This window comes from Hordeum vulgare, chromosome 7H, assembly GCF_904849725.1.
Source record: "Hordeum vulgare subsp. vulgare chromosome 7H, MorexV3_pseudomolecules_assembly, whole genome shotgun sequence".
Lineage (NCBI taxonomy): Eukaryota > Viridiplantae > Streptophyta > Magnoliopsida > Poales > Poaceae > Hordeum > Hordeum vulgare.
In genome coordinates, this window is record NC_058524.1 from 222,329,869 (window position 1) to 222,618,226 (window position 288,358).

Here is a 288,358-nt window from a genome sequence, read left to right on the forward strand (position 1 = left end):
AGCCATAACTTTTTACTCGTTTATCCAAATTAGATGAAACCAACGCCTAGAGTTTCGTCTTAATCCCACCTATCCTGTGAAACTATCATATCAACTTTTTGAAATTTTCAAATTTCGAAATTTGTTCATATTCATATTCAAACTTCTTTTGATCATATCTTTTTATGCGTAGCTCCGTTTTAGATGAATTCAATTGCGTCGGATTCGTATCAAAGTAATCTTTCCGTTTTGTATCATTAGTTTTAACTTTTCAACTTATAATTTTGATCAAATCAGATTTATCTATTAGTGCCCAAAAGTGTTCACATCGTTCTAAGCCGATTCAATGTTATAGTGAAGTATTTGTATCTTTTGATCCGCTATTTCAAATCTAGTAATTCTTTTTTCTACACGCTCATATTGATCTCCTATATCCAGTAGCATCATTAGTTTCTACCTTTGAACCTTACAAATTTGAGCGATTCAAATTTGTATTCGAACATTCATTTGATCTTATCTTGCAAATCGTACCACCTTTTCAATTGATTCCTTTTACCCCTAAACACTCATGTCATATATTTTTGTACGTAACCATCGTACTTCAGTTCAACTTCTCTTGACCTTTTTAATGCAAATTCAATTCATACTTCAATTCGCTATAACTTGCGTTGTAGTGCTCCATTTCAAGAAATTCTTTCTACAAATAAATTCGTATGTCTTATACTATTTGTCAAATAACATTCATGTTGTTCTCCAAATATTTTTGATCATCTCCCATAGTGTATGCAAGTCGAGCTTATATAGCAATAGTTCATCGTCCATTACCTCTTTTGATCTCGTTCATGCACCTTCACTTTACAACACACTTATGACCTTTTTATTAAACCTTAGTACGTTGTTATTTTGCACCAAGACATGCTTTGTTCTTATGTTCTCTTGGTTCTTCCTTTTTGGCATGAATGTTTATTGAATGCGATTCATTTACGATAGATTGCTCGGAGTGTGGCGAGTAGAATTATCAGGATTTTGAGAGCGACTATCTTCATCAAGTAATACCAGGCAAGTCATTTGATCATGTATCACCTATGTTTTATGCATTGTAGTTCTACCATCCTATGCCCAATTGCATGCTGAGTAGGTACTTGGAAATTATGGTTACATATTGTAGTATCATGTGGTAGGCACCCAACAACCCCGTTACTTGGCCCGGGACGACAAATTTCATATTGCTATGCTTGAGTAGACGGGATTCTGGTTAAGTGCATAACACGAGTGATGCGAGGATAAATAAATAACCAAGACCAGTTAAGTCAAGATTTTCAAGACCTCGTGATGCAATGCAACTCTGGGTGAAGGACGGTTGATCGGCTCCCTGGAGAAACCAGTGGAAGACCCGGGATGCTGGAGACGGCCATGACATCTTGCGGAAAGCTTCACCCAGGCTCAAAGAGACGGACGGATATTTTCAAGACCCAAGGCTTACCTGCACAGCTGCAAGTCATTATGGGCTCTGGCTTGGTTGGACAACGCGGCGACTCTGGACAGGCGGTGCTAGCAGATGTAGAAGAACGGTAGGAATGGATGGGCACCGACAGGGATTCAGAGGGACCCGTTGAAAGACCATGTTTTGATCATCCAGTCTTCAAACACCCTGAAGTGCGAGGACATACACGGAGGCGATCAAATCTTGTGGGGAACGTGTGCAAAACTCTGCAGAGTACTCAAACCTAATCGATTAGCCGTGTCCACGGTCATGGACAACTTGAGCCAAAGGAACTGAAGTTATCTGAAATTCTCAACACAAATAATAATATTGATGTGGGTATTATTGACAACATGGGTATGAGAATTGGTTGGTGGAACCATCTCGTTAACAACCAACAATGTAGTAACATTTTGCTTTTAGCCCTCTCTTGGTGTAGGAGAAAACTTGCTTTTCGCTAAAAACTTATAGCCCCACCTGCCATATATGCATATAGTATAGATGATATTTTACCCCCTCTCATATGTGACTTGCCGGCATATTCAATATGCTGACCTACACGGCTGCAACGTCTTATGTTGCAGATATTTTTCTTCGATGAGTAAGAGTACGATTCAGGGTTACGGTCTACACTCAACTTGCCGTTGGTGTTTATTGGGACTCCACTCCCTTGACTGCTTCCGCTGAAATATTTAAGGTATATATATCAGTTTTACGCTATTTACATGTGATTGCACTTTGATATATATATACATTGATGTACTGTGTGTGCCAGCATACTGATCCAGGGATGCCACAGATACACACAGGCTTGACTCGTTTTGAGTCGGGTCGCTACAAAGACAGGGGTGCACGGCCTAGGGGGCGCGCCCCCTCACTTGTGGCCAGGTGGTGGATCCTCTTCGGTTGATTATTTTGCTAGTATTTTTTATTAATTTCAAAAATATTCTTCGTAAATTTTCTGGCCAATTCGAGAACTTTTATTTCAGCACAAAAATAACACCAAGGCAATTCTGCTGAAAACAACGTCAGTCCGGGTTAGTTCTATTCAAATCGTGCAAATTAGAGTCCAAAACAAGGGCAAAAGAGTTTGGAAAAGTAGATACGTTGGAGGCGTATCAAATCAAAACATTCATATCATCAAAATATCGAACGAATATCAACTTCACATGACTACTTGCAACATGACTTCTCTCGTTGCCTCAAGAACAAAAGTAAGCACTCACAAGTGATAAACATGCTCATGATCAGAGAGGTATTAAATAGCATACTGAATCTGAACATATGATCTTCCACCAAATAAACCATAAAGCATCAACTACAAGATGTAATCAACACTACTAGTCACCCCCCACATACCAATCTGAGATTCCTCTACAATATTGAGCACAAGAGATGAACTAGGGTTTTAAGAGGAGATGGTGTTGTCGAAGATGTTCATGAAGATTGGCCTCCCAAAGGTGAGAGGGTTGTTGGTGATGACGATGGCCTCGATTTCCCCCTCCGGGAGGGAAGTTCCTCCGGAGGGCAAAAGTGCTCCTGTCCAAGTTCCGCCTCGAGATGGCAACACTTCGTCCCAAAAGTCCTCTCCTTATATTTTCATGCTCAAAAGAGAATATATACCAGAAGATGGTCGTGAGAAGTGGGATGGATGGCTCAATACCCACCAGGCCGTGGCAGGGGTTGCTCGCCCTGGTGCCTAGTGGCCACCTAGCAGGCCCCCTCTTGTACTTCTTTCCTTGAATATTTCTTATTTATTAGATAGAAATTCCTCATGAAGTTTCAGTCCATTTGGAGGTGTGCATAATAGGTATTTGTGACGTAGCTTTTTCAGGTCCAGAATTCCATCTGTCAGTATTCTCCCTCTTGGTGTAAACCTTGCATATTATGAGAGAAAAGGCATTAGAATTACTCTATAAAGTGGTATAATGCATAAAAACACTATGAATAACAGTAGCAAAACATGATGCAAAATTGACGTATCACCAACTATAAAGTGATTCTTGATGCGGCCGATGAATTTGTGATGCTTGATGATGAAGACCCTCGAGAGCTCTACCTAAGAGTGACAACCCTTGTCGTTGCTCTTCAAGACCATGGAAGCAAGGATGTGGATGACAATTGGATCTAGCAGAAGTTTCTCAAGGCTGTCATACCTTTCAACAAGTCCATGTCCTCAGTAATCCGGCAAAGGCTGGACTTTCACTCATTGGCCTCAAGTGATGTGTTGGATGAGTTCATAGTAATGAACATATTGAACAGTACTACCGACAACGCTCTTGCTCGTGTCCAACGGTTCAGAAAAGACACCTCCAACCTTGCTTTGAAGGCCAAGGCTGTTTTGGAGGAATATGAAGAAGAAGAAGAGGAAGGTTGTCCCGAAGAAACCAAATATCCTTACCACAAGCACATGACTCTTCCGTCAAGGCCATTTTGGGGGCAACAAAAGAAACTCATGGCCCAACTTCTCCAAGAACAACTCGAGTGGGTCCAAGGGCAAGCAACACGTGAGGACTTGCTACAATTGTGGAAATGTTAGTCACTTTGTGGCAGACTGTCGTTATGAGAAGAGGAAAGACAATGGTGGCAAACTTATTTGCAAAGACAAGGTCAAGTCCTTCCCCAACAAGAACAACTTCTCCAAGAAGATGCCCCAAAAGGTGTTGGTGGCTCAAGAAGAGTACCTCTCCGATGTGGATGATGATGATGACGAAATTGGTGAGGTAATAGGAATGGCCATGGAGGCCATTGCATCCTCTGCTCCAAGCAAGGTGTCCCTCTTCGACGCCCCCAATGAGAACCACATTGCCAAGTGCCTTATGTCCAAGGCAACCAACAAGGTAACCGCAAACATCAAAACTACCATTTCCACTACCCATTATCCTATGGATAGTGGATATGAATAAGAGGAGGTAAATGTTGAGGAAATTCCTTTGATAGATTCATGAGAAAGGTCAAGCATAAAACCAATAAGCATTTTGTTGCTCTCTTGGAACAACTAGAAGAGGCTAGTGACCTCATTGAAACTCATGAAGAAACTATCTCTACGTTACAAGGACATAGTCGTGACTATACCGATGAAATAGCAGAACTTTCCATTGCTCTTGAGAAAGTGCAAGATCTTCGTTTGGCTCTTGAGGAGTCACACAATGATGGCCTTGTTAGATTACAAAAGGATCATGATAATGCTCTTGATCTTACTCGTGTGCTCCAATCCGAAAAGGTTGCACTTGGGAATGACCTTGATAGACGCAAGGAAGAGTTTGCTACACTTGACAAGGATCACAAGTTTTTGAAGAGTTCTCATGCTTCTTTGAAAGAGTCTCATGTTCAACTCCAAGTAAAACTCATTAAGGAAATAGCCACATGTTCTCCTTGTGTATTAATTGATAATGCCCATGCTACTAAGCCATGTTGTGAGCATGTGCTTCTTATGGAGGAGAATGCCAAATTAAAAGAGCAACTTGAGAAAGGCCTTGTGACACGCATCCAAGGCCAAAAGAATCTTAATGACCTTTTGAGCAATCAAAAGGAAGTGGTTGCAGAGGAAGGAGTTGGGTTTGCACCCATGAAGAACAAGAAGATCAAGACCAAGCAACCTCCCCCGCTTAAGGAAACATTTGTTAAAGCTGGGGAGGGTACTCATGAGAAGAAGAAGAATAAAGCTAAGGGTGGTAATGCTAATAAGTGCAAAACCCTCCCTCCCAACAATGCTAGTGACTTTAACCCCTCTTATGTTTTATGTCGTGCTAGTAATGGAAATGTATTTGCTAAATTTGTTGTCTCTCCTTATGAGTACATTGAATGGTCTATTTGGGTTCCTAAGATCCTTGTTACTAACCTAAAAGGACCCATTAAAGAATGCGTACCGAAATCCAAGCGTTGATCTTAGGCAGGAGTTTGCTTTCGGTGGAGTGTCATTGTTGCTTGATAGTGGAGCAACAAATCATATGACCGAAAGCAAGGACTTGGTGGTGGACGTTCATCCCGACCCATCCGTGGCCACCCAAGCCTCCTTTGGTGATGATGCAATTTCAAAGGTATTGGGCCTTGGAAAGGTGGTAATCTCTTTGGAACTTTACGTTGAGAATGTCATGCTTGTTGAGACTCTTACATACAATTTACTTTCCGTTCATCAACTTGCACTCATGGGTTTTAGTACTTTCTTTGGTGTTTATTATGTGTTCCTTTGTTGGGCTTGTCAAGAACGCTCTCTATGTGGTTAACTTCTCAGACCGAGCCCCTAAGACCGTGACTTGCCTAATGGCTAAATTTGATGTGGGTTGTCTTTGGCATCGCCGTATAGCCCATGTCAAAATGAGATCTTTGCAAAGTATTCTCAAATGGGATCGCGTTATTGGACTAACAAATGTGAGTTTTGCCAAAGATCGTGCTTGTAGTGCTTGTATTGAAGGAAAGCTACATGATATAGCTCACCGCCCCATGACTACCATATAATCAAAGAGGACCTTGGAGCTCCTCCACATGGATATCTTTGGTCCTCCATCTTTCGATAGTCTTTAGGGAGAAAGTATTGATTGCTGATAGTGCATGATTACTCACGATATACTTGGGTATACTTCTTCAAGAGGAAGAGTGAGACCCAGCAAACTGCCATCGACTTTGCTAATGAAGCTCAACGACAATATGAGGCAAAGATTTTGATGATTAGAAGTGACAATGGAACAAAATTCAAGAACTACACCTTGAATGAGTTTCTTAGTGATGAGGGTATGAAGCACTAATCCTCCACACCATATACCCTCAACAAAATGGTGTAGCAGAAAGGAAGAACCGGATGTTTATGGACGCGGCAAGGACCATGATGGTGGAGTACAAATATCTGTATAACTTTTGGGCCGAAGCCATCAACATAGCATGTCATGCATCTAATTGGCTCTACCTCCACAAAGGCTTGAACAAGACTCCTTATGAAATTCTTACTGGTAACAAGCCCAAGCTCAAGTACTTCCGGATGTTCGGTTTGTAAGTGTTTCATTCTCAAGAAAGGTGCTCGTGTGTCTAAATTTGAACCTAGAGATCAAAAGGGCATAATTGTTGGTTATGCTACAAACTCTCGTGCTTACCGTGTCCTCAACAAGTCCAATGGACTCATCGAGGAGGCGTGTAATGTGGAGTTTGATGAAAATATTGGCTCCCAAGTGGATCAAAGTGGTATTTGTGATGTAGGTAATGAAATTCCTCCCCAAGCCATAAGAAGAATGGGTGTGGGATACTTCCTACCCATTGAGGAACCCCTTTGGGCCAATGGAGAAGGACAATGTTCCACTCTAGTGGAACCATCACCGACGCAAGAGACACATGCTTCCGAAGAAAAAAAGTGAAGGCCCTCAACCTTGTGATCAAGATCAACCTCATGATGGTGGTTCACCAACTGATGTCCTTGATCAAGCTCACACCTCCAAGCAAGATCAAGATCAAGACCAAGATCATGATCAAGACAAAGCTCAAGATCAAGAGCAAGCTCACTATGGCGGTTTAAGGTCACAAAAAGGTTCCTCCTCAACTTTCCATGGAGGACATTCGTGAAAGACGTGCCGCCAAGAATGATGCCAAGCTTTAAAAGAAAAATCATGTGTTGGAATGTCTAGAACAGCTTGATGAGAGGGGTAACCACTCATAGACAATTAACACACTTTAGTGCACATCATGTGTTTGTTTCTTGCATTGATCCCCTAAAAGTACAAGAAGTGCTCGAGGACGTGGAGTGGCTTGAAGCCATGAATGATGAACTCAACAACTTCGAGCGCAAAAAAGTGTGGAGGTTGGTGCCAAGACCGGAGGAGAACCACAATGTCATTGGAATGAAATGGATCTTTAAGAACAAGCAAGATGCAAACGGTGTCGTTATTCACAACAAGGCAATATTGGTAGCACAAGGCTACTCCCAAGTTGAGGGTATCGACTACGGTGAAACCTTTGCTCCTGTTGCTTGCCTTGAATCTATTCGCATGTTGCTTGCATTGTCTTGACATCATAAGTTCAAATTATACCAAATGGATGTGAAGAGTGCATTTCTTAATAGTCCCCTTAAGGAGTTGGTATATGAGAAGCAACCCCCAGGGTTTTAGGATACCAAGTTCCCCAATCATGTATACGTACTCAATAAGGCACTCCATGGCCTTAAACAAGCCCCACGTGCATGGTATTAGCACCTTACCAAGATGTTACAAGATCATGGGTTTGAAATTGGGAAAATTGACCCCACGCTTTTCACAAAGAAGGTTAAAGGGAGGTTGTTCATATGCCAAACTGGCCCTAGGCTCTAGATTAATAGGTTAGTCCCAAAAATAATATAAAACAACATATTAATGCATATAAAACATCCAAAATGGATAATATAATAGCATGGAACAATCAAAAATTATGGATACGTTGGAGGCGTATCAGTATCCACTATGTTCTAAGATTGATGTTGTTATGACTTTGCTATGCTTAATGCTTGTCACTAGGGCCCGAGTGCCATGATTTCAGATCATAACCTATTATGTTTTCACGAATATACATGTGTTCTCGATCCTATCTTGCAAGTTGTAGACACCTATTACAAGTTACGATCCGCATCCCCCAGGGTGACAATATCTGGGATTCTTTCCGGTGATCACCGTAGTTTGAGGAGTTTATGTATTCACTAAGTGCTAATGCTTTGGGCTGGTTCTCTATTAAAAGGAGGTCTTAATATCCCTTAGTTTCCAATAGGACCCCGCTTTCACGGGAGGTTAGTACAAAGGATGTCATGCAAGTTCTTTTCCATAAGCACGTATGACTATATATGGGATACATGCCTACATTACATTGATGAATTGGAGCTCGTTCTATATCACCCTATGTTATAACTATTACATGATGAATGCCATCGACATAATTATCCATCACTGATTCATTTCCTACGAGCTTTTCACATATTGATATTTGCTAAGTTACTTTTCCATTTCTACTGTTACAATCAGTACAAAACTTCTACTGTCACGTTTGCCACCGCTACCGTTACTTCCATACTACTTTGCTACTAAATACTTTCCTGCAGATATTAAGTCTTTCAGGTGTGGTTGAATTGACAACTCAACTGCTTACTCGAGAATATTCTTTGGCTCCCCTTGTGTCAGATCAATAAATTTGGGTTGAATACTCTACCCTCGAAAACTGTTGCGATCCCCTATACTTGTGGGTTATCCATACCTTTTTTTGGTGCCGTTGCCGGGGAGCATAGCTCTATTCTCTGAGTCACTTGGAATTTATATCTGTTGATCACTATGAAGAATATGGAAGATGCTAAAACCAAGATCTACCCCTCAACTACGAGGACATATAAGGAACTGCCATCTAGCTCTGCACTTGATTCACCGTTTGTTGTGAGTAAATTTGCGACACCACCACCTGCTACTGAATCTGATATGTCGCAAGTAATTGACGATGCTAATTCTGCTATGCATGATGCTTATGATGTTACTTTGCTTGATACTGCTGTGCCACTTGGTGAATTTCTTGATGAACAAATTGCTAGAGTGAATGCTGAAACTGATAATATTTCTGAATCTGATGAAATTATTGAAATTGAACACTATGATGCACCTGCTAGACCTAGATCTCCCAGATATGAATTGCCTAATATACCTGAGGGTTATGTTATGGAAGGATAAGTAGCTAGGAACTTTATTGCTTGTAAGGATAGAGATGATCTTAAGAAATTGCTATGCAAGTGGAAGGAAAAAAATCTTTGAATGCTAGAATGCAATATGATCCCAAGTTTGGTACTTCACTTATCTGTGTTACAGATAAGGATAACGAATTCTTTGTCAGTCCTGAGATAATTGCTTTGGTAGAATCTGATCCTTTCCATGGTTATGAATCTGAAACTGTTGTGGCACACCTTACTAAATTGAATGATATGGCCACCCTATTTACTCACAAGGAAAAAATTCATTATTACTATATTCTTAAGTTGTTTCCGTTCTCATTAAAGGGTGATGCTAAGATATGGTTTAATTATCTTGCTCCTGGTTGTGCGCGTAGTCCCGAGGATATGATATATTACTTCTCTAAAAAATATTTTCTTTCCCATAAGAAACAAGCCGCCTTGCTGGAAATATTTAACTTTGTGCAAATTGAAGAAGAGAGTCTCCCACAAGCTTGGTGGAGGCTTCTCTAGTTACTTAATGCTTTACCCGATCACCCTCTCAAGAAAAATGAAATACTTGATATCTTTTATAATGGACTAATCGATGCTTCTAGGGACCACCTAGATAGTTGTGCTAGTTGTGTTTTCAGGGAACGAACTATTGAACAAGTTGAACTACGATTAAATAATATATTGAGCAATGATAATGATTGGACTATTCCCAAACCACCTTGATAACCCACAAGTATAACGGATCGCAACAGTTTTCGAGGGTAGAGTATTCAATCCAAATTTATTGATTCGACACAAGGGGAGCCAAAGAATATTCTCGAGTATTAGCAGTTGAGTTATCAATTCAACCACACCTGAAAGACTTAGTATCTGCAGCAAAGTTTTAGTAGCAAAGTAGTGTGATAGTAATGGTAGCAGCGGTAACAGTAGCAGTAGGGACATCAGTAGCGGTAAAGTAACTTAGCAAGGACCAGTATAGGAAAAGCTCGTAGGCATTGGATTGGTGATGGATAATTATGTCGGATGACATTCATCATGTAACAGTTATAACATAGGGTGATATGTAACTAGCTCCAGTTCGTCAATGTAATGTAGGCATGTATTCCGTATTTAGTCATACGTGCTTATGGAAAAGAACTTGCATGCCATCTTTTGTCCATCCCTCCCGTGGCAGCAGGGTCGTAATGGAAACTAAGGGATATTAAGGTCTCCTTTAATAGAGAACCGGAACAAAGCATTAGTACGTAGTGAATACATGAACTCCTCATACTATGGTTATCTCCGGGAGTGGTTCCGGCTATTGTCACTCCGGGGTTGTCGGGTCATAACACATAGTAGGTGACTACAACTTGCAAGATAGGATCAAGAACACACATATATTGATGAAAACATAATAGGTTCAGATTTGAAATCATGGCAGTTGGGCCCTAGTGACAAGCATTAAACATAGCAAAGTAGTAGCAACATTAATCTTAGAACATAGTGGATACTAGGGATCAAATCCCATCAGAACTAACTCGATTACATGATAGATCTCATCCAACCCATCACCGTCCAACAAGCCTAAGATGATATTACTCACGAACGATGAAGAGCATCATGTAATTGGCGATGAAGGATGGTTGGTGATGACGACAGCGTCGATTTCCCCTCTCCGGAGCCGAGAACGGACTCCAGATCTGCCCTCCCGAGGAAGAACATGTGGTGGGAGCGGCTCCGTGTCGTGAAACGCGATGAAATCTTATCTCCTAATTTTTTCTGGGCGAGAGAGAATATATAGTGCTGGAGTTGGAGGCTGCGGAGCCACGAGGGCCTCACAAGCCTGCCAGGCGTGACCTAGGGGGGTGCCTCTTGGCTTGTGGGCTCCTGGCTCCGTGTCTCTAGGTAATTCTTGCGCCAATATTTTTTATATATTCCACAAAAAATCCTCGTAAGTTTCCAGGTCATTCGGAGAACTTTTATTTCTGCGCAAAACAACACCATGGCAATTGTGCTTAAAACAGCGTCAGTCCGGGTTAGTTCCATTCAAATCATGGAAATAAGAGTCCAAAACAAGGGCAAAAGAGTTTGGAAAAGTAGATACGTTGGAGACGTATCAACTCCCCCAAGCTTAAAGCCTTGCTTGTCCTCAAGAAATTCAGTTGAAAAACTGAAAGAGACAAAAGAAAAACTTTTACGAACTGTGTTTGATCTTGTTGTTGTAATTATGTCTAACTCATATTCGGATTTTCAGCAAGATCATAAGCTAACCACATAAGCAATAACATTTAGGTCTCATGATGTACTCATATCAATGGCATAATCAACTAGCGAGCAATATTAATAAGTTTCAAACGTCAACACTCCAATCAAAACAAACATGAAAACAATATGAACAGATGGTATCTCGCTAGCCCTTTCTTAGACCGCAAAACATAAATGCACAACACCTTCAAAGACCAAGGGCTGACTGAACATTGTAATTCATGGAAAATAAGATCCAGTCACAATTATACTCAATATTAATTAATAGCAAAGCATAAAAATGACGGAGCTGCTCTCTAACTGGTGCTTTTATAAGAAGAGGATGACTCAGCACAAACGTAAATAGATAGGCCCTTCACACAGGGAAGCATTGATTTGCAGAGGTGCCAAAGCTCAAGCTTTTAAACACAGAGATACATAATTTTGGGTGGTATGCTTTCATTGTCAACGCGATGACCAAGAGTTTTCATCATCTTCCATGCTCATATTATAGGCGGTTCCCAAACAGAAAAGTAAATTTTTGACTCCCCAACCACCGATCAATCACACTCCACGACTAGCCGAATCCTCGGGTGCCGTCCATACCAACAACAATCTAGGGGGAGTTTTGTTTGCAATTATAATTTCGATTTGAGCATGGAACTGGGCATTCCAATTACCGGCCCCTTTCTCGTGAGTGATAGTGAATAAACACGTATCAAGGATAACACGCCTAGCATGAAAGATATTGACCGCCCCTTGTCACCACATGAGAGGCTCGGGCATACAAAACAGATTATTATTTGAAGGTTTAGAGAGTGGCACATGCAAATTTACTTGGAACGGTAGGTAGATACCGCATATAGGTAGGTATGGTGGAGTCATATGGAACAACTTTGAGTTTATGGAAGTGGATGCACAAGTAGTATTCCTGCTTAGTACAAGTGAAGGCTAGCAAAATACTGGAAAACGACCAACTAGAGAGCGACAATAGTCATTAATATGCATTGAAATTAACCAATGTTGAGTGCAAGCATGAGTAGGATATAAATCACCATAAACATGAATATCATAGAGGCTATGTTGATTTTGTTTGAACTACATGCGTGAACATGTGCCAAGTCAAGCCACTTGAATCATTCAAAGGAGGGTACCATCCTATCATACTACATCATAATCATCTTGAAATTCATGTTGGCATCCAAGACAAACCATTATAAGCTCCTAGCAAAATTAAGCATGGCATCAAAAACTATGATCTCTAAGTTGTCATTGCAAACATGTTTCTCTCATAACAATGCTGAATTAGGAACGATGAGCTAGTCATATTTACAAAAACAAAATAGGTCGAGTTCATACCAGCTTTTCCGGCTCAGTCACTTTATCATATATCGTCATTATTGCCTTTCACTTGCACGACCGAATGATGTGAATAATAATGAGAGTGTTCGTGCATTGGACTAAGCTAGAATCTGCAAGCAAACTCAGAGGAGAAGACAAAGTAATATGGCTTCTCTGACGGATAAACAATTATGCATGTGAGAGCCACTAAACATTTTAATCATTGTCTTCTACCTTGATCCAAAGAAAAAGAAAACTATTTACACGGGAAAGCTCCCAACAAGCAAAAGAAGAACATGAAATCTTTTTGGGTTTTGTTTTTTTAATTACCACTAAGCAGGCTCGAAAGTAAACTTACAACTATTTTTTTTTTTGTTTTTCTCAATTTAAACAAACACACGAGAAGAAAGCGAGAAAAAGAAATAAACTAGCATGGATGATACAAAGGCAAGGTGTGAACACCGACTATCAAAGTGAATGTGTGAGCATGAATATAAAGTCGGTGAGAAACACGTACTCCCCCAAGCTTAGGCTTTTGGCCTAAGTTGGTCTACTCCCAAGGAGGGAAGTAACCGTCTACGGGGTATTCCGGAGTGTACTGAGGGTGCCACTGCTGGGTGAGCTCCTCTGGCTCCCACTGATAAACTGGCGTCTGGTACTCGACTGGTGGCTCGGGCATGGGCGCCTATGGTGGCGCTATGCCCCAATATGCGTAGATGTCCGAGGGCATAATAATGTACCTGCCTCGATGAAGATTGAAAAAAGAAGGAGCAGGCAAAGTAATAGTCTCACGAGTACCCTGGCTAAATACTAAGTTATAAATCATCCTCTTATTAATATATTTATCAAGAAAGTCATGGCGAACCATGCTATCATAATCTAAATATATCTCAGGAAGAAGCATCTCTTCTTCCTCGTACAGTCTAATAGGTATCTCAAAATGTTTAGCAAGACGGGTAGCATAGATACCTCCATAAACAACGCCTTTAGTACGGTTCGTGTTCAACCGTTGAGCCACTATAGCGCCCAAGCTATAAGTTTTATCATTATAAATAGCTTCGTGCAAAACCACAAGATCTGGGGAGCTAAGAGCCCCAGATTTCCCACGGCCAATCAAACATTTTCCCACGAATAATGAGAGATACCGAAGCACGGGAAAATGTACACTAGCAACTCTAGCGCAAGACACTCCTCTCTCCTCTCCTACAGCAATAGTATCAATGAAAGCCTCCAAGCCCCGTGGACGAGGTCCATGAATATCCCCAACATAAGGTAAATTGCAAACATTGCAGAAATCCTGAAGTGACATGCGCTGGGGGATATCATATAACTTGAACTCAACCATAGGAGGACTCTTCCTTGGATAGAAATTAAAGCTTTGCACGAAAATATTAGTGAGGAGGAGGTATTGTGGACACTTATCTTCGACAAAGGAGGTAAGGCCTGCCTTCTCCACCAAGTAATGAAAATCCTCATAAAGACCGGCGGCGTGTAAGAACACATTGCTTGGCGACTCGCATGCTCGAACTTCTGCAACTCGGGGGACCGGATACTTGGGTTTCTTCTTCTCAATTTCATCTTCCTTGGGTTCACAGCTTGAAGGTCCTCTTATTAACCTCCTCATCATTTCCTTTTTCTTTCTCTGAAAATTTCTGAAATTTTTAGTGACTCAAAAGAAAAGTGAACAAGGCTCAACAAAACTCATAGCAACTACTCCTACAAGTGCCTAGAGGCCATATCATGCATCAAAACTACTTGGGACCAACTAAAATTAACATGCAAAGCTCAAGAACAGGGTCACCAAGGCAGCAAAAATATGCAAGGAATAAATCACTAGAACAAAAACTAATTGGACCAATGGAGGAGTCACATACCAAGGAACAATTCCCCAAAATAGTTTGGTGAGTGGGGCTTTGCACAAGGAGATCGAAAAATGCAGCAAGAAGAGCAAGAACACGGGTTTGAGTTGTGGAATGATTTTTTCTGGAGGTAGAAGAAGGAGATGGGAGCTGGAATAAGTGGAGGGGGGCCACGTGGGACCCACAAGCCTGCCAAGCGCGGCCAGGGGGGTGCCCGCGCCTCCTGGGCTTGTGGCCCACTGGTGCATCCCCTTGACTAGCTTCCTATCTCAGAAATTTTCAAATATTCCAGAAAAAATCATACTTGAATTTCAGGGCATTTGGAGAACTTTTATTTTCGAGTCACTTTTCTAAGGGACGAAAAAGCAGAAAAGTGGAAAATAAAGCTAAATTTATCATTTCTCTTCTAAACAACAGAAAGTAAAAGTTAGGAACAGAAGGTTGTGACTTCTAGATTCATCCATCTCATGGTCATCAAAAGAAATCCGTCAATGAGGTTGATCAAGTCTCCTTGACAAACTTTTTCCGAATCACATAAAACCGGAGAATTTTCGAATAATCACTAGGTTACCTCAACGGGGATGTGCATATCCCCAACAAGTATATCATACTTCATCTTGACAGTAGGTATAGGGCATTCAAAGCTTCCAATAAGAATTGATGAAGATTTTTCAATAGCATTGATGCAATGAACTCGATATTGTTTCTTCGGAAAGTGCACCGTGTGCTCATTACCATTAACATGGAAAGTGACATTGCCTTTGTTGCAATCAATAAATGCCCCAGCAGTGTTTAAAAAGGGTCTTCCAAGGATGAACGCCATGGCATCATCCTCGGGAATATCCAGAATAACAAAGTCCGTTAAGATAGTAACGTTAGCAACCACAACAGGCCCATCCTCGCAAATGCCGATAGGAAAAGCAGTTGATTTGTCGGCCATTTGCAAAGAAATTTCAGTAGGTTTCAACTTATCCAATTCAAGTCTACGATATAAAGAGAGAGGCATAACACTAACACCAGCTCCAAGATCGCATAAAGCAGTTCTAACATAATTTCCTTTAATGGAGCAAGGTATAGTGGGCACTCCGGGATCACCTAGTTTCTTAAGAGTCCCACCCTTGAAAGTGTAATTAGCTAGCATGGTGGAAATCTCAACCTCAGGTATCTTCCTTTTATTAGTCACAATATCTTTCATGTACTTAGCATAAGGAGACATTTTAAGCATATATGTCAAACACATTTGCAAAAAGACAGGTCTAATCATTTCAACAAAGCGCTCAAAATCCTCATCATCCCTTTTCTTGGATGGTTTGGGAGGAAAGGGCATGGGTTTCTGAACCCATGGTTCTCTTTCTTTACCATGCCTCCTAGCAATAAAGTCGTTCTTATCATATCTCTTGTTCTTAGGTTGTGGGTTATCAAGATCAACAACAGGTTCAATCTCCACATCCTTATCATTACTAGGTTGAGCATCATCGTGAACACCACTATCAATATTATCACTAGGCACATGTTCATCACCAGATTGTGTTTCGACATCAGAAACAGAGACATCATTTGGATTCTCGGGTGTAACAACAACATGTGCTAGCATGCAAGTTCCTATCATCTTTATTTTTCTTCCTAATACTAGGATGACTAGGTGCATAAGTGTTAACTCCTTGAGAATCTTGTTCAATTCTCTTAGGATGACCCTTAGGATACAAAGGTTCCTGAGTTATTCTACCACCTCTAGTGACAACTCTAACAGAATTGTGATTCAACTCATTGAGCAAGTCATTTTGAGCCTTAAGTACTTGTTCTACTTGAGTAGTGACCATAGAGGCATGTTTACTCAAAAGCTTAAGATCATTGACATTTCTATCCACACAAGCACTTATATGATTAATCATAAGAGCATTTTTTCTCAATGGTCTGCTAACATAATCATTGAAACTTTGTTGTTTGGCAACAAAGTTATCAAATTCATCTAAGCATAAGCTAGCAGGTTTATCATAAGGAATATCACTCTCACTGAATCTACGAAGAGATTTACCTCTACTACCTGTGTCGGGTTATCAAAACCATGTATTTCTTCAATAGGTGGTAGATTCTTAACATCTTCAGATTTAATACCTTTCTCTTGCATAGATTTCTTGGCTTCTTGCATATCTTCAGGACTGAGGAATAGCATACCTCTTTTCTTCGGAGTTGGCTTCGGAGGTGGTTCAGGAATAGTCCAAGCATTATCATTGCTCAAGATATTATTCAATAGAATTTCAGCTTGTTCCACAGTTCGTTCCCTCAAAACACAAGCAACACAACTATCTAGGTGGTCCCTAGAAGCATCTGTTAGTCCATTATAAAAGATATCAAGTATTTAATTCTTCTCAAGAGGGTGATCAGGAAAAGCATTAAGTAACTGGGCAAGCCTCCCTCAAGCTTGTGGGAGACTCTCTTCTTCAACTTGCACAAAGTTATATATATCCTGCAAGGCAGCTTGTCTCTTATGGGCAGGAAAATATTTCTCAGAGAAGTAGTAAATCATATCCTGGGGGCTACGCACACAACCAGGAGCAAGAGAAGTAAACCATGTCTTAGCATCACCCTTTAGTGAGAAAGGAAACAACTTAAGGATATAGTAATGGCAAAAAAATTCCTCATTCGTGAATAGGATGGCTATATCATTCAGTTTAGTAAGATGTGCTACAACCATTTCAGACTCAGAACCATGAAAACGATCAGATTCAACCAAAGTGATTAACTCAGGATCGACAGAGAATTCATAATCCTTCTCAGTAACAAAGATGGGCGAAGTAGCAAACTTAAGATCATATTTCATTCTAGCATTCAGAGATTTTTCTTTCCACTTGCGCAATAAATTCTCAAGATCATAGCTATCCTTACAAGCAAGAAAGTCTTCAGTGGCCTCTCCCTCCATAACATAACCCTTAGGTATATCAGGCAATTCATATCTAGGAGAGCTAGGTCTAACAGGTGTAATAGTAGGTTCCATTTCAATAATTTCATCAGTTTCAGAAGTATCATCACATTCAGCAGTAACTCTAGCAATTTGTGCATCGAGAAATGCACCCAGTGGCATATCATTATCAAGCAAAGCATCATCATAAGCATCATGGATAGCAGAAACAGCATCATGAAGCACAGGCGACATATCAGAATTACCAATAGGTGGTGGTGTCGCAAATTTACTCATAACTCAAGGTGAATCAAGTGCAGAGCTAGATGGTAGTTCCTTACCTGTCCTCGTAGTTGAGGGCAAGACTTTAGTTTTTGGATCTCTCGGATTCCTCATAGTGATCAACAGACGTAAATCCCAAGTGACTCAGAGAATAGAGCTATGCTTCCCCGACAACGGCGCGAGAAAAAGGTCTTGATAACCCACAAGTATAGGGGATCGCAATAGTTTTCGAGGGTAGAGTATTCAACCCAAAGACACAAGGGGAGCCAAAGAATATTCTCGAGTATTAGCAGTTGAGTTGTCAATTCAACCACACGTGAAAGACTTAGTATCTGTAGCAAAGTTTTAGTAGCAAAGTAGTGTGATAGTAATGGTAGCAGCGGTAACAGTAGCAGCACAGACAAAAGTAGCGGTAAAGTAACTTAGCAAGGACGAGTATAGGAAAATCTCGTAGGCATTGGATCGGAGATGGATAATTATGTCGGATGACATTCATCATGTAACAGTTATAACATAGGGTGATATGTAACTAGCTCCAGTTCGTCAATGTAATGTAGGCATGTATTCCGTATTTAGTCATACGTACTTATGGAAAAGAACTTGCATGACATCTTTTGTCCATCCCTCCCGTGGCAGCGGGGTCCTAATGGAAACTAAGGGATATTAAGGTCTCCTTTTAATAGAGAACCGGAACAAAGCATTAGCACGTAGTGAATACATGAACTCCTCATACTATGGTCATCTCCGGGAGTGGTTCCGGCTATTGGCACTCTGGGGTTGCCGAGTCATAACACATAGTAGGTGACTACAACTTGCAAGATAGGATCAAGATCACACATATATTGATGAAAACATAATAGGTTCATATCTGAAATCATGGCACTCGGGCCCTAGTGACAAGCATTAAGCATAGCAAAGTAGTAGCAACATTAATCTTGGAACATAGTGGATACTAGGGATCAAACCCCATCAAAACTAACTCGATTACATGATAGATCTCATCCAACCCATCACCGTCCAGCAAGCCTACGATGAGATTACTCACGAACGATGAAGAGCATCATGGAATTGGCGATGAAGGATGGTTGGTGATGACGACGGCGTCGATTTCCCCTCTCCGGAGCCCAGAACGGACTCTAGATCTGCCCTCCCGAGGAAGAACAGGTGGTGGCGGCGGCTCCGTGTCGTGAAACGCGATGAACTCTTCTCTCCTAATTTTTTCTGGGCGGGAGAGAATATATAGAGCTGGAGTTGGAGGCTGCGGAGCCACGAGGGCCTCACAAGCCTGCCAGGCACGACCTAGGGGGGCGCCTCATGGGCTTGTGGGCTCCTGGCTCCGTGTCTCCAGGTAATTCTTGCGCCAGTATTTTTTATATATTGCACAGAAAATCCTCGTAAGTTTCTAGGTCATTCTGAGAACTTTTATTTTTGTGGAAAAACAATACCATGGCAATTCTGCTGAAAACAGCGTTAGTCCGGGTTAGTTCCATTCAAATCATGCAAATAAGAGTCCAAAACAAGGGCAAAAGAGTTTGGAAAAGTAGATACGTTGGAGACGTATCACACCTCCAAAACCAACTCCGAAGAAAAGAGGTATTCTATTCCTCAGTCCTCAAGATATGCAAGAGGCAAAGAAATCTATGAAATAAAAGGGAATTAAAGCTGAAGATGTTAAGAATCTACCACCTATTGAAGAAATACATGGTCTTGATAACCCGACACACGTAGTAGAGGTAAATTCTCTGTGTAGATTTGATGAAGGTGATATGCCTTATAATAAGTCTACTAGCCAATTCTTGGATGGATTGATAACTTTATCATTAAGCAAGAAAATTTCAATGCTTATGTTAGTAGACAATTGAAACATAATGCTTACATGCTTGATCGCTTGGGTCAAAATATGAGTAGAGCTGTCAATGATCTTAGACTTATTAGTAAACATGCTTCCATGGTAACTACTCAAGTAGAACAAGTACTTAAGGCACAAAATGATTTGCTCAATGAGATGATTAGTAAGAACAATGATCATTCTGTTAGAGTTGTGACTAGAGGAGGTAGAATGACTCAGGAACGTTTGTATCCTAAGGGCCATCCTAAGAGAATTGAGCAAGATTCTCAGAGAGTTAATAGTGATGCACCTGGTCCTTCTAATAAAAGGAAAAAGAATGACGATAGGACTTTGCATGCTGCTAGTGAACCTGTTGTAGACTCGCATGAAAACCCAAATGATATCTCTATTTCCGATGTTGATACACAATGTGGTAATGAACATGAATCTAGTGATAATATAATGGTGATGTTGATATTGATGCTCAACCTAGTAATGATAATGATGTGGAGGTTGAACCTACTATTGATCTTGATAACCCACAACCTAAGAGCAAAATATATGATAAAGTAGACTTTTTTGCTAGGAAGCATGGTAGAGAAAGAGAACCATGTGTTCAGAAACCCATGCCCTTTCCTCCTAAACCATCCAAAAAGAAGGATGCTGAGGATTTTGAGCACTTTGTTGAAATGGTGTGTGGGGACCCCGACTAGCAAGTCGAGTTCGCCGTGCCCAGTGACCCCAAGGATCAATGTTCACTGAACACAGATACTGAATAATAGAGTCTTACATTCAAGTACCAAATTATTACATCAAATGACCAGAATGTCGGGTTCAAGAGCAAGGCCTAAAGCCAAATAAAACGGATACATAGAGTAGCAGAAACTCGTAAGGGCTAAGCGGTGCCCATGCCATCAAGCCTACACCGACAGGCATTCTGACTCGGAAGCGTCCTAGATCGCAGGTCCGTCTCCGACGACGTACTCGTCGCCAAACTCCGGTCCTTCCATGTCTGGTCAATAACATAACCAGTGGCAAGCCAATGAGTACTTTGAATGTACTCGCAAACAACCCATGACATATATATGGTAATGAATAACAGTGACAATTATCTCGAGTGGAATGCGATGTGGTGGTATGATCAAGTATGTGCAACAAGTTAAAGAACTACTTGTGAATAACATGTTACAGATATTGACATATCTGTAAAGGGTTGAGCACACCGGGTTCACCCTATATGCCAAGTCATCGGACATGTCATAAACTCGAGGTATTAATGAGGGCTAAACCATCCGGGTTTACCCTATATGTCAAGTCACCGAACTTGATCATATTATTGTGATCATCATGATTATAACAACACCTTTTTAACACCACGCACACACACTTGGTTTATGCGGAAACACGGGATGTAGTTTAAGCAGCACCACCCAACTTTCCTTGACCGTGGACACGGCTATTCGAATAGTTTACACTCTGCAGAGGTAGTACGCTGGACCCACGAGAAACGGGAAACTTCCGTGTCATCCACGACTCGCGGTATATCACATATACCCGAGGTAAGTACCCGATCATCATCTTTCCCCTGACGATACTAGACAAAGAGATCCACTCGATTGGTACCCAACCCACATGTTGTATGTCTTACGAGCACCGACTCTGGACTGTAACAATCATGCAGGGACCAACGGTGTGCCTGGAACTCATAATAATGGCATAGTCGTCCTACCTGGCACGACCCCATCACGAGAGTGACACCGATCACTCCCGCCACTAGTAATGTGGCTCTTTGCTAGCACCGACCAGAGTAATCAACAAAGCCCCGTCCCATAAAGGGGTATCGTGGTCGTACTGGTAAGGTTGGGACGGTCGACACATCATAAATCTAATCCATTTCCGAAACCATACTCACACCAAAATCACCGGTGCATCACTTCACCAAAAGGGATCACCAACTCATCATCACCCTCGGGCATTAGTGGCACCCGACGGGGTTTTCATAAACTCTTTATTTAGCTCATCATTATGCTTGAGATAATATGCCTTAACATTACTTGTCAACATGGTAATAACATGACCCTCACGGGGTAGGGTCAAGCTCAATGCAGTGATTCTACTTTACTAGACAACATGACAGTAGCATGATCCTCGTAGATGGTTGGGTCAGCTCATCATGTTTATGCTCCGAGGAGCCATGTGAATATCACTACCATAAATGCAAGTGCTTCGAAGAAGCCTTCGGTACCATCACATCGGTGATGAACCGGCATTGTGATCTCATGCAACGGAAAATACTTGCTATTCTAGCATGCATCATTTTATGTACTTCAGTCATGGCAAAAGGGCATGCTTGCCTTGGTCAGGTAGGTATCCGAGGTCTTCGAGGTCTTCCGCGCCGGATCCTACGTCACTCGGTAACTCTACCGTCGAGAAAGGAATAAATAAATACTAGCTCTCACTAAAACAGATCACAAGGTGCTTTTAAAAATGTTGCAAGGCTTGAATAAATTCAGGATATTATTTTGAAAAATGTTTCCTATTGTTTTATTAGCTAATCATATTTATTTAAAAGCAAACAGAAGCAAACAAGTGCTTTTTAATATCATTTTATTATACCAAAATAGTTTCTGTTATTGATAAATGTCAACTATTACAGAATCAAATACTACTCATTTTTAGAAAAATACTGGTGGAAGAATTATATTTTTCTACTGGCTAAATCTTTTTATAAAAATCATTTAGTTCGCTGGATTAAAACAAAAGAAAAAGGCCAGGGGAAACAGATCCAGCCGGCCCAGCTAGCAGGCCTGGCCACCAGGCGCGCGCGGGCCAGGTTCAAACTTGACCTGCGGGCCCCTGGGGTCAGCGTCAGCGGCTGCGCGCGCTGACTGCCCTAGGACACCGATAGGTGGGCTCCCCCTGTCGGGTCCTTCTCCTACCTCCGGCCAGAGAGGTGGAGATGGACGCCGGCGAGACTGCCGTTGTCCTTAGGCCTAGCTAGGAACGGGAACGGGTTCCTCGTGCCTCCGCCTACCTGCTCGTGGTCGGGATGTCATCGGAGGTGGTATGGGTCGCCGGCGACGAGGTGCTCGTGGCGGAAGGGTTTCGGGTTCGTTTTGAACTAGGGGCCAGGGGTATGGATTTGCTCGGGAGAGTTAGGGGAAACGTTCCTGGTGTCGAGGGGAGTGTAATGAGAGGCCGGGCAGCGCAGGAGCCGACGTGTAGCCGGAGATCGACCGGAGCTCCGAGGCAGAGGGGCCTCGGTCGATCTCGAGCACCGGGGCTCTGCGAGCTCGATTGGGCGGCTAGGGAGTGTCTACTGGTTGTGCTGAAGCTGCTTGGAGGGTGCTGGAGTGCCGGGGGGGGGGGGGGTCTATTTATAGGCCAACGACGGTGACCCGACTCGGGCACGCCGGTGACTCACCATGGCACGCGTGCAAGGATAGTGAGGTGCTGGCCGCGAAACCACGGGTTCGGGACGTGGTTTAGGGCCTCCTGCTGCAACGGCCGCAGAGGGAAAACGAGTGGGGACGAGCTGCAGCGACCGTGCATGCTCGGCCGCGTCAGGCGTGCACGGGCACGCGTCGCCTGAGCTCTTGCGCGAGGGGGAGAGGGTCCCTGGGGTAGCTTTGCACTGAATGGTTGTCGGGGGAGCGCTTGGACATAACTGGGGAGGCTGGGACCGGCCGGAGCGTCGGCCCCTTGCGGGTGGCTCTCTGCAGCGCGCCCAGAGCGTAGTTTTGGCATGCCACGACATGCTGGCTCGCTCTAGGGCACTTGGGACGTGTCCTCCATGTCCTGAGTGTTGTTGGGAGTGTGCCTAGCCGTTGTGGTTTAGTGGGAGCTCGAGCTGGTCAAGGGAGCAAGGAACACTAGTGTTGCCAGTACTGTCCTGCAGCTCAAATTGGAGTTCTTGTCACTTGTGCTTTGAGTTGGGGAGGGGCTGGTTGACTGGGTGTTCAGGGTGTTCTGGTGCTCTAACCCACCAAGTTTGGGGCCTTGACATTGGGTAAAACAGTGGCTAGGAAGGTTTTTACCTTCCTGTCAGTAGGTGTTCGACAGTGACTTGGGGTGCTTCCACTCCACCAGTGTAAATGAAACTTAACAGGTTTGGTCTTGGGGTAAAAACATGGGGTTCCACCAAATCTGAGCTCCATTGAACAAGTTTGGCTTTGGAAACTTGAAAATGTCTCAAAGTGACCAGTACTGTCCTTTACAAAGGAAGTGTGGTCAAACATAGTCTCACAAATCCCATTTTTGGTGTGGAGTCCTCATTTGGGGTGTTAAACACCTCTACAAAGTTTCAGCTCCATTGGAGAAACTTTACAATGTAGAGTTGTTCCAACTCTACTCTGGACAGAGAGGGTTTTGGGCTCTTTAAGTGCACTTCCCCACCTTGGATCAAGGTGAGATTTTAGGTGAACACCTAATATGGTTTGGGAGGGCTCCTGTAATTTTATGGGAATTTACTGAGATACTTTCCTTTGGAAACATCTCAAAAAGCTAAAACAGACAGAAATGGTTTTCCGGGTTTTACTCAATTAATATTAATATAAATTAGGGTTGAAAATCTTATGTATGGAAAATATATGTCCTTCTGAGCTTCCATGAATTTACTCAGAATTTTCTAAGGCAGGAAAGTAATTTTCCTTGTGGAAATATCATTACTGGCCTTAGAAATAGACATAGATATAAAATAGGAAAATAATATTTTAAATCAGCAAATATTGTTTTTAATGAATGAAAATGATATTAGGATCAGATCACCAACTTTAGTTGGAAGTTCCACTTGGCTTCATGAGCTAGTAGTGTATCCCAACATGATGAAGGTGATCTTGATGTAAAGGAAAAAGGGTTTCTGATGAGAGCAAAATAATAAGTTTTTCATGGGTTTGAGTCATCAAACAAGCAAGCATACAATCAAACAAGGGCTGACATTGCACTCACAACATTATTTGAAAAAGTTTTAACAAGCTCTGATTTTTGCAACACAGAAAACTTGGGGTGAAAAACAGGGTGTGACAGACCTATCCCCTTACACGAATCTCATCCCCGAGATTCCTAAGCTAAGCGTTAAACAACTCGGGAAATTCTGATCGGAGATAGTCTTCATGCTCCCATGTGGCTTCTGCTTCGGTATGGTTGCTCCACTGAACCTTGAAAAACTTGATGGTGCGGCTTATGGTGCAACGCTCTGCTTCGTCCAAAGTGCGGATCGGTCTCTCGCGGTAGGTAAGATCCGGTTGAAGGTCAATAGCTTGATGATCAATGTCCTTGTAAAGATCGGGACGGTTTGGCACTTGCAAACACTTCCTGAGCTGTGACACGTGGAACACGTTGTGCACACCCAAAAGTTCAGGAGGTAGCTCCAACTGATAAGCTACTTCCCCGCGCCCTGCCGTGATCTTGAAGGGTCCAATGAACCTTGGAGCTAGCTTCCCCTTGACGTGGAAACGCTTGGTCCCCTTGAGAGGCGTGACTCGCAAGTACGCTTGGTCTCCGGGAACAGACTCCACGTTTCTGTGGCGTGGGTCCGCATAGCTCTTCTGCCTTGACTTAGCTGCCTCCAAGTTCTCTCGGACAAGCTGAACCTTGTCCCCTGCTTCCTGCAGTGTTTCTGGTCCGAAAACTAGCCCTTCACCGGTTTCGGACCAATTGAGCGGGGTGCGGTATTTCCGCCCATATAATGCTTCGAATGGGGCCATTTGAAGACTGGACTGGTAGCTGTTGTTGTAAGAGAACTCAGCAAATGGTAGGCAGTCTTCCCACTTGGCACCATGGGCCAAAACACAAGCGCGGAGCATGTCCTCAAGTATCTGATTTACCCTCTCAGTCTGTCCGCCCGTCTGCGGGTGGAAAGCCGTACTGAAGGAGAGTTTGGTTCCGAGAGCTTCTTGAAACTTCTTCCAGAATCTTGAGGTGAACTGCGTGCCGCGGTCGGACACAATCTCTTTGGGGACTCCATGGAGACTCACCACTCGATGAATGTACAGACTGGCTAGCTGGCTGCCATCGTAAGTGGTGTTAACGGGAATGAAATGGGCCACCTTGGTCAAATGATCAACTATGACCCAAATGGAGTTATGACCCTTATTCGACCGGGGCAACCCGGTGATGAAGTCCATGCCGACTATATCCCACTTCCATTCTGGCACTTGAAGAGGTTGTAGCAATCCAGTGGGTCGTTGGTGTTCAGCCTTGACTCGCTGACATACATCGCATTTAGCGACATAGGAGCCAATTTCCCTCTTCATGCCATGCTACCATAATCGTTCTCGGATGTGTTGGTACATCTTGGTACCAACTGGATGGATAGAGTACGGTGTGTCATGTGCCTCTTGTAGGATCAAGTCCTTAAGTTCGGCCTTGTTGGGTACGCATAAGCGCTTCCCGTACCACAATACTCCTTGCTCATCAATCGAGAATCCTCGGGCTTTGCCTTCTCGCACCTTCCTCTTGAGGCCTTCGATACTCTTGTGCCCCTTCTAGGCTTCCTTGATGTCGTCTGCCAGAGTAGGCTTGACTTCGAGGTTGGCCAGGTACCCTGGTTCGACTATCTCAAGTCCTAAGCCCTACATCTCTTCATACAAGGCAGGTAACCTTTCCTTGAGCGTGACGTTCAAGGAGCCTGCCTTCCGTCTCAGGGCATCGGCTACCACGTTTGCCTTGCCGGGATGGTACTGAATGTTGAGGTCGTAATCCTTGATTAACTCAAGCCATCTCCGCTGTCTCATATTCAGCTCCCTCTGGGTGAAGATATACTTCAGACTTTTGTGGTCTGTATATATCTCACATCGCTTTCCCAGAAGGTAATGTCGCCACGTCTTCAGAGCATGCACTACAGCTGCTAGCTCGAGATCATGGGTGGCGTAGTTCTCCTCATGCGGTCGCAGTTGCCGTGACAAGTACGCCACGACCCTGCCATCTTGCATCAGGACTCCACCGAGCCCGGTTCCCGAGGCATCACAATATATCACGAATTCCTTGTTGATGTCCGGAGTAGCCAATACCGGGGCGGTAGTTAGCCTCTTCTTCAACTCCTGGAAGCTTGCTTCACACGCCGGTGTCCACTCGAACTTCCGGCCTTTCTTCAAGAGCTGAGTCATAGGTCGAGCGATGCTGGAGAATCCCTCGACAAACTTGCGGTAGTATCCCGCGAGCCCGAGGAAACTCCTGACATCCTTCACGTCCTTGGGTGATTCCCAGTTGGTCACTGTAGAAATCTTGGACTGATCCACGGCTAAACCGCGTGCCGTCAGGGTATGACCCAGAAATCCAACTTCGTTCAGCCAGAACTGGCACTTGCTGAATTTGGCATAAAGTTGGTGCTCTCGAAGCTTTCCCAGAACTAGCCTCAGGCGTTGCTCATGCTCTTCTTCGGACTTGCAAAAGATTAGTATGTCATCGATGAACACGACGACAAACTTGTCCAAATATTCCATGAAGACCCTGTTCATGAGGTACATGAAGTAGGCTGGGGCATTAGTCAAACCGAAGGGCATGACCGTGCATTCATATAGACCGTACCAGGTCACGAATGCAGTCTTGGGTATATCTTCTGGTCGGATCTTCAACTGGTAGTATCCCGATCGGAGATCGATCTTGGAAAATACCCTGGCCCCGTTTAACTGGTCAAACAGGTCTTTGATCTTGGGGAGCGGGTACTTGTTCTTAATTGTGACTTCATTAAGGGAACGGTAGTCGACACAGAGTCGAATGGTACCATCCTTCTTTGAAACAAACAGAACAGGTGATCCCCAAGGTGACGCACTCGGACGAATGAACCCTTTCCTGAGTTGCTCATCCAGCTGCTTCTTCAGCTCTGCCAACTCCTCGGAAGCCATCCCGTAAGGCTTTTAATAAATAGGCCTCGATCCGGGCATAAGCTCAATGATGAACTCAATGTCTCGGTCAGGAGGCATTCCGGGTAGCTCGTCAGGAAAGACGTCCAGGTATTCATAGACTATAGGCACTCGATCAAGCTCCACCTCGGAGAGACTGTTGACTCGAGGTGCGTGAGCCGATACTGGCTCGGAGACGAACTTGACCTTGACCCCTTGGTTGCTTATCATGGTGATGGCTCTGTTGGCACAGTCCAAAAGACTTTGGTGCTTGGCCAACCAATCCATACCGAGGATTACTTCCACACCTTGTGATTTAAGCACAATGAGGTCTGCCAAGAAACTCGTCCCATTGATAACTATCTCGACCCTTCTACACCCTCGGTTGGTCCTTAATACTGCTCCCGGGGTTTGGATTGCCATCTGCCCGCGGAGTAAAGTGGGTTTTAAACCGCATTTCTCTGCAAACCCTTGAGTAACAAAAGAATGCGAGGCACCACAATCAAACAACACTGTTGCTGGAGTTGAGTTGACGAGGAACGTACCCAGAATGCAGTCCGGGTCTTCCTGTGCTTCTTCTGCAATGATGTGATTGATCCGGCCCCTACCATTGAACTGTTGGTTGCGGGGGGCCTGGTTCCTCCCTGGTGCACCTTGACCGGGGTTGTGTGCATTGGGACGCGGTGCGTCGGGCTTCTTGTTGGGGGCACTGCCTGGAATAGTGCCCAGTCTGACCACACCCAAAGCAGGTGACTTGCCCCGGAGGGTTGGTCTTGACTCCACCGTTATTCGGCGGTTTGACTACTGGCTTGACTTGCTACTGAGGCTGATAATTCTGGCGGAACACCGGGTATTTGTACTGTTGCTGCTGAAAGTTGGGTCTTGCAGGTGCTGACTGCCACGGTCTTGGTCTTGCATTACCGGGTCCTCCACTGCCTATCAGCTTGTGTTTGCGGGTGTCGTCCATTGCACGACGCTTGTCTTCTAGCATAAGCGCTTTGTTAACCAACTCGCTGAAAGTCTGGCAGTCGCAAACCACCAGCTGGTATTGCAGGGACTGCTGTAACCCTTCCATGAAGCGTTCCACCTTAGTGGCCTCAGTGTTAACATCTTCAGGTGCGTACCTTGACAAGAGATTAAACTTCTGCAGGTACTCCTTAACAGTTCCACTGCCCTGCCTCAAGGCTCGGAATTCCCGCTTCTTAATGGTCATCAGTCCAGGCGGAATGTGAGCCGCGCGAAATCCTTCCTTGAACATCTCCCACGTGATGACTTGCCCTGCCAGCATGATCTGGAATCCATCCCACCATGCCCTGGCGGTGCCTCCGAGACAGTGAGAAGTATAAAGGACCTTCTCATGATCATCGGTGCACTTGACCAGCGCAAGGAGGTCTTCAATGGTGCGAATCCACTCATCGGCGTCCAGGGGTTCAGTCGACTCCGTGAATATGGGCGGCGTAGTCCGCATGAACTCAGAAAGAGTAGAGCGACCACCGCCATACTCATTCCGCGGCGGGTTGTCCACCAGGACTTGGGTCAGCTACTGGATAGCGGCATTGCTCGCTTGACGCTCCTCTCGAAGAGCTTGAAGGAATTGAGCCATCGTCAAGTTCTCAGGAGGAGGTGGTGGCGGAAGGTCTCTAGGCTGCTCGTGGTGACCTCCAGCGTGAGCTTCTCCTTCGGTTCCCTGCGGCGTCCCTGAGGAGCCGGCGTCGGGGTTGCCGAAGGTGCTGTTGCGGGTTGCGTTCACCATCCTATCATAGAAACAAACAGGTCAAAATGCCACCTTGCTCGGGAGTACAAGGATTTGCTCCTAGTAAGAGGGGGTCCAATACGTGCATGTGCCAAGTTTTTAAAACCAAAGTTTTTGACAAACTAGAAATTGCATTCATGACAACTAGGTGACGTCGTCACTTACAGGCTGCCCAAGGCAATAGGTGACTTACATCAAGCACACATACGCAAATTAAAAACGGATATAAGGATACCCTATACTCGGGTATTCCGATTTGCCTACGCTAAAACCTACGCGGCGGACTGCTCGGTCTCAAAGGCGGACTCAACAGGATCCTCATCTTCATCAACATCCTCTTCCTTTACAGGAGTGGAAGAAAGAATCCACACGTCTCGGCGTCTCTTGGGCGAGGCGGCGAAGATCTCAGTGTACTCTTCCGCTGTCAGGCGGCGACTCCGAAGAGGGACTGCCTGGATGGGTAACACACCACCCCTAGTGGCAACAACTTCCCTCCCTTCATGTGCGCCTGCCTTCTTTACTCTGTGGTTCTGCATCTTCTCAGTGTGGAGCACGCCTTTGACTAGGTGCAGCTCTTGGCGAAGCTTGACTGATTCCTTAACCAGGAAGTGTGTCAGGGTGTCTGACGAGAGACTGAAGTAGGTCTAAAACCTCAGTGGCATCCCATCCTCCGTGGCTGGGGTGAGTGTCCAGATCCCATCCACTCCTTCCTTAATGAAAGGTAGATGACGAGTGATAGGCTCATTAGCCATCTCAGGGAGGATGCTGTGGATTTGCACGAGCGCCTCTCATGCAGCCGTCTCCACTGCCAACATGAGCGCTCCCATCTGTGGTCCTTCAAAGAACCAACTAGACGGGGAGTCATTAGCCTTCACTATCACGTCCACGTGATATTCCTTGGTGTCGGCGTTGACCCAGTCCTCGTGGTAGAGGAAGATGGGCGTGCGTCGTACGTGGCACTTCTCGAGACAATCCACCAGAAGTAGTGGAAAGCCGGTCTCCAGAAGCGTCTCAGGTACAGCAGCCATCTACAAGGCATAGGAGAGAAGTCAGGGGGTTGTATGTGCAAGAGTCTTGTTCAAGGCTGGCGTCCTAACGTTCTTGGTTAACGTCCATGCTATCTAAGGCTTCCTATAGTCAGGATGGCTCTGATACCAGTTCTGTGGGGACCCCGACTAGCAAGTCGAGTTCGCCGTGCCTAGTGACCCCAAGGATCAATGTTCACTGAACACAAATACTGAATAGTAGAGTGTTACATTCAAGTACCAAATTATTACATCAAATGACCAGAATGTCGGGTTCAAGAGCAAGGCCTAAAGCCAAATAAAGCGGATACATAGAGTAGCAGAAACTCGTAAGGGCTAAGCGGTGCCCATGCCATCAAGCCTACACCGACAGGCATTCTGACTCGGAAGCGTCCTAGATCGCAGGTCCGTCTCCGACGACGTACTCGTCGCCAAACTCCGGTCCTTCCATGTCTGGTCAATAACATAACCAGTGGCAAGCCAATGAGTACTTTGAATGTACTCGCAAACAACCCATGACATATATATGGTAATGAATAACAGTGACAATTATCTCGAGTGGAATGCGATGTGGTGGTATGATCAAGTATGTGCAACAAGTTAAAGAACTACTTGTGAATAACATGTTACAGATATTGACATATCTGTAAAGGGTTGAGCACACCGGGTTCACCCTATATGCCAAGTCATCGGACATGTCATAAACTCGAGGTATTAATGAGGGCTAAACCATCCGGGTTTACCCTATATGTCAAGTCACCGAACTTGATCATATTATTGTGATCATCATGATTATAACAACACCTTTTTAACACCACGCACACACACTTGGTTTATGCGGAAACACGGGATGTAGTTTAAGCAGCACCACCCAACTTTCCTTGACCGTGGACACGGCTATTCGAATAGTTTACACTCTGCAGAGGTAGTACGCTGGACCCACGAGAAACGGGAAACTTCCGTGTCATCCACGACTCGCGGTATATCACATATACCCGAGGTAAGTACCCGATCATCATCTTTCCCCTGACGATACTAGACAAAGAGATCCACTCGATTGGTACCCAACCCACATGTTGTATGTCTTACGAGCACCGACTCTGGACTGTAACAATCATGCAGGGACCAACGGTGTGCCTGGAACTCATAATAATGGCATAGTCGTCCTACCTGGCACGACCCCATCACGAGAGTGACACCGATCACTCCCGCCACTAGTAATGTGGCTCTTTGCTAGCACCGACCAGAGTAATCAACAAAGCCCCGTCCCATAAAGGGGTATCGTGGTCGTACTGGTAAGGTTGGGACGGTCGACACATCATAAATCTAATCCATTTCCGAAACCATACTCACACCAAAATCACCGGTGCATCACTTCACCAAAAGGGATCACCAACTCATCATCACCCTCGGGCATTAGTGGCACCCGACGGGGTTTTCATAAACTCTTTATTTAGCTCATCATTATGCTTGAGATAATATGCCTTAACATTACTTGTCAACATGGTAATAACATGACCCTCACGGGGTAGGGTCAAGCTCAATGCAGTGATTCTACTTTACTAGACAACATGACAGTAGCATGATCCTCGTAGATGGTTGGGTCAGCTCATCATGTTTATGCTCCGAGGAGCCATGTGAATATCACTACCATAAATGCAAGTGCTTCGAAGAAGCCTTCGGTACCATCACATCGGTGATGAACCGGCATTGTGATCTCATGCAACGGAAAATACTTGCTATTCTAGCATGCATCATTTTATGTACTTCAGTCATGGCAAAAGGGCATGCTTGCCTTGGTCAGGTAGGTATCCGAGGTCTTCGAGGTCTTCCGCGCCGGATCCTACGTCACTCGGTAACTCTACCGTCGAGAAAGGAATAAATAAATACTAGCTCTCACTAAAACAGATCACAAGGTGCTTTTAAAAATGTTGCAAGGCTTGAATAAATTCAGGATATTATTTTGAAAAATGTTTCCTATTGTTTTATTAGCTAATCATATTTATTTAAAAGCAAACAGAAGCAAACAAGTGCTTTTTAATATCATTTTATTATACCAAAATAGTTTCTGTTATTGATAAATGTCAACTATTACAGAATCAAATACTACTCATTTTTAGAAAAATACTGGTGGAAGAATTATATTTTTCTACTGGCTAAATCTTTTTATAAAAATCATTTAGTTCGCTGGATTAAAACAAAAGAAAAAGGCCAGGGGAAACAGATCCAGCCGGCCCAGCTAGCAGGCCTGGCCACCAGGCGCGCGCGGGCCAGGTTCAAACTTGACCTGCGGGCCCCTGGGGTCAGCGTCAGCGGCTGCGCGCGCTGACTGCCCTAGGACACCGATAGGTGGGCTCCCCCTGTCGGGTCCTTCTCCTACCTCCGGCCAGAGAGGTGGAGATGGACGCCGGCGAGACTGCCGTTGTCCTTAGGCCTAGCTAGGAACGGGAACGGGTTCCTCGTGCCTCCGCCTACCTGCTCGTGGTCGGGACGTCATCAGAGGTGGTATGGGTCGCCGGCGACGAGGTGCTCGTGGCGGAAGGGTTTCGGGTTCGTTTTGAACTAGGGGCCAGGGGTATGGATTTGCTCGGGAGAGTTAGGGGAAACGTTCCTGGTGTCGAGGGGAGTGTAATGAGAGGCCGGGCAGTGCAGGAGCCGACGTGTAGCCGGAGATCGACCGGAGCTCCGAGGCGGAGGGGCCTCCGTCGATCTCGAGCACCGGGGCTCTACGAGCTCGATTGGGCGGCTAGGGAGTGTCTACTGGTTGTGCTGAAGCTGCTTGGAGGGTGCTGGAGTGCCCGGGGGGGTCTATTTATAGGCCGAGGACGGTGACCCTACTCGGGCACGCCGGTGACTCACCGTGGCACGCGTGCAAGCACAGTGAGGTGCTGGCCGCGAAACCACGGGTTCGAGACGTAGTTTAGGGCCTCCTGCTGCAACGGCCGCACAGGGAAAGCGAGTGGGGACGAGTTGCAGCGACCGTGCATGCTCGGCCGCGTCGGGCGTGCACGGGCACGCGTCGCCTGATCTCTTGCGCGAGGGGGAGAGGGTCCCTGGGGTAGCTTTGCACTGAATGGTTGTCGGGGGAGCGCTTGGAGATAACTGGGGAGGCTGGGACCAGCCGGAGCGTCGGCCCCTTGCGGGTGGCTCTCTGCAGCGCGCCCAGAGCGTAGTTTTGGCATGCCACGACATGCTGGCTCGCTCTAGGGCACTTGGGACGTGTCCTAATGTCTTGAGTGTTGTTGGGAGTGTGCCTAGCCGTTGTGGTTTAGTGGGAGCTCGAGCTGGTCAAGGGAGCAAGGAACACTAGTGTTGCCAGTACTGTCCTGCAGCTCAAATTGGAGTTCTTGTCACTTGTGCTTGGAGTTGGGGAGGGGCTGGTTGACTGGGTGTTCAGGGTGTTCTGGTGCTCTAACTCACCAAGTTTGGGGCCTTGACATTGGGTAAAACAGTGGCTAGGAAGGTTTTTACCTTCTTGTCAGTAGGTGTTCGACAGTGACTTGGGGTGCTTCCACTCCACCACTGTAAATGAAACTTAACAGGTCTGGTCTTGGGGTAAAAACATGGGGTTCCACCAAATCCGAGCTCCATTGAACAAGTTTGGCTTTGAAAACTTGAAAATGTCTCAAAGTGACTAGTACTGTCCTTTACAAAGGAAGTGTGGTCAAACAGAGTCTCACAAATCCCATTTTTGGTGTGGAGTCCTCATTTGGGGTGTTAAACACCTCTGCAAAGTTTCAGCTCCATTGGAGAAACTTTGCAATGTTGTGTTGTTCCAACTCTACTCTGGACAGAGAGGGTTTTGGGCTCTTTAAGTGCACTTCCCCACCTTGGATCAAGGTGAGATTTTAGGTGAGCACCTAATATGGTTTGGGAGGGCTCCTGTAATTTTATGGGAATTTACTGAGATACTTTCCTTTGGAAACATCTCAAAAAGCTAAAACAGACAGAAATGGTTTTCAAGGTTTTACTCAATTAATATTAATATAAAATAGGGGTGAAAATCTTATGTATGGAAAATATACGTCCTTCTGAGCTTCCATGAATTTACTCAGAATTTTCTAAGGCAGGAAAGTAATTTTCCTTGTGGAAATATCATTACTGGCCTTAGAAATAGACATAGATATAAAATAGGAAAATAATATTTTAAATCACCAAATGATGTTTTTAATGAATGAAAATGATATTAGGATCAGATCACCAACTTTAGTTGGAAGTGCCACTTGGCTTCATGAGCTAGTAGTGTATCCGAACATGATGAAGGTGATCTTGATGTAAAGGAAAAAGGGTTTTTGATGAGAGCAAAATAATAAGCTTTTCATGGGTTTGAGTCATCAAACAAGCAAGCATACACTCAAACAAGGGCTGACATTGCACTCACAACATTATTTGAAAAAGTTTTAACAAGCTCTGATTTTTGCAACACAGAAAACTTGGGGTGAAAAACAGGGTGTGACATGGTGAGACCTGTGTTTTTACGTATGCGCTTGACATATATTCTGAAAATGTCTGCTTAAGCTAAGTATATGAAAGATATTTTTACAAATAAAAGGAAGATATTGGAAGCTGAAATTTCCATCACGCTTGCTAATTATACTTTTAAGGGTGGAATACCAAAGAAAAAAGGAGATCCTGGGATACCCACTATACCATGCTCCATTAAAGTAAATTATGTTCAAACTGCTTTATGTGACCTTGGAGCCGTTGTCAGTGTTATGCCTTTCTCTTTATATCGTAGACTTGATTTGAATAAGTTGACACCTACTGAAATTTGCCTGCAGATGGCTGATAAATCAACTGCTTTACCCATCGGTATTTGTTAGGATGTGCGTGTTATTGTTGCAAACGCTACTATCCTAACAGACTTTCTAATTCTTGATATTCCCGAGGACGACAATATGTCGATCATCCTTGGCAGGCCCTTTCTGAATACTGCAGGGGCTGTTATTGATTGCAACAAAGGCAATGTCACTTTTTATGTTAATGGTAATGAGCATACTGCACACTTTTGGAAGAAACAACCTCAAGTTTATAGTATCAACTACATTGAAAAAATTCCAACGATTATTATTGGAGACTTTGAAATCCCTCTCCCTGCTGTCAAGAGGTAATATGATATACTTATTGTTGGGGACATGCATATCCCCATTGAGGTAACCTAGTGTTATTCGAAAATTCTCTGGTTCCATATCATTTGAAATTTCAATAACACTTGATAAACCTTATTGATGGATTCTTTTTTACCGACATAAGATGGATGAATTTAGAAAGCACAACTTTGTGCACCCAACTTTTATTTTCTGTTCTTTAGTTTCAATTTAGTAAAAATTCTATTATTTCTTTGTTTTCTGTTTTATCCATGCAATAGAAAAATGACCTGAAAATAAAAGTTCTCTGAATGCTCTGAAAATTTAGTATGATTTTTCTGGAATATTTCTGAATTTTTGGCACTAAAAATACATCAGGGGGCTGCACTAGTGGGCCATAAGCCTGCAGGGCGCGCCCACCCCCCTAGGCGCGCCCCCTAGCTTGTGGGTCCCATGTGGCCCCCCTTCACTTATTCCAGCACCCATCCACTTTGCCTTCCTCCAGAAAAAATCCCACCATTTCTCAAACCCGTGTTCTAGCTCATCTTGCTGCCATTTTCGATCTCCTTGCACAAAGCTCCATTTGCATAACTGTTTTAAGGGGTTGTTCATCGGTATGTGACTCCTCCAATGGTCCAATTAGTTTTTGTTCTAGTGCTTGGTATTTTGCGAATTTTTTGCAGTTGTGGTGACCTTGTTCTTGAGCTTGCATGGCAAATTTGTAAGGTCCCAAGTAGTTTCGATGCATGATATAGCCTCTAGGAACTTGTGGGAGTAGTTGCTATAAGTTATGTTGATTTTTGATTATTTTTATTTGAAGTCACTAAAAATTTCAGAAATTTCTCAGAGAAAGAAAAATGTTAAGGATAATATACCAAGGTGGTTCCTCGAGCAAGAAGACCCCAAGACTCGCGATACGCGAGCCAGACTTTGAACCAATGAGAGAAGCTCAAGTGTGGCCTTTTTAATGGCAGTCGGATTCATTCATGGTCCATGCTGGATTCAAAGAAGAATTTTACGCATACATACAAAATGCCGGACTTGAAGATTTTGTTTCAGACCAATGCAAGCCATATTATCAACTCATTGATTCCCTCATGCGTAGGTTTGAATTTTTATCCACGCGTAATACGCATTTCGTTCTATTTAATCTTTATGATGAATCTTGTACTTTGGACCTAGAAGATTTTAACCATGCATGCAAAATTCCACAATGGGGCAGTCATAGGGATCTTCACAAAACCAAATATAATGATTTTCTTGCTAGCATCACTATGGGAGAAACTAGAAACATTACGCAGGCTACCTTGGGGAGCATTCACTTTCCTGCCATACATTATTTTTCTCTCTTCATAGGTAGATGTATTAACTGTAAACAAGAAAATAGCCACCTTTGCGTACCTGATCTTAGTATTCTTAAGAGTGCGGTCACGGGTAATAGACGATATAACTTGGGAGTTATTATTGCTAGGAGGCTACACAAAAATGCTAAGGATGGAAATTTCTTTGGTGGAATTTATGTCACTCGTGTAGCTAATTATCTTGGGGTACCTATAAGCGAGGATGATATTGAGTTACCACCTTATTTTCTTGATTATGAGGCTATGGTGCGCTACTAGTTTCTTGAGAGAAATGAACAACCCCTCCTGTACCGACTAATTTTTTACAGACACTCTGCTGTCCATATTACCCTTCTGGCTCCTGCCTTCTTTAACTGTCAGGAAAAACGGAGATACTTTTTAACCAGAGAGGAGGTGAACGAGTACGAAAGAGATGCGGAAGCCGCTCGCCTCCGTGCTGAAGCCATTCAGGCGGTAGCTGCCGCAACCCAGTACAACCCCAACTATGACTTTGGGTATTATCCGGGCCAGCCATGGCCCTAGACCTGCGCAAAAACAAGCAAATTTGCACCCAACACTACAAAGGGGTTGTCAATCCCTTCACGGCTAACTGCAAGGTGAGATCTGAAGGCGGAAAGTGCAACAAAGTAAAAGTGTAGAGCTGAAAATATGATGTGAAGTAGACCCTGGGGCTATGATACGTCTCAAACGTATCTATAATTTTTTATGGTTTCATGCTGTTATCTTGTCAACTTTGGATGTTTTATATACCTTTTATATCTTTTTTGGGACTAACTTATTAATTCAGTGCCAAGTGCGAGTTCCTGTTTTTCTATGTTTTTGACTCTTTTCAGATCTGATTTTGGAACGGAGTCCAAACGGAATAAAATCCCCGAAATGAATTTTTCCAGAACAGAAAAAGATCGGGGGACTTGAGGGCCAAGGCAGGAGGCCCACAGGGGGCCCACAAGCCCTGTAGCCGCCGCCAGGGGGGCCCGCGGCTACCAGGCTTGTGGCCCCCCTGGAGATCCCCCGCCCTAGCTCTTTCGCCTATATATTCCCTATAATCCAAGAAAAAATCAGGGCGTCCACGAAACCACTTTTCCGCCGCCGCAAGCTTCCGTTTCCGCGAGATCTCATCTGGAGACCCTTCACGATGCCCTGCCGGAGGGGACTTTGGACCTGGAGGGCTTCTACATCAACATCATTGCCTCTCCAATGACTCGTGAGTAGTCTACTTCAGACCTACGGGTCCGTAGTTAGTAGCTAGATGGCTTCTTCTCTCTCTTGGATCTTCAATATAAAGTTCTCCATGATCTTCATGGAGATATATCCGATGTAATCCTCTTTGGCGGTGTGTTTGTCGAGATCCGATGAATTGTGATTTGTGATCAGATTATCTATGAATTATATTTGAGTCTTTTCTGATTTCTTATATGCATGATTTGATATCCTTGTAAGTCTCTCCGAGTCTTGTGTTTTGTTTGGCCAACTAGATCTATGATTCTTGCAATGGGAGAAGTGCTTGGTTTTGGGTTCATACCGTGCGGTGACCTTTCCCAGTGACAGAAGGGGCAGCAAGGCACGCATCGTGTTGTTGCCATCAAGGGTAACAAGATGGGCTTTCATCATAGATTTGAGATTGTCCATCTACATCATGTCATCTTGCTTAAGGCGTTACACTGTTCTTATGAACTCAATACACTAGATGCATGCTGGATAGCGGTCTACGTGTGGAGTAATAGTAGTAGATGCAGAAAGTATCGGTCTACTTGTTTTGGATGTGATGCCTATATGTATGATCATTGCCATAGATAACGTCATGACTTTGCGCGGTTCTATCAATTGCTCGACAGTAATTCGTTCACCCACCGTCTACTTGCTTTCATGAGAGAAGCCACTAGTGAACACTACGGCCCCCGGGTCTACTCACAATTATTATCTCAACTTTTACTTTTACTTTGCTTTGTTTACTTTTTGCTTTCAGTTTTCACTTTGCAAACAATCTATAAGGGGTTGACAACCCCTTGATAGCATTGGGTGCAAGCTCTGTGTTTGTGCATGTACTTGTGACTTGACGCGATCCTCCTACTTGATTGATACCTTGGTTCTCAAACTGAGGGAAATACTTACCGCCTTTGTGCTACATCACCCTTTCCTCTTCAAGGGAACACCAACACAAGGCTCCAAGGCCGCGGGGGAATCCTTTGCACACTTGCCAAGGAAATCCCTATAGGCGTAGCCAGCAGTAGAAGGATTTCTGGCGCCGTTGTCGGGGAGAGATCAAGTCAAGATCCATCCAAGTATGTGAGGCAAACTCATCTCTTGCATTTACCTTTTTTGCCAGTTGCCTCTCGTTTTCCTCTCCCCCAACTCACATTTGCCGTTTTCATTTGCCTTTCTCCTTTGCCATTTTCATTTGCTTTTTGCCGTTTTCCTTTGCCAGTTTTCTTGCTTGCTTGTGTTCTTGTTTGTTTGTTGAAGTCATCATGGCTGAAAACACCAAACTTTGCGACTTCTCGAATACTAATAATAATGATTTTATTAGTACTCCGATTGCTCCCGCCACTAGTTCGTAATCGTATGAAATCAACGCTGCCTTGCTGAATCTTGTTATGAAAGAGCAATTTTCTGGCCTTCCTAGTGAAGATGCCGCATCCCGTCTTAATACTTCCATTGAACTTTGCAATATGCAAAAGAAGGAAGATGTGGATAATGATGTTGTTAAATCGAAGCTTTTCCGTTCTCTCTGCGAGATCGTGCAAAAACTTGGTTTTCTTCTTTGCCTAAAAATAGTATCGATTCTTGGAATAAGTGCGAAGATGCTTACATATCCAAGTATTTTCCGCCGGCTAAGATTATCTCTCTCCGTAACGATATCATGAATTTCAAGCAACTTGATCATGAACACGTTGCAAAATCTTGGGAGAGGATGAAATTAATGATTAGAAATTGTCCCACTCATGGCTTGAGTTCGTGGATGATTATACAAATCTTTTATGCTGGTTTGAATTTTGCTTCTCGAAATATCTTGGACTCCATCTCAGGTGGAATGTTCATGGAAATCGCGTTAGTAGAAGCTACAAAACTCCTAGACAATATCATGACCAACTACTCTCAGTGGCACACTGAAAGGTCACCTACTAGCAAAAAGGTACACGCTATAGAAGAAATTAACTCGCTTAGTGCTAAGATGGATGAGTTGGTGAATTTGGTTGCTAGTAGAAATGCTCCTTTAGATCCTAATGACATGCCACTATCTTCCTTGATTCAGGGTAGCAACGCTAGTTTGGACGTTAATTTTGTTGGTAGGAACAATTTTGGCAACAACAATGCTTTTACAGGAAACTATGTTCCTTGGCCTTTTCCTAGTAACTCCTCTAACAACTATGGCAATTCCTACAACAACACTTATGGAAATCATAACAAATTACCCTCTGATTTAGAGAGTAATATCAAAGAGTTCATCAACTCTCAAAAGGTTTTCAATGCGTCCATAGAGGAAAAACTACTAAAAATAGACGATTTGGCTAAGAGCGTTGATAGGATGTCTTGTGATATTGATGCTTTGAAAGTTAGATGTGCTCCTCCCAAGGTCAACTTGGAGGAGACTTTAAAAGCTATGCGTGTCTCCATGAATGAGAGCAAAGAAAGAACCGCCCAAATCCGCGCTAGGCATGAATGGTTTAAAAGGGTGCGTTCTAGTGATGCAAATCACGAAGATCTTAAAGTGCTTGGTGTGACTCCTCTTGAATATTTGTTTTCGCGTGTCAAACCTATTGATAAAGGGGCTGGATATGAATCCACTTTGGTTGAAAATCGCCCCAATGATTCGAAGTCCACCTATCTTGATGATAAAGGTGTGGAGAGTGGAGTAGAAGAAATCAAAATATTGGGTAGTAATGAAACTCCCACTTTGGATTTCAAGGGATTCAATTATGATAGTTGCTCCTTGTTTGAATGCATTTCCTTGATGCAATCCATTGCAAACTCTCCACATGCTTATAGCCAAAGCAAAGCCTTTACCGCTCATATCGTAGATGCTATGATGAAATCTCTTCAAGAGAAACTCGAATTAGAAGTCTCTATACCTAGAAAACTTCATGATGAGTGGGAACCTACTATCAAAATCAAAAACTATGAATGCAATGCTTTGTGTGATTTGGTGCTAGTGTTTTCGCGATTCCAAAGTCTTTATGTGATATTCTTGGTTTTCATGAGATTGAAGAGTGTTCTCTTAATTTGCATCTTGCGGATTATACTGTCAAGAAACCCATGGGAAGGATCAATGATGTTCTTATTGTTGCAAATAAGAACTATGTACCTGTGGATTTCATTGTACTTGACATAGATTGAAATCCTTCATGTCCCATTATTCTTGGTAGACCTTTCCTAAGGACTATTGGTGCTATCATCGATATGAGGGAAGGGAATATTAGATTTCAATTTCCTCTAAAGAAGGGCATGGCGCATTTTCCTAGAAAGAAAATAAGATTGCCTTATAAATCTATGATGAGGGCTACTTATGGATTGAGCACCAAAGATGACTATGCGTGATTCCATCACCTTATGCCTAGCTAAGGGTGTTAAACAATAGCGCTTGTTGGGAGGCAACCCAACGAATCAATCATTTTTCTTTCTGTTTTTTGTTTTCCACACTTTCATAATTCTCTTATGATTGTGTTTTTTGTGTTTCTTTTGCGTTTGTGCCAAGTGAAACCGTTATGATTAGTCTTGGGGATGATCGTTTGATCATGCTGGAAAAGACAGAAACTTGCTGCGCACGAAAAGAATTTTCATTTTTTTTACGTGAGAGATTTTAAGTTGATTCTTTTTTCTGCTGATTGCTACGCAAATTCTTCAGACTGTCGCAATAATTTAGAATTTTTGAAGTACAAGAAGTATACTAAGTATACAAATTTCTACAGACTGGTCTGCTGTTAACAGATTCTGTTTTTGTTGAGTTGGTTGCTTGTTTTGATGAAACTATGGATATTATCGGGGGGGGGGGGGGGTATTAACCATGGAAGATTGAAAATACAGTAAACCAACATCAACATAAGTAGAATTTAAGTTTGCTACAGTACCTAAGGAAGTGGTGATTTGCTTTCTTATACTAATGATATCACGAGTTTCTGGTTAAGTTTCGTGTTGTGAAGTTTTCAAGTTTTGGGTGAAGTTCTTATGGACAAAGAGATAAAGAGTGACAAGAGCTCAAGCTTGGGGATGCCCAAGGTACCCCAAGTTGATTCAAGGATGCCGAAAAAGCCTAAGCTTGGGGATGCCCCGGGAAGGCATCCCCTCTTTCGTCTTCAATCCATCGGTAACGTTAGGTGGGGCTATATTTTTATTCACCGCATGTTATGTGTTTTGCTTGGAGCGTCTTGTATCGTAGGAGTCTTTTATTTTTGTTGTGTCACAATCTTCCTTGCTGCACACCTAGAGAGAGAGACATGCACTCACCGTGATTTTGTCGAGCTTAACTTATATCCTTTGGTTAGGCAATTCAGCTCACATGTGTTTCACTTATATCTTTTGAGCTAGTTGATTTTGCTCTATGTGTTTCACTGCTATCTTTTAGAGCACAGAAGTGCGTGGCGTGGTAGTTGATCTATGCTATGAAAGTAGTCTCAAAAGGGGTAGTTATCCAAAGGGATATGAAAACTTCCACCTTCATGTGCATTGAGTAGTTAGAGAAGTTTGATTCATCTCAATTAGTTTTGAGTTGTGGTTGTGGTAATATTGAAGTTATACTAGTAAGGTGTTGTGGATCTAGAAATACTTGTGTTGAAGTTGGTGATTCCCGTACCATGCACGTATGGTGAACCGATATGTGATGAAGCCTGAGCATGATTAGTTTATTGATTGTCATCCTTTGTGTAGCGGTCAGGATCGCGTGATGGTTTATACCTACCAACCCTTCCCCTAGGAGTATGCGTTGAATGCTTTGTTTCGATTACTACTAAAACCTTTGCAACAAGTATATGAGTTCTTCATGACTAATGTTGAGTCCATGGTTTAGGTGCACTTTCACCTTCCACCATCACTATCTTCTTTAGTGCCGTGCAACTTTTGCCGGTGCATAAAACCCACCATATAGCCTCCCTCAAAACAGCCACCATACCTAACTACTATGGCATTTTCAAAGCCATTCCGAGATATATTGCCATGCAACTACCACCATGACATGTGCCACCACTTCTACATTGCCATTGCACGATCATAAGATAGCTATCATGATGTTTCCATTGATGTCTATCCCGTGCTAGATTATTGTCACGGTACACTATCGAAGGCATTTCATATAGAGTCATCATTGCTCTAAGTTTTGAGTCGTAAGTGTGATGATCATCATTGATGGAGCATTGTCCCTTGTGAGGAAATAAAAGAGGCCAGCGAAGCCCATTTACAAAAAGAGGCCAAAGATGCCCACAAAAATAAAAAAAATAAAAAAAAGAGGCCAAAGAGCCCACCAAAAAAATGAGAGAAAAAGAGAGAAGGGACAATGCTACTATCTTTCCACACTTGTGCTTATTAAGCACCATGATCTTCATGATTGAGAGTCTCTCGTTTTTTCACCACCATATAGCTAGTGGGAAATTTTCATTATATAACTTGGCTTGTATATTCCAATGATGGGCTTCCTCAAAATTGCCTTAGGTCTTCATGAGCAAGCAAGTTGGATGCACACCCACTAGTTTTCTTTAAGAGCTTTCACATACTCTTAGCTCTAGTGCATCATTTGTATGGCAATCCCTACTCATTCACATTGATATCTATTGATGAGCATCTCCATAGCTCATTGATATGCCTAGTCAATGTGACCATCTTCTCCTTGTTTGCCTTGCAACCTCCACCACACTCCATTCCACTTATAGTGCTAAAACCATGGCTCACACTCATGTATTGCGTGAGAGTTGAAAAAGTTTGAGAAAGTAAAGGTGTGAAAACAATTACTTGGCCAATACCGAGGTTGTGCATGATTTAAATTCTCTGTGCAAGGATGATAGAGCATAGCCAGACTATATGATTTTGTAGGGATAACTTTCTTTTGGCCTTGTTATTTTGAAAGTTCATGATTACCTTGCTAGTTTGCTTGAAGTAATATTGTCTCCACGTCAATAGCAAACTATTGTTTTGAATCTAATGGATCTGAACATTTACGTCACATAAGAGGAGTTACAAAGGACATCTATGCTAGGTAGCATGAAAGCATCAATATTTCATTCTTTATCACTTCCCTACTTGAGGACGAGCAGGAGTTAAGCTTAGGGATGCTTGATATGTCTCAAACGTATCTATAATTTTTGATGGTTTCATGCTGTTATCTTGTCAACTTTGGATGTTTTATATACCTTTTATATCTTTTTTGGGACTAACTTATTAATTCAGTGCCAAGTGCGAGTTCCTGTTTTTTCTGTGTTTTTGACTCTTTTCATATCTGATTTTGGAACAGAGTCCAAACGGAATAGAATCCCCGAAATGAATTTTTCCAGAACAGAAGAAGATCGGGGACTTGAGGGCCAAGGCAGGAGGCCCAGAGGGGGCTCACAAGCCCCGTAGCCACGGCCAGGGGGGCCCGCGGCTACCAGGCTTGTGCCCCCCTGGAGCTCCCCTGCCCTAGCTCTTTCACCTATATATTCCATAAAATCCCAGAAAAAATCAGGGCGTCCACGAAACCACTTTTCCGCCGCCGCAAGCTTCCGTTTCCGCGAGATCTCATCTGGAGACCCTTCCCGATGCCCTGCCGGAGGGGACTTTGGAGCTGGAGGGCTTCTACATCAACATGACTGCCTCTCCAATAACTCGTGAGTAGTCTACTTCAGACCTACGGTTCCGTAGTTAGTAGCTAGATGGCTTCTTCTCTCTCTTGGATCTTCAATACAAAGTTCTCCATGATCTTCATGGAGATCTATCCGATGTAATCCTCTTTGGCGGTGTGTTGTCGAGATCCGATGAATTGTGGATTTGTGATCAGATTATCTATGAATTATATTTGAGTCTTTGCTGATTTCTTACATGCATGATTTGATATCCTTGTAAGTCTCTCCGAGTCTTGGATTTTGTTTGGACAACTAGATCTATGATTCTTGCAATGGGAGAAGTGCTTGGTTTTGGGTTCATACCGTGCGGTGACCTTTCCCAGTGACAGAAGGGGCAGCAAGGCACGCATCGTGTTGTTGCCATCAAGGGTAAAAAGATGGGCTTTCATCACAGATTTGAGATTGTCCATCTACATCATGTCATCTTGCTTAAGGCATTACTCTGTTATTATGAACTCAATACACTAGATGCATGCTCGATAGCGGTCGACGTGTGGAGTAATAGTAGTAGATGCAGAAAGTATCGGTCTACTTGTTTTGGACGTGATGCATATATGTATGATCATTGCCATAGATAAAGTCATGACTTTGCGCGGTTCTATCAATTGCTCGACAGTAATTCGTTCACCCACCGTCTACTTTCTTTCATGAGAGAAGCCACTAGTGAACACTATGGCCCCCAGGTCTACTCACCATTATTATCTCAACTTTTACTTTTACTTTGCTTTGTTTACTTTTTGCTTTCAGTTCTCACTTTGCAAACAATCTATAAGGGATTGACAACCCCTTCATAGCGTTGGGTGCAAGCTCTTTGTGTTTGTGCAGGTACTTGTGACTTGACGCGATCCTCCTACTGGATTGATACCTTGGTTCTCAAACTGAGGTAAATACTTACCGCCGCTGTGCTACATCACCCTTTCCTCTTCAAGGGAACACCAACGCAAGGCCCCAAGGCCGCGGGGGAATCCTTGGCATACTTGCCAAGGAAATCCCTATAGGCGTAGCCAGCAGCAGGCCATAGTGTTCACTAGAGGCTTCTCTCATGATAGCAAATATTACGGTGGGTGGACGAATTACTGTCGAGAAATTGATAGAACCGCGCAAAGTCATGATCATACATATAGGCATCACGTCCGAGACAACTAGACCGATACTGTCTGCATCTACTAGTATTACTCCACACATCGACCGCTATCCAGCATGCATCTAGTGTATTAAGTTCAAAACAAACGGAGTAACGCCTTAAGCAAGATGACATGATGTAGAGGGATAAATTCATGCAATAGATGTAAACCCCATTTTTTTTCCCTTGATGGCAACAACATGATGCGTGCCTTGCTACCCCTTCTGTCACTGGGTGAGGACACCGCACGGTATGAACCCAAAACGTAGCACTCCTCCCATTGCAAGAATTTTAGATCAAGTTGGCCAAACGAAACCCACAACTCGAAGAGAATTAGAAGGATACGAAATCATGGATATAAGAGATCAGAGGAAACTCAAATAACATTCATAGATAATCTGATCATAAATCCACAATTCATCGGATCTCGACAAACACACCGTAAAAGAAGATTACATCGGATAGATCTCCATGAAGATCATGGAAAACTTTGTATTGAAGATCCAAGAGAGAGAAGAAGCCATCTAGCTACTAGCTATGGACCCGAAGGTCTGTGGTGAACTACTCACGCATCATCGGAGAGGCAATGTTGTTGATGAAGAAGCCCTCCGTGTCCGAATCTCCCCTCCGGCAGGGCACCAGAACGTGCCCCAGATGGGATCTTGCGGAGATAGAAGCTTGCGGCGGCGGAAAAGTATTTTCGTGGCTCTCTCTCGTGGTTTCAGATTTTAGGGAATTTATAGGTGGAAGAACTAGGGCAGAGGAGCCACAGGGAGGCCACAAGCCTGCTAGCCTCCCCCTAGGCCGAGCCTGGGTGGCATGTGACCTCCTCCGAGGTCCCCTGCCTTGGTTCTCAAGTTTCTTGCGTGTCTTTTGTTATGGCAAAAATCATTCCGCAGGTTTTATTCCGTTTGGACTCCGTTTAATATTCCCCTCTGAAAAAGGTCAAAAACAAGGAAAAAATAGGAACCGACACTTGGCACTGAGTTAATAGGTTAGTCCCAAAAAATATATAAAATAGCATATTCATGCATACAAAACATCCAAAGATGACAAGATAATATCATGGGACCATAAAAAAATATAGATACGTTGGAGACGTATCAGTGTTCATACTTTTTCATTGTACCATCCATGGTAGCTTATTTCTTCTTTCTGCTTCCTTCTTGTGTGTTTCATTAACCTTGAGAAAATCCAAAAAAATAGTTCTAGCTTTACCTTCTAGTTTGTTTAGTTGTAGTGTTAAAATAAAACCCAGAAAGATTTCTCGCTCTTCTTTGGGTCGTAAGGAGAAGACCACAATGACATGATGAGTGGCTCTCATATGCATTATTGTTTATCTATCAGAGGGCCCATATTACCTTGCCTTCTCCTTTGAGTTATTGCTTGCAGATTCCAGCTTAGTCCAATGCACATGCCCTCTTATTATTATTTCCCACACTGTTCGGTCGTGCAAGTGAAAGGCAATAATGATGTATATGATGAAATGACTCAGATGGAGAAAAGCTGGTATGAACTCGACCTATTTTGTTTTTGTAAATGTGATTAGCTCTTCATTCTGGATTCAGCTCATTATGGATTGAACATATTTGCAATGAAAATTAGAGATTATAGTTACTCATGCCATGCTTAATTAGCCAGGAGTGAATAATGGTTTATCTTGAGTGCCAACATGCATATTAAAATGGTTGTGATGTAGTATGATCGAATGGTATCTTCCTCTGAATGATTCAAGTGGCTTGGCTTGGCACATGTTCACGCATGTAGTTGAAACAAAACCAACATAGCCTCCACGATGTTTATGTTCATGGTGACTTATATCCTACTCATGCTTGCTTTCAGTGTTGGTTAATCTCAAAGCATGTTTATGACTATTGCCGCTCTCTAGTTGGTCGCTTCCCAGTCTCTTGCTAGCCTCCACTTGTACTAAGTGGGAATACTGCTTGTGCATCCATTTCCATAAACCCAAAGTTGTTCCATATGAGTCCACCATACCTACCTATATGCGGTATTTACCTGCCGTCCCAAGTAAATTTGCATGTGCCATACTCTAAACCTTCAAATAAAATTTTTGTTTTGTATGCCCGTATCACTCATGTAGTGACGAGGGGCTATCAGTATCTTCCATGCTAGGTGGGTTATTCTCACGATATGTGTTGATTCGCTATCATTCATGAGAAAATGGCTGGTATTCGGGATGCCCAGTCTCATAATAAAATCAAATATAATGAAACAAAACTCCCCCAGGATTGTTGTTTGTATGGGCGGTACCCGTGGATTCGGCCCGCCGTGGAGTGTGATTGATTGGTGGAGGGGGAGTAAAAACTTTACTATTCTGTTTGGGAACCGCCTATAGTGTATCTAGCATGGAAGATATCGAGATTTCTTAGTTGTTATGTTGACAATGAAAGCATATTGCCCAAAATGATGATTCATCCTATTTTAAAGCTCGAGCTCTGGCACCTCTGTAAATCAATGCTTCCCTCTGTGAAGGGCCTATCTATTTTACTTGTCAGCCGAGACTTATTATTATTGCTCACTAGTTGATTATGCCATTGATATAAGTAAATATGAGACCTAAATGTTATTGTGACTCTGGTTAGTCCATAATCTTTGCTGAAAATCTGAATATCAGTTAGACATATTTACAACAGCAAGATCAAATAAAGTTTGTAAAAGTTTTTCTTTATCACTTTCAGTTTAACAACTGATTTGCTTAAGGACAAGCAAAGATTTAAGCTTGGGGGAGTTGATACGTCTCCAACGTATCTACTTTTCCAAACTCTTTTGCCCTTGTTTTGGACTCTAATTTGCATGACTTGAATAGAACTAACCTAGACAGACGCTGTTTTCAGCAGAATTGCCTTGGTGTTATTTTTGTGCAGAAATAGAACTTCTCGGATTGACCTGAAAATTTACGGAGAATATTTTTGTAATTAAAAAAATACTGGCAAAAGAATCAGCCGAAGAGGGGCCACCACCTGGCCACAAGCCAAGGGGGCGCGCACCCGCCTATGTCGCGCCCCCTGTCTTGTGGGGCCCCTATGGCTCCTCCAACCTCGTTTCCACTTCTATAAATTCCTATCTTAGGAGAAAAAATTAGGGAGAAGAGTTCATCATGTTGTAACATCCCAATTTTCCCAATTGGGAATGTTTTACAATTGTAGCTAAGCATCTATGCATATTGAATGGCAATAAAGATTTGCATTTGAATTCTTTCAATTTTTTTTATTTTGCATTTCTATTTGTTTTCTTCGTGCAAGAAGTGCCGACAAAATTCTGTCAAACACAAAAGAGAGGAGGAACATGACCCTCCAAAACCAGGGTCATTTTTGAAATATTTTGAGCCAAGAAAACCAAAGTTTTATTGAGAAAATAATTGCAAACAGAAAATAAAGCTTTTATGGTTTTTCTAGAAAAAAAACATTTTTAAAAGTTTTTATTTTGGCCTTGGAAAAATGTTAAATGTGTAGAGATTTTTTTTCTGAAAATTTTGGTATATAATACCCTTATTTTTGGATTTTATTTACCTGCCCATTTATTTGTTTTATTTCCTGTTTTTTGAAAAAATGGAAAAACCTCTTTTCTTTTGGAAAGCGCCAGCGGGCGTGGATTAGGATCGGCCGAGATCCCATCAGTCCCGGGACCGAAATCTCTTCGGATCGGCTACCGACCCCCTTGCCCCTTCTCTCTCTCTCCCTGCCAGCCTGGCCCCACCGCCCGACCGAAGCTCCCCCCGGTCTCCTCCTACATTTCCTCCCCTCTCCTTCCTTACCTCACCGGAGCCCCACCGGATCGCCCCGGATCTCTTGCTCCCTCCCTTCCCGAGACCTCCCCCCGCCCCTATAAATACCCCGGACCTCCCCGCACCCCGTTCCCCTTGTCTCCACCCGAGCCCCCGCCCCACGCCACCGCACGCGGCCGCCGGAGCTCCGACCAGGAGCCGAAGCTCCCTGGCCTCCTGCTGCTCGCCCCCGATCCTCCTCGCCTCGCCGTCACCACCAAGAGACACTGGAGCACCGCCTCCACCCGCTGGAACTCTTGGACACCACCAGAGATCGCCGGAGCCCCTTCCCCGAGCACCACCTCCTCTCTGCCTCGCCGGAGTAGAGCACACCGGCAACCCCCCACTGTGAGCAACCCCCATCTCCCTTAGCCATCCGATTCGTTTTCAACGCGTGTGATTAGATCGCCATACCCCTTCGGCTTTAGACAAAAAACCAAAACAGTTTTCTTCTTCACTTATTAGTTAGCCGGAGCTTTTGTTACAATGTGGCCGTTTGGTAGTTAGTCACCGCAGCACACACTCCCTGACGAATCAGGAGCTGCCACCTAACCCCCTGTCCACTAGCAGTTTTTCTTCTTTTTCTGTTTTAGATTAGAAAACAGAGAAAGTTCCAATCTTGTTTTGATCATAGCTTTTGATCCAGAATTCCAATGGAGTTGAAACTTGTTCCAGTAGATCACAAGTTTTCTGTAGTTTTCAAAAACATATAATTTGTCTATGTTTGAAATTTTCAAATTTGAATTCGATCAGATTTAGTTGAAACCTTGTTTTGCTTATTTCAGGAGTTTAAAAATAGCTTTTAATTTGATTCTTTTTGGTACTGCTTCCTAGTGATTATAACTTTCTGTAGTATAAGTTTCAGAATTTGTTTAATATTGTTACTTGGGGTTTTAACAGAAACAATTTCTGCCTTAGTTAGGTGAAGTGAATTCTTTCACTTTATGCCATAGCTACTTTATGCTTGTGATGTATTTTACTTCTTGATGATTGTAGTACTTATGGTGTGTAATTGTTTGTATCGGTAGATCACCCGGAGTGCGAAGCTTGTTACTTAGAAGCGCTCAATCAAGACAACTATCATCAAGGCAAGTCATTTTGATCATACTATTCGCCTATGTTTTTATATGCATGGTAGTTTCACCTTTCTTTGCCCAATTTCCTGCTGAGTAGGTACTTGGAAATTATAGTTATAGGTTGTAGTATCATGTGGTAGGCACACAACAACCCCGATACTTGGCCTGGGACGACAAATTTCATATTGCTATGCTTGAGTAGACATGATTCTGGTTGAGTGCATAACACGAGTGATGCGAGGATAATTAAATAACCAAGACCGGTTAAGTCAAGATTTTCAAGACCTCGTGAATCAATGCAACTCTGGGTGAAGGACGGTTTGAAGGGCTCCCTGGAGAAACCAGTGGACGACCCCGGGATGCTGGAGACGTGCCATGACATCTTGCGGAAAGCTTCACCCAGGCTCGAAGAGACGGACGGAGGCTTCAAGACCCAAGGCTTACCTGCACAGCCACAAGTCATTACGGGCTCTGGCTTGGTTGGACAACGCGGCGACTCTGGACATGCGGTGCTAGCAGATGTAAAAGAACGGTAGGAATGGATGGGCACCGACAGGGATTCAGAGGGACCCGTTGAAAGACCATGTTTTGATCATCCGGTCTTCAAACACCCTGAAGTGCGAGGACATACTCGGAGGCGATCAAATCTTGTGGGGAACATGTGCAAAACTCTGCAGAGTGCCCAAACCTAATCGATTAGCCATGTCCACGGTCATGGACAATTTGAGCCGAAGGCATTGAAATTTCCCTGAACTCTCGACACAACTTAATAATGATGTGGGAATTATCAACAACTCGGTTACGAGAATTGGTTGGCGGAACCATCTCGTTAACAACAAACAATGTAGTAATATTTTGCTTTCAGCCCTCTCTTGTTTTAGGAGAAAATTGGCTTTATGCAAAACTTATAGCCCCACCTGCCAAATATGCATGTAGAGATAGTTGGTTATTATTTTTCCCCTCTCTTTGATGACTTGCCGGCATATTCCATATGCTGACCTACACGGCTGCAACGTATCATGTTGCAGAGTACTTTTCCGACCAGGAGTGAGGCTACGATCTACGCTCAACGACATGCCCTGGAGTCGGATGGACTCGTCTACCTGATGCTTCCGCTAGTCTTCGTTAGATATCTCATGAGATGGCCTTCAGCCACTTTATTGTAATTCATTATTGTAATAAAGTAGTCGATATGAGATTTCGATTAATAAAGCTGTGTGATTGAACTCTTGAAATATACATTGATGTACTGAGTGTGTACCAGCATGATCTTGGGATGGTACGGAAACACCAGAGGCTTGACTCGTATTGAGTCGGGTCGCTACAGAAATGGTATTCAGAGCACACGCTGATCGTAGGACGTAACCTCTAGGAATGGAAAAGCCTTAGGAAGAAAACTATTTTCTCATGTCTATAAATCCTCTATTTCCTCTTCTGATCATTTCTGACTTCTCTCCGATTTTCCAATGTTTTAGATGGCCACCTTCATCCCCGTTAAGTTCACGGAGTTTTGCCAGCCTGACGCCACTATGCCTTTCAGAAAGGAGCTGATACAGATCACTAAGGACTTGAGGATTGCTCTGTCGACTATCATAGGGAAGCCTACTTTGTCTTACCCGGAGGATTCATGCTACAGGATTGAGGTGCACGTTCCCGGAAGGACATTCGAGCCGCGCACTGAGCCTGTGGACTTCAAGTTCATCGCACCCAACTGAATTCTGGGAAGGGACATGGCGGTCCATTGTGCACTCGGACGTATCAAGGAAGTGTACAGAGGCTGCCCTATCTCACCGGACCTATTCACGGTATCCCGGAGAGGAGAAGATGGAGAAATCATCTCAAGCAAGACCAAGGACGCTCTCCTGTCCTATGCCCAGATCTTGGAGAAGCACAGCGGGACTCTGGAGCATCGTGTGATCAAGGACGCCAGGAAGATCAAGCAACTGTCGCTCCGCGAACTCGAACTCGAAGAAGCAGCCCGGGAAGCCCACTATGAGCACGAATTGGAGGTGAAGGACTTCCTGGAGAGGATCGAGAAGCTGAAGACTCGTGTCGCATACCTGGAGGAGGAACTGGACATGGGCGAGAACCTTCATCCCGAAGGAGACGTAGCCCCCTTGATCAGCAATGAGGAGGACTATGAAGAAAGCTCCACCGAAGGACCCACCACCATGCTTTTCTGAGGAGGACACTTAGACTAGTCCACCAAATTTATCTTATCGTTAAACGCTTAGGCCGATGTTTAGGTTATCGAATTTTGTATCCCCGTGTGTGAATCTTTTGTGATGGTATTGAATAAAATGTGTGGTGTGATACTTGTTTGTTGCATTTCATATGGGTAGTGTAATTACTCTTTAGACCATTGTTCTATGCTAATCTCACCCCTCTACAAACACCAGATGCCTCCGAGACGTGCCCCTGCTTCCAACTTCCCGCCGGAACTCACTCAGTTGATTCAGCAACAGAATACCCTGATGCAGCTGATCATCCAGAACCAGAACAATAACAACAACCATCATCCACCCCAGGCCGACAATCTCACCCGTTTCCTGAGGTTGAACGCTCCGACTTTCTCCAGCAGCATTGAGCCCATTATGGCAGATGATTGGCTCCGCAAGGTGGAGCGGGAACTAATCACTGCTGGTTGTACTGAGGCTGAGAAGGTGCGCTGTGCCGCGCATCAACTTGAAGGCCCTGCAGCTGCATGGTGGGAGAACTACACCACCACATACCCCATTGTTGGAGTCACTTGGGAGCAGTTCAAGCAAGCCTTCTGCACCGCACATGTCTTAGCTAGTGCAATGAGTCTGAAGAAGCGTGAGTTTCGCAACTTACGCCAGGGAAATCACTCTGTGGCTCAGTATGTCGATGAATTCAGCATGCTCGCCCGTTATGCACCTAGAGATGTGGCCGATGATGCTGCCAAGCAGGAAAAGTTCTTGGAGGGACTCAATGATGAGCTAAGCATTCAGCTGACTGTAGCCAACTTCAACAACTACCAGGAGCTGGTAGATAAGGCCCTCATCTTGGAGGGGAAACATGAGCAGATGGAGAACCGCAAGTGGAAGTATGGCAATGGAAAGTTCAACTCCGGCACTCAGCAGAAGCCTCGCTACACCCCCTATTCAGGGAATACCGGGACTGGATCCGGTAAGTTTGGAGGACACGTCCAGCATAACCACCCAGTGCACAACCATGGAGGCCACAACCATGGAGGAAATGGGAACCACCGCAACAACAACAACTTCAAGAATGGCGGTACCGGCACTCAGCATCATTCAGCTCCAGCTCAGAAGGATCTGAATCACATCACCTGCTTCAAGTCTCAGAAGACAGGACACTATGCCACTGAATGTCCCCAGAACAAGCAGGGAAATGGAAACGGCAACGTCAACTCTGCAGCAAAGAAGCGCAATCCTTTTCCTCGAGCTCAGGTGAATCACATTGATGTTGAAGAGGTCTATGATCACCCCGATACTGTGGTTGGTAAGTTTTTGCTAAATTCACGTCCAGTATTGGTACTTTTTGATTCTGGTGCAACGCATTCATTCATATCAAGGGTAGTTGTGGAAAAGTATAGTTTGCCAACTAGAACCCTCAGCCAACCTATTAAGGTCAGTTCCCCAGGAGGCATGATGACAGCCGAGATAGGATGCCATGCTTTGATTCTCAACATCGGGAACCATAAGTTTCCCACCGACCTCATCGTATTAGAGTCTCAGGGATTGGATGTAATCCTAGGCATGGATTGGTTGGCCAAGTACGAAGGGAATATTGATTGTGCCCTTAAGTCTATTTTGCTCACCACCCCCGAGCAAAAGCGGATTAAGTACGTGTCTCAGCGCCCGACACGGAGTAAACGAGTAAACTCTCTCACGGGAGTAGTCCAGGAGGAAGTACCGATTGTACAAGAATACCCAGATGTATTTCCGGAGGAATTGCCGGGCATGCCACCGGATAGAGAGATTGAGTTCCTGATTGAGCTATTACCCGGAACAGCCCCGATATCCAAGAGACCCTATCGGATGCCCGCAAATGACTTGGTAGAAATCAAGAAGCAAATTAAGGAGTTGTTGGACAAAGGGTATATTCGCCCAAGTTCTTCACCTTGGGGAGCCCCAGTGCTCTTGGTTGACAAGAAGGATAAGTCCTTGAGAATGGTTGTCGATTATCGTGCATTGAACGAGGTGACCATCAAGAACAAGTATCCCTTGCCAATGATCAATGGTCTGTTTGACCAGTTAGTTGGAGCCCGAGTGTTCTCCAAGATCGATCTTCGATCCGGGTATCATCAGCTGAAGATTCGTGAACAGGATATACCCAAGACAACTTTCACCACTCGGTACGGCTTGTATGAGTACACGGTCATGTCATTTGGACTGACTAATGCTCTGGCATATTTTATGAATCTGATGAACAAGGTAATTATGGAATACTTGGACAAGTTTGTCGTGGTGTTCATCGATGACATACTGATATTCTCCAGGAACGAGGAGGAACACAAGGAACATCTGCGTCTAGTTCTGGAGAAACTTCGAGAGCACCAGTTGTATGCAAAGCTTAGCAAATGTGAATTTTGGTTGAAGGAAGTCGGATTCCTCGGACACATCATTTCAGGAGAAGGAATAGCAGTGGACCCTGCCAAGGTCGCAACAGTCACCGAAGGGGTAGCACCCACTTCAGTTAAGGAGATCCGCAGTTTCCTCGGACTTGACGGATATTACCGGAGGTTCATTGAGAATTGCTCAAAGATCGCCAAGCCCATGACAGAGTTGTTGAAGAAGGAGTCCAAGTATGTTTGGACCGAGGAATGTGAAACCAGTTTTCAAGAGTTGAAGAAACGTCTGGTTACAGCCCTAGTGCTGATATTGTCGAACATTCGGAAGGATTTCCAGGTTTACTGTGACGCTTCTCGTCAAGGACTCGGAGGAGTGCTCATGCAAGAAGGTAAAGTTGTAGCCTATGCATCCAGACAGCTCAGACCCCATGAGTTGAATTATGCCACACATGACTTGGAGCTAGCAGCCGTAGTGCACGCTCTCAAGACTTGGAGACATTTCCTGATCGGAAATAGTTGTGATGTTTACACTGATCACAAGAGCCTGAAATATATGTTCACACAGAAGGAGTTGAACCTCAGACAGAGGCGATGGCTAGAATTGATCAAGGACTATGATATGAGGTTGCATTATCACCCAGGCAAGGCAAATGTTGTAGCCGATGCGTTGAGCCGCAAGAGTTATGTGAACACACTCATAGCAGGAGGATTACCCCAGGAGTTAGCCGATGATCTCCGAGAGCACAAATTGGAAATAGTTCCAAGAGGATTTGTAGCCACACTGGAAATTCAGTCCACTTTGACAGAAAAGATCCACGAAGCACAGAAATCAGACAAGGAGATAGCTGAGATTAAGCAGAAAATGAAAGACGGGAAGGCTAAAGGTTTTCGTGAGGATGAACACATAACTTTATGGTTTGAGGATCACATTTATGTGCCCAATGATCCCGAACTCAGGAAGTTGATACTTCAGGAGGCCCATGATTCCCCGTACTCGATACACCCCGGCAACACCAAGATGTATCTGGATCTGAAAGAAAGTTTCTGGTAGACAGGAATGAAGAAAGACATTGCCGAGTTTGTAGCAATATGCGATGTTTGTCAGCGAGTAAAAGCCGAGCATCAGAAGCCAGCAGGTTTGCTTCAACCTCTACCGATACCCGAGTGGAAATGGGAAAAGCTTGGTATGGACTTCATCACAGGATTACCCAGGACCCGTTCTGTCTATGATTCTATTTGGGTTGTGGTCGATCGCTTGACCAAGGTAGCTCACTTCATTCCCGTGAAGACTACTTACACGAGTGCCAAGCTGGCCAAGATATATATGACCAAGATCGTATGTCTGCATGGAGTACCGAAGAGTATTGTGTCAGATAGAGGGACTCAGTTCACATCAAAATTTTGGCACCAACTGCATGAAACCTTGGGAACGAGATTGGAGTTCAGTACAGCTTTTCACCCACAGACAGATGGATAGACCGAGAGAGTCAATCAGATTCTGGAGGACATGTTGAGAGCTTGCGCACTAGACTATGGGTCTAGTTGGGATGACAATTTGCCTTATGCCGAGTTCTCATACAACAACAGCTCTCAGACCAGTCTGAAGATGGCCCCTTTCGAAGCTCTATACGGAAGGAGGTGCAGAACACCGTTGATGTGGGATGGTGTTGGAGACCGACAAATTTTTGGTCCCGACCTTATCCGAGATTCTGAAGAGAAGGTCAAGTTGATTCGTGACCGACTCAAGATAGCCCAGTCCAGGCAGAAAAGTTATGCTGACAGCAAACGCAAGGAAGTAACATACGAAGTGGGAGACCGAGCATATCTTCGGGTGTCTCCACTTCGAGGAATCAAGAGATTTGGTGTGAAAGGAAAGTTAGCACCCCGATTCATTGGCCCCTACAAAATTCTTGAACGTAGAGGCAAAGTTGCATATAAACTGGAACTGTCGGAAGGATTGTACGGAGTTCATGATGTCTTCCATGTTTCCCAGTTGAAGAAATGCCACGCTGAGATGGCTCATGTTCCGTTGAGAGGTAGAGTGCCCCTAGAGGCCATACAGCTTGACAGTGATCTGACGTATGAGGAGAAACCCGTCAGGATTCTCGAGACTGCCAACAGAGTTACCCGCAACAAGATCATCAAGTTCTGCAAGGTGTTGTGGAGCCACCACACCGAGGAAGAAGCCACGTGGGAACGAGAAGAAGATCTTCGTCGAGACCACCCGCACCTATTTTCTTGCCAACCCGAATCTCGAGGGCGAGATTCATCTTAAGGTGGGTAGGTTTGTAACATCCCAATTTTCCCAATTGGGAATCTTTTACAATTGTAGCTAAGCATCTATGCATATTGAATGGCAATAAAGATTTGCATTTGAATTCTTTCAAGTTTTTTTCTTTTGCATTTCTATTTGTTTTCTTCGTGCAAGAAGTGCCGACAAAATTTTGTCAAACAGAAAAGAGAGGAGGAACAAGACCCTCCAAAATCAGGGACATTTTTGAAATATTTTGAGCCAAGAAAACCAAAGTTTTATTGAGAAAATAATTGCAAACAGAAAATAAAGCTTTTAGGGTTTTTTTGAAAAAAAACATTTTTAAATTTTTTTATTTTGGCCTTGGAAAAATGTTAAACGTGTAGAGATTTTTTTTCTGAAAATTTTGGTATATAATACCCCTATTTTTGGATTTTATTTACCTGCCCATTTATTTGTTTTATTTCCTGTTTTTTGAAAAAATGGACAAATCTCTTTTCTTTTGGAAAGCGCCAGCGGGCGTGGATTAGGATCGGCCCAGATCCCATCAGTCCTGGGACCGAAATCTCTTCGGATCGGCTACCGACCCCCTTGCCCCTTCTCTCTCTCTCCCTGCCAGCCTGGCCCCACCGCCCGACCGAAGCTCCCCCCGGTCTCCTCCTACCTTTCCTCCCCTCTCCTTCCTTACCTCACCGGAGCCCCACCGGATCGCCCCAGATCTCTTGCTCCCTCCCTTCCCGAGACCTCCCCTCGCCCCTATAAATACCCCGGACCTCCCCGCATCCCGTTCCCCTCGTCTCCACCCAAGCCCCCACCCCACGCCACCGCACGCGGCCGCCGGAGCTCCGACCAGGAGCCGAAGCTCCCTGGCCTTGTGCTGCTCGCTCCCGACCCTCCTCGCCTCGCCGTCACCACCAAGCGACACTGGAGCACCGCCTCCACCCGCTGGAACTCTCGGACACCGCCAGAGATCGCTGGAGCCCCTTCCCCGAGCACCACCTCCTCTCTGCCTCGCCGGAGTAGAGCACACCGGCAGCCCCCCCGCACTGTGAGCAACCCCCATCTCCCTTAGCCGTCCGATTCATTTTCAACACGTGTGATTAGATCGCCATACCCCTTCGGCTTTAGACAAAAAACCAAAACGGTTTTCTTCTTCACTTATTAGTTAGCCGAAGATTTTGTTACAATGTGGCCGTTCGCTAGTTAGTAACCGCAGCACACAATCCCTGACGAATCAGGAGTTGCAACCTAACCCCCTGTCCACTAGGAGTTTTCTTCTTTTTCTGTTTTAGATTAAAAAACAGAGAAAGTTCCAATCTTGTTTTGATCATAGCTTTTGATCCAGAATTCCAATGTAGTTGAAACTTGTTCCAGTAGATCACAATGTTTCTGTAGTTTTCAAAAACATATAATTTGTCTATGTTTGAAATTTTCAAATTTGAATTAGATCAGATTTAGTTTAAACCTTGTTTTGCTTATTCCAGGAGTTTAAAAATAGCTTTTAATTTCATTCTTTTTGCTAATGCTTCCTAGTGATTATAACTTTCTGTAGTATAAGTTTCAGAATTGTTTTTGTATTTTTACTTGGGGTTTTAACAGAAACAATTTCTTCCTTAGTTAGGTGAAGTGAATTCTTTCACTTTATGCCATAGCTACTTTATGCTTGTGATGTATTTTACTTGTTGATGATTGTAGTACTTATGGTGTGTAATTGTTTGTATCGGTAGATCATACGGAGTGCGAAGCTTGTTACTTAGAAGCGCTCGATCAAGACAACTATCATCAAGGCAAGTCATTTTGATCATACTATTCGCCTATGTTTTTCTATGCATGGTAGTTTCACCTTTCTTTGCCCAATTGCCTGCTGAGTAGGTACGTGGAAATTATAGTTATAGGTTGTAGTATCATGTGGTAGGCACACAACAACCCCGATACTTGACCCGGGACGACAAATTTCATATTGCTATGCTTGAGTAGACGGGATTCTGGTTGAGTGCATAACACAAGTGATGCGAGGATAATTAAATAACCAAGACCGGTTAAGTCAAGATTTTCAAGACCTCGTGAAGCAATGCAACTCTGGGTGAAGGACGGTTTGACGGGCTCCCTGGAGACACCAGTGGACGACCTCGGGATGCTGGAGACGTGCCATGACATCTTGCGGAAAGCTTCACCCAGGCTCGAAGAGACGGACGGAGGTTTCAAGACCCAAGGCTTACCTGCGCAGCCACAAGTCATTACGGGCTCTCGCTTGGTTCGACAACGCGGCGACTCTGGACAGGCGGTGCTAGCAGATGTAGAAGAACGGTAGGAATGGATGGGCACCGACAGGGATTCAGAGGGACCCGTTGGAAGACCATGTTTTGATCATCCGGTCTTCAAACACCCTGAAGTGCGAGGACATACTCGGAGGCGATCAAATCTTGTGGGGAACGTGTGCAAAACTCTGCAGAGTGCCCAAACCTAATCGATTAGCCGTGTCCACGGTCATGGACAACTTGAGCCAAAGGCATTGAAATTTCCCTGAACTCTCGACACAACTTAATAATGATGTGGGAATTATCAACAACTCGGTTACGAGAATTGGTTGGCGGAACCATCTCGTTAACAACAAACAATGTAGTAATATTTTGCTTTCAGCCCTCTCTTGTTTTAGGAGAAAATTGGCTTTATGCAAAACTTATAGCCCCACCTGCCAAATATGCATGTAGAGATAGTTGGTTATTATTTTTCCCCTCTCTTTGATGACTTGCCGGCATATTCCATATGCTGACCTACACGGCTGCAACGTATCATGTTGCAGAGTACTTTTCCGACCAGGAGTGAGGCTACGATCTACGCTCAACGACATGCCCTGGAGTCGGATGGACTCGTCTACCTGATGCTTCCGCTAGTCTTCGTTAGATATCTCATGAGATGTCCTTCAGCCACTTTACTGTAATTCGTTATTGTAATAAAGTATTCGATATGAGATTTCGATTAATAAAGCTATGTGATTGAACTCTTGATATATACATTGATGTACTGAGTGTGTACCAGCATGATCTTGGGATGGTACGGAAACACCAGAGGCTTGACTCGTATTGAGTCGGGTCGCTACAATGTTTTACGATACGGTGCCGCTCCCACCTCCTGTTCTTCCTCGGGAGGGAAGATCTGGAGCCTGATTTAGGCTCCGGAGAGGGGAAATCGACATCGTCATCATCACCAACCATCCTTCATCACCAATTTCATGATGCTCTCCGTCGTTCATGAGTAATTCCATCGTAGGCTTGCTGGATGGTGATGGGTTGGATGAGATTTACCACGTAATTGAGTTAGTTTTGTTAGGGTTTGATCCCTAGTATCCATTATGTTCTAAGATTAATGTTGCTATGACTTTGCTATGCTTAATGATTGTCACTAGGGCTCGAGTGCCATGATTTCAAATCTGAACCTATTATGTTTTCATGAATATATATGTGTTCTTAATCCTATATTGCAAGTTGTAGACACCTATTACGAGTTATGATATGCATCCCCCAGGGCGACAATAACTGGGATTCTTTCCGGTGATTACCGTAGTTTGAGGAGTTCATGTATTCACTAAGTGCTAATGCTTTGGTATGGTTCTCTATTAAAAGGAGGCCTTAATATCGCTTACTTTCCATTAGGACCGCGCTGCCACGGGAGGGTAGGACAAATGATGTCATGCAAGTTCTTTTCCAGAAGCATGTATGACTTTATATGGAATACATGCCTACATTACATTGATGAATTGGAGCTAGTTCTATATCACCCTATGTTATAACTATTTCATGATGAATGACATCCGACATAATTATCCATCACTGATCCAGTGCCTACAATCTTTTCACATATTGATCTTTGCTAAGTTACTTTTCCATTGCTACTCTTACAATCACTACAAAATTTCTACTGTCACATTTGCCACCGCTACCGTTACTTCCATACTACTTTGCTACTAAATATTTTGCTGCAGATATTAATTCTGTCAGGTGTGGTTGAATTGACAACTCAGCTTCTAATACTCGAGAATATTCTTTGACTTCCCTTGTGTCGAATCACTAACTTTGGGTTGAATACTCTACCCTCGAAAAATGTTGCGATCCCCTATACTTCTGGGTTATCATGATTCCCTTAGTGGTGTTATGTGAACGTAAAATACATAACACTTCACCATCTTTGAGCCCAAGGGAATGAATTGTAGAGTAGTTATTAGATATGGGTTACGAGTGTGACAGAAACTTAAACCTAGTTTATGCGCTATTCCGTAAGGGGCTGATTTGGATCCAGAAGTTTAATGTTATGGTTAGAATTTATTCCTAATACTTTTTCCGTAGTTCTGGATGCTCGTGGGAGGGTTAATCATAAGTGGGAGGCTATTTCAAGTAATAAGAACACCCAAGCACCGATCCACCCACATATCAAATTATCAAAGTATCGAACGTGAATTAACCCAACATGATGAATGTGACTAGATGAAATTCCCGTGTGCCCTCAAGAACGCTTTGGCGGAAACAGTTCCGGCGTGTACTTTGCTACCTGTTATTGTTTCAATTGCTACCTGTTACTTGTTACAATTATCTTGCTATCAAACAACTTGTTACCGCTATTTCGGTGCTTACAGAAATTACCTTGTTGAAAACCACTTGCCATTTCCTTCTGCTCCTTGTTGGGTTCGACACTCTTACTTATTGAAAGGACTACAATTGATCCCCTATACTTGTGGGTCATCAAGAATCTTTTCTGGCGCCCTTGCCATGGAGTGAAGCGCCTTTGGTAAGCGGAATTTGGTCAGGGAAAATATGTATTACGTGCTGAAATTTACTGTCACTTGTCACTATGGAAAGAAATCCTTTGAGGGGTTATTCGGGGTATCTTAACCTCGACTGGAAACACCAAGAGTTGTCCCTCAGCCTACTAAACCTAATGAAAATGTTTATTATGAAATTCCTTCAGGTATGATAGAGAAACTGCTAGCTAATGCTTATGCAGGAGATGGAACAAAACATCTCGATATGCACCTAATTTATGTGGATGAAGGTTGTGGATTATTTAAACTTGCAGGTTTATCCGCAGATGAAGTCAAGAAGAAGGTTTTCCCTTTATCTTTGGGGGAAAAACATTGACATGGTATAAGCTATGTGATGATACAAGATCTTGGAAATGGAATCGATTGCAATTGGAATTTCACCAAAAAAATTATCCTATGCATGTTGTTCATCGTGGTCGGATATGTTTGTGCATTGATTCACCCACTACCTTCCGATGTGAATTCCCTCTTAATAGTACGGGTTCCCTACGACCAAAGGAATAAACACGTAGAGAGCGTCGTCTTCGTTCTTTTTCGTCTGGAGGGGAAGCCCAATCATCTTTTGTCCAAACTTATCTCCCTAAAGAGCTTGATACATGGTTATATCACATAATGAGTTGTCAGCGTCACCAAAATACTAATGTAGGAAAATGTCATAACACTCGTGTTTTGTTTTCATCCCAGTTGGAGGTCCGCTCTTGACTCGTAACTAGACCCATAGTTTGTTTCATCTTAGTTGCGAGTCGACCCTTGACTCGCAACTCAACACATAGTTCCATAGTTGTTCGAGTTGCAAGCCCACCCTCGAGTCGTAACTGGAGCCTATTTTTTTCACAATAGCAACTTGTAACACCCAAGATGCGGTACTATCGCTGACAGGGATAGAAACGCATCTCGTCTTTTCGCAAGAATGGATATCGTTACAAGTACATGTACTGAAAAGATGAGTATATGGAATTAGCTTACACTCGCCCCAAGCTACATCACAGTCACATAAGTACAACACATACAATCATCATGAAGAAGAGCAGGGTCCGACTATCGACGAAAACAAACGATAAAAGAACAACGTCCATCCTTGCTATCCCAGGCTGCCGGCCTGGAACCCATCCTAGATCGAAGAAGAAGAAGAAGAAACTCCAAAAGCACAATCATCGCGCTCAAGTCATAATATCATCTTACATGTACCTGCAACCAGTGTTGTAGTAATCTGTGAGCCACAGGGGACTCAGCAATCTCATTTCCAAAGGTATCAAGACTATCAAAGCTTAATGGGTGAGGTAAGGTTAGGTGGTGAGGCTACAGCAAGCGACTAAGCATTTATTTGGTGGCTAACTTACGAGTACAAGAATAAAGATGGGGATGATCTACGCATAGCGGACGTGAACTAATAATGATCAAATGAATGATCCTGAACACCTACTTACGTCAAGCATAACCCCACCGTGTCCTCGATCAGAGAAGGAACTCACAAAAGAGACATTCCCGGTTATGCACTCAGTTGATAAGTTTTAATTAAGTTTACTTCAGGTCATCTAGAACCTAATGTTAAACAAAGTTTCCACGTTGCCACATAACCGCAGGCACGACATTCCGAAATATTTAACCCTGCAGGGGTGCTCCAACTAGTCCATCACAAATTACCACAAGCCGCATAGAAATCCTCGATCACCAAACTCGCGATATTGTCAGACTCCTTAGTGGAAAACCTCAACTCTGAGATTACCCAAAGTTTCACCGGAATCCCGATGCACAAGATATTTTTCAAAGGTAAAACTAATGCAGCAATTCCGCCCGATGTGTCGACGATCCCGATAGGAGCCGCGTATCTCGTTCTCAGGACACGACGAATGAGCTAGACGTTGGGTTGGCTAAACCCTGGGTGACCAGGGGGCGCCAGACATCGCTCATGTTGGACCAACACCCATGAGGAGCACTCGCCCGTGGGTTGATTAAATTTCCTGGGGTTAATTACTCCCTATGCGGTTCATTAGTTATTAGGCAAAGGTAGTACCAAAGTTGAGCCTTGCCAGACCAGTTTTATTCTAAAACGAATTATCAAGGGGGTCCCCATAACAACCCCGATCGTGTTAGGAGCGCTCAATTATGAAACATAACACCGGTAGCCGAAACTAAGGCGACAAAGGTGGAACAAAATACCAGGCTAGAAAGCCTAGCCTTCCACCTTTTACCAAGTATATAGGTGCATTAAATTAAATAGCATTCAATAGGTTGATATAACAAGGAACCCATGTTATCACATGGAAGCAAATGCACCTCCAACTAGAAATGCTAACACATGGTTAAGCAAGCAGTAACATAGCCAATCAGTGGTTTGCTAGGTTGTGAACATGTTGAAGGTTTCATGGCAATGTTGAGAGACTGACATTTAACAGGTGGTAGGCAACGAGACATAGCGATAGAAACGATACAACTAGCATGGCATTGATATTAATGATATCTAGGGAAATGGTCATCTTGCATGAGATCCCGCTTGGAAGAAGAATGCCTCCGTGCAGCGGTCGAACCGACGTAGTCGAACGGATCCTCACATTCCTACACGCTTGCGGAACTCTATCGAGACGGAGCAAACCGTAAACAAGCATCAACACATATATTCACCAGGGCACATGCACGACATGATGCACAACCTAATATGATTCATGACCAGTTCAATTATGCAAGGCATGGCATGGCAATTCACATCACTCAAACACTACACATTAAGTGAAGCACGACATGCAACGATTTGCATATCAACGAAACTCCACGTTTAATTGTTTAGTTCATTCCCGTTTAGGAACACGAAAATATTGAAATGTTGTTAACATGGCAAGGGCTGAAGCACTAATTAACTATCTATCTAGGCATTCTAAATAAGCCCGGAAACGACATATAGCATTTCCGAAGCGACCCCACGCATTAAATTCTAAATCTGTCCAGATTTATCCTAACCACATTTTATGTTTGTTAAATAGAAAAATAAAGTGTTTCACGTGATTCTACTTTTGTTCTAGTCCATTTACATATATGGCTCAACTCCAACGGAGCTACGGTTAATTAACTACGACCTAAACCGTTTTTAACACGTCGGCACACAAACCGATGCAAACAGCACGCTAACAGCCATAAACATGCATGAGAGTTGGAAATTGTTAATCTACGCGAAATTCTAGTCAAGTTTCATATATAACTTGTCTCTATCCGGTGCATGGTCTAAAAGCTACGGGTGTTTGAAAATCGATGTTTTTTCTGAAATCCTAGTGCAGCAAAAAAAATGTGAGGGGAAACAAATATGGGGCAAAGCTGGGATTTGATCCCAGAAGCCCTTCAGAGAGACGCCATAGGTGCTAGCCACCTCAGATACGAGTGCTGATGCGAAGAAACATTGTAGTCAAACTAATAACCAGAACATGCTAGTATGAAGCTAGCGGATATTCAGCTATGGAGAAACTGCTCACATCGGGGTTCACACCTCAGAGACCGGCAGGCTGGGGCTGCACCGGCAATGATGGCGGGCACGGAGGCCATGGACGGGGGGAATCGGGGCTGATCCGGGTCGCAGCGATGCTGGACCATTGGCGGCGTGCGGAAGGAGGTGGGGGCGTGCTTCCTCACGTCTCTGGGATGGCGCGGAAGTCGAGTGCGAGGCGGTTCCCCTCCTCTACTCGATGCAGAGGCCATAGCCGAGCACGACGGTTGTCGAGGACCTTGCGACAAGGTCGAGGGAGGTGGATCCGGGGCGCCTGCTCCATTCCCGGTGGCGGGGCTCGTCGAGGCTGACCATGGAACGGCAGCGGAGCTCCGTTGGGCTGTCCATGCGGTCCATTCTTGTTGCTCCTGCAGAAGAGACGAGAGGAGAGAGATCAGAGGGAAAGCGCATGAAGGAGGAAGGGAGGGAGGAGGCTGGCGGCATGACCTACTGCTGAATCAGTCACCAGCGGCGGTCGGGTCCTCGGGCGGAGGCGGTTGCCTGGATCCAGGTTGGATCGGGCGCCGCGGGGGGCAAGGCCGGGGCGCTAGGAGGCCCATGGGTTGTTGGATTAGGGATCCGGCGGCCCAGATCAGCGATGGGAGATGGTGGTTGCGGTTGGTCACGCACATAATGCCAGGCGGGTTGGATCAGGGATGATCCCGAGGTAGGTTAGGCTAGCGGCGGCGGGTTGGGACAAGCCTCCTAGTTTTTTAGGGTTAGGCTAGATTTAGGTCTAGGTGGTCTATAAATAGGAAAAACGGGTTAGGTTCGGACCCTCCGATTTAGATCAGACGATTGAGAAAAGAAGGTTAGGAGAGTCAATGGATAAACCGATGACGCTTTGTAGTATAACGGGGTTGATACAGACTGAACGGTCACGACCAACCGGTTCGGGTTTCGGGAGGTTTTCGGACTAGGCTGCGTGTAGGGTCGGTGCACTGTACAGAGGGGCTAGTCGGGGATAAGAGGGAAAACGGCAACCCGGCGACAGGGTTTAACGATGTCGCGGGCGCGTGCGTGTGTGGTAGGTCTCAAACGGTCAACGACAAAACGGAGAAAACAGGCAACTAATAACGGATGCAGTTTTGAAAACTAACGGCAATGGAGTGCTGATGCAATGCACATGGTGCGCATGATGCGATGATGAATGCAACTACCAACCAAATTACATGACACAACGAAATAACAGGGGAATCTTCTGGAGCATCGGTCTTAGACTGTCACACAAGTCCACTCTCGAATAGCAACTAGGCCCATAGTTTGTTCATCCTAATTGCAAGTCCACCCTTAACTCATGATTGGGCTCTTATTGTAGTTGTCCCAGTTGCAAATCCACCCTTCACTCGCAATTGGGCCCATAGTTTTGTTGTTCTCGAGCTGCAAGTCCACCCTCTGACTTGCAACTAGGTTGTTTGTTTTCATCGAAGTTGCAAGCCTACCCTTGACTCACAAATGGTATCGTATTTTGTGTAGTTCTCGCAGTTACAAGTCCGTCCTGTACTTGCAACTAGGCCCATAGTTTGTTTTTCATCCCAGTTGCAGGTAGAACCCTCACATGTAACTAGGAATGTAGTTTGTTTTTCATCCCAACTTTAAGTCCACCCTGCACTCGCAACTAGCCTCGTAGTTGTTCCAACTGCAAGTTCGCCATTGAATCGCAACTGGTTTCTTAATTTTGTCTAGTTGTCCCAGTTGCAATTCCATCCTCGACTTAAAACATGGCATGCATTTTGTTTTTGATCCGAGTGCATGTCCATGCTTGACTCGTAAATGGGCTTGAAGTTTTTTTTCTGCCTCTTAGCAAGTCCACACTCGACTTAAAACTAGCACAAACCCTTTTTTGGTCTGTGCCCCTAGTTGCAAGCGCACCCTTTACTTGAAATAAGGCTTTTGACCTTTTTTATTTTTTTTCCTTAATTACAAGCACACCCTCATTTTTGGTTGTAGGTTGTCACTTTTTATTCTTTGCCGCGGTCACGAGTCCACCACCAACTTGCAATTGGCTCCAAGTTTCTTTTCCACGCAATTACAAGTTTACATTGACGTGGAAGTGGGGTGAGCAACCATTTTTATCTCAGTTACAACTCCATGCTCGATACGCAACTAGGCCTCGCCCATTTTTGTTTGAGTTGCAAGTCCACCCTCGACACACAGTTCCGATTCAATTTTGTCCTAGTTGCAAGATGCAACGCATGCCCACAAAGAGATTCCAATTAGTGCTAGGAGGAGGGGTTGTGAGCCAGTTTCATCTCCGCATTTAAAATATATCCATGGCATTTTTTTCATTTTTCAATAAAATGTAATGGACATTTTCGAAAATTATTATTTTTATAAATTATGTTTTAATTCATGTTTTAGTTTAGAAAAATAATCATGATATTTTTTCCAAATTCATAAACATTTTTTTTATTCTAGAAATATTTTTTGTGCATCCGTTCATTTTTTTTCTTTTTTCTTTCTTTCTATTTTACATTCTTTCTTTCCTTTTATAATTATCTTATTTCAATTTTATTGTAATTTTGTTTTTGAGTGTTTTCTTTTAATTGTCATTTTTTTGTTCATCGCTTACTTACAAATGTTGAGTGCATTTTCCAAAAGTATTCACCATGTTTTAAAATGCACATCACTTATTTAAAAAAATGTTAAAATCATTTTAAAAGATGTTCACCGTGCTTTAAAATATATCCATTGTGTTACATGAAATGTTTGTTGAATTTTAAGAACATTTCATAATGTTTTACAAGTCTTTCATCGTGTGTTTTAAAAAAATCGCCACATTAAAAAAAGAGATTGCATACTTATAACATACTCATTTTTTACTTTATAAAAATGTTTCATCATGATTTTTCAAAAATTATTCACATCATCCAAAAAAAACTATTCACCTCGTTCTAGAGTTTATTCACCATATTTTAGATAAATATGCTTACTCTATCACTCAAGTGCTTGTTACCATGTTAAGTGATCTAGTAAGAGACGAGAAAAGAGTTTCCCCTGCTCTATATTATAAAGCAACCGCACCAACATCGGACCACAATAAAGTTCATGGTACAAGGTTCAAATAAAAAGAGAAGAAAGTGCAACAAATACTCAAATGGTTCAACTGGGTGCACAATACATCAAGCCCATGGGATGCCAAAAAGAAGAGCAGCTAACTAATCTTGTTTCGGCAGCGGTGGGGGTGTCGACGTAGCGATGGAGCCGACGGTGGAGCAAAGACCCGCGCTGATCATGTCGATTTTGTCCCAATCCCACCTCTTGCTAAGCAGTTCTCATAGTTGTAGGAAGCTAGGCATTTTGTAGATACCGCTATTCGTACGCGAAGGGATGACGTGCTCAATTACTAGTTTATTACGCACACTCCACAAAGTTCACACAAGAGCTCCCATTGCCGCCCACAAAGCTATGCGGTCAACCAATGCGAAGCCAACTATCTCTCGGAATAGGTCGAGGAGATTACTATGGTTCCAAGCCCCTCCCACCACATCTCGGAGACAGCTCCAAAGGAGTATTGATGTCGTACAAAGTTAGACTATGTGGTTGGAGTCTTTCGGAACTCCACATACTGGGCGAAGCCCATTACTAGGGCCACTCCGTTTGAGTACTTATGTGCCCGACGATAAGTGACCACGCAACCACTGCCAAAGGATGATGTGAATCTTCATTGGCACCTTAATCTCCCATAGGAGATTTATTTCTGTCGGGCATGGGAAAGCCAAGATCGTGCGGTAGAGGGACTTGGTCGAGGAGGATCCACTTGGCTCGAGACTCCATGCACTGGTATCTTTCCCAAGCGACATGGAGTGAGTGCTATGCACTCAATCAGTTTGGCCCACTGCTCCTGCTCCTGAGGCCCGAATGTACGACAAAAGGAGATAGACCCAAGATCGTGACGGGTTGCGCCCAGTGTGAGATGAGGTTGGGTGCAAATAAAAAACAATTGATAAAATCTTCCCACCAATGGCCTAGAGCCGACCAACGATTGAACCAAAGCAACGTGTGGGTGCTAGATCCCACACTGATGGAAGATCAATCTGGAGAACTCGCAACAACTAGATGATCGACTGCCATAATTGGGATCAACCCGTCCTAGGGGTGAATGCTAGAGGTTGTCCATGCAAGTATTTTGCACAGAAAATATCTAGCCATAGCCCGCCCTCACGAGTCTCGATACACCAAATCCACTTGGCTCAAAGGGTGATGTTCGTACGTTTGGAGGAGATGACCCCATGGCCACCCTGGTCCTTGGATTTGCAGATATCCATACATTTCACGATATGATATTTCTGTTGGTCGCCTTTCCCCACCCAGAAGAACTCGTACTGGTACTTAGCAATCTCTTGATGAAGGGATTCATGTAAACTATAAAATCCCATCAGATACATCAACAAGCTAGTCATGGAGGAATTAATCAACGCTACGCTCGCTGCCTTCGATATCTATTGTCCCTGCCACAACTCCACTTGGTGTTCCACCTTGGAGGCCATAGGAAGGAGGTCCTTCTCCTCCAGGCGAGGATCACTAATCGGCATGTCGAGGTAAGTGGTCGGTAAGGACCCAAGATGACAATTAAGTCGGTTGGCAATGCGAATTGATTCCTCCATGGTGTATCCCGTCACCATTACCTCGCACTTCGAGAAATTTATCTTCAAACCCGACATCTCTCGGATGCATAGGAGGAGGAACTTAAGATGTTGGATGTCCTCATGCGAGCCTTCGACCATCAAGATTGTGTTGTCTGTGTACTCTAGATGGGTTATTCCCCCATCACCAATGTGATGGGAGAAAATGCCTCTAATGTGGCTCGCCCTTTTTGCTAGCTCTAGTATAGATGCTAAGGCATCAACCACTAAGTTAAATAGGAAGGGGGTAAAGGATCACCCTCATGCACCCCCTGGGTCGTATGGAAGTAAGGCCCAACCTCCCCGTTGATATTGGTTGCCGTGCAACCACTTGAGACTAGTTGCATCACACGAGCGATCAAGTGGTGATCAAATCCACGTTTCATCATCACCTCCCAAAGGAAGGACCAATGAACCATATCATACGCCTTATGAAAGTCAATCTTGAAGAATATTGCATGAAGGCGTTCCCTCTTGACCCCCTGAATGACTTCATGGAGGACTAGGATCCCATCCAAAATGTATTGCCCCTTAATAAATGTCGATTTGTTAGGATGAAAAATCCCACGGGCAATCAAGGATGCCCTATTCGTGTACCACTTGGACAGGTCCCTAAAGATCACATTGATAACCGTGATCGAGCAAAACTGCTGAATGTCAAAGGCCCTCAGGATCTTCAAAATCAATGAGATAATCCCATAGTTCAGGCGTGAAACATCAAACGTTCCTTTATACAACTCTAGAAACACGATGAGGATCTCTTCCTTGGGGGTCGCCGAAAACACCTGAAAAAAGCGGACTGGAAGCCCATCAAAGCCCGGGGTTGCGGAGAGGTTCATTGATTTAATAAATGTTTCAACTTCTGCCTCCTTAAACGGTGCGAGCAACATATTATTCTCCTCCACGGAAATCCGCTGGTGGGCGACCCAAATCTCATCAGCAAGGGTCTCTCCCCCTAGGCCTCATGGCAAAGAGATCCTTATAGAACCCATCAAGCGGGTCTTGGATCACCCGATCACCATCCCGGAGCAAAGGGATGGTACATCGCGTACGTCGGCCATTAGCAATGGCCTGAAAATATGTTGTGTTGGCAGCATCGAAGAGAATCTAGTTGATGGATCCCCTTTGCCTCCAAAATTCCTGTTCCTTGGTGTAGATGTCCATCGATGAATCCTCCAGGCTATATCGCAAAGCCCACTCGGCAGATGAGAGTCCCGCACTATCAACACATAGGTCGAGAGCCTCAATCTCCGCGAGCACGGCCCCTTTACAGACTCGGAGGTCACGTCCTACGTTGGCACCCTAGACTTTCATGAATTGCTGGGAGCTCTTGGCGAGATGGCGTGAGTCATCCATTAACAACATCAAGAGGTGTGGTTTCGCCTTGGACGCCACCGAATGTTCCTTCCGTGTAGTGTTGAAACCGGGCTGACACAGCTAGAAGGTCTCAAACCAGAACCATGGCGGGGGACGTGGTTGTTCGTCCCTCGACGACAAGAGCAAGGGGACATGTTCATAACCAATATGTGTTATCGCCTAGAGGGTAGCGAGCGGGCACCAAAGTTCCCACTCCAAGGACATAAAAACCCTATCTATGACACACACACACGGTAGGGGTTACATGTCTATTAGCCCTACACTATCTAACTCCCGAAGCCCAAGGTTCGCGATTAAATTGTTAAATCACTGCATACCCAATAGATCAACACGGGGGTTATTCTTATCTACAGTCGTCCGTAGGTGGTTGACCCCCCCTGATCATCAGGATGGTGCCGTACCCAATCTTGATGTGAAGTTCATCTAGGAAGGCAGTCGATCGACTATGATCGGTCGGGCCATATTCCACAATCACTTCCCGCTTGAAGTTGACTACCCTTTCCCAAACTTCCATACTCACAAAGTGTCGGGGAACGTTGCATGGGAAACAAAAAAATTCCTATGCACACGAAGACCTATCATGGTGATGATCATCTATGAGAGGGTGATCGGATCTACATACCCTTGTAGATCGCTAAGCGGGAAGCGTTAAGAAACGTCGTTGATGTAGTGGAATGTCTTTGTGATCCAAATCGCCGCCGTCCCACGATCCGTCCCGATCTAGTACCAAACGAACGACACCTCCGCGTTCAGCACACGTGCAGCTCGATGAGGATCTCCGCCTTCTTGATCCAGAAAGATATACGGGGAAGTAGATGAGTTCTCTGGCAGCGTGACGGCGCGCCTGTGGTGTTGGTGATCTATTCTTGCAATGCTTCGCCTAAGCACCGCAGAAATCCGATCTAGAGGAAGAACTACGAGGTAGAGGTTTAGGGTTGCACGTGGAAAAGTTGTATATCAAAACCCCTAAAACATCTAGTATATATAGGAGGAACCAAGGGGTGGAGGCTTGCCTCCTACTCCAAGTAGGAGGGCTTCGGCCGAGAGGGGAGGAAGGAATCCTCCACCACTTCGGTTTGGAAGGAGGAGCCCTTCCTTCCTTCCCACCTCCTCTTTTTTTCCTTTTGCCTTTGTTTTTCTACTCGGCCAAAATAGCCCTATTGGGTTGGACTCACCAGCCCACCAAGGGCTGGTGCGCCACCCATGGGCCTATTAGGTTCTCTCCCGGGTGGGTGGCCCCTCTCGGTAAAACCCCGGAACCCATTCTTCACTCCTGGTACTTTACCGGAAATTCCCGGAACCTTTCCGGAAGCCAAATGCAACAATCCTATATATCAATCTTCATCTCCGGACCATTCCGAAAACCCTCGTGACGTCTAGGATCTCATCTGGGACTCCGAACAAAACTTTGGTCACTAGCACCTATAACTCAACTGTACCGAAACGTCACCGAACCTTAAGTGTGTAGACCCTGCGGGTTCGAGAACTATGTAGACATGACCTGAGACACTCCCCGGTCAATATCCAATAGCGGTACCTGGATGTCCATATTGGATCCCACATATTCTACGAAGATCTTATCGGTTGAACCTCTATGTCAAGGATTCAAACAATCCCGTATATCATTCTCTTTGTCCTTCGGTATGTTACTTGTCCGAGATTTGATCGTCGGTATCCCCATACCTATTTCAATCTCGTTACCGGCAAGTCCCTTTACTCGTTCCGTAATACAAGATCCCGTGACTAACTCTGTAGTCACATTGATTGCAAGGCTTGTATGTGATGTTGTATTACCGAGTGGGCCCCAAGATACATCTCCGTCATACGGAGTGACAAATCCCAGTCTTGATCCATGCTAACTCAACGGACACCTTCGGAGATGCCTGTAGAGTACCTTTATAGTCGCCCAGTAACATTGCGACGTTCGATACACACAAGGCATTCCTCTGGTGTCAGTGAGTTACATGATCTCATGGTCATAGGAATGAATACTTGACAATGCAGAAAACAATAACAACAAAATAACACGATCACATGCTACGTTTATAGTTTGGGTCTTGTCCATCACATCATTCTCCCAATGATGTGATCCCATCATCAAGTGACAACACTTGTCTATGGTTAGGAAACCTTAACCATCCTTGATCAACACGCTAGTCAACTAGAGGCTTACTAGGGACATAGTTTTGTCTATATATCCACACATGCATTTATGTTTCTATTCAATACAATTATAGAATGGATAATAAATGATTATCTTGAAACAGGAAAAATAATAATAACTATTTTATTATTGCCTCTAGGGAATATTTCCAACAATCGCCCACTTGCACTAGAGTCAATAATCTAGTCTCACATTGCTATGTGATTTACATTGTAATGAATCTAACACCCATACAGTTCTGGTGTTGATCATGCTTCCCTCGTGGAAGAGGTTTAGTCAGCGGATGTGCAACATTCAGATCCATGTGCACTTTGCAAATATTTACGTCCTCTCCTTCGACATAGTCGCGGATGAGGTTGAAGCGTTGTTTGAAGTGTCTGGTCCTCTTGTGAAACCTTGGTTACTTCGCCAGAGCAATGGCACCAGTGTTGTCACAGAACATAGTTATTGGATTTAGTGTGCTTGGTACAACTCCAAGATCTGACATGAACTGCTTCATCCACACACCCTCCTTAGCTGCCTCCGAGGCAGCCATGTACTCCGCTTAGCATGTAGAATCTGCTACGACGCTTTGCTTGGAACTGCACCAGCTTACCGCACCCCCATTGAGAATAAATACGTATCCGGTTTGAGACTTAGAGTCATCTGGATCAGTGTCAAAGCTTGCGTCGACGTAACCCTTTACGACGAGCTCTTCGTCACCTACATAAACTAGAAACATTTCCTTAGTCCTTTTCAGGTACTTCAGAATATTCTTGACCGCCACCTAGTGTTCCACTCCTGGATCACTTTGAAACCTGCCTGCCATGCTTATGGCCAGGCTGATGTCCGGTCTTGTGCACAACATTGCATACATGATAGACCCTATGGCTGAAGCATAGGGGACGCCACTCATCTTTTCTCTATCTTCTGCAATTACTGGACGCTGAGTCTTACTCAACTTTATACCTTGTAACACATGCAAGAACCCCTTCTTGGATTGTTCTATTTTGAACTTTTTCAAAACTTTATCAAGGTATGTGCTTTGTGAAAGTCCTATTAGGCGCCTCGATCTATCTCTATAGATCTTAATGCCTAATATGTAAGCATCTTCTCCTAGGTCTTTCATTGAAAAACTTTTGTTCAAGTAATCCTTTACGCTCTCCTAAAACTCCACATTGTTTCCAATCAACAATATGTCATCCACATATAATATTAGAAACGCTACAGAGCTCCCACTCACTTTATTTTAAATACAAGCTTCTCCTACAACTTGTATAAACCCAAACGCCTTGATCACCTCATCAAAGCGCTTATTCCAACTCCGAGATGCTTGCACCAGTCCATAAATGGATCGCTAGAGCTTGCATACTTTGTCAGCTTTCTATGGATCGACAAAACCTTCGGGTTGCATCATATACAACTCTTCCTTAAGAAACCCATTAAGGAACATCGTTTTGACATCCATGTGCCAGATTTCATAATCGAAAAATGCAGATATTGCTAACATGATTCGGACGGACTTAAGCATCGCTACGGGTGAGAATGTCTCATCGTAGTCAACTCCTTGAACTTTTGAAAAACCCTTTGCCACAAGTCGAGCTTTATAAACAGCCACATTACCGTCGGCGTCCGTCTTCTTCTTAAAGATCCGTTTGTTCTGAATAGCCTTGCAACCTTCAGGTAATACTTCCAAAGTCCATACTTTGTTTTCATACATAGATCCTATCTCGGATTTCATGGCCTCTAACCATGTGTTGGAATCTGGGCCCACCATTGCTTCTCCATAATTCACATGCTCATTGTTGTCTAACAACATGATAGACAAGACATGATTCCCATACCACTCAGGAGAAGTACGTGCTCTTGTTGACCTGCGAGGTCCGATAGTAACTTGATCTGAAGCTTCATGATCATCATCATTAGCTTCCTCTTCAACTGGTGTTGCCTCAACAGAAATTTCTTTCTGCCTTGCGCCACCATCTTGTTGAAGCAGAGGTTCCACAACCTCATCAAGTTCTATCTTCCTCCCACTCAATTCTTTCGAGAGAAACTCTTTCTCAAGAAAAGCTCCATTCTTAGCGATAAACACTTTGCCCTCGGATCTGAGATAGAAGGTGCACCCAACTGTCTCTTTTGGGTAACCTATGAAGACGCACTTTTCCGCTTTGGGTTCTAGTTTTTCAGTTTGAATCTTTTTGACATAAGCATCGCATCCCCAAACTTTAATAAACGACAACTTTGGCTTCTTGCCATACCATAGCTCATATGGTGTCGTCTCAACGGATTTTGATGGTGCCCTATTTAAAGTAAATGCAGATGTCTCTAATGCATAGCCCCAAAACGATAATGGCAAATCGGTAAGAGACATCATAGATCGCACCATATCTAATAAAGTACGATTACGACGTTCGGACACACCATTACGTTGTGGTGTTCCAGGCGGTGTCAACTGTGAAACAATTCCACATTGTCTTAAGTGAGCACCAAAGTCGTAACTCAAATATTCACCCCCTCAATCAGATCGTAGGAACTTGATCTTCTTGCTATGATGATTTTCAACTTCACTCTGAAATTGTTTGAACTTTTCAAATGTTTCAGACTTGTGCTTCATCAAGTAGATATAGCCATACCTACTCGAATCGTTGGTGAAGGTGAGAAAATAATGATATCCGCCGCGCGCCTCCACGCTCATTGGTCCGCACACATCAGTATGTATGATTTCGAACAAGTCACTTGCACGCTCCATTGTTCCAAAGAACGGAGTCTTAGTCATCTTGCCCATGAGGCATGGTTCGCATGTGTCAAGTGATTCAAAATCAAGTGACTCCAAAAGTCCATCAACATGGAGTTTCTTCATGCGCTTAACACCAATATGACCTAAGCGGCAATGCCACAAGAAAGTGGCGCTATCATTGTTAACTCTATATATTTTGGTCTCAATGTTATGGATATGAGTGTCATCACAATCGAGATTCAATATGAACAAACCCCTCACATTGGATGCATGACCATAAAATATATTACTCATATAAATAGAACAACCATTATTTTCTGACTTAAATGAGTAACCCTCTCGCAATAAGCAAGATCCAGGTATAATGCTCATGCTCAACGCAGGCACTAAGTAACAATTATTTAAGTTCATACCTAATCCCGATGGTAACTGAAGTGAGATCGTGCCAATGGCGATCGCATCAACCTTGGAACCATTTCCCATGCGCATCGTCACTTCATCCTTCGCCAGCCTTCGTTTATTCCGCAGTTCCTGTTTCGAGTTGCAGATGTGAGCAACAGAACCGATATCAAATACCCAGGCACAACTACAAGAGCTGGTTAGGTACACATCAATAACATGTATATCACATATACCTTGTTTGGCGTTTGTCGTCTTCTTATCGGCCAAATACTTGGGGCAGTTGCGCTTCCAGTGACCAGTCCCCTTGCAATAATAGCACTCAGTTTCCGGCTTGGGTCCAGCCTTGGGTTTCTTCGTCGGAGGGGCAATAGTTTTGCCACTCTTCTTGGAGTTACCCTTCTTGCCTTTGCCGTTCTTCTTGAAACTAGTGGTCTTATTGACCATCAACACTTGATGCTCTTTCTGGATTTCTGACTCAACGACTTTGAGCATTGGAAATAACTCGCCGAGTGACTTATTCATCCCTTGCATGTTATAGTTCAACACGAAGCTCTTGTAGCTAGGTGGCAATGATTGAAGAATTCTGTCAGTGATAGCTTCTTGCGGGAAAGCGATCCCCAGCTCAGCTAGACGGTTTGAGTACCCAGACATTTTGAGCACATGTTCACTGACAAACGAATTCTCCTCCATTTTGCAAGCATAGAATTTCTCGGAAGTCTCATACGTCTCGATCCAGGCATTCTTCTCAAATATAAATTTCAACCCCTAGAACATCTCATATGCTCCATGACGTTCAAAACATCGTTGAATTCCCGGTTCTAAGACATACAATACTGCACATTGAACTAGTGAGTAGTCAAGCGTTCAAAACATCTTGGTCAGCCGTAGCGGGTGGTTCATCTCCTAGCGTTGCATCAAGAACATGATTCTTTTGCCCGGGTTGAAGGATAAGCCTCAGATTTCGATCCCAGTCTACAAAGTTGCTACCATCATCTTTCAACTTAGATTTCTCTAGGAACGTATTGAAATTCAGGGTTGCTATTGCGCGAGCCATTGATCTACAACATAAATTTTCTGCAAAGATTACTTAGACTACGTTCAAGACAATTTGAGTTTAGCTAATCATATTACTAATAAACTCCCACTCAAATAGACATCCCTCTAATTATTTGAGTGTGGCATGATCCAAATTCACTAACTCAAGTCCGATCATCACGTGAGTTGAGTATAGTTTCAGTGGTGAACATCTCCATGTTGATCATATCCACCATATGATTCATGCTCGAACTTTCGGTACCTTGTGTTCCGAGGCCATGTCTGTACATGCTAGGCTCATCAAGTTTAACCCGAGTGTTCCGCGTGTGTAACTGTTTTGCACCCGTTGTATGTGAATGTTCAGTCTATCACACCCGATCATCATGTGGTGTCTCGAAATGACGAACTGTCGCAATGGTGCACAGTCGGGGAGAACACAATTTTATCTTGAAATTTTAGTGAGGGATCACCTTATAAGGCTACCGTTGTTCTAGGCAAGATAAGGTGCATAAAAGGATTAACATCACATGCAAATCATAACTGACATGATATGGCCATGATCTTTTGCTTCTTGATCTCCATCACCAAAGCATCGGCATGATCTTCATCGTCACCGGGGTCACACCATGATCTCCATCATTGTGCCGCCATCGAGGTTGTCGTGCTATCTAAGTTATTACTACTAAAGCTACTACCTAGCAATATAGTAAACGCACCTGCAAGCACAAACGATAGTTTAAAGACAACCCTATGACTCCTGTCGGTTGCCGTAGCATCGACGTTCAAGTCGATATTTAACTATTACAACATGATCATCTCATACATCCAATATATCACATCATGTCTTTGGCCATATCACATCACATGCATACCCTGCAAAAACAAGTTAGACGTCCTCTAATTTGTTGTTGCATGTTTTACGTGGCTGCTATGGGTATCTAGTATGATCGCATCTTACTTACGCAAAGCCACAAAGGTGATATGCAAATTGCTATTTAACCTTCTCCAAGGACCGCCTCGATCAAATCCATTTCAACTAAAGTTTAAGAAACACACACCCGCCAGTCATCTTTATGCAACAAGTTGCATGTTAGTCGATGAAACCGGTCTCTCGTAAGCATACAAGTAAAGTTGGTCCGGGCCGCTTCAATCCAACAATACCGCTGAATCAAGAAAAGACTAAGGAGGGCAGAAAATTGAACATCAACACCCACAAACTCTTTTGTATTCTACTCGAGATATCATCTACGCATGAACCTAGCTCATGATGCCACTGTTGGGGAACGTTGCATAGGAAACAAAAAATTTCCTACGCACACGAAGACCTGTCATGGTGATGATCATCTATGAGAGGGAGATCGGATCTACGTACCCTTGTAGATCGCTAAGCAGGAAGCGTAAGAAACGCGGTTGATGTAGTGGAACGTCCTATTTATCCAAGTCGCCGTCGTCCCACGATCCGTCTCGATCTAGTACCGAACGGACGGCACCTCCGCGTTCAACACATGTACAGCTCGATGACGATCTCCGCCTTCTTGATCCAGCAAGAGAGACAGGGAAGTAGATTAGTTCTCCGGTAGCGTGACGGCGTGCCGGTGGTGGTGGTGATCTATTCGTACAGGGCTTCGCCTAAGCACCGCAGAAATCCGATCTAGAGAAAAACTATGAAGTAGAGGTTTAGGGTTGCACGTGGCAAAGTTGTATATCAAAAACCCTAAAACATCTAGTATATGTAGGAGGAACGAAGGGGTGGAGCTTGCCTCCTACTCCAAGTAGGAGGGCTTCGATCGGGAGGGGAGGAAGGAATCCTCCTCCTCTTCGGTTTGGAAGGAGGAGTCCCTTCCTTCCTTCCCAGCTCCTCTTTTTTTTCCTTTTGCCTTTGTTTTTCTCCTTGGCCGAGATAGCCCTATTGGCCTGGCCTCACCAGCCAACTAAGGGCTGATGCGCGACCCATGGGCCTATTAGGTTCTCTCCCGGTTGGGTGGCCCCTCCGGTAAAACCCCGGAACCCATTCGTCACTCCCGGGACTTTACCGGAAATGCCCGAAATCTTTTCGGAAGCCAAATGCAGCAATCCTATATATCAATCTTCATCTCCGGACCATTCCGGAAACCCTCGTGACGTCCGGGATCTCATCCGGTACTCCGAACAAAACTTCGATCACCAACAACTATAACTCAATTCTACCGAAACGTCACCGAACCTTAAGTGTGCAGACCCTGCGGGTTCGAGAACTATGTAGACATGACCTGAGACACTCCCCGGTCAATATCCAATAGCGGTACGTGGATGTCCATATTGGATCCCACATATTCTACGAAGATCTTATCGGTTGAATCTCTATGTCAAGGATTCAAACAATCCCGTATATCATTCTGTTTGTCCTTCGGTATGTTACTTCCCCGAGATATCATCATCGGTATCCCCATACCTATTTCAATCTCGTTACCGGCAAGTCTCTTTACTCGTTCCGTAATACAAGATCCCCATGACTAACTCCTTAGTCACATTGCTTGCAAGGTTTGTATGTGATGTTGTATTACTGAGTGGGCCCCGAGATAGCTCTCCGTCATACGGAGTGAAAAATCCCAGCCTTGATCCATGCTAACTCAACGGACACCTTCGGAAATGCGTGTAGAGTACCTTTATAGTCACCCAGTAACGTTGCGACGTTTGATAAACACAAGGCATTTCTCCGGTGTCAGTGAGTTACATGATCCCATGGTCATAGGAGTGAATACTTGAAATGCAGAAAACAATAGCAACAAAATGACACGATCACATGCTATGTTTATAGTTTGGGTCTTGTCCATCACATCATTCTCCCAATGATGTGATCCCGTCATCAAGTGACAACACTTGTCTATGGTTAGGAAACCTTAACCATCCTTGATCAACAGGCTAGTCAACTAGAGGCTTGCTAGGGACATAGTTTTGTCTATATATCCACACATGCATTTATGTTTCCATTCAATACAATTATAGCATGGATAATAAACGATTATCTTGAAACATGAAATATAATAATAACTATTTTATTATTGCCCCTAGGGCATATTTCCAACACAAAGAACTCCCCATGGTCCATGGAGCCAACCTCAAAGGTGGTATCCTTCATGCCTATAAGTATACCATCGGAATGCCCACCCGCCCCACTTGAGGGCAGCCAATGCCACACAAAAAGGTGCCTACTAAGGCGCTCTAGCTCCTCAAGGGAGAAATGAGTTCTCATGGTCTCCTAGATCGCAACCACATCGATGCACTCCTCACACATATAGTCAAGCAAGTGCCTGTGACGGCCAAACATGGCCCAAGCCGCACAAGTTCCAAAATAATGCACGCATAATATTTGTCTAGGGGGTCCGACCGAGATCCTGTAGTGGTGGATTCCCTAAGCACACTTGAAGTTGGGAAGTATGAGATCAGGTCCGTCCCCGCATCTCCTCGGGGAAGAGCACGATGAGAACCCTCCTACCGGCATGCCAAGGCATAGGGAGGGGACTTGTGTGATGAGGTGGCGACCGTAGGGGGGATTTTCTGATGAGGCAGCGACTCATTCACGAGCAGCCGCTACCCGCCCCTGCAGTAACTCATTAGCCTGGATAGTAGCGATATGTTCTAATGACAGGCCCTGCTCTCCTTGAAAAACAATTACCGAGTCCCTCACAATCTTGGCTAGATGCCCATGGGGAACACCCACCAATGTCGAGAAGGAATTATCCACCCCACCAATAAGAGGGAGAGAGTTAACAAAGAAGTGAGACAAACCTACATTGATGTTTCAAACCGCAACGCGGTGCTTTGCCTTGTCTACCATGTTGGGGGAGACACCCTCCAGCCTGGCCATCGATCCCAGCTGATAGCTCTTCCATGTAAACATGGCCAGAGAGGAGGCCGATCGGGCCTTGACTTTGCAAGGAGGAGGCCGAGCCATCGGAGGAGCCACTGCGGGATGTCCATGCACACGCATGGCCACAACCAGCGGTGGTGCCACCTGGTAGGAGAGGGAGGCTCTCGGGGCAACCATATTCGAGGATGCCAACGACGGGGACAAAGGAGCACATACGTCTAGCCCACTTTGTTGGCCTCACTACCACCCTCATACTCAATCGAAGAGACTCGAGACGAGAGTCGGAGTGTCAGCACCGCACTGGGTGGGATGGATCCCGCCTCCTCCAACATAGCCACAATGGCCTCCACGTCCTCCTCCTCACCTAGAACCTCCACTAATACAACCTCCGTCTTGAGGCGCTTACATCGCTCCGGATGTCTAGTGGACGCGCCCTTGGGGGATGTGTCCCACCCAGGGGATTCTTCTCCAGCCTCTTCTAATCTAGGAGAGCGGCTATGATGGCAGTGAGAGTTGTCGCGATCAAACCCCGCCTCCATCACCATCGTCGCATCCCGCGTGATTGTCTGAATCATCATCCGGGCTAGGAAGTGTGTCCCGAGCCGCGTCCTCCACCAAGATGCGAAGGTCATAGCCCATGTCGTCAATCGTAGTCCTTTTGATAAGTAAGAGTGTCGAACCCAACGAGGAGCAGAAGGATCTGACAAGTGGTTTTCAGCAAGGTAAAATATGTAGGCACTGAAATTGTCGGTAACAAGTGATTGTGTGGTGAGATGATTCGTAGCGAGCAACAAGTAACAAAAGTAGCAACAGTGCAGCAAGGTGGAACAATCACTTTTGTAGCAAGGGACAAGCCTGGACAAAGTCTTATAGGAGGAAAAACGCTCCCGAGGACACACGGGAATTTCTGTCATGCCAGTTTCATCATGTTCATATGATTCGCGTTCGTTACTTTGATAGTTTGATATGTGGGTGGACCGGCGCTTGGGTACTGCCCTTACTTGGACAAGCATCCCACTTATGATGAACCCCTCTCGCAAGCATCCGCAACTACGAAAGAAGAATTAAGACAAACTCCAACCATAGCATTAAACTAGTGGATCCAAATCAGCCCCTTACGAAGCAACGCATAAACTAGGGTTTAAGCTTCTGTCACTCTAGCAACCCATCATCTACTTACTACTTCCCAATGCCTTCCTCTAGGCCCAAATAATGGTGAAGTGTTATGTAGTCGACGTTCACATAACACCACTAGAGTAAAAACAACATACAACACATCAAATTACCGAACGAATACCAAATTCACATGACTACTATTAGCATGACTTATCCCATGTCCTCAGGAACAAAAGTAACTACTCACAAAGCATAATCATATCCATGACCAGAGAGGTAATGAGTAGCATCAAGGATCTGAACATAAACTCTTCCACCAAATAATCCAACTAGCATCAACTACAAAGAGTAATCAACACTACTAGCAACCTTACAAGTACCAATCGAAGTTGCGAGACAGAGATTGGTTACAAGTGATGAACTAGGGTTTGGAGATGAGATGGTGCTGATGAAGATGTTGATGATGACGAGTCCCCTTCGATGAGAGGAGTGTTGGTGAAGAAGATGGGGATGATTTCCCCCTCCGGGAGGGAAGTTTCCCCGGCAGGATCGTCCTGCAGGAGCTCTAGATTGGTTCTGCTCAAGTTCCGCCTCGTGGCGGCGGCGAAACCACGAAAAAGCTCCTCTTTGATTTTTTCCTGGACGAAACCCTTCATATAGAAAATGAGGGGGGCAAGTGGGCCTCAAGAGTTCAATCAAAGATGGAGACAGTAGGTGGAGGTAGGGTTGGAACAAATCCACTTCTTCAACTTCTTCTTTGTTGAGCACAGATTGCACTTCGTCCCATGCCTGATCCTTATCCTTAGCTTTGCCCTTGGTTTCTTTAGGTAGCCTTTCCTTAGCCTCCATGACCTCCATCCTTTTCATATCAGCATGAACTTCTCCATAGATTTGACGGAGGTTGTTCTCCCCCACAGATTCCTCGGACGATATCTTGACCTAGATCTGCGGCAGAAAACAGGCTCGAAACGAAAAATAGAGGAAATCTGCGTGATGCAGGGGTCACACCAAAGAGAGTATATATATTGATATTTTTTCCTGACCAGAAGGAGTACCCTGCACGAAAACGGAGTCCGGGAGGCGCATGAGGTGGCCACAAGCCCTCATGGCGCGGCCAGGGGGTGGGCCCGCGCCGTGCAGGCTTGTCGCCTCCTCGCGCACTTTCCGGACTACTTCCATTTTTTGTATTTTTTCAAATATTCCAAAACAGAGAAAATTTCCTACTGGAAGAGTTTTGGACTCTGTTTTCTTACCGAATCACATACCTCTTCGTTTTCGGAGTCTGAAACACGCTGATAAACATCCCTTAGGTATTCCTCCGGAGTTATGATATTGATGATATTGCTTTCAACATTTATGGGAGTACCTGAGATATAATGCTTGATTCTCTGCCCATTTACCACTCTCGGACAATTACCTTCCGTGTTGTTGATCTTGATAGCACCAGAACGATATACTTCCTCAACAACATAGGGACCTTCCCATTTAGAGAGAAGCTTGCCTGCAAAGAATCTTAAACAAGAGTTATATAGCAAGATATAATCACCTACATTGAACTCACGCTTTTGTATCCTCTTATCATGCCACCTCTTAACCTTCTCTTTGAACAGCTTGGCATTCTCATATGCCTGAGTTCTCCACTCATCAAGCGAGCTAATATCAAATAACCTCTTTTCACCGGCAAGTTTGAAATCAAAGTTGAGCTCTTTGATTGCCCAATAAGCTTTATGCTCTAGCTCAAGAGGTAAATGACATGCTTTACCGTACACCATTTTGTACGGAGACATGCCCATGGGATTCTTATAGGCAGTTCCATAAGCCCACGGTGCATCATCGAGCTTCTTAGACCAATTCTTTCTAGACCTGTTGACAGTCTTTTGCAGAATCAGTTTAATCTCTCTGTTGCTTAGCTCTACTTGACCACTGGACTGAGGGTGATAGGGAGACGCAATTCTATGGTTGACATCGTACTTAGCAAGCGTTTTACGGAAAGCACCATGAATGAAGTGTGAACCACCGTCGGTCATTAGATATCTAGGGACTCCAAATCTAGGGAAGATAACTTCTTTCAGCATCTTGATAGAGGTGTTGTGATCAGCACTACTAATGGGGATAGCTTCTACCCACTTAGTGACGTAATCAACAGCAACTAAGATGTGAGTATACCCATTGGATTTTGGAAAAGGTCCCATATAATCAAAGCCCCAAACATCAAATGGTTCAATGACAAGTGAATAGTTCATAGTCATTTCCTAACGTTTGCTAATATTACCTATTCTTTGACATTCGTCACAAGACAAGGCAAACTTACGGGCATCCTTGAAGAAAGTGGGCCAATAGAAACCTGATTGCAATACCTTGTGTGCAGTTCTATCTCCCGCATGGTGTCCTTCATAGGCCTCGGAGTGATACTTCTGTAGGATCTGTCCCTGTTCATGTTCAGGTACACAACGTCTAATAACACCATCTACTCCTTCCTTATAAAGGTGACGATCATCCCAAAAGTAATGTCTCAAGTCAAAGAAGAATTTCTTCTTTTGCTGGTACTTGAAACTAGGTGGTATGTATTTGGCAACGATATAGTTTGCATAATCAGCATACCACGGTGCACTACGTGAAGCATTGATGACATTCAATTGCTCATCGGGAAAGCTATCATCAATAGGTTGTGGGTCATCAAGAACGTTCTCCAACCTAGACAAGTTATCTCCTACGGGGTTATCAACACCCTTTCTGATGACAACGTGCAAATCAAATTCTTGTAGCAAGAGAACCCATCTGATAAGTCTAGGTTTAGCGTCCATCTTCTCCATGAGGTACTTAATAGCAACATGATCAGTGTGAATAGTGACTTTGGAATCAACTATGTAAGACCTGAACTTTTCACATGCAAACACGACTGCTAAAAACTCCTTTTCCGTAGTGGCATAGTTTCTTTGGGCACTGTCTAGAGTTTTACAAGCGTAGTGAATAACATTCAACTTCTTATCAACTCTTTGCCCTAGAACAGCACCAACAGCATAATCAGTAGCGTCACACATGATTTCAAAAGGTAAGTTCCAATCAGGTGGTTGAACAATAGGTGCAGTTATCAAAGCCCTCTTAAGTATTTCGAAGGCTTCCTCACAATCATCGTCAAAGACAAAAGGGATATCCTTTTGCAAGAGATTGGTAAGAGGCCTAGAAATCTTAGAGAAGTCTTTGATGAACCTTCTATAGAAACCAGCATGACCAAGGAAACTTCTTATACCTTTGATATCTATGGGGTATGGCATTTTCTCAATTGCATCAACCTTAGCCTTATCAACTTCAATACCTCTTTCAGAAATTTTATGTCCTAAGACGATGCCTTCATTAACCATAAAGTGGCACTTCTCCCAATTCAAGACAAGATTGGTGTCTTTACATCTCTGCAAGACTCAATCAAGGTTGCTGAGGCAATCGTCAAAAGAAGACCCGTAAACGGAGAAGTCATCCATGAAAACCTCAACAATATTTTCACAAAAGTCATAGAATATAGCCATCATACATCTTTGAAAGGTGGCAGGTGCATTACATAAGACAAAAGGCATACGTCTATAAGCAAAGGTACCGAAAGGGTAGGTGAAAGTGGTTTTCTCCTGGTCAGATTGTGCAACTGGTATTTGGGAGAAACCAGAATATTCGTCTAGAAAGCAGAAGTGTGTGTGTTTGGACAGCCTTTCTAGCATTTGGTCGATAAAAGGCAAAGGGTAATGATCTTTCCTAGTGGCTTTATTCAATTTCGGAAAATCGATCACCATCCTATAGCAAGTAATAATCCTCTGAGGGATCAAGTCATCCTTATCATTAGGGACAACGGTAATGCCTCCCTTCTTAGGGACGCAATGCACCGGACTCACCCAATCGCTGTGAGCAACAGGATAAATGATACCTGCTTCCAGGAGCTTTAATATTTCTTTTCTCGCTACTTCTTTGATCTTAGGATTCAATCTCCTTTGATGATCAGCAACTGGTTTGAAATCAGGATCAGTTTTAATCTTGTGCTGGCATAGGGTAAGACTAATGCCTTTAAGATCATCAAGAGTGTCCAATAGCAGCATGGTGCTTCCTCAGAGTTTTTAGTAACTTCTTTTCTTCATGCTCTGAGAGGCTAGCACTAATAATAACAGGATATATCTCTTTTTCATCAAGATAGGCATACTTAGGAGTATGAGGCAACTGTTTAAGCTCGAACACAGGATCACCCTTTGGTGGGGGTGGATCCCCAAGCAGTTCAACAGGCAAGTTATTATTAAGAATAGGATATTGTTCTAAGACAACTCTATCTATCTCATACATTTCATCCATATGCATATCATTTTCATGCTCAAGCAAGTATTGCTCTAAGGAATCAGTAGGAGGCACGACAATAGAGGCTAAGGCAATAGTTTCATCCCTACTAGGAAACTCCTTTTCATGAGGTTGTCTACCAAACTTAGAGAAATTGAAACCATGTGACACACCTTCAAAGCCAACAGTGACAATTTGGTTCTCACAATCAATATGAGCATTGACAGTATTGAGGAAGGGTCTGCCAAATATGATGGGACAAAAGCTATCTTGTGAGGTAGCAAGTACGAGGAAATCAGCAGGATACTTCATTTTACCACACAAGACTTCAACATCCCTAACAATTCCCACGGGGCAGATACTATTTCTATTCGCAAGCTGAATAGTGACATCAATAGGTTCTATCTCAACAGGTGCAATCTCATCTTTGATTTCATCATATAAGGATTGAGGTATTGCACTAACAATAGCACCCACGTCACATAAGCCATGATAACAATGATCTCCTATCTTAACAGAAACCACAGGCATGCCAACAACAGGCCTATGTTTGTCTCTAACGTGAGGTTTATCAATTCTAGCAGCATCTTCACAGAAGTGAATATTATGTCCCTCAACATCGTCGAACAGAAGATCTTTGATAATAGCAATGCTAGATTCAACTCTAATTTTCTCAGGGGTGTAGGTGTTCTAATATAGCCTCTACGTATCACAATTGAAGCTTTAGAATGATCCTTTATCCTAACAGGGAAAGGTGGTTTCTCAATGTAAGCACTGGGAACAATAGGATCATTATAGGAAATGACTTTCTCTTCAACTGGAGTGGGTTTAACTACATTGACTTTTAAAGTAGGATGATATTTAAACCACTTCTCTTTCGGGAGATCAATATGTGCAGCAAAAGATTCACACAATGAAGCTACTATCTCAGAGTCAAGTCCATACTTAGCGCTAAAATCACTAAATGTATTTGTCTCAACAAAAGATTTAACGCAATCAAACGTGAAATTCATACCTGAATCCTTACCTTCTTCAAGCTCCCAATCTTCAGAGTTGCGTTTAATTATCTCCAATAAATTCCATTTGAAGTCAGTATCCTTCTTCATAAAAGAACCGGTACAAGAAGTGTCAAGCATGGTGCGATCATCATGAGAAAGCCGAGCACAGAAGTTTTGAATGATAATTTCTCTCGATAGCTCATGATTGGGGCATGAATATAGCATTGATTTAAGCCCCCCCCCCCAAGCTTGGGCGATGCTTTCTGTGTCATGAGGCCAAAAATTGTAAATATAATTTCGATCACGATGTACTAAATGCATAGGATAAAACTTTTGATGAAATTCCAATTTCAACCGATTGTAGTCCCATGATCCAGTATCATCACATAGCCTATACCATGTCAACGCCTTATCCTTCAAAGATAAAGGAAAGACCTTCTTCTTGACCTCATCCTCGGGCACACCTGCAAGCTTAAATAAACCACAAACTTCATCTACATAGATTAGATGCAAGTCTCGATGTGATCTTCCATCTCCTGTAAAAGGATTAGCCCGCAGTTTCTCAAGCATACCCGAAGGAAATTCAAAGCAAATATTTTCATGAGGTGCAGCAGGTTGAGGAGAAACTATTTGTGCTTCCGTTCGAGGTGAAGATACCCCGAACAAGCCCCTCAAAGGATTAGTATCCATAGTGACAAGTGACAATAAATTTCAGCACACTATATGAATGTTTCCTTACCAAGTTCCACTTACCAAAGGCGCTTCACTCCCCGGCAACGGCGCCAGAAAAGAGTCTTGATGACCCACAAGAAAAGGGGATCAATCATAGTCCTTTCTATAAGTAAGAGTGTCGAACCCAAAGAGGAGCAGAAGGATCTGACAAGTAGTTTTCAGCAAGGTAAAATCTGCACGCACTGAAATTGTCGGTAACAAGTGATTGTGTGGTGAGATGATTTGTAGCGAGCAACAAGTAACAAAAGTAGCAACGGTGCAGCAAGGTGGCCCAATCCCTTTTGTAGCAAGGGACAAGCCTGGACAAAGTCTTATAGGAGGAAAAAAACGCTCCCGAGGACACACGGGAATTTCTGTCATGCTAGTTTCATCATGTTCATATGATTCGCGTTCGTTACTTTGATAGTTTGATATGTGGGTGGACCGGCGCTTGGGTACTGCCCTTACTTGGACAAGCATCCCACTTATGATTAACCCCTCTCGCAAGCATCCGCAACTACGAAAGTAGAATTAAGACAAAGCCTAACTATAGCATTAAACTAGTGGATCCAAATCAGCCCCTTACGAAGCAACGCATAAACTAGGGTTTAAGCTTCTGTCACTCTAGCAACCCATCATCTACTTACTACTTCCCAATGCCTTCCTCTAGGCCCAAATAATGGTGAAGTGTTATGTAGTCGACGTTCACATAACACCACTAGAGTAAAAACAACATACAGCACATCAAATTACCGAACGAATACCAAATTCACATGACTACTATTAGCATGACTTATCCCATGTCCTGAGGAACAAAAGTTAGTACTCACAAAGCATAATCATATCCATGACCAGAGAGGTAATGAGTAGCATCAAGGATCTGAACATAAACACTTCCACCAAATAATCCAACTAGCATCAACTACAAAGAGTAATCAACACTACTAGCAACCTTACAAGTACCAATCGGAGTCACGAGACAGAGATTGGTTACAAGTGATGAACTAGGGTTTGGAGATGAGATGGTGCTGATGAAGATGTTGATGATGACGAGTCCTCTCCGGTGAGAGGAGTGTTGGTGAAGAAGATGGCGACGATTTCCCCCTCCGGGAGGGAAGTTTCCCCGGCAGGATCGTCCCGCGGGAGCTCTAGATTGGTTCTGCTCAAGTTCTGCCTCGTGGCGGCGGCGAAACCACGAAAAAGCTCCTTTTTGAAAAAAAAAATCCTGGACGAAACCCTTCATATAGCAAAAGAGGGGGGCAAGTGGGCCTGCAGGGTGCCCACAAGCCCTCATGGCGCGACCTGGGGGGTGCCGCACCGTGCAGGCTTGTGGCCACCTGCACGCCCCCCTCTGGCACTTCTTCGGCCCAGTATTTTTGATAAATAGGGAAAAAAATCCTCGTTGATTTTTACGGCGTTTGTAGTTGCGCAGAATAGGTATCTCAACTTTGCTCCACTTTCAGTCCAGAATTCCAGTTGCCGACATTTTCCCTCTTCATGTAAACCTTGCAAAATAAGAGAGAAAATGCATAAGAATTGTACCGTGAAGTGAAATAACAGTCCAAGAAGCGATAAATATCAACATGAAAACATGATGCAAAATGGACGTCTCAACTCCCCCAAGCTTAGACCTCGCTTGTCCTCAAGCGAAAGCCTAGCTCAATAAATATGTCCACGTGTTTAGGGAGAGAGGTGTCGACAAAACAAGATACGAACATGCATGCATCATGATCAAGATCAGAACAGCAATACCAACATATAATCTCTCATGCTAAAGTGATAACTCCTTCACAAAGTAAAGCATGGATCAAGAACCTTACCCGGAAGTAACAACCGATAGCCTTTAGTCATTGAAGCAATTGCAATTTATCACAACATCAGAAAGAGTCAAATAAGAGCTTGTAAAGGAAATCCACATACTCAATCATTCTTTCGTTCTCTACAATTGCTACAACTCACGTGGTACTCATGAGATCAAAGTTTTAGCCGGACACAGAGAAAGATAGGGGCTTATAGTTTTGCCTCCCAACTGCTTACCTCAAGGGTAATGTCAACAATAATAATTCATGAGTGCCTACCTCCAAGTTGACATATGAATATAGATCTTTCCCAAGCATATTATGTTAGCCAAGATAAAGGCGAAATACGGAATTGGTGAAGATCACCATGACTCTTTCAGGGACAAAAATTAAAGGTACAAGATAGGTCCTTCGCAGAGGGAAGCAGAGGTTGTCATGCGCTTTTGAGGTTTGGATGCGTGTCCTCTTAGTGCGGAGGAACGTCACTTTATATTGCCTCATGTGATAAAGAACTTTATTATGCAGTCTGTCGCTTTTATGTCTTCCTCATCACAGGTTCGTACAAAACTTATTTTCCACACACTAATAGATCATACATATTAGAGAGCAATTTTTATCGCTTGCACCGATGACAACTTACTTGAGGGATCTTATTCAATCCATAGGTAGGTATGGTGGACACTCATGGCAAAACTGGTTTGAAGATTTATGGATGCACAAGTAGTATCTCTACTTGGTGCGGGAGTTTTTGCTAATATGAGATGGAAGCAATCGTCACGTGCTAAGGGATCTCTAATCATATAACATTGTTCGGAGCCAAGCAAACACAATTCATTATGCTGTGTTCCTTGTCCAACATCTACTTCTAGGCATGCAATAGTTTAGTGAGTGTTCACAATCATAGATGGTGTTAGAGATGATATATTTATATGTGAACCTCTCCTTCTTTATCACTTCCTATTAATTGCAACCATGACCGAGGTCTATGTTTGCCTACCCTCAAAAAGTTTCAATCCTCATTCTTTTTATATGTGAAGCCATCACTTCCCATAAGATCATTACATGATCTTTCATGCTTTTGTTCTATTCTCACTCTTTTGATCATGGCAAGAGGCAAAGCCCTTCAACTAAGACACTCTTTATTATATGGATCACGAGCTCGAATACATCGGGGGTGACACAAAGCAAAACTCAACACTAAAACACTAAGACTTTTAAACTACTAGAGAAAAAGAAAACTGAAAAGGAAAACTAAAACAAAGGTAAAGGCAAAAGATGTGATGGTGATATGATACCGGGGCAACTCCCCCAAGCTTGGCACAAGCCAAGGGGATTGCCCAAACCAATGCTCAGTTGTCTTCCTTTGGTGGTGAAGGTGGAGTTGTTGCAATTTTTGACTCCAAGAGGGACATTAATCTTTGATTTATACCTTGGAGATCTGCGATATGTTTTTCCAGCAAAACAACTTCACGAGTGAGACAAGTATTGCGAGCACGAGTTGTTTCACAAAACCTCAAGAGTTCAATCAAAGTTGGAGACACTAGGTGGAGGTAGGGTGTAACATCCCAAAATTTTAAATTTCGGAATGTTAAAATAATTATTAGATTGTTTGTTTGTTTGCTTGAGTGATTGAACTTGTGTGAAATTTGAAACTTTTCAAAAACTTTTGAATGAGAGGGAATAAAATGACTTTCCCCATCTCCGATGAATTCAAATTCAATCTTTTAAAAGAAAAGAGAGAAGATGACATGACTTCTTAAACTATAAAGAATTTGAACGGAGTTTGCATTTGAATCCTTTCAAAACATTTGCCCTTGCTTCTATATTTTTCTTCCCCGAGAAAATGCCCCGACAAAATTCTTGCACGCAAGAAAGAGCGGAGGAAAATGACCCTCCAAAAACCAGGGCCATTCATTGAAATATTTTGTGCCAAGAAAAAACCAAAATTTAATTTGAGAAAATAATTGCAAAAAGAAATAATGCTTTTAGGGATTTTTTGGGAAAAACATTTTTTTTAAGTTTTTGTTTTGGCCGTGGAAAAATGCCCATCATTTAGATTTTATTTTTCTGATAATTTTAGTATATAGAAACTCTATATTCTGAATTGATTTGATTTCCCTTTTATCGTTTTAGTTTCCTAGTTTTGAAAAAGGAAAGAAATCGTGTTTAAATGGAAATAAACGGTGGCCCATTAAGACCTTTCCAAAAACTGGCCCAACAGGATCTTCTTCTTCCTATATCTCCTTCCTCACGTGCATAGCACCTTCCTTAGCCATGGACACGGAAATCCTTCCTTCCCGATCTCCCTCTCCCTTCCATCCCAGCTCCTCGCGAGCCCCCTATAAGAACCCACCCGGCGTCCTCGTTCCACTTTCCCAAAGAGACGCCACCCTCATCGCCTCTAGCCGCCGGCCAGCTCGCCGGAGTAACCCTGCCCCGGTCGAGTCCAGGAGCTCCCTGCCGACCTCCCCATGGCCCCTACCCTCGCTGCACCACACCCCTGCGCGCCCCACCCCTCCTCCGTTGATTCCCCACCCCGCTGGCGACCTCCCCACCTCGCCGGAGCAGCTACCTCGCCGGAGTTCTTCCTCTGTGTCACCCATGGTGAGATTCAGAAATCCCGTATTGCAGTTTTTTCAGAAAATTGCAATCTTAGAAAATTCATATCTATTAACCTATAACTCCGAATTAGGTGATCCTTTTTGCGTTGGATCACAAATTTTATGTAGTTTCTGAAGATATATAATTCGTCTATGTTTGGATTTATAAAAATTGAGTTAGATCATATTTGAATTAAAGCTTGTTTTGCTTATTCCGGGAGTTTAAAAATAGCTTTTAATTTGATTCTTTTTGCTGCTGCTTCGTATTGATCATATCATTCAGTAGTTTAAGTTTAATTTTTTTTTTAAATATTTTTACTTAGGGTTTTAAGGAAAATAGATTCTGTTTTAGCCTTTTTTGTTTTCTTGCTATTTCTTTTGTTTTAATTGTTCTTAATTTGTTTTTTTTTGTAATTGTGACAAGTTATATTTTGTTTTTTGATATTTACCAGTAACCTTTCAACAACAACAAAATTTTATTTTATTTATTTTTATTTGTTATCATGAAATCAATTCTAGTTCCGTGATAACTTGCAATTGGTTTCTCCACTGTTTCAAATCCCGTTTGGAAATACTTTCCAAAAGTTTTGTGAAAAATACTCTATTTTATCTTAGTTAAATTTATATCTTAGTTCTCTGTTATTTAAGTATTTTATTTTCTATTACACAAAAATTTATTTAGTGGTTGATGTAGTAGAAGACTCCTAGTTTTAGTGAAGTTTCTTTCGGATTCTTATTCGATTTCTCTTTTGTTTTGATTGCTAGAATGATTGCTAGTATGAGTGCTTATGTGAATGATATGTTTGTTATATAGATTTCATCGGAGAGTAACGAGTAGTCTATCAAGTTATTTCTCGAGAAATTCTTCTTCGTCAACATCGCCAGGCAAGTCATCTTTGATCATGTTAGTTTACCTATGTTTTCGATGCATAGTAGATCACCTTCTTTGCCCAATTTGCATGCTGCCTAGGTACTTGGAAACTTTAGCATAAGATGTAGTTTCATGTGGTAGGAACACAACACCCCGATACTTGGCCCCGGGACGACAATGTTATATTTGCTATGCTTAAGTAGACGGGTTATCGGTTGAGTGTATACCACGAGTGATGCGAGGTTGATATAATAATCAAGACCGGACTAAGACAAGATTTTCAAGACCTCGGACGCAATGCAACACTGGGTGAAGGACGGTTGATCGGCTCCCTGGAGAACCCAGTGGATGCCCGGGATGCTGGAGAGGCCATGTCATCCTGCAGAAAGCTTCACCCAGGCTCAAAGTGACGGACGGATATTTTCAAGACCCAAGGCTTACCTGCACAGCCACAAGTCATTATGGGCTCTGGCTTGGTTGGACAACGCGGCGACTCTGGACAGGCGGTGCTAGCAGATGTAGACGAACGGTAGGAATGGATGGGCACCGACAGGGATTCAGAGGGACCCGTTGAAAGACCATGTTTTGATCATCCGGTCTTCAAACACCCTGAAGTGCGAGAACATACACGGGGGTGATCAAATCTTGTGGGGAACGTGTGCAAAACTCTGCAGAGTACTCAAACCTAATCGATTAGCCGTGTCCACGGTCATGGACAACTTGAGCCAAAGGAACTGAAGTTATCTGAAATTCTCAACACCATTAAATATATTTGATGAGGGTAATTATTGACAACTCAGGTACGAGAACTGGTTGGCGGAACCATCTCGTTAACAACCAACAATGTAGTAACATTTTGCTTTTAGCCCTCTCTTGTTGTAGGAGAAAAATTTGCTTTACGCTAAAACTTACAACCCCCACCTGCCATATATGCATGTAGAGATAGATGATATTTTACCCCTCTCATATGTGACTTGTCGGCATATTCAATATGCTGACCTACACGGCTGCAACGTCTTATGTTGCAGATACTTTTCTTCGATGAGTAAGAGTATGATTCAGGGTTACGGTCTACACTCAACTTGCCGTTGGTGTTTATTGGGAACTCCACTCCCTTGACCGCTTCCGCTGAGATATTTAAGGTATATATATATCAGTTTTTACGCTATTTACATGTGATTGCACTTTGATATATACATTGATGTACTGTGTGTGCCAGCATACTGATCCAGGGATGGCACAGAAACACAGAGGCTTGACTCGTTTTGAGTCGGGTCGCTACAGAGATGGTATCAGAGCACATGTTGACTGTAGGACGTGACCCTAGAAACTGGAAATTTCTTAGGATAGGATCTCTCAAAATTTTATTTTCAAAGAACATCCTTCACTTCTCATCTCTTCTGAGTTCATCAAATGTTCTCCCTCACCTCCAATAGTTAGACAATACCCTTACCCCTTTGACCTCATGAAGAATCAACGGAGTTGTACTTCAAAGTCAAGAGGATTTCATCATGTAGTTGAAGCTACACCAACAGTATACTCTCAAGACCCGAAGAAACTCGAAGACCCTGAAGTGTCCGAATAATTATATGACCATTAGAAGTCCAAACCCCTTTTATATACCCACGTTAGATACGATGATTTGTGAGCCGTCTTTGGTGTGTGTTTTCCGACGGCCACAAATAAAACCTATCCTCAAAAAAATATTGTTTGTATTGTGTGTATCTCCCTCCCTCTCTTACCCGTCTCATCCCCAAAACCTCAACCCTACCAGATGGAGTATGAAGCTGGACTTGTAGTCTCTGGACCAATGACCCAGCTGGAGGCTGAAATATGGATTCAGAACATGGAGAACCACTTCGGGAGCAACTTGATCTCAAGGAAGTATGAAGTGGAACACGCTCTCCAGTACTTTACCGAAAGTGCTGCTATCTGGTGGAAAATGCACTATGCCATACAAGGATTTAGTGGAGCAAAAAGTTGGGAAGAATTCAAGAAGACTCTCTTAAGATCCCGTCTCATTCAGAAGGGCTATGATAATCCGAAGGAGAAGACTTGTGCATGCAAGATCTATGGAGAAATAGGACACACCCAGGAGGAACACACGGATGGATGCACTCATTGTGAAGAAAATCACCCAGCTGAGGAGTGCCCAAGTAGTCAGGTGACTTGTTTCTTGTGTGAAGGAACCACCCACTACCCAGCTCAGTGTCACATTTAACCCAAGGTGCAACAAGTTGTCAAGCAGCAGAAAAGTGCAGTGACGGAAACCCTCAAGAAGAAGATTCTAGAAGGACCGGTGATGAACGAAAATATTGAAGACCCTGATGGACAAGGTCTGACCAGATTTTTCTCCAATACATGCTATTCATGTGGAGAAGAAGGACATTATTCACAGGATTGCACGAAGAGAAGCCAAGAGTATCTGGGAAACTTCCCAACGGAAAAAGTGGACTTTGATCCACTTGAAATAGAAGAACTCGCCAAAATGAAGGAGTCTGGAAAGAAGAAAAAGTACCCTCGGAAGAGCCAAATCTCTGCAGAAAAAGACCTCAGTCATGTCAGATGTTACAAGTGTATGGAATTTGGCCACCACAAATACATGTGCTCAGGAAGGAAGCCGTAAATCCAAGGAGCAAAAATAAAAGCTAAGAATCCTCAAGACATGTCAGAACTCATTTGCTTTCGTTGCAAGGAAGCATGACATTTTGCTAGCGATTGTCCGGAAAGGAAGAAAGCTAGAATGGAGTAGTTAAGTTTTCACCAGGGCAATTAGTGTAATATGAAGAACTCTTGTTTTTCATGAGATCATGGAGTGAATTTTTTTGGAACAGAAGTCCCTAAAATTGTAATAACATCATGAATAAATGGAATTTATTGCCTCATGATTGCCTATGTTGAAACTGTATGCGTTGTTTCATTTCGAACCAAGATCTCTGAACAATTATGAGGATATGAGAAAATATGGTCTATGCAGGCATGAGTATAATTCATTTTTAAGTGTGGTAGTAATCGGTAAACCCACAGGATCCACTGAGTAGGAATGTACCATAATTACCAAGGAGACACATACATTCCTCTGAGTACCTATTCTTTGACACCTGCAGATGACAACTCTCTACGAGTCATTCATCAAGGGCCTAGAAACGATCATGACCCTGACCAGTGATCATGATTACCCGAAAATCCTGAAGGACATGATGAAGCACATTCATCTTGAAGGAGATGCAGTCTACAAAGGCTACCCATTCATGGAAAGTGGAGTAGAACTTTGGTATGTGGAAGTACACCTCCACCATGTGAAAGGAGTCTGTCCAAAGACTATGGGGCAATACTTTTTCATTTCACGTGTACCACGAGCAACCTTCTTTGATGCTGTTCGTGAAGCTGCCATGGAAGCCATCCGTCAGATTGGAGAAATACTTGAAGCAAGACTCCGTCATACCCAGGAATACCTGAGTGAGGTACGTGCGGAGATGATGGAGATGAAGCTCATGACCACCATGATGAAGCGAAAAATGGATGATTTCAAGGAGCACCTCGGAAAGTTCGAGTGGAACTAAAGTACCTCCAAGAGAGACAGATGAATAAAGTTGGCAGAAATGCTTGACCATACCGAACAATGTGGATGGCAGCATTTGTAATAAATTACTTTTGAGTTGGAATTTTGAAGAAAACAAGGATGTAATAAATGATTGATTATGAAATGAATATGATTTATGGAAGAAGCTATGATGGATCAGCAAACGTTTTCTTAGGAGGATACGAAAACCTGAGAGTTGTGAAGATACGATAGATGTTTCGTTCAGCTTGCAGAACCAATGGATTATCCGAACTTCGTTCGTGGACAAGAGAAATGTTGCAACGCTTATGAGGATGCCCAAGTGTTAGAATGCGATATTCGCTAAACCTTATACAGAGAAATGATTTGGGTGCGGAATGGATTGATCACCATGCCGACTTACTCTTATCATTTATCTTGCTATTCGGAATGGTAAATCTGAGAGACTTACCCATATAGAGAGACGACATTCTTTGAAGCTTTTGTTTAAGCCTTAGAGTGGTATAAGAAAAGCCCCATGTACATGGCACATGTTGTCACACGTAGGAAAATTTTCGGTGAGGATGAAACCAAGACCCCTCTCTCTGCAGGATAGCCACAAATTGTAGACCACCATGAGAATCATCGATAGGTTATTTAGAATTGATCACGAGACTGTCAGTTAAGAAGGCCCAGTAAAGGAAGAAGCTTCTATCAACAGAAGAGCCCTCGTTTTGATGGAGACGTTATGAATATAGCGGAAGATATGAAGACTGTGAGGAGTCAGATGCGGAAAAAACCCCCAGAGGTTTGTTAAAATCTTAAGGGACCAGTAGCACTCATTTTAAGTGTGGTAGCATCCCACTTTGCCGGAAGTTGGATTTGTTAGAAGACCCCCAAACCATAACCTTTTCTTTCTAGCCTCTTCGAATCTCGAGGACGAGATTCATTTTAAGTGTGGTAGTTTGTAACATCCCAAAATTTTAAATTTTGGAATGTCAAAATAATTATTAGATTGTTTGTTTGTTTGCTTGAGTGATTGAACTTGTGTGAAATTTGAAACTTTTCAAAAACTTTTGAATGAGAGGGAATAAAATGACTTTCCCCATCTCCGATGAATTCAAATTCAATCTTTTAAAAGAAAAGAGAGAAGATGACATGACTTCTTCAACTATAAAGAATTTGAACGGAGTTTGCATTTGAATCCTTTCAAAACATTTGCCCTTGCTTCTATATTTTTCTTCCCCGAGAAAATGCCCCGACAAAATTCTTGCACGCAAGAAAGAGCGGAGGAAAATGACCCTCCAAAAACCAGGGCCATTCATTGAAATATTTTGAGCCAAGAAAAAACCAAAATTTAATTTGAGAAAATAATTGCAAAAAGAAATAATGCTTTTAGGGATTTTTTGGGAAAAACATTTTTTTTAAGTTTTTATTTTGGCCGTGGAAAAATGCCCATCATTTAGATTTTATTTTTCTGATAATTTTAGTATATAGAAATTCTATATTCTGAATTGATTTGATTTCCCTTTTATCGTTTTAGTTTCCTAGTTTTGAAAAAGGAAAGAAATCGTGTTTAAATGGAAATAAACGGTGGCCCATTAAGACCTTTCCAAAAACTGGCCCAACAGGATCTTCTTCTTCCTATATCTCCTTCCTCACGTGCACAAGACCTTCCTTAGCCATGGACACGGAAATCCTCCCTTCCCGATCTCCCTCTCCCTTCCATGCCACCTCCTCGTGAGCCCCCTATAAGAACCCACCCGGCGTCCTCATTCCACTTTTCCAAAGAGACGCCACGCTCATCGCCTCTAGCCGCCGGCCACCTCGCCGGAGTAACCCTTCCCCGGTCGAGTCCAGGAGCTCCCTGCCGACCTCCCCATGGCCCCTACCCTCGCAGCACCACACCCCTGCGCGCCCCACCCCTCCTCCGTTGATTCCCCACCCCGCTGGCGACCTCCCCACCTCGCCGGAGCAGCTACCTCGCCGGAGTTCTTCCTCTGTGTCACCCATGGTGAGATTCACGAAATCCCGTATTGCAGTTTTTTCAGAAAATTGCAATCTTAGAAAATTCATATTTATTAGCATATAAATCCGAATTAGGTGATCCTTTTTGCGTTGGATCACAAATTTTATGTAGTTTCTGAAGATATATAATTTGTCTATGTTTGGATTTACAAAAATTGAGTTAGATCAGATTTGAATTAAAGCTTGTTTTGCTTATTCCGGGAGTTTAAAAATAGCTTTTAAATTGATTCTTTTTGCTGCTGCTTCGTATTGATCATATCATTCAGTAGTTTAAGTTTCAATTTTTTTTAAATATTTTTACTTAGGGTTTTAAGGAAAACAGATTCTGTTTTAGCCTTTTTTGTTTTCTTGCTATTTCTTTTGTATTAATTGTTCTTAATTTGTTTTTTTTTGTAATTGTGACACGTTATATTTTGTTTTTTGATATTTACCAGTAACTTTTCAACAACAACAAAATTTTATTTTACTTATTTTTATTTGTTATCATGAAATCAATTCTAGTTCCCTGATAACTTGCAATTGGTTTCTCCACTGTTTCAAATCCCGTTTGGAAATACTTTCCAAAAGTTTTGTGAAAAATACTCTATTTTATCTTAGTTAAATTTATATCTTAGTTCTCTGTTATTTAAGTATTTTATTTTCTATTAGACAAAAATTTATTTAGTGGTTGATGTAGTAGAAGACTCCTAGTTTTAGTGAAGTTCCTTTCGGATTCTTATTCGCTTTCTCTTTTGTTTTGATTGCTAGAATGATTGCTAGTATGAGTGCTTATGTGAATGATATGTTTGTTATATAGATTTCATCGGAGAGTGACGAGTAGTCTATCAAGTTATTTCTCGAGAAATTCTTCTTCGTCAACATCGCCAGGCAAGTCATCTTTGATCATGTTATTTTACCTATGTTTTCGATGCATAGTAGATCACCTTCTTTGCCCAATTTGTGCCTAGGTACTTGGAAACTTTAGCATAAGATGTAGTTTCATGTGGTAGGAACACAACACCCCGATACTTGGCCCCGGGACGACAATGTTATATTTGTTATGCTTAAGTAGACGGGTTATCGGTTGAGTGTATACCACGAGTGATGCGAGGTTGATATAATAATCAAGACCGGACTAAGACAAGATTTTCAAGACCTCGGACGCAATGCAACACTGGGTGAAGGACGGTTGATCGGCTCCCTAGAGAACCCAGTGGATGCCCGGGATGCTGGAGAGGCCATGTCATCCTGCGGAAAGCTTCACCCAGGCTCAAAGAGACGGACGGATATTTTCAAGACCCAAGGCTTACCTGCACAGCCACAAGTCATTATGGGCTCTGGCTTGGTTGGACAACGCGGCGACTCTAGACAGGCGGTGCTAGCAGATGTAGACGAACGGTAGGAATGGATGGGCACCGACAGGGATTCAGAGGGACCCGTTGAAAGACCATGTTTTGATCATCCGGTCTTCAAACACCCTGAAGTGCGAGGACATACACGGAGGCGATCAAATCTTGTGGGGAACCTATGCAAAACTCTGCAGAGTACTCAAACCTAATCGATTAGCCGTGTCCACGGTCATGGACAACTTGGGCCAAAGGAACTGAAGTTATCTGAAATTCTCAACACCATTAAATATATTTGATGAGGGTAATTATTGACAACTCGGGTACGAGAACTGGTTGGCGGAACCATCTCGTTAACAACCAACAATGTAGTAACATTTTGCTTTTAGCCCTCTCTTGTTGTAGGAGAAAAAATTGCTTTACGCTAAAACTTACAACCCCCACCTGCCATATATGCATGTAGAGATAGATGATATTTTACCCCTCTCATATGTGACTTGCCGGCATATTCAATATGCTGACCTACACGGCTGCAACGTCTTATGTTGCAGATACTTTTCTTTGACGAGTAAGAGTACGATTCAGGGTTACGGTCTACACTCAACTTGCCGTTGGTGTTTATTGGGAACTCCACTCCCTTGACCGCTTCCGCTGAGATATTTAAGGTATATATCCGTTTTTACGCTATTTACATGTGATTGCACATTGATATATACAATGATGTACTGTGTGTGCCAGCATACTGATCCAGGGATGGCACAGAAACACAGAGGCTTGACTCGTTTTGAGTCGGGTCGCTACATAGGGTTGGAACAAATCCACTTCTTCAACTTCTTCCTTGTTGAGCATAGATTGCACTTCGTCCCATGCCTGATCCTTCTCCTTAGCTTTGCCCTTGGTTTTTTTAGGTAGCCTTTCCTTAGCCTCCATGACCTCCATCCTTTTCAGATCAGCATGAACTTCGCCATAGATTTGACGGAGGTTGTTCTCCCCAACAGATTCCTGGGACGACATCTTGACCTAGATCTGCGGCAGAAAACAGGCTCGAAACGAAAACCAGAGGAAATCTGCGTGATGCAGGGGTCACACCAAACGAGAGTATATATATTGATTTTTTTTTACAGACCACAAGGAGTACCCTGCACGAAAACGGAGTCCGGGAGGCGCACGAGGTGGCCACAAGCCCTCATGGCGCGGCCAGGGGGTGGGCCCGCGCCGTGCAGGCTTGTCGCCTCCTCGCGCACTTTCCGGACTACTTCCAATTTTTGTATTTTTTTCAAATATTCCAAAACAAAGAAAATTTCCTAGTGGAAGAGTTTTGGACTCTGTTTTCTTACTGAATCACAGACCTCTTCGTTTTCGGAGTCTGGAACAGGCTGATAAACATCCCTTAGGTATTCCTCCGGAGTTATGATATTGATGATATTGCTTTCAACATTTATGGAGTACCTGAGATATAATGCTTGATTCTCTGCCGATTTACCACTCTCGGACAGTTACATTCCCTGTTGTTGATCTTGATAGCACCGGAACGATATACTTCCTCAACAACATAGGGACCTTCCCATTTAGAGAGAAGCTTGCGTGCAAACAATCTTAAACGAGAGTTATATAGCAAGACATAATCACCTACATTGAACTCACGCTTTTGCATCCTCTTATCATGCCACCTCTTAACCTTCTCTTTGAACAGCTTGGCATTCTCATATGCCTGAGTTCTCCACTCATCAAGCGAGCTAATATCAAATAACCTCTTTTCACCGGCAAGTTTGAAATCAAAGTTGAGCTCTTTGATTGCCCGATAAGCTTTATGCTCTAGCTCTAGAGGTAAATGACATGCTTTACCATACACCATTTTGTACGGAGACATGCCCATGGGATTCTTATAGGCAGTTCTATAAGCCCACAGTGCATCATCAAGCTTCTTAGACCAATTCTTTCTAGACCTGTTGACACTCTTTTGCCGAATCAGTTTAATCTCTCTGTTGCTTAGCTCAACTTGACCACTGGACTGAGGGTGATAGGGAGACGCAATTCTATGGTTGACATCGTACTTAGCAAGGGTTTTACGGAAAGCACCATGAATGAAGTGTGAACCACCGTCGGTCATTAGATATCTAGGGACTCCAAATCTAGGGAAGATAACTTCTTTCAGCATCTTGATAGAGGTGTTGTGATCAGCACTACTAGTGGGGATAGCTTCTACCCACTTAGTGACGTAATCAACAGCAACTAAGATGTGAGTATACCCATTGGATTTTGGAAAAGGTCCCATATAATCAAAGCCCCAAACATCAAATGGTTCAATGACAAGTGAATAGTTCATAGGCATTTCCTGACGTTTGCTAATATTACCTATTCTTTGACATTCGTCACAAGACAAGACAAACTTACGGGCATCCTTGAAGAGAGTGGGCCAATAGAAACCTGATTGCAATACCTTGTGTGCAGTTCTATCTCCCGCATGGTGTCCTCCGTAGGCCTCGGAGTGACACTTCTGTAGGATCTGTCCCTGTTCATGTTCAGGTACACAACGTCTAATAACACCATCTACTCCTTCGTTATAAAGGTGACGATCATCCCAAAAGTAATGTCTCAAGTCAAAGAAGAATTTCTTCTTTTGCTGGTACGTGAAACTAGGTGGTATGTATTTGGCAATGATATAGTTTGCATAATCAGCATACCACGGTGCACTACGTGAAGCATTGATGACATTCAGTTGCTCACCGGGAAAGCTATCATCAATAGGTTGTGGGTCATCAAGAACGTTCTCCAACCTAGACAAGTTATCTGCTACGGGGTTATCAGCACCCTTTCTGTCGACAACGTGCAAATCAAATTCTTGTAGCAAGAGAACCCATCTGATAAGTCTAGGTTTAGCGTCCTTCTTCCCCATGAGGTACTTAATAGCAACATGATTAGTGTGAATAGTGACTTTGGAATCAACTATGTAAGACCTGAACTTTTCACATGCAAACACGACTGCTAAAAACTCCTTTTCCGTAGTGGCATAGTTTCTTTGGGCACTGTCTAGAGTTTTACTAGCGTAGTGAATAACATTCAACTTCTTATCAACTCTTTGCCCTAGAACAACACCAACAGCATAATCACTAGTGTCACGCATGATTTCAAAAGGTAAGTTCCAATCAGGTGGTTGAACAATAGGTGCAGTTATCAAAGCCCTCTTAAGTATTTCGAAGGCTTCCTCACAATCATCGTCAAAGAGAAAAGGAATATCCTTTTGGAAGAGATTGGTAAGAGGCCTAGAAATCTTAGAGAAGTCTTTGATGAACCTTCTATAGAAACCAGCATGACCAAGGAAACTTCTTATACCTTTGATATCTACGGGGTATGGCATTTTCTCGATTACATCAACCTTAGCCTTGTCAACTTCAATACCTCTTTCAGAAATTTTATGTCCTAAGACGATGCCTTCATTAACCATAAAGTGGCACTTCTCCCAATTCAAGACAAGATTGGTGTCTTTACATCTCTGCAAGACTCGATCAAGGTTGCTGAGGCAATCGTCAAAAGAAGACCCGTAAACGAAGAAGTCATCCATGAAAACCTCAACAATCTTTTCACAAAAGTCAGAGAATATAGCCATCATACATCTTTGAAAGGTGGCAGGTGCATTACATAAGCCAAAAGGCATACGTCTATAAGCAAAGGTACCGAAAGGGTAGGTGAAAGTGGTTTTCTCCTGATCAGATTGTGCTACTGGTATTTGGGAGAAACCAAAATATCCGTCTAGAAAGCAGAAGTGTGTGTGTTTGGACAACCTTTCTAGCATTTGGTCAATAAAAGGCAAAGGGTAATGATCTTTCCTAGTGGCTTTATTCAATTTCCTAAAATCGATCACCATCCCATAGCCAGTAATAATACTTTGAGGGATCAATTCATCCTTATCATTAGGGACAACGGTAATGCCTCCCTTCTTAGGGACGCAATGCACCGGACTCACCCAATCGCTGTGAGCAACAGGATAAATGATACCTGCTTCCAGGAGCTTTAATATTTCTTTTCTCACTACTTCTTTCATCTTAGGATTCAATCTCCTTTAATGATCATCAACTGGTTTGAAATCAGGATCAGTTTTAATCTTGTGCTGGCATAGGGTAGGACTAATGCCTTTAAGATCATCAAGAGTATATCCAATAGCAGCACGGTGCTTCCTCGGAGTTTTTAGTAACTTCTTTTCTTCATGCTCTGAGAGGCTAGCACTAATAATAACAGGATATATCTCTATTTCATCAAGATAGGCATACTTAAGGGTATCAGGCAACTGTTTAATCTCAAACACAGGATCACCCTTTGGTGGGGGTGGATCCCCAAGCAGTTCAACACGCAAGTTATTCTTAAGAATAGGATATTGTTCTAAGATAACTCTATCTATCTCATACCTTTCATCCATATGCATGTCATTTTCATGCTCAAGCAAGTATTGCTCTAAGGGATCAGTAGGAGGCACGGCAATAGAGGCTAAGGCAATAGTTTCATCCCTACTAGGAAACTCCTTTTCATGAGGTTGTCTACCAAACTTAGAGAAATTGAACTCATGTGACACACCTTCAAAGCCAACAGTGACAATTTGCTTCTCACAATCAATATGAGCATTGACAGTATTGAGGAAGGGTCTGCCAAATATGATGGGGCAAAAGTTATCTCGTGCGGTAGCAAGAACGAGGAAACCAGCAGGATACTTCGTTTTACCACACAAGACTTCAACATCCCTAACAATTCCCACGGGGCAGATACTATTTCTATTCGCAAGCTGAATAGTGACATCAATAGGTTCTATCTCAACAGGTGCAATCTCATCTTTGATTTCATCATATAAGGATTGAGGTATTGCACTAACACTAGCACCCACGTCACATAAGCCATGATAACAATGATCTCCTATCTTAACAGAAACCACAGGCATGCCAACAACAGGCATATGTTTGTCTCTAACGTGAGGTTTAGCAATTCTAGAAGCATCTTCACAGAAGTGAATATTATGTCCCTCAACATCGTCGGACAGAAGATCTTTGATAATAGCAATGCTAGGTTCAACTCTAATTTTCTCGTGGGGTGTAGGTGTTCTAATATAACCTCTACGTATCACAGTTGAAGCTTTAGAATGATCCTTTATCCTAACAGGGAAAAGTGGTTTCTCAATGTAAGCACTGGGAACAATAGGATCATTATAGGCAATGACTTTCTCTTCAACTGGAGTGGGCTTAACTACATTGACTTTTAAAGGAGGGTGATATTTAAATCACTTCTCTTTGGGGAGATCAATATGTGCAGCAAAAGATTCACACAATGAAGCTACTATCTCAGAGTCAAGTCCATACTTAACGCTAAAGTCACTAAAGGTATTTGTCTCAACAAAGGATTTAACGCAATCAAAAGTGAAATTCATACCTGACTCCTTACCTTCTTCAAGCTCCCAATCTTCAGAGTTGCGTTTAATTCTCTCCAATAAATTCCATTTGAAGTCAATATCCCTCTTCATAAAAGAATCGGTACAAGAAGTGTCAAGCATGGTGCGATCATCATGAGAAAGCCGAGCATAGAAGTTCTGAATGATAATTTCTCTCGAGAGCTCATGATTGGGGCATGAATATAACATTGATTTAAGCCTCCCCCAAGCTTGAGCGATGCTTTCTGTGTCACGAGGCCAAAAATTGTAAATATAATTTCGATCACGATGTACTAAATGCATAGGATAAAACTTTTGATGAAATTCCAATTTCAACCGATTGTAGTCCCATGATCGAGTATCATCACATAGCCTATACCATGTCAACGCCTTATCCTTCAAAGATAAAAGAAAGACCTTCTTCTTGACCTCATCCTCGGGCACACCTGCAAGCTTAAATAAACCACAAACTTCATCTACATAGATTAGATGCAAGTCTGGATGTGATGTTCCATCTCCTGTAAAAGGATTAGCGAGCAGTTTCTCAAGCATACCCGAAGGAAATGCAAAGAAAATATTTTTAGTAGGTGCAGAAGGTTGAGGAGAAACTATTTGTGCTTCCGTTCGAGGTGAAGATACCCCGAACAAGCCCCTCAAAGGATTAATATCCATAGTGACAAGTGACAATAAATTTCAGCACACTATATGAATGTTTCCTTACCAAGTTCCACTTACCAAAGGCGCTTCACTCCCCGGCAACGGCGCCAGAAAAGAGTATTGATGACCCACAAGTATAGGGGATCAATCATAGTCCTTTTGATAAGTAAGAGTGTCGAACCCAACGAGGAGCAGAAGGATCTGACAAGTGGTTTTCAGCAAGGTAAAATCTGCACGCACTGAAATTGTCAGTAACAAGTGATTGTGTGGTGAGATGATTCGTAGCGAGCAACAAGTAACAAAAGTAGCAACGGTGCAGCAAGGTGGCCCAATCCCTTTTGTAGCAAGGGACAAGCCTGGACAAAGTCTTATAGGAGGAAAAACGCTCCCGAGGACACAGGGGAATTTCTGTCATGCTAGTTTCATCATGTTCATATGATTCGCGTTCGTTACTTTGATAGCTTGATATGTGGGTGGACCGGCGCTGGGGTACTGCCCTTACTTGGACAAGCATCCCACTTATGATTAACCCCTCTCGCAAGCATCCGCAAGTACGAAAGAAGAATTAAGACAAAGTCTAACCATAGCATTAAACTAGTGGATCCAAATCAGCCCCTTACGAAGCAACGCATAAACTAGGGTTTAAACTTCTGTCACTCTAGCAACCCATCATCTACTTACTACTTCACAATCCCTTCCTCTAGGCCCAAATAATGGTGAAGTGTTATGTAGTCGACGTTCACATAACACCACTAGAGGAAAAACAACATACAACACATCAAATTACCGAACGAATACCAAATTCACATGACTACTATTAGCATGACTTATCCCATGTCCTCAGGAACAAAAGTAACTACTCACAAAGCATAATCATATCCATGACCAGAGAGGTAATGAGTAGCATCAAGGATCTGAAAATAAACTCTTCCACCAAATAATCCACCTAGCATCAACTACAAAGAGTAATCAACACTACTAGCAACCTTACAAGTACCAATCGGAGTCGCGAGACGGAGATTGGTTACAAGTGATGAACTAGGGTTTGGAGATGAGATGGTGCTGATGAAGATGTTGATGATGACGAGTCCCCTTCGATGAGAGGAGTGTTGGTGATGAAGATGGCGACGATTTCCCCCTCCGGGAGGGAAGTTTCCCCGGCAGGATCGTCCTGCCGGAGCTCTAGATTGGTTGTGCTCAAGTTCCGCCTCGTGGAGGCGGCGAAACCACGAAAAAGCTCCTCTTTGATTTATTTTTTCCTGGACGAAACCCTTCATATAGCAAAAGATGGGGGCAAGTGGGCCTGCAGGTGCCCACAAGCCCTCGTGGCATGGCCTGGGGGTGGCCGCGCTGTGCAGGCTTGTGGCCACCTGCACGCCCCCCTCTCGCACTTCTTCGGCCTAGTATTTTTGAAAAAACAGCCCAAGAAGCGATAAATATCAACATGAAAATATGATGCAAAATGGACGTATCACATCCGCATCATGGTCTCAAGCTTTGGGGGTCTCGATGTTTCACCTTAGCACGCACCGACGGTCACCAAGCAAGAGAGGCACGATCAACCTCGGTGATCATGCCCAACATCTTGGGCGTGTTAAGAATCACTCGTTCCTTCCTCACGATCGACGGGAGCCCACGGATATGAATCCACACCATCAAGAGGATAGCAACCACCATGGTATCCACCGTGGGCACCAAGATGTTGATGTCAAGCTTGTTGAGGGCCAGCGTGAGCTCAATGCCGCGAGTACCATAGTGGAGGCTGATCGGGTCCACGAACACTATCGTGAACTCGTGGGCAGAGATTGGGGTCACTTACCAATCCCAGTCCGAGAAGAAGTGTAGGATCAAAAGTATGTCTAGATGGGTTGGGTGATTAGACTACTTGACACAATAAAAACTTAACATTTTCCCAATTTTATCGGTTGTCAAGTTTTAGCAATTTTACCAAGTCTAACACACCCTACACATGCAAGTCTACGAGTATAGCAGCGTAAAGTAAAGACATGCAAGTGTAAGTAGAGGGTAGGGATAGGAAGATCAAACACAATGAAAGGCACGAATATTTTTGGCGTGGTTCCGATAGGTGGTGCTATCGTATGTCCACGTTGATGGAGACTTCAACCCATGGAGGGTAACGGTTGCGTGAGTCCATGAAGGGCTCCACCTACGAAGGGTCCACGAAGAAGCAACCTTGTCTATTCCATCATGGCTTACGTCCACTAAGGATTAGCCTCACTCTAGGTAGATCTTCACGAAGTAGGCGATCTCCTTGCCCTTACAAACTTCTTGGTTCAAATCCACAACACAAAGTAGGAGGCTCCCAAGCGACACCTAACCAATCTAGCAGGCACCACCCTCCAAAAGGCAATATATGTGGTAGAATGATGAACTCCTTGCTCTGCTGCTTCAAAAGATAGTCTCCTCAACATTAAATCACTCTCTCATAGAATTTGGTTTGGTATAAGAGATTGATTGGGTGGAAACCAACTCGGGGAGGCTAGAAATCAAGATTCATATGGTTGGAGTGGAAGATATTGGTCTCACACATGAGTAGGTGGTTCTCTCTTCGAAAATGAATGGTGGAAGTGTTTGCTTGTTCTGACTGTTCTACCTATGAATGATAGGGAGGTGGAGGGGTATATATAGCCATATCCACAAATCCAACCATTACAAGATTATTGTCTAACTTGATGCAACCGAAGTAAAAACTCGGTTACATCGACTACTGCAAAATGCCTTAACTTTTGGGGTTTCCATGAGATCGATACGAAGCATATCCGTGAGATTGATTAGGTTAGCCTAGGAAGTTCGAGTGACTCGGTGGCACCAAAATGAAAAACTCAAAAATTATGATTTTTGTCAATTAGATAACTGCAAGGTGGTCACTACTTTTTGGCTGCACCGAAGCGAATTTGAGTTGTACCGATTTGCTAGGGTTTGGATTGGTTTCTCTCTAAGTGGAACTTGGTGTGGCCTATATGTAGAAAGTTGGTGGCACCAAATTTGAGTTTAGGGTTTTGAACATAATATTTTGTGGAAGAAATGTTGAGGATTTTGGTGGCTAATCTCTAAGCACTTTGAGCAACTAGATCATCATAGATACCTCATCCACTTTTAGTAGTATTAGCTTTCCGATGGACTCAAATATGATTTATCACAGAAGATAAAATGTAGAGTATTGAAGCTTTTGCCAAATGATGTTCCATGCATCTAGGAATCTCCTCACACTCCGAGCCAATCCATTCATTGAACTTTTCCTCAAATATACTTGGTAGATTCATCAGTCCAATGAAATATATGTTGTTATTAATTACAAAAACCACCTAGGGAGAAGTTGTGCTTTCAATCTCCCCCTTTTTGGCAATTGATGACAACATATAGATCAAAGCTTTGACAAAAATAAAATCAATACATAGCATCGTCACTTTGAGAAGTATGTGATAAGCAAGAGCTCCCCATAAATTTGTGCATTATTTTAAATTTGCATTTGAATGCAAATGCACAATTGATTAGGATCTTGGGTCACTCTTCCATGTCACATACATCTTCGTGGTGCGCGTACAGAATATGAATGGATTACAATGTACATAACACCCAAAAAAATGAGTGAATGATACTTGTGATTTGTGTTGGGTTTTCCGTGCATAGGAATGTGTTCTCGCAACACAATGCGTGTAAGTATTTCCCTCGATTAAGAAACCAAGGTTTATCGAACCAATAGGGATATAAATCCATAACCGTCTTTAGCGGCTGCACACAAAAGAGCAATAAACTTGCACCCAACGCGGGCAAGAGGGTTGTCAATCCCCTTGATCTTGTTATTTGCAAGCTAAAGAGGTGTGTAGTTAATTGTAGATAGTTGTGACTTGCAAAATAAAATAGAAGACAAATAATAACAATGAGGAAATTATAAGTTTTCTGAATATATAAGTGGATACACCCGGGGACATAGTGGTCTCTAGTGGCATCTCTCATGAAAGCACCATATGGTGGGTAAATAAATTATTGTTGGGCAATTGATAGAACAACGGATAGTTATGCGATTTTCATGGTAATGAACATGTATATATAGGGATCACGTCCATAAAAAATAGGTCGACTCCTACTTGCACCTATTACTATTACTCCACCCATCCACAGCTATCCAACATGCATCTAAAGTATTAAGTAAAACAGATTAATGCTTGGAGAACAATGACATGATGTAGACGAAGTAAACTCAACCAATATGAATAAACCCCATCGTTATATCCTTAGTGGCATCAACACAAAGACGTAACTTGTCCCCTTGTGTCACTGTGTTGGAGCATATATCTCCATATGTGGTTTTGGTACTTGATGACAATTCCTATGGACTAATGGTTGCCTTAAGTTACATTTATAGGATTTGTCCATAGGCACTTCTTGAAGTCCATCTGTTGGGTTCAAGGAGTTTATATGATGACCAAGATGGTATTCAAGGTATTATCCAAAGAATGGTCATAGAGACACATGGTTGATCAAGATCTCAGACAAAGAGTAAATCAAGATGATCAACACACAAAGCGTACAAGATGTACCAAGAGGGATCAAGTGATCCCATGGTATGGTAAGCATTGTCCATTACGTGTTTGTGTACTAACCCATGGTCTTCGTGAGAGTTCTATGTGGGGGTTAGGTGTGTTTCCACGGGCTTGCGTCAAAGGGAAGATCTCATACAACCCATGGAGTATGACGTCAAGTTGTGATCGTCATCAAGATTGCGATGTGCAAGTTCAAGTGGATCAGCACGAAGATAGCATGCTTGAAGCTTGCCGTCCATTGTGGTGGCAATGGACTTGTGAAGATATGCTGAAGAGTGGCTCACCCATAGTGAGTATGGGGGAGCAATCAACTAGTCTTCATCAAGCCAACACAATCAAGAAAGGTGGTCCATCTTGAGGAATCCAAGATCATCATCATCTAGCTCAAGAGGACGAGGTGCAAGGTATAAGTTTGCCCTTGATAGGTTTTCTGGTTAGGATAGATTGCTGTTCTATCAAGGGGGGCTCTCAAGTGAGTAGCTTGATCGTGTCGTTCGTTGAGAGCTCAAACCATTTGCATCCTTGCATCATACTTCTTGGTTCTTGTTTGGTGTTTCTCTTTGTGAGTTTTAGAGCTTATGGTCATCTTCGTGACAAGCTCGAGTTCATCGAAAACGGAGTCCATATGCATCTACTATGATGTTCTCGATGTTGGAGTTTTTGCCGGTTCTTCATTCATAGAGATCTCACATCGCTGTTTGGATAGCCCTTGTCGTCCTAAATCCAACAAGCTTGGGTTTGCTCGATTCGGAGCTCGTATGCGAAAGTTATGGCTGTTTCAGTGGCGAGCGGTAGTACCGCTGGACCTAGCGGTAGTACCGCTAGAGTTGGCGGTAGTACCGCTGGCCCTAGCGGTAGTACCGCTGGCTCGCGGTAGTACCGCCCCTGGTCAGCGGTAGTACCGCTCCAGGAGCTTAGTACCGCCTGCCTAGCGGTTGTTCGTGGACGGACCTTTTTGCGAAGACTTTCTTGGCGGTGGTAGTGCCTTTGCACTACCAGGGGGCCAGTGGTAGTACCGCTGGGGCCAGCGGTAGTACCGTTGGAGTGCCAGCGGTAGTACCGCTAGCTGGCGGTAGTACCGCTGGAGTGACAGCGGTAGTACCGCTGGAGTGCCAGCCGTAGTACCGCTGGAGCTCGGGCAGAGAGTGGGGGTAACGGTATGATTCTTTCCCCCACTATATAAAGGGGGTCTTCTTCCCCCTTGGCCTGATCCATCTGTTGAGCTCTTGTTCTACCTCCATTGTTGACATTCTTAGAGCTTGATTACTCTCAATCCCTCCAATGATTCTTGCTTGTTCTTGAGGGAAAAGAGAGAGGAGATCTAGATCCACATCTCCACCAATCACTTTCTCCTCTATGTGAGGGGAACCCCTTGGATCTTGATCTTGGAGTTCTTTGTGAGCTCCTTGTTCTTCCTCTCATATTTCTCCATAGCTTTTGTTGTTGTGGAGGGATTTGAGTGTGAGGGACTTGACCACTTCGTGTGTTCTTGCCATTGCATTAGTTGCATCGGTTTGAGTTCTCCACAGTGATACGTGGAAGTGAGAAGTTGAGAAGCTTACTACCTTTGGTACTTAGTACCCTTGATATTGTTCTTCGTGGATGCTTTGGCGTCCTAGAAGCTTGGTGGTGTCTTGGAGCTCAATCATTGTGGTGTGAAGCTCCGGGAAGCGTCGGGGTCTCCAATTAGGTTGTGGAGATTGCCCCGAGCAATTTGTACGGGTACCGGTAACCGCCCCCAAGGGTTGCCACGTGTACGGGTTCGGTGACCGCCCCCAAGGGTTGCCATTTGTACGGGTTCGGTGACTGCCCTCAAGGGTCCCTTAGTGGAATCACGACGTCTTGCATTGTGCGAGGGCGTGAGGAGATTACGGTGGCCTTAGTGGCATCTTGGGGAGCATTGTGCCTCCACACCGCTCTAACGGAGATTAGCATCCGCAAGGGTGTGAACTTCGGGATACATCATCGTCTCCCCGTGCCTCGGTTATCTCTTACCCGAACCCTTTACTTATGCACTTTACTTTGTGATAGACATATTGTTTATTGTAATATATCTTGCTATCACTTAGTTGTTTATCTTGCTTAGCATAAGTTGTTGGTGCACATAGGTGAGCCTAGTTGTTTGTAGGTTTTGTGCTTGACATATTAAACGTTAGTTTTATTCCGCATTTGTTCAAGCCTAAACCTTAACTATTTTAAAGCGCCTATTCACTCCCCCCTCTAGGCGACATCCACGTCCTTTTCACACTGGGATATAGAAACTCGCCAGTCTGAACCGACTACAACGCACCCCTCTCACTGAAGAAAGACCAAACTACTTGGCCAAAGCAATTCAATAGATCAAAGAGAATTACAAAGATACGATGATAATGCAAATAATAATCATAAAACTCAGATAAGACTCAAATATTTTTGATGAATAATCTGAACATAAACCCACAATTCATCGGATCCCAACAAACACACCATACAAAAGAATTACATCGGATAGATCAAAGCAAAGATGCGATGATCATTGTATTGAAGATCAAGAGAGAGAAATAGCCATCTAGATACTAACTACGGCCCCATAGGTCTGTGGTGAACTACTCACACATCATCACGAGGGCACCAAGATTAATGAAGAGGCCCTCTGTGATTGATCCCCCCTCCGGCACGGTGCCGGAACGGAGCTCCAAATGGGATCACCATGGAACAGAGTCTTGCAGCGGCATAAAAAGTGTTTGCTTTGATATTTAGGGTTCCTGGAATATTTAGGAATTTATAGGCCGGAGAACAAGGCAAGAGGGGCCACACGGGAGTGTCGAGGCATCAACCCCCCCCCCCTCACCGTGCCCTCTTGCCTTGGGAGCCCCACATGTGGATTAAGGTTTCCTCCCGAAGCTTCAAGGTATTCCTTTGATCCAGAAAAATCATAAAAACGATTCGCGGCAATTGGACTTCATATGATACTGAAAACCTGAAAAAACACGCAGAAAAAAATTGACACTGGGCACTCAGTTAATAGGTTAGTGCTTAAAAATAATATAAATTTGTGAATTATGACCCAAAAAGTATCCTAGGATGATAATATAACATCATGGAACAATAAAAAATTATAGATACGCTCGAGACGTATCAAGCATCCCCAAGCTTAATTCATGCTAGTCCTCGAGTAGGTAAACAATAAAAATAGAATTTTGATGTGACATGGTCTCCAATATGTAATATTTTCCATGTATGCTCATTAAGGAATGATGAATAAACTAACACCAACATAGTAATAATTATAAGCACAAGTAACACAATCATCAACCTTTCAAAGTATACGATCCTAAAAGAATGTTTACCCCCATTAATATTTCATATTAGCAAAGCAAGGACCCGTCTTCACCACATTAATACAAATGTTAAGCACCACGATGTCCAAGTGAGGAAATTGGGTCATACTTTTTCAAAGTGAATCAACATTTTAATCTTAACGCAATACCTGAGCGCGAGCCATGGACATAGCATAAGGTGGAATATAATATGGTGGTAGGTATCAATGGGTAAAAGTGGAGAAGATAGTCTCACATCAACTAGGCGTATGAACGGGGCTATGGAGATGCCCATGTTAGATGTCAATGCAAGGAGTAGGTATTTCCATGCAAATGATGCACTAAGGCTATAAGTGTATGGGAGCTCAAATGAAGCTAAGTGGGTGTGCATCCAACTTGCTTGCTCATGAAGACCTCGGGTATTTGAGGAAGCCCATCAACAAAATATGCAAGCCAAGTTTATAATAATGATAATATGATTCCCACTAGCATATTAAAATGACATATCATGAGACTCTCTATATGGGGAACATGGTGCCACTTTGAGGCACAAGTGTGGTAAAGGATAGTAGCAAAGTCTCTCATTCATTTTTTATGGTGGGCTCATTTGGCCTCCCTCATTTTTATTTTTTTGTCTAGAGCCTCTTCCTGAATTGTGGGGGAATCATAGTCTCCATCATCGTTTCCTCACTCGGACAATGCTCTAATAATGATGATCATGACACTTTTATTTACTTACAACTCATGAAAGCTCGATATCAAGAACTATGACTCAATATGAATGCCTCTAGCAGTGTACCAGGATGTGAAATGATCTAGCATGACATGTTTCATCAATATAATGAATGGTGGATTTGCCACAAATGCAATGTCAGCTCTATATGATCATGCAAAGCAATACGATGATGAATGAACTAGTCATATGATGTAAGAGTGGAATTTGCGTGGCAATATAACTCAGAATGGCTATGGAAGTGCCATGATAGGTGGTATGGTAGATGTTTTGAGTAAGATAAAGAAAGGTTTACGTGTGACAGAGAATATGATGCCATGGTGTTTGGATGCACCGGCAAAGTTCACACCGATCCTCAAGGTGAGAATGGGCAATGCACGGTACCGAAGAGGTTAGGAAAATATGAGGAGGTGAGATTGTGTATGTCCATTGTTTCACATTGGTCATGAGGAACTCATATATTTATTGCTAAGTTTTATTATTTTCATCACAAATCAAAGCACTACCCGCATGCCTCGATGGAGAGGGTTGGGAGGAGTTAACCATCGTGTGAGTCCGACTAGAAACAACACTAGGATTTCAACAAGGAATAGAAATGCTCACACATCCCCGCCATGCATTTTTAATATTCAGAGAAACAAGGAATTAACACCTCTTAATACCGCTGCTTCTACGAATCCACAATGATTCACTCACACCTTTTCATATTACCACATCAATATCATCAACCCACAATTTCTCTTTATGTGCTACATGATGGTTTTGATTATCATTCATTGAATACTTATTATTTTTGGACTAGATTTATGACCCACGAAAATTACCGCTATTTTTTATTAACTCTCAAACAAATATAAGTGAAGAATGAGAGTTCAAATATTTCTATAAAATCTATAGGACACCGTGCTCAAAAAGATAAAAGTAAAGTACTAGAGCAATTGTTGAGCTCAAAAGATATAAGTGAAGCACAAAGAGTATTCTAACAATCATGATAATTGTGTGTGTCTCTCGGGTTGGTGTGTCCAGAAAAAGATGATTGTGGCAAACAAAAAATAATAAAGCAAACTAAAGCAAACGATGTTCCAAGCAAAACTCATATCATGTGATGAATAAAAATGTATCTTCAAGTGACATACCGATGGATTGAGGCAAAAGAGGGGATGCCTTAGGGGGCATCCCCAAGCTTAGACTCTTGAGTCTTTCGAGAATATTACCATGGGGTGCCTTGGGCATCGCCAAGCTTAGGCTCTTGCTGCTCCTTATTCCACTGTCCATCGCGATAACACCCAAAACATGAAAACTTCAATCACACAAAACTTAACAAAACTTCGTGAGACCTGTCAGTATAAGCAACATATAAAATACTTAGGTATTGTTGTAAATTGATCCATATTTAATTATTGCATAATAGGTACTATATTCTAACTTCTCCATGGCTTATACACCCTGATACAATCCGTAGCATCACCAAAACAAGCAATCTATGCAAGCTAAAACAGAATCTCTCTAAAACAGAATAGTGTGCAGTAAATTGTAATGAACATGTACTTCTCTAGCTCCACCAATTCTAAAACATTAGGAAGACCCTAGGAATTCTTACAACAATACTGTGTAAAGAGTTTATCTTAAAAAGACATTCCGGTAAATTCACAGAAATTCTACACTCGACATTAAAGTTTCTGTTTTTGCACTGTATCTATTATACTTATCATGCAAGTATTCCCAAAGGTTTAACTTGGCACAAATACTAATTTAAACATAAAAATACAATAATATAGAGGAAAAAATCATTTTCAGCGCACCAAAATAGAAAGTAAAAAAGCAAAGAAAACGAGATAACTATTGGGTTGCGTGCCAATAAGCGCTATTGTTTTATGCCCCTAGCTAGGCATAGTGTATATGATCAAGTGTTGTCATCTTTGACACTCAATCCATAAGTAGCCCTCATGATATATTCATAATGTGGTTTGATTCTCTTTCTAGGGAAGTGTTCCATCCCTTTCAATTAGGATTGCAACCAATATCAAGCATCATGAAATCTAGAGGCACATAATTTTTATTTGCAAATATTAGAACTTCATTAATTCTACCTAAGGGTTTCTTAATGGTAGAACCCGCAAGATGCAAGTTCATGGAACACTCCTGAATTTTAGTGAGACCAAGCACATCACATAGAGATTTAGGTATTGTTGAAACACTAGCACCAAGGTCACACAAAGCATTGCATTTGTATTTATTTATGTTTATTTTTATAGTAGGTTTCCACTCATCATGTGATTTCTAAGAATAGAAACTTCAAGTTCAAGTTTCTCATCATATGCCTTTATCATTGCTTCCTTGTTCATAAACACTGGGTGAGCTAATAGTGGATTGTAACAGGAAATACGTTATATTAAAGAGCAACTTTCATAACTAAAGTCCTTGTAATCCAAGATAGTGGGCACATCACTTGTTAAGTTTGACCTCTCCAAACCCACCTTTTTCAGTTTTAACATTAGAATAATCACCCTCCAAGCAAACGGGGCGCTCTATAACTAAAGTTGACTCATCTCTAGTCCCTTTATCATTAGCATTGAGAGAAGTAAATAAATATTCAATAGGAAAAGTGCCAATCATTTTAAGATCTTCATTATGATTTTGGTAAAAACCGAGTGGTAGAGCTTTTTCTAGGAATTCTCTCTTAGCTTTCAACTTAGCGGTCCTCTCCCTACTTTCGTTCATAGATGTTTGGATAGATTTAATAGTCTCATTAAAATCATGATTGGTTGGCAAAAGCTTTACTTTTAAGAGTTTCCACATCAAGAGCAATTATATCCATGTTCTTAGCCAAAATATCGAGCGTGTGCATCTTTTCCTCTACCATAGTGTTGAATAAGTGCTACTCACACATCATCACGAGTGCACCAAGGTTGATGAAAAGGCCCTCCGTGATCGATCCCCCTCCGGTAGGGCGCCAGAAAAGAGTCTTGATGACCCACAAGTATAGGGGATCTATCGTAGTCCTTTCGATAAGTAAGAGTATCGAACCCAACGAGGAGCACAAGGATCTGACAAGTGGTTTTCAGCAAGGTATTCTCTGCAGGCACTGAAATTATCGGTAACAAGTAGTTGTGTGGTAAGATGATTCGCAGCAAGTAGCAAGTAACAACGGTAACAAAGGTGCAGCAAAGTGGCCCAGTCCCTTTTGTAGCAAGGGACAAGCCTGGACAAACTCTTATAGGAGGTAAAGCGCTCCCGACGACACATGGGAATTTCTGTCAAGCTAGTTTTCATCATGTTCATATGATTTGCGTTTGCTACTTTGATAGTTTGATATGTGGGTGGACCGGTGCTTGGGTGCTGCCCTTACTTGGACAAACCTCCCACTTATGATTAACCCCTCTCGCAAGCATCCGCAACTACGAAGGAAGAATTAAGACTAAGTCTAACCATAGCATTAAACTAGTGGATCCAAATCAGCCCCTTACGAAGCAACACATAAACTAGGGTTTAAGCTTCTATCACTCTAGCAACCCATCATCTACTTATTACTTCCCAATGCCTTCCTCTAGGCCCAAATAATGGTGAAGTGTTATGTAGTCGATGTTCACATAACACCACTAGAGGAAAAACAACATACAACGCATCAAAATATCGAACGAATACCAAATTCACACGACTACTTATAGCAAGACTTATCCCATGTCCTCAGGAACAAAGTGACTACTGACAAAGCATAATAATATTCATGACCAGAGAGGTTTTGAATAGCATCAAGGATCTGAACATATAATCTTCCACCGAGTAATCCAACTAGCATCAACTACAAAGAGTAATTAACACTACTAGCAACCTTACAAGTACCAATCGGAGTCGCGAGAAGGAGATTGGTTACAAGAGATGAACTAGGGCTTGGAGATGAGATGGTGTTGATGAAGATGTTGATAGTGATGAGTCCCCTCTGACGATAGGAGTGTTGGTGATGACGATGGCGACGATTTCCCCCTCCGGGAGGGAAGTTTCCCCGGCAGGACGACCCTGCCGGAGCTCTTGATTGGTTCTGCTCAAGTTCCGCCTCGTGGAGGCGGCGATTCCTCCCAAAAGCCTCCTCCTGATTTTTTTTCTGGAACGAAACTCTCCTTATAGCAAAAGAGGGGGCAGAGGGCCAACAAGGAGCCCACAAGCCCCCTAGGCACGGCCAGGGGGGTAGGCCGCGCCTAGCAGGCTTGTGGCCTCCTGCTGGCTCCCCTGAGGTACTTCTTCGGCCCACTATTTTTTATAAATTCCAAAATAAATCCTCGTTGATTTTCACGGCTTTTGGAGTTGCAAAGAATAGGTATCTCAAACTTGCTCCTTTTTCAGGCCAGAATTCCAGCCGTCGGCATTCTCCCTCTTCATGTAAACCTTGCAAAATAAGAGAGAAAATGCATAAGTATTGTACCGTGAAGTGTAATAACATCCCATAAAGCGATAAATATCAACATAAAAGCATGATGCAAAATGGACGTATCAGGGCTCTAGATGGGATCGTAGTGGAACAAAGACTTGTGGTAGTGTAAAAAGTGTTTGCGTATGCCATTTAGGGTTTATGAAATATTTAAGAATTTATATGCCATATAACGAGGCAAGAGGGATGAAAGGACATGGATGTCGCCTAGAGATCTTCCTCTTGACGCAAACCCATGGAAACACACCTAACCCCACATAGAACTCTCACGAAGACCATGGGTTAGTACACAAAAGCGTAATGGACAATGCTTACAATACCATGGGATCACTTGGTCCCTCTCGGTACAGATTGTACGCTTTGTGTGTTCATCAACTTGATTTACTCTTTGTCTTAGTCTTGATCAACCTTGTGTCTTTATGACCATTCTTTGGGTAATACCTTGAATACCACCTTGCTCATCATATAAACTCCTTAAAACCAACAGTGGACTTCAAGAAGTGTATATGGACAAATCCTTCGAATATAACTTAAGGCAACCATTAGTCCATAGGGATTACCATCCATTACCAAAACCACATACGGATAAATATGCTCTAACAAGGGGCCATAGGGGAGCGCCAAGGCATCAAGGCACGGCCACCCCCCCCCCCCCGGCCCTTGCCCTGTTGCCTTGGGTGCCCCACGTGTGGCTTCAAGTTTCCTCCTCAAGCTTCCATGTCTTCTTTTGGTCCAGAAAAAATCATAAAAAACTTTCGTGGCAATTGGACTTCGCTTGGTACTGAAAACCTTAAAAACAAAAAACACGGAGAAAACAACAACTCACATTGGGCATTGGGTTAATAGGTTAGTGCTCAAAAATAATATAAATTGATGAATTATGACCCAAAAAGTATCCTAGGATGATAAACAACATGGAACAATAAAAAATTTATAGGTATGTTGGATACGTATCAGTGACTAATCATCATATGAATATCACAAAAATGGGAAATAGTAACATCAATCACAAAGCGTATGATCAAAAACAATGTAGTTTAAGACAAACAAAAGATAAACCATATGTTTTAAACCAAAATAAGCAACCAAAAGGCAACACTCTCTCTTGAAGCCCTATTGTCTATACAATTTCTCCCCCTGTTGAAACAAGTTACCGAAAAGTTCAAAGTATAGAGTTAAACGTCACTATGGGCATGATCTCCTCCATGGGGCGATGAAGCTACTCCGGTGGTCATGGAAGGAGTCGATAGAAGAGTGTTGGTGAATTCTTATGCAAAAGTTCTCTGAGCTAGTGGAGTGGATACTAAAGGTGCTGAAGAAGGCATGGTAGGTGCGGCAGCAGGTGCTGAAGGTCTCGTCTTTATAGCAGCCATAGCAGCAAATCTAACCCGAGTCCTGAATTGGATAGTCACAGGAAGTGTAGGGCTATCATCATCATCTGAGCTAGGCATAGGCACTGCATCTCCCTCTTGCTTCAAAGCATTGACCATGGTCATCAGCTTAGTCACCTTGTTGTCAAGGTCATGGAATTTTGTCTCCACTATCCTCTCAAGGCTCTTCTGGTTCAACAGTAGCTCAATTATGTTATTCTCCATCCTCTGGGTGGCACTAACAAGATAGGCCAATCGATCATTCTTTGTATTGAGAACTGGATCACTAGCGGCTCTTGCTGCTTCTACATGGGCATGTGCCTCAATCTCTGCCTATGCAGTAGATGAAGTGGGATGAGATGGATTCATAACCACAACATTATCCTCGAAATTTGGCTGGAGGGTCAGGTGTGGACGATCAATTAGATAGAGTCTCTTTCCAATGTTTCAATTGATGAGCATCTGGATGTATGGAGCATATCCACATGATCTCTTTTGGTCAGGAGCACTCGTCTTGATGGTCTAAAATATGAGATCCATCACCCTGATCCTGGTGTGGCTGTCCACATGATGCATCATGTTAATCGAGTAACCACAAATCATCTTATCATCTCCTGATTTGGGCATCAAAGTGTGCCTCAATATGGTGTTGGAGGTAGTCAATCCTACTTGCAAAAAATACATTAAGCAAGCTTGTGAGTCTTCGCATACTCCTTGGGAATTGGTGTGTACATGTTTGCCATAGAATTGTGGTTCATTTTGGATTCAGAGTACACATCCAAGTCTCTCTCGTGCACCCTTGGGACTCCTAAGATGGTAGCCCACTCATTAATGGTTGCCTGATACATGGTGCCTTCTGTCATGCATACTATCCTTCCATCTGGATAGAAGTGAGCAGTGGAGTATAATTGCATGACGAGCTCATCATTCTATGCAGTCGTCTCTTTTCCTATGAACTCATCAATTTCCAACACCTTGAGGTTCTCCTAAACATGGGGAACGTAGTTCTCATTGGACTCGATGTACTCCCAGTCAACATACCTCATGTCATTCACACCTGGGTTCTTGTCAAGCAAGACAGTCTCATAAAAATCATGCTTCTCATTGGTGTGAAAGCGAGTGTCAACAACAGTTCTCCTCCTGACAACATATGGATCATTGTCTCTCCATCTCCTCAACCCTTGGTCCTTACTCTCCTTCATGTTCTCAACAACAGGGTGATCATCATTATGTTTTGGAAGGTGGGGCCTAAGCTTTCTCAACACAACAACATCCTCATTATCATAAGCATCATTTATGGCAGTAGAAACCTTGTTCTTCTCCGCGGCTGCAATATCTCTGGTGGTCTTCTTGGGCTTGGGGGCAGTGTGCTTGTCCTTCGTGGGAGGCTTATTGGGCATGACATCTGTCATGAGCTTCCTTTGCTTAGAGGGAGGAGGGTTTGCAACTGGTTCCTCCTCTCCGGTATCTTCCTCTTGATCAATCCTCATAGAGGTAGGCCTTCTAGTCACATAGATGGTTTTGTCCCTTTCCCTCTTCTTCCCAGGCTTCTTAGCCAAGCTCTTGGTTCTCCCTGATCCACTAGGGTTCTCCAAATATAGAGACATCCCGCTCTTTGCATCAACACGCTCTAGAACTTTCCTTGCCACCACTATTTCCTTCCTCTCATGTTGTTTCTTAGAAGTGACTTCCTCTAGGACAAAGTCCTCATCCTCCTCCTCTAATTTTTTTTTCTTTCTAGCTCTCGTTCCTGCCTCAAGAAAGTCATGTGAGCTAGGGGTTCCGGGGTCATCAGAACTCCCTTCGGGACTAGTGCGTGCATCCAAGTCTACACTTGGTTCTTTGTGCTGATTCCGATTGTCATCCAATTCATAGATGATGAACTTTGATCCTATGAAGTAGATATAGAGGAGAAGAGTGGATGAGCATAAGAGAAATCAGAAACTTTTGCAAATTTGAACCCAAAATGTTAGTTTCAGGTTTTGATAGTATGAAATTCGGTTCCACCAAGTTTAAAATTTTGGAATTTCTCAGGCAACAATAACAACATGAGAGACTTGGTAACACTGTTTCGGTTTCACCAAAGTGTGACTAGGTCTCTCCGAAGTTGCACTCAAAAAAACAAAACCTCGTTTTGGTGACACCGAGAGGAACTTTCGGTTTCACCCAGAATCCCTTCTGATGTGGCCGAAACCACATCGGTGACACCTAGACGTTTTGACTTGGTTACTTTGAGATTGCATACTACGGAGACCTATCACTAAATTCTTCGCTCGAGCTAATTTAAGGAAGTTTTTATGTGGATAGATTTGTGCAAAACATGGCCAGAAACTAGACAAAACCTAATGCGCATGAATTAGATATTAGAAAACAAGAGGGGTCAAGGATTACCTTAACTCGGTGGATCCTCTCTAGGACGACAACGGTGGGAACGATGGACTTCGGCGGTGAGGGCGCGCTGGAGAAGACGGATAACGTCCGGAGACACGGGTGGCAGCAACAGTAGGGTGCTTGAGTCTTTTGTTTGAAGTAATTTTCAAAGTCTAGACCCGTAGATATATATACCCACCATGTGTGAGTGACACCATTAAAGAAAAAATGGTTCCACCGAGATGCTTACCTGCGAGTTGACAAAGCATATCAGTGACATTGAAAACTCCTGATCGATGGTACCGAGGTAGAAAAACCAGATCAACCTAAAGTGTATCGGTAGATCCGAGTTTGGAAGTTTTGGTCACACGCAAAAACACTTGGAATGTTTTGGATATAAGCCCTTGTTGAATCGGTGGCTCCGAGTGCTCCTCACTCGGAGGGTTCGAAAAGTGCTTGCTCGAATTTTGTGATGAAGCATGAATAGAATTTGATACGAGAAATAATAAATAGCTAGAGGGGGTACTTAGGCATTCCTGTACATCCAATTGGCCAAAAAATCCAAAATAGAACAACAATTGGATGTCCTCTAATGGAAATAAATATGCATACCAACATGCTCACATAATAAGATGTCAAACATGAACAACCGCTCTAGTATCTACCAAGCACTTTGGCGATGATGGTGTCATCTATATATGAGTATATTGACTTAAAGAACCAGGAAAGAATGCTTGATCACAGGTCATACTCATCGTTTAATCACAAGTGGAGTTACCACTTTTACATGAAGCTTTTAATGTGTTCACATCATTTGAGATGCTTATACTCATGTCTTAGAGTAAAGCTCCCCCTTGATGTGATATCCCCTTTGAGAGGGATAAACTAACCTTGGGTTTTGTCGATGAAGACTTCATGTAGATGGTGTAGTAGTGGATTCTCATTGTTGATGAAGATCATCTAGAGTTGGGAGCAATCCTTGTTGTTTTGTACTCTTCTCACCTACATGGGTTAGTCGCACACAAGTAACGAATACAAGGATATCTATGGGCATGGAATGAATCACATATATGATGATGTCCATTGATACAATAATTACCTTGTCCCTTGCTTCCCAATGGGGGTTTTGTGACTCCTCGGACTATTGCATAGGGTTGGAGTTGATTCCATTAGTTGTTGCCAAATGATGAATATGAGTGAAGTTTGTTGGCGAAGTCACCCCTCAAGAACTTCTCTGGTTCTTCTTCTTAGGGACCCACATAAACTTTAGGGGGGGCTTGAAGTTGAAGTAGCACTTAATGAAGTAGATCTAGTAGTGTTCTTGGGAACCCACTTGACCATGGCTTGAGGTTCTTCTTCAAATGAGTCACTCTCCTCTTGAAGCTTGTCCTTGCCTTTGAGCGTGTGGTCTTCTGGTGGAAGATCATCTTGAGATTGTGTTCCCTTAGAAAGAGTAGGATCATACTTTCCCTTTTGGGGAACAAACTTCATCTTGGGTTACTTCTTCCCATTCAACTCCATTGGCATTGAACTTTCGTTCAAAACCAATACCTTGGTTATTCCGGTGACATCCTTGCTTGCATACAATCTCCTCGAATTACTTACTTTCGGCAATACTCTTGTAGACACCTTTCTATATAATTCCTTTCAATAAATTGTTTTGTTGCTCAAGTGTAACTTGGCTAAGCGAGTCAATAGTGTAATCAATAGAACTATTAGAAGCAACATCTTTAGATTTAACCATTTTATTGTTGCTACTAGATGAAGAACATTTCTTGCCTTTGTTACTAGTTCGCTTAGATTTAACTTGTAGCACAAAAGTAGAGAAGAGTAATTATTTGGAAATATAAGAAAAACTCTTATTTCTAAGATCGTCATTGATAGCTTTAAAAATCTCATGCTCTTGCTCTAAATTTAGCTTCTCAAAGAATAACTTCTGATGAGTTCTTAGAAGCTCTCTATGATCTTCTCGAGTAGATTCATGAGCTAACTTAAGAGTGTTTAGTTCTTTAATTAAGCGCTCATTCTGCTTCTTATCATCATCACACGATTTATCTTGAATAGCATGATTATCATCAAATTCATTTTGGCTAACATCATTGGTTTTATCAAAGAGCAACTCATCATATCCTAGTAATTCATCCTCATCACTATTAAAGTCAATGTATTCGGCGTGTGATACCTTTTGGCCTTTAGCCATAAAGCAACTTCTAATCCCTTCATTTGGGGAATCAAATAGATCATGGGCATTGGAAGATACGAGTGCTAGTCTGACAACACCTTCATCTTGACTAAAGTTGGAGTTGGAGTGGTAACTTCTCTCGGACTAGTTGTCGAATTCGGATCCGGAAATCCATTCACTAACATGAGCCTCATGTCTTCTTTTTGTGTAGCTCTTGGCACACTAGTCCTTCTCTGAGTCCTTGCTTATCCGGGAGGGTCTTCGTTCATAGCAATCTTCTCTACTCCTTCTCTCTTTTCGAGGTAAGTCATCTCTTGAGCTTCTTCTTCTAGGTGACTCTTCTCTTATCTTGGAGGGGGGTCGTGCACTCATTGTAAAAGTGTTCGGGTCTTCCACAAATGTAGCAATTTAGCTCACAACTAGAAGAACGTTTCTCTTCATATCTTCAGTTGGAGCTTCTCTCTTTGCCTACATTTTGGTAGAATTTATTGAATTTCTTGACTATGAGGCTTATCTCTTTAGTGGTAACAAGGTTGTCACTTGAAGTTGTGGGTGTATCACTTATGGCTTTGTAAGCACCGCTTGAGTTGTTATGAAGCTCTACTTTGTCCTTGGTGACATATAATGAGCAACAACCCTTCCAATGACTTCCGTAGGCTTGAGATCTTATAGTTTGGCATCATTTGGATCAATGTGCACACGATGTAATACTTTCCATCCAAGGCTCTAAGGATCTTCTTGATGATGAATTTGTTGGTCATCTCTTCACTTACTAAGTCGGCAACCATTTGTGATGAGAGCAAGAGTGGAGTACATTTCTGCGACTCCTTCACCATTTTTCATCTTGAACTTGCCAAGTTGACTTTGAAGCACATCCAACTTAGATTCCCTGACGGATTCAGTTCCTTCATGCATATCAACCAAAGTATCCCAAATTTCCTTTACATTCTCAAGACGGCTTATCTTGTTGAACTCTTCAGGGCATTGGCAGTTGAATAGAATGTCGCATGCTTGAGCGTTTTATTGCAACATCTTCAATTCTTCCGTTGTCGCTTCATGATTCGGTTCCTTCCCATCACCAATGAATTCACCTTGCAAACCAACATGAATAACAATCCAAACGGCGGGATTATGATCAAGAATATGCATTTTTATTTTATGCTTCCAACTAGCATTGTTTGTACCATCAAAATATGAACCTCTACTGTGGTAGTTTCCATCACTAGACGACATAGTCTCCTAGGTTGTGAAACCAATGCAATGAAGACCAAAGCTCTGATACCACTTGTAGGATCCAAAGTATGTCTAGAGGGGGTGATTAGACTACTTGACCAAATAAAAACTTAGCATTTTCCTAATTTTATCTGTTATCAAGTTTTAGCAATTTTACCAAGTCTAGCACACCCTACACATGCAAGTCTATGAGTATAGCAGCGGAAAGTAAAGACTTGAGCAAGCGTCGGTAGAGGGTAGGGTTAGGAAGATCACACACAATGAAGACACACAGATTTTTGACATCGTTCCAATAGGTCGTGTTATCGTACGTCCACGCTGATGGAGACTTTAATCCATGAAGGGTAACGGCTGCGCGAGTCCATGAAGGGTCCACGGAAAAGCAACCTTGTCTATTCCACCATGCCTTACGTTCACGAAGGACTAGCCTCACTCGGGACAGATCTTCACGAAGTAGACGGTCTCCTTACCCTAACAAACTTCTTGGTTCAACTCCACATGATTTGGAGACTCCCAAGCGAAATCTAACCAATCTAGGAGACACCACTCTCCAAAAGATAATAGATGTGGTACGGATTATGAACTCCTTGCTCTAGTGCTTCCAAAGATAGTCTCCTCAACACTCAATCACTCTCTCACGGAATTTGGCTTGATAGAAGAGATTGATTGGGTGGAAAGCAACTTGGGGAGTCTAGAAATCAAGATACATATGGTTGGAGTGAAAGATCTTGATCTCAACACATGAGTATGTGGTTCCCTGTCAGAAAATGAATAAAGAGTGTTTGTTTGTTCTCTCGTTAATGTTTCAAATTTTGTTGACAATTTGAAAAATGTTCCTCGTTTCAAAATTTGTTTATAATTCGAAAAGGGTTCACAATTTTATAATTTTCTTCATCAATTTGAAATTTGTTCATGTATCAAAATTTGTTCATAAATCAAAAAAGCTTATGGTTTCAAAAAATGTTTACAATTTTATAATTTTGTCATGAATTTGAAATTTGTTAATGTTTTAAAATTTGTTCACCATTCGATAAATGTTCACGGTTTAATGAAAAATGTTCACAATCTAATAATTCTATTCATAAATTTGAATTATTTTCACAATTCAAAAAATGTTTGTGGTTTCAAAATTTGTTCTATTTTTCAAAATTTTGTTCTCAAGATTTAAAAAATGTTCTTATTTTAAAAAATTGCTCGCACTTTTAAATTTTTCACAATTTTTCAAAATTGTTCTCGGTTTAAAGTTTGTTCTCAAGATTCAAAAAATAGTCGTGCTTTAAAAATTTTCTTAAATTTTAAATCTTCTTCCTTTAAAAAAGGTTTCTGATAACATCCACACGTGTGGGCGTTAAGAGGTGCTCCCCACACGTTTCGTGTGGTGTGTAAGGGAAACAGCCCACACGTGTGCGTGTGGGCAAAACAGCTAACGCCCACGTGTCCAGCCTCCTGCCTCGCGACCCGCACATCCGGCCTGCCACCTCGCGATCCTCACGTGCCCCCCTTGATAGTTCCACTCAGTTGTCATGTAACATTCGGAAGACATGACAACTTATAGGCATGCGGGCACGGCCAGCTCCACTCAGTTGTCATGTAACGCTGGGAAGACATGGCAACTGACAGACATGCAGGCACGACCAGTTTCACTAGTTGCAATGTAACACTGAAAATACATGACAACTGATAGGCATGCGAGCACAACAGTTCCACTCAGTTGTCATGGATAAAACATGTCAACTGATAGGCATGCGGCCATGATAATTCCGCTTAGTTGCCATGTGGAAGAAATGACAACTGACCGACATGCGGTCACGATAGTTCCACCTTAGTTGACATGGGAAAGACATGACAACTGACAGGCATACGATCACGGTCAGTTCCACTCAGTTATCATATAACACTGGAAAGACATGACAACTGACACGCATGCAGGCACGGCCAGTTTCACTATGAAGACATGACAACTGACAAGCATGCGAACGTGTGAGCGCGGCGTCAGTTTCGCCACACGTCGGGTTGACAGTCGCGTGTGGGCGTACGCGAAACAGGCATGTGGGCGAACTCCTTAACACCCACACACCAACCCCTTCTTACGTGACACAAAAAATTGTCATAAAATGCTAAGATTAGTGCAAGACGTACATTCTTGCGTGTGGACGGTTTACAAACGCCATACGCGTGGACGTTATCTTTTTTCTTAAAAAATGTTTCAAAATTTAAAAAAGATATCATTTTTCAAACTTCGTTCATAAATTCAAAAAATGTTCTGGTTTTTAAAAAATATTCTTCAAATTCGAAAAATATCTTTGCTTCAAATACGAAAAGAAAAGGAAAAAAAGAAAGAAAAACTTAAAAAAAAAGCAAAAATAGAAAAAAAAATAGAAAAAAAATATTGATTTTTTAATAGAAAAAATAAGCTGGGCCGACCCAGTTGGGACAGGAGCTCCCTTATATGTCACCCAGAGGGCAGGCCAGACCTATCCCTAGGTCATCCACCAGACGGCCCAATAGCAGGCACAGGCACAGGCGGGCCACCCCCGATGCCTGCGGCCCAGATTGCAGGCACCGGCCCAGCCAGGGTTTCCCTCGGTACCGCAGGCGAATGGCGGCGTGGCGCAGATCCAGCCAACACCAGCGGCCGGACTAGGACACGGCGGCGAGGGAAGAAAAGCCCGGAATCGTACCCCCTCGCACACCCGCCGATCGGGACCTCCGCTGCAGGCGGCAAGCGGAGCCACGCCGGCGGAGCAGGAGCGTCGTCCCGCCGCCACGAGACCGCCGCATTACCCCGGTCGGCCCTGCCCACCACCCCCCAAGAGCGCGCTCGGGCCCCGCGACTACGACGGCCGGCACGCAGGCCACTGCTAGTGGTCGACGGGGAAGGTGGTGGCTGGGTCCGCTGCGGGGACCAATGCCGCACGGCTGCAGGGGGAGCATCGACCAACGCCAGTGAGACGGCCTCGGCCAGCCTGTCCCCAAACCGGCGGGCGCATCGACCAGGTCTTCCTCTGTGGCCCAGTCCGCCTAGGAGAAGCCGCCCGCCGCCGTAGCCGGGGGAGGAGCGAGCGGGCCGACGGCCGGAGAGGAGGATAGGGAAACGTACGTGGGGATGATGGGGGACGGGGGGCGACCGCGGCGAAGGGGCAGGAAGTCGTCGTGGCAGCTGGGGTTGTGCCGGGCGGGAAGAGCGGCCGAAGGAGCGCCCGCAGATGGACGTGTGTGTCCATTGAGAAAAGAAATCAACGCACCAGTACATCGCTGACACAAATTCCTGTAGCAAACCGCGTCACTGCAGATGGCACTGTATCACTGCGAATCACCATGCATCAGCGACTGGGCGGTCCTAGCAGTGCATAAAATTGATTTTACTCTAGGGACACGGAGTATTTGATCCTGAGCTCCGATGAACAGTAAAATTCAGAAAAATAAAAATAAATAAGTTTTTAATAACATTTTTTTTGTGATAAAGTTTCTAATAACATTGATGAATGTTTTAACTGTCTGCAAATTTTTGCGATGAAATGACATTCATGTAGTCCTGGAGAAAAAAGACAAAATCGATGCTCCGAAAACACAATTGTTGAAATCATTTTAGAGCATTTTTTTTGTCCAAACCTCCAAGGATGTTACTTTTCACGGATTTCTTTATAATGCTAAAATCTTTATCAATGTTTATCATAGAAAAAAAACAGATTTTTGTGATGAAATAACATTCATGTAGGCCTGGAAAAAAAAGACAAAATCTATGCTCCAAAAACACTATTGCTGAAAGCTTATTTTTTGTCCAAACCTCCACGAATGTTACTTCATCACAAAAAAAATTCTAATGTTAAAATCTTTATCAATGTTTATCATAAAAATTCATAAATTTTTATTTTTTGAATTTTATTGTTCGTTAGAGAACATATGAGCTCGGGATCAAAAAGAGCACTTTGGTTAGTCTAGCCCAGTTTGTGCATGCGTGCACCAACAAGGGGTTTGCAGTTCGAACTTTAGCTCTCGCGTCACATTCCTTTTCTATGGATTTTTGCATCATGAACAAACAAGAAAACAACAAGGAAATGATAAAAAAACAAACAAACAATATAACTATGGGGCTTTTGTTTATCTAATGTAGGCTGATGTCATCTCAGATATGAGGTATTATCTCACATGTAGATGTGACATAGTCAGACATTTTCTATAATGGATTGCTAAAACTAAATGTAGCAAGAGGAGAAAGAAGATCCAAACCGATTTATGATTTGCCAGCCTTTATATTACATTTACAGTCTATTTGTTAGGTTGGGCGAAAAAATAATGTAACTTATATGCAACCCATTTAATTTTTTTCTTACAATTTTGAGCCCATTTGCACTTTCTAGAAATATACGAATTTGTTGGGCTCGATGAAACTGTAATGTTGGGCTGGACGGAGAAATGTTACAGAAAGAATAAACTGGATCTGGGTACTTAATTATAAAACTAGATAATTAGCACTGCAAGGGGTCACTTTATTATAAAACTTACTTTAGAAAAACAAAATTTTAAGCTAGTTAATTAGCGTCAACTCTGGTCAGGGCCGTCTTTAGTAATTCAGGGCCCCGGTGCGGAATGAAAAATGGGGCCCTAAAATTTCTAAAATGCGCAAGTTTTTTAAGTAAAAAATAGCATAAATTATAGCCATCTATACGTAATAATAAAGTGGCTATTGCTTCCGTCGAAAAACCCACCACGATATTTTTATAAAAAAGCCCCTGTAATTTTTGTTATTCAACCCGCACTCTATCATTTATCTGCAACGCAAAAGAAAAAAAGATTCGCTGCAAAAATTATACCCGTACGCATCACCTCCTCCCGTCGACCCTCGGCCACCCTGGCGTGTGCCCAGGCCGCCATCACACCACTCGCCGTCGCGGCCGATCTCAACCCACCTGCCTACGCGGCGGCTGTACATCTCCCCGCTCACTGCCACTGTTGCGGCGCTCGAGCGCATCGCGTCGACCCTGGTCCACCCTGGCCTGTGCCCAGGCCGCTGTCACACCACTCACCATCGCGGCCGACCTCAACCACCACTGTTGTCGATCTCAACCCACACGCCTCCGCGGTCGTACCTCTGCCCGCTTGCTGCCACCGTTTTGGCGGGCGAGCACGGCTTCTGGATCAAATCAACGCGACAGCTACAACGACTTGGGATGATGCGTCTGCTCGATGCAGAACGGCGACGGCGTGCGGATAAGGCGCGGCGGAGCGAAGTACTTGCAGGTGGAGGCGGGCCTCCATGCCTCACACGGGGAACTTCGAGGTTATGGCGCGGCAACGGCGACTCCTTATGGCCAGATAGAGGCGCCTAACCCTTGCTCCCCTCATCGTATCCCCTCCTCCGGCAGGAACTCATCATCTGGTGAGACCCCCTCCCCATGCCTCCAACCGTGTGCCAAGCACCGACAAGAAATTTTGTTTTGTAGGAATTTGTTTGCTCATGAATGAATGTATTGAATGTAAGATTGCATTGTTGTAGAGAGAGAGAGAATGGAACACCACCTTTAGTTTGTCATCTGATCCCACATTCTCTACCCCATGAGTGAAATAAGATAACAGTTCATTGATCAATTCATGTAGCCTCTTTGTTTTGCTTTGCTTGTCCTGCTCAATTTCTCATCATGGTGGAATTAACAATGGACGGGTTGATTTCTTAACAAAATAGGATAGGACTGACTATATTAGTTAGTTAGCTTATTATTTTAATAAATCAAAATGATTATAAAAAGATTAAAAACGTGTGGTATTTTTTTCTCCCATCGCAACGCACGGGCCCTTTTGCTAGTTGTGATAATAGGACAAAAGAAAGGCTAAACACTGAATTTCGAACGAGCAACTATGTTAAAAATCTTGGTGTGTGACAACTTGATCAATTTAATTGGTGAACCGATGCATATGCACACAATATATACTCACTAATATAATTATTCACCGTAACAATAATACTCTGAATTAGATAGTGATTCAGTTTGAGGGCACCTGGTGAACAGATCATTGATGCCCTCACCCAGGCCTCGACCACCGGCTGCTTCTAGTTGTGCCTTCCGATTTGCAACCTGCTGAGCTTTGAGTGGCCAACAGAATTGAAATCAATTCTTCATGTGGGTTGTGTCTCCGGTCAGAAAACGAATCGATCAAATATGACAACGATGCTATCATCCGCCTTGGCGCGGCGGCGCCGCTTCCGTCAGTTCATCTCCGTGAGGAGTTATGCTTTTTGAGGACACCCTGCAGAGATAGATCCATCGATAGGTTGCTGTATCGAGCAGTTTGGGAGATTATGATCAGGCCCAGTTTGCAGAGCCGGGGATTAGCTGACCGGGCCTAATTCTGTGGTAGTTGAAAAATAAAAAACAAAAACAAAAAATATATTGGACACTGGCCTAAAACTGCCCCCCCCCCTCCCTCCTAGAATTTGGGGTTTGGTTTGGGGACTGGAGTAAGAGAACGAAACATTGAACAAGAACTTGGGATATTATTTGCTAAGAACTTAACTATTTGTGGACTAAGTTGACAACTTGCATAGTGATGAACCTCTCATGGTCCCATATTTCTGGCAGACATGCAACCCTTTTTTATTTTACTTCCTCTGTACCGAAATATATGTCGCTGGAGTAGCTGAACTTTAGCTACTCCAGCAACATATATTTCGATACAGAGGGAGTGCTTTTTAAATTTTCATCCCAATTGCTTTGTCGGCTAAAAGATAGGTCCAAACTCCCCAGATTCATCCCTTTTGTCGAAAGATTTGGAGTTGTACCGACTGAAAAAATAATACATTTAAGCCACGCATTCCTGACGAGAATAAAGCTCGACTCGGTCTTTCTCTCAGAAAACAAAAACAGAAGCTGAGTTGGACATGCTCTGTCAATAAATTAACTTGAGTTGGGCGTGCCTCTGCCATTTGATACATGCTCGATGTATATATAGAATTAAAAGTTGTCTAAAAATATGAGGGACAAAAAGTAACTAAAAAGAAATACGCTCAGTCCAAGATGTCTGCTTATGAAATCTGCTGGGTCCACTTAACAAGGGGAATATGTTGGGAGGAAGCAGATTGAAAGCACACTAGCCGTTGGATTTCAATCTAATGGCCGCGAGAATGAATGATGCTTGAGGTAGCAAACTTAAGTAAATCAAGGTGCGTCCTAACTTGTTCTAATCGCTCATGATCAAAGATGACCACCCTGGGTGAAATTCTTTCTAGGCACAACGAATTAATCAACACATTTTTGAACTTGGCAACCTGCAGAAAACCGCACTTAAAGAAAAAAAATGATACACCTTCTTTTGAGATAAACCTTCTAGATCCCCATCAGCATGTTGTGGGCTGTGGGTGTTCTAAGAGAAAAAAATATGGGCTGGAAGGCCACAATCTAATGGATACCTGCTCGACCTTAAAAAATAAAAGTACGAAACACCACATCGAAGTGAACTGGTACTACTAGATAGATAAGCAGACAGGTTCATGAATTCTTACATAAATACTAAGCATGAAAGGCTAATGCATGAAACAGTCATATGATAAAGTGCTTAAACATACAAACTACACTATCTAGATCTTCTTGGTACGCTTGATCATGACATTGTGGCTGTTCTACTCCACGGGAAGCGGACACATCCTCATGTCCAAGATTCGCATGTACATTTCGTAGCATGCATATGCGTCCTTGGCTGCGTAGGCTGGATTCAGAGGTACCTCCCACATGTTCAGGTCCTTTGTATGAACTTCTTCTTTCATGTTCGCGAAGCGGGGTTCGATGATGGCCGCGGCGAGGTCAATCATAGAGTCATTGTCCTCCCTGTTGCTTATGAGCTCCTGGATGTCGACGAGCTTCTTGCACAAGATGGCTGGATTGTGAAGTGCTATCGCCTTGTTCCTGCTCTCCACCGCGGTGAGGGCGGAGTCAGCGGTGCCGATGAAAGTGGCAAACTCTAGACAAGTCTTCATGGCCCTACAGTAGTGGAAGATGAGAGCACTGGTCCCTGTCAGGAGACGGACGGGTGGGCACAAGGTCTAGTCCCACGACTTTGGCCCTGTTTGGATCCTAGGGTTAGAGTTAGAGTGGCTTAGATTTGAGTCATCTAACCCTTAAAGATCCAAACAGATGGGTTAGAGTTGGTTAGATGCATCTAACCCATCCAAAAACTCTAACCCACCCAAGAGGTGCTTTTTTGGGTTAGAGTAGGTGGGGTCCAGGGTTAGAGTAGGTAGCCAGCCGCATCAGATCCTGCTTCTATCGCTCCTTCTCTCTTCGCTCCCACCCACCCTGCTCCCGTCGCTCGCCCACACCGTCCCGCGCCGCCGCCGCCACCCCGTCCCGCGCCGCCACCATCAGTCACCCCGCCCCGCCCCGTCCCCAGGCGTCGGTCACGCCGTCCCGCCCCCGCGCCGCGCCGCCCTGCTGTCCCCAGCCGCCGGTCGCCCCGCCCCGCGCCGTCCCGCCCCGTCGCCCCACCGGCCACCTCATCCTGCCGCATCAGGTGAGGGCTTCGGGGTCTTTTCGTGGGCATGTCTGAAAGTGTGTTTATGAGGAGGCCACACAAGGACCAACCACATCAAATCCGGCAGACAATAGGGTTTAAAATAGCCAAATGATTGAGAAAGAGCATTTATTGTTAATCTAACCCTCTCATCCAAACACCTTTAGAGTTAGAGTTAGTTCAGGTTAGTTCAAGGATTAGAATCTAACTCTAACTCTAACCGGGTTAAAGTATCAAATAGAGCCTCTGTGCTTCTCCTCCTGTAGGTACTCCTTGAACTTGGCGAGGCAGGTCTGGGTCGTTGGTCTAAGTCACTTTCACCATGGTGCTATCATAGGCCTCCACGGCGAATTCAAAGGTGAACTCCTTGCTGAATCCAGACCCAGGCTCACCGCTCGGATGGCCATTGGAGTCTCTTCTCATGTAGAGTTGGATGTGACGGTTCTCGGTTTGTGGGGGTTAGGGCAAGGGGAGATATGGAGATCGTAGGGCTCCTTAATTATAAGAGCAACTCTAGCAGACCTCGCATCCCGCCGGCCCACAAAACACGTTTGCAGGTCGCGGAAAACAGCTTTTGCGGGCTGGCATAGATGCAGACTCCCCAAACGGATCCGTAAAAAATATATTCGTGGAATATTCTTTTTTACGGGTCGGCTTTGCGGGGTCTGCTCTTTGCACCGCTGCTTCCCGCATATCATCAGCCTGCAAATATCAAATACAACATAATTCAACAGCGGAAAACAAACTGAATTATTCAAATCAACCACGATACAATAATCATCCGCATTACAAATAATTATTCAAAACTTGTCATGAATACAAATACAAATGAATACAAAAATAAGTCACTGTCCAGCCCTTTGCCAATGGTGTTCAATGAGATCTTTCTGAAGTTGAAAGTGGGTGTCTGGGTTTTCAATCTCCTTGTATGTCTGAAGAAAAGCTCTAATGCGGTTTGGGTCTCTAGCTGGTTTGACACGGCTACCCACATTGTCGTAAAAGAATTCTAAGTTCAATCCTCTCTCATCTTCAAGAATCATATTGTGCAGGATAACACAGCATGTCATGATGTTCTTCAAGGTTCTCTTATCCCAAAAACGAGCAGGACCACGGACAATGGCAAACCTAGATTGCAAAACACCGAATGCTCTTTCAATGTCTTTGCGGGCTGGCTCTTGTACCTTTGCAAATTCACATTCTTTTTTAAACTTGGGTTCTTTGATGCTCTTGACAAATGTGCACCAAGGAGGGTATATACCATCTGCAAGATAGTACTCCTTTGTGTATTCATGCCCATTGATAGTGTAGTTGCAAGCAGGAGCATCACCACTAGCAAGCCTAGCAAACAAATGAGACCGTTGCAACACATTGATGTCATTGAGAGTGCCCGGCATACCCAAAAAGCAATGCCAAATCCATAAATTCTCGGATGCTACGGCCTCTAGCACAATTGTTGCATCACGAGACTTCCCACAATACATTCCTTGCCAAGCCTTGGGGCAATTTCTCCAATTCCAATGCATAAAATCAATGCTACCTAGCATGCCAGGCCAACCTCTCCTCTCATTAGATGCCATCAATTTCTTTGTGTCATCTTCATTGGGTGCCCGAAGATACTCATGACCGAAGAGACGGATGATCACTTTCGCAAATCTAAGCACAGACTCAATTGTGGTATCTTCACCAATGCGAAGGTACTCATCGACATAGTCAGCCGGAACGCCATATGCAATCACCCGCATAGGTGCGGAGATTTTTTGATATGCACTAAATCCCTTTAAGCCCGCGTGTTAGGGCATATTTATGCCTAAGTAATTTTGGTGATTGATGACAGTACCGCAAAGGACTAATCGTGTGTGTTGAGATTTCAGATAACACATGTCAACGACACAAGACGACTCGCCCCCCTCCATGGAACAGAAGCACGGTGTTCTCTACGATTCTCTTGCTTTGAGTCATAGGAACGCCGTACTATTAAGAGGGGACCCGTAGTGGAAAGGTTTGGGTGGAATCAATTTTACACGCACACACTTTACCTCCTTTCCCTTTCCCTGCAACTTTGGAGTGGTTCCGCCTCTGGTTTATCTCCTCTAAGCAAAAAGGTCTCTCAGCGGTAGTACCGCTGTCCCTAGCGGTAGTACCGCTAGGCCTAGCGGTAATACCGCTGGAGCTGGCGGTAAGCTGGCGGTAGTACCGCTAGCCCTAGCGGTAGTACCGCTAGTGTTGGCGGTAGTACCGCTCGAGGAACTTAGTACCGCCTTCCTAGCGGTTGTACTTCGTCGGACTTTTTGCGAAGACTTTCTTGGCGGTGGTTGGCCCGGTAGTGCATCTGCACTACCATGGGCCCAGCGGTAGTACCGTTGCTGCTAGCGGTAGTATCGCTGTAGCCAGCGGTAGTATCGCTGCAGCCAGCGGTAGTACCGCTAGGCTCGGGCTGTGAGTGGGAAAGCGGTTGGATTTCCCCCCCACTATATAAGGGGTTTTTCTTGCTCTAGAACCCTACCTTTGACCCTCCCAAGCTCCATTGTTGCTCCCTAAGCTCAAAAGTGCCCGATCTCTCTCCCTAGCCAATCAAACTTGTTGATTCTCTAGGGATTGGTTGAGAAGGCCTAGATCTACACTTCCACCAAGAGAAAAGTTGATTCCCCCACCAATCCCTTGCGGATCTTGTTACTCTTGGGTGGTTGAGCATCCTAGACGGTTGAGGTCACCTCGGAGCCACATTCCATTGTGGTGAAGCTTCGTGGTCTTGTTGGGAGCCTCCAATCTTTGTGTGGAGTTTGCCCCAACCTTGTTTGTAAAGGTTCGGTCGCCGCCTTCAAGGGCACCTATAGTGGAATCACGGTACCTCGCATCGTGTGAGGGCATGAGGAGAATATGGTGGCCCTAGTGGCTTATTGGGGAGCATTGTGCCTTCACACCGCTCCAACGGAGACGTACTTCCTGTCAAAGGGAAGGAACTTCGGTAACACATCCTTGTCTTCATTGGTTCCACTTGTGGTTATCTCTAACCTTTACATTGTGTATGCTTATGTTGTTGTGTATCTCTTACTTGTCTTAGTTATCTTTGTTGTTAGCATCATATAGGTTCACCTCTTGTTGTTATTTTAGTGAACCCTTATGTTGCTTACCCTAACTTGTTAAGATTAATTAAAAAGTGGTCGTTGCCTATTCACCCCCCCCCCCTCTAGTCAACCGTATCGATCCTTTCAATTGGTATGAGAGCCACGTCTCTTTATTAAGGGTTTCACCACCCGAAGAGTATGGAAGATGATGAGGGAGTTCCCCGTGCGCAAACCGAGGCCATGGACTTAACTTCGATCACGAGGGACGACTTGAATACGGCTATGGCCGCACTGAAGACGTCCTTGACGAACGAGGTCAAGACCATGCTTAAAGAGTTAATTGAGGGAATTAAAAGTTCTCCCGAACCGGCGTTGGTGGTTAAACCCACCAACACGGATTCGGAGGCCAATTCCTTTAGGGAACGGCTAAAGATATGCAACCTTCCACTCCTCTCGAAAATGATGGGATTGGGACTTATGCATCTGTTCCACCACCCTTAGTCTATGGAGGACCGGTTCCCACACCGCGTCTTAATCCTGTTGATCCTCCTCCTAAGCTTGTAAAAGGTGATTTTGCTAACTGGGTATTCTCTATTAAGTCTCATTTGAATCACAGCTCAAAAAATTTGTGGAGAATCATCGAGCAAGGCTATTATCCCCATGACCCAAGCAAACTCACTCCAAGAGAAGAAGCGGACAATCAATATAATCACTCTGCATTGTTTATTCTCCAGTCCGCAGTGCCACCTGAAGATCTTCCTCACTTGCGTCCCTTCACTTTGGCCAAGGACTGTTGGGAGCACATTATGGTGTTGTACAAGGGAAGCTCAAGCATTCAACGGTCCAACTATGAAGTGGTACTTGATAAGGCCGATGAGTTTGTGATGAAGGAAGACGAGGACCCTCGTGATCTCTATCGAAGGGTGACTGCTATTGCTGTGGCACTCAAGGACCATGGGAGCAAGGATGTGGATGATACATGGGTGAAGCGCAAGTTTCTCAAGGCCATCATGCCTTTCAATAAAGCCATGTCATCTGTCATTCGCCAACGACCAGATTTCCACTCCTTGTCTTCCAGTGAGGTGTTGGATGAATTCATTGCAATGTCAATCATGAACGAGACAGCTGACAATGCACTTGCTCGAGTTCGCTCAAAGACAGCTTCACCCAACCTTGCGTTAAAGGCAAAAGCGGCTTTTGAAGAAGAAGAAGAGGATGAGGAAGAGGAGAGCTGCCCTGAAGACACGAAGTATGCTTATCATGAGCACATGGCTCTTGCGTCAAGGCAATTCTGGGGCAACAAGAGGAACTCAAGACCCACCTTCACCAAGAACAACTCAAGTGGGTTCAAACCCAAGCAACGAGTGAGGACATGCTATAACTGTGATAATGTGAGTCACTTCGTGGCTGAATGTCCCTACGAAAAAAGGGAAGACAACGGGGGCAAGCTCATTCGCAAAGACAAAACCAAGTCATTCCCAATCAATAACAACTTTGTGAAGAAACCCCACCCAAAGGGTATGGTGGCCCTTGAAGAGTACCCCTCCGATGATGATGACGATGATGATATGGTGGCAACTGCAACTGTTGCTATTGCCACCCCCTCTTCCAAGAAGGTGTCTCTCTTCAACGCCCCCAACGAGAACCACATCGCCAAGTGCCTCATGGCGAAAGGTATCGATCAGGTAACCCCCATCATTAAGACCAACATCGCTACTGCTCCTTCATTGTTGAATTGTGTTGATGATGGTGATGTTGCGGAACTTAATGAGCATGATCTTGACAAATATCTATGCACTATCAAGGGAGAATCCAAGAAGCACTTTGTTGCTCTCTTGGAACAACTGGGTGAGGCTAATGACCTCATCGAGTCTCATGAGGAGACCATCTTCGAGCTTCAGGGACATAGTCGTGACTATGCCGATGAGATTGTTGAACTATCTATTGCAATAAAAAAGGAGCGCACTCTTCGTTTGGCTCTTCAGGAGTCATACAACGATGATTGCGCTAAAATGCAAAAGAAACTAGATCATGATACTGTTCTTACTCGTATGCTTAAGTCTGAAAAGTATGCTCTTGGGGTTGGCCATGACAGACTCAAAGTGGAGTTTGACACACTTGACAAGGCTCACAAGGTCTTGAAAGGTGTTCATTTCTCTCTGAAAGAGTCTCATGATCAATGATGGGGTTATAGTCCTAGGGTAGGGTCATAGGCCTGCTCTGTAAGTCCTACCCAAGGACTACCCCTCATAAGGGACAAGGCCCTTAGTCAGTTTCGACTGAATTAAGGAGTCCCCATCGTCCAGTCGGCAACAGGTCCTCGACCATCCAGTCGGAGACTAGCATTCGGAGAACATCCAACTAACCGACTGGCTGCCACTCGGAACATCGTAACCCCCCTGGAGGGAAACGGTCGTACGTTTCCCTGTGCATTTATTAGCATTTAGGACGTACGTTACCGGTAACTTACGCATTCAATCGCCACTACTCCACCCCTGTACCGGAACCGTTGTGGAGGGCAGCGCACTCTATATAAGCCACCCTCCCCCTCTGGTGCAGGGGTTAGGAAATCATTGTATTCCATATTCCACTCGACAACAAGATCCCAGAGCACTGAGACGTAGGGCTATTACCTCCACCGTAGAGGGGCCTGAACTCATACAACCTCGCCGTAGCTGGGACTCTGCCCATCCTTTTCGTACCCTACACATCTACTGTTAGGCTTATACCCACGACAGTTGGCGCCCACCATGGGGCAGGCGTCTGAGCGACTTCCGGTGAGTTTGCGACTACTTCCTTTCGTCATGTCGTCCGGTGGAGATTCGAGCATGGGTCACCAGATCTTCTTCGGCGCTCTCTCCTTCATCGTCGATGATTCAGCATGGCTTCGGGATGCTCCTCTCGACGTCGAGGCGCTTCCCCGTCGTGGGGCTACGCACTTCCGTGCTGGCGCCCGCGGCATTCTTCTTCTCCAGCAGTCGGATCCGGTGTCGACCTATACCGCCGTCACGCGCCGCAGCAAGCGGTCCCGTCGTCCGCGACTTCAGCGTTGGGTGCAACACGCCCAGGCGCGCCAGAGCGCGTCTTCACAAGTGGCGATTCTAGAGTCTGTTGTGGTTGCCCCGCTGTCCCAACACTCGGGCTCGGTTCCGACTGAGTTTCCTTCCGAGTACGCGGGTCGCGGGCCTGTAGCAGAAGTACACATGGCCAACTCTCATGAAGATCCCCGTCAAGCTGGCCGGAACGAGCACGAGATCGGCGAAACGTCCGACGCGTGTCGTCCGCCTCGCCGTTCCGCCAGTCGACACACTCGGCGGAGCAATGTGGAGTTGTTCCGCACGCCCCTCCTCAACTTGACTGCGGCTACCAAGATAGCCGATTCCCTCCAGCCGACTGATTCAGAGGCTGGTAGGGGAATCGAGCAGATCCGAGCCCTGTTGCACACGGCGCAGCAGCAGAATTCGGCAGTCTCCCAGTCGCATAACAGGATCCATAATAGTTCTGTTCATGCGAATACGCATCGGTCGGTTCATAGCCCAGGTTCCCATCAGCGGCACAGAGGAGGCAGCCGTTCCATAAATCATGAAGATCGCCGCCGTTCACGCACCCCTCCGCGGGGTGGGCCCTACGGGCCCCGACATCATGATGATCGGCGTTCAGTCGGTGACACTTACGACCCAAGGCCCGACGCAAGAGGGCATATAGCCCAGCGGAGGATCGACAGGGGCCAGGCCCACCGTGGTGGTCACGATATTGACCGTCCGAGTGGAAGCAGGGCCGTCGTTTCTGGTCCCGAGTGTTTCAGTCGAGCCATCTGTTCGGCTGACATCCCTCCCAACTTCCGATTGGCGACGAGAATTAGCAAGTTTACAGGGGAGTCCAAGCCAGAAACGTGGTTGGATGATTACCGAGTAGCAGTCCAGATCGGAGGAGGAGACGACCATGTCGCCATGAAGCACCTCCCTCTGATGCTCGACGGCTCGGCGCGAGCGTGGCTGAACCAGTTGGCCCCCTCAAGCATCTACAGCTGGGCAGATCTGGCCCCGAGTGTTCATCAGGACCTTCGAAGGGACGTGCAAGCGCCCTGCTGGCCTCGTGGAGCTCCAGCACTGCGTCCAGAAGCAGAATGAGCCCCTGCGAGACTTCATTCAGCGTTGGACAACTCTACCACATGGTGGAGAACGTCACCGAGCATCAAGCAGTGAAAGGATCGATATGGTTGGCTAGAGGGGGGGGGTGAATAGACAACGACCACTTTTTAATTAATCTTAACAAGTTAAGGTAAACACTATACGGGTTCACAAATAATATGACAAAGAGGTGATCCCTATAGATGGTACCAACAAGACCTAATAAGGCAAGTAAGATATAGTCACAAGTAAAAGCAAATACAAAGTAAAGGGTAGAGATAACCACAAGTGGAACCGATGGAGACGAGGATGTGTTACCGAAGTTCCTTCCCTTTGACAGGAAGTACGTCTCCGTTGGAGCGGTGTGGAGGCACAATGCTCCCCAAAAAGCCACTAAGGCCACCGTATTCTCCTCACGCCCTCGCACGATGCAAGGTACCGTGATTCCACTATATGTGCCCTTGAAGGCGGCGACCGAACCTTTACAAACAAGGTTGGGGCAACTCCACACAAAGCTTGGAGGCTCCCAACAAGACCACGAAGCTTCACCACAATAGAATATGGCTTCGAGGTGACCTCAACCGTCTAGGATGCTCAAACACCCAAGAGTAACAAGATCCGCAAGGGATAGGTGGGGGAATCAACTTTTCTCTTGGTGGAAGTGTGGATCTAGGCCTTCTCAACCAATCCCTAAAGAATCAACAAGTTTGATTGGGTAGGGAGAGAGATCGGGCACTTTTAAGCTTGAGGAGCAACAATGGAGCTTAGAGAGGTAAGAGATAGGGTTCCTCAGCTAGAAGAACCCTTTATATAGTGGTGGGGGGGGGGAATCAGACCGTTTTCCCACTCTCTGCCCGAGATCCAGCGGTACTACCGCTGGGAAGGAGCGGTACTACCGCTGCCCGGCGGTACTACCGCTGGTTGCAGCGGTACTACCGCTGGGGCTTCCAGCGGTACTACCGCTGGCCCCTTGGTAGTGCATAAGCACTACTACCGCCGGGAAAGTCTTCGCAAAAGGGTCCGTCCACGAACTACCGTTGGGTAGGTGGAACAAGGCACCTGGAGCGGTACTACCGCTGACCAGGGGGCGGTACTACCGCTGGCTAGCGGTACTACCGCTGTCAAGTGGCGGTACTACCGCCAGACAGCGGTACTACCGCTGGCTTCAGCGGTACTACCGCTGGCAGTCCAGCGGTACTACCGCTGGGGACCATTTTGCAGAGAAGCTCAAGACGAAGTAGGCGAGGGCCGCTCCAAACATAGAAGGGGAGAATTGTGACGAGTGCGTGTGTAAAGATAGATTCCACCCAAACCTTTCCACTACGGATCCCCTCTTAATAGTACGGCTTTCCTATGACTCAAATAAAGAGAATCGTAGAGAGCGCCGTGTTTCCGTTCCAGAAGAGAGGAGACGAGTTGTCTTGTGCCGTTGACGAGTGTTACCTGAAACCTTGACACACACGATTAGTCCTGTACGGTACTGTCATCAATCACCAAAATTACTTAGGCATAAACTATGCCTCAACAATCTCCCCCTTTTTGGTGGATTGATGACAATACCGGATTTGCACAGATAATAATATGAGAATAAAAAGATAGAGATATATGACATATGACTCACAGCATATGATGGAAATAAATCTAATCTCACATAAGAAAGATCATGTCTCACACAAGATAGCAAACGAATCAAACCAAGTTCAAAGCAAACCATACGAGATAAAGCAAAGCAATGCAAAGTTCGAGGTGAAAGCAAATCCTAGAATCTCTCCCCCTTTGGCACAAGACACCAAAAAGGGGCACACCTAATGCGACAGGTAACTACTCCTCGTCTTCAGGATCACCAGACTCGTCTGTCCCTTCCTGGTCGGTCTGCTCCTCCTCTGCTGCCTCATCGCCAGACCACTAGTACCCCTGAGCATGCATCCAAGTGGCCTCCGGAGTGATGTCGTCCTCGGAGCCGCTGGAGATGTCCACATCCAAGGTCCTGAGAACACGCTTATGCCTCTGACGGCTCTGCTTCTGAGCCACATGTGTCTGGTACTGTCCCTTGGCCTGCATACAGAAAAGTGTCTTCATCTTGTCCTGCAGTTTGATAGCCCAAGATGGCATGGCAGATGAGTGGGGCTGAGAGGCAGGTCCTCTGCCAGCAGCGGTCTCTGTATCAGTGTCCATGTGCTGAGAAGATGAAGATGGGTTGGCCCACTTGTCCTTGACGCGCAGCCTGATTGGGTCATGCACAATGTAATCAGATTGTGCGTAGAGCACCTCATCCGGAAAAGCCTGTTCCCACTTATGGCAAATATATGCAAACAGGTAAGGCCCATAGATAGGAACCTTATGATTGATGATGCAGTTCCAGAGCTCTGTGAACATGACATCTGCAATATCCAGCTGAGCAGACTCTTGATACATAGCATCCTCACATAGTAACAGCATCTCAGCCAAGTAGCCATGTACCTCATCGAAGTTACCAATACGAGGAAAAAGAGTGTTGCGAAAGATCCGATGCATGATGTCCAGGTGCTTGGGAAGCACCCCCTTCCTCAGATACAGTGACTGCAGTCTGTCCTTTGCGGAGGCCCTATTGGTGGGGGCTGCAGCATGTGGACGCAGCCCAAGAGGAGTGTCAGCACCCTGAAAGTCAATGTGAAGGAACTGCATGAACTCCGTCCAGGAACCAGTCATCCTTTTTGACCCAGTCATCCAGATCATGGAACGCTGATCATCAGGTGAGAAATGGACTGTGACATAAAACTGGGCCACTGCAGTGGGATCAAAGTCCGTCTTGAAGGAAATGATGTCTTTGATGCCCAGTTTGTCAACCAGAGAGAGGGCATCACCAAAGTACTCCATGTTCCGCTGAAGATGTGCCAGATCAATCCACTGAACAGAGACATGGTTCTTCTTGAAGGAAGCAATAACATCCCGATATATCCTACACTGGTCCTTTACCCAGACATTTTCAACCCCATCAATCACTTCCCTCTCCTTGAGATAGGGGTTCTTGGTGCGGAATTGCAGAAAGTCCTTGGAGGACATAGAACGGATATTGACCCTCTTCTCCTTGTGAGCGACCTTCTTGAAGGTCTTCTTCTTGGGAGGCAGACCAGACGTGGCAGACCCCTCGGGCACCTCTGTGTTGCGAAACTGTTTGGATGCCGTGTCCCGTGGGGGGTTCGAACGGCGAGCAGAGCCACCTGTGACACAGACCACAAAGCGAAAAAGAGGCGACAAGAAAAGTTAAGGCAATGAATCTTGAAAACGCAGAAAAAGGAAACATGCATTGCTAAGCAAAAGAAAAACAAAAAAAACACCGTGAATGCTCCTGGCGGTAGTACCGCCACCCCTGGCGGTAGTACCGCTGGGGCCTAGCGGTAGTACCGCTATCCCTGGCGGTAGTACCGCTGGGGGTCATAGCGGTAGTACCGCTACTCCTGGCGGTAGTACCGTTGGGGCCTAGCGGTAGTACCGCTGGGGGTTTTGACTTTCAGATCTGACATATAAAACTCGTTTTCGAGGGCATGGACTGAATATGAACACTAAGACGTACACCCCAGCCCTACTGTCATGAGGAACACATATTAACACGAGGTACAAACATGCCTAGGAAGGAGAGAGCACGTTTTAGATCTAAATCAAAAGTTCAAGTATTCGATCTAAGACGATGAAATCCTAAACCATGGCAGCAATCATAACAACAAACCATTGGACCTATACTCCCCTCAAATATTTCCTTCATGCCATCCAATAACTAGCCATAGGATCAACAAGATGAATCCAATCCCCAATGCTCCTAACCCTAGAACACGAAGAACAACCAAATAGAAGAAGGGAGGAGCTTTTGTTACCGGGATTCATGGCTTTGGAGGAGGAAGAAGAAGCCACACCAACGGGGAGAAGGAGCTCCACAAAGTGAGATCCAATCGAGGGGGTTTTCGGTCTAGGAGAGGGTGGAGCCGCGAGGAAGAAGAAACAGATGGGAAAATCGGGCTCCCCCTCCCTTTATATAGCCCAAGGGGTACGGACAGCGGTAGTACCGCTGGGGTGCAGCGGTAGTACCGCTGGGCTGGCGGTAGTACCGCTGGGGTGCAGCGGTAGTACCGCTGGGCTGGCGGTAGTACCGCTGGGGTCCTGGCGGTAGTACCGCCCCCCTGGCGGTAGTACCGCTCCCCCTTGAAACCCTAGAAATTTTCTAGCCGGTCGTGGTAGATTTTGAATCCTGGCGGTAGTACCGCCATACCTGGCGGTAGTACCGCTGGGGTCCTGGCGGTAGTTCCGCTACCCCTGGCGGTAGTACCGCTGGGGTCCTGGCGGTAGTACCGCTACCCTGGCGGTAGTACCGCTGTACATGTTTCAACACGGCTAAGGAAAGCGGGAAAACTTGGGCACATGACAAGTGAGCAAAAAGGGATGACTTCCAAGAAAAAGTACTGACTTGTCATTGTATAACCTCTCCTTTATACGCAAGAGAGGATGGAGGGGCGGTGGCCGAGGCCACCTATGTTTGAGACAATGGTATGACACCGCGAAGAGTTATCCTTGGGTTCATGACCAATGCTCGTCTTTGAAGCACAAGTACCATTTCACAATGGCTAAAGTGAAAGACTAGATTGATTTACGCATAATGGGGGGAGGGAGAGTTCATTGAGAGAACAACACTCCCACTATGTCTATGCCTACATCTAGACCAAGATGGAATGTGAAGTGAGGTGCAATATGCCTAGTTTCAATCCACATTACTTGAATCAATGATATTTAGCTCATGCCTTAACTCCCGGAACCTTGCTTCATCTAGTGGCTTGGTGAAAATATCTGCAAGTTGCTCTTCAGTGTGGATGAAGTGAACCTCAATATCACCTAGCTTGATATGTTCATGGATGAAGTGATGACGAATATCAATATGTTTGGTTTTGCTATGTTGCACTGGGTTGAGGGAAATCTTGATGGCGCTTTGATTGTCACATAGAAGAGGCACTTTGTCACAAGTGACACCATAATCCTTTAAAGTTTGCCTCATCCATAGCAATTGAGCACAACAACTTGCAGCCGCCACATACTCAGCCTCGGTGGATGATAAGGAGACACAGTTCTGCTTCTTTGAAGACCAACTTACCAAAGAGCGACCAAGGAATTGGCATCCTCCAGACGTTGACTTCCTCTCCACACAATCTCCAGCCCAATCTAAGTCAGAATAGCCAACTAGATTGAAGTTTGCTCCTTTGGGATACCAGAGGCCAAAGTTTGGGGTATGAGCCAAATATCGAAAGATTCGTTTTACAGCCATGTAATGACTTTCTTTTGGTGCGGATTGAAACCGTGCACATATCCCTACACTCAACATAATATCCGGTCTAGATGCACAGAGGTAAAGGAGGGATCCAATCATGGAGCGGTATACCTTTTGATCCACAGCTTTACCATTGGGATCACTGTCAAGCTTGCATCTGGTTGGCATGGGAAACTTGACCGGTTTGACATCTTCGAGCTCGAACCGCTTGAGCATGTCTTGAGTGTATTTGGCTTGTTTGATGAATGTCCCTTCGAGACCTTGGTTAATCTCGAACCCGAGGAAAAACTTCAACTCTCCCATCATGGACATCTCAGACTTCTCAGTCATTAGTGCAGCAAATTCTTCATTGAATGAAATGTTAGGGGAGCCAAAGATAATATCATCAGCATATAGTTGGCATATGAACAAATCCCCTTTAACCCTCTTAGTAAAAAGAGTGGGATCAATCTTCCCAATTTCAAACCCGCGATCTTGTAACAACTCAGTAAGGTACTCATACCACGCGCGTGGGGCTTGTTTAAGGCCATAGAGTGCCTTATTGAGTTTGTACACATGATTGGGGAGCTTGGGATGTTCGAATCCCGGGGGTTGTTTGACATATACCAACTCATTCAAAGGACCATTAAGAAATGCACTTTTCACATCCATTTGCTGTAATTTGAAGTTATGATGAGAAGCAAATGCAAGTAACATGCGAATAGATTCTAGACGAGCAACAGGGGCAAAGGTTTCACCGTAGTCGATACCCTCGACTTGGGAGTAGCCTTGAGCCACCAATCTTGCCTTGTTTCGAATCACAATTCCATTTGCATCTTGCTTGTTCTTAAATATCCATTTGGTCCCAATGACATTATGTTCCTTCGTTGGTCGAGGCACTAAATCCCATACTTGGTTGCGCTCGAAGTTGTTAAGTTCTTCGTGCATGGCCATAAGCCAATCCTCATCATCGAGCGCTTCCTGTACCTGTTGAGGTTCACAATACGAGACAAACGCGTGATGCTCACAATAATTCCAAAGCTGTTGACAAGTAGATACTCCCTTTTTTAAACTACCAAGAACATTCTTCATAAGGTGTGATTTGACTCTCAGTTTGTTCGCATTCTTGGCTGCTCGACGCTCCAAGAGTTCTTCATTAGATAACGGAGGTGCGTCGCCTTGTGTCACTTGTTTGCTCTTGCGTCTTGAGACGGTTGTTGGAGCCCCAGACGGGAATTGTGAGGCAGTCTCCTGATCATCTTGTCCTTCGACTTGAGCAAGTTCACTGGTTTGGTCTTGTATTAGTGGTTGCTCTTGATCTTGATCTCGTGTTGGTTCAAGGTCTTGGGATAGTGCTTGAGTGGGCATATCACCATTGTTAGGCAATTGATCTTGACCGAGAGCTTGATCAACTTGTTGAGAGTCTTCTCTTTGTTCATCGGAAGCGTGTGGGGCTTGTGGGGGTGATGGCTCCACTTGAGTAGAGCATTGTCCTTCTCCTTCGGCCACAAGGGGTTCCTCAATGGGGAGTATTTGACCAATCCCCATTCTTCTTATGGCTTCGGGAGGAATTTCATCACCTATATCACAAAGACCACTTTGCTCCACTTGGGAGCCATTATTTTCGTCAAACTCCACGTTACACATCTCCTCAATTAGTCCGGTGGACTTGTTGAGGACACGGTAAGCATGAGAGCTTGTAGCATAACCAACAAAGATACCCTCATGTGCTCTAGAATCAAATTTAGCTAACCGAGCTCCTTTTTTAAGAATGAAACACTTACAACCGAATACCCGGAAGTACTTGAGATTGGGTTTGTTTCCAGTTAGAATCTCATACGGAGTCTTGTTCAAGCCTTTGCGGATGTAGAGCCGATTGGACGCATGGCATGCTGTGTTGATGGCCTCTGCCCAGAAGTTGTATGGAGATTTGAATTCTGCCATCTTTGTTCTTGCAGCGTCTATCAAGGTCCGGTTCTTCCTTTCTGCCACGCCGTTTTCCTGAGGGGTATATGGTGCAGAATATTGGTGCTTTATTCCCTCATCACCTAGAAACTCATCTAGGGTGTAGTTCTTGAACTCGGTGCTGTTGCCACTCCTAATCATCAAGATCTTTGCTTCATGTTGACGTTGCGCTTCATTGGCAAAGTTGATGACCGTTTGTTGAGTTTCACTCTTCCTTTTGAAGAAATATACCCAGGTATATCTTGAGTAATCGTCAACAATGACTAAGCAATACTTTCTGCCTCCAAGACTATCAAATGTTGGAGGACCAAACAGATCCATGTGAAGAAGTTCCAATGGCCTCTTAGTGTAGATAAGAGTTATTGGACGATGAGCAGTTTCATGAATATTTCCTTCAATGCAAGCACTGCAAACACGATCTTTAGCAAAGCTCACATTTGTTAGTCCACGAACATGGTCCCCTGTCAGAAGACTTTGCAAAGATCTCATATTGACATGAGCTAAACGGCGATGCCAAAGCCAGCCCACGTCAACTTTAGCCATTAAACATGTCGCAGTCTTAGTGGGTTGCTTTGAAAAGTTTACCACATAGAGACCATTTTCGACATGTCCAACATAGGCTACTTTAAGAGTCTTGCTCCTTAGGAGGACCACATTGTCAATATTAAAGAATGTGGAAAAACCCATGATTGCAAGTTGACGAACGGAAAGTAAATTGTAGGCAAGAGACTCAACAAGCATGACCTTCTCAATAGACAAATCTTGAGAGACGACCACCTTACCAAATCCCAATACCTTTGACGAGGATCCATCGGCGAATTGGACATGGGTGGGCATAGATGGAGAAGGATGCACATCCACCACTAAGTCCTTGCTTCCGGTCATATGATTTGTTGCTCCACTATCGAGCAACCATGACACCCCACCGGAAGCAAACTCCTGCAATAGATCAAGGCTTGGTTTTAGGTACCCATTTTTTAATGGGTCCTTTCATGTTAGAGAGAAGGGTCTTAGGAACCCAGATAGCCCATTCAATATATTCATCGTAGGAACCAATAAATCTGGCATAAACATGCCCATCACTAGCACAACATAACACATATGAGGAATTGAGTTTGCCGGCTGTGTTAGTAGGAGCGGCTTTGCCCTTCTTGAGGTTCCCATAGTCCACCTTGTTCCTGTTCACCTTCTGAGTCCCCTCACCCTCCTTGACAAAGATGTCCATGAGGGTGAGAGATCGTTTGTTCTTGTTCTTCCTTTTACCTTTTGACTTGGAAGTAAGTCCAAGTCCTTCCTTTCCTACAACACCCTTTTGAGTGCTCAAGAGATCGTTCAGACTCTTCTCACCTTGTCTGCATGACACAAGGCCCTTCTCAAGTTTCTCCTTTAACTTGGCATTTTCCTCCACAAGATGAACATGCTCACAACAGGGGTTAGTTGCACAAGTATTATCAATTAACACAAAGGGAGGACAAGTAGAGATCTCCTTGGTAAGCTTTGCTTGGAGTTGATCATGGGACTCTTTCAGAGCGAAATGAGCACCTTTCAAGGCTTTGTGGGCCTTGTCAAGTATGTCAAACTCTTCTTTGAGTCTGTCACGGCCAACCTCAAGAGCATACTTTTCAGATTTAAGCATGCGAGTAAGAACAACATCATGATCTAGTTTCTTTTGCATTTTAGTGCAGTCATCGTTATATGACTCCTCAAGAGCCAAACGAAGAGTGCGTTCTTCTTCTAGAGTACTAGATAATTCGGCAATTTCATCGGCATAGTCACGGCTATGTCCATGAAGCTCGGAGATGGTCTCCTCATGAGACTCAATGAGGTCAGTGGCCTCACCCAATTGTTCCAAGAGGGCAACAAAATGCTTCTTGGTTTCTCCCTTAATAGTGCATAGAAACTTATCAAGATCATGCTCATTAAGTTCTCCAACATCACTATTTTCTACACAATTTAACAATGAAGGAGCAGAAGCAATGTTGGTCTTAATGATAGGAGTTACCTGATTGGTACCTTTTGCCATGAGGCACTTGGTGATGTGATTCTCGTTGGGGGCGTTGAAGAGAGACACCTTCTGGGAAGGGGTAGTGGCTATAGCAACAGTTGTCGTTGCCATTGTATCATCATCATCATCATCATCAGAAGGATACTCCTCCAGGGCCACCATTCCTTTTGGGTGAGGTTTCTTCACAAAGTTGTTCTTGATTGGAAATGATTTGGTTTTGTCTTTGCGAATGAGCTTGCCTCCGTTGTCTTCTCTCTTCTCATAGGGGCATTCTGCCACGAAGTGACTCACGTTGCCACAGTTATAACATGTCCTTACTCGTTGTTTAGGTTTGAATCCACTAGAGTTGTTCTTGTTGAAGGTTGGTCTTGAGTTCCTTTTATTTCCCCAGAATTGCCTTGATGCAAGAGCCATGTGCTCATGATAGGCATACTTTGTGTCTTCTGGGCAGCTCTCCTCTTCCTCATCTTCTTCTTCTTCTTCAAGCATTGATCTTGCTTTCAACGCAAGTTTGGGTGAAGTGGTTTTTGATCGGACACGAGCAAGTGCATTGTCGGCTGTTTCGTTCATGATTGACATTGCAATGAACTCATCCAACACTTCACTGGAAGACAAGGAGTGGAAGTCTGGCCGCTGACGAATGACAGATGACATGGCTTTATTGAAAGGCATGATGGATTTGAGAAACTTGCGCTTGACCCAAGTGTCATCCACATCCTTACTCCCATGGTCTTTTAGTGCCACAGCAATAGCCGTCACCCTCCGATAGAGATCACGAGGGTCCTCTTCTTCCTTCATCACAAACTCATCGGCCTGATCAAGTATCACTTCATAGTTGGATCGTTGAATACTTGAGCTTCCCTTGTACAACACCATAATATGCTCCCAACAATCCTTGGCCAATGTGAAGGGACGTAAGTGGGGAAGATCTTCAGGTGGCACAGCAGACTGGAGAATAAACAGCGCAGAGTGATTATATTGATTGTCTGCATCTTCTCTTGGAGTGAGGTTGCTTGGGTCATGGGGGTAATATCCTTGCTCGATAATTCTCCACAAGTTTGTTGAGCTGTGATTCAAATGAGACTTAATAGAAAATACCCAGTTAGCAAAGTCACCTTTTACAAGTTTAGGAGGAGGACCAACAGGATTAAGACGAGGTGCGAGAACGGGTCCTCCATATGTCATGGGAGGTGGAACCGAAGCATGTGTTCCCGTTCCATCTTTTTCGTGAGGTGAAGCAGGTTGCATACCTTTAGCCGCTTCCTTAGAGGAGTTGGCCTCCGAATCGGAAATGGTGGGTTTAACCACTAAAGCCGGTTCGGGTGAACTTTTAAGACCATCAATTAATTCCTTAAGCATGGTTTTGACTTCGCTCGTCAAGGACGTCTTGAGGGCGGCCATAGCCGTATTCAAGTCATCCCTTGTGACCGAAGTCAACTCCATGTCCTCGGGTTGCCCACGATTAACTTCCTCTCCGCCTTCCATACTCTTCGGGTGGTTAAACCCTTAATAAAGAGACGTGGCTCTGATACCAATTGAAAGGATCGATATGGTTGGCTAGAGGGGGGGGGTGAATAGACAACGACCACTTTTTAATTAATCTTAACAAGTTAAGGTAAACACTATACGGGTTCACAAATAATATGACAAAGAGGTGATCCCTATAGATGCTACCAACAAGACCTAATAAGGCAAGTAATATATAGTCACAAGTAAAAGCAAATACAAAGTAAAGGGTAGAGATAACCACAAGTGGAACCGATGGAGACGAGGATGTGTTACCGAAGTTCCTTCCCTTTAACAGGAAGTACGTCTCCGTTGGAGCGGTGTGGAGGCACAATGCTCCCCAAAAAGCCACTAAGGCCACCGTATTCTCCTCACGCCCTCGCACGATGCAAGGTACCGTGATTCCACTATAGGTGCCCTTGAAGGCGGCGACCGAACCTTTACAAACAAGGTTGGGGCAACTCCACACAAAGCTTGGAGGCTCCCAACAAGACCACGAAGCTTCACCACAATGGAATATGGCTTCGAGGTGACCTCAACCGTCTAGGATGCTCAAACACCCAAGAGTAACAAGATCCGCAAGGGATAGGTGGGGGAATCAACTTTTCTCTTGGTGGAAGTGTGGATCTAGGCCTTCTCAACCAATCCCTAAAGAATCAACAAGTTTGATTGGGTAGGGAGAGAGATCGGGCACTTTTAAGCTTGAGGAGCAACAATGGAGCTTAGAGAGGTAAGAGATAGGGTTCCTCAGCTAGAAGAACCCTTTATATAGTGGGGGGAAAAATCAGACCGTTTTCCCACTCTCTGCCCGAGATCCAGCGGTACTACCGCTGGGAAGGAGTGGTACTACCGCTGCCCGGTGGTACTACCGCTGGTTGCAGCGGTACTACCGCTGGGGCTTCCAGCGGTACTACCGCTGGCCCCTTGGTAGTGCATAAGCACTACTACCGCCGGGAAAGTCTTCGCAAAAGGGTTCGTCCACGATCTGCCGCTAGGTAGGTGGAACAAGGCACCTGGAGCGGTACTACCGCTGACCAGGGGGCGGTACTACCGCTGGCTAGCGGTACTACCGCTGTCAAGTGGCGGTACTACCGCTGGCAGTCCAGCGGTACTACCGCTGGCACCAGCGGTACTACCGCTGGGGACCATTTTGCAGAGAAGCTCAAGACGAAGTAGGCGAGGGCCGCTCCAAACACAGAAGGGGAGAATTGTGATGAGTGCGTGTGTAAAGATAGATTCCACCCAAACCTTTCCACTACGGGTCCCCTCTTAATAGTACGGCTTTCCTATGACTCAAATAAAGAGAATCGTAGAGAGCGCCGTGTTTCCGTTCCAGAAGAGAGGAGACGAGTTGTCTTGTGCCGTTGACGAGTGTTACCTGAAACCTTGACACACAAGATTAGTCCTGTACGGTACTGTCATCAATCACCAAAATTACTTAGGCATAAACTATGCCTCAACAAGCAGTCTGCGCCTTCAAGGCAGGCGTGCGGTACAGAGATCTGTACCTGAAGTTCGGCCGAACAGGCGACATCTCCATAAGCAAGATGATGGAAATAGCGACGCGCTATGCTAATGGCGAAGAAGAAGACCGCATCCGAAGCGGCAAGCACAAAATAGTCGCTGATGGAGATGGGGGCAACACTCGGAAGCAGAAGCAGAAAGCTCCGACTGCTCCGCAAGCAGAAGCTGCAGCCGTAACCAATGCCAAGTTCAAGGGCAAAGGGAAGGCTCAGTTCACCCCCAAGAAGAAGCAGTTCAATAACCCCATCCTGGACCAGCCATGTCCGGTTCATACGAAGATGGATGAAGAGGGCAACCCCATATATGCGAAGCATACCACTCGACAGTGTCGCCTCCTGATCCAGGGGTTCGGCGAAGGGCAACCAAGTGAAAAGGACAACGAACAGGATGAGGAGGATAAGGAGGATCCATTCCCCTAAGTCCATGCAACTCTCATGATTTTTGCTGACGTTGAGAGCAAGAGTCGACTGAAGCTGGTGAACAGAGAGGTGAACATGGCCACCCCCACCAACCCCAAGTTCCTCAAATGGTCTCAGACTGCGATCACCTTCGACCAGTCAGATCATCCGGCACATGTACCCACCCCGGGGAGACAGGCTCTGGTCGTCGACCCGGTGGTGGAAGGAGTTCGACTGCGCAAAGTCCTCATGGACGGCGGCAGTGGCTTGAACATCATGTATGCTGACACACTCAAGGGGATGGGCATCCCGATGTCCAAACTCAGCGAGAGCAGCATGCAGTTCCATGGAGTCGTCCCTGGACGGAAGGCCAAGTCACTCGGCCAGATCACGTTGGACGTTGTTTTCGGCTCCGACAAGAACTTCCGCAAGGAAAAGCTGACGTTCGAAGTGGTCGACTTCCAGAGCGCTTATCACGCAATTCTGGGCCGCCCAGCGTATGCGCGTTTCATGGCCCGTCCATGTTACGTATACCTGAAGCTGAAGATGCCAGGCCCAAAGGGTGTGATCACCATCACAGGCAATCGGCAGCGAGCCGAAGAGTGTCTGCAGCAGGGATCAAGAATCGCCGACCAGCAGATGGCCGTCCTCGAGCTTGATGAGTACAAGAAAACAGTCGACCCCGCCGACCTGATGCGCTCAAAGAAGCCAGCTTCAGAGTCTGCATTCTAGTCGGCGGGAGAGACGAAGAAGGTCAGCATCCACCCGACGGACGCCACTGCTGCCCCGACGAACATCTCCACCACCCTCGATCCTAAATAGGAAGCCGAGCTCACCCAATTCCTCTGTGAGAACTGGGACATCTTCGCATGGAAACCCTCTGACATGCCAGGTGTACCCAGGGAGTTGGCTGAGCACCGACTGCACGTGGATTCCACCGCTCGGCCTGTCCGAGAGCGCCTGCGCCGGTCCGCCGCGCACAAGAGGAAGGCGATCGGGGAACAGGTGGCCAAGCTGCTGGCGGCCAACTTCATTCGTGAGGTTCACCACTCCGAGTGGCTCGCCAATGTTGTCATGGTTCCCAAGAAGGATAAGTCGCTCCGAATGTGCATCGACTTCAAGCATCTCAATAAGGTCTGACCGAAAGACCATTTTCCGCTCCCCCGCATAGATCAAATTGTCGATTTGACTGCGGGTTGCAAGCGTCTGTCATTTCTTGATGCCTATTCGGGCTATCATCAGATCCGTTTGTATGGTCCCGATAAGTTAAAAACAGCCTTCATCACCCCATTCGGGTGCTTCTGCTACATCACTATGCCATTCGGTTTGAAGAATGCAGGAGCTACCTTTATGCGCATGATCCAAAAATGTCTCCTCGACCAGATCGGTCGGAATGTGGAGGCGTATATGGATGATATCGTACTCAAGTCACGCAAAGGTTCCGACCTGCTGACTGACTTGGCAGAAACATTCGCCAACCTTCGTAGGTACGATATCAAGCTCAACCCCGCCAAATGTTCATTCGGCGTTCCCAGCGGAAAGTTACTCGGTTTCTTTGTTTCCGAATGAGGGATCGATGTCAACCCCGAAAAGATCGGGACCATCGTCCGAATGGAGAGGCCGGTCAGAATACACGATGTTCAACGACTCACAGGTTGCCTAGCGGCTTTGAGCAGGTTCATCAGTCGACTCGGCGAGAAAGCACTACCTCTGTACCGACTCATGAAGAAATCAGATACTTTCGAGTGGACAGACGAAGCCCAAGTCGCATTCGACGACCTCAAAGTCCTACTTTCCACCCAGGCGGTTCTTACTGCTCCGCTCAGTAAAGAGCCCCTTCTTCTGTACATCGCGGCTACAAATCAAGTCGTCAGTACTGTTCTTACAGCCGAACGAGAAGAAGAACGCAAAGCATACAAAGTTCAGCGGCCAGTGTACTACGTCTCCGAAGTCCTGACTCCTTCCAAGCAGAGGTATCCCCACTATCAAAAGCTTATCTACGGGATCTACATGACTGCGAAGAAGGTGGCCCATTATTTCCAAGACCACTCGGTGTCTGTCGTTTCTGATGCTCCGTTGTCGGAAATTCTCCACAATCGAGACGCGTCAGGCCGAGTGGCGAAGTGGGCGATGGAGATGCTGTACTGCGATATCAAGTTCGAGGCCAAGAAAGCTATTAGGTCTCAAGCTCTGGTTGACTTCATAGCAGAATGGGTAGAACAACAGCAACTGACCCACATCTACTCGGCCCATTGGACAATGTTCTTCGATGGGTCCAAGATGTTGAATGGCTCCAGCGCTGGCGTTGTGATCATATCGCCAAAGGGCGACAAACTCAAGTACGTGCTACAGATACACTTGGATTCCTCCAACTACGAGGCAGAGTATGAAGCTCTCCTCTACGGATTGTGCATGGCCGTCTCACTCGGCGTCCGTCGCTTGATGGTCTACGGCGATTCGGATTTGGTGGTCAATCAAGTGATGAAAGAGTGGGACGTCAGGAACCCCACCATGACCACATACTGCAATGCAGTGAGGAAGCTTGAGAAGAAGTTTGAAGGTCTAGAACTTCACCATGTTCCGAGACTGAAGAACCAAGCAGCTGATGAGTTGGCAAAACTCGGATCCACTCGGAGACCAGTCCCGAGTGACGTCTGCCTCGAGCACCTTCACCTTCCCTCAGTCAAAGAAGATCCTTTTACAGAGGAACCAGTACAACCAAAGAGTTCAACAGATCCGACTGAAGTCGATGTACCTGCTGTGGTTGATTTGATCATGGAGATTCTTGTTGTCATCCCCGATTGGACTGTGCCGATCATTGCATATATCCTAAGGCAGGAATTACCAGAAGACGAAGTCCAGGCCAGGCAGATAGTCCGAAGGTCGAAGTCATTCACTGTCATTGATGGCCAATTGTACAAGGAAAGCGTTTCAGGCGTTCTTCAACGATGCATCTCTCCAGAGGAAGGGCAGCTGATCCTGGAGGATATTCACTCGGGAACCTACGGTCATCACGCCTCTTCGAGAGCAATCGTCGCCAAGGCATTCAGGGCTGGTTTCTTCTGGCTGCAGGCAAACGAGATGGCTAAAGATATGGTTGACCGATGTGAGGGCTGCTAGTTCTACTCCAACAAGTCCCACAAGCCGACGTCTGCGTTGAAGACAATCCCTCTCGTGTGGCCGTTTGCAGTGTGGGGATTAGATACAGTCGGTCCATTCAGGACATGCCAAGGTGGATACACACATCTGTTGGTGGCAGTCGACAAGTTCACGAAATGGATCGAAGCCAAGCCCATCAAGAAGCTCGACGCCTCAATAGCCGTCAAGTTTGTCAAGGACATCATCTCCAGATTCGGTGTACCTCACAGCATAATCACGGACAACGGGACAAACTTTGACTCGGACAGATTCAAAGGTTTCTGTACAAGCCAAGGTATCCGAGCGGACTTTGCTTCCATGGCGCACCCGCAATCCAATGGACAAGCAGAGCGGGCGAACGGACTTATTCCGTAAGGTTTGAAGCCCCCACTCCTGCGAGAGGTAGGACACGCTGCTGGCGCTTGGGTCACCGAGATACCTTTAGTGCTTTGGGGTCTTCGCACAACCCCGAACAGATCTACGGGGCGATCACCGTTCTCCCTCGTCTATGGAGAAGAAGCAGTCCTTCCGAGTGACTTACTTCACAACGCTCCACGAGTCGAACTCTTCTCCGAAGCTGAAGCAGGACAAGCAAGGAAAGACTGAGTGGACCTTCTAGAGGAGGAGCGCGAGATGGCACTGACTCGCTCAACCATTTATCAACAAGATCTGCGGCGTTTTCACGCGCGACACGTCAGGAGTCGTACGTTCCAAGCAGGCGACCTGGTGCTCCGAGTGGATCAGCAAAGACCTCACAAATTGGCTCCTGCCTGGGAAGGACCCTTCATCATCTCAAAGGTGCTGAACAATGGAGCATACAGACTCTACAACGACAGGGAGATAGACGAGCCGCGAGCATGGAACGGAGATCTCCTGAAGCGCTTCTACACGTGACCGTCGACTGAAGCAATGTAAAGAACAAGTATTGGTGAAATAATATAAAGCAGATTGAGTTTTTTGCAGGTTCAAAGTTTTTCCACGGTCGCAGACTCCGGTCTCAAAAAAAAACTTAGCTGCGATCCAGAATCGCCTAAGTATTAACCCTCTCCGAGTGTGCACTTAACGTCACACTCGGGGACTTAGCTGCGATCCAGAATCGCCTAAGTATGAACTTTCTCCGAGTGTGCACTTAACGTCACACTCGGGGACTTAGCTGCGATCCAGAATCGCCTAAGTATGCACTTTCTCCGAGTGTGCACTTAACGTCACACTCGGGGACTTAGCTGTGATCCAGAATCGCCTAAGTATGAACTTTCTCCGAGGGTGCACTTAATGTCACACTCGGGGACTTAGTTGCGATCCAGAATCGCCTAAGTATGAACTTTCTCCGAGTGTGCACTTCACGTCACACTCGGGGACTTAGCTGCGATCCAGAATTGCCTAAGTATGAACTTTCTCCGAGTGTGCACTTAACGTCACACTCGGAGACTTAGCTGCGATCCAGAATCGCCTAAGTATGAACTTTTTCCGAGTGTGCACTTAACGTCACACTCGAAGACTTAGCTGCAATCACGAATTGCTAAGTATTAACTTTCTTCGAGTGTGCACTTAACGCCACACTCGGGGACTTAGCTGCGATCCAGAATCGCCTAAGTATGAACTTTCTCCGAGTGTGAACTTAACGTCACACTCGGGGACTTAGCTGCGATCCCGAATTGCCTAAGTATTAACTTTCTTCGAGTGTGCACCTAACGTCACGCTCGGGGACTTAGCTACGATCACGAATCGCCTAACTATTAACTTTCTTCGAGTGTGCACTTAACGCCACACTCGAGGACTTAGATGCGATGCAGAATCGCCTAAGCACCCACATGCCTTCGACTGTATCCTACAGGTACACTCGGGTAATCAACTGACATCTACATGAGTTGCAGACCCTCATTGAGGCTCATGTGGATGTCAAAACAACTGACAACTACATGAGTTGCAGACCCTCATTGAGGCTCATGTGGATGTCAAAACAACTGACAACTACATGAGTTGCAGACCCTCATTGAGGCTCATGTGGAGGTCAAAACAACTGACATCTACATGAGTTGCAGACCCTCATTGAGGCTCATATGGATGTCAAAACAACTGACAACTACATGAGTTGCAGACCCTCATTGAGGCTCGTGTGGAGGTCAAAACAACTGACATCTACATGAGTTGCAGACCCTCATTGAGGCTCATGTGGATGTCAAAACAACTGACAACTACATCAGTACTAACTCGCCCCGAGTGCGACCTGATAGTCGCACTCGACAACCTAGCGGCGATCCTACCGATCCACTCGGTGACAATACAGATCCAATCGGAAATTCCACGGACCCTCAATGAGGCTCATGCAGATGTCAAGACAACTGACATGTTCCGAATGTTTGCCTTTGGCTTCACCAAGAAACGCCAAACAAAAACTCGAGTCAAAATTCCAACAGAAGAGCAAAAGATTCGATTCAGAGTTCAACCAAAGATAGTGGCTCGGTATGGATCAAGCTTACCCACATCGAAACAAGAATGTGACAGCCAACAGTAGTGGCCAAAGTTTCTTACAAATCAACACTCGGCATACCGAGGATCAAGTTTTCTTACGCGTCGTCTGGAGTAGCGCCAGGACTGGAGGGCTCCACGAAGGTGTCCAGGTCGATTCCGTCGGCGATGCGGGTGGCACTTTCAAGGAAGGTTTCCATGAAGTCTTCGAATCGAAGTTTCTTCGTGTTGGCGACCTTCAACGCTTTCAGCTTCTCCTCGCGCACCTCCTTACAATGCACTCGGACCAAGGACAGAGCAACATATGCACCACAGCGAGCCGCCGATTTCTTCCATGACTGCACTCGGTTGGGGACCTCCTCCAGTCGACTCATCAAGTTCTCCATCTCCTGCCGCGACTCATCTTCCGGCCAAAGCTCCTTGTCGATCCGGCCGACGACTTCTCTCAGTCGACCGATGAAAGGACCAACTTTGCCCACGCGAATGTGTGCTGCGAGCAGATCTCGATTGGCATCCTCGCTGAGTGGAACGTTCTCACGAATTGACCGCTCCACATCAGCTGCTTCAGCTTCAGCGTCAATGCAAAAATCTGCAACAACAGGACAAGCAAACAATAAACGCCGAGTGTGACGCACATACCACAACCACTCGGAAAAAGCAGGACTTACCAGCCAGACGCGTCATCATCTGCCGAGCCCAGTCGCTGACGTATTTCTCCTGCGCTCTGCACCGTTTGTTCAGCACGTCCATTTGTCCCATCAGAGCAGTCCTTTGTTTCTCCATCTTCTCAACTTCCTCAGTCAGCACTTTGTTCGCTTCACGAGCCTCCTCCAATGATTTCTCTCGTTCCGCCAGAACCTCCTTCATACCAGCCATTGCAAGCAGTGCCGCATCCCGCTCACCAGCAAACTGAATCTTCTCCGCCCTCAGAGTCTCATATGATGTCCCCATTTCACAAGTTTTCTGCCAGCCAGCACCAAGAGACAATCAGACAATTCAACAATAAAACTCTAAGTTCTTCAGACCCCTGCCGACACAAGCAGTCGACAGCGGTCTCGGGGACTACACCCAGTGGGTTCACTAAGAGTGACCCCACTGGCATGCAACTCAAGCAGGCCCGCCCTATTGAGATACATGTCCCCACCTACGCCTACGAGGCTCATACTACCCGACCTGAGTAAAATTACTCTCGGAGACTCTTACAGTAAGTGCACCCCGACTGCCACAACTGTTTGCAGTCGACCATATTATTTCCAGATCTGACCAAGGCAAAGACAATATGTATAAAGACAATTGCCGGTGCAAGCACTCAACAGAAGTCTCGGGGACTACACCCACTGGGTTCACTCAGAGTGAACCCATTGCAAACATCATCCGATAACCGAGAACACCCAGTGGGTTACAAGAGAAAAGTAAATACTTACTAGCCCACTTACTCGGATATCTTCCCGCAGCTCCAAACTCCGCTGGTACAGGGATGCGATAGAGTCGTATGCTTTTTTGGCTTCTCCCGCCATCAGCTCCGCCTGCACCATGGCCCCCTTGGCCGCTCCCACTTGCTCCTCCGGGAGACGCTGGATGTTGAACTCGACATTCGACAAGCCTGGCATCGTTGGAAGTTCCTGGGGCATCCCAAGACCCGCTCCGGTAGGTTCATCAGCTACCAGCGCCGTTTCAGTCGGCGGCATCGCCTCAGTCGGCAGCACGTCTGCGGCGAGAGCAGTGACTGGCGGAGCAGCCTCAAGAACAGGCTCCACAGCTTGCTCAGGTCTCCCCTGGTCGCCCTCGTCCATGCAAATCGCCCCTGATAGACCGAACGGCACGAGATCTCAGAAAAAGAAAGAGGCAAGACTTAAGATAGAATTCGCGACACGATAGTATAACACTCTCGGAGTCTCTACAACGCACCTGGCTGGGACGAGACGACGTTGTCCGCGTCCATAGGATCATCCTCCTGGCGCGCCGGAGAGGTGGCAGAGGTGGCAACCCTGTCGAGTGAAATTCATTCGACCTTCAAACAGGAGTTCGACCGAATATCATAAGAAGTTGGAGGAACAGAACACTTACGTCGAGGTGACAGGAACGATGACCCTTATCCGCGGCAAAGCCTTTCGAGGTTTAGACCCACTCGGTTTGGCCACCTTGGAAGGCTGACCCACGGACTCGACAGCAGCGTCCCTGGCCCTCTTGGTGCTCCGAGCACTCGGAACTACGGGAGCAGCAGGCGGAGCACTCGAGGATGCCAGAGGGGCTGAGGGAACCGCAGGTTCATGTCGGCGCTTGGTCCGGTGCTCTGGCAGCGGAGGCAGCGAGTCCTGCTCTTCGTCATCCTCCTCCTCTTCACCAGACTCCTCCTCCATCTCCCCACTGTCGGAGACATACTCGCCGCTCTCCACACTGCCCTCCTGGCTACCTTCTTCCTCTTCCTCGTCCGGGTCCCCGTTCGAGACAGGAGAAAACCAGTTGGTCCACTTCTGCGTGAAATACAGTCGGCGACATCAAACGACTGGCAGAGTTTCAAGAAAACGACGAAACTAAAACAGATACGTGAACTCGACAAATGGTACTCACCTGGTTCGGAGGAGGATTGTCCGCGCTGAAAGCCCTCACTCGCCGAGACCCTCTGGGGTTCTCACAGGCGCCTGTGATCTGGAGCACCCACGACGCCACCTTCTCCTCGGTCACGCTCAAGACGTTGGTCCGAGTGGAATCTTCGGGCCCCGTGTAGTGCCACATGGCGTGGTCGCGAGCCTGCAGTGGTTGTATGCGCCGACCAAGGAAGGTCTCCAGCAAATCCATGCCGGTGACTCCCCTTCTGACGACGTCTACGAGTGCGTCGACCAGGGGCTGGATGTCGATCTTCTCCGCCTTCGTAAGCGCCAGCTGCTTAGGTGGAGCGGGACGATCTAAGCTAAAAGGAGGCAACCCTGTCGAGGCATTCGGGCAGGCAACGTCTTGGCAGTAGAACCACGTCGACTGCCAGTTCCTAACCGACTCACTCAGCTGAAGAGCAGGATAACTACTCCTACTCTTTTTCTGGAAACCTAAGCCTCCGCAGAGTTGGAGAAGATGCATTTTATCATCCGACTGACTGAGTCGTTTGATAGCTTGAGATCTAGCAGAGAATATATGTTTGAACAACCCCCAGTGGGGAGGGCAGCCGATGAAGCAGTTGCACATAACTATGAAAGCAGAGAGATGGGCAATAGCATTCGGGGGAAAGTGGTGAAGTTGTGCCCCGAAGTGGTTCATAATGCCCTTGAAGAAAGGATGCGGGGGCAGAGAGAAACCTCGATAGACATGGCTGAGCAGCAAGACGCGCTCCCCCTCCCGGGGCGCCGGCTCGACCTCATTCTCCGCCGGCAGCCTCCAAGAGTTGTGCACGATCATCCCGTGCTCCACCAGCTGCAGCAGATCCCCCTCCGTCACCGTGGAGGGGAGGAAGTCGCCTTGGATCCACCCCACCGGCAACGGCCGCTGCCGCCGCTGAGCAGGAGCCGCCGCCTTCCCCTTCTTCTTCCTCGCCTCCATCTTGCTGGTCTGACCCTTGGTCATGGCGGAAGCTACGAATCCGCGGAGAGGAAGGAAGAGTGGAGAGGTTAGGTGCACTGGAGGTGGCGAGGAGGACGAAGCAAAGGCAAAAGATCCGGCGGGCGTAACGAAAAACCCTCACCGCTGGGATTTAAATAAGGTTCCGACTGGGCCGCTGGTAGGTGGCCCCGAAGACTTATCCCCCGACCGACCGCGGCGATATCATTGGAGAAGTTGAAGGCGCAAGAATCGAGGCGTCAGGCGCTACTCGAGCGCGCTGGCGTCATCCCCGCTGAGCGCGCGGAAACCGAAATTTGAGGATCCCGGAAAATCCGCTGTTGTCAGTTGACTGGTCACGTCAAGAGATACCCTGGGAGCACTTGGTTTCCGACAGTTTGTTCCACAAAGATTTCCACTCGGATCGTTGGTCAGAGAAGATAAAATGCATCGAGGCAGACAATGACAAAGTCGCAGCCGTTCCAGTCGGATCCAAACTTCAAGCATCGCTTCGTCGTTCCAACCCCAATCCATTCGGGGACTAATGATGGGGTTATAGTCCTAGGGTAGGGTCATAGGCCTGCCCTGTAAGTCCTACCCAAGGACTACTCCTCATAAGGGACAAGGCCCTTAGTTAGTTCCGACTGAATTAAGGAGTCCCCATCGTCCAGTCGGCAATAGGTCCTCGACCATCCAGTCGGAGACTAGCATTCGGAGAACATCCAACTAACCGATTGGCTGCCACTCGGAACATCGTAACCCCCCTAGAGGGAAACGGTCGTACGTTTCCCTGTGCATTTATTAGCATTTAGGACGTACGTTACCGGTAACTTACGCATTCAATCGCCACAACTCCACCCCTGTACCGGAACCGTTGTGGAGGGCAGCACACTCTATATAAGCCACCCTCCCCCTCTGGTGCAGGGGTTAGGAAATCATTGTATTCCATATTCCACTCGACAACAAGCTCCCAGAGCACTAAGACGTAGGGCTATTACCTCCACCGTAGAGGGGCCTGAACTCATACAACCTCGCCGTAGCTGGGACTCTGCCTATTCCATATTCCACTCGACAACAATCTCCCAGAGCACTAAGACGTAGGGCTATTACCTCCACCGTAGAGGGGCCTGAACTCATACAACCTCGCCGTAGCTTGGACTCTGCCCATCCTTTTCGTACCCTACACATCTACTGTCAGGCTTATACCCACGACAATCAACTCCAAGCAAAGCTTACCAAGGAAATCTCTACTTGTCCTCCCTTTGTGTTAATTGATAATGCTTGTAAAACTAACCCTTGTTGTGAGCATGTACATCTTGTGGAGGAAAATGCCAAGTTAAAGGAGAGACTTGAGAAGGTCCTTGTGTCATGCATACAAGGCGAGAAGAGCCTGAACGACCTCTTGAGCAATCAAAAGGTGTTGTAGGAAAGGAGGGACTTGGACTTACCTCCAAGTCCAAAGGAAAAAGGAGGAACCGGAACAAACGACCCCCTACGCTCATGGACATCTTTGTCAAAGAGGGCGAAGGGACTCAGGAGGTGGACAGGAACAAGGTGGACGATGGTAACGTCAAGAAAGGCAAAACCATTCCTACTAACACAGCCGGCAGACTCAATCCTTCCTATGTTTTATGTCGTGCTGGTGATGGGCATGTTTATGCCAGATTTGTTGGTTCTTACTATGAGTCCATTGAATGGGCTATTTGGTTTCCTAAGACCCTCGTCTCTAACATTAAAGGAACCATTCAAAAATGGGTACCTAAAACCAAGCCTTGATTTATTGCAGGAGTTTGCTTCCAGTGGGGTGTCATGGTTGCTCGATAGTGGAGGAACAAATCATATGACCGGAATCAAGGACTTAGTGGTGGATGTGCATCCTTCTCCATCTATGCCCACCCATGTCCAATTCGCCGATGCATCCTCGTCAAAGGTATTGGGATTTGGTAAGGTGGTCATCTCTCAAGAGTTATCTATTGAGAAGGTCATGCTTGTTGAGTCTCTTGCCTACAATTTACTTTCGGTTCGTCAACTTGCAATTATGGGTTTTTCCACTTTCTTTAATCTTGATACTGTGGTCCTCTTGTGGAGCAAGACTCTTAAAGTAGCCTATGTTGGATATGTCGAAAATGGTCTTTATGTGGTGAACTTTTCAAAGCGACCCACTAAGACTGCGACTTGTCTAATGGCTAAAGTTGATGTGGGCTGGCTTTGGCATCGCCGACTAGCTCATGTCAATATGAGATCTTTGCAAAGTCTTCTCAAAGGGGACCATATTCGTGGACTAACAAATTTGAGTTTTGCTAGAGATCGTGCTTGCAGTGCCTGCATTGAAGGAAAGATTCATGAAACTGCTCATCGTCCAACGACTCTCATTTACACTAAGAGGCCATTGGAGCTCCTCCATATGGATCTTTTCGGTCCTCCATCATTTGATAGTATTGGAGGCAGAAAGTACTGCTTGGTGATTGTTGATGACTACTCAAGATACACCTGGGTATATTTCTTCAAGAGGAAGAGTGAGACTCAACAAACTGTCATCAACTTTGCTAATGAAGCTCAACGTCAACATGAAGCAAAGATTTTGATGATTAGAAGTGACAATGGCACCGAGTTCAAGAACTACACCTTGGATGAGTTTCTAGGTGATGAGGGAATAAAACATCAATATTCAACACCATATGCCCCTCAACAAAATGGCGTGGCGAAAAGGAAGAACCGGGCTTTGATGGATGCTGCAAGAACAATGATGGCGGAATTCAAATCTCCATATAACTTTTGGGCTGAGGCCATCAACACAGCATGTCACGCGTCCAATCGGCTCTATATTCGCAAAGGCTTGAACAAGACTCCATATGAGATTCTCACCGGAAACAAACCCAATCTCAAGTACTTCCGGGTATTCGGTTGTAAGTGTTTCATTCTCAAGAAAGGTGCACGTTTAGCTAAATTTGATTCCAGAGCACAAGAGGGCATCTTTGTTGGTTATGCTACAAACTCTCATGCTTACCGTGTCCTCAACAAGTCCATCGGATTCATTGAGGAGACGTGTGGAGTTTGATGAAAATAATGGCTCCCAAGTGAAGCAAAGTGGTCTTTGTGATGTAGGTGATGAAATTCCTCCCCAAGCCATAAGAAGAATGGGTATTGGTCAAATACTCCCCATTGAGGAACCCCTTGTGGCCGAAGGAGAAGGACAATGCTCTACTCAAGTGGAGCCATCACCCTCACAAGCCCCACACGCTTCCGATGAACAAAGAGAAGACCCTCAACAAGTTGAACAAGCTCAAGGTCAAGATCAATTGCCCAACGATGGTGATGTGTCCCATGATGTACAAGCACTTACCCAAGGTTCCGAACCTGCTCAAGATCAAGATCAAGTGCAACTACAAGATCCAGACCAAATAGAAGCACAAGATCAAGATCAAGAGCAACCACAAGTACAAGGACAAACAAGTGAACCTGCTCAAGTCGAAAATCAAGTTGATCAGGATACTGTCTCACAATTCCCTTCTGCAGCACCAAAAGCAGGTGCCAAGGGAGGTTCAAGACGCAAGGGCAAGCAAAGTAAACAAGTCGATGCTCCCCAGTTATCCAATGAAGAACTCTTGGAGCGTCGAGCAACCAAGATTGCGAACAAGCTGAGAGTCAAGTCACATATTATGAAGAATGTACTTGGCAGTTTAAAAAGGGGAGTATCCACCCGTCAACAGATTTGGAATTATTGTGAGCATCACGCGTTTGTTTCGTATTGTGAACCTCAACAGGTACAGGAAGCGCTCGATGATGAGGATTGGCTTATGGCCATGTATGAAGAACTCAACAACTTCGAGCGTAATCAAGTCTGGGATTTAGTGCCAAGACCAAAGGAGGAACATAATGTCATCGGGACCAAATGGATTTTCAAAAACAAGCAAGATGCCAATGGGATTGTGATTCGAAACAAGGCAAGATTGGTGGCTCAAGGCTACTCCCAAGTCGAGGGTATCGACTACGGTGAAACCTTTGCCCCTGTTTCTCGTCTAGAATCTATTCGCATGCTGCTTGCATTTGCTTCTCATCATAATTTGAAATTACAGCAAATGGATGTGAAAAGTGCTTTTCTTAATGGTCCTTTAAATGAGTTGGTCTATGTCAAACAACTCCCAGGATTCGAACATCCCAAGCTCCCCAATCATGTGTACAAACTTAATAAGGCACTATATGGCCTTAAACAAGCCCCACGTGCGTGGTATGAGTATCTTACTAAGATGTTACAAGATCATGGGTTTGAAATTGGGAAGATAGATCCCACTCTTTTTACTAAGAGGGTTAAATGGGATTTGTTCATATGCCAACTATATGTTGATGATATCATTTTTGGCTCTCCTAACATTTCTTTCAATGAAGAATTTGCTGCACTAATGACCGAGAAATTTGAGATGTCCATGATGGGAGAGTTGAAGTTCTTCCTCGAATTCGAGATTAAACAAGGCTTAGAAGGGACCTTTATCAAACAAGCCAAGTACACTCAAGACATGCTCAAAAGGTTCGAGCTCGAAGATGTCAAGCCAGTCAAGTTCCCCATGCCAACAAGATGCAAGCTTGACAGTGATCCCAATGGTAAAGCAGTGGATCAAAAGGTATATCGCTCCATGATTGGATCCCTCCTTTACCTTTGTGCATCTAGACCAGATATTATGTTGAGTGTAGGGATCTGTGCACGGTTTCAATCCGCACCAAAAGAAAGTCATTATAATGGCTATTAAGCGAATCTTTCGATATTTGGCTCATACCCCAAACTTTGGTCTATGGTATCCCAAAGGAGCAAACTTCAACCTAGTGGGCTATTCTGACTCAGATTGGGCAGGAGATTGTGTGGAGAGGAAGTCAACTTCTGAAGGATGCCAATTCCTTGGTCGCTCACTGGTAAGTTGGTCTTCAAAGAAGCAGAATTGTGTCTCACTATCATCCACCGAAGCTGAGTATGTGGCAGCTGCTAGTTGTTGTGCACAATTGCTATGGATGAGGCAAACTTTAAAGGATTACGGTGTCACTTGTGACAAAGTGCCTCTTCTATGTGACAATCAAAGTGCTATCAAGATTTCCCTCAACCCGGTGCAACATAGCAAGACGAAGCATATTGATATTCGCCATCACTTCATTCGTGAACATATCAAGCTAGGTGATATTGAGGTTCACTTCATCCACACTGAAGAGCAACTTTTAGATATTTTCACTAAGCCCCTAGATGAAGCAAGTTTCCGGGAGTTAAGGCATGAGCTAAATATCATTGATTCAAGTAATGTGGATTGAAACTAGGCACTTTGCACCTCACTACGCACTAGATCTTGTTCTAGGTGTAGGCATGGACATAGGGGGAGTGTTGTTCTCTCAATGAACTTTCGCTCCCCCCATTATGCATAAATTGATCAAGTCTTTCACTTTGGCCATTACTAAATGGCACTTGTGCTTCAAAGACGAGCGTTGGTCATGAACCCAAGGATAATTCTTCGCGGTGTCATACCTCTGCCTCAAACATAGGTGGCCACGGCCACCGCCCCCACCTTTCTCAAATATGGAAGAAAGGATACAAAATGACTAGTCAATATACCTTGTTGGTGCTATCTTTTTATTTACACTGACTAGTCGCTGCCCACGTCTTTTCCACGCTATCCTATGTCTCGTTGTGTCATTTTGAGTGGTACTACCGCCAGGGGGAGCGGTACTGCCGCCAGGACCCCAGTGGTACTACCGCCAGGGGCAGCGGTACTACCGCGAGGACCCCAGCGGTACTACCGCCAGGGTAGCGGTACCACCGCCAGGACCCTAGCCTATCACGACTTGACTAGGACTTTTTAGGGTTGTCTCAAGGGGGAGCGGTACTACCGCCAGGACCCCAGCGGTACTACCTCTACAGGCAGCGGTACTACCGCTAGGTCAGTGGTACTACCGCTAGGACCTCGGCGGTACTACAGCTGGCCCGTACCCCTTGGGCTATATAAAGGAGGGGGAGCCCGTTTTTTCTGCCCTCTTTCTTCTTCCTCATGGCTCTTCCTTCCTCTACCCCGAACTCCCCCATTTGGATCTCTATCTGCGGAGCCCCTTCTCTCCCTTGAGTTGGAGGGTTTGCTCCACTCCTCCTTCCTCCATCAAGTGCCATGGACACAGGTAAAGCTCCTCCCTTTATTCTCTTGATTGGTGTTTTCTTGTTCTAGGGTTAGGAGCTTGGTGATTTGGATCCATGGCTATGGTTTGTGCTTTGTTCTTGGATGGAACGAAGGAGATATTCTAGGGGAGTTTAGGTCCTATGATTCATTGCTTTTATCTTGACATGCCCTAGGTTCTTCATGTTTTAGATCAAGTACTTTTTCTCTTATTTTGGATTAGATCTAAAACTTGAATCCTCTTGACTAGGCATGTATCTATCTAGATGTTCTTGAGGTCCTCATGTGATTAGGGCTATGGTGGTTCTTGTAGTGATTCTATGCAGTAGCCATGTCCCTCGTAAATCCAATCTAGCCGTTCTTATGGGTCTTTCTCTATTCAGATCTGAAATTCAACCCCCTAGCGGTACTACCGCCAGCCTGGCGGTACTACCGCTAGGACCCTAGCGGTACTACCGCCACGGGTAGCGGCACTACCGCTAGGACCCCAACGGTACTACCGCCAGGGATAGTGGTACTATCGCCAGGAGGATATTTTTCGCTTTGTTTGGCAATGTGAGTTTATTCTCATGCTTCTTTTTGATCATTGCCTTGACTCCTCCTGTCGCTCTTTTTCGGTGTGTGTCTTGTGTGTCACAGGTGGTGCTCGCCGCTCGAATCCCCCATGGGACACCCAACCGAAGCAGTATCGCACTCCAGATGCTCCAGAGGGCTCCGCCACTTCCGGTCTGAATCCCAAAAAGAAGTCTTTCAAGAAGGCAGCTCACAAGACCAAGGGGATCAACGTTCGCAATATGCCCCCTAAGGATTTTCTGCGGTTCCGCACCCGCAATCACTATCTAGAAGAGAAGGCTCAGATCAAGAATGTCGAGCATGTTTGGTCACGGGATCACTGCATGATCTATCGCGACATCATCAAGCACTTCAAGAAGATGTTTGTTCCAGTGCAGTGGATTGACTTTGCTCACCTTCAGCGGAACCCGGATTACTTTGGTGAGGCTCTGTCTTTGATTGACAAGCTTGGCATTAAAGAGATCATCACCTTCAGGCGAGACTTTGATCTAGATGTTGTGGCCTAATTCTATGTCGCTGTTCACTTTGCACCTGATGACGTGCGCACCATGACTTGGATGACCGGTACTCAGAAGATGACAGGTTCCTGGTCAGAATTCATGAAGCTTCTCAAGGTCGACTTTCAGGGAGATGAAACTCCTCTTGGGTTGCGTCCTCATGCTCCATCTTCATCTACTGCCACCCCCAAGGACAGGCTGCAACAACTTTATGTGAAGAAAGGTGTGCTCCCCAAGCATCTGGATATCATGCATCAGATCTTCCGCAACACTCTCTTTCCTCGCATTGGCAACTTTGACAAGGTGCATGGTCATCTAGCTGAGATGCTTCTGCTCTGTGAGGAGGCTAGGACTAAGGAATTTGCTCCTCTTGATATTGCCCATGTCATGTTCAATGAGCTGTGGAACTGCATCATGAACCGCAAGGTTCCCATCTACGGGCCCTACTTGTTTGCCTATATTCGCCAGAGGTGGCACGAGGTCTATCTGATAGATGAATTCCCTATTCAGGCTGATTACTTTGTGCATGATCCTATCAAGCTCCGTATCAAAGACAAATGGGCCAACCCATCCACTTCGTCTCAGCACATGGACACTGACACAGAGACTGCTGCTGAAGGAGGCCCCGCTTCTCAGTCCCGCTCTTTTGCTATGCCATCTTGGGAAGTCAAACTGAAGGATAAAATGAAGACTCTCTTCTTTATGCAGGCCAAGGGACAGTATCAGTCTCATGTGGCCCAGAAGGAGAACCGTCAGAGGAACAAGCGTTTCTTGAGGACCCTTGATGTTGATATCTCCAGCGGCTCCGAGGACGACATCACTCCAGAGTCTGATTGGATGCGGGCTCAAGGTTATCAGTGGTCTGATGCAGAGGAGGAGGCGTCTGAGGAGGACAATGAGGAGGAGCAGGACGATCCAGATGCCACGGACGAGTCTGGAGCTGATGAGGATGCGGAGTGACCACCGGTTGTGACAGCCTGATGCCGACGTTCCAGAAGATTCCCCTTTCCTTTCCGTTTCCGTCGTGTGGGTATTTTTATTTGTTGCATCATCATCGCATCATGCGCATCATCAGCGTTGCATCGGCATCTCCGTGCCGCCAGTTTTCAAAACTTGCATCCGCTGTTAGTTGCCGGTTATCGTCGTTGCCCGTTCTGAGCCCAACCGCACACACACGCGCCCGCGGCATCGTCGAAACCCTGTTTTCAAAGTGTGCGTAAAACTTTCTCTGATTGGGTTGAAATTTGACGTGCGGTGTTACTTAAATATAGGTAGGCCGCCTGTCAAGTTTCGTCGCGATCGGAGTTCGTCTGGTAACCGAACGGTCGACCGGAGCGGCACCGTATTCGGTCTATCGTCGGACGTGTCCCGGTGTTTTAAACTCGTTGCCGCGTCGCCCGTTTTCCCTCTCGTCTCCGGATATCCACTCTACACGGCCATGTACCCATTCCCGCGTGTGGAATCGTCCGAATCGGACCGCACGGTTGGATCCGGAACGCGATTCCGGTTAACCTAGCCCCCCTTTGCCTATAAATACCCCTCCATCATATTTTTAGACAGCCCCCTCTCCCTTTGCCTCGAAATCTGAACCCCCCATCAAACCCTAGCCGCAGCCTCCTCCCTGTCTCCCTCCTCCAGCCGTCGGGCCCGCCCGAGCCCGGGTCAGGGCCGCCCCAAGCCCATCCGGCCGACGCCCCGTTCTGCCTCCCGAGCCCCTGCCCGAGGCTCCTCCCGCGCTCAGCATCTCCCGTGCCCGCCGGCCTCCTCCCAGAATCGAGCCGCCGGAGCCTCTCCTTGCCGGAGGACCTCGCCGTTCGCCACCTCGCCCCCGCCTCGCCTGTTGAGCGCCAAGTTCTACCGCCCCCGGCCTCGTTCCTGCGAGGAGAACGACGAGCGCCTCCTGCGCCTGGGCATCGCCCCGCGTGGGCGTTGACCGCCTCGCCGCGGCCCAGCAAGCGCCTTCAGCCCAGCTCGTCCCACCACTTCGCCCAGAGCGCTCCGCACCAGCCCCGGCCCGGCTCCCCCGCGCGGCCCAGCTCCCTCTCCAGCATCCGACCGGGCCAGGCCCCAAGGTGAGCTCCCCCATTCAGCCGAGACTATTCCATCGCCCTGAGCGCATTTTTGCTATATCGCGCCCAGCTCGGCCCGTTAGTTAATTTAGGTCATTTTCGGAATTAGATAAATTCCAGAAAATAACCGTATATTTAAACGCTCGTATCTTTTAAACCGTTTGTCGGATCGCGACGTATTAAATATGTTTTTCATGTAGTTTTGCGAGTAGAATACGATTATCCAACTTGCATAATTGTTTGACATCGTTTAGCATGTCGGATGCCTAGAATAACGTGCTGTTTTAATAGGATACGTTCCGTATTTAATTTTCGCGCAAGTCCGGATTGCTCGGATGCCGTAGTATAAATGCCCATGTTTTAGAAACCATTATTCCATGTATTTTAGAGCAGTCATTTGTATTTTTGCGTGTAGGGAATTGCGGTAGTTTATTTTCCCGTGTATAGGTTATTTTCTCGCATTTTCGTGTGGCATTATATTGTTGTGCAACCCCACATATTTTATATGTTTTCTGTGCAATTAGTTTTAGCATTAGAGCAAGTTAGTTCACACGATATTTTGCCGTGATGCCCATTTGTTTATTTCGTAGGATTTATTCCGTGCTTCGTTTGACGGAGTTGTCAACTAGGGAGTTGTTCTTGGGTGTTTAGACTAGCCCCTAGTATTTTTGGTTGCAATGGAAATGCATGTTTAGGTGTGGTTTGCTTGCTCTCAAGTTGCTAGAAATAGTGCTGATTTGGAGGTGCTGAAATATTTCTAAGTCTGGAATCTGTTATATTTTGTTGCTGTCTTGACTTGCTTCTGTCTTGTGATATGTAGCTCTTTTGAGGTTGGTCCAATGGAGTAAGTTCTAAACCTTGTGTTTCTCTAGCATGATTTGAATTTTCATGCCATTTGGAGCCCTTTAGCTATAGGTTTTAATGCTGTCAATATTGCTTTAGATCGAAAACTGCACTTTCATGAGGTGTAATTTTCACTAAGTCTGAAATAGTGTGTGAGATGCCATTTTGTGTCTTCTTTCCCTAGTGATCCATGATGCCATGCTAGTTGTTGTTAGTTGTTTGTTGTAGTGCTTCTTGCCCTCTTTTGTGTCATGTCTTGCTTGAGTTTATCGGAGTTGTGTAGCCCGTAGTTGTGGGGCGTAGAAAATGTTATGTGGCTGATTTTGGCAGATTGTAGTGATATCTTGTTTTGCTCGTAGTTTTTGATCCGTAGCTCCGATTTGATCGTGTCCTACATGAAACTTGCTTAGAATCTCGTGTAGTTTGATTGTCTCTTGCTGGTTGTATGTTTTGAAGTGCTCGTGACCGCCGTTGCACACGTATTGCATTCATGCCATCATATCTTGCGGTGCTTGTATCTTTTGATTCGTAGCTCCGTTTGAGGTGTTCTCTATGTGTAAATTGCTTGTAATGACGCGTAGAATCACGTGAACCTATTTGTTTTTCTGTTTAACAACTAATTAAATGTGTTAATTCAGATCTGGCCAGAATTGTAAATTAACATGTGAGGTCGTCTCGGAGATGCTATATGTCATTTTCGACCTCATTTAAAATGTCTAGATAGGTAGTTTAATTTCCGTTTCACCTCTTGCATGTATGAAAACATTAATATTGCCGTGTAAATAACCGGGAGTGAACTAAATAATTCATATGTGGAGTTTCGTCAATATGCAACTCGTTGCATATTGAACTTCACTTAATGTATAGTGTTTGTTTGTGTGATTTGACATGCCGTGACTTGCATGTATTCAGCTGCTCATGCATCATTTGTGTTGTGCACCGTTTGGTGAATTCCGTGTGTTGATTTGTGTTTCCGGTTTCCTCTGTCTCGATAGAGTTCCGCAGCGTGCCGGATTGTGAGGACCCGTTCGACTACGTCGGTTCGTCTGCTTCACGAAGGCATTCTTCTTCCAAGCGGGATCTCAGGCAAGATGACCATTTCCCCAGATACCATTACTATCATTGCCATGCTAGTTATATCGCTTCTATCGATTGTGTCTCGTTGCCTACCACATGTTAAATATCAGCCTCTCAACAATGCCATGAAAACCTTCAACCTGTTCGACCTAAGAAAACCACTGATTGGCTATGGTACCGCTTTCTTAACCCTGTGTAGCGTTGCTAGTTGCAGGTGCAGTTGCTTCCATGTGATAACATGGGTTCCTTGTTATATCACCATATTAAATGATATTTAATTTAATGCACCTATATACTTGGTAAAAGGTGGAAGGCTCGGCCTTTCTAGCCTGGTGTTTTGTTCCACCTTTGCCCCCTTAGTTTCGGCTACCGGTGTTATGTTCCATAATTGAGCGCTCCTAACATGATCGGGGTTGTTATGGGGACCCCCTTGATAATTCGTTTTAGATGAAAGCTAGTCCGGCAAGGCCCAACATTGGTACTACATTTGCCCAACATAATAATTCTGTTAAGATGAAATGCATAGGGAGTTAGCGCTACCCGAGGAGTAATTCTACATAATACAGGTAGGTCCAGTGCTGATGGTGCTGGTCCAAACATAGCACTGTGCGGGGCCACCGCGAGAAACTCGAGGTTTGGCACTCGTACGCTTTGCTTATCCGTCGTGTCCTGAGAACGAGATACGCGGCTCCTATCGGGATCGTCGACACGCCGGGCGGCCTTGCTGGATTAATTTTACCTTTGATGAGATATCTTGTGCATCAGGATTCCGGTGATGCTTTGGGTAATCTCAGAGTTGAGGTTTCCCACTAAGGAATCCGACGAGATCGTGAGGGTCGTGATCGAGGATTTCTATGCGGCTTGTGGTAATTTGTGATGGACTAGTTGGAGCACCCCTGCAGGGTTAAATCTTTCGGAAAGCCATGCCCGCGGTTATGTGGCAACGTGGAAACTTTGTTTAACACTGGTTCTAGATAACTTGAAGTTAACTTATTTAAAACATGCCAACTGTGTGTGTAACCATGACTGTCTCTTTTGTGAGTTCTTTCTCCGATCGAGGACACGGTGGGGTTATGTCTGACGTAGGTAGGTGGTCAGGATCATTCATTTGATCATCAGTAGACATGTCCGTTATGCGTAGATCTTCCCCCTCTTATTTCTTCTACTCGTAAGTTAGCCACCAAATATATGATTAGCCGCTGCTGCAACCTCACCACTTAACCATACCTCACCCATTAAGCTTTGCTAGTCTTGATACCTTTGGAAATGAGATTGATGAGTCCCCTGTGGCTCACAGTTTACTACAACATCAGTTGCAGGTACAGGTAAAGGTTACTTGACGCGAGCGCGTTGGTTGTTCATTTGGATTTGCTTCTTCTTCTTCTTCTTCTTCGATCTAGGATGGGTTCCAGGCCGGCAGCCTAGGATAGCAAGGATGGACGTCGTTCTTCTTTTGTCATTTTTTTTCGTCCGTAGTCGGACCCTGCTCTTACTCTTGATGAATATGTATTGTACTGTGTGACTCTGATGTAGCTTGTGGTGAGTGTAAGCCAATTCTATATATATATATATATATCTTCTTTTCAGTATATGTACTTGTAACGATATCCATTCTTGCGACACGACAAGATGCGCTTCTATCCCTGACGAGGCCTTCGTGTCAAATTAAGGATAGGGTCGCATCATGGGCATGACACCTGTGTCGTTAGGTGTGCCCCTTTTTGGTGTCTTGTGCCATAGGGGGAGAGAGTCTAGGAGCTGGATTTGCACTTTTCTTTAGCTTTGCGTATCTTTATCGTGTTTGCTTTGAACTTGGTTTGATCTTATCTACTATCTTTGCTTTGTGTGATGTGAGACTTGGACTAGTGTGAGACTTATTTCTATCATATGTTGTGAGTCATATGCTCTTTAATTATCTCTATCACTATCTTTATGTTCACATGCTATTTACTGTGCAAATCCGGTATTGTCACCAATCAACCAAAAAGGGGGAGATTGTTAGGGCATATTTATGCCTAAGTAATTTTGGTGATTGATGACAGTACCGCAAAGGACTAATCGTGCGTGTTGATATTTCAGATAACACATGTCAACGGCACAAGACGACTCGCCCCCCTCCGTGGAACAAAAGCACGGTGTTCGCTACGATTCTCTTGCTTTGAGTCATAGGAACATCGTACTATTAAGAGGGGACCCGTAGTCGAAAGGTTTCGGTGGAATCAATTTTGCACGCACACACTTTACCTCCTTTCCCTTTTGAAAGTGCATGCTATGGCCCTAATCGACTTTTGGTGTTAATGACAACACATACATAGGAAATTAATCCTATTTGTTGAGTGTATCTCAGGATGGCAAGTACTTTAGTAGATTGACAATTATGTGTCAAAGGTGGTCTGAGAAGATCGGAATTTATATTTCGAGAAGGCTCGGGATTAAGAAAATATGATGTAGACTATTCTTTTGAGTTTACTGATATTGAGTATAGGGATCCCGCACTATTAAGAGGGGATCACAGGTTTTGCGATGAACTTGCTCATACCACATCTTCACTGTCATACCCAATACCACATATTCTCCACTATGTTCCTATCTCAAAACAGGTCTATTGCCTCGGACTTCCGGCTCCCTCCGGACGTCCGAGGGCCGGACGACCGGCAGGCTTCGGAAATCCGGAGCCCTCCACCAGAAGTATTTGAGTCATATAACTCGGATTTCCGGCTCCCTCCGTACATCCGAGGGCCGAACGTCCGACCAGCCTCGAAAATCCGGAGCCGTGCGCCAGAAGAACATGAGCTCTATAACTCGGATTTCCAGCTCCCTCCGGACGTCCGTCCCCCTTCGGAAATCCGGAACCTCCCACCAGAAGAAGTTGAGTCGAATAACTCGGATTTCCGGTCCTCTCCGGACGTCCGGTCGCTGTTCAATTCACAGTATTTTCAGTCATATCTACAGGCCTCGGACGACCGACCCCTGTCGGACGTCCGACCCCTCGCGGACGCCCGGACTTCTAGAAACTGTCGGACGTCCGGACCCTGTGTGACTTTAAGTGTCCCCAACGGCTGTTTTTCACTCCCCACTATATATACTCTTCTCCCACCTCGTGAGAGGGTGTTCAACACAGCTAGAATGCATCCAAGAACACTTTTATTCTCACTCACTCTTGTCTACACCAAATCCTAGATCCCAAGAGCATTTGTGAGTCCCTTTGAGTGTTGTTCCAATCAAAAGATAGATCGTCTCCCTCTCCTCCTTCCCACCAAAGTGATTTGTGATTTGAGCAAGTTTTGAGCAATCCCCGTGATCTTGTTACTCTTGGAGGTTGGAAACTCCTAGGCGGTAGGAGTCTTCGGAGAGGAATCAAACCGTTGTGATTTCCCCCGGAAAGTTTGTGAAGGTTTGGAAGCCACCTCAAGGCTTACCACTAGTGGTTGAGAAACGCCTTCGTGGAGTTATCTCAAAGGGAGAATAGGGTGAGCCTTCGTGGCGTTGGTGTGCCTTCATGGTAACATCCGCCCCTCTAACGGTGACGTAGCTTCCCTCCAAGGGAGTGAACATCGGGATACATCCTTGTCTCTCTTGAAGTTTTGGTTATTCCTAACCCTAACTCTCTACTTGTGTTAATCCTTATTACGCACTTGTACTTGATTATTGTTTACCGCTTGTCTTACTTCACTCTAAATAGTTTACTCTTTGTCATAGCAATTATTAGGCCTACACTCATATTCCGCACTTTTGCCTAAAATTGCTAAGTAATTATTAAAATTTGGTATTGTACCTATTCACCCCCCCTCTAGGTCCATCTCGATCCTTTTCAATTGTATCATAGCCTCGTGCTCTATTCTTGTGGCTTAACCGCCCTAGAGCGAGATGGATGAGGTTCCAGCTACGGTAGCTCCAGTGCAGAGGGACGGGACTTCCACGGAAGTCAAGTCTTTCACCTCTGAGGACCTGGAACGGGCCCTTGCCAAGCAAAAAGAGGAGCATGATGCTTCTCTTGAGGCCATGGTCCAAATGAGACTGGCATCACTAACCACGGGGACAACCACGTCCCCGAGGGCCTCAGGGCCACTTGTGCATGGTACTTCATTTGGCCAACAACCTCCGGAAAAGAACGAAACCAGTGTTCCATGGCTTTATGCTAGATCTCAAATTGAGAAACCTAAGTACAATCCTGGAGGAAAACCTCCCTTGCTTGATGACAATTCCGATTTTGCTTTGTGGAGAGTTGGTATGCAGGATCATCTTAGGTACGCCAATGATGAGATGTTGCACATCCTCGAGCATGGGTACAATCCTACAGATCCAAGGTGCCTCACTCCCAGAGAAACTTATGACAAGCATCTCAATGACATTGCGATCATGTGCATAAGAAAAGGAATGAATGACAAGCAACGGAGACCTTACATTCACATCACAAGTGCCAAGGAACTGTGGGATAGCATTATAAGGACCAAGAGTGGTACCTCCACTCTTCGGCTTGCTCAATATGAAATTGCCAAGGGGCAATTACAAAATTTCTGTATGGAAAAGGGTGAATCTCCCAAGCAACTACTAGAACGGCTCATGAATCTCGCCGCAGACATTGAGTCATGTGACTGTGACAAGACGCAAGATGGTTTCAATCTGACCAAGAGATTTCTTGTGGACAAGTTACTTCACGCTCTTGCTCCGTATCACCATCAAATGGTATGGGACATGAGGCAGCACCATGGGTTCAAAGAAATGACTCCAGATGACATCATATCCACTTTCCAATTATTTGAAGAGTCAAAGGCAAATGCAACAAAGCACCTTGCCATGCATGGCACTTCAACATCAAAGATCAATCTTGCTTTGAAAGCCAAGCATGAATGTGACGAAGAAGAAAGTGAAGAAGAAGAAGCTGATGATGACTGCGAAGATGGTGATGATGTTGACTCTGATGAAAGCCCATCTTATGAGGACATTGCTCTTTTTGTAAAGAAGTTCACTGCAGGAAAGTTCAAGGGAAGATTCCCTAAGAAGAAGGTAAGGAAATGCTATAACTATGAGGAAACCAACCACTTCTCCAATGATTGTCCTTATGAGAAGAGTGAAGACAAACCAAGGTTTCCAAAGACCTTTGTAAAGAAGAAGTTGCCAAACCCTATGAACTCCAAGCTCAAGAGGACAGATGGAAGAGCAATGGTTGCACAAGAAGAATCAGATCCAGAAGATGTTGGTGGAGTTGTCGGAGTAGCTCAGGATACACAAAACACCTTGAGGCTAGTCAACAAAAGTGGTGATGTTGTTCACTACAACTATATGAAGGACTACAAGGGCAACGCTCACAAGTGTTTGATGGCAAAGACTGCCATGGGAGATGAGGAAGACCAAAGCTCCCATGATAAGGTTAAGGTAACTCCACGGTTAAACTCTTTCAGTCTAGCTTCTACTCCATCTGATGAGTATCTTGATGCGGAAGATCACTATGAGGAGAATGACTTAGATCATCCCATGTTTGCTAAAATAAACAAATTTATGTGCTCTCTTAAAGGAAAGAATCTCACTATGTTTCGCATACTTATGGAAATGGTGAGTAAGCACACCAATACCATCAAGGAACTCGAAACCCTCGTCACTGAGGAGAAGGAAAGAAATGAAATCCTTGAGCAGAAAGTCCTGTATGAGGAAGCACAAAATGATGCATTGTGCTCAAAAGTAGGTGAAAACCTTGATAAACATGCTAATGATCTTGCCTCCTTGAAAAAGGCTGAATCTATGTGCAAAGAATTACTAAATGATAAAAACCGACTTGTGAACTCTCATGCTTCCCTTTCTAAGGACTGTGAGCGTCTATCCTTGTCTCTCAAAGACAAGGAAGAGAAACTCACTGTTCTTACAAAGAGCTTTGAGGCACTTAAGGTTACTTATCTTGACACTTTAGCTAAGGCCTACTCCTCACCTATCATTAATGTTGATACCTGCACTACTAACTCTAGTAGTGAACTAACATATATCCTTGAGGAAAACTGTTCGCTAAAGGCACAGTTAGACAGAGGTCTCATGACATGTGCACAAGGACAAAAGACTCTCAATGAGATCTTAAGTCGACACAATGGAGGCTTCGCCAAGGAAGGGCTTGGGTTCAACCCAAGCACCGCCAAGAAAAGTGCATCTCCTCTCAAGTGTACCACTCCGCTTAAAGAAATATTTGTACGAGAGGGACACAAGGAGAAAGGTAAGGTTGTGAGTGGATCGGCCACTAGGGGTTCGCCTACTCACAACAAGACAACCGAATCCATGCCTCCATCCTATGTACTATGCAAATCAAAGGAAGGAGAGGTTTATGCTAAATTCGTTGGTCCCCGTAATGCATTCCAATTCTATGCTATTTGGGTCCCTAAGACTCTTGTAACTAATGTGAAAGGCCCCATGACAAAATGGATACCTCAAACAAAGTCTTAATTCGTTACAGGCTGTTTTCTCTGGAGGAGCCAAATGGGTGATCGACAGTGGATGCACCAATCATATGACCGGAGATAGTAACTTGCTCTATGACTTCATGCAAGCCATTCGGCCATACATGAGCATTGTATTTGGTGGAGGATCGAAAGGGCAGGTAATTGGGTTGGGCAAGGTGGCAATCACTAATGACATGTCTATTGCAAATGTCATGCTTGTCCAATCTCTTCAATATCATTTACTTTTAGTTCGCCAATTGGCTTCCGTCGGTTATGACACATTATTTAGACTAACGGATGTGAAAGTCTTTAAGAGAGACACTCTCGAAGTGGCCTTTGTTGGAGAGTTTGATGGCAACCTTTACACGATTGATTTCTTGAAAGAGAGCACCTTCCATGCAACTTGTCTAATGGCCAAGGCCGACATGGGATGGTTGTGGCATCGCCGGCTCGCCCACGTTGGCATGAAAAATCTTCAAAATCTCTTAAACGGCAATCACATCCTTGGACTAACAAATGTATCTTTTAAGAAAGATCGTGTGTGCAGTGCATGCATAGCTGGGAAACAACATCAATCAACACATCCACCCAAGAACATTGTATCCACTTCGAGGCTGTTAGAGCTCCTTCATGTGGATCTGTTTGGGCCTCCTTCATGGGCAAGTCTTGGAGGGAAAAAGTATGGCCTAGTCATTGTTGATGATTACTCAAGATATACATGGGTGTTCTTTCTCAAGTCCGAGGACGAGACGAAGATCACCTTCATTGATTTTGCCAAACAAGCCCAGCGGAAGTTTGACAAGGACATCAAGGCAGTAAGAAGTGATAATGGCTCTGAGTTCAAGAACTACACCCTAGAAGAATTTCTTAGTGATGAGGGAATTGAACATCAGTACTCCGCACCTTACACCCCTCAGCAAAATGGTGTGCAGAGAGGAAGAACCGGACACTTGTGGAAATGGCAAGGTCCATGTTAGACGAATACAAGTCACCACATAGTTTTTGGGCTGAGGCCGTCAACACAGCATGTCATGCATCAAACCGGCTCTTCCTTCGATCAATACTGGAGAAGACTCCATATGAGCTCCTAACTGGGAACAAGCCCAATGTTAAGTACTTTTGTGTGTTTGGATGCAAGTGTTTCATCCTCAACAAACGGGAACGGTTAGGAAAATTTCAATCCAAAACAACTGAAGGGATTTTTGTTGGCTATGGGTCAAACTCTCACGCCTACAGAGTCTACAACAAATCCACTGGATGTGTTAGAAACCTGTGACATGACGTTTGATGAATTTAACCGCTCCCATGGGGAGCAAGTTGATCTAAATGATGCAGGTGAAGAAGACTCCCCACAAGATATCTTAAACATGGGTGTAGGTGCACTTCTTCCCATGGAACAAAGACCCCATGATGATGATGAAGATGATGAGAGTATTTCTCATCCTCAAGACAGTTCACTGCCCGTACCTCCACTAGATACTAGCACACACATCATGCCAGTTGTTGAGGATCAAGTGGGAGAACATGTCTGTCACCCTGATCACACTCAAGAACAAGTTGATCTTCAAGAGGTAGACCAAAGTATGGGTATGTTTGATGATGAACCTCAACAGGTGCAACGCGAAGAGGAATATATTCCTCCGCACATAAATGATCCATATGTTGAGGACGTTGATGATGGAAACGAAGTCGAACCTCGTGAAACCTTGACCTCCATCATGCCACGTGTGGCCGGTCGTATTGATATTGATCAAATCCTCACCGGCGTGTCGGAAGGTAGAGTGACTCGTAAACAATTAACAAACTTTTGTGCTCACTTTTTGTTTGTCTCTAGTACTGTGCCACACAGGGTTCATGATGCATTGTGTGACAATGACTGGCTCCTTGCTATGCAAGAGGAGCTAAACAGTTTTACACGCAACGAAGTATGGTCATTGGTAGAACGACCAACTGAGGAACATAATGTCATTGGAACTAGATGGATTTTCAAGAACAAGGAAGATGAGAATGGGACTGTCCTACGCAACAAGGCAAGGTTAGTAGCACAGGGGTACTCCCAAGTTGAAGGTTTGGACTTTGGTGAAACTTTCGCCCCTGTTGCTCGTCTTGAGTCCATTCGCATTTTATTGGCCTATGTTGCTTTCAATGGTTTTACTTTGCATCAAATGGATGTGAAAAGTGCTTTTCTTAACGGTCCTCTACAAGAAGAGGTATATGTATCACAACCACCTGGGTTTGTTGACCCTCACCACAAAGACCATGTATATAAACTTCACAAGGCTCTGTATGGCCTCAAACAAGCACCCCGTGCTTGGTACGATCGTCTTAAGAAGTTCCTACTCGATGATGGCTTTGTGGTGGGGGTGATCGATCCCACTCTTTTTACTAAGAGGGAAAATGGTGATTTGATCTTATGCCAAATCTATGTAGATGACATCATTTTTGGTTCTCCTAACATCCATTTATGCAAGAAGTTTGCGGCTTCCATGACCAAGAACTTTGAGATGTCACTCAACACGGACTTGAAGTTATTTCTTGGGTTTCAAATACAACAATTTCAAGAAGGGATTTTCTTGTCTCAAACTAAGTACCTCAAGGACATTCTTGAAAATTTTGATATGACAAATGCTAAACCAATGAAGACACCCATGGCCACAGATGTAGTTCTAAATGAAGACACAAACGGTATTCCTTTTGACCCATCTACTTACCGCTCCATGATTGGTTCGCTACTTTATCTTTGCGCATCTAGACCGGACATCATGTTAAGTGTAGGCATATGTGCTAGATTTCAAGCTTCCCCTAGGGAAAGCCATCATACGGCGGTTAAGCATATTCTTAGATACCTTGTTCACGCCCCAAAGTTAGGCTTATGGTACCCCAAGGATGCAAAGTTCGATCTTATTGGGTACTCCGATGCGGATTGGGCCGGTGACAAAGTGGGACAGAAATCCACTTCCGGTGCATGTTCGTTTCTTGGTCGCTCCTTGGTAAGTTGGTCCTCGAAAAAGCAGAATTGTGTTTCTCTCTTCACGGCCGAGGCCGAATATATTGCAGCCGCAAGCTGTGCAACCCAACTGCTATGGATGAGGCAAACACTAAAGGATTATGGTATCACGTATCGACACGTTCCTCTTCTCTGTGATAATGAAAGTGCCATAAAGATCTCCGAGAACCCCATTGATCACCCTCGCACAAAACATATTGATATTAGGTATCATTTCTTGAGAGACCATGTGCAAAAGGGTGACATTGATATTACCCATGTGGGTACCGACATGCAGCTAGCCGACATTTTCACCAAGCCACTTAGCGTAGCTAGGTTCTGTCAACTTAGGCGTGAACTTGGTATCTTGGAGCTTGACAACATATCTTGAAACCTTGCACACATACACACACTCACATTATGTTTGTTTCTTGATGTGGGCATGCATTTAGGGGGAGTGTGTCTTATTTTTCTGTTTTTTTTGCTTACAAAGTACGCATAAATCACTTTCTGTCCACAAGTAGTATATGTAATGCTTGTAGGCAACTATGTTCATACTTTTTGTGAGAGACCATGCAAATCATCATCTCATCATCAAAAAAATCCAGAATCAGCCCCTGCCTCCTCTTTCTCGGACGTCCGACATGTCTCGGACGTCCGGCGGCAAATCTCCTTCCGGTCGTCCGACCAGTGTCGGTCGTCCGACGCCACAATCCTCTCCGGACGTCCGACACCTGTCGGACGTCCGACGCATCGGGGCCTATAAGTAGCTGGGCACGGGGCTGGGCTTTGCCCTAGCCCTCACGCGCCCCATTTTTCCCCTGCAGCCGCCGCCGCCAGCTCTAGGAGCTCTCCCCAGCGCCGCCACACCCGAGATCGGCCCGATCTCCTCCGCGGATCCTTCTCCTCTTCCTCTTCTTCCTCCACGGGATCCGTCTACATGTACTCCTCCGTTCCCCTCGCGAGGTTCCCTCTCAAAGGTCTCCCTCTCTCTCAAGTCTACATGTTCGTTCCTATGGTTTGACCATGTTCGTTCCTTATTTGGGACTTCCATCCGTGTAGGACATTGTGCACCATGCCCAAGACCAAGCTCCCCGCACGGAATAACGTTGCTAGCTCATCCTCTTGCGCCCCTCCTAGCACGGGATCGGACTCGGATGGGCCACGTCGTCCCTTCAAACGGACTGCCCGGCGTTCTCCGGCCCGGCGTTCTCCGTCTCCAGAGCTCCCCTCGTCGTCTGATGGTGATGACCCCGACTTCGAGGATGAGCTTGCCGCCGAGGATCTTCCTGACCAGCCCGTCGATCGGAGGTCCAAGCCAAAGCCCGGGACTCGCAGGGCGTCCTACATGCCACCACCTCCTCCTGCTCAGCCCGCAGGTGAAGCTCGTCGCATCTCACTAGAACCCCCTGCTACTCTAGGTCGTGCAATCACGAACTTCACCACACTTGGCGTGGCTTCATACCTCACTTTCCGCCGCGACATTGATCCATACGCTGTCGTACGTGACTCTACGGACTCACGTTTCCGCACAAACATCCAGGCGGACATTTTTACCACAGTCATAGTTCCTAAGGGTTTATCTGTTCATCTCTATATAGATCTTGAGCATATTCGCATGCACCCGGCGAAATACCCAGGTGCCATTGAGCTTATTGAGGCATCGGGGCTTGCCGCCCCGTTTGCCTTTCATCGCGACTTTAATGCTGCTGCCATTCACCATTTCTATGCCACATGCTACTTTGCTCCAAACCACACTGTCAGCTGGATCACCTCTGATGTTCGCTTCACAGCTTCTTATGATACATTTGTTGCCGCAGTTGGTTTCCCCAACTCCGGCTTCAAAATACATAGGGATGACCCTAACCATGTGCCTAAGTCCATTGACGCATGTGGGTATCTTCTCAAACCACTAAGTGAGCTTGATGCGGATGAACGCATGAAGGATCTTAATCAGGTATCCATCTGGCGCTCACCTTACTTCATCATCTTTCAGTGTCTTATCCGCACCCTCTATCCCAAGATGGGTGATAAGGGCTCTTGCAGTGGCTACTGCATTGACATCATGTCTCACTTATACGAGCACCCCAGGAGCAAAATTAATGTGCCTCACTTTCTATGGCATGAGATTCGGCTTGCTAGCTTTCAATACAAGCGAGCCTTTCCTCATGCCCCCTTCATCCAGGCTCTTATTAATCATGTTGTTGATTTCTCTGTTGCTGTCACTCACACACATCGCAAGTGGGTCATTCCCGCTCACATTGCGGATACCTATGCTCCCAAGAAAGCCCGATCCTCCACATCCACTCGCCGCACTGCTGCCCGGTCAGCCACCCCCTCATCTAGCTCCGCTCCTCTCGGTCGCATTGCCAAGTTCCTTGGAAAGGCACATTCTGCTATGATGAAGGTCGTCTCTTTCCAGTGTGGTCAAACCCATGATGTGGTTTCTCGCTTAGTCTCCTCCAATAATGCCCTCAAGGCTCGTCTGAGAGCCTCGGGCACTCTTGATGGGAGTGATGATGAGGCTCCTCCTGCTGCTCCTCCTTCTGATTTTGGCTTCCCATCTGGTCCTGAGTGGGCTGATTTCCTTGACGAGGCTGGTGGCAGTGGCTTGCCTGACGATGAGGATGATGCTGATGGTGATGCTGATGAGCTCTGAGCATGGTTGATGATGTTGGTGCCTCCCTTTTTGGTACTTGGTGCCAAAGGGGGAGTAATGTATCATAGCTTTTAGTCTTTGGAGATTTAATGTAATGGATAAACTCATGTATGGCTATTTATGAATGATTGTGATTGCTATGGATTGCTATGATATCATCATAGACTATTATGTTTTTGCTCCATTACTTCTATGATGATCTATTGTCTTTCTATATTGTCTTCCTATGATGATTTATTATCCTTACATGTTGATCCATTATATGTTCGATACACTACATTAAATGGGAGCTCCGATATTTTATCATGCACATACTAAGGGGGAGCTCCGTACTAAATATCTCCTAGGCTATAATGTATGTTAAATCTTTTTGAGACCTATGTATATGTTGTCATCAACTACCAAAAAGGGGGAGATTGAAAGTGCATGCTATGCCCCTAATCGACTTTTGGTGTTAATGACAACACATACATAGGAAATTAATCCTATTTGTTGAGTGTATCTCAGGATGGCAAGTACTTTAGTAGATTGAGAATTATGTGTCAAAGGTGGTCTGAGAAGATCGGGATTTATATTTCGAGAAGGCTCGGGATTAAGAAAAGATGATGTAGACTATTCTTTTGAGTTTACTCATATTGAGTATAGGGATCCCGCACTATTAAGAGGGGATCACAGGTTTTGCGATGAACTTGCTCATACCACATCTTCACTGTCATACCCAATACCACATATTCTCCACTCTGTTCCTATCTCAAAACAGGTCTATTGCCTCGGACTTCCGGCTCCCTCCGGACGTCCCAGGGCCGGACGACCGGCAGGCTTCGGAAATCCGGAGCCCTCCACCAGAAGTATTTGAGTCATATAACTCGGATTTCCGGCTCCCTCCGTACATCCGAGGGTCGGACGTCCGACCAGCCTCGGAAATCCGGAGCCCTGCACCAGAAGAACATGAGCTCTATAACTCGGATTTCCGGCTCCCTCCGGACGTCCGAGGGCCGGACGTCCGTCCCCCTTCGGAAATCCGGAACCTCCCACCAGAAGAAGTTGAGTCGAATAACTCGGATTTCCGGTCCTCTCCGGACGTCCGGTCGCTGTTCAATTCACATTATTTTCAGTCATATCTACAGGCCTCGGACGACCGACCCCTGTCGGACGTCCGACCCCTCGCGGACGCTCGGACTTTCGGAAACTGTCGGACGTCCGGACCCTGTGTGACTTAAAGTGTCCCCAACGACTGCTTTTCACTCCCCACTATATATACTCTTCTCCCACCTCGTGAGAGGGTGTTCAACACAGCTAGAATACATCCAAGAACACCTTTCTTCTCACTCACTCTTGTCTACACCAAATCCTAGATCCCAAGAGCATTTGTGAGTCCCTTTGAGTGTTGTTCCAATCAAAAGATAGATCGTCTCCCTCTCCTCCTTCCCACCAAAGTGATTTGTGATTTGAGCAAGTTTTGAGCAATCCCCGTGATCTTGTTACTCTTGGAGGTTGGAGACTCCTAGGCGGTAGGAGTCTTCGGAGAGGAATCAAACCGTTGTGATTTCCCCCGGAAAGTTTGTGAAGGTTTGGAAGCCACCTCAAGGCTTACCACTAGTAGTTGAGAAACGCCTTCGTGGAGTTATCTCAAAGGGAGAATAGGGTGAGCCTTCGTGGCGTTGGTGTGCCTTCGTGGTAACATCCGCCCCTCTAACGGTGACGTAGCTTCCCTCCAAGGAAGTGAACATCGGGATACATCCTTGTCTCTCTTGAAGTTTTGGTTATTCCTAACCCTAACTCTCTACTTGTGTTAATCCTTATTACGCACTTGTACTTGATTATTGTTTACCGCTTGTCTTACTTCACTCTAAATAGCTTACTCTTTGTCATAGCAATTATTAGGCCTACACTCATATTCCGCACTTTTGCCTAAAATTGCTAAGTAATTATTAAAATTTGGTATTGTACCTATTCACCCCCCCCTCTAGGTCCATCTCGATCCTTTTCACCTTTCCTTGCAACTTTGGAGTGGTTCCCGCCTCTGGTTTATCTCCTCTAAGCAAAAAGGTCTCTCAGCGGTAGTACCGCTGGGCCTAGCAGTAGTACCGCTGGGCCTAGCGGTAGTACCGCTCGCCCTAGCGGTAATACCACTGTGCTGGCGGTACTACCGCCCCTGGTCAGCGGTAGTACCGCTCCAGGAACTTAGTACCGCCTTCCTAGCGGCTGTACTTCGTCGGACTTTTTGCGAAGACTTTCTTGGCGGTGGTTGGCTCGGTAGTGCATCTGCACTACCATGGGCCCAGCGGTAGTACCGCTGCTGCCAGCGGTAGTACCGTTGGAGTGCCAGCGGTAGTACCGCTAGGCTCGGGCTGTGAGTGGGAAAACGGTTGGATTCCCCCCCCCCACTATATAAGGGGTTCTTCTTGCTCTAGAACCCTACCTTTGACCCTCCCAAGCTCCATTGTTGCTCCCTAAGCTCAAAAGTGTCCGATATCTCTCCCTAGCCAATCAAACTTGTTGATTCTCTAGGGATTGGTTGAGAAGGCCTAGATCTACACTTCCACCAAGAGAAAAGTTGATTCCCCCACCAATCCCTTGCGGATCTTGTTACTCTTGGGTGTTTGAGCACCCTAGACGGTTGAGGTCACCTCGGAGCCACATTCCATTGTGGTGAAGCTTCGTGGTCTTGTTGGAAGCCTCCAAGCTTTGTGTGGAGTTTGCCCCAACCTTGTTTGTAAAGGTTCGGTCGCCGCCTTCAAGGGCACCTATAGTGGAATCACGGTACCTCGCATCGTGTGAGGGCGTGAGGAGAATACGGTGGCCCTAGTGGCTTATTGGGGAGCATTGTGCCTTCACACCGCTCCAACAGAGACGTACTTCATGTCAAAGGGAAGGAACTTCGGTAACACATCCTCGTCTTCATTGGTTCCACTTGTGGTTATCTCTAACCTTTACATTGTGTATGCTTATGTTGTTGTGTATCTCTTACTTGTCTTAGTTATCTTTGTTGTTAGCATCATATAGGTTCACCTCTTGTTGTTATTTTAGTGAACCCTTATGTTGCTTACCCTAACTTGTTAAGATTAATTAAAAAGTGGTCGTTGCCTATTCAACCCCCCCCCCCTCTAGTCAACCATATCGATCCTTTCACCGCGGCATTCCTTCTTTCAGTAAAATACCGGCAATTTTCCTCGCAAGCTTGAACAATTTTCACAAAGAGGGATCGGCGCATTCGGTACCTTCTCCGGAAGAGGTGTGGAGGATATGTAGGATTTTCCATGAAATAGTCTTGCATCAACATCTCGTTCCCAAGATGGCGATTCCGAGGAATGCACAAACGCCCGACAGTCGATCCTCGCCTCCTCTTCCGGTTCTCGTCTTCATGCTCCTTAGCGGCAAGCACCATGACTAATGTTTGTTGAGAAAGGTCGCAAGCATGGTCTCAACATCCGAGCCGTCCGAATCGGACGAATCGGATAGTAGGAACTTCTCGCACGGGGTCAACTCCATCTTCTCGGGCAGTTGGCGGGAGGATAGTAGGAACCACAAAAAAGGTACTAACCGGCGGCGGCGACGAGGCGGTGGTTGATCCCCGGCGGCTACGGCGGCGAGAGGCGGCTTTTGTCGCCGGATCCGGAGGGGCGGTGCAGCGGCTCGCCTGCAGATATGGCCGGAATCGCCGGCGGCGGGCGGGTGGAAGCAAGGGCAGGGTGGTGGCGGAAGGAGGGGAAAATAGCGCGGGCTGAAATGTCCCTCCCGCCAACTGCTTCTCTGTGATGCAGGGCACCGCAACCGCGAGGGGGAAACCCGCGTTTTCCCAGGTTGGGTCGGGAATTTACCGCGCCCCTAAAAAATTTTGCGGACCGGGGCGGGATGCGGGGTCTGATCGGTCAGTCTTTTTCGCCAAGACCCGCATTTTGGCGGTTATTTCGCGGGTCGGGGGCGGATGCGGGGTCTGCTAGAGTTGCTCTAACGGGGATCGGTGTGTAGCGGGGTAGTTGGTGGCAGGGGCAACAATGATATTGTTCCACTCTTGGGAACTGCAATCGCCAGTGCGGGCGACGACAATAGTTATGTTTTTTCATTCTCGGGGCAATGCAACCGTAAGTGTACGTGGTGGGTTGGCAGTTGTCCCCGTCCGGATATGTTAGTCCTTATCATATTAGGTAAGTTTGACCACATATTAGGCTAGTAATATGTTAATGCATGTCACTAAAATTATATTGTTGGATACATATTTAAATATAGTTTTCAATGATATTATTTTTGTTATGTATAACTTATACTTCCATATCATAATTTTTGCTTGCAAACTATAATCAGAACTGTTAGTGCTATGCGGATGCTTTACTTAAATTTTATTTTTTCTTAACATGCAAAGCATTGGCTCGTTGTATCGGTGTCTTCATGCAAAAAAAATTATCATTGTTCTCTGGAAGGAGCAATCACCTCATTTGTCGCAATTTCACACGGATCATATCAATTTTGAACAGCCTGTTAGGCCCCGCTTGAATGTGGTGTAAGTATATACATCCGGATTTAACTTACAGGTGTAAATTACCGGTCGCAGTTTATTTTTCCACTGAAATAGAAACGATGGCTAGAGGTCTGTATTGATTACGGAGGTATCTTTGAGGCAACCGACAATCCAAGCGGGGTCTTAGGAGGGATGCCCCATGCATCATCGTGTCATGTTTCACAGTTTCCAAATACATTCACATCAAACTCACAAACATGACTCACATTTATGGACAAAATTCACAATCAACTCACAAGATTCCCATAATATGTTCAAAAAAAATGCTTATGCATCTCAAAGATTCAAAGGTCAGAGAAAATATTTACTTCATTCCAAAATAAAGTTAAGACACTTATTTTAAGACAGTTGTAGGTCCATCACTATTCTAGTGTGTGTTGAGCTCGTCGACGGCTTGATCCTGGTTTTAATGTGGTCATGCCCTGCTTGTCATTGCTCTGGTCAATTGTTCTTGATCGTGAGCGAAGGCCACCTGTTATCTTTCAGTTTTTTCTTCAAGTTTTTGCTTTTATAATCAGCACCATGTATTCTAGACGGTTGATGACTTCACTAATTTAAAGCCGGGCTTTATGCCTTTTCTTTAAAAAAATATAAAATGTTTTGAATAATTCAATAGACTATATACAAACTAAAATGAATGAATAAGCACATCCGGTTCAGAAAATATTAGTAGAACGTTTAATAATAATGAAACAAAGGGCGTACTACTTAGTACTCCCTCCGTCCCAAAATAAGTTTCTGAAGCTTAGTACAATTTTATACTAGAGCTAGTACAAAGTTGAGACATTTATTTTGAAACACAGGGAGTACTTGCACTTGATAGCCAAATTTCATTTTAAAATTCCCCAAATGAACACTGATTAGTAGAACCACGCCTTTTGCTTTGGCAACAAACAAATAGACTAGCAGCAAACTTTCAGCCTGGACATGCAAAACAGAAGCAGGTGCCCAATCCCCGTTGCATATTTATTCAAGGACATCATTAATTAACGGCACAAAACAGCAAACTCCAGGAGCTCAGGTGAGCTTCAGTTGAAAACAAGCGCTGCGGCGACGAGCAGAGTGGCGGTCACACCCAGCGAGGAGTACCCTTCACCGGCGACCCCTGCCGCGCCATTGCTGGAGGAACTGACGTACTGAGCGTTGGCGCCCTCGAGATGGATAGCCAGGCAGACGACGAGCAGTACGAGGAGAGAGCGGTGGTCCATCTCGAAGATCTCGCTCTGCTTCTGAAGCCTGCTCGGTCATGCCTAGGGAGATTTATATGGAGGGGCGGACAAGATATGACCTTGGACAAAGCAAACAAAAAAGAGAGAAATTTGACTGGTTCTCTGAGGCTGGGGCGTTGTTTCAACCGCCAAGTGGAATGGCTTCTGGTGTTGTGCTGAGCTGAACCAAGCTGGGGTGTTGGTTTTACATATTCGTGTGCCCTTGAGGAAGGCGTGTTTCTGGCTGCATCTCCAGTGACCGTGTTAGATGAGATTTCGCCTATTTTCTGTGCTAGACCCAGGAGCTCGCCTATTTTCTGTGCTAGACCCAGGAGCTCAGCTCATTGACAAGGTCAGTTGCAGCTGGAAACCAGTGTGTTCGCCAAATCAAGAGCTAGCAAACCAAAATAATCAAGGGATACAATCACAACTGCTTCGACTCAGACACATCTGGTGTCGCATCGATCAAACACGCAATCATTGTGTGGTTGTTCACAATTGCTCGGATGCTCACGGCACCATTGGCACGCACAAAAAGGCTTTCAATCTATCATGATGCTTGTCTGTTGGGCGATCTGGAACGAGAGAAATACTAGGGTTTTTCAGAACAAGGCATCTTTACCTTTCCATGTGGTGACTACCGTTAAGGCCGACGCACAATTATGGACGAAAGCGGGAGCTAAGTTTCTGGGGAGTATTATCCCAGGAGAATAAGTAATTTCTGTCCTTTTAGCTTGGCCTGTGTGGTCATGTAGTCGCTATTCTATGCTACTTTCTTCTTGATTAATGCAAGAGGCAAATCTTTTGCCTCCGTTTCAAAAAAAAAAATTGTGTGGTTGTTTCAGAATGTGGCTTTTGATCATGTTTGGTCCATCTCAAGTAGCTACCTCCTCAAACATGCCAGCGAAGTCGTCAGGTAGCTGTGTTATGGATTGTAGAGATTTCAGACCTGGAACAAACCTAACGAGAGAACACAGGTTTTGAAGCATGTGCCGTCCCAGCTTATCTGCTGTCTGGCAGGGGTTGTTAGCCGCAGGCCAGGCAAAGATCTTGCACTTCACCGGTGCCCAGCCTTCCAAGATTGGACGCCGGGTGACAATTCCTTCAAACAGTTTCCAAGATTGGACGCTGGGTGACAATTCCATCAAACAGTTTCTTCAGAAGCAGAAATGGCAGAGTAAATAAAGGCTGAGAAATACCAAATGAAGTAATCTTCATCTCGCTGGAGTACTGGGCATCGGCGAGTAGAGTTATACACCAGAAATGAATGAGCAACTTGTTGCCTCACCTGCAAAGTTTAGCTCCAGGTAGCCTCGACCAGATATATTCATTTTCGATGCGCACACTCAGGCTGAACGTCCCCACATCTTCAGCTAGGACGACACTGAAACAGCATCCACTCCTGCTCTAACTGAAACAACTTCCACAAATACACAACACTAAACAACTCCCCCAAATATTACATGCGATACAGTACGTGCTCCCTCCACTTTTATCCGGGCTTGGGACCGGCATTGGCAGTGTTACGCACCCTCACCCCACCCCAAACATACGCTTCACACATAAATAGGCAACAAATCTTAAGACAGAACATGTCAACAGGGGAAACACTAGAAACTGTAGATGGAGATGCAAACAACTAATGAAGGACCTACTAAGATAGGTCATTCTGAACACAAAAAACACACAAGAAGAATACAGCACTATGAATACACATCGCCTCAACAATAAGCTTTTCCTTGTCAGAACAAATCATGAATACAGCACTATGAATACACTGTGGCAGCTAAACATCCACCTCAAGTCCCAGGCCCCAGTTAAAATCATCATTTTGAACTTTCTAATATGGCAATTATCATGGATAAGAAAGTTGCTGTTATACTTATACTACTCCCTCCGTCTCAAAATAAGTGTCTTAAGCTTAGTACAACTTTGTACTAGAGCTAGTACAAAGTTGAGAGGGAGTATTAATTAGCACAATCATTTCACTAAAGCCAACAAAGGTCAGCATACACAAGTTAACACCTTGCATCATGACTGTACACGATCACACTAGATATTCAGACATGTACCAAATTTGAGACAATGCCCTGCTCAAACAAGTTAATTTATTTTTTCAAGAAAACGCAAAGAACCTTTGTGTTTCATTTCATTGAAAAGATAGAATGGTCCTCCTAGGAGGTGAGTTTTATAGGTTTATGGGAAAACAAGTTAAATTCACAGTACACTAGGTAACATAAAAGAAGACATAATTAAATTAATATGCTTAGCCAAGTTGTACAACAAATGCAGCAAGAAAAATCCGGAAAGAAACTTAGATGTAGAGATTTACAATGGTGCTAATGAACCAACAATATACTCCCTCCGTCCCAAATTGTCTTACATTTATCTAGATACGGATGTATCTAACACTAAAACATGTCTAGATACATACATATCTAGACAAATCTAAGACAAGTAATTTAGGAGGGACGGAGTAGGCACTAAAATAGTTTTGCACTAAACCAAAGACAGAAATGTGGGCAGACCTGAATACGTATGAGATACAAATAACCAAAATCCAACATGTCTTAGATTTTAGTGTTGATTATATTCTCATGAGCACCAAGTAGAACTAGTCAAATTAATAGCTCAGCAACTATTGAAGTCGCACAGATACATTATGTGTTATTTGGACTCATGACAAATGCATAACTAGATACACACCCCTACCTCAAAAGAAAAACTAGATACAAACTGCAACTCTCAGGAGAACTTCACACTAAAAACTCATATGAAGCAAATTTCTCAAGTATTTAGAAATATATGAAGTACTATTAAAGTCATACCCAAAGCAAAGCAAAACAAAACAGTATGTGCCAATTCCAGTGATCTTAAATGAGAAGGCCTCGTTTGAAGAAAACAGATAACACAAATTAACAACTACGGATACTTTATATCCCAATCAACGAAGATAACAACTACTTCAGTTAACAAAGATAGGAATTTTTTCAAGGCATAAGCACTCCCAACTTTTCCCATCAATCGAACAATCAATTATTCTTATTCAAAATACTCAATTATACAGAAACAAACTGCCACGATTGCGAGGGACAAAATTCAACCAAGCATACGAGAAATACTCCGAGAGGTCATTATGCACACACTAAACACAAAGATGCACGATGAAGGCTTACCCTAAAAAAAGGAGATAGCGCTAACGATTCTCTTTAAACAACGATCTTTAAGAGGCAAGATCCAATTAGTCAGATACAGAAGGTAGTTCTGCACAATTACCTATGCACATAGATAGCAAATGTGGATGCTAGAAATCTAAAGAGAGTGAACTAAAGCTAACAAATACACCCAAGCCCCAGACCACAACCAAATTCATCATTTCAAGCTTGAAATTATGATGGAAAAAACAGCTTTGCAGTTACATCAAATGGCAGAATATATTCTTCAAATAGTTGATTTTAACAAATCAAAATGCCATCAAAGCTTTCGAAAGAGGCCGGCTCAAGTAAGCCAGACATAAGGGATATGGGAATGCGACGGATGGCTCTCCGCTCCGCACCGCCCCGCTCCCCGCTCCGCCCCCGCGCCCCGCTAGCTTGACGGCTGCTCCGCGCTCCATCGCCGTCCCCGTCCCCGCCGGCCGGACCTCCCCCGCGGCCCTCCCCTCCCGCGTCATGGCTCCAGTGGGGGCTGACCCTGTCGACCGCCGAGAGACCCTCGCCGTCGAGCGTGTCTCCTACGGGGACCGCTGGTCGAGCTCGGAGAGCGAGTCCTCGGCGCGCTCGTACAGAGACGTCGCCCGCACTCCGCCGGCCGCCCTCGCCCCTGGTCGCCTTGCGCCTACAGCCCCCCCCCCCCCCCGCCAAGGAGCGCCTAGGACCCCGCTCGGAGGTGCATCGCGTCATCGCGTCTCGGGTGGCCCAGTGCTCGACGCCGACGGCTTCCAGCAGGCTCGTCGCAGAGAACGGCCTCGTCGCCCGCGTCGCGTGGCGCCGGCCGCGACCTCGCCTGCGCGCCGCCGCAGTCCCTCCCCGGAGGAGCTCGCGGGCCTCTACTTTCGGTGCCTTGATCACCGCCACTGCGTCAGGGACTGCCCCAACGACATCCGCTGCCGCCGCTGTCTCGCCTCTAGCCACGCCTCCCGCGACTGCGATGGACGGCGCCCCGCGGCCGCGGCCGCGCCCCAGCGCTCCCAGCGCGCCAGCGGGGAACAGCAGCCCAGGCCCCCTCGCGGTGCCCCGGCCAGGGCGTCCCCCCCGGCGACGCGCCTGCCCGCTATGGCCCCCACCGCTGTAGTGCCTCCCCCACAACGGCCTCGCCAGGCTAGCGATGCCCCCGCCCGCGTGTTCCTGGCCCAGACGGAAGAAATGGACGAGGCGGAGCTCGTGCTCGGCCGCGCAATGGTGGCCACCGTCACAGGCACTCGGCCAGCCGTGTCCCTGGTAGAGGTGGCCGAGCTCGTCATGTCCTCCCTGGAGCTTGAGAGGGCGACTTCTCGGTTCATCAGCATCGCCCAGAGGACTTCCTGATTCTCTTCTCCTCCCTCGCAACCATGAGAAGATTCCGCGGCGAGCACTTCCTCAGCTCGCCGCGCTTTGCCCTGTCCCTTCGGCCCTGGTGCAAGCTTGCCCACGCCGGCAATGGCGAGCTCGAGTACCGCGTCGAGTTGGAGATCCGCGGCATCCCCGCCCACGCCTGGCTGCTCTCCACGGCGGAGCACGTGCTGGGTGGCAGCTGCTGGATCAAGCGCCTGCACCCCCGTACGCGCTCTCGCGAGGACATGGCCGTCTTCCGCGTCACCGGGCGCGCCCACGACCCGGCGGACATCCGGCGCGCCGCCACCCTGGAGATCGTCGAGCAGCTGCCCGACCGTATCCCGTCGGAGGCGCCCGACATTCGAACGCTCACTTTCCCCGTCTCCATTGCTCTCACTAAGGCGGAGCTGATCAGGGCTGCTCCGACCATCGCCCAGGACGCCGCGTGCAGCGCCGGAGACGGTGAGGACGGTGGTGAAGGCGGCCGGCATGGCCCCGGCGATGAGCACGGCCACGGTCCTGGTCCGGGGCTTGGGCGCGCTCGCCGACGCGGCCGCAAACGCCGTCGTACGGCCGACGCACAGAACGGGCGGGCCGATGGTATGGCAGTGGACGCGCTCGCGCACGCACGAGGCCGCTCCGGCCGTGCAGACGGCGCCAGCGCGGTGGCTCCCTGGCCGTACCCGGCCGCGCCGCGGCAAGGGAGGTGCCCCAAGCGGGCTGGCATGCTGACCTGGCCTGGGCAGCAGGGCCCAGCACGCCCCCGTCACGGCGTCAGAAGAGGTCACCAGCAGACGCGAGCCATGACGTCCAAAGCGACTTTGTCCGTGGGCCCCTCGCGTAAAGTGGCGACCAAAGATGTGGAGGACGGTTCGGCTGTTCGCTTTGGGACAGTTGGCACCCCCCCCCCCCGTTCGTCGCTCAGGGTCACGATGCGGCCGGGGCGTCGTCCTCGCGCGCGACCGAAGCAGATACGGACGGGGCCACTCCTACAGCGGCTGATCTTATGCCCTGTCGGGATCGGTGCCTGCTGCGCCTGGGGCCCGCCGTGCAGCACGTGAGGTCGCCGCCTGCGCCCCGGTCGGGGCAAATAGAGCAGATCCCACCCCTCGCCGCTGCCGCACCAACGATGCCCACGTTTGACCAACCCCCCCAGCTCCTTTCCCGTGCCTTTGAGGAGAGGGCGGGACGTGCATCCCCCCCCCCACCAGCCCTGCTGACGCCGCCCCGTCCCCACCAGCCTGCTCCCTGGAGGCGGGGCCCGCGGCCATCGTGACTGCCAGCGCCCTTAGGTGCCGCTGGGACCGAGGCCTATGGGCTGGTGGCCGACGTCGCTGCCTCTGGGGCGCTGGCCAACGATCTCCTGCCCACTAAGGTGCCTACTCCTACAGTGATGCGCGCGGCAGAAGAGGCGTACACAGATGAAGAAACGCCTTCGCCCGAGGGCCCGCCTGTTCTTCGATTTGTTGAACCCCCGGACGCGCAACAAGAGCAGAGACCAGGAGAGGAGTCACCCCGCGGTCGCGGCCACATCTCTATCCTGCCGAGGCCTGCCGGCCAGCCGGACCCTGGGGCGCCCCCTATCAGCAACCGGGCGCAGTCATCGCGACCAGGGCGCTTTGCGTCGCCTCCGCTTACCCTGCAGAGACGCCGTCCCTGTGTAGCCACCGGACAGACTTGGACGCTGGGGGCATTCCTGTCCGCAGCCACTAAGCAGCTTGATGCGATGCTGCCATCTCCCGAGAAACACCAGCGGCCCCCTCTCAACTTCAGCCCCAGGAGGGGGCGTTCCGCCGCCGTCATTGCTCCGACACCCGCGGCCTGCACCACGGACAGGAGGGCGGTGGTGCAGATTCTTCGCACTCTAGGGATCGTCGGCGCGCATCAGCAGATCACCCCCGTCGAGATGAAAGCATACGACGACATGTTCGCCACGCCGATCAAGCTTCCAGCGCTGCATGCCATAGCCGCCCTCGTAGACCGTGCGATCCCTGCAGGCCTGTCTATGCCGGCTGGTGATGCCATGGCTTGCGCGCGCTAGGCTGGTAGTGCCTGTTGTCGACCTCGTGCTCATGTATCCAGGACCCCAGATAGTGGTTTGGAATGTCAGGGGCTTGAACTCGCGCGCTAGGCGCTGCGCCATACGCTCTCTGATATGTACCACCAGTGCGTCCATTGTATGCCTCCAGGAAACTAAAATGACGTTGGTCTGCTCGTCGATTGTGCTAGACACCCTCGGGTCCGAGTTCGATGGCTCTACTTATCTCCCGGCCGACGACACCCGAGGCGGCATTCTCATCGCTTGGAAGAGTAGGGCTGTCACCATCTCCGATTCCCTATTCACCCAAAACGCGATCACGGTTAAAGTGTGCGCACCTAGTGGTGCACCGTGGTGGCTTACCACGGTGTATGGCCCTCAAAGCGACCCAGACAAGATACTATTCCTGCAAGAGCTGCGGGACATCCGGGCTGCTTGCCCGGGCCCTTGGATGCTATGCGGCGATTTCAACCTCATCTACCGGGACGCCGACAAGAGCGCCGGCACCCTGAACCGCCGCATGATGGGAAGGTTCCGTCGCGCCATTAACGATCTTGCCCTGAAGGAGGTATACCTGAATGGGCGCCGCTTCACTTGGTCTAATGAGTAGACCCCGCCGACGCTTGTGCACCTCGATCGAGTTCTCTGCACCTCGGACTGGGAGGATTACCACGGAGAGTGCCACCTCACATGCCTTGCATCTGTCGTGTCGGATCATTGCCCACTGTTGTTGGACTGCTCACCCATGCCCACGGCCCGCAGACGCTTCCGTTTCGAGGCCTTCTGGCCCAGCCGCGATGGATTTCAGGACACGGTCACCACAGCCTGGAGTTCGGTGGATGACCCCGACCCCTTCCAGCGACTGGTCCGGCGACTGCAGGCCACCGCCCGCGCCCTGACGAGTTGGAGTGCTAGGTCCACGGGCAATGTCCGGGACAAACTGGCCATATGCCGAGAGCTGATCGCCCGCTTCGACCATGCGATGGAGAGTCGCCTGCTCGCTCCGGCAAAGGACTGGCTGCGCAAGCAGCTCAAGGTGGCGTACCTTGGGCTGGCCTCTCTGGAGTGCACCATCGCGCGGCAACGTGCCCGCATTTCCTTCCTGGCCGAGGGCGACGCCAACACGAGCTTCTTCCACAAGCAGTGTACGTTCAGGCGTCAGAAGAATCGCGTGCACAACCTCCTAGTTGAGGACATGTGCTATGTGAGCATGACGAGATGGCCCACGCGGCATTCACGCACTTTGACGGGCTGCTGGGCACTGCTGTGGACCGTGAGCACACTCTGGACCTCGAGCAGCTCGTCACGGCTGATGACCTTGGCAGCCTGGATGCGCCCTTCACCCCGGAGGAGATCTGGGCTGCGGTGCAGCACATGCAGGCGCACAAGGCACCAGGGCCAGACGGGTTCTCCGCGGAGTTCCTACGGGCCTGTTGGGGCATTATTAGGCAGGATATCCTGGATGTTTTTGACCAGCTATTCCTGCTGCGTCGGAGAGGGTTTGCTAAGCTCAACCAAGCCCTCCTGACCCTGCTGCCTAAGCGCGCGGATGCACAAAAACTGGGCGACTACCGGCCTATTTGCCTGATCCACATCATGGCCAAGCTATTCGCCAAAGTTCTATCATTGCGCATCGCCCCCAAGCTGGACAGCCTAGTCAGCCGCAACCAGAAAGCATTCATTGCCGGCCGCTCCCTCCACGACAACTTCATGCTAGTCCGGCAGTCTCTCCGGATGCTTCACCACTTGGGCGCCCCGTGCATCATGCTCAAGCTCGATCTCACTCGGGCTTTCGACTCCATATCTTGGTCGTTCCTCTTCGAGATGTTGCGCCAATATGGGTTTGGGGACAGGTTCAGGGAGTGGATAGCCATACTACTCTCCTCGGCCAGCACGCGGGTCATGCTCAATGGCGTGCCTGGCCCCCCGATTTGGCACCGTCGCGGGCTGCGCCAAGGGGACTCCACATCACCGCAGCTATTCGTCCTCGTTGTCGACGCGCTGGGCCGCCTCATGCATCGGGCTCTCCAGGCCGGCATACTCCGGCGGCTGCACCCCCGACGTACTGTTCCGGCCGTTTCGCTCTACGCCGATGACGTGATGCTGTTTTGCCATGCTGAGATGGAGGAGGTGCTCGCGGTGAAGGGCATCCTAGGTATCTTCGAGGCCGCGTCGGGCTTGCGGGTAAACTATGGCAAGAGCTCGGCCACGACCCTACACGGCGACGAGGAGAGCGATGCCCTGATAGAGGCATTGGGCTGCCAGGCGGTGACCCTGCCCGTCACCTACCTGGGCATACCGCTCACCACCCGACGACCCACGCCAGCTCAGATGCAGCCGCTAGTCGATGTTGTGGCTGGCCGCCTCCCGACATGGAAAGCATGGCTCATGAACAAAGCTGGGAGGTTGGCATTGGTCAGATCGGTCCTCAGCGCAATCCCAATCCACCAGATGCTCACCCTGACACCACCGAAGAAGACCCTGAAACAACTAGAGAAGATACAGCGCGGCTTCCTCTGGGCTGGCCGTGCGGCTGCTCAGGGAGGACACTGTCATGTTAACTGGCGCACGGTCAGCCGGCCTCTCGCTCTGGGAGGGCTGGGCATCCGAGATTTGGAGCGGACTGGGCTAGCACTTAGGCTGCGGTGGCTCTGGCTATCTAAGACGGACGCCGACAGGGCCTGGAAAGGTATGGACCTGCAGTTCTCCAGTGAGGAGCTCGGCCTCTTCTATGCCTCCACCTTCATGGTGCTAGGCGATGGCCCCACGGCGCTGTTCTGGGAAGACAGATGGCTGCATGGGCAGTCGATCAGCGAGCTAGCCCCCATGTTGTACCGATGCATTCCCAAGAACAGGAGGAGGGTGCGGACGGTGGCGGATGGACTCGCCGGCAACGCGTGGGCTCGAGACATCCGCGGTGTAGTGGGGCTGCAAGAGATTGGCCAATACTTGACGACATGGCATCGCATCACGCACACCGCCTTGTCCGCCGAGCCAGACAGGCTCGTCTGGAAATGGACTGCTAATGGAGACTACTCGGCGCGATCATGCTATCAGGCCACCTTCCACGGATCCCTCGCTGGAAGCTAATCTGGAAGGGATGGGCTCCGCCGAAGGTCAAGTTTTTCCACTGGCTGGTGAGCCTAGACCGATGCTGGACCGCGGACAGACTCGCCCGCCGCGGCCTACCTCACCACACTCGATGCCTGCTCTGCGATCAGGAGCCAGAGACCATTCACCACCTGCTACTGGCATGCCCCTTCTCGCGGCAAGCCTGGCATGAGGCTCTTTCCTGGCTGCGCCTACCAGCCCCCGCACCGGAGCAGGATATCTCCATTCAGGACTGGTGGATCAGGGCGAGAGATGCAACACCACCATCACTCCGCAAGGCGCTGAGGTCCACCACACTGCTAGTCCCATGGATGATCTGGAAACATAGGAATGCGTGTGTATTTGATCATGCCACTCCGTCGCTCCCCGAGCTCGCGGAGGGGATCAAAGATGAGATGAGATGTTGGGCTAGAGCTGGGGACAAGGGGCTTAGGGTAGTTTTGCCCCCATCCTGGGATGTCCACTGAATTGCATGTAATCTGTTGTAACCGTCTCCTCTGAGACTGACTTTCTACCTTTTCAATACAAAGAAACGCACTCTCTGCGTTTTCTCGAAAAAGCCAGACATAAGGTCAACATGCAAAATTAACACTTCACATAATGACAGTGTACACAATCACACTAGAAATTCAGTCACACACCAAATTAGCTAATTCACAGTGCACTGTCTTAGAAAAAAGATCCATACTTAACATAATACTACAACAACGAAACTTCCTTTTTACCAAATTAACTTGACGATGGGATACTAATAACATACCACGAGTCAAAATGTTTGACCTAGTTGTACAACGTAGAAAGATATAAAGAAAAGTTAAATGTACGAACTTCACATTTCAGATATAGCATAGTACTAATGAACCTACCAGAGCTACTAAAAGAAGTGATGATGGTAATAACCTTTGTACTTATTTGCAGAAATATAGGCATCAAAGCTTAGAAGAGCATAGTAACTGAAATGTGAACTCAAAGACTTGACTATGATATGGACTAAAAATTACCTCACAGAAGTAAAAGGATATAAGATGAGCAACACACAGTACAGCTCAATAACATAAATAAAAAGAAATAATGGTTTTACAACCCTAAACTCCCTTTTAGTCAGTAACCCTAAACTGTTATCTGAATTCATGGCATAACTTACATTCAGACTTCATCCGAATTCATGACGGATGCACAACTAGATAAAGTTTAGACAAACAAGTATGAAAGAAGGAAATTGAAAGCTGTGGAGTAGCACAAAACAGCGCCAAAAAAGGTCAAAATGCTTTCTACCACCAATTCATTCAAAAAGGAAAAACGAAGTCTAGTTGAATTCATGACAAATTGAAAGCTGTGGAGTAGCACATAACAACAAACAAGTATGGAACAAGGAACTCTAACACTGTGGCACAACAAATAACAGTGACAAAAGGGTCAAAATGCCTTCCCTACCAATTTTTAATCAAAAACTGAAACAAATCAGGTGAAATAAACAATTAGACTCTACATACACTTGCTTGAATCATAATATGAGATCATTGAGATTTATCTATGAAATTACTTTGGTATATTTTTACGAGAAATATTCTCAATTATATGCTGGAGACAAAAAATCCAATAAAAGCTACCAAGACAGGTTATTAACTTATTATCAGCTAAAGTTGAGATCAAATTTTACACATTTCAAGTAAGGTGGTTAACAAATTCTATATAAACCTAGAGTCACACAAAGATAAAACTAACGGAAGTAGCAAAACAGACAGTGAAACAGTTGGAATTAAAAGCATGAAGGACATGAAGTGACCCATCAAGGAATAAGAAAAAAAACATGCAAATTAAAAAATTGAGGTAAATATACTATATAAGTCACGGTATAAAAATGTTTTTATGCAAAAGTAAAAATATCTTAAGCAATGATTATAGGACTTGCACTTGAATTTAATTAAATGAATGCAAACTACTCCATCCGTTTTTATTTACTCAGCATATTAGCTTTGACCTAAGTCAAACATTATAAAGTTTGACCAAGTTTATCAAAAACAATCTAAATTTTCATAATAAAAATATATTTATGGTATGAAAATATATTGAATGGTGATTCTAATGGTATTGATTTAGTATTGTGGATATTAATATTTTTTTGTATAAATTAGGTCAAAGTTTAGAAAGTTTGACTTGAGACAAAGCTAATACGTGAAGTAAATAAAAACGAAGGGAGTACATGCTTAACAACACAATAGTGTAGATTGAAACAATACAAACATAACTATACTATATTGTCATTCAAAATGCTGCCAGAAATGAGTACAAACTATTTGGAAACAACCTTGTTACCAAATTAATTTTGGCATTCACATTATTCAGTATACAAATGACAGGTAGAACTAGACTAAACAAACTCATACATCAAGGCAAACAGGTATTATGTGAACTTTACACCGATAAAACATGCAAACATAAGATAAACAGTAGTACAAACTAGCTTTCTCAACGTGTGTGGGCAATGACTAAGGTATTTGAGTTCATTAAGTATATTAAGTCAAACATTATAAAGTTTGACCAAGTTTATCAAAATCAATCTAAATTTTCATAATAAGAAAATATTTATGGTATGAAAATATATTGAATGGTGATTCTAATGGTATTGATTTGGTATTGTGGATATTAATATTTTTTTGTATAAATTAGGTCAAAGTTTAGAAAGTTTGACTCGAGACAAAGCTAATACGTGAAGTAAATAAAAACGAAGGGAGTACATGCTTAACAACACAATAGTGTAGACTGAAACAATAAAAACATAACTATACTATATTGTCATTCAAAATGCTGCCAGAAATGAGTACAAACTATTTGGAAACAACCTCGTTACCAAATTAATTTGGCATTCACATTATTCAGTATACAAATGACAGGTAGAACTAGACTAAACAAACTCATACATCAAGGCAAACAGGTCTTATGTGAACTTTATACCGATAAAACATGCAAACATAAGATAAACAGTAGTACAAACTAGCTTTCTCAACGTGTGTGGGCAATGACTAAGGTATTTGAGTTCATTAAGTATATATAGACACGTCGCATCGATACTGGTGTATCTTAAAGCGGTGCAACATGGATTGGGAACAAAACTAAAACTCAGACCAAAACAGAACAAGTAGGGGCATACCAAGACTGACCAAACATTTGTTAACAAATCTAGTAATAAAATTTCCAAGCAGAAAAAGGAAGGCAAGAAAATTCATAGGGAAATTTTTAGCCATACATGTGCACAAGGATAGTGTAAAGTTCCAAATAGAAGAACGAGTTTATAGGAAACTAAGAACACATCTGAAGCTACCAACCTATATATGAACACCACGGTTGAGAATTAAAACTAATGTAGAAGTTTTCACATCCCTACAATGTATTTCTAGGTGACTTGTAACTAAACAATATCAGTGTAGTACATACTAACTTACCTTGAGATATAAAAAATTTGGTGCAAACAGTGGCCAGAAGCAGCACTGTTGCATAAATAATTTCATCAGATAGGATCATGGTTCTATGCCAAGCAAAAATAAATGATTGTAGGAATTGGAACACTGAAACAACACATACACTATTGACGTTATTAGAGAAGATAAGTCAAAACTAGGACTATGCAGACTGTATCCAAGAAAATTAAGAGTGGTTAGAGGATATGACTCAATTAGCTAATGAATTGATGAGAAATACTCCAATTGTGACCTTCTCTATCTAAGCCCGCATCCAAGCACACAAGAATAACATCAAGTCATATACTTATGTAAAAACTACAGGCCTTTTTCACGTTTCTAATTATGACCTTCTCTATCGAAGAGATAAAAATGACAGCAGAACGGATCAGGGGCAAATAAATTTTCATGCAAGCTCAAAACAAATAATCAAATATAATGTCCTCATTTTGAAAGAAAGAGGCCTGGAAATTATAGTACATGCCATGCTTATCATCTCATCAACCAAATAAGTGGGGAAGGTGAAACTAAAGAAAAACAGTATGTGCATGCTTATGATCTCACCAATTAAGAGGGGAAAGTTAACAGTAGCTAAATCTTAACTTAACTATTGATAGTTATTAACTAAGTTCTAAAAACATTGGTAGACCTAAGCACATGAAGTAAAATCTTAATTCACTGACATGTTGGAAATAAATTGTAAACAAAGAAATCCGACTAGGCCGACAGCCGACACCACTTATCATAGAATATTTGCCTCTGAATACTATGTAAAATCATTACAAATCAAGTAAAATACATATATAGCCTACACTCATGAACAATATGAAATCATAAATCACACTAACCAGGTAGGGAAACTCCAAGAGTAAAAGCAGATGTAAATAATGCAAACATAGAAGACTGAAATCATAACTCAAACTAACCTTTGAATATACTTGAAGCTTAATGCCAAACTACATAAAACAGTGATAGAATGGCACTAGTGAATGACGCGGAATCAAGATTAAATACAAGCAACTAATGTGATTATTACAAGAAATCATGTGCATGACTAAAGAGAGCACCCAAAAAGAATACAAGCACCATACTTTACCACTTAAACTGATTGAACACAGGAATGGAAACCACTGAACAAGTTCAAAATGTTAGGTCAAAAGTGATCATTATTATCTTGAGATTATAGGAGAACTATATAAGTGGGATGCTCTGAACAATCTTTGGTGAACTTGCATCGATGAACACAAATACATTGATGTAAGGAAAAAAAGACATCAAGCTATGAGATTTAGTTGCTATTTTGTTGCAGCAAATGTAGGTCATCATATCATTGAACAATTACACCAACAACATCATACAAGATGCATAATTGACAATTGTGTACAAGATAAAACATAACTTGCACAAACAAAACATGACCACAAATTACAATAAGAATACTAATTACTAAGCTAAGACTAATCCAACACTTGACGGAGCATGTAAGCTGGCAGAAACCCAACCGAATGTCTAATGTAGGAAATCAAAGGCACAAACTAGATATCAGAAGGATTGGTAGGTAACACAGTAATCAGCATCTGGATAGAACTTGACGTGCCACCCAAGAAAAACACAGCAGGCAGTAAAGTAGTTCACATCAGCTTTCTTCACAGTACTTGAACCTTCAAACAGATTACTTCAAAAGCAAACTTCCATGTTCTTTCAAGGTACTTCCCAAGAAAGTTATATCTAAAACGCAAACAACACAAGCACATCCGATATTCTTAGGGATCTTGAAATGAAACTAACCAAAAGGTGACACCTAAATATAGCCACTGAAGGATTACCTCCATCATGAGCACGTCCACACAGTTGAAGAAAAACATATCCCAGCTCTACCTTTATAACATGGTACACAACATAGCAAAATCCTTTCATATGGTCTGGCATGTATATCCGGATAGGCCTAGCAAACCTCTTTCCAACTTCCTCCATCTCTTATTGACTCTGACTAAGTCATGCAGGAACAGGACCAAAAGCAAAAAACAACAGAATTTTGACAGTCAACTGTCCGCAAAACGCCGTTTTTCACCGCAAAGAGATAAAGCACTTTGTATACAGAACAATACTGAATCGCCTTGAATAGAACAGACCAAACCAAACCACAACCTTCAATCTCTCAGTCCGATCATGTCAAACATCTCCAGGGAATCAACTAAACCGACCAAGACCAATCCACCATAACGAACAAAGATGAATGCAAACAAACTGCTGCACGTTTATATAATCTCTATTGAACGAACACAGCTAGTTATCCTCGCCAAAACTAATCTCCATTAATAGTGACCACCATGAATTAAATCAGTAATTAGGATAAAAATGGATAAACCACGACCCTAAATCATATCACAATCAGAGTACGATAGATTAGCCACAACTCTAAATCAGATCAGAAGTCATAGCAAAATAGATTAGCCGCGATCTAAACCAACCAGTGAGGTTCAGAAGACAAAGAGATAAAAATTAAGAGCACAACAGATCAGGGACAAATAAATTTTCAAGTAAGATCAAAACAGATTATAATGTTCTAATCTCATGCTTATCATCTCATCAATCAAATAAGTGGGGATAGTGGAAGCAAAGAAAAAACAGTATGTGTCATGCTTATAATCTCAACCAATTAAGAGGGGAAAGTTAACAGTATGTGCCATGCTTAATCTCAACCAAGTGGGGGGGGGACCTAAATCATAACTTAAAACTGTTGGTAGTTATTGACTAAGTTCTAAAAAACACTGGTAGACCTAAGCACATGAACTAAATTCTTACTTCACTGACAGGTTGGAAATAAAATGTAAACGAACAACTCTGACTAGACCGACACCACTTCACAGAATATTTGCCTCTGAATACTATGTAAAACCGTAACAAATCAAGTTAAATACATATATAGCCTACGCCCATGAACAATATGAAATCATAATTCACACTAATCAGGTGGGAAAACTCAAGAGTAAAAGCGGACTGTAACTAATGCAAACATACAAGACTGAAATCATAATTCACACTAACCTTTGAATATACTTGAAGCTTAATACCAAACTAACATAAAATAGCGATAGAATGTGGCACTCATGAATGATGCGGAATCAAGATTAAATACTACTGTGATAACTAGAAGGAATCTTGTGCATGACTAAATCGAGTGACCAAAAAGAATACAAGCACAAACTTATCAGTTAAACTAAACAAACACAAGAATGGAAAGCACTGAACACGTTGAAAATGTTAGGTCAAAAGTGACGATTATTATCTTGAGATTAGGAGAACTATAGAAGTAGAATGCTCTGAAGAATCTCTGCAGAATTTGCACAGACGAACACAAATATATTAATGTAAGCAAAAAAAAAACCATCAAGCTATGAAAATCAGTTGCTATTTTGTTGGAGCTTTTAGGCACCCAACCAAACGACAAAGGGCTAAATGTAGGTCATCAACATATTCTTGAACAATTACACCAATAACATCATACAAGATGTATAACTGACAATTGTGTACAAGATAAAACATAACTTGCATGAAGAAGACATGACTACAAATTACAATAAGAATACAGATTACCAAGCTAAGACTAATCCAACACTGGACAGAGCATGCAAACCGGCAGAAATCCAACCAAATATCCATGTATATAGGAAATCAAAGGCACAAACTAGATATCAGAAGAATTGGTAGATTCCAACACAGTAATCAGCATCTGGATAGACCTTGACGTGCCACCCGAGAAAAACACAGCAGGCAGTAAACTAGTTCAGTAGCTTTCTTCACAGTACTTGAATATTCAAAAAGATCACTTCAAAAGCAAACTCCCATGTTCTTTTAAGGTACTTCCCAAGAAGGTTACATCTAAAACGCAAACAAAACAAGCGCATCTGATATTCTTCAGGATCTTGAAATGAAACTAACCATTAAAGGATTACCTCCACCATGAGCATGTCCACACAGTTGAAGAAATACATATCCCAGCTCTACCTTTATAACACAGTACACAACATAGCAAATCCCTTTCATATGGTCTCACTTGTATATCCGGATAGGCCTAGAAAACCTTCTACAAACTTCCTCTATCTGTTATTGACTCTGACTAAGTCATGCAGGAACGGTATGAAAAGCAAAAACTGCAGAATTTTACTGTCAACTGTCCACAAACCGCTGTTTTTCACCGCAAAAAGATAAAGCACTTTGTACGCAGAACATTACTGAATCACCTTGAATGGAACAGACAAAACGAAACCACAACCTTCAATCTCTCAGTTCGATCATGTCAAACATCTCCAGGGAATCAACTAAACCGACCAACCGACAAAGACCAATCCACCGTAACAAACAGAGATGAAAGCAAACGAACTGCTCCACGGTTAAATAATCTCCATTAAACCAACACAACTAGTTGTCCTCGCCAAAAATAATCTCCATTAATCGTGACAACCTTGAATCGAATCAGCAATCAGCAATTAGGATAAAAATGGATTAGGCCCCGACCCTAAATCATATCGCAATCAGAGCATGATGGATTAAGCCCCGACCATAAAATCGTAACAAATCAGATCAGAAGACAAAGCAAAATTGATTAGTCGCGACCTAAACCAAAGCAGCAAGGTTGAGAGTGGAGGAGGGCAGCGCTGATTCGTGTATTTCCCAGGCAAGAACAACATGGTCAATCAAGATTTCATGTTCAGCCTGGACGCAAAATACACCGTCGTCTTTTAAACCATGTCTATCAGTAGACTGAGATTGAGAGAAGAACCGCCGTTATAATGACATGTTTGCCCTCTGTTTACAAGGAAAAATAGGAAAGTGGTGGTGGCACTGCGTAATTCTCTTGAAGTTTACAGGGTAACACGTCATTTGTAATCCATAATCTCATTTTAGCTGGGGTAGAGCAGATTATGAGATTATAATAATCTGGTCATCTAGTTTATAAAATTTGCAATATAAACTGTCATGTTTGGAAATACAATAGATTATAAAAACCAGATTATATAATCTGGGTGGTTCCAGACAGGGCCTTAGTTTGGTAGTCTTGCTTAGTCCTTATATTATCTTTACCTAATAATAAAGAGGCTATTGCTTCCGTCGGAAAACCCACCGTTGCCGTTTTTAAAAAAGCCCCTGTCTTTTAGGTAATTAAACCAAAACGACATGAACCCGTCCGACACGATGCTCCCGCCGCAACGTTCGTCCGTTAGCATCCACATGATAAACAAAAGCCGATTTTTGGAAACAAAAGTACGTCCATCATCCGGTATTTCTTTTGGCTTCTTTGTATACAGAGAAAGAAAGAGAGAGAGTCTAGAAGACACCATCGTGGCGCTGCTATGGACCAACGCCTCCAGGCCCAACGTGGAGAAACATCCTATATAACACCCTCGATCTAGGAGCTTTGGTTTGTTCTGTACATGGCCAGTCGTTGGAGTGGAGGAGGGCAGCGCTGATTCGTGTATTTCCCAGGCAAGAACAACATGGTCAATCAAGATTTCATGTTCAGCCTGGACGCGAAATACACCGTCGTCTTTTAAACCATGTCTATCAGTAGACTGAGATTGAGAGAAGAACCGCCGTGATCGAGATCGAGATTGGCGAAACCATCATGCCAGCAACACATTGACAATGCCACACCAAACCGTTCCAATCCACGTCCGCGTCCGGCGTCATCAACTCCTCGAATCAGCGATGGTCCAACCTCGCCATGGAGTGCAGTTGTTGTTGTCGTGGTCGAAAGATCAAACGAACTCGAGCTAACGGTGCCATCTCGACGAGGCATGGAGCACGGAGCATGAGCACCAAATCAGGCGGTCCGCTGACATTTGGGTCAATGGCTAGCAGAAGAGGGACTCGTCTTCTGACGGCCTCAAGTTTAGGGACTAAACATGACGTGCAACTCGAGATCTGTTGGCGCCTGTCAGGTCATCATATACTTGGATCAGAAGAGTCCCTACTGTGTTCGAGACTCGCCCTCCCAGCGTGCAATGGCAATCGCACTGCTCCTGCAGCCCTACGCCCGGATCGTGCCCACGTATGCTCCAGTGCTTTTTTTTAGAATCCTTATGCTCCAGTGCTTCTACCTTGTTCCGTTACATGCCTTGATCCTACCCACGACATTCCTCGACGCCGTCTCTTCCAACCTCCCCTTTCCTTCTGAGTTAACGTTTCTACGCCGTTGGCACACTTCCAAATTGAAATATAACTCAGGTCAGTTCTCGATGTTTTGAAAATTTTTATATTATAAAGAATTTAAATATGATAGCTGATAATTCACTACTCCCACTAATATAATATGCGTCCTCACTTACATATATCTTTAATTATCATAGACCATAGTTGGATCTGATGAAGTGACTTTGCCGTGTGAATACCCGTACGGTAAAAGAAAAGCAGCACATGCATCTACTTGCTGAGCTGGACCATTAGCTTAAATACATAGCCATCTTGCATATTTTGTTTGACCAAATGATATATCCCCTTAAATTAGTAGATTAAGTTTATGCAAGATGATAATATCATTTGTATAGGTCTCGGCTGACTGTGTCTACATATATACCATAAATATTCAAGGATTTTATCTCAAAAGCATCTAGCAATCTTATTCTTAAGAATGATCGAGCCTGTTATTTTGATTTTAAGTTGCCCAACTCATCATATGGTATTTAAGGTTGGTAGATAAATTTTCAAACATGACTTGATTTTCTTTGAATTTCTTAGAAACTTTTGCTACTGGCATTGCCATGCTAGCTAGGTGAGATAATAAACTATTGTATATTTCATAGTCAATATACTAAAGCCATAGTGCAAAATTAATACATAAGAAAATATTATTACTGCTGTATATCTTATAATATTACATTCTAATTATACTCATGTATATATTAATGGAGACATGTCGTCTTCAGAATTACAAGTCACTGCAGAAAGCGGCTCGTGAATGCGGCGTGCTATAGTATAATGACCAAGAAACATGACCACCATCTATGACAGTGGTGAACGGACGAAGTGGCAACATGGATGTGTCACTATATATGTGCACAAAATTTCATCATGCATGGGCACATTTATTAGGTGTGCAAAAATATTTCGCCCGTTGCAATGTACGGCCATATTTATTTGATGTGTGCAAACAACCGTTCATCTGTTGCAACGCACGGGCACATTTACTAATATTAATTAATAAATCTGCACATCCTGAACAAGATGAGGTGTACTAGATTGAATAAAGTAGTTACTTTTGCATGGACATTTGTTTGGACACTTTTCTAGTTAGTTACTCCACTGGTCTGGGATGGATGCAAGTGGTTTCTTCCACTGTGCCTTTCCTGTGCTAGACCGGCCACTCTGCACATCCTGACACATCCATGGACTTATGCTTTCTTCGATCTCCACTGGTCTGGGATGGATGCAAGTGGTTTGCAGAAGAACTGCCAAATCTTGGATGGCCGGTCTCTGTGATCTTACAATTTACAAAAGATCTTGGTGTGATGTTGTTTCAGAGCATTTAGGCTGTGTGTTTTTTTCCAGTTTTTTTTTGTGTGTATTGCTGAGACAGTACTCTCTCCATCGAAACATAGACTGCACCTCACAACAACAGCTAAATTTGATATCAAGCATCCGGTTCACACAAAACTTATAAGCAAAAACTTTTCAGCTCAGTTGCACTATTACTGATTTAGTAGTAATAACTATTACTGTTTTAGTAGTAATAACTAGTGGCCTTTTTCTTCTTTAGTCATAACATGGATTCAGGTATGAGGGATTGCATTAGGAAGAGGGAGGAGGAGGATGACGAAATGATGTTGTTTGTTTTCCCTGCACTACATTTGATGGAGACCGGTGGAGTTGCTAGTAGGGAGCCGAGGATTCGGCGTCATACGTCGTTGCTAACAGGCGAGATGTTTGTTAATGAGTTACTCGAAGGACACATCAAAAACTGCCTGGTAGCATTTAGGATGGAACCTCATATTTTCAGATCTTTGGTTGGTTATCTTCGACGCGAGAATTTGGTGTCTGACACTAGAATTAAAGTCGAAGAGAAACTAGCATCGTTTCTATGGATGTTATCCCACAATTCTTCCTTCGAAGATCTTCAAGTTCGCTTTGGTCACAGCGGGGATACTTTCCATTGGCACATGAATAATTTCTTCAACATCATCCCTACTCTATCTAAGCATTTCTTGAAGCCTCCAAATCCTGATCAAGTACATCCAAAGATTCGATCGAGCACGAGATTCTTTCCTTATTTTCAGGTTTTTGCTTCGTCAACTTCCATCCACGTCGTCCATCCAAATTGAGATCTTACTCTTCATGTTTTAGATGCTAACTTGTACTATTTTGTTGTAGAACTGCATCGGGGCCATTGATGGGACACATGTTCCCATAACAATTTCAGGAGAAAAGGCCGCACCGTTCAGAAATAGGAAAGGGACCCTTAGCCATAATGTTATGGTCGTGTGTGACTTTGACTTAAACTTCACCTTCATTTCTTGTGGTTGGGAGGGATCCGCGACTGATGCTAGAGTTCTTCGCTCAGCACTTAACAATGGGTTTCAAGTACCTCCAGGCAAGTTTTATCTGGTTGATGGCGGTTATGCCAACACTCCTTACTTCTTGGCACCTTACCGTGGTGTTCGGTACCATCTCAAGGAGTTTGCACGCGGTCGCCGTCGACCCCAAAATCATAGGGAGCTCTTTAATCATCGGCATGTCGTGTTACGAAATCATATCAAATGGGCATTGGGAGTCTTGAAGAAGCGGTTCCCAATTCTGAAAGTGGGTACACATCATTGAATAGAGAATCAAGTCAAGCTTCCAGCAGCAGCGGCAATCTTACATAACATCATTCGATCTCACCAAGGAGATGAGCGTTGGTTAGATAATCAACCAAACAACATATCTCCCATGAATTTTGTGGATCTTCCTGATGGTGACAATCCTCAAAATCATCAAGTCAACCATGAAGGCGATAACCTTAGGGATGCAATTGCTCATCAAATGTGGCCAGATTATCAGCGACAACCTTAGGGAACACTAAATCTTTGTAATAATTTGTCACTTTGAAACTTGTTTTACTTTCATCTCGTGTTATAAATAGTCACTTGGATACTTGTTTTGTCCATAAATCATTATGATGACTGCTCGAGGATCACCAAGGTTGAACCTCCTGAAAGAAGTTGCCGAAAGGCATAGAGCGTCGCCCCCTACAGGGAGTGTGGAAAAGAGGAGGAGAGGGTCTCCAAAAGGTAATAAACTAGCTCTTGTACAATCTTAAATATTTCTCTAGCTATGTGAAAATAGTTAAGATAGGAAAAGGTACATTAACATGTTACGTGGAATGCAGAAGATAGAGCACAATGGAATGCAAGTCTGGAGAAAGATCTCGTGGACTTGCTTCGTGAGCATGCTACACCTGAACACAAGGGTCAAAATGGATGGAGCTCTGAAGCATGGAATAAGATAGTGAAGAAATTCCACAAGAAGAATCCACATGCTATGTACGAGAAGAAGAAGATCCAAGAAAAGGAGAAAGAGTTGAAAAGAGATTATAGGATGATTAAAGAGATAAGGAAGCAAAGCGGTGTTTCATGGGATGACCAGCAGTGCAAGATTCTAGCAGATCCACCACTTTGGAAAAACATTATCATAGTAAGAATGTCATTGTTATTCCCTAAACATTTCATTGCTTTGTTGCATGCTCTAATCTCATTGTTTTTGTCAACTATGTAGTCACACCCTAAAGCTGGAAAGTTCAAGACAAAAGGTTTCCCTCTTTTTGATGCTTTGGGAGAATTGCATGATGGTCAGTTATCAACTTCATTCATATACTCATGTCATTGTTTTATGTTTGTTCAGTGTTTTATTTTGAAATCTTATATTCGATTGTCACTTTAACTTGTAGGCCAAACTGCTGAAGGGACATACAACTTCACATCTATCGACTCATCACAATACTCAACGCAAGCACAACTCGAGAATCTGGGAGGAGCTGGTGAGTATCTTCACGAGAATCATGGAGAAACATCATACCATGGTGATAATATTGGAGGAGAACCATCAGCCAATGGTGAGAATCTTGGAGGAGAAAGGGTGCAGATTGATGAAGATGTTGAGGAGGTGTTCGTGCAAGAAAATATTGCTGTGGAGCCCCATCAAACGCAACCAAGTTTAGCTACAGCACCCTCAAGAAATGGACAAGAAAAAGAACCAAAGAGGCGGAGGGGGGCGAATAGCGATGTGGCTGCAATGATGGAGAAGTACTTGGAAATAAGGGCGAAGCAGGTGGAAGATGAGAGGAACAAGCCAAGGGTTGTGGACGAGTACTCTATCAAAAATTGCATTGATCTGCTGAAAACAATGGATATCACACCCGAGGAAGAAGTCAAGGCTTTCCGGGTGTTCAAGATCCCCGAGAACCGAGAGATTTTCATGAGTGCCAGACCGGAGACCGCTCTTATGTGGCTGAGAGAAGAAATGGAATAACTCAGGTACTCACATGAAGCTCCCTTGTTTTTTTATCAATTGTTGTTTGGCCTGCTCATTGCTACTGTAATATAACAATTGCAAAATGTGTTGTTCTAGCCTGAATTAAAATAAGTAAATAGTACATGACAAATATTTCATGAACTAAGTCTACAAGAGATTAAGGATTTGATTTATCTTGCTACGGTATTTGCACAGTAGTTGTAGTAGTGAATAAGTAACGAAGCCCTTTTGTTAGAGCAAAAATTCGCAGAAAAAGATCTTGAAAGGAAGTATATGCTGCTCATGGTATTGTTATTCAGCTTGCTGAGCACTTCCACTGGGAATTTCTGCAGAGAGTAGTCCATTTAAAGAATGGTGTTCAGCGTGCACATTATATGCCATAACTAGATGTCTTTATTTTCACTTTAGCCTCGCTGTACAACAGGTTGTATTTTCATGGCGTTGTGCCGAAATGGATCCACTTATCATTTCTGTTAAGACATTTCCGTAAATAATTTACATGATGTTTTCATGTTTAAATTGTTTGCTGTATGAAGTTTTTATAAGCAAAGTTCAAATAGAGTCACTGTTTTGCAAAATGTGTTGTTCAAATTTTGACTGAGTGCAAATTGGGAAAAAGCGGATGGAGTTTAGCCGAAATGAAATAAATTCATTTAAATGCATGTCTAATGATGTGTTAACTGACAATGGAAAGAAAGTTTGGTTTCATATAGTCTTCTTTAAACATATTTCTGTTGACCGGTGATAGTCAGGTTCAATTGATCATGATCATGCGTGATGGGTCAAGATTACGGTGATGTAGATGACTAGTATCATGTAAAGATTGAACACAAACATCCACACACTTGAACACAGTGTCCTAATTAATTTGATATTTTCATCCATTTTTTTTCTTAATTTTGTACCCATGTCACCATACAAAAAATACACTTTACATAAAGGAATGGATGGCAACGACAATATTGAACTGCCTGTATTATTTACGCACTATGCATTCTTTGATGTTGTATTTATGCAGGAATGAAGAGCTCATGTGTAGTGCCCATGTTTGTGGAGGAATTCATGACCAGCATCATCAACATTGAATGGACACTTTCCGTCTAGCCTATCAAATGTTTGGCTAGGAACCACTGTTGGACGCCGATAGGACAGTCATTGAGGTGATGTGCTCTAACTTGATCCCATGGTGTATTGTCCGATGTGTAATCTGATGACGTCTTCAGCGATTGCAAGAGGCATTACTTTTTTTGTTGTTGTTGTTGTCATGGCTGCTAGCAAATGCACACAATTAAATAATTCAGCATTGACTCTTTCGTTGATGAGTAGAATCTGGTGTGATTGCTAAACCCTAAATTAAACCTGTGTTTTTTGCTTCATGAAAACTGCTACTATGTTGAGCTACATCGGGTCATTTTTCAGTGGCAAAGTGTTAATTGATAGTGTGTTAGCTAGCTTCCTGTAGTTGCACTACAGTTTTGAGTGACAAGTGTTGTAGATGAAAGGGTGTAACCGAACAGAATATAAGACAAAGGGATTGTGGGGATCTGTGGAGAAGGGGTTGGCAGGGGATGGGTGACACGAGGGGATTCATCAAATCCCTGCGCGTGTTGATTACCTGTGGGGATGGGGTTCCCAACAACCGAACGAAGCCTAAGGGGGATTGGGGAGGTTTTGAGAGGGAGGGATTTCAGGGGGTTGGGTGAATCCCTTTGTTCCACCCAATCATCTCAAATCCCCGGGGCTTTGCTTCTACTAGTCCCCCGAGGAGGGTTTTGAAACACATGGATAGGAAGGGATTGAAGGGGAACGAAGGGGATTGGGCTAAGCAAACCCCTCCTACCAAATGGACGCCCGAGGATCTATGGGGTTTCTGGCCCCCCCGGGGATTTTCCTCTCAAAACCTCCCCAATCCTCCTTAACCAAACGAGGCCTAAAGCAGTTTTAGGGAAAAGATTCAGATCACCGAGCTGATTGTTTAGCTCTCATCCGCCGCTTTGCTCATGCAACACGTGGCCAACCTGACGTGATGCTCCTAGCTTATCCAAACTCAACCACCCCCATCATCTTTGGTGTTCCCCGAAATATCTCCACCTCACACCTTCTTCTATCTTATCCTTTTCTTTTTCACCTCACGCATGCCATGTCCGCATCGAGTTGCTCACTGCGCCGCCGGACAAGTGAAGCAGAATCGGGCTAGACTGAGCCTGTCGCTTCAACGCAACCTCGGGGTGCTGTGAGCTCGGCTCTCCGCGCCATGGATTCCCCTTCAGGACCATGTCGACGGCCGAGGAGGACCACCAGGAGCAGCTAAGGAGACCGCTCTCACGCGTCTCGGTTTTCGTCTCGACCGGATCTGCAACGGTCCCGCATGCCCCGCCGTGGTGCGCCGCCACCGGAGCCCCTAGCCATCGCCGTCGTGTTCCTGCCGCCGGCCGACCCGCGTCGGCCCTGCCTCCCCGCGCCAGACCGGATCTGGATCGATCCCTCCGCCACCCATGGGGCTTGGGAATCAAGCATCGCCGCTATGGTTGTGCGTCTGAAGGAAGAAGATGGAGTTTCTGCAACATGAACTTTTGTTGCAAAAATTTATTTCGCAGCAATACTTATGTTGCGGAAAGATGAAGTAAAAAACCGCAACAAAGCGATTGTTGCAGAAACTCGAGCGTTGTTTCAGGAATTACCCGGTGCCCACGAAGCGCGCGCGAAGAAAAAACTGCAACAAAGCGATTGTTTCAGAAACTCGAGCGTTGTTTCAGGAATTACGCCCAGCCGAAGCGCGCACGAAGAAAAAAAACTGCAACAAAGCGATTGTTTTAGAAACTCGAGCGTTGTTTCAGGAATTACCGGGTGCCCAGCCGAAGCACGCGCGAAGAAAAAAAACTACAACAAAGCGATTGTTTCAGAAACTCGAGCATCATTTCAGGAATTAGGCCAAAGCCCCGCGTGCGGATCGGATAGATGAGATTGGCTTGATGCACCAAATCAAACGGCTGTAAAGATGACGGATCATTGGAAATAATCCGCCGGTGGATGCGTAGCGTTGCCCGCAGTTTTAAGGGTTGAGAAGTGCCAGTTTTTGGCACTTTTAAGGGTTGAAAAACAGGGGCAAAGACTAGAACCCTCAAACCCAACCCTTAAACTGCTTTAAGGGTTGGGTTTGAGGGTTCTAGTCTTTGCCCCAACCCCAACCTTTAAATCTATCATTTGACATCTCACAATTTATGACTACAAGAACACAGTCAACCTCTAAACAAACTACCAAATGACAATCATTGATGCATGGTTTAATAGTTTACATCACAAAATCATCATCTTCCCCCTCTCATCGGCACCATCACCAAAAAGTTGCACCTCGGCGCCATCTCCTAGACCACATGCGGGCTCCATCAAGCATCTCCATAGGCGCGGGTGGAGTCGTCCACACCGCCATCGCCACAACTACTCATCGGAGTGTCACCTCGAAAAGTAGAGGACGCACCACGGAACATCCTCTTCCTCTCCGCGATGTCCTCCTTGTAGTCCTTCCACCATTGCAATTGGTCTTGATCCATGTCCTTCTTGGACATCATCATGTGCTCCTTCTCTTCCACCATGAGTTCTTTCCATACCTTTGCCTCTTTGAGCTTGATCATCCTCTCCTCCAAGTCGGCCTTGCGCTTTGCTTCTTCACGCTTTTCTTCAACTTGTGCAAGCTTGACCTCTTTCTTCTTCTTGGTGATAAGAAGCTTCGTCTCAAATGTCTTCGTTGTCAATTCCTCTCTTGGCTTCATCATGTGCTCCATCTTCTCCCTTAGGCTTGACGCCTCTCCTTCCATCTTAACCCTTAGCTTGCCCTTCTTGGTTCTCTCGGGCTTGCCCAAGTTCCTCTCCTCCTCATCTTCACTATCATCCATCCTAAGCATTGTCGACTTCTTGGGTGCGGTCTCTTGATCCCTCAACTTCCACTTGTCAAAGGTTTGAAGAATTGCCCAAGCATGCTTAAATGGGAATGGCTTGCCCTTGGAAGCGGCCATCTCCTTGTACCTCATGCCGGCAATTGTCTCCTATCAACCACACATAATCACATAAGAACCCACCAATAGCATAGTACACACACATAATCAAAATAGTGAAGAGATATGTACTCACATAGTCACTCTCCACGGTTCCACTAGGTGGTGCATCCATCACTTGGTCCATGGCCGCACTCCAACGAGCACAAGCGGGCTTCATCAACTCCCACCGGTCTTGAAGCGACCGGTAAGTGCGAGAGATGAACCCACTATTCTTCGGCTTGATCCTACAATAGTTGTCCTCGGTCCTTTGCCAATACCGTTTACCGGTTGGATCGGTGCCGGTGCTTGCATCCGTCCCCACAGCTGCCCAAGCACGAACCAAGAGGATATCTTCCGCCTCGGTGTAGTTTGTCGACCGCGCGTGTGGGCGGGAAGCGGCGGTGAATGCCTCCTCCCCTATCTTGGCCACCTCCTCCTCGTCATCCCCTTCATCCTCCTCATCTTCCTCCAAGTCGTCACCAACCCTAAAGGGTTCTAGAGGCGGAGCCTCGAGGTCCACCTCCACGTCTTGGAGGAGGTCCATGAACAAGGATGGGATTGCCATTTCCACGAACACCTCATGCACGGCGGGAGGACGTTCGACGACGGCGGCGGGCGGGGCCGCGGGCTTCTTCCGCGGCTTCTTCACGGCCCGGGACGAGCCAGCGACCTTGGAGGAAGCCCCTCGCGGCCCACGGGAGGTCGCCTTCGGCCGGCTCTTCTTGGGGGCGGGGGCGGGCGCCGGGGCGGGGAACGGGGCCGGGGCGGGAGCAGGGGAGGCGGGAGGAGGCGGTGCGAGGCCCGCCCGCCGCCGCTTGGCCCCGACGTGGGTCACCGCCACCACGTCGGCCACGGTCGGGTGCCGGGCAGGTGCGGGTGCGGGGGCGGGGCGGGGCCCGAGTCGGCAGGGCGTGCGCGGCGGCGGGCGGGAGCGCGGCGGCGGCGGAGGCCTCCATGGCCGGCGCGGGGCGAGGCGGCGGGAGAAGCCGGGGAGGCGGGGATGAAATTTCCCTCCCGCGCGAGAGGAAAGAGGAGTGCGGGGTGGGGGGAGTTTTTCCTCCCAACCCTCACTTCTACAGGTTGGGAAACAGTTTGAGGGTTGGACCTCTATTTTTTTTACGGGTTTGAGGGTTTAGAGGTTCTAGTCTATGGTTTTTTTCGGCGAGAACTGTAAAAAAAGCAGTTATTTTTAGGGGTTTGAGGGTTTGAGGGCTCTACTAGACTTGCTCTAAAACGATACGGGGGCTTGGCTTTCCAGTCCAACCCACGGGCGCCCCAAGCCTGGCCCAGTTTCAACGCAAATTGGTCCATTTTGATCGATATTTGACATTCTTCAACATAAATTGAATAATAATAGTTATTTTTTCTCATATATTTGGCTCACTTTTCTTCAGTATAAATTTGACCCACTTTTAGCCCACCGTAAAACATCTCCAGCCGTTCGGCCGTCGGGGACATGAAATAACGCCGTGTGGGGCGTGTCGGCGAAAAAATCTGCGTGGGGGCTCGGGTTCCCAGTCGGTCCCCAAAGGTCGCCCCAACTGTTTTTGAAAAAAAAACTCGGCCCAAATTCGATCAAACCAACTCAAATTCGAAGGAAATTCATAGTTTTTCATTGAAAATTGTACAAAAGTGAAATAAAAACATAATTAAACTACGTCGTCGCCGCCGCCTTCTACATGTCGAGAAGCTTATAGAAATTGGTGTAGTCATCGTCGTCGCCATCGTCGTCCCGCGCTCCGCCACTGTCCTTGTTGCACCCCTGTCCTGGGTCGCCGTGGCGAACGAAGTTGGAAGGCCCCGACGCCTCCTCATCGCTGTCGTCGAGGATGACGATGTCGCCCTCCTTGCGACCGCTGCGCCGAGCAGTGATCTCCTCAAGGGTGCAGCGCTGACGCTCCATCTCCTCCTGAAAGTAGTCTTCCCGCGCCCATTTGAGGGTGGTCTCGTCGGCATCGGCCATGGCCAAGTGCTCCTGCTTGACGGGGAGGAGTCTCGGATCCGTCTTCGGCTTGACGAGGCAGGAGGAGGCGCCGGGTTCGTTGATGATGATGTCGCCGCTGCGCGTGCGCCGACCCAGCAGCGTCCCCTGCGGCTCCGGCTTGACACGGAGGAGCGCCGACGACCCGGAGGAGCGGGATGTCACGCCCAAGATGCGACCCTATCCTTATTTTGGCATGAGGGCCTCGACAGGGATAGAAGCGCATCTCGTCGTGTTGCAAGAATGGATATCATTACAAGTACATGTACTGAAGAGAAGAGTATATATAATTGACTTACACTCGCCACAAGCTACATCATAGTCACATCAATACAACAATATACAATCATCAAGAAAAAGAGCAGGGTCCGACTATTGGAAATATGCCCTAGAGGCAATAATAAAATGGTTATTATCATATTTCCTTGTTCATGATAATCCTCTATTGTTCATGCTATAATTGTATTAACAGGAAACAGTAATACATGTGTGAGTAAATAGATCACAATGTGTCCCTAGCAAGCCTCTGGTTAGCTAGCTCGTTGATCAATAGATGATCATGGTTTCCTGATCATGGACATTAGATGTCATTGATAACGGGATCACATCATTGGGAGAATGATGTGATGGACAAGACCCAATCCTAAGCATAGCAATAGATCGTGTTGTTCGTATGCTAAAGCTTTTCTAATGTCAAGTATCTTTTCCTTCGATCGTGAGATTGTGCAACTCCCGGATACCGTAGGAGTGATTTGGGTGTATGAAACGTCACAACGTAACTAGATGATTATAAAGGTGCACTATGGGTACCTCCGAAAGTGTCTGTTGGGTTGGTACGAATCGAGGTCGGGATTTGTCACTCCGTGTGACGGAGAGGTATCTCTAGGCCCACTCGGTAGAACATCATCATAATGAGCTCACTTTGACTAAGGAGTTAGTCACGGGATGGTGTGCTACGAAACGAGTAAAGAGACTTACCGGTAACGAGATTGAACAAGGTATGGGTATACCGACGATCGAATCTCAGACAAGTTCTATACCGAAAAACAAAGGGAATTGTATACGAGATTGATTGAATCCTTCACATCGTGGTTCATCCGATGAGATCATCGTGGAACATGTGGGAGCCACCATGGGTATCCATATCCCGCTCATGGTTATTGGCCGGAGAGTGTCTTGGTCATGTCTGCTGATACGTCTCCAACGTATCTATAATTTTTGATGGTTCCATGTTATTATCTTGTCAACTTTGGATGTTTTATATGCATGAATATGCTATTTTATATCTTTTTGGGGACTAACCTATTAACTCAATGCCAAGTGCCAGTTTCCGTTTTTTCATGTTTTTGACCTTTTTCAAAGAAGAATGTTAAACTGAGTCTAAACGGAATAAAACCTGCGGGGTGATTTTTTCCATAGCAGAAGATGCGCAGGGGACTTGAGAACCAAGGCAAAGGACCTCGGGGGAGGTCACAAGCCCCCTAGCCACGGCCTGGGGGGCGCGCCTAGTAGGCTTGTGGGCCCCTCGTGGCTCCTTTGCCCTACCCCTTTCGCCTATAAATTCTCTAAAAATCCAAAACCACCAGAGAGAGCCACGAAAATACTTTTCCGCCGCCGCAAGCTTCTGTCTCCGCAAGATCCCATCTGGGGACCGTTCTGGTGCCCTACTGAAGGGGGATTCAGACACGGAGGGCTTCTTCATCAACACCATTGCCTCTCCGATGATGAGTGAGTAGTTCACCACAGACCTTCTGGTCCATAACTAGTAGCTAGATGGTTTCTTCTCTCTCTTGGATCTTCAATACAAAGTTCTCCATGATCTTCATGGAGATCTATCCGATGTAATCTTCTTTTGCGGTGTGTTTGTCGAGATCCGATGAATTGTGGATTTATGATCAGATTATCTATGAATATTATTTGAGTCTCCTCTGATCTCTTATATGCATGATTTCGTATCCTTGTAATTATCTTCGAGTCGTGGGTTTCATTTGGCCAACTTGATCTATAATTCTTGCAATGGGAGAAGTGCTTGGTTTTGGGTTCATACCGTGCGGTGTCCTCACCTAGTGACAGAAGGGGTAGCGAGGCACGCATCGTGTTGTTGCCATCAAGGGTAAAAATATGGGGTTTATATCATATTGCATGAATCTATCCCTCTACATCATGTCATCTTGCTTAAGGCGCTACTCTATTTGTTATGAACTCAATACACTAGATGCATGCTGGATAGCGGTTGATGTGTGGAGTAATAGTAGTAGATGCCGAAAGTATCGGTCTACTTGTCTCGGACGTGATGCCTATATGTATGATCATTGCCTTAGATATCATCATGACTTTGCGCGATTCTATCAATTGCTTGACAGTAATTCGTTCACCCACCGTAATACTTGCTATCATGAGAGAAGCCTCTAGTGAACACTATGGCCCCGGGTCTACTTCACATCATATTTTCAGATCTACACAATTACTTTGTTGCACTTTTCACCTTCAGATTTCACCTTGCAAATAATCGTGAAGGGATTGACAACCCATTTATAGCGTTGGGTGCAAGTTTGTTTGTTTTTGCGCAGGTACATTGGTGCCTCATCTTGATACTCCTACTGGATTGATACCTTGGTTCTCAGACTGAGGGAAATACTTATCGCTACTGTGTTGCATCACCCTTTCCTCTTCAAGGAAAAAACCAACGCAAGCTCAAGAGGTAGCAAGAAGAATTTCCGGCGCCATTGCCGGGGAGTATTCAAAGTGAAGCATATCCAAGTAACTATCGCAAACTCATCTCTTGCATTTACATTATTTGCCTTTGCCTCTCGTTTTCCTCTCCCCCACTTCTGGAAAAACAAAATTTACAAATTTTTGTGTCTTTTTCGTTTGCCTTTCATTTGGTTGTGTGCTATGTGCCTTCAATATGCTTGCATCTTTGCTTGCTAAAAATCTATTGATATGGATCCTCGCCCACTTGCTAATCTCTTTAAGAGATCCAATTATGTTGAACCAATTGCTAGTGAGTTTTGTGCACTAGATTATCTTTATGAAGTTTTGCTTGAGATGCGTGAATCTGAAAATTGTGATGAAGAAATTTATGAAGTGATTCACGAGGGCTCCTTGAATGAAAAGCATGATTGCAATGGTTTCACTATAGATTCTATTAATGACAATCATGCTAAAAATATGCAAAACCCTAAGCTTGAGGATGCAAGTTTTGCTATGTCCACTACTTGTTGCAACGATCATGATTGGGGTGATGATTTTTCTTACGATCTTGAAAATTTGTTTAAGACTCATGATAAATATGATATTGATAATAATGTTTGCAATAAGATTGAAAGTGGGTTTGGAGAAGTCATGACTTTAGTTGATGATAATCCCACTATTTTTTAAGAGCGTCAACTTTGCGTGCATGTGGATCATGAAAAGAATATCCTATGTGATAGTTACATTTTTGAATTTGAATATGATCCCACATGTAATTATTATGAGAGAGGAAAATATGGTTGTAGAAATTTTAATATCACTAAATCACCTCTCATTATGTTGAGATTGCTATTGTCTCTTTCTTCTTCCTTGCATTTGGTAACTATTGGTTGTCTTGACAAATTGTTTTCCTATAAAATTCCTATGCATAGGAAGTATGTTAGACTTATATGTGATTTTCACACGCTTTATGATGCTGTCGTTGTGTTTCAATTCTTGTCTTTTGTGTGAGCATCATTGAATTATCAATGCCTAGCTAAGGGCGTTAAACAATAGCGCTTGTTGGGAGGCAACCCAATGAATTTATCTTTGCTTTTTGCTTTCTGTTTTGTTGTGTCCACACCATCATAATTCTGTTACGATTGTGTTCTTTGTGTTTCTTTTTGTGTTTGTTCCAAGTAAAACCTTTATGATCAGTTTTGGTGATAGTTGTTTGATCATGCTGAAAAAGACAAAAACTTTATGCTCACAAAATTATTTTTATTTCCTATCCAGAAAGAGCTTTTGAGTTGATTATTTTTGCTACTGGTTGATATGCAAATTGCCCTAATTGTCATAATTGTTCAGAATTTTTGGGATATCAGAGGTATACGAAGTATACAGATTGCTACAGACTGGTCTGTTTTTGACAGATTCTATTTTTGTTGTGTTGATTGCTTATTTTGATGAAACTATGGATAGTATCGGGGGGTAATAGACATGGAAAAGTGAGAATACAGTAATATAACATCAATCTAAAGCGAAATCAAGTTTACTGCAGTACCTAAAAAGAGTGGTGGCTTGTTTTCTTATGCTAATGATATCACGAGTTTCTGTTTAAGTTTTGTGTTGTGAAGTTTTCAAGTTTTGGGTGATGTTCTCATGGACAATGGGATAAAGAGTGGAAAGAGCTTAAGTCTGGGGATGCCCAAGGCATCCCAAGCCAAATTCCAGGACACCAAAAACCCTAAGCTTGGGGATGCCCCGGGAAGGCATCCCCTCTTCCGTCTTCAATCCATCGGTAACTTACTTGGAGCTACATTTTTATTCACCACATGATATGTATTTTGCTTGGAGCGTCGTGTATTATAGGAGTCTTTTCTTTTTGTTTTGTCACAATCATCCTTGTTGCACACCTTTTTGAGAGGGACATGCACTCATCGTGAATTTGCTAGAATACTCATTGAGCTTCACTTATATCTTTTGAGTTAGGCAATTTAGCTCGCATGTGCTTCACTTATATCTTTTGAGATAGATAACTTTGCTATAGTGCTTCACTTAGATCTTTTTAGAGCACGGCGGTGTCATATTTTGAAGAAATAAGAACTCTCGATCTTCAGTTATATCTTTTTGAGAGTGCTCTCTCTAAGTAACTTGGTAATTGGCGTGTGCTATGAAAGTAGTCCTAAAGATGATAGACATCCAAACAGGATATAATAAAAGTTCCATATTCAAGTGCATTGATTAGTAAGAGAAGTCTGATTCCTCACAATTAGTTTTGAGATATGGATATGGTAATATTAGAGTTATGTTAGTAGGGTGTTGTGAATCTAGAAATACTTGTGTTGAAGTTAGTGATTCCCGTAGCATGCACGTATGGTGAACCGCTATGTTAGGAAGTCAGAGCATAATTGATTTATTGATTGTCATCCTTTGTGTGGCGGTCGGGATCACGCGATGGTTAACACCTACCAACCCTTCCCCTAGGAGTATGCGTTTAGCACTTTGTTTCGATTACTAATAAAACTTTCGCAATAAGTATATGAGTTCTTCATGACTAATGTGAGTCCATGGTATAAATGCACTTTCACCTTCCACCATTGCTAGCCTCTCTAGTGCCGCGCAACTTTCGCCGTTGCACAAACCCACCATATACCTTCCTCAAAACAACCACCATACCTACCTATTATGGCATTTTCATGGCCATTCCGAGATATATTGCCATGCAACTCCCACCGTTACGTCTCATGACATGTGCCGTCACTTTCATATTGCCAATGCATGATTGTAAGATAGCTAGCGAGATGTTTGAACGTCATACGCTAAGCTAGATCATTGCACATCCCGGTACACTGCCGGAGGCATTTCCAATAGAGTCATCTTTGTTCTAAGCATTGAGTTGTGAGTAAATAAAAGTCTGATGATCATCATTATTAGAGCATTGTCCCATGTGAGGAAACAAAAAAAAGAGAAAAAGAGAGAAGGGACAATGCTACTATCTTTTTCCACACTTGTGCTTCAAAATAGCACCATGTTCTTCATGATAGAGAGTCTCTCGTTTCGTCACTTTCATATACTAGTGGGAATTTTCATTTTATAACTTGGCTTGTATATTCCAATGACGGGCTTCCTCAAAATTTCCCTAGGTCTTCTTGAGCAAGCAAGTTGGGTGCACAACCTCTAGTGACTTTGCGCGATTCTATCAATTGCCTATATGTATGATCATTGCCTTAGATATCATGATGACTTTGCGCGATTCTATCAATTGCTCGACAGTAATTCGTTCACCCACCGTAATACTTGCTATCATGAGAGAAACCTCTAGTGAACACTATGGCCCCCGGGTCTACTTCACATCATATTTTCAGATCTACACTTTTACTTTGTTGCACTTTCCACCTTCAGATCTCACCTTGCAGATAATCGTGAAGGGATTGACAACCCCTTTATAGCATTGGGTGCAAGTTTGTTTGTTTTTGCGCAGGCACATTGGTGCCCCATCTTGATACTCCTACTGGATTGATACATTGGTTCTCAAACTGAGGGAAATACTTACTGCTACTGTGCTGCATCACCCTTTCCTCTTATGGGAAAAACCAAGGCAAGCTCAAGAGGTAGCAAGAAGAATTTCTGGCACCGTTGCCGGGGAGTATTCAAAGTGAAGCATATCCAAGTAACTATCGCAAACTCATCTCTTGCATCTACATTATTTGCCTTTTGCCTCTCGTTTTCCTCTCCCCCACTTTTGAAAAACAAAATTCATAAAAATATTTGCCTTTTTCGTTCGCCCTTTTCTTTCGCTTTCTTTATGTTCGCTTGTGTGCTTGTCTGCTTGCTGAGTCACCATGACTGAAAACACCAAATTATGTGACTTCTCGAATACTAATAATAATGATTTTATTAGTACTCTGATTGATCCCGCCACTAGTGCGGAATCATATGAAATCAATGCTGCCTTGCTGAATCTTGTTATGAAAGAGCAATTTTCCGGTCTTCCTAGTGAAGATGCCGCATCCCATCTTAATACCTTCATTGAGTTATGCGATATGCAAAAGAACAAAGATGTGGATAATGATATGATTAAACTGAAGCTATTTCCGTTCTCATTACGAGATCGAGCAAAAACTTGGTTTTCATCTTTACCCAAAAATAGTATTGATTCTTGGAACAAGTGTAAAGATGCTTATATATCCAAGTATTTTCCACCGGCTAAGATTATCTCTATCCGTAATGATATCTTGAATTTTAAGCAACTAGATCATGAACATGTTGCACAATCTTGGGAGAGAATGAAATTGATGATTAGAAATTGACCTGCTCATGGCTTGAGTCTTTGGATGATTATACAAATCTTCTATGCTGGTTTGAATTTTGCTTCTAGAAATATCTTGGATTCCGCCTCCGGTGGAACTTCCATGGAAATCACATTAGGAGAAGCCACAAAACTCCTAGATAATATCATGACAAACTATTCTCAATGGCACACTGAAAGGTCACCTACTAGTAAAAAAGTGCATGCTATAGAATAAATAAACTATTTGAGTGCTAAGATGGATGAGTTAATGAAATTGTTTGCTAGTAAAGGTGCTCCTCTAGATCCAAATGATATGCCTTTGTATTCCTTGATTGATAATAACAATGAAAGCTTGGATGTTAATTTTGTTGGTAGGAATAATTTTGGCAACAACAATGCTTATAGAGGTAACTTTATTCCTAGGCCTTTTCATAGTAATCCCTCTAATAACTTTGGCAATTCCTACAACAATCCTCATGGAAATTACAATAAATTACCCTCTGATCTTGAGAGTAATATTAAAGAGTTTATCAACTCTCAAAAGATTTTCAATGCGTCCATAGAAGAAAAACTGCTCAAAATTGATGACTTGGCTAGGACCGTTGATAGAATGTCTCTTGATATTGATGCTTTGAAATTGAGATGTGCTCCTCGCAAGATTAATATGGATGAAACTTTGAAAGCTATGCGTGTTTCCATGAATGAGAGGAAAGAAAGAACCGCCCAAATTCGTGCTAGACATGAATGGCTTAAAAAGGCGTGTTCTCGTGATGAGAATCACGAAGATCTTAAAGTGCTTGGTGTGACTCCTATTGAATCCTTGTTTTCTAATGTCAATCCTAATGATGATGGGTCTGGATATGAATCCACTTTGGTTGAGAAACGCCCCAATGATTCAAAGTCTATTTATCTTGATGCTAAAAGCACTGAAAGTGGAGTAGAGGATATCAAAACTTGGAGTAGTAATGAAATTACTACTTTGGATTTCAAGGAATTCAATTATGATAGTTTCTCTTTGATTGAATGTATTTCCTTGATGCAATCCATGCTAAACTCTCCACATGCTTATAGCCAAAACAAGTCTTTTACCGATCATATCGTCGATGCTATGATGAAATCTCTTGAAGAGAAACTTGAGTTGGAGATATCTATTCCTAGAAAACTTCATGATGAGTGGGAACCTACTATCAAAATCAAGATTAAAAACTATGAATGCAATGCTTTGTGTGATTTGGGTGCTAGTGTTTCCTCTATTCCAAAGTCTTTATGTGATGTTCTAGGCTTCAATGAGATTGATGAGTGCTCTCTTAATTTGCATCTTGCGGATTCTACTGTTAAGAAACCTATGGGAAGGATCAATGATGTTCTTATTATTGAAAATAGGAACTATGTACTCGTAGATTTCATTGTGCTTGATATTGATTGCAATCTGACATGTCCTATCATTCTTGGTAGACCTTTCCTTAGGACTATTGGTGCTATCATCGATATGAAGGAAGGGACTATTAGATTTAAATTTACATGAAAGAAGGTCATGGAACACTTTACTAGAAATAAAATAAGATTGCCTTATGAATCCATGATGAGGGCTACTTATGGTTTGAGCACAAAAGACGACGATACTTGATTCTATCGCCTTATGCCTAGCTAATGGCGTTAAACAATAGCGCTTGTTGGGAGGTAACCCAATGAATTTATCTTTGCTTTTTTGCTTTCTGTTTTGTTGTGTCCACACCATCATAATTCTGTTATGATTGTGTTTTTTGTGTTTATTTTTTGTGTTTGTGCCAAGTAAAACCTTTATGATTAGTTTTGGTGATGGTTGTTTGATCTTGCTGAAAAAGACAGAAACTTTACGACGACGAAGTTATTTTTAGTTCCTATCTAGAAAGAGCTTTTGAGTTGATTCATTTTGCTGCTGGTTGATATGCCAATTGCCCTCATTTTCATAATTTTTCAGAATTTTTGGGTTACCACAAGTATACAAAGTATACAGATTGCTACAGACTGGTCTGTTTTTGACAGATTCTGTTTTTGTTGTTTTGATTGCTTATTTTGATGAAACTATGGATAGTATCGGGGGGGGGGGGGGTACTAGCCATGGGAAAGTGAGAATTCAGTAATATAACATCAATCTAAATAAGAATCAAGTTTACTACAGTACCTAAAGAGTTGGTAGTTTGTTTTCTTATGCTAATGATATCACGAGTTTTTGTTCAAGTTTTGTGTTGTGAAGTTTTCAAGTTTTGGGTGATGTTCTGATGGACAATGGGATAAAGAGTGGAAAGAGCCTAAGCTTGGGGATGCCCAAGGCATCCCAAGCCAAATTCAAGGACACCAAAAATCCTAAGCTTGGGGATGCCCCGGGAAGGCATCCCCTCTTTCGTCTTCAATCCATCGGTAACGTTACTTGGAGCTATATTTTTATTCACCACATGATATGTGTTTTGCTTGGAGCGTCGTGTATTATAGGAGTCTTTTCTTTTTGTTTTGTCGCAATCATCCTTGTTGCACACCTTTTTGAGAGGGACATGCACTCATCGTGAATTTGCTAGAATACTCATGGAGCTTCGCTTATATCTTTTGAGTTAGGCAATTTAGCTCGCATGTGCTTCACTTATATCTTTTGAGCTAGATAACTTTGCTCTAGTGCTTCACTTAGATCTTTTTAGAGCACGGAGGTGTCATATTTTGAAGAAATAAAAACTCTCGATCTTCACTTATATCTTTTTGAGAGTGCTCTCTCTCAGTAACTTGGTAATTGGCTTGTGCTATGAAAGTAGTCCTAAAGATGATAGGCATCCAAAGAGGATATAATAAAAACTTCCATATTAAAGTGCATTGATCAGTAAGAGAAGTTTGATTCCTAACAATTAAGTTTTGAGATATGGATTTTGTAATATTAGAGTTATGTTAGTAGGGTGTTGTGAATCTAGAAATACTTGTGTTGAAGTTAGTGATTCCCGTAGCATGCATGTATGGTCAACCGCTATGTTAGGAAGTCGGAGCATAATTGATTTATTGATTGTCATCCTTTGTGTGGCGGTAGGGATCGCGCGATGGTTAACACCTACCAACCCTTCCCCTAGGAGTATGCGTTTAGCACTTTGTTTTGATTACTAATAAAACTTTCGCAATAATTATATGAGTTCTTCATGACTAATGTGAGACCATGGTATAGATGCACTTTCACCTTCCACCACTGCTAGCCTGTCTAGTGCCGCGCAACTTTCATCGGTGCAAAAAACCACCATATATCTTTCTCAAAACAGCCACCATACCTACCTATTATGGCATTTTCATAGTCATTCCGAGATATATTGCCATGCAACTCCCACCGTTCCGTCTCATGACTTGTGACGTCACTTTCATATTGCCACTGCATGATCGTAAGATAGCTAGCGAGATGTTTCAACGTCATACGCTAAGCTAGATCATTGCACATCCCGATACATTGTCGGAGGCTTTTCCTATAGAGTCATCATTGTTTTAAGTATTGAGTTGTGAGTAAATAAAAGTGTGATGATCATCATTATTAGAGCATTGTCCCATGTGAGAAAATAAAAAAAAGAGGCCAAAGATCCCAAACAAAAAAAACAGAGAAAAAGAGAGAAGGGACAATGCTACTATCTTTTTCCACACTTGTGCTTCAAAATTGCACCATGTTCTTCATGATAGAGAGTCTCTTGTTTTGACACTTCCATATACTAGTGGGAATTTTTATTATATAACTTGGCTTTTATATTCCAATGATGGGCTTCCTCAAAATTTCCCTAGGTCAAAGAGGATATAATAAAAACTTCCATATTAAAGTGCATTGATCAGTAAGAGAAGTTTGATTCCTAACAATTAAGTTTTGAGATATGGATTTTGTAATATTAGAGTTATGTTAGTAGGGTGTTGTGAATCTAGAAATACTTGTGTTGAAGTTAGTGATTCCCGTAGCATGCATGTATGGTCAACCGCTATGTTAGGAAGTCGGAGCATAATTGATTTATTGATTGTCATCCTTTGTGTGGCGGTAGGGATCGCGCGATGGTTAACACCTACCAACCCTTCCCCTAGGAGTATGCGTTTAGCACTTTGTTTTGATTACTAATAAAACTTTCGCAATAATTATATGAGTTCTTCATGACTAATGTGAGACCATGGTATAGATGCACTTTCACCTTCCACCACTGCTAGCCTGTCTAGTGCCGCGCAACTTTCATCGGTGCAAAAAACCACCATATATCTTTCTCAAAACAGCCACCATACCTACCTATTATGGCATTTTCATAGTCATTCCGAGATATATTGCCATGCAACTCCCACCGTTCCGTCTCATGACTTGTGACGTCACTTTCATATTGCCACTGCATGATCGTAAGATAGCTAGCGAGATGTTTCAACGTCATACGCTAAGCTAGATCATTGCACATCCCGATACATTGTCGGAGGCTTTTCCTATAGAGTCATCATTGTTTTAAGTATTGAGTTGTGAGTAAATAAAAGTGTGATGATCATCATTATTAGAGCATTGTCCCATGTGAGAAAATAAAAAAAAGAGGCCAAAGATCCCAAACAAAAAAAAGAGAGAAAAAGAGAGAAGGGACAATGCTACTATCTTTTTCCACACTTGTGCTTCAAAATTGCACCATGTTCTTCATGATAGAGAGTCTCTTGTTTTGACACTTCCATATACTAGTGGGAATTTTTATTATATAACTTGGCTTTTATATTCCAATGATGGGCTTCCTCAAAATTTCCCTAGGTCAAAGAGGATATAATAAAAACTTCCATATTAAAGTGCATTGATCAGTAAGAGAAGTTTGATTCCTAACAATTAAGTTTTGAGATATGGATTTTGTAATATTAGAGTTATGTTAGTAGGGTGTTGTGAATCTAGAAATACTTGTGTTGAAGTTAGTGATTCCCGTAGCATGCATGTATGGTCAACCGCTATGTTAGGAAGTCGGAGCATAATTGATTTATTGATTGTCATCCTTTGTGTGGCGGTAGGGATCGCGCGATGGTTAACACCTACCAACCCTTCCCCTAGGAGTATGCGTTTAGCACTTTGTTTTGATTACTAATAAAACTTTCGCAATAATTATATGAGTTCTTCATGACTAATGTGAGACCATGGTATAGATGCACTTTCACCTTCCACCACTGCTAGCCTGTCTAGTGCCGCGCAACTTTCATCGGTGCAAAAAACCACCATATATCTTTCTCAAAACAGCCACCATACCTACCTATTATGGCATTTTCATAGTCATTCCGAGATATATTGCCATGCAACTCCCACCGTTCCGTCTCATGACTTGTGACATCACTTTCATATTGCCACTGCATGATCGTAAGATAGCTAGCGAGATGTTTCAACGTCATACGCTAAGCTAGATCATTGCACATCCCGATACATTGTCGGAGGCTTTTCCTATAGAGTCATCATTGTTTTAAGTATTGAGTTGTGAGTAAATAAAAGTGTGATGATCATCATTATTAGAGCATTGTCCCATGTGAGAAAATAAAAAAAAGAGGCCAAAGATCCCAAACAAAAAAAAGAGAGAAAAAGAGAGAAGGGACAATGCTACTATCTTTTTCCACACTTGTGCTTCAAAATTGCACCATGTTCTTCATGATAGAGAGTCTCTTGTTTTGACACTTCCATATACTAGTGGGAATTTTTATTATATAACTTGGCTTTTATATTCCAATGATGGGCTTCCTCAAAATTTCCCTAGGTCTTCATGAGCAAGCAAGTTGGGTGCACACCCATAAGTTTTCCTTTTGAGCTTTCACACACTTATAGCTCTAAGTGCATTCGTTGCATGGTAATCCCTACCCATTCACATTGATATCTATTGATGGGCATCTCCATAGCCTGTTGATACGCCGAACCGATGTGACCATCTCCTCCTTTTTGCCTCACAACCTCCACCACACTCTATTCCACCTATAGTGCTATATCCATGGCTCACGCTCATGTATTGCGTGAGAGTTGAAAAAGTTTGAGAAAGTAAGAGTGCGAAAACAATTACTTGGCCAATACCGGGGTTGTGCATGATTTAAATTCGTTGTGTGGGGATGATGGTTCATAGCCAGACTATATAATTTTGTAGGGTTAACTTTCTTTGGCCTTGTTATTTCAAAAGTTCATGATCACTTTGCTAGTATGCTTGAAGTATTATTGTTTTCATGTCAATAGCAAACTATTGTTTTGAATCTTACGGATCTGAACATTCATGCCATAAGAAAGAAGTTACAAAGGACAAATATGTTAGGTCGCATTCCACATCAAAAATTCAGTCTTTATCACTTCCCTACTCGAGGACGAGCAGGAGTTAAGCTTGGGGATGCTTGATACGTCTCCAACGTATCTATAATTTTTTATGTTCCATGCTATTATCTTGTCAACTTTGGATGTTTTGTATGCATGAATATGCTATTTTATATCTTTTTTGGGACTAACCTATTAACTCAGTGCCAAGTGCCAGTTTCTGTTTTTTCCGTGTTTTTGAACTTTTCCAGAGAAGAATATTAAATGGAGTCCAAACGGAATAAAACCTGCGGGATGATTTTTTCCATAACAGAAGATACGTAGGGGACTTCAGAACCAAGGCAAAGGACCCCGAGGCAGGTCACAAGCCCCCTTGCCGTGACCTGGGGGGGGGGGGTGCGCCTAGCAGGCTTTGCCCCCCCCCCCCCGGTGGCTCCTTTGCCCTACTTCTTTCGCCTATAAATTCTCTAAAAATCCAAAACCACCAGAGAGAGCCACGAAAATACTTTTCCACCGCTGCAACCTTCTGTCTCCGCAAGATCCCATCCTGGGACCATTCTGGTGCCCTGCTGGAGGGGGGATTCGGACACGGAGGGCTTCTTCATTAACACCATTGCCTCTCGATGATGCGTGATTAGTTCACCACAGACCTTCGGGTCCATAGCTAGTAGCTAGATGGCTTCTTCGCTCTCTTGGATCTTAAATACAATGTTCTCCATGATCTTCATGGAGATCTATCCGATGTAACCTTCTTTTGCGGTGTGTTTGTCGAGATCCGATGAATTGTGGATTTATGATCAGATTATCTATGAATATTATTTGAGTCTCCTCTGATCTCTTATATACATGATTTCGTATCCTTGTAATTCTATTCGAGTCGTGGGTTTCGTTTGGCCAACTTGATCTATAATTCTTGCAATGGGAGAAGTGCTTTGTTTTGGGTTCATACCATGTGGTGTCCTCACCTAGTGACAGAAGGGGTAGCGAGGCACGCATCGTGTTGTTGGCATCAAGGGTAAAAAATGGGGTTTATATCATATTGCATGAATCTATCCCTCTACATCATGTCATCTTGCTTAAGGCGTTACTCTGTTTGTTATGAACTCAATACACTAGATCCATGCTGGATAGAAGTCGATGTGTGGAGTAATAGTAGTAGATGGAGACAGTATCAGTCTACTTGTCTCGGACGTGATGCCTATATGTATGATCATTGCCTTAGATATCATCATGACTTTGTGTGATTCTATAAATTGCTCGACAGTAATTCGTCCACCCACCGTAATACTTGCTATCATGAGAGAAGCCTCTAGTGAACACTATGGACCCCGGGTCTACTTCACATCATATTTTCAGATCTTCACTTTTACTTTGTTGCACTTTCCACCTCCAGATCTCACCTTGCAAATAATCGTGAAGGGATTGACAACCCCTTTATAGCGTTGGATGCAAGTTTGTTTGTTTTTGTGCAGTTACATTGGTGCCTCATCTTGATACTCCTACTGGATTGATACCTTGGTTCTCAAATTGAGGGAAATACTTAGTGCTACTGTGCTGCATCACCCTTTCCTCTTCAAGGGAAAAACCAACGCAAACTCAAGAGGTAGCAAACATGTGTTCATATTGTATCATGATTGTTTTGATTGAAGTGTTGATGTTTGATACTTATTATTATTGCTCGCTAGTTGATTATGCCATTGATATGAGTACACCATGAGACCTAAATGTTATTGCTTATGTGGTTAGCTTATGATCTTGCTGAAAATCTGAATATGAGTTAGACATAATTACAACAACAAGATCAAACAGTGTTCGTAAAAGTTTTTCTTTTGTCTCTTTCAGTTTGTCAACTGAATTGCTTGAGGACAAGCAAGGCTTTAAGCTTGGGGGAATAGATACGTCTCCATTGTATCTACTTTTCCAAACTCTTTTGCCCTTGTTTTGGACTCTAATTTGCATGATTTGAATGGAACTAACCCGGACTGACGCTGTTTTCAGTAGAATTGCCATGGTGTTGTTTTTGTGCAGAAATAAAAGTTCTCGGAATGACCTGGAAACTTACGAGGATTTTTTGTGGAATATATAAAAAATACTGGCGCAAGAAATACCCGAAGACACGGAGCGAGGAGCCCATGAGCCCAAGAGGCGCGCCCCCCTAGGGCGCGCCTGGCAGGCTTGTGACGCCCACGTAGCTCCGAAGCTTCCAATTCCAACTCTATAAAGTCCCTCTCGTCCAGGAAAAATTAAGAGAGAAGAGTTCATCACGTTTCACGATACAAAGCCGCCGCCACCTCCTGTTCTTCCTCGGGAGGGCAGATCTGGAGTCCGTTCTGGGCTCCAGAGAGGGGAAATCGACGCCGTCGTCATCATCAACCATCCTCCATCGCCAATTCCATGATGCTCTTCATCGTTCGTGAGTAATCTCATCGTAGGCTTGCTAGACGGTGATGGGTTGGATGAGAACTATCATGTAATCGAGTTAGTTTTGATGGGGTTTGATCCCTAGTATCCACTATGTTCTAAGATTGATGTTGCTACTACTTTGCTATGCTTAATTCTTGTCACTAGGGCCCGAGTGCCATGATTTCAGATCTGAACCTATTATGTTTTCATCAATATATGTGTGTTCTTGATCCTAGCTTGCAAGTTGTAGTTACCTATTATGTGTTATGACCCGGCAACCTCGGAGTGACAGTAGCCGGAACAATTCCCGGAGATGACCATAGTATGAGGAGTTCATGTATTCACTATGTGTTAATGCTTTGTTCTGGTTCTCTATTAAAAGGAGACCTTAATATCCCTTAGTTTCCATTAGGACCCCGCTGCCACGGGAGGGATGGACAAAAGATGTCATGCAAGTTCTTTTCCTTAAGCACGTATGACTAAATACGGAATACATGCGTACATTACATTGACGAACTGGAGCTAGTTGCATATCACCCTATGTTATAACTGTTACATGATGAATGTCATCCGACATAATTATCCATCACCGATCCAATGCCTACGAGCTTTTCCTATACTGGTCCTTGCTAAGTTACTTTACCGCTACTGCTGTCACACTTGCTATACAAATCACTACTACTACTGTTACCGCCGCTACCGTTACTAACATACCACTTTGCTACTAAAACTTTGCTGCGGATACTAAGTCTTTCAGGTGTGGTTGAATTGACAACTCAACTGCTAATACTCGAGAGTATTCTTTGGCTCCCCTTGTGTCGAATCAATAAATTTGGGTTGAATACTCTACCCTCGAAAACTATTGCGATCCCCTATACTTGTGGGTTATCACTCCCCTCTCCTCCTATAAATAGAGAGGGGTTTTGGGCTGTTGGAGACACAAGTTGATCTCTCCCTCGGTGCAGCCCTGTCCCTCTTCTTCCTCCTCTCCCACGGTGCTTGGCGAAGCCCTGTCGGGAGACCTTCCCCAACCTCTCCCTCCTCCTTGCTGGATCAAGGTGAGGGAGACGTCATCGGGCTGCACGTGTGTTGAACGCAGAGGTGCCGTGTTCGGCACTAGATCGGAATCACACCGCGATCTGAATCGCCGCGAGTACGACTCCATCAACCGCGTTCTAGCAACGCTTCCGCTTAGCGATCTTCAAAGGTATGAAGATGCACTCTCCCCTCTCTCATTGCTGGTCTCTCCATAGGAAGATCTGAATATGGCGTAGGAAAATTTTGACTTTATGCTACGTTACCCAACACCGACTACGGACGAAAACAAACGATAAAAGAACGATGTCCATCCTTACTATCCCAGGTTGCCGGCTTGGAACCCATCCTAGATCGATGAAGAAGAAGAAACTCCAAAAAAACTATCATCGCGCTCACGTCAAGGTAACTCTTTACCTGTACCTGCAACTGGTATTGTAGTAATATTTGAGCCACAGGGACTCGCAATCTCATTTCCAAAGGTACCAAGACTAGTAAAGCTTAATGGGTGAGCTACGGTTAAGTGGTGAGGCTGCAGCAAGCGACTAAACATTTGTTTGAGGTGGCTAATTTACGAGTACAAGAATAAAAGATAGGGAAGATATACGCTTAACGGACGTGAGCTAATGATCATCAAATGAATGATCCTGAACACCTACTTACGTCAGATATAACCCCACCGTGTCCTCAGTCGGAGAAGGAACTCGCGAGAGAGAGAGAGAGAGTCACAGTTGCGCACTCAGTTGGCAAATTTTATTTAAGTTTACTTCAAGCTCTCTAGAACCGGATGTTAAACACAGTATCCAAGTTTGCCACATAACCGCGGGCACGTCTTTCTGAAAGATTTAACCCTGCAGGGGTGCTCCAACAAGTTCATCATAAATTATCACAAGCCGCATAGAAAGCCTCGATCACGAAACTCACGATCTCCTTGGATTCCTTAGTGGAAAACCTGAACTCTAAGAAATCCCAAAGCATCACCGAAATCCCGATGCACAAGATATTTCGTAAAAGGTAAAACTGTTGGAAATATGCCCTAGAGGCAATAATAAATTGGTTATTATTATATTTCATAGTTCATAATAATTGTCTATTATTCATGCTATAATTGTATTAACCAGAAACTGTAATACATGTGTGAATATATAGATCATAATGTGTCCCTAGCAAGCCTCTAGTTGGCTAGCTCGTTGATCAATAGATGATCATGATTTCTTGATCATGGACATTGGATGTCATTGATAACGGGATGTGACAGCCCGAGACAGACGCCCCAGAAGATTCCCCCTTTATTCCGTTTTCGTCGTGTGATTATTTTTATTTGTCACATCATCATCGCATCATGCGCATCATCCGCATTGCCTTGGCACTCCGTTGCCGCCAGTTTTCAAAACTTGCATCCGATATTAGTTGCCGGTTGTCTCCGTGTTCGTCGTTGCCCGTTCTGAGCCCGACCACACACGCATGCGCCCGCAGCATCATTTAAACCTTGTGTTTAAAAGTGGGTATAAAACTTTCTCTGATTGGGTTGAAACTTGGCATGCGGTCTTATTTAGTTCCAAGTAGGCCGCCTGCCAAATTTCGTCGCAATCGGAGTCCATCTGGTACCCGAACGGTCGACCGTAGCGGCACCGTCTCTGGTTTATCGTCGGAAGTTTTTCGGTATTTTAATTTGCGTTGTCACGGGCCGCACCATTTCCCTCTCATCCCTACGTAGCCCAACTACACAGCCCACTAGACCCATCTAGCTACTTCCTTCGCTCGTGGTAGTCGAATCGCGATCGGACGGACGAGGTCCATCCCACCATAGCCCAACCCTATATAAGACCACCCCATGGAGAGACCTCTCTCACTTCACTAGTGTTCCCCCTAGTCATTTTTGCAGCCACCCCCATAGAAAACCCCACCTGCTAGCCCACACCCTTCAAATCCCGCAGCCCTAAGCTCCATAGCCATTCTCAGCCATCGGATCTGAGATCTGGGGCTCAGATTCGCCCAGTTTCCCACCTACCGGACATCTGTGCGCCTCCAACCGGACACGTCCGGCGTCCACCGGGCCAAAGAGAGCAGCCCCGAGCCTCCCATGGCTACGCCGTCGATCTGCGCTGTTGACCTCGCCGGAGCTCCCGTTGTGGTACCTCGCCGGAGCACCACCAGGCCGAGCCCCGCGCCCTGCTCCTTCCAAGCGGATCCAGCGCCGGATCCCATAGGTCACCGCACCCGGCCGCCTCCATCTACCACCGGCCCCGACCTGCACCCTCCAGCCGCCGTTCATCGTCCGCCGCTGTAGCCCCTCGTCGCCGGCCGTCCGTCGCCTCCCTCTCCTCTGCCAGTCCTCGCCCCGCTCCTCGCCGGTAGCCGCCGCCGTCGTCCTGCCTAGCGGTCGCTAGCCCTCGCCCGATCCGATCCAGATCGGGGAGGCTGGTCCAATGACCGGCGTCCCTCTCGGCGTGGGCCAGCAGGCGGCCCAACACCTCGGCCAGATTCGCCAAGCCGGCCCATCTCGGCTGCCCGATCCGCCCCAGGCCAGCCTCCCTCCAGCAGCGCCGTGGCCCAGCGCCAGGCCGGCCCAGCTGCCGTTTCGGCCTGCCCCGCTCCTCCACCAGGCCAACCCAAGGTGAGCCAACCGCCTGTGCCCCTCTATTCCTCGCCCGTGGCGCAAGATAGTATCCTGCGCCCTCAGTATCGGCCCGATTAGATTTTAGTATTTTACCTGTGATTAAATTCTTTTTCAGGAAATTAAGATATTTTCAAACGCCCGTAGATAATTAACATGCGTCGGATCGCAATGATTTATATATGAAACTTGTGTAGTTTTTCGCGTAGATTAATATTTTGCAACTTGCATGCATGTTTGAAGTGGTTTGACCGGCCGAATGCCTAGAAACACGTGTTATCTTAATAGGTTGCTTATCCCGTATTTATTTCCGTGCGTGTCCGGATTGCTCAAAACCCGTGGATATAATGCTCATGTTTTTAGGGACCTTTCCCGTGTATTTTAGAGTAGTTGTTGGCATTTTTGCATGTAGGTTCCGTCGCTAGTTTGTCATATCGTGTTTAGGACATATTCTCGGATATACGTGTGACGTTATTATTACTTTACAACCCCTCTTGATATATATATTTTCGGGGTAGAAAATTCCATTGAATTTAACTGTGCATTTAGTTTTAGCTTTTGAGCAAGTTAGTGTGCGTGATATTTTGACATGTTGCTCTTTTGTTTATTTTGTGTGATTTAATCCGTGCATGATATGAAGGAGTTGTCAACTAAAGATATGCCCTTGGATGTGTAGGCTAGCCTCTGGTAATTTTGGTTGCAATCGAAATCCATGTTTAGGTGTGGTTTGCTTGTTCTCAACATTCTAGAAAATAGTGTTGTTTTGGAGATGCTGAAATATTTCTAAGTCTGAAATCTGTTATATTTTGTTGCTGTCTTGTCATGATTTTATCTGGTGATCTGTAGCTCTTTTGAGGTTGGTGCAATGGAGTTAGATGTAGCCCTTAAGATTCTCTAGAATTATGTGAATTTTCATGCCATTTGGAGACCTGTAGCATATAGTTTTGTTGCTGTCAATATGCCTTCAGATCGAAAACTGCACTCTCTAAAACTGAGATTTTCACCAACTCTGAAACTGTGTGTGGGATGCCATTTTGAGTTCTTTTCCTAGTGATCCATGCTTCCATGCTAGATGTTATTAGTAGTATGTTGTAGTGCATATTGCCCTCTACTGTCTCATGCCTTGGTTGAGCATATTGGATTTGTGTAGCTAGTTGTTCGAGGGCGTAGAAAATGCTATGTGGCTGATTTTGGCAGATTGTAGTGATTTCTTGTTTAGCTCGTAGTTGTTGACCCGTTGCTCCGTTTCGATCGTGTCCTATATGGAACTTGCTTAGAATCTCATGTAGTTTCATATTATCTTGCTGGTTGTATGTTTTGAAATGCTTGTGACTGTCGTTGCACACATATTGCATTCATGCCATCATATCTTGCGGTGTTCGTATCTTTTTAACCGTAGCTCCGTTGGAGATGTTCTCTATGGGTAAATTGATTGAAATGACGTGTAGTTTCACGTGAACCTATTTATTTTGCTGTTTAACAAACATTAAAACATGTTAATTCAGATCTGGACAGAATTATAAATTAACGTATGAGGTCATCTCGGAGATGCTATATGTCATTTCCAACCTCATTTAAAGTGCCTAGATAGGTAGTTTAATTTCGCTTCACCTCTTGCCATGTTTAACCACATTTAACATTGCCGTGTACCTAATCAGGATAGAACTAAGTAATTCATATGTGGAGTTTCGTCAATATGCAACTCGTTGCATATTGAACTTCACTTAAGGTGTAGTAGTTGATTGTTATGAATTGACATGCCATGTCTTGCATATATCCAACCATTCATGCATCATATGTGTTGAGAATCGTGTGGTGTATATCGTGTGTTGATTCTTGTTTCCGGTTTGCTTCGTCTCGATAGAGTGCCGCAAGCGTGTCGGAATGTGAGGACCCGTTTGACTATGTCGGTTCGTCTGCTTCACGGAGTCATTCTTCTTCCAAGCGGGATCCCAGGAAAGATGACCATTTCCCCAGATACCATTACTATCATTGCCATGCTAGTATTATCGTTTCTGTAGCTATGTCTCGTTGCCTACCACCTGTTAAACATCAGCCTCTCAACAATGCCATGAAAACCTTCAACCTGTTCACAACCTAGCAAACCACTGATTGGCTATGTTACCGCTTGCTTAACCATGTGTTAGCGTTGCTAGTTGCAGGTGCAGTTGCTTCCATGTGATAACATGGGTTCCTTGTTATATCACCATATTAATGCTATTTAATTTAATGCACCTATATACTTGGTAAAAGGTGGAAGGCTCGGCCTTTCTAGCCCGGTGTTTTGTTCCACCTTTGCCCCTTAGTTTCGGCTACCGGTGTTATGTTCCATAGTTGAGAGCTCCTGACATGATCGGGGTTGTTATGGGGACCCCCTTGATAATTCGTTTTATATTAAGACTGGTCTGGCAAGGCCCAACTTTGGTTTTACATTTGCCTAATAACTAATAATGCATAAGGACCCGCTGGCACCCGCAGATAATTAATCAACCCCCCGGGGCCAGTGCTCCACATGAGTGTTGGTCCAAATTGGCAGACTAAGGGGCCACCGCGGGGCAACCCGAGGTTTGGTATACCCCTAGTGTGACCCATCCGTCGTGTCCTGAGAACGAGATACGCGGCTCCTATCGGGTTCGTCGACACATCGGGCGGCCTTGCTGGATTAATTTTTCCTTTGACGAAATATCTTGTGCATCGAGATTCCGGTGATGCTTTGGGTAATCTCAGAGTTGAGGCTTTCCACTAAGAAATTCGCCGAGATCGCGAGTTTCGTGATCGAGGATTTCTGTGCGGCTTGTGGTAATTTGTGATGGACTAGTTGGAGCACCCCTGCAGGGTTAAATCTTTCGGAAGGCCATGCCTGCGGTTATGTGGCAACGTGGAAACTTTGTTTAACACTGGTTCTAGATAACTTGAAGTTAACTTAATTAAAACATGTCAACTGAGTGCGTAACCATGACTATCTCTTTCGCGATCTCCTTCTCTGATCGAGGACACGGTGGGGTTATGTTTGACGTAAGTAGGTGTTCAGGATCATTCCTTTGATCATCATTAGTTCACGTCCGCTATGCGTAGATCATCCCCCTCTTTATTCTTGTACTCGTAAGTTACCACCAAATATATGCTTAGTCGCTTGCTACAGCCTCACCACTTAACCATACCTCACCTATTAAGCCTTGCTAGTCTTGATACCTTTGGAAATGAGATTGCTGAGTCCACTGTGGCTCACAGATTCTACAACACCAGTTGCAGGTACATGTAAAGGTTACTTGACGCAAGCGCGTTGATTGTTCATTTGGAGTTTCTTCTTCTTCTTCATCGATCTAGGATGCGTTCCAGGCCGACAGCCTGGGATAGCAAGGATGGACATCGTTTTCTTTTCTCGTTTGTTTTCGTCCGTAGTCGGACCCTGCTCTTCTTCATGATGTTTATGTATTGTACTGATGTGACTCTGATGTAGCATGTGGCGAGTGTAAGCCAATTCCATATATCTCATCTTTTCAGTATATGTACTTGTAACGATATCCATTCTTGCAAAACGACGAGATGCGCTTCTATCCCTGACGAGGCCCTCGCGCAAATTAAGGATAGGATAACATCTTGGGCGTTTCACGGGATCACATCATTGGTAAATGATGTGATGGACAAGACCCAATCCTAAGCATAGCACTAGATTGTGTTGTTCGTCTGCTAAAGCTTTTCTAATGTCAAGTATCATCTCCTTAGACTGTGAAATTGTGCAACTCCCGGATACCGTAAGAGTACTTTGGGTGTACCAAACGTCACAACGTAACTGAGTGATTATAAAGGTGCACTACAGGTATCTCCGGAAGTGTCTGTTGAGTTGTACGAATCGAGACCGGGATTTGTCACTCCGTGTGACGGAGAGGTATCTCCGGGCCCACTCGGTAATCCATCATCATATTGATCTTAGCATGACTAAGGGGTTAGCCGCGGTATGATGTGTGACGGAACGAGTAAAGAGACTTGCCGGTAACGAGATTGAACAAGGTATAGGGATACCGACGATCGAATCTCGGGCATGTATCATATCGATAGACTAAGGGAATTGCATACGGGATTGATTGAATCCTTGACATCGTGGTTCATCCGATGAGATCATCGTGGAACATGTGGGAACCAACATGGATATCCTGACCCCGATGTTAGTTATTGGCTGGAGAGATGTCTTGGTCATGTCTGCACGTCTCCCGAACCCGTAGGGTCTACACACTTAAGGTTCGATGGCGCCAGGGTTATAGGGAAATAATGTACGTGGTTACCGTAGGTTGTTCGGAGTCCCGGATGAGATCCCGTACGTCACGAGGAGCTCCGGAATGGTCCGGAGGTAAAGATTGATATATAGGATGTGAGGTTTCGGACACTAGCAGTGTTTCGGGCGTCACCAGTAAGGTACCGGGACCACGGGAAGGGTTCTGGGGGTCCACGGGGAAGGTGCAATCAGCCCCAAAGGCTACTTGGGCCGAAAGGAGGAAGGGAACCAGCCCAGAGTGGGCTGGTGCGCCTCCCACCCCAGCACAAGGCGCAAGAGGGGCCAAAGAGGGGCCACCCTAGGGCGTGGGGGCTTGCCTTGGGTGGCAAGCCACCCCCTAGCACTCCACCCCTCCCTGCCCTAGCCGCCGCACCTCCCATCTAGGAGGGCTGTTGTGCCACCTAGGGGAAACCCTAGGGTGGACGGCCCCTCTCCCTCCCTCCTATGTATACTGAGGTGATGGGGAGGGCTGCAACACACACAAAATCTCTCTCTCGGCGCAGCCCTGCTCCTCCTCTTAGTCCTCTTCCGCATTGCTTGGCGAAGCCCTGTCGGAATACCTCGTAGATCCACCGCCACCACGTCGTCGTGCCGCCGGAGCTGTCCCTCAACCTCTCCCTCCTCCTTGCTGTATCAAGGCATGGGAGACGTCACCGGGATGTACGTGTGTTGAACGCGGAGGTGCCGTAGTTCGGCACATAGATCAGAATCCACCACAATTTGAATCGCAGCGAGTACAACTCCATCAACCGCGTTCATAGTAACGCTTCCGCTTAGCGATATTCAAAGGTATGAAGATGCTCTACGCCATCACTTGTTGCTGGTTTCTCCATAGATAGATCCTTGTATGGCGTAGGAAAATTTTGAATTTACTACGTTACTCAACAGTGGTATCAGAGCCAAGGTTCTATGCGTAGATTCTATGCACGAGTAGAACACAAAAGTTGTGGGCGCTGATTTTGTCAATTGCTTGCCGTTACTAGTATTATCTTGATTTGGCGGCATCGTGGTATGAAGCGGCCCGTACCGACTTTACACGTACTCTTACATGAGACTGGTTCCACCAACAAACATGCACTTGTTGCATAAGGTGGCTAGCGGGTGTCTGTATCTCCCACTTTAGTCGGATCGGATTCGATGAAGAGGGTCCTTATGAACGGTAAATATCATTGGCATATCAGCATTGTGGTTGTCACGTAGGTAAGAAGAATTCTTGCTAGAAACCCAAATCAGCCACGTAAAACTTGCAACAACAATTAGAGGACGTCTAACTTGTTTTTGCAGGGCATGCCATGTGATGTGATATGGCCAAAAGAATGTGATGTTACATGTGTGATGTATGAGATTGATCATGTTCTTGTAATAGAATTCACGACTTGGATGTCGATGAGTATGACAACCGGCAGGAGCCATAGGAGTTGTCTTAATTTATTGTATGAGATGCAACGCCATGTTGATTAGTTTACTTTATCGCTAACGGTTAGCTATAGTAGTAGAAGTAATAGTTGGCGTGACGACTTCACGGAGACACAATGATGGAGATCATGATGATGGAGATCATGGTGTCATGCCGGTGACAATGATGATCATGGTGCCCCGAAGATGGAGATCAAAGGAGCAAGATGATATTGGCCATATCATGTCACTATATGATTGCATGTGATGTTTATCATGTTTTTCATCTTATTGCTTAGAACGACGGTAGCAAAGATAAGATGAACCCTCATTAAAATTTCAAGATATGTATTCCCCTAAGTGTGCACCGTTGCGAAGGATCATTGTCTCGAAGCACCACGTGATGATCGGGTGTGATAATTTCTAACGTTCACATACAACGAGTGTAAGCTAGTTTACACACGCAAAACACTTAGGTTGACTCGACGAGCCTAGCATGTACAGACATGGCCTCGAATATGAGAGATCGAAAGGTCGAGCATGAGTCGTATGGTTGACACGATCAGCATGGAGATGCTCACCATTGATGACTAGTCTGCCCGACGTGATGATCGGACATGGGCTAGTCGACGTGGATCATGTAACACTTGGATGACTAGAGGGATGTCGATCTAAGTGGGAGTTCATCAGATGAACTTAATTATCATGAACATAGTCAAAAGGATTTTGCAAATTATGTTATAACTTGCGCTATAGCTCCACAAGGATTTTTGATATGTTCCTAGAGAAAACTTAGTTGAAAGATAGAAGTAGCAATTGTGCGGACTGGGTCCGTTAACTGAGCATTGTCCTCATTGCTAAGCAAAAGGCTTATGTCCTTAATGAACCCCAAGTGTGATATGTGGATGTTGCGAACATCCGACATACACGTTTTTGATAACTACATGATAGTTCAGTGCATATTGCTTAAACGTCTTAGAATTGAGGAGTTAAAGATGTTTCAAACATCGCAGGACATACATGATGATCCAAGAGATGAAATTGGGATTTCATGCTCATGCCCTTGTTGAGAGGTATGAGACCTCCGACAAGATTCTTTGTCTGCAAAGTAAAGGAGAAAAGCTCAATCATTGAGCATGTGCTCAGATTGTGTGAGTACTACAATCGCTTGAATTGAGTGGGAGTTGATCTTCCAGATGAGACAGTGATAGTTCTCCAAAGTCACTGACACCAAGCTACTAGAGCTTCATGATAAACTATAATATATCAAGGATAGATATGATGATCCTTGAACCATTCGCGATGTTTGACACCGCGAAAGTAGAAATCGAAAAGGAACATCAATTGTTGATGGTTTGTAAAACCGCTAGTTTCAAGAAGGGAAAGGGCATGAAGGGATACTTCATTAAAACGGCAAACCAGTTGCTGCTCTAGTGAAGAGACCCAAGGTTGAGCCCAAACCCGAGACTAAGTGCTTTTGTAATAAGGGGAACAGTCACTAAAGAGGAACTACCCTAGATATTTGGTAGATGAGAAGGTTGGCAAAGTCGACATAAATATATTGGATATACATGATATTGATGTGTACTTTACTAGTACTCCTAGTAGCACCAGGGTATTAGATACCGGTTCGATTGCTAAGTGTTAGTAACTCGAAACAAAATCCACGGAATAAATGAAGACTAGCTGAAAGCGAGGTGACGATGTGTGTTGGAAGTGTTTCCAAGGTTGATGTGATCAAACGTCGCACGCTCCCTCTGCCATCGGGATTAGAGTTAAACTTAAATAATTGTTATTTGGTGTTTGCATTGAGTATAGACATGATTTGATTATGTTTATTGCAACACGGTTATTCATTTAAAAGAATAATGGTTATTCTGTTTACTTGAATAATACCTTCAATGGTCTAGCACCTAAAATGAATGGTTTATTGAATCTCGATCGTAGTGATTCAAATGTTCGTCATATTGTTGCCAAAAGATACAAAGTAGTAATGATAGTACCACTTACTTGTGGCACTGCTGCTAGAGTCATATTGGCATAAAATGCATGAAGAAGCTCCATGCTGATGGATCTTTGTACTCACTCATTTTTGAAACGTTTGAGACATGCAAACCATGCCTGTTGGTATAAATGCATGAAGAAACTCCATATGGATGGACCATTTGGACTAACTTGATTTTTGAATCACTTGAGACATGCAAATCATACCACATGGGAAAGATGACCGAAGACCTCGTTTTCCTGTGAGATGGAACAAGAAAGTAACTTGTTGGAAGTAATACATTTTGATGTATACAGTCCAATGAGTACCGAGGCACGCAATGGATATCATTATGTTCTTACTTCACAGATGATTTGAGTAGATACTAGTGTATTTACTTGATGAAACACAAATCTGAATTATTGAAAGGTTCAAATAATTTCAGAGTGAAGTTGAAGATCATCGTGACAAGAGGATAATATGTCTACGATGTGATCGTGGAAGTAAACATATATATATCTGAGTTACGAGTTTGGTAAACATTTAAGACAAAGTGAAAATTGTTTCACAACTCATGCCACCTAGAACACCATAGTCTCATGGTGTGTCTGTATGTCATAGTCGTGCCCTATTAGATATGGTGCATACTATGATGTCTCTTATCAAATTACCACTATCGTTTATGGGTTAGGTATTAGAGACAACCGCATTCACTTTAAATAGGTCACCACGTAATTCCATTGAGATGACACCGTATGAACTATGGTTTAGAGAAACCTAAGTTGTCATTTCTTAAAAGGTTTGGGGCTACGATGCTTATGTGAAAAAGTTTCAGGCTGATAAGCTCAAACCCAAAGCGGATAAATGCATCTTCATAGGACAACCAAAACAGTTGGGTATAGCTCCTATCTCAGATCCAGAAACAAAAAGGTGTTTGTTACCTGAAACAGATTCTTTCTCGAGGAAAAGTTTCTCTCAAAAGAATTGAGTGGGAGCTTTGGTGGAAACTTGATGAGGTTATTGAACCATCACTTCAACCAGTGTATGGTAGGGCGCATGAAGTTGTTCCTGTGGCGCCTACACCAATTGAAGTGGAAGCTTATGATAGTGATCATGAAGTTTTAGATCAAGTCACTGCCAAAACCTCGTAGGTGGACAAGGACGCGTACTACTACAGAGTGGTACGGTAATCCTGTCTTAGAGGTCATGTTGTTGGACAACAATGAACCTACGAGATATGGAGAAGCGATGGTGGGCCTGTATTCTGACAAATGGTTGGAGACCATGAAATCCGAGAGAGGATCCATGTACGAAAACAAAGTGTAGACTTTGGAAGAACTACTTGATGGTCGTAAGACTATTAACTATGGATGTGTCTTTAAAAGGAAGACACACGGTGATGGTGAAAAGTCACCATTAAGAAAGCTCGACTTGTCGCGAAGATGTTTCCGACAAAGTTCAAAGAGTTGACTACGATGAGACTTTCTCACTCATAGCGATGCTGAAAGTCTGTTGGAATTATGTTAGCAGTTGCTGCATCATTTATGAAATCTTGCAGATAGGATGTCAAAGTATTGTTTCCTCGACGGTTTCCTTGAGGAAAGGTTGTATGTGATACAACCAGAAGATTTTGTCGATCCTAAAGGGTGCTAACAAGTATGCAAAGCTCCAGCGATCCTTCTATGGACTGGAGCAAGCATCTCGGAGTTGGAATATACACTTCCATGAGATGATCAAAGTTTCTGGTTGTATACAAAGTTTATGAGAAACTTGTATGTCCAAAGAAGTGAGTGGGAGCACTATATAATTTCTGATGAATATATGTGGTTGACATATTGTTGATCGGAAATAATGTAGAAATTCTGCAAAGCATAAAGGGTTGTTTGAAAGGAGTTTTTTCAAAGGAAAACCTGGATGAGCTACTTGAACATTGAGCATCAAGATCTATGGAGATAGATCAAAGTGCTTAATAGAACTTTCTACAAAAATGCATGCCTTGACAAGTGTTTGAAAGTGTTCAAAATAGATCGTCAAAATAAGGAGTTCTTGGTTGTGTTATAAGGTGCGAATTTTTGAGTAAGACTCAAAACCCCGACCATGACAGAAGAAGAGAAAGGACGCAGGTCGTCCCCTATGCATCAGCCGTAGGCTCTATAAGTATGCTATGTTGTGTACCGCACCTAAAGTGTGCCTTGCCAGGAGTGAGTCAAGGGGTACAAGGGTGATCCAGGAATGGATCACTGGACATCGGTCAAAGATATCCTTAGTAACTAGTGGACTAAGGAATTTTTCTCGATTATGGAGGTGATTAAAGAGTTCGTCGTAAAGGGGCTACATCGATGCAAGCTTTGTCACTAATCCGGATGACTATGAGTAGTAAACCGGATTCGTAGAGTGGAGCAGTTATTTGGAATAGTTCCAAATTGTGCATGGTAGCAATATCTATATGAAGACATAGAGATTTCTAAAGCACACACGGATCTGAAAGGTTCAGACCCGTTGACTAATAAACCTCTCTCACAAGCAAGACATGATCGAACCCCATAACTGTATGGGTGTTGGATTCATTGCAATCACATAGTGACGTGAACTAGATTATTGACTCTAGTGCAAGTGGGAGACTGTTGGAAATATGCCCTAGAGGCAATAATAAATTGATTATTATTATATTTCCTAGTTCATAATAATTGTCTATTATTCATGCTATAATTGTATTAACCTGAAACCGTAATACATGTGTGAATATATATATATCACAATGTGTCCCTAGTAAGGCTCTAGTTGGCTAGCTCGTTGATCAACAGATGATCATGGTTTCTTGATCATGGACATTGGATGTAATTGATAACTGGATCACATCATTGGGAAATGATGTGATGGACAAGACCCAATCCTAAGCATAGCACTAGATCGTGTTGTTCGTCTGCTAAAGCTTTTCTAATGTCAAGTATCATTTCCTTAGACCATGAGATTGTGCAACTCCTGGATACCGTAGGAGTGCTTTGGGTGTACCAAACGTCACAACGTAACTGGGTGATTATAAAAGTGCACTACGGGTCGTGTCTGTTGAGTTGTACGAATCGAGATCGGGATTTGTCACTCCGTGTGACGGAGAGGTATCTCTGGGCCCACTCAGTAATCCATCATCATATTGAGCTCAGTGTGACTAAGGGGTTAGCCACGGGATGATGTGTTATAGAACGAGTAAAGAGACTTACCGGTAACGAGATTGAACAAGGTATAGGGATACCGACGATCGAATCTTGGGCAAGTATCATACCGATAGACAAAGGGAATTGCATACATGATTGATTGAATCCTTGACATCGTGGTTCATCCAATGAGATCATCGTGGAACATGTGGGAACCAACATGGATATCCAGACCCCGCTGTTGGTTATTCGCCGGAGAGATGTCTCGGTCATGTGTGCATGTCTCCCGAACCCGTAGGTTCTACACAGTTAAGGTTCGATAACGCCAGGGTTATAGGGAAATAATGTACGTGGTTATCGAAGGTTGTTCGGAGTCCTGGATGATATTCTAGACGTCACGAGGAGCTCTGGAATGGTCCAGAGGTAAAGATTGATATATAGGATGTGAGGTTTAGGACACCGGGAGTGTTTCGGGCGTCACCGGTCACGTACCGGGACCACCAGAAGGGTTCCGGGGGTCCACGGGGAAGGTGCAATCAGCCCCAAAGGCTACATGGGCCAAAAGGTGGAAGGGAACCAGCCCAGAGTGGGCTGGTGCGTCTCCCACCCCAGCACAAGGCACAAGAGGGGACAAAGAGGGGCAGCCCTAGGGCGTGGGGGCTTGCCTTGGGTGGCAAGCCACCCCCTAGCGTACCACCCCTCCCTGCCCTAGCCGCCACACCTCCCATCTAGGAGGGCTGCCGCACCACCTAGGGGAAACCCTAGGGTGGCCGACCCCTCTCCCTCCCTCCTATATATATTGGGGTGATGGGGAGGGATGCAACACACACGGAATCTCTCTCTCGGTGTAGCCCTGCTCCTCCTCTTCCTCCTCTTCTGTGGTGCTTGGTGAAGCCCTGTCAGAATACCATGTAGCTCCACTGCCACCACGCTGTCGTGCTGCTGGAGCTCTCCATCAACCTCTCCCTCCTCCTTGCTGGATCAAGGCGTGGGAGACGTTACCGGGTTGTACGTGTGTTGAACGCGGAGGTGCCGTAGTTCGGCACATAGACCAGAATCCACCGCGATCTGAATCGCAGCGAGTACGACTCCATCAACCGCGTTCATAGTAACGCTTCCGCTTAGCAATCTTCAAAGGTATGAAGATGCTCTACCCCATCACTCGCTGCTGGTTTCTCCATAGATAGATCCTTGTATGGCGTAGGAAAATTTTGAATTTAGTACGTTACCCAACAGAAACTAATCCAGCAAGGCGGCCTGGCGTGTCGACGAACCTGATAGGAGCCGCGTATCTCATTCTCAGGACACGACGGATGAGCACTACGTACAGTGGCCGGATATAGATCCCCCGAGTTGCCCCGGGTGGCCCCGCAAGTGACTTTGTTTTGGACCAACACTCATGAGGAGCACTGGCTCGGGGGTTGATTAGTTATCCACAGGGTCCGAAAAGTCCCTATGCAATTTTATTAGGTTATTAGGCAAATATAGTACCAAAGTTGGGCCTTGCCAACCAATCTTAATCTAAAACGAATTATCAAGGGGGTCCCCATAACAACCCCGACCGTGTTAGGAGCTCTCAATTATGGAATATAACAGCGGTAGCCGAAACTAAGGCGACAAAGGTGGAACAAAACACGAGGCTAGAAAGCCGAGCCTTGCACCTTTTACCAAGTATATAGGTCCACTAAATTAATTAGCAATTATATGATGATATAACAAGGAACCCATGTTATCACATGGAAGCAACTGCACGTGCAACTAGCAATGCTAACACATGGTTAAGCAAGCGGTAACATAGTCAATCAATGGTTTGCTAGGTTGTGAACAGGTTGAAGGTTTCCTGGCAATGTTGAGAGGCTGACATTTAAGAGGTGGTAGGCAATGAGACATATCTAAAGAAATGAGACAACTAGCATGTAAATGATAGCAATGGTATCTAGGGAAATGATCATCTTGCGTGGGATCCAGCTTGGAAGAAGAATGACTCTGTGAAGAAGACGGATCCTTAGATTCTGACATGCTTGCGGAACTCTATCGAGACGAAGCAAACCGAAAAGAAGAATCAACACAAGATATTCACCACTGCACATGCATGATATGATGCACAACCAAATATGATGCATGTTGATACGTTCCAAATGTATCTGTAATTTCTGCTTGTTCAATGATCTTTTGGGTGACATTATTATATGTTTTGCTACACTTTTATATCATTTTACACATATTTGGAGTAACCTACTAACTCAGTGCACCCAGTGCCAGTTTCTGTCTGCTGATGTCTATTTTGAGGGGCTTTTACCCAATTATCCGAAGCCCAAAAAAATCCAGAAAAAATATATAAAAAATCAGCGAAACAGAAGCTTCCGAATCACCGAAAGGAGGGCCGGAGGGGGCCAGGGGCCTCCCACGCGGCCTTCTGGCGTGGCCAGGCCCTAGGCCGTGCCAGGAGGTCGCCTGGGTGGGTCCCACCTCCTCCGGTGCCCTCCTTTGGCCTATATTTAGAGTCCTGAGAGGAAACCCTCGCAGACTTTCTGGAATCGCAAATTTCTCCATCGTTCTGCCGCCACAGCGCTTCCGAGATCGGGAGCGTCACGAGACCTCTTCCCGGCACCCTACCGGAGGGAGGATTGACCTTCGGGAGCTTCTCCACCGCCATGGACGCTTCACGGACGTGCCATGAGTAGTCCTTCTTGGACCATGAGTCCATGACTAGTAGCTATGTGATGTCTTCTCTCCAATCTTGTGCTTCAATGGTTAGTCCTTGTGAGCTGCCCTACATGATCAAGGCATCTATGTAATTCTCTTGCTATTGCTATGCTCGGTTTGTTGGGATCCGATGGATTATGAGATTATGTTCAGATTGTTATGAGTTATATATTTGATTATCCTTTTATATTATGTTCCTTAGTGATCCATGCATGTTCTCCGTTGCTTTTTATTGCTTTGGCCAAGTAGTAGATTGTAACTCCAAGAGGGAGCGTTGTGCATGATTGTGGGTTCATACCCCTCGATGTCTAGCTTGAGTGACAGAAACATGAGACTAGGGGATGTGCTTGTTGCCACCAAGGAGAAAACAATGGTGCTTGTGACCACGGTTGCAAGAATTGTTTACCTTACACATAGTTTGTTAATGCAGTTGTCCGTTGTTTTGAGTTCACACTTTAGGTGGCGCTCGCAACTTAATACCGGGGAGATGTTCTGGATAGATATCTCAAGGTGGATGATTAGTAAGTAGATGTTGATGAATAAACGATCTACTTGTCTTGGTGCACTGCCCATTACTATTGAAACTCTAACTACCAAGGAGCATAATTAGCATTGCGGTGCGATCATAATTCTGTCAATTGCCCAACTGTGATTTGTTTACCCAATCATAGTTGTTTATCGTCTTTTGGGAGAGAGACATCACTAGTGAACATCATGTGACTCCGGTCCATATCACCATCATTGTTTACACCTCCATCATTTACCGCTTTCATTTTCTTTTCCGTTGCAATCACTATTACCTTCCCGCTTGTGTTTTGATCCTTTGCAAACTACACGTCTGGAGAGATTGACAACCTCTCTGTACTCGTTGGGAGCTAAGTTATTTGTTGTGTGTGCAGGTCCACGTCTTCTGCTAGCGCCAGGGTGGAAGACACCTACTTTTTGAGCCTAGGAGTCCTCCTGGTTCAATAAACCTTACAGTCTCCGTGTAAGGGAAATCTGCTCCTGACTACATCTCCACCTTCCATTTGGGGTGTCCGATGAGGGGCGAGAAGTATATCCATCAACTCGTCATCACATGTCCATTTCAATTATGCACGATATGACATGGCAATCCACAACAATCAAACGCTACACATTAAGTGAAGTTCAATATGCAACGAGTTGCATATTGACGAAACTCCACAATTAATTATTTAGTTTACTCCCGTTTATTTACATGACAATATTAATGTTGTTAAACATGGCAAGAGGTGAAGTGATACGTCTCCGTCGTATCTACTTTTCCGAACTCTTTTGCCCTTGTTTTGGACTCTAATTTGCATGATTTGAATGGAACTAACCCGGACTAACGCTGTTTTCAGCAGAATTGCCATGTTGTTGTTTTTGCACAGAAATAAAAGTTCTCGGAATGACCTGAAAATTTACGGAGAATTTTTCTGGAATTAATGAATAATATTGGTGCAAGAATCAACCGGAGGGGTGGAGCTGTGAGCCCACAAGCCCACCAGGCGCGAGCCCCCTAGTCGCGCCAGGCAGGCTTGTGGGGCCCACGTTGCTCCACCACCTCCAATCTCAGCTCTATTTAGTCCGTCTCGCCCGAAAAAAAATCAAGGAGAAGAGTTCATCGCGTTTTACGATACGGAAGCGCCGCCACTTCCCGTTCTTCATCTGGAGGGCAGATCTGGAGTCCGTTCTGGGCTCCGGAGAGGGGAGATCGTTGCCATCGTCATCATCAACCTTCCTTCATCGCCAATTCCATGATGCTCTTCACCGTTCGTGAGTAATCTCATCGTAGGCTTGCTGGACGATGATGAGTTGTATGAGATCTATCATGTAATCGAGTTAGTTTTGACGGGGGTTGATCCCTAGCATCCACTATGTTCTGAGATTGATGTTGCTACTACTTTGCCATGCTTAATGCTTGTCACTAGGGCCCGAGTGCTATGGTTTCAGATCTGAACCTATTATGTTGTCGCCAATATATGTGTGGTTTAGATCCTATCTTGCAAGTTGTAGTCACCTACTATGTGTTATGACCCGGCAACCCCGGAGTGACAATAGCCGGAACCACTCCCGGAGATGACCATAGTATGAGGAGTTCATGTATTCACCAAGTTTAAATGCATTGGTCCGGTTCTTTATTAAAAGGAGAACCTTAATATCCCGTAGTTTCCATTAGGACCCCGCTGCCACGGGAGGGATGTACAATAGATGTCATGCAAGTTCTTTTCCCTAAGCACGTATGACTACATACGGAATACATGCCTACATTAGATTGACGAATGGGAGCTAGTTACATATCTCTCCGTGTTATAGTTGTTACATGATGAATCACATCCGGCATAATCATCCATCATGGATCCAATGCCTACGAGTCTTTTACTACTGGTCCTTGCTACATTACTTTGCTGCTACTGGTTACTGTTGCTACTGCTGCTATCACCCTACTTTGCTACTGATACTTTGCTGCAGACACTAAATCTTTTAGGTGTGGTTGAATTGACAACTCAGCTGCTAATACTTGAGAATATTCTTTTGCTTCCCCTTGAGTCGAATCAATAAATTTGGGTTGAATACTCTACCCTTGAAAACTGTTGCGATCCCCTATACTTGTGGGTTATCATGAAGCGTAATTAAACTACCTATCTAGGCATTTTAAATGAGGTCGGAAACGACTTGTAGCATCTCCAAAACGACCCCATACGTTAAATTAGAATTCTGTCCAGATCTGAACTAACATGTTTTAATATTTATTAAACTGCAGAATAAAGTGGTTCTCGTGATTCTAAGCGTTGTTCCAATCAATTTACATATAGAGATCATTGTTGAAAAATTTCTGCGTGTGCGTATCGCGGTTTTGCTTCATGAGCCCCTTAAGACCTGTGTAGGCTTTACTTCTTTGGGTAGTTCTAAGCAGCTGAAGTTTGATGTGCGCTATGATTAACTTCCATTTTATTGTGAGTGTTGTGGGCTGGTAGGGCATACCTCTGAGAGATTTTGTAATATCCCTAGTGAGAAAAGAGTTCCTAGCTACCCAAAAAATCTTAGTGTAGAAGCTTACTGGAAGAGTCAAGGCACAAGCAAGAGAGCTCTAAAATTTGGGAGTTTTCCTCGAGGTGAGACGAGCCCGAAGGAAGGAACTGAAGGCAACATTTTTGATGGCATTGTTGTCAAGGTGACTACGGCGGTGAGAGGCCTCTCAGTGGCTGATAAAGCCCCTACTCCTCCAGCCAAGATGGATGCTTCGACAAAGGCAATGGTGGCTGCGCCTAATAAAGTGTCGCCTGCTTTGGTGGGGGCTAAGTTTTTAGCTCAGGCTGACCCCTAGCTTGGCCAGGAGGGCTAGGCTGGGGGGAGCCGTCGCTGAACATGGGTGCTGCTGTTGTTGGCCACCTGGAGCGAGACCTAACCCAATCTGTACCGGTTGGACTCGGCCAGGAGGGCGTGGATCAGTTGGAGAGATGCTCAGCTGGAATCGGTTACTCTGGCCAGGACCCAAAACTGGATGATGTTGCTAATAAGTAGCTCCTGTTCCAGCCACGGGTCTTGGAAGTGCTCTCTGGAGCTGTGGCTGCGCGTCTGATTTCAAATGGGCAAAGAAACGCTAATGCGAATCTCTGTTTCAGGTTTAATGCTAATAAGAATACCATGCAAAGTCTCCATAGAAAGAAGGGGAAGAAAGATAGAAAATACAGGGAGGTAAACAGAGGTGGGGAGGCACGTACTAAGGTCCTGGGTAACAAAAGGAAACTTTTTACTCATGTCCAACCTACTGGTAGCAAGGTAGAATTTTCTTTTGAGAAATCTCTGGATAGGTATAAGTGCATGCTGTATGGTGATGTTTCTGTCTCCTCTAAGCGGATGTGTATGGGTAGAGTGGAAGTTGTGAAGGACGGGGAGGGTGTTGTTTCACATGTTGCCAAGGAGATAGAGGAGGAGGATGAAGAGTACGTGCATAAAGGGGCAGAATCTGTTGATGAAGAAAAAGAAAACTATGGCACATCGACGGCCTCCGAGGAGGAGGACCGCCGCGCCAAATGAAAATCCTGGGATGGAACTATCGTGGTATGCTCTCAAACATGGCAGTTCGCGATCTTTTGGACCTCCAAGGGCGCATCAAGGCAGAGCTTATTTTTCTTTCAGAGTCACATTTGAATAAATGTAAAGCCAATGAGCTGCATCGTGTCTTAAATTTTGATTCTATGTATGTAGTGGAGAGTGATGGTCGGGCCGGTGGCCTTGTTTTATTTTACCATAAGATTAATAAAGTTGTGTTGAACTACTCATGGCCTCACTTTATTGATGTTTTGTTCATGCATGAGAATATTGTACAATGGTGTTTTACAGGGTTCTATGGTTACCCCAATTGGAATGATCGAGTCCTATCCTGGGATGAGATCCGTCATTTGCATAGTAAAGGCGACCACCCCTGGCTTGTCATGGGTGATTTTAACGAGATATTATTTTCTTCAAAAAAAGAAGGTGGTAATACGAGACCAAACACAATGATGAGAGCCTTTCGTGAGTGCTTCATGGACTGTGGTTTAGAGGATTTAGGCTATATTGGGGATCCTTTTACCTGGAGTAGAGATGAAATTAGAGAGCGTCTCGATCGGTTGTTTGTAATATTAGGTGGGCAAACAAATTCCCTAGAGCAGTGATTATCAACGAAGAACACATTCACTCTGACCATCGACCTTTGGTCTTGGACATGGCGTATATGGATGGAAATTTGTTCAAGCATCCGGAGGGGAGAGTGAAACAATTTGAAGCAAAATTGCTGAAGGAAGACACTATTTATGAGATAGTGAAAACGTCCTGGGAAAAAGCAAAGGCTGCTGGCATTGGACCATCTCTTGCCGATCGCACCCGAGCCATGCATGCTAATCTGCACGCTTGGGACCGGGAAACTCTTAAAGGGCCGAAACAGAGAATTAATAACTTAAAAAAGGAACTAGAGAAAGTGAGGCATGGTCCGTTATGTGCAGAATCACTGGCCCGACAGAAGGAAATCATAGTTCTCATCGAGAATTTGTTGTATCAAGAGGAAATTTTCTGGCTACAAAGAGGTCGAGCAAATTGGTTGATGCATGGGGACCGCAACACTTCCTTCTTCCACAACGCCGCAAAGGTCCGGAAAAAAAGAAATAATATTAAGCAACTTCTTGATGATTCTTGAATTTGGATGAGAGAGGGTGAACTAAAGGTTCACATTGCAAATTATTTTTCAAATCTTTCCACCTCGGAGATTGTGCATTCGGATCAAGAAGTTTTATCTCTCATTCGCAGGAGAGTATCTTCGGACATGAACAACGCTCCCTTGGCCCCTTATACTATGGAAGATGTTCGTAAGGCTCTGTTTGATATTGGGGATTTAAAGGCTCCTGGACCAGATGGTCTCCATGCTATATTCTACAAAAGATTTTGGCCCATGCTGGGAGAAGATCTAATTCAAGAGATTTTGCAAGCTATTAACACATCCACTATCCGAGAGGGATGGAATGACACAACGATTATGCTGATTCCTAAGGTTAACACGCCTGAGAGGGTGACCCAATTTAGGCCAATCAGTCTTTGTAATGTGGTCTACAAGATTATTGCCAAAATGGTGGCGTCCAGGCTGAAGGCTTTTCTCCCTGAGATTATTAGTCCTACGCAGAGTGCCTTTGTGCATGGCAGACTGATAAAAGATAACATTCTAGTGGCTTATGAATGTTTTCACACCATTAAAACTAGAAGAGAAGGCAAAGAAGGATTATGTGCGATTAAGCTCGATATGCATAAAACGTATGACAGAGTTGAATGGCCTTTTCTGAAGGGGATTATGTTGAGGTTAGGCTTCCATCAGAACTGGGTTAACTTCATTATGCAATGTGTATCAACTGTCAAATATAAGGTACATATTAATGGGGACGAGAGTGAGAGTTTTACACCAACGAGGGGTTTGAGGCAGGGGGATCCGTTGTCACCTTATCTGTTCCTGTTATGCACTGAAGGTTTGAATGCATTACTTACACACGCTGAGGAGAGTGAAAATATAGTGGGAGTGGAAGTATGTAGAGATGCCCCATCCATCACAAACCTACTCTTTGCGGATGTTTCGTTGATTCTTATGAAGGCCAATAATGAGAGTGCGATAGCTCTCAAAACGGTACTAGATTCATACTGTGCGGCTTCGGGACAATTGGTTAGCGCAGAAAAATCTAGCATCTTCTTCAGCCATAATACGAAGGTGGAAATCAGAGTACAAGTTTGTACGACCCTGAATATCTGGACTGAGGCCCTAAATGATAAATATCTAGGATTGCGAGCACATGTGGGATTAGACAAAACAAAATGTTTCCAATTTCTGGTCGAGAGGATTATTAAAAAAATTAGTGGTTGGAAGGAAAAACTTCTCTCTATTGGAGGAAAGGAGATCCTGCTCAAAGTTGTTGTCCAAGCCATACCCACTTATGCAATGTCGGTCTTTAAAATTCCTAAAAAAAATTGTAAAGGAATTATTGACCCGATAGCGCATTTCTAGTGGGGAGACGAGGAAAACCAAAGAAGGATGCATTGGATGACCTGGTGGAAGATGTGTGTTCCAAAAGATGAAGGAGGAATGGGTTTTCGTGATATTCACTATTTTAACTTAGCAGTGCTCGCGAAACAGGTGTGGCGTCTCCTTCACAGCCATGATTCTTTATGTGCTACTATCCTTAGGGCCAAATATTACCTTGATGGTGACCTCATGAATACTAAGTTAAGGAAAGGGTCTTCCTTTACGTGGCAGAGTATTATAGTCGGGGTGAATACTCTAAAAAATGGTTATATTTGGCGTGTGGGGAATGGACAAAGCATAAGAATCTGGGATGACGCTTGGATCCCGAATTGTGCTAATAGGAAAGTAGTTACACCAAAGGGTAGACTTCCGCTCTCTAAAGTGGTCGATCTAATTGACCCTATTACAAATAGTTGGGACGAAGACCTTATTACACAAACAATGTGGCGTATTGATGCTCAGAGAATTCCCTCAATTCCATTGCCACTAAATGACATGGCAGACTTTAATGCGTGGAGTCATACGAAGAATGGTATGTTCTCAGTTAAATCTGCATACTTGATAAAATGGAACCATCAACATGGAGGTAAGTTAAGACATGCCAATTGGATGGGTCGTTCAGCGGTAAATTCTATTTGGGAAAAGATCTGGAAATTATCTTGCCCGACAAAGGTTAAAATTTTCATCTGGCGTACACTACATGGCACTCTTCCTTGTCGTGCTACGCTTGCAGATAGGCATATGAAAGTTTCACCAATTTGTCCTACGTGTTCTGAGGGTCTTGAAGATACTAAGCATTTGCTTTTTCAGTGCTCTAAAGCACAGGAAGTCTGGAAGAGATTAGGAATGGATGATATTATTGAGAAATCTTGTGAGATTGATAGGGCTTGTGAGGCGGTATTGGAGTATTTACTTCTTTTACCAGACCAAGAATTGACGATTGTGGGACTCCATAACGTCCGTGAAATGATATCAATTTATGCATGGTATTTATGGTGGGAAAGGCGAAAACTGGTGCATAACGAGAAAACTCAGAATGCTCATATGATATGTATGGGTATATTGGCTCTAACAACAAATTTTGTCAATGCATCATCCCCAAAGGCCTCCATTAGAAAAGAGGGATGGTCTCATCCCCCTAGGGGTTTTGTAAAACTTAAAGTTCATGCTTCTTTTGATCATAATCTGTTATGGGGTACGATGGGGGCGGTCCTTCGAGATGGTAAAGGAAATTTCATTGCAGGGGGTTGATACGTCCATTTTGCATCATGCTTTCATGTTGATATCTATCGCTTTATGGACTATTATTATACTTTTTAGTACCATACTTATGCCTTTTCTCTCTTATTTTGCAAGATTTACTTGAAGAGGGAGAATACCGGCAACTGGAATTCTGGACTGGAAAAGGAGCAAGTCTGAGTCCTCTGTTCCGCGCAACTCCAAATGCCCTGAAAATCAACTTGGAATCTTTTGGGAATATATAAAAAATACAGGGTGAAAGAAGTGCCACAGGGGAGCTGCCAGGGGCCCACAAGACTAGTAGCCGCGGCCTGCCCCCCTGGCCGCGGCCACAGGGCTTGTGGGCACCCTGGTGGCCAAACTGCCCCCCCTCTTCTGCTATATGAAGGGTTTCGTCCGGAAAAAAATCAGGGTGGAGCTTTTTCGTGGATTCTCCGCTACCACGAGGCAGAACTTGAGCAGAACCAATCTAGAGCTCCGGCAGGAAGATCCTGCCGGGGAAACTTCCCTCCCGGAGGGGGAAATCATCGCCATCGTCATCACCAACACTCCTCTCATCAGAGGGGACTCGTCTCCATCAACATCTTCATCAGCACCATCTCATCTCCAAACCCTAGTCCATCACTTGTAACCAATCTCCATCTCGCGACTCCGATTGGTACTTGTAAGGTTACTAGTAGTGTTGATTACTCTTTGTAGTTGATGCTAGTTGGATTACTTGGTGGAAGAGTTTATGTTCAGATCCATGATTCTACTCATTACCTCTCTGATCATGAATATGATTATGCTTTGTGGGTAGTTACTTTTGTTCCTGAGGACATGGGATAAGTCTTGCTATTAATAGCCATGTGAATTTGGTATTCGTTCGGTATTTTGATATGTTGTATGTTGTCTTTTCCTCTAGTGGTGTTATGTGAACGTTGACTACATAACACTTCACCATATTTGGGCCTAGAGGAAGGCATTGGGGAGTTGTAAGTAGATGATGGGTTGCTAGAGTGATAGAAGCTTCAACCCCAGTCTATGCGTTGCTTCGTAAGGGGCTGATTTGGATCCACTAGTTTAATGCTATGGTTAGATGTTGTCTTAATTCTTCTTTCGTAGTTGCGGATGCTTGCGAGAGGGGTTAATCATAAGGGGGATGCTTGTCCAAGTAAGGGCAGTACCCAAGCGCCGGTCCACTCACATATCAAACTATCAAAGTAACGAACGCGAATCATATGAACATGATGAAACTAACATAACAGAAATTCCCCTGTGTCCTCGGGATCGTTTTTCCTCCTATAAGACTTTGTTCAGGCTTGTCCCTTGCTAAAAAAGGGATTGGGCCACTTTGCTGCACCGTTGCTACTCTTGTTACTTGTTACTTTTCACCTGCTACGTTTCACCTCACTACACCATCACTTGTTACCGCTACTTTCAGTGCTTGTAGTTATTACCTTGCTGAAAACCGTTTATCATAGCCTTCTGCTCCTCGTTGGGTTCGACACTCTTACTTATCGAAAGGACTACAATTGATCCCCTATACTTGTGGGTCATCAAGACTCTTTTCTGCCGCCGTTGCCGGGGAGTGAAGTGCCTTTGGTAAGTGGAATTTGGTAAGGAAACATTTATATACTGTGCTGGAATTTATTGTCACTTGTCACTATGGAAACTGTTCCTTTGAGGAATTTGTTCGGGGTATCTTCACCACGAACGGAAGCACGAGGAGTTGCTCCTCAACCTAAGGTACCTACTGAAAATATCTTTTATGAAATTCCTTCGGGTATGCTTGAGAAACTGCTGGCTAATCCTTTTACAGGAGATGGATCATCACATCCTGACTTGCATCTAATCTATGTAGATAACGTTTGTGGTTTATTTAAGCTTGCAGGTTTGCCCGAGGATGAGGTAAAGAAGAAAGTATTTCCTTTATCTTTGAAGGATAAGGCGTTGACATGGTATAGGCTATGTGATGATACTGGATCACGGGACTACAATCGGTTGAAATTGAAATTTCATCAAAAGTTTTATCCTATGCATTTAGTACATCGTGATCGAATTATATTTATAACTTTTGGCCTTGTGACAGGGAAAGCATAGCTCAAGCTTGGGGGAGGCTTAAATCAATGCTATATTCATGCCCCAATCATGAGCTCTCGAGAGAAATTATCACTCAAAACTTTTATGCTCGGCTTTCTCACGAAGATCGTACCATGCTTGACATTTCTTGTACCGGTTCTTTTATGAAGAAGGATATTGACCACAAGTGGAATTTATTGGAAAGAATCAAACGTAATTCTGAAGATTGGGAGCTTGACTAAGGTAAGGAGTGAGGTATGAATTTCCAGTTTGATTGCGTTAAATCTTTTGTTGAAACAAACACTTCTAGAGATTTTAGCGCTAAGTATGGACTTGACTCTGAGATAGTAGTTTATCTATGTGAATCTTTTGCTGCTCATATTGATCTTCCCAAAGAGAAGTGGTTTAAGTATCATCCTCCCGTATAAGTCAACATAGTTAAACCCAATCTAGTTGAAAAGAAAGTCATTGCCTATAATGATCCTATTGTTCCTTGTGCCTACACTGAGAAACCACCTTACCCTGCTAGGAAAAATGATTATTCTAAAGCTCCAACTGTGACACGTAGGGGTTACATTAGACCACTTGCACCCCCTGAGGAAATTAGAGTTGAACCTAGTGTTGCTATTATCAAAGATATCTTAGCCGAAGACATAGACGAGCATGTTATCAAATTCTGTGAGGACTCCGCTAGAATTGCTAAACCTCACGCGAAAGACAAATACGGACCTGTAGTTGGCCTGCCCGTTGTTTCTGTCAAGATAGGAGATCACTGTTATCATGGTTTATGTGATATGGGTGCTAGTGTTAGTGCAGTACCCCGGTCCCTTTATGATGAAATCAAAGATGAAGTTGCACCTGCTGAGTTAGAACCTATTGATGTCACTATTACGCTAGCTAATAGAGACACTATCTGCCCTGTGGGAATTGTGAGAGACGTAGAAGTCCTGTGTGGTAAGATGAAGGATCCTACTGATTTCCTCGTCCTTGCTACTACACAAGATAGCTTTTGTCCCATCATATTTGGTAGAACCTTTCTCAACACTGTCAATGCTCATATTGATTGCGTTAAACAGACTGTCACTGTTAGTTTCGAGGGTGTGTCTCATGAATTTAACTTCTCCAAGTTTGGAAGACAACCTCATGAAAAAGAGTCGTCTGGTAGGGATGAAATCATTGCTCTTGCCTCTATTGTCGTGCCTCCTACGGATCCTTTAGAGCAATATCTTCTTGAGCATGAAAATGATATGCATATGGATGAAAGAGATGAGATAGATAAAATTGTTTTAGAACAATATCCTATTCTTAAGAATAATCTGCTTGTTGAATTGCTTGGGGATCCTCCCCCACCAAAGGGTGATCCTGTGTTCGAGGTAAAACAGTTACCAGATACACTTAAGTATGCCTATCTTGATGAGAAGGAGATATATCCTGTTATTGTTAGTGCTCACCTCTCGAATCACGAAGATAAGAAGTTATTAAAAACTTTGAGGAAGCACCGTGCTGCTATTGGATATACTCTTGATGATCTTAAGGGTATTAGTCCCACTCTATGTCAGCACAACATTAAAACCAATCCTGATTCTAAGCTAGTCGCTGATCATCAACGGAGGTTAAATCCTAGGATGAAAGAGGTCGTGAGAAAATAAATATTAAAGCTCCTGGAAGCAGGAATCATTTATCCTGTTGCTCATAGCGATTGGGTAAGTCCAGTGCATTGCGTACCTAAGAAAGGAGGTATCACCGTCGTTCCTAATGATAAGAATGAACTAAATCCACAGAGGATTATTACTGCCTATAGGATGGTGATAGACTTCTGGAAACTGAACAAGGCAACGAGGAAAGACCATTATCCTTTTCCGTTTATCGACCAAATGCTAGAAAGGCTATCTAAACACACACACACTTCTGCTTTCTAGACGGTTATTCAGGTTTCTCGCAAATACTTGTTGCAAATCTGATCAGGAGAAAACCACTTTCACCTGCCCCTTTGGTACCTTTGCTTATAGACGTATGCCTTTTGGCTTATGCAATGCACGTGCCACCTTTCAAAGGTGTATGATGGCAATATTCTTTGACTTTTGTGAAAAGATTGTTGAGGTTTTCATGGATGATTTCTCCGTTTACGGTTCTTCCTTTGACGATTGTCTCAGCAACCTTGATCGAGTCTTACAGAGATGCAAAGATACCAACCTCGTCTTGAACTAGGAGAAGTGCCACTTCATGGTTAATGAAGGCATCGTCTTAGGACACAAAATCTCTGAGAAAGGCATTGAAGTTGATAAGGCTAAGGTTGATGCAATTGAGAAAATGCCTTGCCCCACAGATATCAGAGGTATACGAAGTTTCCTAGGTCATGCTGGTTTCTATAGAAGGTTCATTAAAGGCTTCTCTAAGATTTCTAGGCCTCTTACCAATCTCTTGTAGAAGGATGTTCCTTTTGTTTTTGATGAGGATTGTGAGGAAGCTTTCGAAATACTTAGGAAGGTCTTGATAACCGTACCTATTGTTCAACCACCTGATTGGAACTTGCCCTTTGAAATCATGTGCGATGCTAGTGATTACGCTGTTGGTGCTGTTCTAGGACAAAGAGTTGACAAGAAATTGAATGTTATTCACTACGCTAGTAAAACTCTAGACAGTGCCCAAAGAAACTATGCTACTACGGAGAAGGAATTTTTAGCAGTCGTGTTTGCATGTGAAAAGTTTAGATCTTATGTAGTTGACTCCAAAGTCATTATTCACTCTGATCATGCTGCTATTAAGTACCTTATGGAGAAGAAGGACGCTAAACCTAGGCTAATCAGATGGGTTCTCCTGCTACAGGAATTTGATTTGCACGTTGTTGACCGAAAGGGTGCTGATAACCCGGTAGCAGATAACTTATCGAGGCTAGAGAATGTCCTTGATGACCCACGATCTATTGATGACAGCTTTCCTGATGAGCAATTGAATTTCATCCGTACTTCACATAGTGCACCGTGGTATCCTGATTACGCAAACTATATCGTAGCCAAATACATACCACCCAGTTTCACCTACCAGCAAAAGAAGAAATTCTTCTTTGATTTGAGACACTACTTTTGGAATGATCCTCACCTTTATAAGGAAGGAGTAGATGGTGTTATTAGATGTTGTGTGCCTGAACATGAACAGGGACAGATCCTGCAGAAGTGTCATTCTGAGGCCTACGGAGGACACCATGCTGGACATAGAACTGCTCATAAGGTATTGCAATCATGTTTCTATTGGCCCACTCTCTTCAAGGATGCCCGGAAGTTTGTCTTGTCTTGTGACGAATGCCAAAGAATAGGGAACATCAGTAAACGTCAGGAAATGCCTATGAACTATTCACTTGTCATTGAGCCATTTGATGTCTGGGGCTTTGATTATATGGGACCCTTCCCGAGTTCCAATGGGTATACTCACATCTTAGTTGCTGTTGATTACGTCACTAAGTGGGTAGCAGCTATCCCCACTAGAAATGCTGATCACCACACCTCTATTAAGATGCTTAAAGAAGTCATTTTCCCAAGATTTGGAGTCCCTAGATATCTAATGACTGATGGCGGTTCACACTTCATTCATGGTGTTTTCCGCAAGATGCTCGCTAAGTATGATGTCAACCATAGCGTTGCATCTCCTTATCATCCTCAGTATAGTGGTCAAGTTGAGTTGAGTAATAGGGAGATCAAATTTATCTTACAAAAGACTATCAATAGATCTCGAAAGAATTGGTCTAGCAAACTTGACGATGCACTATGGGCTTATAGGACTGCTTATAAGAATCCCATGGGCATGTCGCCGTATAAAATGGTTTACGGTAAGGCCTATCATTTACCTCTTGAGCTAGAACACAAAGCTTATTGGGCAATCAAAGAGCTCAACTTCGATTTCAAACTTGCCGGTGAGAAGCGGTTGTTTGATATCAGCTCGTTAGATGAATGGAGGGCCTAGGCATATGAGAATGCCAAGTTGTTCAAGGAAAAGGTTAAGAGATGGCACGATAAAATAATACAAAAACGTGAGTTCAATGTAGGTGATTATGTCTTGCTATACAATTCTCGCTTAAGATTCATCGCACGCAAGCTTCTCTCTAAATGGGAAGGTCCCTACGTTGTCGAGGAAGTATATCGTTCCGGTGCCATCAAAATCAATAACACGGAAGGTAATTTTCCCAGAGTGGTAAATGGGCAAAGAATCAAGCATTATATCTCTGGTACTCCCATAAATGTTGAGAGCAATATCATCAATATTATAACTCCAGAGGAGTACATAAGGGATGTTTATCAGCCTGTGAAAACGAAGAGGTATGTGTTTCGGTAAGTAATTGGGCTCCAAAACTTCTCCAGTAGGAATTTTTCTCCGTTTTGGAATTTATGGAAAAATAGAAAAATAAAAAGCAGTCTCGAGAGCGCACGAGGCGGCCACAAGCTTGGTAGCCGCGACCTCTTCCCTGGCCGCGGCTACAGGGCTTGTGGGCACCTCGTGTGCCTCCCGGACTCTGTCTTCTTGCGGAGCACTCCTTCTCGTCAAGACAAAATCATTATATATACGCCCGAGGGTTTTGATCTCCGTATCACGCAGTTTTCCTCTGTTTTCATTTCGAGCCTGTTTCTGCTGCAGATCTAGACTGCTATGGCTTCCCCAAAAGCTCCGAAGGACAAGGTCTTTGAGAAGGTTATCAATCCTTACCTCGCGGAAGTGTTGCAGCACCCTCAATCTATCAAGATGAGTGAGGGGATGTTGCACATCCGTGATGTTGAGGGGCCTAAGAAGACCGGAAGCGTGGAGACGAGGCTCGAAGGAATGGAGCAACAAGTCTTAGACACTTTCTATAATTGTGAGCACGCACCAAACTATTACATGCTTAGAAGTAGATGTTGGACAAGGAAGACAACATAATGAATTGTGTTTGCTCGGTTCCAAACAATGTTATATGTCTAGAGATCCCTTAGCATGTGACGATTGCTTCCACCTCATATTAGCCAAAACTTATGTACTAAGTAGAAATACTACTTGTGCATCCATAAACCTTCAACCTAGTTTTGCCTTGAGAGTCCACCATACTTAGCTATGGATTGCGTAAGATCCTTCAAGTAAGTTGTCATCGGTGCAAGCAATAAAAAGTGGCTATCTAAAGTATGTATGATTTATTAGTGTGTGGAAAATAAGCTTTGTACGAACCTGTGATGAGGAAGACATAAAAGCGACATACTGCATAATAAAGTTCTTTATCACAGGGGGTAATATAAAGAGACGTTCCTTTACACTAAGAGGTCGTATATCCAAACCTTAAAAGCGCATGGCAACCTCTGCTTCCCTCTATGAAGGGCCTATCTTGTACCTTTACTTTTGTCCTTGTGAAAGTCATGGTGATCAACACCAATTCCCTATTCCGTCTTCATCTAGGTGAACGTCATATGCTGGGGAAAGATCTATATTCATATATCAACTTGGAGATGAGTGCTTATGCTTTATTATTATTGACTTTACCCTTGAGGTAAATGGTTGGGAGGCAAAATTATAAGCCCCTATCTTTCTCTGTGTCCAACTAAAACTTTGATACCATGAGTACCACGTGAGTTGTAACAATTGTGGAAAACAAAAGAGATGATTGAGTATGTGGATTTGTTTTACAAGATCTTATTTGACTCTTTCTGATGTTATGATAAATTGCAATTGCTTCAATGACTATGGACTGTTGTTGGCAATTTCTCGATAAGGTTTTTGTTTCATACTTTGCTTTGTGAAGGAATTGTTACATTACCATAAGAATCTTTATGATGTATTGCTGTTCTATGTGTGATCATGATGCCCTCATGTACGTATTATGTTTTGTCGACACCTTCATCCCTAAACATGTGGACATGTTTATGGATCTTGGTTTTCGCTTGAGGACAAGCGAGGTCTAAGCTTGGGGGAGTTGATACGTCCATTTTGCATCATGCTTTCATGTTGATATCTATCGCTTTATGGACTGTTATTATACTTTGTGGTACCATACTTATGCCTTTTCTCTCTTATTTTGCAAGATTTACTTGAAGAGGGAGAATACCGACAGCTGGAACTCTGGACTGGAAAAGGAGCAAGTCTGAGTCCTCTATTCTGCGCAACTCCAAATGCCCTGAAAATCAATGTGGAATTTTTTGGGAATATATAAAAAATACTGGGCGAAAGAAGTGCCGGAGGGGAGCTGCCAGGGGCCCACAAGCCTGGTAGCCGCGGCCTGCCTCCCTGGCCGCGACTACAGGGCTTGTGGGCACCCTGGTGGCCCACTGGCCCCCCTCTTATGCTATATGAAAGGTTTCGTCCGAAAAAAAAATCAGGGCGGAGCTTTTTCGTGGATTCTCCGCCGCCACGAGACGGAACTTGAGCAGAACCAATCTAGAGCTCCGGCAGGACGATCCTGCCGGGGAAACTTCCCTCCCGGAGGGGGAAATCATCGCCATCGTCATCACCAACACTCCTGTCATCAGATGGGACTCGTCTCCATCAACATCTTCATCAGCACCATCTCATCTCCAAACCCTAGTTCATCACTTGTAACCAATCTCTGTCTCGCGACTCCGATTGGTACTTGTAAGGTTACTAGTAGTGTTGATTACTCTTTGTAGTTGATGCTAGTTGGATTACTTGGTGGAAGAGTTTATGTTCAGATCCTTGATGCTACTCATTACCTCTCTGATCATGAGTATGATTATGCTTTGTGAGTAGTTACTTTTGTTCCTGAGGACATGGGATAAGTCTTGCTATTAATAGTCATGTGAATTTGGTATTCGTTTGGTATTTTGATATGTTGTATGTTGTCTTTTCCTCTAGTGGTGTTATGTGAACGTCAACTACATAACACTTCACCATATTTGGGCCTAGAGGAAGGCATTGGGGAGTAGTAAGTAGATGATGGGTTGCTAGAGTGACAGAAGCTTAAACCCCAGTCTATGCGTTGCTTTGTAAGGGGCTGATTTGGATCCACTAGTTTAATGCTATGGTTAGACGTTGTCTTCATTCTTCTTTCGTAGTTGCGGATGCTTGCGAGAGGGGTTAATCATAAGTGGGATGCTTGTCCAAGTAAGGGAAGTACCCAAGTGCCGGTCCACCCACATATCAAACTATCAAAGTAACGAACGCGAATCATATGAACATGATGAAACTAGCATGACAGAAATTCCCGTGTGTCCTCGGGAGCGTTTTTCCTCCTATAAGACTTTGTTCAGGCTTGTCCCTTGCTACAAAAGGGATTGGGCCACTTTGCTGTACCGTTGCTACTCTTGTTAATTGTTACTTTTCACGTGCTACATTTCACCTCACTACACCATCACTTGTTACCACTACTTTCAGTGCTTGCAGTTATTACCTTGCTGAAAACCGTTTATCAGAGCCTTCTGCTCCTCGTTGGGTTCGACACTCTTACTTATCGAAAGGACTACGATTGATCCCCTATACTTGTGGGTCATCAGGTGTAATAGGAAGATTGACCACTGTTCGTATGTATTGATGGCTGAAGCAATGGCACTCATATTTGGTCTAACTCTGGCGCAAAAGGTGGGATGTAATCGTCTCATTATCAACTCGGACAATATGGAGGTTATTGAGACAATGAAGGAAGGAGGACGATTTGCGGGAGCGGCGACGGCAATTTTTGATGATTGTTTCCATTTTGCTTGTGATTTTGTTTCTAGTAGATTTGAACATTGTAATTGAGAAGCTAATAAAGTAGCTCATGAATTTGCTAGATTAGCTAAATTTTCTAGGGCTTCTGACTGGTTTGATGAACCACCAGATGAAGTTGTATCGATGATCTTAAACGATGTTTTGATTATATCTAATGAATAAATATCTTCTTTTCCTCAAAAAATACACATACAGATCATCTCCAACGGAGTGACGGTTCAAAAGATATGAACACCGCCAGATATGATGCCATTAATGCAATATGTATGCAAATGGCAGCCACAAACATTACAAACCATACAAGCGACAAGATATTATGAAACTATACGAGATTCTAAGCAAGTTTCATATAGTACACGTTCCAAACGGAGCAACGGATCAACAATTACAACAAAACAAGAAATAGCTACAATCTGCCAAAAACAGCAACATGACATTTTCTACACCCTAAAACAACAAGCTACATAAATCTAAAATGCTCAAAGCAGACATGAGGCAGTAGTGGTCAATATGCACAACAACATCCTACTAAATACAACTAGCATGGAAGCATGGATCACTAGGAAAAGAACTCACAAAATGGCAAGTAGCACACAGTTTCAGACTTGGAGAAAATAACAGTTTTGACAGTGCAGTTTTCAACCAGAAGGCATATTGGGAGCAACAAAACTATATTCTATAGGGCATAGAATGGCATGAAAATTTACAGCATGCTAGAGAATCTTAAGTACTACAAATAACTCCATTGCATGAACCCCAAAGGAGTTGTAGATCACTAGCAAATCACATGGCAAGACACCAACAAAATATAACAGATCTCAGACTTAGAAATATTTCAGCATCTCAAAACAACACTATTTTCTAGCATGTTGGCAACATGCAAACCACACCTAAACATGGATTTCTATAGCAACCAAAATTACCAGGGGCTAGCATGCATATCCAAGGGCATATCTCTAGTTCAAAACTAACTCATATCACGCACGGAATAAATCACATAAAATAAACAAAAGGGCAATGTGGCAAAATATCATGGACACTAACTTGCTCAAAAGCTGAAACTAGATGCACCAATAAATTCTACAGATTTTTCTACCCCGAAAACATATATAATATGTGGGGTTGAAAAATAAAACTAACGCCACACATATATGCGAGAATATGTCCTACACACGACATATCAAACTATTGATGACACCTACATGAAAATGGAAGGACAACTATTTCTAAAATACATGGCAAGGGGTTGCAACAACATGAACGTTTCTCCTACTAGGAACAAGCAAACCAGTCGCACACATAATATCTATGGAAAAATAACATATTAGGACAGCACACAAATCTAGGCAAATGACAGGTCAAACCACTTCAAACACGCATGCAAGTTGCAAAATATTAATCTACGTGAAATTCTAGCCAAGTTACATATATAACTCGTCGCGATCCGACGCACGGATTAAGATCTATAGGCATTTGAAAATGAAATAATAATAAATCGTAGGACATAAAATAAATTACTAAACGTGCCGGATCTGGACTAACGGGCCTAAACTGTGCATGCACAAGATACTACCTAGCGCCTAGTGCGCAAAATAGAGGCGACAGGGGAGGTTTTACCTCGGTCCGAGACCCGGTCTGGTGGAGAAGCGGAGCTGGGCCGGGGAAGAGGCCAACTCGGCCGAGGGCGGCCTCGCTGTGAGGCGAGCTCGAGCTGGACCGGCCCATGCTGGCGGTTGGCGCGGTCAACACGCCCGAGCGGGCGCTCATCCTCCTGCTCGGCCCCGAGCAACGCAGGGCCGACGGCTGGCTCCGCCTGGGCAAGGAGCGAGGGCGGCGGCGGTGCCCAACAGCGCACCGGCGAGCGGCTTGGGCGGCTGACGATGATGGGGGTGGCCGGAGGGTGCAGCATGCGGCGGGTCTTGGCGGAGTCCCGCTGGATCCGGGCTGGAGATGGCCGCCAAGGGCACGGAAGAGCGGAGAGGCAAAGCGAGGCGGTGCGGAACGATGCCATCGCGAGGGGGCAAGCGGCGACAGGCCTAGGGCGGCGCGACGACTGCGGTCGCCGGCGAGAGGCGTGGGTCGGGCGGCTGCTAGTGCTCTGGATTGGGGCTCTTGTTGGCAAACGTTGCATGGGAAACAAAAATTTCCCTACGCACACGAAGACCTATCATGGTGATGATCATCTACGAGAGGGAGATCGGATCCACATACCCTTATAAATCGCTAAGCGGAAGCGTTAATAAACGCGGTTGATGTAGTGGTACGTCTTCACGATCCGTCCCACGATCCGTCCCGCGAACCGTCTCACGATCCGTCCCAATCAAGTGTCGAACGGACGACACCTCCGCGTTCCGCACACGTACAGCTCGATGACGATCTCCGCCTTCTTGATCGAGCAAGAGAGATGGGGATGTAGATGAGTTCCCCAGTAGCACGACGGTGCTCCGGTGGTGGTGATCTATTCCTACAGGGCTCCGCCCGAGCTCCGCAGAAAACCGATCTAGAGGAAGAACTAAGATCTAGAGGAGAGGGCAGCTCGTGGCAAAGTTGTGTCTCAAAAGCCCTAAACCTCTAGTATATATAGGAGCAGGGAGGAGGCAGCCTTGGCGCCACAAGGGAGACTCCCTTGGGTCGGCCGAAGTGGAGGAGGGAGGAGTCCTCCTCCAACCGCACTTGGATTAGGACTCCTTCCTTAATTTCCCACCTCTTTTGGATTTTCCACTTTTTCCTCGTGTGCTTTCCTTGGATGACTTTGTCAGCCCATTATGCCTTATTGCGCATCCAATAACCCCATGTGGACCCCTTGGTGCGTGGTGGGCCCACCCAGTGGGCCCCCGGAACCCATTCGTCACTCCCGGTACACTACCGGCAATGCCCGAAAACCTTCCAGAATCCAAATACCAACTTCCAATATATCAACCTTCATTTCCGGACCATTCCGCAACTCCTCGTGATGTCCGGGATCACACCCGGGACTCCGAACAAAACTTCGGTCACCAACACATATAACTCAACTATACTAAAACATCACCGAACCTTAAGTGTGCAAACCCTGCGGGTTCGAGAACTATGCAAACATGACCTGAGACAGTCTCTGGTCAATAACCAATAGCGGGACTTGGATGTCCATATTGGTTCCTACATATTCTATGAAGATCTCTATCGGTTGAACCTCTATGTCAAGGATTCATATAATCCTGTATACTATTCCCTTTGTCCTTTGGTATGTTACTTGCCTGAGATTCGATCGTCGGTATCACCATACCTAGTTCAATCTCGTTAACGAAAAGTCTCTTTACTCGTTCCGTAGTACAAGACCCCATAACTAACTCCTTAGTCACATTGCTTGCAAGGCTTGTTATGATGTTGTATTACCGAGTGGACCCCGAGATACCTCTCCGTCACACGGAGTGGTAAATCCCAGTCTTGATCCATGCCAACCCAACAAACACCTTTGGAGATACCTGTAGAGCACCTTTGTAGTCACCCAGTTACGTTGCGATGTTTGAGAACCCACAAGGTATTCCTCCGGTGTCCGGGAGTTGCATGATCTCATGGTCATAGGAACAGATACATTGACATGGAGAAAATAGTAACAATAAACTGACACGATCATATGCTACATTTATAGTTTGGGTCTTGTCCATCACATCATTCTCCCAATGATGTGACCCCGTTATCAAGTGACAACACTTGTCTATGGCCAGGAAACCTTGACCATCTTTGATCAACGAGCTAGTCAACTAGAGGCTCACTAGGGACAGTGTGTTGTCTATGTATCCAAACATGTATTTGAGTTTCCAATCAATACAATTCTAGCATGGATAATAAATGATTATTATGAACAAGGAAATATAATAATAACCAATTTATTATTGCCTCTAGGGCATATTTCCAACAGTCTCCCACTTGTACTAGAGTCAATAATCTAGTTCACATCACTATGTGATTGTAATGAATTCAACACCCATACAGTTTTGGGGTTTGATCATGTCTTGCTTGTGAGAGAGGTTTTAGTCAACGGATATGAACCTTTCAGATCCGTGTGTGCTTTACAAATCTTTATGTCATCCTATAGATGTTGCTACTACGTGCTATTTGGAAATATTCCAAATGACTGCTCTACTATACGAATCCGGTTTACTACTCAGAATTATTTGGATTAGTGTCAAAGCTTGCATCGACGTAACCCTTTATGACGAACTCTTTAATCACCTCCATAATCGAGAAAAATTCCTTAGTCCACTAGTTACTAAGGATAACTTTGACCGCTGTTTAGTGATTCAATCCGGGATCACTTTTGTACCCCTTGGCAGACTCATGGCAAGGCACACATCACGTGCGGTACACAGCTTGGCATACTTTAGAGCCTATGGCTAAGGCATAGGGGCCGACCTTCGTCCTTTCTCTTTCTTCTGTCGTGGTCGGACTTTGAGTCTTACTCAAATTCACACCTTACAACACAGCCAAGAACTCCTTCTTTGCCGATCTATTTTGAACTCCTTCAAAACTTGTCAGGGCATGCATTTCGCTGAAAGTTCTTAATAAGCATCTTGATCTATCACCATAGATCTTGAGGCACAATGTTCAAGTACCTTAATCTAGGTTATCCTTTGAAAAACACCTTTCAAACTACCCTTCATGCTTTACAGAAATTCTACATTACTTCTGATCAACAATATGTCAACCACATATACTTAGCAGAAATTCTATAGTGCTCCCACTCACTTCTTTGGAAATACAAGTTTCTCATAAACCTTGTATAAACCCAAAAAGCTTTGATCATCTCATCAAAGTGTATATTCCAACTCCGAGATGCCTGCACCAGTCCATAGAAAGATCGTTGGAGCTTGCATACTTGTTAGCATCCTTAGGATCGACAAAACCTTCTGGTTGTATCACATACAACCTTTCCTCAAGGAAACCGTCGAGGAAACAATGTTTTGACATCCATTGTGCAATATTTCATAAATAATACATCAACTGCTAACATAATTCCAACAGACTTTTAGCATCACTATGAGTGAGAAAGTCTCATCATAGTCAACTCTTTGAACTTGTCGGAAACATCTTTGCGATAAGTCGTGCTTTTCTTAATTGTGACCTTCCACCATCATCGTCTGTATTCCTTTTAAAGATCCATTTGTACTTAATAGTCTTGGGACCATCAAGTAGTTCTTCCAAAGTCTACACTTTGTTTTATGCACGGATCCTCTCTCGGATTTCATGGCCTCCAGCCATTTGTCGGAATCCAGGCCGACCATCGCTTCTCCATAGCTCGTAGGTTCATTGTTGTTCAACAACATGACCTCCAAGATAGGGTTACCGTACCACTCTGTAGCAGTACGCAACCTTGTCAACCTACGAGGTTTGTAGTAACTTGATCCGAAGCTTAATGATCACTATCATCAGTTTCCACTTCAATTGGCGTAGGCACCACAGGAACAACTTCCTGCGCCCTGCTACACACTGGTTGACGTGACGGTTCAATAACCTCATCAAGTTCCACCACTCTCCCACTCACTTATTTCGAGAGAAACTTTTCCTTGAGGAAGGACCCGTTTCTAGAAACAAACACTTTGCTTCCGGATCGGAGATAGGAGGTATACGCAACTGTTTTGGGTGTCCTATGAAGATGCATTTATCTGCTTTGGGTTCAATCTTATCATGCTGGAACTTTTCCACGTAAGCATCACAGCCCCAAACTTTTAAGAAACGATAGCTTAGGTTTCTCCAAACCATAGTTCATACGGTGTCATCTCAATGAAAATACGTGGTGCCCTATTTAAAGTGAATGCAATTGTCTCTAATGCATAACCCATAAACGATAGTGGTAATTCGATAAGAGACATCATAGTATGCACTATATCAAATAGGGCACGGACACACCATCACACTATGTTGTTCTAGGTGGCATGAATTGCGAAACAATTTCCACATTGTCTTAACTGTGTACCAGAACTCGCAACTTAGATATTCATCTCTATGATCACATTATAGACAGTTTATCCTCTTGTCATGACGATCTTCACTCTATAATAGCTTTGAACTTTTCAATATTTCAGACTTGTGATTCATCAATTAAATACTCGTGTATCTACTCAAATCATCAGTGAAGTAAGAACATATCGATATCCACTGCGTGGCTCAGCACTCATTGGACGGCACACATCAAAAATGAATTACTTCCAACAACTTACTTTCTTGTTCCATGTGGTATGATTTGCATGTCTCAAGTGATTCAAAATCAAGTGAGTCCAAACGATCCATCTGCATGGAGTTTCTTCATGCGTTTATACCAATAGGTACGGTTTGCATGTCTTAAACGTTTCAAAATTGACTGAGTACAAAGATCCATTAGCATGGAGCTTCTTCATGCATTTTACACCAACATGACTCAAGTGGCAGTGCCACAAGTAAGTGGTACTATCATTACTACTTTGTATCATTTGACATCAATATTATGAACATGTGTATCACTACAATCGAGATTCAATAAACCATTGAAGGTATTTATTCAAGCAAATAGAATAACCATTATTCTCTTTAAATGAATAATCGTATTGCAATATACACGATCTAATCCTGTTCATGCTCAACGCAAACACCAAATAACAATTATTTTGGTTTAACACTAATCCCGATGGTAGAGGGAGTGTGCGATGTTTGATCACATCAACATTGGAAATACTTGGAACACATATCATCACCTCACCTTTAGCTAGTCTCCGTTTATTCCGTAGCTTTTATTTCGAGTTACTAACACTTAGCAACTGAACCGGTATCTAATACCCTCGTGCTACTAGGACTACTAGTAAAGTACACATCAATATCATGTATATCAGATATACTTCTGTCGACTTCGCCAGCCTTCTCATCTACCAAGTATCTAGGGTAGCTCCGCCTCAGTGACCGTTCCCCTCATAACAGAAGCACTTAGTCTCGGGTTTGGGTTCAACCTTGGGTTTCTTCATTAGAGCAGCAACTGGTTTGCCATTTCATTAAGTATCCCTTCTACCCCTTGCCCTTCTTGAAACTAGTGGTTTTACTAACCATCAACAATTGATGCTCCTACTTGATTTCTACTTTCACAGTGTCAAAAACATTGCGAATCGCTCAAGGATCATCATATCTATCCTTGATATGTTATAGTTCATCACAAAGCTCTAGTAGCTTGGTGGTAGTGACTTTGGAGAACCATCACTATCTCATCTGGAAGATTAACTCCCACTTGATTCAAGCGATTGTTGCACTGAGACAATCTGAGCACATGCTTGATGACCTACAAGTATAGGGGATCAATCATAGTCCTTTCGATAAGTAATAGTGTCGAACCCAACGAGGAGCAGAAGGATCTGACAAGTGGTTTTCAGCAAGGTAAAATCTGCAGGCACTGAAATTGTCGATAACAAGTTATTGTGTGGTGAGATGATTCGTAGCAAGCAACAAGTAACAAAAGTAGCAATGGTGCAGCAAAGTGGCCCAATCCCTTTTGTATCAAGGGACAAGCCTGGACAAAGTCTTATAGGAGGAAAAACGCTGCCGAGGACACACGGGAATTCCTGTCATGCTAGTTTCATCATGTTCATATGATTCGCGTTCGTTATTTTGATAGTTCGATATGTGGGTGGACCGGCGCTTGGGTATTGCCCTTACTTGGACAAGCATCCCACTTATGATTAACCCCTCTCGCAAGCATCCGCAACTACGAAATAAGAATCAGGACAAAGTCTAACCATAGCATTAAACTAGTGGATCCAAATCAGCCCCTTACGAAGCAACGCATAAACTAGGGTTTAAGCTTCTGTCCTTCTAGCAACCCATCATCTACTTACTACTTCCCAATGCCTTCCTCTAGGCCCAAATAATGGTGAAGTGTTATGTAGTCGACGTTCACATAACCCCACTAGAGGAAAAACTAGATACACCACATCAAAATATCGAACAAATACCAAATTCACAAGACTACTATTAGCATGACTTATCCCATGTCCTCAGGAACAAAATTAACTACTCACAAAGCATAATCATATTCATAACCAGAGAGGTAATGACTAGCATCAAGGATCTGAGCATAAACTCTTCCACCAAATAATCCAACTAGCATCAACTACAAAGAGTAATCAACACTACTAGCAACCTTACAGGTACCAATCGGAGTCGTGAGACGGAGATTGGTTACAAGTGATGAACTAGGGTTTGGAGATGAGATGGTGCTGATGAAGATGTTGATGGTGACGAGTCCCCTCCGATGAGAGGAGTGTTGGTGATGATGATGGCGACGATTTCCCCCTCCGGGAGGGAAGTTTCCCCGGCAGGATCGTCGTGCCGGAGCTCTAGATTATGCACGGTATGACATGGCAATCCACAACAATCAAACGCTACACATTAAGTGAAGTTCAATATGCAACGAGTTGCATATTGACGAAACTCCACAATTAATTATTTAGTTTACTCCCGTTTATTTACACGACAATATTAATGTTGTTAAACATGGCAAGAGGTGAAGTGATACGTCTCCGTCGTATCTACTTTTCCGAACTCTTTTGCCCTTGTTTTGGACTCTAATTTGCATAATTTGAATGGAACTAACCCGGACTAACGCTGTTTTCAGCAGAATTGCCATGTTGTTGTTTTTGTACAGAAATAAAAGTTCTCGGAATGACCTAAAAACTTACGGAGAATTTTTCTGGAATTAATGAATAATATTGGCGCAAGAATCAACCGGAGGGGTGGAGCTGTGAGCCCACAAGCCCACCAGGCGCGAGCCCCCCTAGTCGCGCGTGGCAGGCTTGTGGGGCCCAAGTTGCTCCACCGCCTCCAATCTCAGCTCTATTTAGTCCGTCTCGCCCGAAAATAATCAAGGAGAAGAGTTCATCACGTTTTACGATACGGAAGCGCCGCCACTTCCTGTTCTTCATCTGGAGGGCAAATCTGGAGTCCGTTCTGGGCTCCGGAGAGGGGAGATCGTCGCCATCATCATCATCAACCTTCCTTCATCGCCAATTCCATGATGCTCTTCACCGTTCGTGAGTAATCTCATCGTAGGCTTGCTGGACGGTGATGAGTTGGATGAGATCTATCATGTAATCGAGTTAGTTTTGACGGGGATTGATCCCTAGCATCCACTATGTTCTGAGATTGATGTTGCTACTACTTTGCCATGCGTAATGCTTGTCACTAGGGCCCGAGTGCTATGATTTCAGATCTGAACCTATTATGTTGTCGCCAATATATGTGTGTTTTAGATCCTATCTTGCAAGTTGTAGTCACCTACTATGTGTTATGACCCGGCAACCCCGGAGTGACAATAGCCGGAACCACTCCCGGAGATGACTATAGTATGAGGAGTTCATGTATTCACCAAGTTTTAATGCATTGATCCGGTTCTTTATTAAAAGGAGAACCTTAATATCCCGTAGTTTCCATTAGGACCCCGCTGCCACGGGAGGGATGTACAATAGATGTCATGCAAGTTCTTTTCCCTAAGCACGTATGACTACATACGGAATACATGCCTACATTAGATTGACGAATGGGAGCTAGTTACATATCTCTCCGTGTTATAGGTGTTACATGATGAATCACATCCGGCATAATCATCCATCATCGATCCAATGCCTACGAGTCTTTTACTACTGGTCCTTGCTACATTACTTTGCTGCTACTGGTTATTGTTGCTACTGCTGCTATCACCCTACTTTGCTACTGATACTTTGCTGCAGACACTAAATCTTTCAGGTGTGGTTGAATTGACAACTCAGCTGCTAATACTTGAGAATATTCTTTTGCTTCCCCTTGAGTCGAATCAATAAATTTGGGTTGAATACTCTACCCTTGAAAACTGTTGCGATCCCCTATACTTGTGGGTTATCATGAAGCGTAATTAAACTACCTATCTAGGCATTTTAAATGAGGTCGGAAACGACTTGTAGCATCTCCAAAACGACCCCATACGTTAAATTAGAATTCTGTCCAGATCTGAACTAACATGTTTTAATATTTATTAAACTGCAGAATAAAGTGGTTCTCGTGATTCTAAGCGTTGTTCCAATCAATTTACATATAGAGATCATTGTTGAAAAATTTCTGCGTGTGCGTATCGCGGTTTTGCTTCATGAGCCCCTTAAGACCTGTGTAGGCTTTACTTCTTTGGGTAGTTCTAAGCAGCTGAAGTTTGATGTGCGCTATGATTAACTTCCATTTTATTGTGAGTGTTGTGGGCTGGTAGGGCATACCTCTGAGAGATTTTGTAATATCCCTAGTGAGAAAAGAGTTCCTAGATACCCAAAAAATCTTAGTGTAGAAGCTTACTGGAAGAGTCAAGGCACAAGCAAGAGAGCTCTAAAATTTGGGAGTTTTCCTCGAGGTGAGACGAGCCCGAAGGAAGGAACTGAAGGCAACATTTCTGATGGCATTGTTGTCAAGGTGACTACGGCGGTGAGAGGCCTCTCAGTGGCTGATAAAGCCCCTACTCCTCCAGCCAAGATGGATGCTTCGACAAAGGCAATGGTGGCTGCGCCTAATAAAGCGTCGCCTGCTTTGGTGGGGGCTAAGTTTTTAGCTCAGGGTGACCCCTAGCTTGGCCAGGAGGGCTAGGCTGGGGGGAGCCGTCGCTGAACATGGGTGCTGCTGTTGTTGGCCACGTGGAGCGAGACCTAACCCAATCTGTACCGGTTGGACTCGGCCAGGAGGGCGTGGATCAGTTGGAGAGATGCTCAGCTGGAATCGGTTACTCTGGCCAGGACCCAAATCTGGATGATGTTGCTAATAAGTAGCTCCTCTTCCAGCCACGGGTCTTGGAAGTGCATAGAAAGATCGTTGGAGCTTGCATACTTGTTAGCATCCTTAGGATCGACAAAACCTTCTGGTTGTATCACATACAACCTTTCCTCAAGGAAACCGTCGAGGAAACAATGTTTTGACATCCATTGTGCAATATTTCATAAATAATACATCAACTGCTAACATAATTCCAACAGACTTTTAGCATCACTATGAGTGAGAAAGTCTCATCATAGTCAACTCTTTGAACTTGTCGGAAACATCTTTGCGATAAGTCGTGCTTTTCTTAATTGTGACCTTCCACCATCATCGTCTGTATTCCTTTTAAAGATCCATTTGTACTTAATAGTCTTGGGACCATCAAGTAGTTCTTCCAAAGTCTACACTTTGTTTTATGCACGGATCCTCTCTCGGATTTCATGGCCTCCAGCCATTTGTCGGAATCCAGGCCGACCATCGCTTCTCCATAGCTCGTAGGTTCATTGTTGTTCAACAACATGACCTCCAAGATAGGGTTACCGTACCACTCTGTAGCAGTACGCAACCTTGTCAACCTATGAGGTTTGTAGTAACTTGATCCGAAGCTTAATGATCACTATCATCAGTTTCCACTTCAATTGGCGTAGGCACCACAGGAACAACTTCCTGCGCCCTGCTACACACTGGTTGACGTGACGGTTCAATAACCTCATCAAGTTCCACCACTCTCCCACTCACTTATTTCGAGAGAAACTTTTCCTTGAGGAAGGACCCGTTTCTAGAAACAAACACTTTGCTTCCGGATCGGAGATAGGAGGTATACGCAACTGTTTTGGGTGTCCTATGAAGATGCATTTATCTGCTTTGGGTTCAATCTTATCATGCTGGAACTTTTCCACGTAAGCATCACAGCCCCAAACTTTTAAGAAACGATAGCTTAGGTTTCTCCAAACCATAGTTCATACGGTGTCATCTCAATGAAAATACGTGGTGCCCTATTTAAAGTGAATGCAATTGTCTCTAATGCATAACCCATAAACGATAGTGGTAATTCGATAAGAGACATCATAGTATGCACTATATCAAATAGGGCACGGACACACCATCACACTATGTTGTTCTAGGTGGCATGAATTGCGAAACAATTTCCACATTGTCTTAACTGTGTACCAGAACTCGCAACTTAGATATTCATCTCTATGATCACATTATAGACAGTTTATCCTCTTGTCATGACGATCTTCACTCTATAATAGCTTTGAACTTTTCAATATTTCAGACTTGTGATTCATCAATTAAATACTCGTGTATCTACTCAAATCATCAGTGAAGTAAGAACATATCGATATCCACTGCGTGGCTCAGCACTCATTGGACGACACACATCAAAAATGAATTACTTCCAACAACTTACTTTCTTGTTCCATGTGGTATGATTTGCATGTCTCAAGTGATTCAAAATCAAGTGAGTCCAAACGATCCATCTGCATGGAGTTTCTTCATGCGTTTATACCAATAGGTACGGTTTGCATGTCTTAAACGTTTCAAAATTGACCGAGTACAAAGATCCATTAGCATGGAGCTTCTTCATGCATTTTACACCAACATGACTCAAGTGGCAGTGCCACAAGTAAGTGGTACTATCATTACTACTTTGTATCATTTGACATCAATATTATGAACATGTGTATCACTACAATCGAGATTCAATAAACCATTGAAGGTATTTATTCAAGCAAATAGAATAACCATTATTCTCTTTAAATGAATAATCGTATTGCAATATACACGATCTAATCCTGTTCATGCTCAACGCAAACACCAAATAACAATTATTTTGGTTTAACACTAATCCCGATGGTAGAGGGAGTGTGCGATGTTTGATCACATCAACATTGGAAATACTTGGAACACATATCATCACCTCACCTTTAGCTAGTCTCCGTTTATTCCGTAGCTTTTATTTCGAGTTACTAACACTTAGCAACTGAACCGGTATCTAATACCCTCGTGCTACTAGGACTACTAGTAAAGTACACATCAATATCATGCATATCAGATATACTTCTGTCGACTTCGCCAGCCTTCTCATCTACCAAGTATCTAGGGTAGCTCCGCCTCAGTGACCGTTCCCCTCATAACAGAAGCACTTAGTCTCGGGTTTGGGTTCAACCTTGGGTTTCTTCATTAGAGCAGCAACTGGTTTGCCATTTCATTAAGTATCCCTTCTACCCCTTGCCCTTCTTGAAACTAGTGGTTTTACTAACCATCAACAATTGATCCTCCTACTTGATTTCTACTTTCACAGTGTCGAAAACATTGCGAATCGCTCAAGGATCATCATATCTGTCCTTGATATGTTATAGTTCATCACAAAGCTCTAGTAGCTTGGTGGTAGTGACTTTGGAGAACAATCATTATCTCATCTGGAAGATTAACTCCCACTTGATTCAAGCGATTGTTGCACTGAGACAATCTGAGCATATGCTTGATGACCCACAAGTATAGGGGATCAATCGTAGTCCTTTCGATATGTAATAGTGTCGAACCCAACGAGGAGCAGAAGGATCTGACAAGTGGTTTTTAGCAAGGTAAAATCTGCAGGCACTGAAATTGTCGGTAACAAGTGATTGTGTGGTGAGATGATTCGTAGCAAGCAACAAGTAACAAAAGTAGCAACGATGCAGCAAAGTGGCCCAATCCCTTTTGTAGCAAGGGACAAGCCTGGACAAAGTCTTATAGGAGGAAAAACGTTGCCGAGGACACACGGGAATTCCTGTCATGCTAGTTTCATCATGTTCATATGATTCGCGTTCGTTATTTTGATAGTTCGATATGTGGGTGGACCGGCGCTTGGGTATTACCCTTACTTGGACAAGCATCCCACTTATTATTAACCCCTCTCGCATGCATCCGCAACTACAAAATAAGAATCAAGACAAAGTCTAACCATAGCATTAAACTAGTGGATCCAAATCAGCCCCTTACGAAGCAACGCATAAACTAGGGTTTAAGCTTCTGTCCTTCTAGCAACCCATCATCTACTTACTACTTCCCAATGCCTTCCTCTAGGCCCAAATAATGGTGAAGTGTTATGTAGTCGACGTTCACATAACACCACTAGAGGAAAAACAACATACACCACATCAAAATATCGAAAGAATACCAAATTCACATGACTACTATTAGCATGACTTATCCCATGTCCTCAGGAACAAAATTAACTACTCACAAAGCATAATCATATTCATAACCAGAGAGGTAATGACTAGCATCAAGGATCTGAGCATAAACTCTTCCATCAAATAATCCAACTAGCATCAACTAGAAAGAGTAATCAACACAACTAGCAACCTTACAGGTACCAATCGGAGTCGTGAGACGGAGATTTGTTACAAGTGATGAACTAGGGTTTGGAGATGAGATGGTGCTGATGAAGATGTTGATGGTGACGAGTCCCCTCCGATGAGAGGAGTGTTGGTGATGATGATGGCGACGATTTCCCCCTCCGGGAGGGAAGTTTCCCCGTCAGGATCGTCGTGCCGGAGCTCTAGATTTGTTCTCCTCAAGGTCCGCCTCGTGGCGGTGGCGAATCCACGAAAATCTCCTCCCTGATTTTTTTCTGGACGAAATCCTTCATATAGCAAAAGAGGGGGGCAAGTGGGCCAGTAGGCTGCCCACAAGCCCTCATGGCGCGGCCTGGGGGGTGGCCGCGCCTTGCAGGCTTGTGGCCAACCCCTGGCGCCCCTATGGCACTTCTTCGGCCCAGTATTTTCTATAAATCCAGAAAAAAAATCCTCGTTGATTTTTACGGCGTTTGGAGTTGCGCAGATTAGGTATCTCAACTTTGCTCCACTTTCAGGCCATAATTCCAGTTGCCGGCATTCTCCCTCTTCATGTAAACCTTGCAAAA